Raw genomic sequence first — 288,358 nt, 5'->3', positions numbered from 1 at the left:
ATGATGTCTGTGTGTTTACGTGTGCTGTTCTAGTGACACGGTAGTACAGTGCTTGGAGCTGCTGCCTTATAGAAAGAAACTTGGTTCTAGTCCTGGCCCGGGTTCTTTCTGTGTGGAGTTGGCGCGCACTGCCCGTGTTCACGTGGGTTTTTCTCCGGGTACTCCGGTTTCCCACACCCAAAACATTCAAAACATTGTTTTGTTTAATATCTAATAATTATTTTGGCTTGGAAAATCAAAATCTTCTTTTTCTATTTCTTCTTCTTCTTGTTATTATTATTCCAACTGCATCTAGTCCTACAGTTTTAATCGCACACGTTTATCCGGCCCATAGTGCAGAAGTTTGCTGCTACTTTTTTAAGCAATCCGTGACTCCACCTGCGTGCCACACACATTGCTCAGAACCACAATTTTTATTGTAGACACCCAAAATTCAACATGCCACATCTCCATGAACCCCTCTTTGCCAAATAGCTAAGCCGGCACTCCTTCGCTTACATGCATTTTACAGAGCAACAATAACACTTTCAGCCTTTCAACCACCAATTCAGCATCAGCAACTTCTCTTTTATTCTTTCCATCTCTCCCATTTATTCTCTGTAACATGCTCCAAACGTCATCATATTTTATGTGACGCATTGTGGCCAGACCCAGTTAGCATTTTTTATTTTAGCATGCTAGCATTAGCATTCCACTCTTCCTGATCTTTCCTCTACTCTTAATTTTTTGCTATTTTATCCATTCCCCAAATGAACAAATTTAACAATGATTCCACTCTTCCCTCTTCATCCTTTTATCCTATCGTCTTTTAACCTTTCACTGCTTTCCAAGCCAAAATTGAGTTATAATTAGTTTAAATCAGCTGCTAAATTTAGTCAAACTTCTGGTTGTTCTGTGAACCAGTATGAATTGGCAAACCAAACCAAAAACCCTGGTGGTGTATTGGTAACACATTCACCTTCATGGTGGAAATACCGGGTTCGAATCCTGGCCTGGGTTGAATAATTGGTTTGCCCTAAACATTGTTGTTTTTCATTTTTATCTATCTGTTTGTCTGTTCTTTATTTTATAATAACATCATATAATATGACATAAAATATCTTACTGTAAATAATGTAATACATGTAATATAAAAATGCTCTTCATTATAAAAATTAATTTGTGATTTGTCTTTTACAGAGCAAACACTGGATAATTTATGACCCCCCCATTGTGACGTACCGGGGCCATGGGGCCGTCACAGCTGTTTATGGAGTCCTGATCCATCCCATCTGACAAAAATTGGTCTTAATGTATCGGGACTCCATAAAACCTGTGAAGCAGCATGCAGACATCGTCGCAATGTGGACATTGAGTTACTTTTGTTTGTGTATGTCCCTGGCCTAGTGCCTCATGCCTGTGTGTTCATTTCCATTTGTATCCTGTTTTCTTTGTTTTGGCTCTCCTGGAAGTGGTACGATCGGCAGGTGAGTTGGCAGAGCGACGAGGAGGCCAATGACTGTGGCGAGGAAGCGGTGTGGGCATGGAGGACGCGGCCCCCACCATGTTCGAGATGTCAGACATGGACCGCTGCTGTGAAGCCTCCCCGTTGATGCGGATGACACAGACAGCGACGAGAGTGAAGACATGGCGAGCTGGTGTCTGGACAGTTCAGGGTCTGTACCTCCCACAGTGCCCTTCCTGGATCCTCGCCAGTGTGGTGTGGGCCCACATGACTTCCTGGTGAACGAAGATGACAAGAGCAAGGAGAGTTTTGCGGTCCAGTGGAGTGCTGGACAAAGCATGCGATGGATGTTGCCAGCCAGGTTCTGCTTTGAGGTAAACCCGCCCCTACTGCGTTAATCATAAACTCATTCTCCTTCTGCACTGATGTTCCCCTGCAGGCAACAGCGCTGTATCAGCACTCCAGCCCGCAGCAGACAACATCACCCCCTCCTGGCAACCACCCGTCCCTGCTCCCTGCTCACGCCTACCACCACCACTCGAGAGGAGTCCATAGGGGTCACCTACCATTGCACGCCCACCACCGTCAGCAGCGCTGCATTCTGCCCTCTGCCTGGTCACTGCAGTCGTGCCTTGCCATCTGCAACATGCTATGCCTGCTCCCTGTACTGCAACTACTGCAGGTTGGTAGAGCTGTTTCCGGGTGTCCACCACACTCACGCCATTAGGGGGTGGTAGTAGCCCAGTGGGTAACACACTCGCCTATGACCCAGAAGACCCAGGTTCGAATCACACTTACTACCATTGTGTCCCTGAGCAAGACACTTAACCCTAAGTTGCTCCAGGGTGACTGTCCCTGTAACTACTGATTGTAAGCCGCTCTGGATAAGGGCGTCTGATAAATGCTGTAAATGTAAACGTAAATGTAACGCCACAGCCTGCAGTGACTGATCAGCCAGTACCCTGCAGGAGAACACAGACACACCAGACAGATGTCAGCACCCAGTTCCAGCACTAAGAAGCCGCCCACCGGCGAAGCCATTGAGAGGGGTGACAGCGCTGGGTGGCTGTGTGTAGATGTCCCTGGGTTGGCACTTCAGTTCCCACCTCTGGAGAAGGTCACAGAGAGACTAGACGGAGTGCCAGATGACCCGCAGTGTTTGTGTGTGTATATGTGTGTGATATCCGTATGTCGCATCTCTCAACCCTCGTCTCATCCCCCAAGTGGCATTGCCAATCAGAACCCCAAGGAGGAGGTCCCTGACCCGCAGACGCCAGGGCATGGTGGCGTGGCACTGCGGGTTGGAGTCTCCTCCTCAGGGGGGATAGGCAAGGAAGCAATGGGCCTGCAACCTCAGGTAGCCGGTGAGGAGGGCAGGCCGGGGTCCCCCTCAAGGGGGGCTCGGCCATTAAGAGTACCCAGGTAGGCAAGAGGTTTCAGCTGGGACGAAGGAGGGGCTGAGCCAGGAGGGGTCTGACAAACCTGATGACGCTGAATAAACGAAAGCAGAATATGAGAAAGGTATGGATGTAACGGACACTAGTTGTGGTCAGTAGGACATTTCACAAACCGAAATACACTTTATTTTATTTTTAGATATTTATATATTTAGATTTTTTTATTTTTAATTACTTTAAGGTAAACAAACTTCCAATTAAGAGAAAGCAATTTATTTATATATTTTGCGTTGACTTTCTTGTTGACCAGTTTGGTCAGTTTTGTAAAGTCCAAAATGAAAAACATTTTGATAATTCATAGTAGTAGTTTAAGCACGCTTGTATATAATACTGGCACAAGGAGGTTATTCAAAAATGGCAAATAGCAATTATGTTAAAGTAGTTTCCTGGAATATTAATGGTTGTGGCAGCCCTACGAAAAGGAAAGAGGTGCTTTTTTATCTTAAACACAGGCAGGCTGACATTGCATTCATTCAAGAAACACACCTAAAGGATGCAGAGGCACAAAAATTCAAAAGAGACTGGGTAGGGCAAGTCTTTCATAGCTCCTTGTCCAGTAAGAATAATGGTGTTCTCATTTTGGTTCGTAAAAAACGGAACTTGTCAGTGATAAAGGAAACCAAAGGTACTAGATGGCATACTTGATAAAAATAGACACACTGGAGGTTGGATGATAACACCCAAAGGTAGGTTCGCCATTAATATGATTATGGAAGACAATGGTTTGATCGACGTATGGCGACTGTTCAACCCACAGAAAAGAGAATATACATTTTACTCTCACTGCCACAAATCATACTTACAAACAGACTTCATTTTGATTTCTCAAAATCTGATTAATTCAGTTGTGGACAGCAGTATAAATCCAATGGTCTTGTGAGACACTCAGAAAGATCTAGGAGAGGAAGATGGAGGATGAATGCTTCTCTATTAAAAGACAATATATTTAAAAATGAATTGGCACAGAATCTATCATCATACTTTGAGATTATTATTTGTAGCACAGATAATCTGGGAGTGGTCTGGGAGGAATCAAAGTCATAGATTAGAGCCAAAATGATTGCACATTCTTTGAGAAAGAAAAGAGAACAAGCCCATGTTATAAGAAAATTGAAAGCAGAACTAAACAAAATGCAAATAGAGCTGGCTAAATATTATTCTGATGACTTATTCAATAATATTTGCAATTGTAAAATTAGAATACATGAAATATTTAATAAGAAAGCTGAATATGCTCTGTTTAGACTTAAAACATCATTTTATGAGTCAGGGGGAGAAAACACTAGACTCTTGGCCAGGCAGTTAAAAGAACAATGTTCTGCTCATGTAATTCCTGCAATAAGAACAGGAAGCTCATTGGAAACATCCTGCGAGGGAATTAATGATGCCTTCAAAGATTCTTATGAGAATTTGTACAGATCAATGGGTGTAACAAACAAATATTTAATACAGAACTTCTTTATGAATATAACTTTTCCAACTTTATCACCTGAACAGATAGCAAATGTTGATAGGTCAGTGTCTCAAGAAGAGGTGAGAAAGGCCATACAATCTATGAAAACAGGAAAATCGCCTGGAACAGATGGGTTTCCTGCTGGATATTATGACGATTACGTAGACATAATTACTCCAATTTTAACCAATATATATATTAAGTATATGCATATCAATGTATATTAAGAGGCTTTTCAGACCGGTGAAAAACCAACCTCAATGAATGAGGCACTTATTTAATTGATAACTAAAAAAGGCAGGGACCTCACAGATACTGCTAATTTCAGACCAATTAGCTTAATTCATGTAGATTCTGGCCAAAGTGTTATCAAGACTTGAAACTGTCTTGCCACACATCATTCATACAGATCAAGTCGCTTTTATAAAGGGCAGATCCTCTTCAGATAATTTACGTAGGCTTGCACATTTAATGTTGCTACACTCCTCTAGTATAGAACCGGTAGCTGTGGTATCCTTGGATGTGGAGAAGGCATTTGACAGGGTCCAGTGGACTTTTTTTTACACTCGGCTCTGTTGAGGTCTGGTGTTGGTGATGGATTTAGAAAGTGGATTGAAGTAATATATAGCAATCTTAGAGCAGCGGTCATGACAAACGGGGTTACTTCCAGCTTTTTTGATCTTTCGAGAGGGACGAGGCAAGGGTGTCCCCGCTCACCACTCCTATTCACAATTGGAGTGAAACCTTTTGCGGTTAGAACGAACCCTCTTGTGAGAGGGGTCATTGGTGGTGATAGTGAGCATAAATTAATGCTATATGCAGACGATATTCTCTTTCTGACTATTGACCCTGAAAAATCCTTGCCTGTCTTAATGAATATTATATGTGAAATCTCAGCCTATGAAGTCAACTGGACCAAATCTGAAATGATGCCCATATCAAAACACTGTTACCCACACATGATAACACAGTACAATTTTAAATGGATCCCAAAAGGCATGATTTATTTAGGCATTAAGTTAAGTCCATATGTAAGTGAAGCATTGAAAGCATGACAGCATTGAATTTCAATCCACTCCTTCACAAAATTAAAACAAACCTAGGAAAGTGGGGGAAGTTGAATCTGTCTCTCTGGGGCACGATGTTGTCAAAGTGGTGGTGGCCTCACAATTTCATTATATATCCATGATTCTACCACTCAGCATAACTATATTTTCAAACAATATGATATTCTCATTAAGAACTTTCTTTGTGCTGTGAATCATGAATCATCTGTTAATCAATAAAAAAACTTTAATTCTAAAAAAAAGCAGAGGACACATTTTGTTGTGTCACCATGTGCTCTGCTGTATTTCACAATGACAATAACCTGCCACCACCTTGCTTCACTCTAGGGATGGTATTGGTCTGGTGATGAGCGGTGCCTGGTCTCCTCCAAACGTGATGACTGACATTCATAACAGAGAGCAGAATATTTTGTCTTTCATGGTCTGAGAGTCTTTCAGGTGCCTTTTGGCAAACTCCAGGCAGGCTGTCACATGCCTTTTACTGCAGAGATGGTTGTCCTAGAAGATTCTCCTCTGACAGAGTGACCATTGGGCTTTTGGTCACCTCCCTGACTAAGGACCTTCTTCCCTGATTGCTCAGTTTAGGTGGCGGGCCAGTTCTAGTAGAGACCTGGTGGTTTGAACTTCATCCACTTACAAATGATGTAGAAAATTTTCTGCAACCTTTCCCAGATTTGTGCCTTGAGACAATTCCTTTGACTTTATGCTTGTTTTGTTCTCTGATGTCACGACCGCGAGCTGACGGGGAGGGAAGCGCAGAGGTGGGACATGCTGGGAAAAGGGTTTTATTATAAAATAAACACAAATAAACATCAGCACGATGGCTGTAAACAGGGGAATAGAGGGTAGAAACACAACTCAAAACACAAAACAGAAACTCAAGTTCGTGCACAGAGTCCACGAAAATGTCGTCGCTGACGAAGGGGCGGAAATCCCCGGCTTTTAAACGCTGTCCGGATTGGGCACAGGCGATGAGTCCAGGTGCCGTCAATCCTGACATCTGACATGAACTGTCAACTTTGGGACCTTATATAGACAAGTGTGTGCCTTTAAAATCATGTCCAATCAAGAGATTTCTCCTCAGGTGGACTCCAACTATGCTCAGGTGCCTCCAGGAGGCATCGGAGCTCAATTTTGAGCCCCATGGCAAAGGCTGTGAATACTTGTGTACATGTGTTCTCTTTTTTTTTTCTTTTTAATAAATTTTCCAAAACCTCAAGTAAGATTTTTTCACATTTTCATTAGGGTGTGTTGTGTGTGTAGAAATGTAAGGAAAAATTAATTTAATACATTTGGAATAAGATTGCTACATAACAAAAAAAAGATGCAATGTGCTTTTCGACTGTGCATTCCATAATGCAGTTTTAATAATGCATAATGTAGTTTCACTACATCCTAAACGTTTTTACTTTTGCACACGGTGTCATCTTATGAAAAATAGTCCGTTTTTCAATGATTAATACTATCAAAAAAATGCTTTATTGCCTTACAAGGAGCAATCCAAAAACTTGTATCGAGAACAACTAGACCAGCAGTAAGTGTGCTGACAGGATCTAGTAAAAGTCGCTACACTAGTGACCTGACATGGATGGATAATAAATTGTGGGTTGGGTAAAATGATCTTTCCTTCTCGTGCCTGCGAGCCACCTGTAAGAATTTAGGGAGATCTTGCCATCTACTCCCAACATGTATCCTCTGAATCAGATTATTAATCGGATATCTAAGAATGAACACAGCATGTTTAGGTATGTGGCCAATAAAAGACACATTGTGTGCAATGAGAAAAAGAAAAAAATGCAAGTTCCACCATGACCTAGGTTTCCAACGAGCGGGTGTTGGAGTAAATAATTAAGTAAGCGTGCTCTCACAATCTCACAAACTGGTCCACAGCCCATGCTGACTGCATCTCCCCTGGACTGGTCAACATCAATGTCGGTCCCACCGCAGGTCTTGCAGACCCTCATGATGGCTGCAAGGCCGAAGGGTCAAAGGGGACACCTCTGAATAGACGAATCTTGATTATCCACTGCAAATGCAGATACAAACACACACACTATTATGAATCTTGAAATATCTGTACACCCTAAAACCTCACAGATAAAGTGTCTATTATTAAATATCAGCACTATTGCAGTGGTATTAAATATATGTTGGGTCATATGAGTGCGTGAGTGACCTGTAAGTCTCCTTTGCCTTTACGTGTTCCACTAAGATGTGACATTATGATAATATCAGAGATATGTAAACGGCGGATTTAATGGCAGAGAAAGCCCCCAGTCCACAAAGATCTTCCAGGCAACATTACCAACCTGTTTCCCAGCAGGATTACCGAACTCAATATGCAGGATTCAGGAGACTCGCGTGTCTGTTCGGGCGCTGGAGAAACAGACGGCGCCCGACCGACCACAGCGCCCCATGTGCGCCACCCTGTGGCCGGAGCGTGTATTGCAAGTTCTCAGGACCAGCCTGCAGAAAGACCACATCCTGCAGGCCTACCTGCTCCTGCAGCATCTGCTGGCGACCCGTACACCAATAATAAGTTTGTATAGGATATGACTCGGATATGATTAAAAGATCTTCTTAATTTAGGAGCTACTGTCCAGGCCTTAGAGGAGAGAATGGAACGCTATGAACAAACATTCATGTATTCTGACTGATTTCATCTGCTCATCTGGGTGAGCAGCCTTCTTTACTTCAGCATAAAATAAATAGGGTTTAAAAGTTTTGGGCCACTGAAAACTCACTTGTTTAGGGTAAAATAGGATGTGTAGAAATAGTATAGAGTGTTACCTGCCTGGTCCAACATGTGTCATGGAAGACTTCTTCAAGGAAGACTTGCAGAGAGCCTGCACGCAGGAACAGGTTCAGGGATGACCAGATGTTGACTTTATTGATGAGTCAATTGTGAACTTCAACAACCGTTTTTACAGCTTCAGCTTTGGACAGCATCTCACCATGTTCCTTCAGAATCCATTTCTCATCACTGCTGTCAGAGGCTTCTCAAAGGAAGTCACACAACAGTTTTAATGGGCAAATGCTCTCCGGATGGAATTGGTCGATCTCCAAGGAGATGTGGCCCTGAAAGAGCAGTTTGTAAGAACTGACCCTTCCACTTTCTGGCTTTAAATGGTTATTGTGACAACTTTCCCTGGTCTGAGCAAAGTAGCCTTGTACATATTGACCATGATTGGCTACACACATCACTGCAATACAGATTTCTCCACAATTGTCAGGATCCGGTCCGAAATGGGGGTTACTCCGGTCCGGGTCAGGATCAGGATCCGGACCGGAGTTTAATTGTTGTCCTGTGTAATGTTCCCTAATCGTTTTCACCTGTGTTAATTGTATAAAGCTGCCCTGTTCGTTTCTGTCTGCTGTCAGGTTTTTGAAGTTATGTTCCGTGTTCACTAGTGTCTACGTCTCGGATGTCTCCCCTGTCCTGTGATTCACTAATTAAACCCCGGTTTCGTGATGTCAGGTGAAAGCGTCCTCCATTCCTCGTCACTCCACGTCCTCCTCTCCGTTCACCCGTCGCGTCATGCCCGCATGGACGTGACAACAATGAACATAATTAAAACTAAATATCGTTCCAGGCTCACGAACGAGCACCTCCACATGTGTATGAGAATGGCCCTGACTCCATTCAAACCCAGGTTTAAAATCCTGGCAGGACAAGCTAGAGCTCAATTCTCTCACTGAACATAAAAGCATAATAACAGGGGAAGAAAGTGAGCGTCTAAAACTGTTCAACTGTTAAAATTTGTTGGTTGATTTTCTATAAAAGTGGTTGAGACTGTTGAGTGAAAATGTGACACAGAAAAGGGGAAATTCCTGCGGGCCCGAGCTTGGAACATGTGCCTTAAGGGCTCATTTTAAAGTGCGCCTAGTGAAATTTACTGTTACAACAATACAAAAAAAAGTTTTATGTGAATTACACCGTTTAAAATCAATTCTAAAGTGGAGTTTGAGACCACTGCTCTATGGTAATTTGGTAATTTTAATTCGGAATGTTGGGGAAGTTTAGTAAATCAGTATGTTAGTTCTGTTGGTATTACATGAACTATAGAACGTTGGCAGATGTAGTAATTGTTTATTATCTGCGTGTAGAATCATTCTGGATGTTAATTTATACAGGGGGTCATAGATGGTCCCGTTTCCTTCCAGTTTTGCTTCGGAAAGGAATCGAATTTTTAAATAGGAAATTGGGAGATGCTTCCATCCTCGCTGACTGATGAGTTTATTTTGATCTGCCAGGATTTATGAACTGAACAATAACTTGGTGTGCAGGAACACACACACACACACACACATACACTCAGTTCCCATTTTAGGTTTAAATCTGTTGAACTAGTTCTATTTGAACACCCTTGTAATTATCATATTAGTTCCCATCCCGAAACTGAGATAAACAAATACTGAGACAGAAATGTGAGACTGTGGGGATTTTTTACTCCTGCAAATATTTCAGTGTCAGGCTTTTAACTGTGGAAAAGAAAAAACTGTGGAGCATAGATGCAGATGGAGTTAACCTTCATCTTCAGTGGGGTTTAATGTAGTATTCATGTGAATAAAATGAGCTTTAATTCCCCCCCTTCCAATAGCATGTCCTCCTGTGGGCCTGGAGTCTTTGAGGGTGAACGACTCGCAATCCCACCCATGACCACCAGGTGGAGCTCCAACTAGAAGCACAGTAATGGAGACTCCCACTCAGGCCCGTAATCACGTACATGATACATTTATGTTCCCAGCATGTAGATCTTCCTTCGATTCGTGCCAAGTTCCCAGTCTCCCCAAGAACATACTGGCCTTTTCCTATGGTAATTTTGTTCATTATGATCCTTTAGAGTTTGCTATGTTGAAAATGGCTCTGCATAACTCCGTCATGAATCTGAGCATTATCAATATCACATCCTACTTGATCACCTTATAACAGTAAGCAACAGTAGATGTAAACACTAGATGTTGTGATTAATAGAGCCGCCATTTGGGGACTGGATAGAGTATGGAATATTTTTAGCACAAAAATTCAAATGGCAATTCATTTGGCAATGCAATATTCAATCAGAGCATGTAATTTGATTTGACATTTTCCAAAGAATTTTGAATAAAAATTGAATTGAATTCTTTTTCCATGGGTTTTCTTTACATTTATTCAAATAGCAATTTATTTTGCAAACGAAATTATTCAATGTCCAAATGCAATTCTTTATTAATTTCCAATAAAGTTTTTATAATAAATTGAATAACAAATCACATTTCGCAGTACGTATTGTTTTGCAAATGTTGAGTGAAGGCCCGCCTTGCTGAGTGGTCTGACAGTTGGGAAGTGCCTCCTCTGAGAGAAGATCTGGAGGAGGACTTTCTAGTCCACTAATGAAAATAATGGTCCAGAACTGGAGAAGTTATCCAAATGTAATATTGTCTGAGTCACAAAGGAATCAAATGAAGACAGAGTTATTGTTTCATAGCTCAGTGGTCTCATAGACAGGGATCGTGAGTTCAAACCTGCTTCAGCATCATTGAATATCTTCCAGGGTACAATTACGTCAAAGTTAAACAAGTGGCAATAAATCAGGGGTCGTGAGTTTGAACTTCGATGAAGCGTTATTTAGTTATTGTCACTTTAGATTTTGAAACCTAAGTTATGAAAACAATATCTTGAATGGGTTTAGTTTTCCAAACAAAGCTGATCAATGGCTTTATAGCTCAGTTGCCAGAACAGTGGCTTTGCAAACCAGAGGTTGTGAGTTTGCTCCTCACTTGAGCTTTTGAAACCTCCTTCAATAATGCTCAACTCTTGTTTTTTTTTTTTTTTCTTTAGTTAGCAAATTGCAAATATTTGCATGGACACTGTCACAGTGGAGAAACGTATTTGGGTCTGCCCTAACCAGAAACCTGGGATGAGTAGGGAGGTCAAGCAGCTGCTAAAGGTTGCAAAGGCCCGGCGATAAGGCCATATATAATATGGCACGAAACAACCCGACGAGAAGCATCACGAAGGCCAAGAGGGCATACAGGATTGAGCAGTACCGGGACAGCAACAACAGCAGGCAGGTTTGGCAGGGTGTCCAGCACATCACCAACTACACGACCAGTCATGGAGCTGCTGAAGGTGATGCCTCAATGGCAGAGGAGCTGAACCTCTTCTGTGCCCGCTTTGAGGTGGCGCAACAGCAGCAGCTCACATCCACTTCACCCCCACTCTTAAGGTGGAGAACCAGGAAGTGTGACACTTGCTCCTGGCTGTCAACCCCAGGAAGGAGGCAGGTCCCGACGGTGTCCCTGGACGTGTGAGGAACTGTGCAGAGCAACTGGCCGGGGTCTTCACAAAGATCTTCAGCCTGTCCCAGGCCTCTGTCCCACTCTGCCTCCATATCCTCCACCATAGTCCCCTTACCAAAAAAAATCATCCATAACCTGGCTGAATGATTATCGGCCAGCAAAGGCCAAGGAGATTGTTGTGGATTTCAGGAAAAGGAAAACGGACATCAAACCACTTTACATCAGTGGGGACTGAGAGGGTGTCGGACTTCCACTTACTGGGTGTGAACTCAACAGAGCTGGTGAAGAAGGCTCAGCAGAGACTGGACGCTCTGGACGAACTGCACGGCTCTCGCTGCCTCAAGATAGCACAAAAGGACTCCTCACATCCCGATCATGACCATGCTGCCACCAGACAAGAGATACAGGAGCATTAAAACAAGGGAGAACAGACTAAACAGCCCATCAGAGAACTTAATGATGTTTAATTTATTTTTCCACCTTCAACTATTTTCATTTCCTTTTCATGCGCAATATGGTTTCTACCTCACCCTTTAATTTTGAATTTTGTATTATATTTGCATTATATTTTGTATTACATCAGTACACATGCTAGTTGTCTTCTTTTAAGCTTGTTCTTACACACAGTATTTAAGATAGCCCTGGCTTGGGGACTGCACATAATTTCGTTGGACTTGTTACAATGACAATAAAGATATTCTGATTCCATTAATAATGTTGGTTTTGTAACATGTTACACATACAAAGCATTTCACTGCATATCATACCGAGTATGGCTATGTATGTGACAAATAAATTTTTTTATTTGAATTTACATAGTAAATTATTGTAAATTATGCGTCATTTATTTAGTCTTAGGACAAAGTTATTGTCTTTATTGCCTTTATATCATTTGAGTGCTCTATTGGTGAGAGTACTATCAATAGCATTAAGTGTAGTAGTAGTTCTAGTGATCACATTTTGATGCAAAGCTAACATTGCTGCAGTTACTGCTGCAGTGTTGTTTCTCATGCACTAGATTATTGTATGACTTTTATTACCACAAGATGGCAGGACGATCTTAGAACTCTTTAGAACCACTAGCATTTTTATTCTGATGCAGTACAGTGACAGTTTAATTTTTAAAAATGTATTAGGTTCTGTAAGGTTACGGTGCTGTTTTCATTTTGGAAAATGTAATTAAATATCAAGAAAGTTTTGATTCTTTGGTTTATCTTTGAAAAATGCTGTTCTATAGATTTTTGCTAATCTTTACAAGAATTCCCAATAACTGAAGATGTAGAAATCAGTCATAAAAAATATTTTTATTTGTCATTTTGAGCCAGGCTAGCCTTTACCAGAGCATCAAATTAAATTAGTTATCTTGTGTCTTACACAATCACTCTGGAAATTTACATCATTTCTTTCAATTGTCCTTTCATTAAACGGTATTAAAGCTGTGGAATTGAATAATGTCCTTCTGTATTCATTTATACACATCCCATTCAAAAGTTTAATTCATTTTTATCTGATTCTATGTGGTTTTTATTCTGCAGGTGCTTTTGCATCCAAGGTTGGTGTTGCATATTGTGCATGTGTATATACAGTACAGGCCAAACGTTTGGACACACCTTCTCATTCAACTTTATTTTCATGACCATTTACATGTTGGACCCTTTGCCTTCACTCTGCGGTCCAGCTCACCCCAAACCATCTCGATTGGGTTCAGGTCCGGTGACTATATATTTTTTATAGATATTTAGTCTGCTTTTTATTAATTCATTTCTTAAAATGCCCTTGACTACCCTTGACCCTGAAAAGAGTATTTTATATTTAAGACATGCATTTTAAAACAGTTCTTTCTTATTAGCAATATAATGTAATATTATAGTATATTAATAGTACATTATAATGCAATTAGTCTGTCACTATGAGTGAATAACATTGGTATTTTCCATTGGGGAATGGAAAATACGTTTTCTGGGAAACATCTGAAGGTACATGTTTCCAGATGTCTATATGTTTGTGAATGTACCACCAAGACATGTGGCTCCAATCGGTCCCCTTCAACTGAGTGTGGATGGTCCATGGTTATATCACTTCCTGTGAGCTCACGCTGCACTGCTGTTGCCAGATATCATGCCATTTTTTTGGAGCAATGTATTGTAGTTCAGGTCTCCTGCTATGTTTAGTCCCAGTGACTCAGGGAATGGTGTGCTAATCTTTATTCCAGCAGTGAACGTGAGGGATTGAGGGATGTTAGTGACTAATATTTTTCCACTCTACCCTGATCACCCTCTGTACTGTAACTCTTTCTATTTTACATTTTTCCTGATTTGTCCTCAACATTATTCCTCAATATTATTTTTCGCAAACTTCCTCTTCAAGACTTCACCATGTGCACTTTCAAATGCTCTTTTCAAAATGGCACATGAATCACGTGGTCACAGCTGTAGCTGCTGCTTTATCGGGTCATTTATTTTGGGTCATAACTGTTCTGTGTTGTTGGGAAACACACACAAGCAAAAGTAAAGATTTTGTTACTGTTTGGTGTTTTTAGGCAGAGTACGTAAAAACTGAAATATAATACCTTAGTGCTCTTCAGGTGTGTGGTCCGGGGGAAAAAAAGCATGACAGATTAGCGTCCACAATGCAACATTTTTCCATTTACACCTAGGTTTGGCACTGTTACAATGCCCTCAGGCCAGCCACAATGCAGCATTGACTAGCTCTGGTGCCATTGGAGTTTTGAGCAGCTGGAGTGAATGAAATACAATCAATTTCTATAGTGTATAACAGCCGAGCAAGAGAAAAAGAGAACAAATTTAGTATGTAATTATGACCAGTGAGTCACTGCGGGTGTCTTAAAACGCCGTCACCTTCCTGTATAATTTAGAGCAAAATGCACAGTCACAGAGGATCTGCATGGCCTTTTTCAATGTTCATTTTTAGCTCTTTTAGCATTTGCCAGGAAGCCGTGGGGCCAGTTATTACATTTATTTATTTATCTATTTATTTATTTAGGGGGGTGCTTGGAAATGGTGGTGTAATGCTTTTGAAAAGCACAGTAAGGTGGCTCAATTGGCTATAATTGAAATACATAATAATTGAAAAACAACTTGGACGCAATGGTTTTGAACAGAAATGAATATATGTGTAACAGACAAGCAAGGTTGTTGAATGAACATTAAACTTGACTGATTTAATGGCCAAGGGCAGCAATGACAGGGGACGTTCAGTGTCTCCAACGAATACATGAGATGTGGTTGGAGCAGGGGAGGTATAATGGGGGGGTTGAAATGAATAAAGGATAACACTAAATTGAATAACTGTTTAATTTATGATCACAGGCCAAATCCCCTTGATTTCCCATACCTGACGTCTTTCTTATTTCCTGCATCAGAGCTCCAGGTTCCGATATTGCACCAAGAACCAAGTGAAAGGAGACCCCATTTGCGCTCAGGCATTAACTTTTTTACATTTCTTTTTAGTTTTTGGTCTTGGTCATGGACTTGGTCATCTTGTATGTGTGTGTTCATGGTGTTGACGTTTTGTGTTTGTTTTGTGGGTGGTGTGCGTGCGTGTAGAGTCCCTGTGTGAGGGTGAACCTACCGTTTTCCCATTGCCACTTATACTGTCCCAAAGTGCAGCCCTTTGTGTCCGTTCGTCCAGTTTAAATTTCAAGAAAAGTGCTCCATTTCACAAGGAAATAGTTCTCCCTGCTCCTGCGCAATGTCCTTCAACCAGAACGTAAACAGTGTATTAAGGTGCTGTTTTTGTGAGGGGCGTGATGGCCCCTCCAGAGGTTCCAGAACTACTAAACGGGACTCACCAGGGATAGGGCCAACACGGTTTCAGAGCTGCCAGGCCTAAAGCGACAAGGGGAGCTGCCTGAGTGTCCAAGCCCTCCCGCGATCCGCCTGACTCGATTAAACCACGCAATTATTATATATAGTAACACATCTCACGCTACAATAAAAATTTTCACAGCATCAACAAAATGAAAAAGAATAGGCTCTCTGTACATCTCCGGTATGTTACAAACTCAATAGGAACACACACAAGTTGAATTCAGATTTAAATGTTATTGGCCCTTTTTGGATAGTGTACACTGAAAAGGTACACTGTGTTCTCAATGCTCACTGAGGAAGCGGTTGAAGAGGGAAGGTAAATTCTTCTGTATTCCCCACCCAGGTCAGTCCAAGTGAGTCAGAGCTTTTTTACCACAGCCGCTGCAAGGAGAATGGAAAACTGACACACCAGTGCAAAGTCAAGTGCCGTAAGTGCCGAATAGGCCTCAGTTTCAACACAGACGTTTATTTCATGCCGGCCAGTGAACTGCTTTTCCGCAGCTTTGCCATCAGATCATTTTAGGGACGTGTTTATGTGTGAATTGTATATATGAGTGTTAAAAGGCACTACCTTCAACAAGCATTTACGAGCAATGGGTCTGTAGTGATTTTGATGGTATGACTCTTTGAATTGGCCACCTACTAGATGATCCTTGGCATGCAGCTCTATTGAATTAGGATATTATTATTTATAAAAGCAGCACCTCCAGCCACTATTACTGACTGCTGACAATCATATGAGACACACACACACACACACACACACACAGAACAGAGACTTGTTCAGACTTATTCTCTGCCAATACTGGCTCCTGTGGGCTATACCAGACAGTTGCTGATTTACACCCTTGCATGAAAAGGTGGATCTCAGTGAATCTCATGGCTAGAAATATTACTTTTTTTTATTACTTTATTCAGTTTATTAAAAACCCCAGAAAAGAATTGTCCTGTTTGATTATTGGTTGTCATATCATGAGATTGTTTTTGTCACTGTAAAATTCTATTTGGAGTTCAAACACAATCTGTAAAAATCCAGTTGCTGGTTCACATGGCTGAACTAATCAGACTTTCAGCAAAGCCTGTGGTGCTGTTCAAAAACCTAACAAGGAAACATTATAAATTGTAACTTTCCAAAGACTCAAAGAATGGAAAACAATATTTTCTAAAATTATAATTTTGAGTCCTTAGTAGCAGAACTGAAACCGTTGAATATTTTTAGCACGTGCACAGAGCATGATAAGAATATTAACAAATACAGTATGGGCCAAAGTTTGGACACCTTCTCATTCAATGTGTTTTCTTTATTTTCATGACCATTTACATTGGTAGAATCTCACTGAAGGCATCAAAACTAGGAATGAACACATGTGGAGTTATGTACTTAACAAAAAAAGGTGAAATAACTGAAAACTAGTTTCTTCAGAATAGGCACTGCTTTGCACACTCTTGGCATTCTCTCGATGAGCTTCAAGAGGTCGTCACCTGAAGTGGTTCTCCAACAGTCTTGAAGGAGTTCCCAGAGGTGTTTAGCACTTGTTGGACCCTTTTGCCTTCACTCTGCGGTCCAGCTCACCCCAAACCATCTCGATTGGGTTCAGGTCCGGTGACTGTGGAGGCCGGGTCTCCACTTTTTGTTAAGTACATAACTCGAAATGTGTGCATTCATAGTTTTTAATGCCTTCAGTGAGAATAAAGAAAACACATTGAATGAGAAGGTGCGTCCAAACTTTTGGCCTGTACTGTTTATTTCAGGGTACAAAACATACAAGATGGCATCTAAACCATACTTTGTTCCTTTTTTTCCTTTTTTTTGTGTGTCTCGGCAGTGATGTGTCCATTAACTCTTGTGTTATTAATATTATTTACATAGATTTTAGTTTACAAAACCACAATGGAAACACTTTTTTTTGCATGTACACGTCATGTAAATACATTTTTTTTGTGTAGCATTGATGGATAGAAACCCAATGTTTTCTTTTAATCAGCATTTTCAACAAATTGAAAATTGACTAATTCTGTTTTGCAGACCTTTGTAATAGAGAGACAGCTCTTGGTGAATTTACAGTAGGTCAGAAAAGAAAAAACCAGACGGGTTGTATAACAGTCTGGGTGTGTGCGTTCATTTGCCTTGGCTTTTGTACGCAGATGTCTGCATGATACAGGCCACTGTTTGAACACTTAGATTAATGAGTCTCAGTCTGCGTTGCACTCACTGTTTCACACATGCACACAGTGGCCGTCCTCCCGTAATTAAAACTCGAATCACGTGTGGGCCTGGATGCTGGTGTCAGGCTAAGCTCTTTCCCTGCCAGCCTCGGTTTCGTGAGACGGAAAGAGTGGCGGGCCGAAGGCGGGACTTTTATCTTCTGGGGTTTGTGGTTGTGCCGAGCTGCCACACACTCACTGTTTGGTCATGTTGTGACTTCATACTGTGCACGCTGCTCTTGTGTAATCTTCAGTGGCCGGCCTGCTTTTACTGGTAGTCGACCATGTGGACCATTTAACTGTTGCGGCCTGCTCGTTTTATTTTGATGCCTTTTTACATTTGCACGTGGATTTCAGTCGTCTCAGATGAGATTATCTGCTGCTGAAGCCATTCGTTTATGTCTGAGTGAATACGGTTACACATCGTCACCATAACATTTTCGACAGATGAGTGGAAAGACGGCAAGGCTGGATGTTTTTGCCCTGAGGTCAATTGTCTTGACACTACAGTGTTCCCAAGAAAGTGACTGGACTTGGCCCGGTCCCTCTTTCTCTTAGTCCTTGCCGGCATCTCCCTGCTTCAGCCTGGAATGCAGACAGTAGACAATATCACATGATGCCAGGGGAGAAGCATGCACAATATCAGTAGGACTCTAATTCTTGTCTGCCTGGGACTTTGGTCACCCTTCAGGATATGTGGGGGCTTTACAAATGTGTGATGGCTTTTTTTTTTTTAACCTTAGCAAATGTCAGCGTTCACTTCCTGTGCCGTAATCTGGTTGCAAACAGACGCATGCGGAGCTGAAAGAACGTGAACTTTGCATTTTCCATTTCCATTTACTTGGGTCAAGATTACAAAATCAGTGAACTCGACCAGCTGTTTTAACTTTAATGTGGCAACATATCTTTAGTCAGTACCCTGAAGGCATTCTTAAACAGAACCATTTCATGAAACATCTACATTTCATTACTAATGCACAGTACTAAGTATTGCCAGGAAAGAGACAAGTGCTCATTACACTCAGAGAGCTATTGTGCATACAGTAAATATCTGTTGATTGTATTATAGTGTATTATAAATTTTTGCAGTATTTTTGCAAACCACCATGCTTTAATGTTTTTTATTCTGTAAATAAAAAGCACGGTCACAAAAAGTGTAGCGCATGAAGTGATCAGAGAGGGGGCAACAAAGGGTGAAGCTTCCTCTGTGCCAATGGCAAGTATTACCTCACCGAACCGGACCGGGGAAAGTGTGCATTCATCAGAAGTGTAAATGATGGCTAATGTTTATCGCAAGGAGCAAGGTCAGGGGTTAGCACATCTGTAAAGAGGGAAACCCTTACAAACAGCAACTCCTACACTTCCCGTTTTCATCAGTCTCACAGACCTTTTCACCTTTGCTCCGTCCTCTTCACCATGTCACAGGGAAATCCCTTACGACATGCGTGCTTTTTCCACACATGGTCTCTCACTGTCACACATACATGCCCACACACTCACAGTAGACATGAACAGTACACACATACAGACTGTAAAGCAATTTTCTATTCAATACAAGAGTTAATACATTTTAGCAATATTGATGTGTTATGTTTAATATTCAGTCTACAGTGGAAAAGTGGAACCCCCCCCCCCACACACACACACACACACACACACACTTCCATTTCTCCAAATTTGCTGTGATTATCTATGACCGAAACAAGCCTCTGTTTCTTGACAACAAAACAAACCAAGGACAAAAATAGGAATAGGAGTTCGATAGGCATTTTCATAAACTGTTTCCAGCGCACAAGTGGTCTTTTGGGGAAAATAGGTTTTCTGTTAGTCATCCACAAATAGCTGCCACTTGTTCGGAGGAACAGTGTGACATCTGCAAGCACAAGGATTCTGCAATAGACCATTTACTGTAGGCCTTGGCTTTTATTTGCTGTTGACTGGAACATTCTTTTTGTCAGCACACATGTACCCAGTTCCACTGTGATGAATGCTTGACGCGTAATCAGGCCTCAACAAGCCTGTGGACATCTTAACTTGCATCGGGTGATACATCCATCCACCTTTGGCCACTTGCACTGGAGCAACACCTTATGCATGCAGGAGTGGAAACCACAGCCTAGCTTTTGTCATGTGTCATGCCATAGCATGTTGTGTCAAATAGATATTTTACATTAAAGGCATTTGGACTCAATGGCTGTAGGTTGGGTTTGAACCTGTGACTTTGTGGTCATCTGGTTCATAGGTGAATGTGTTACCCACAAAGCTACTGCCACAGCGTGGTAGCACATCCTATGTCACGTCCTACAGAACAGTTTTTTTCAATAACATATAAATTCGCACACACATATAGGTGTGTCATGTCATCATAATGTGAAGCATTTTTTAAAAAGTGTTTTTAAGGCAAACCTGTGGGAGGTTTTAGAATGTCCCACAAAAGCAACATTGTCTCAGATCTAAAATATGTTTTTGGTTCATGGAAATTCTTGAGAGAATCTGCTTGGTTTGCTCACCACCACCAAGACTCAGCAACTGACTTAATATCAGTTCCCAAGCACATTCCCACAGGAAGTGAAGGGGATGTTCATGTCAGGTTTTCCATATTACAACTCGCTGCCTAAATAAGGAATGTTGGCCTGTGTTTTTTCATGTGTGAGATCTGTGAGAGAGTTTACGTGTACTTGCGGCTCAACTGTAAATTTTAATAGTCCCGAAGGAGTGGGAAATAGGAGTGTGAAATGGTCACAAAGGACGTGAAATGTGTATCAAAAGTAGAAGCGTTTAACACATTTCACTCCACGCCATAAGCCAAACACTGGGTTTAATGAAAAACAACCATTACATTTACAAGCTTATGACATCAAGCGTCCTGTCTTTTAATGGAACTTTCTTCGTTCTTCTCCCGTTGCCATGGAGACAGCCGAGGGTTCTGACTCAAGCAACGCTTTGAGTTGGCTGTAAATATCCCTGGACAAGCATGTCTGAACAGGTTTTAACAATGTTTTAATGAACCTAAAGGGCTTTCTACCTTCATCACTCAAACTTAATCGAATGGATATGTGAGGTATTTTATCGTTTTCAGTTGGTTTCTTTTTTTGTCCAATTACTAATACAAGCAAAAATGTTCGGTCAGATATATTCATTCCAGGAATACCACCCCTTTCCCTTTCCTCTCTTTTTTTCTTCCTTTCTCTGATTTCCTTGCCCCAGAACATGTCGAAGCCCCATGAGTACAAAACCCAGGAATGTTGACCCCCAAATGGAACCATATTTGGTCTTTTAGTGTGTCATAGACAGAAGCACTTATCATGTCATCCCTATTGGGACAACGTTTTTTTTTTTTGTTTTGTTATTTATTTATTTTTATTTTTTCATAATTTCCCCATTCAGGGCAACAATCCTATCACAAATTTCAAAGGCATATGGTATTGATTCATAGATATATGTAGAAAAATGTTGGTGTGAGACAGGGAGATCTGTGGTCAGTTGAAATATTATTTCTCAAGTTGCTGCCAAGTTTGTCTGGCAGAGGAAACTCCCTTCAAAGAGCTACACTTTTCCTTCAAAAGGAAAGCGAGTGAAAAAGGAGCGGCCGCACGTATACGTCTTTGTATGTCTGTGTGAATGGGGGGACATGGTGGGGGGGCAGACAGACATAGGGATGACCTCATTCTCACGAATGACTCCCGCTGGTGTGTATGAGTCTGGGTGGGTGGGGCTTCAGGGAGAGCACACTCTTTAAATAGCTGCCGCAGTTCGTGGCCGTACGATTCAGGGAGACGACTCACTCACGCTTACTTCACTCTCACTTTGACCATCCGGGTCTGCAGTTCCGCTTTAAGGTAACTTTGGTTCTGTATTTTGTCATGTTGGTTTTAGATTAAGGTTGCAGTTAGCAACGCATTACCTATGTTAATGTTAAACTCAAGATTAAAATTCTGCTGCTGTAAATATAAACTTATAAACTGTTTTTTAAGAAGTGATGATGTCTATATTGCTTTTTATAACATATTGAATATGGTATAGAATAATTTAATATAGTTTAAAGGTAAATAGAAGTGTGATGATGGACACCTGGTATGTTGAAAATTAAATTCCAGTCACTATGTGAGAATAATTGTATTATGTATATCATAAGTGAGCAACTGGCAATATTTTTATTTTAACAAATATGAAACCATAATGTGTTTTGCCAAGGTTGCCAAGGTCTTTTGGTGTCTTCATGCTCATTCTGAGAGTGTTTGTAACCAAAAAGAGATTTTGCTTTGATACAATGTAATAATGAGATTATGGGAATACGTCTACTCCTTTCCCTCCCCAGAATGCATAGCGTGTGCCTGGCGTTGACCCTTGCCATGTGTGGCACTGGCCTGTGTAACCTCCTGGAAAAGCAGGCCGATTTTGGACTGCGCGTCTTCTCTGAGGAGGCACGTTCGTCTCCTGGCAAGAATCTGGTCCTCTCACCCTACGGAATCACGTCAGTGCTGGGTATGGCCCAGATTGGGGCCTATGGGACGACCCTGGAGACACTCACCTCCCGCATGGGGTACTCTTTACAGAGTAAGGCATCAATCTGCTGCAAAACTGAAGGCATGAACATCAATGAATTGTAATAAAGCACCCATAAAGCTTCATGACTGTACTAATGATTGACTTTCTTCTTGTCAGAACGTGGGATGCCCCGTCAGCAGAGGATGCTCCATAGGGATCTCTCCAGTGAGGAGGGTGTAGAACTGGCCAGTGGGGTGATGGTGGACAGGAAACTTCTTTTGGAGAAGAGCTTCCGCCGTGGCCTAGCCAAAGCCTTCCAGGCCATGCCCCACCAGTTAGACTTCAAGCAGTCTGATGTTGCAAGGAGGGTCATCAACTCCTGGGTCTCTGATCACACTGCTGGTAAACATCAGTGTTTATGTGTCTTTACGATTCTGCCCTTTGTAACCTGCAACCTGTTGATGCTGATAAATTTTCTCCTCCTCTGCAGGCACCATCCACCAGTTCCTGCCAGATGGGGTGATCACTGAACGAACTCGACTGGTGCTGCTCAGTGCTATGCACTTCCACGGCATGTGGAAGAAGCCCTTTGACCTCAAGCTGACACAGGAGAGGCTGTTCCATGGAGCCAATGGCACCACAGTGCCCGTTCCGATGATGACGATTACACAGCAATTTAACTACGGTATGTACAACAATACAAATGAATAAATTACAATTAATATGATTTACAAAAATACATATTTAATGTATTGTATGTTCCATGTATAAAATGCTGTTTAAAAAACACTTAGCATCCTTCTCGTTCAACAGGAGAGTTTGTGACAGCAGACGGTGTGGACTATGATGTCATCGAGGTGCCCTATGAAGGAGATTCCCTAAGCATGCTCTTAGTGTCTCCATTTGAGAAGGACATGCCCCTGTCTGCTCTGACTGTTGAGCTGACTAGCCGCAAGGTCCATGAGTGGAGGCAGGAAATGAGGAAAATTAACAAGCAGCTGTCCCTGCCCAGGTAAGATGACCGGACAGCAAGTTGAATGGAGGCCAGGGCCCCTTCTCGGTTATCCAGAAAAATGCATGCGCTTTAACCGGAACAGGACTGAACTCTGTCCATTGCCTTTCAGATTTTCCATTGACTCAGAGCTGGACCTGAAGTCTGTCCTGGGCAAGCTGGGCTTGGGAGACATCTTTAGCCAAAGCAAAGCAGATTTCTCTCGAATCACCAGTATGTCTCTGAACCTCCAAATCTGCTTCTAATAACCAAGTGGCTATTTATCCCATGCACCTAAGCAAACTTTCTGTATCTCACTCTCTCGTTTTTTGTTTTTTTTTTTACATTTAGCCGAGGAGCCATTATGCGTGTCCAAATTCCTGCAAAGAGTGAAAATTGAAGTGAATGAGGAAGGGACCAAAGGATCTGCTGCCACAGGTAGATGCATTGTGCCAAGTGATAACAAAGTAAAATGCAGAGCTAACCATAAATGTACCAAGCTATTTGTGAAGACAACGTGTGGGAGACTTGTCGCTTTCCTCTTTTCAGCTGCCATCATTTATTCACGGATGGCCATAGAGGAGCTCACACTTGATCATCCATTCTTCTTCCTCATCCAGCATAAGACAACTGGTGAGTCTGTGTCACTGAATTTTCCATCCACTTTACTTAACATTTTTCTATGATAGATTTTCAAAAGCTAATACAATTTGTGTATTCCTTAGGTGCTGTACTATTTGTAGGTCAAATCAACCAACCACAAGAGCACTAGGTGGCCTCATTTTTACAAGACAAGGACCAAGCATAAAGAATCTGGGACCACAGAGGCCTCTGTCAAACAACGTACTACTGATTCTATGCATGAAACTGTTCAAATTTGTTTCGAGTGTAAGGGTACTAAACTTTACAGAAGCTAGACAGAACTTTACAGAACAATTTTTGACCAATGAGAGAAATAAAAAGTCAGTCATGCTGTTAGGAAGGGATATTGTGAATGTTGATGCTCAGTATCAACATGCCTGATATGAATCAATATGATCACGTTTTCCACCCTGATGGAACTGAGAAATTATATTTTTACATATTGCTGCCGAAAAGGAAATCTGTTTTAAGATGTATGTATTTTCTTGTATATTTGCTTTACTTAAAACAATTGTGGAATACTGTATTTTGTACATTATTTATATACATATTTATTTTTAAGAATTGCTATATTAAGATGCTCTTTTGTTATAAATAAACGTTACTGCAAAACAATGAAACCTTTGCTTTCAAGTAGTTTTCTTTTATTTGCATATGTCGACCCCTGCTGTCCAAAATTGAACTTTGTAAATGACCACATCAAACATAATTAAGTGAAATTTACGTTGCACGTTGCTAAATCGATAGTGATATTAATTATTGTTTTGAATATGAAAGAGAAGCATAGAAGACACATTTTACAAACTGGCTCAACACAAACAGTACATGGTTGATTAAAAACTACACTATGCTAGGATAATAATTATTTAGTTTGGAAGTAGTGACCCAGCTGACATTTTTCCTCCATCCACAAATTTCGGATCTTCGATCGCAGAGCCGTTTCCATGGAAACCGAGTCACCCTTCAGTTTGTCATGGCAACAGCATCCGAACGTTTTGACCACGCAACGTTACCTAAAGAACGGACAAATGACACCGACTTTCGATCGACCTGACCCTCTTGTTCTTCTCACCTCAGAAACGTATAATAAGTAATCGGATGGGCTACCGTACAAAACTGCACAGCAATTGAGAAGAGTGTGAGACGAGAGTCCGGGTATTTAAGGGCGTTTATCCTTTTATTCCTGTTAAATTCGCCGCGGCTTTAAGGCACAGCGCGCATGATCGCGGATGACGCGGACAAACCCCGATTCCTGCCTCCGCTGTCCAATCCCACTACACCACATAAATTAAATTGGACATGACACATTAACGGGTTAAGTTTAAAACAAAAAGAAGGCTCATTAAACACTTAGCGCGGGTGGACATCCATTAGCGGCTGTCGATATGGTAAGTATCGGGAGCGGGCGGCTTTGGTCGCGCGGCGTTTCACGGCAACGTAGCCCTTAGCTTGGATGCTAGCCGGTTAGCATCGTGACAACTACTTGTTCGCCACAACAAAAAAACATCTTTCTTTCGCTCAACTCCATTGTTAAGCGTTTCCACTGCGCGTATGTCAGCGAGTAAGTGATAGTCGGTGGGCTGCAGTGGGCGAATTCCGCGCTTAAGAGGACATCGTTCAGTGCCTAGCTTGCTAAATTAGCCTAGCACGGAGCCGGGCTAGCAGGGCTAGCGCAGCGGCAACTAACAGCGGCTTCGCGGCGTTGCTGTGGCGGCCCAGGTCGCTCGCAGTCGCAAAGTCCTGTACGTGATAAAAAATCAGGAAAAAAAAAAAAAAAGTATAAGCCGCGGGTTTATGTTCGCACCGCACGACTACACCCCGGAAGCGCTGCTCGTCTATTGCAGCTGACAGCATATACAGTAACTTTTATACAGAACTATATACATAAAAACTATGTTTATATGTGCCTCGCGAACTGGCCCCCTATCACTTTTTTTTAATTTTTTTTTTTTATACTTATTCTGAGCTGGACAGCGAATTGGACCCCTAACTTCCTGCACTGCTGTGTAAGCAGCAGGGCAAAGTAGTTTTGAAACACAATTACAGTTCTTTCCTTTCTTCTGTATTTCTTCTAATCTTCTGATTAGATTACACAACCTCTGTGCATCTCTTTCTCTGTCTGATCATATAATCTCAAACCATTCAGCCTAAAATGTGCCAGAAAAGTGATCTTTATCCTTTTTCCACTTTTTTTTTTTTTGCATGTCTCCGTCTTCTAATGCTCTGTTCTTTCTCCCTCTCGTCAGAGTAAACGGGAAAGCCAAGCGCTTTGGCTGCTGTAAGTAAAGCCAACAAGCTTAGCTGGTTGTGTTTTTTTGTGTGGTTTATTTTTTTTTTTAACCTAACCGTAGGACCCCCGTAGTACTAGGACAACGTCACAGCTTTGCATTGTTTGTGCAGACTAACTGCGTGTTAATTTGATTTTTTTTTTTTGTTTTTTTCGGCGCCCTGTGCTGTGTGGTTTTTGTGCCCAACTAACTTAGGACAGAATTGCGCCCCCTCGGTTCCCCTGATCACAGTGGCTGTGACTGTGCTTGTGACGACTTGTTTGAGAGCCTGTGAAGCAGGGCGCTATAAATGCGACCCTTCTTGGTCTGACACAGATACGCGTGTGCCGGTACCTGCATCCCGCAGGAAGGGATCCGTCCTTGCTTGGCCTGATTTAGATGATCTGTGTGTTTGGACTTCCCTCCAGATGTCCGCTTACCCCCGGTCTGTCGATATGCTGTGGTGCTAGTGACAAGTCAGTGAAGTCACCTGGTTAGTTTTTTTTTTTTTTTTTTTTTTGTTAAATATAAGTGATGGTGGCATGTAACATTTGCAGCCTGAATGGAGTGAGCGTGAAGTAGGCCAAGTCCTCAAGGAGCAATACAGTGCAGTGCATTTCATACCTTAAATATTTTAAGAGCACTGCAATGGATACGGGTTACGCGGGCACTCTCTCTCTCTCTTTCCCTAGCACTCCGGACGTTTCAATCCGCCAGGCATCAGTTTTGAAACTGATGGTGCAGGTGCCGTTTTTTTTTTTGTGACCCCTTTTCTTCTCTCTCCCTGTGTGGCCCCGCAGATGCGGTTCATGCTGCTCTTCAGCCGGCAGGGGAAGCTGCGTCTGCAGAAGTGGTACACGGCCACCGCCGAGCGCGACAAGAAAAAAATGGTACGAGAGCTCATGCAGGTGGTGCTGGCCCGGAAACCCAAGATGTGCAGCTTCCTGGAGTGGAGGGACCTAAAGATAGTTTATAAGAGGTCAGGCACCCCACACAACAAGGGCTCGCTGTGGAATGTAACCACAATATCTAAACATAATGACAGAGAACAGAGGAAAGTAGGTGCTTTCTCTGCGTGTGAATATTTCAACATTGCATAGTCCAGTTGCATTGCATAGTCCATGCAACTGTTCTTAAGAAAGTTGTTCCTGTTCATGTTGCGCTATTTTTTAATTTTCTGTGAAATTGTAAGACAGTGATAGTTGCAAATTTTTTTTTTCTTTTTCTTTTTTCTTCAGTTTCACCCTTTTTGTTGTGACCATGTCTGCTGATGTTCATTTCTTATATTGAATTGCTGCTGTGATTTGCACTACACTGAATGGACAGTATTTGGGAAAATTCACATACAGAATGGGGTTTGGTTGGATTTGTGTAATTTGCTCACGGCATGGCGTAAGCCTGCCGGGACTGTTCATAGTACAGAAGAGCTCCATTTAATATATTAACGAGTGACGGTCACTCTTTTTATGAAAACACATCCTGCATAAAATGTTTTTAAAAAAAAAAGTCCAATATGTTATTATGATTGTCTTTTTTTTTTTTTTTTTTTTTTTAACCTCTTGTCTTTGGAGGGCTTTTTTCTCCCCCCTCCCGAGTTCATGCTCTTTACACGAAGATGGCAAATATCAAAGTAACAGCCCACACTCCTGTCTCCAGATCGAACCTGACTACACATGATTAGATTGCCAAGTTAGTTCGCTAGAGCGAGCAGTAATTAGCCAGAGTAGCGCTCTAATCAAGCGGAGAGAGGGGCCATGGGTCTCTTCCCAGTGTTTACTTAGCGACTCTTCAGCACATGAAAAGCGTAAAATGTCAGAAAATGCATTATCAGATGGCCATTAATGGTGAGTCACCGCGTGAGTCAGTGTTGTGGGGTGGGGGGGGTAATCACCACTCGCTTCGCTCGCAAAAACACAAGCGCGCATACGCACTCGCCCGCCTACGCGACGCCTCTATAGGAGCGGGACTAACGCCGGGCCGCCCTGTTCGGCTCTCAGCGCTGGACTTTACCGAGGATGGACGGGCAGGAGGTCAGAGGTCGTTGCCTTGAGGCAGTCAGTTCAGGTAGCCCCTCTCCTCTCCCCACCATACATGATCTGCAAGCTGTGTTAGTGACAGTGGGCTTGTATCTATATGTTATTAAGGTGCAAATGTCACACAACGATAGGAAAACATGACATTTTATAAAAGTCAGGAAATTTTAATTGATTTGCACGTGGTGGGACTGGGAAAGGGTTAGTTCTACACCCAAGTCCTGTTACACGTAGGTATGGTACTTATTATCTTAGGTCCTCAAAAAGACACACGATCCATTGGCCATGTTAAGTGTGTTCCTCTCAGTTTGTGTTGGACCACTAGAGGGCTCTCTTAGTTTCTTTTCCCCCACTTTTCATCCGTGTCCCTTTTTGTCTTTGAGGCCACGAATACCCAAGTCCTGGAGGTCCATCAACTCAGGAGAAACCCCCCGAACCCCAACCTGAATGAATGTTATTAATTCAACTTTCTGTGCTTTCAACCAGCCACAAACATAATTTACCTTTTAACAATCACTTAATTGAGCAGCGGTTTGAACAAAAACTGGACCTGGAACCTTAGTAAAACAGCATGCGCAGTCGTGAAAAGAGGGTGTGGCTTAAGGAGAACTCGAAATCCTTTCGGTAGGACCAAACTTGCGCACCTTGTCTCCATTCCCATAGTGACTGGGTAATAATATTGTATCGGCTCCACTGTACTGTGCCCACAAATCACCCTCATGAATACATACAAAATTTAACTGCTTTTTAAAATATAAATGTAATTTTATTATTTTATTTAAAAAATGGTGCACCCCTTTTTGTACTTGTTTCCATACAAAAAAAAATGTACGTTGCACACTGCATTTTCTTTTCTTCTGCTCTTATTTAATGAACTCGCGCACCCCTCCCCTCTGGCAAGCGAGTGACCTGTAATATTAACCCTCTTGTGTTTTACATGGGCGGAGAGTGATCCTCATTATGGAGATTTCTTTTTTTAATCTTCCCTCATACATACGTGGCTTAGGGCTTTATAGCCAATGACTTTTTATTAAGGTTGTCTACTTCCAGTCTTATTAAATGTCTGTGTCCTTAGACATTCACACTTTGAATCGCAATTGTTCTGAGGTGTGTGTGTGTGTGTGTGTGTGTGTGTGTGTGTGTGTGTGTGTGTGTGTGTTAAAACACAGAAATATAATACATCTTACATTTAAAAAAACAAAAACGTGCATTCATTTTTTTTACTGGCTATTAAGGTTCTTCATTGTGAATTGGTGTGTGTTTTGTGACACATTTATGACAACTGATCCCAGAAAAAGTGGAACACAAATATTTGTTTAGCTGGGGCATGTTTAGGCTTTCAGTTGGGCCAGATTTTGTTCTGTTTGGTTGCTCACTGTGTGCTAATCCCTTTTTTGTGGTTTTATGTGTGCACCCATCTGGGTGTTTTTTTTTTTTTTTTTTTTTAAATGACACAACCTGTGTGCTAAACGGTTTTTGTCTCTGTGTGTACATTTCAGGTATGCCAGCCTGTATTTCTGCTGTGCGGTGGAGGAGCAGGACAATGAGCTCATTACCCTGGAGGTCATCCATCGCTTTGTGGAGCTGCTGGATAAGTACTTTGGCAGCGTGAGTCACTTCTCCATTTTTCCTGGTCTTGCTCCTCTCTCTTGCTCGCTTTTTCCTTCATTCTCCTTGTCTTTTTCTGAGCAATTTTCCCCACTGTCCTCCTTTTTTTTTTTTTATACCTGAGACTATATTAGTAGCTCTGCTTCATTCCTGTTTTTGTGTCAGTCAGTATCCTACTCCCTAATACTTCTCTTTGCTGTGGTTTTACTTCAGCTTCCCTGAAAGAGTAGTTACTTCATGTCTTTTCTGTCTGATAGGCATCTAAAGCTTTTTTTTTTTTTTTTTTTTTTTTTTGCATCCTAGGTGTGTGAGTTGGACATCATTTTTAATTTCGAGAAGGCCTATTTTATCCTGGATGAATTTCTGATGGGGGGAGAAATACAGGACACCTCGAAGAAGAGCGTTCTCAAAGCCATTGAGCAGGCCGACCTTTTGCAGGAGGTGTGTGATGTCGTCTGTTAGGCCTTAGAAGATAAAAAGAGAAATACACCTTTTTTAAAAGAAATTTATATTGCATGAAAACGGTACATTTCATTTAAATATCTGGTTTAGATATGACTATTTTTGATGATAGTTTTGCAAACAATTTAAATTACCCCACACTCCCACACAAGCATGATTTAAAAAAATCTATTATGCATTCCTGAAACTGGGATAAAGATATTATAATGCATTATTAATGGCCTGCAAAATTGTTGATTCATGATTGCATGCAAAACATTGAGACAGCAGGATACCCATGGTAATTAAGGTAATTAAAACGGCTTATAATAGCTGTTATTGTGTGCAGTGTAGTACTTGAGCGCAATGCTTTTGATTGATATGAAAATAAATTTGTTTTATTTACCCCACTGCTTATTCCCACTCAATATACATGCTTATGTATCAACTGTTTTTTTTTTTTTTTTTTTTTTCTTCCAGCTATTTTATTCCCCATTTCATGTCACCTTAAATGTATAGTCATGCATTTGAACTCTGAGCATCTTGGATTATTATGAATTCAGATTTTCCTGCTGAACGGTGCTAAGCATTTATTCATTCTTGCTGTATGTGACGTAGTGAGATGGCTGTTGATTTCCTGCTGTCATTTGCCTTTTTTTCCCAGTCCGTGTCTCATGCAATTAATAGATAACACTTCCTCAATCATCTGTGCTAAATATGTCGGTTGACACTAATTAGGCGCAGGCGTAATTGCTAAGGGCTCAGTGTTGTAGTGTTGTGATTTATTGCAGCTTTTCCCTGGGCCGAGTGTTATTTCATCACCAGCTATGCCATTTACAGCTGGGTAGTGTAGGGACCGGCTGCACAGAACAAGATGGCAAACCACATGTAAATGTTGTTATAATGATGCAGTAGAGGTTTCCATTTAGAAAATGTCTTGTGCATATATGAGGGGGGAAAGAAGCATCCTTCCTTGACAGCATGAGATAAAAATGACTTTTGACTCAAGTCTTTGGTGGCTCGCGAGCAAGTGAACATCTGGCTCATTTATTCAGGTTTTGACAGAGAATGGTTTCATTCAGAATGCCTGATTGTGAAAGTCAAACATCTGGAGTTAAAATGAAGTATTGAAATGGTTCCAAGCCAGTTTTCTTTCTCTCAAATGTATGGTGCAGAACGTTTGAACAAATTGTCATTTGTGTTAAAATGTAATTACAAATAAAAATGTGTTCCAAAACTATTTCACTGGTTTAGCAGACTGCCTAAATGGCAAAATACACATGTGCGTGTTGAAAATGAGATATATATATATATATATATATGTGTATGTATGTATATGACACACACACGTCTAGAATTGTCCGTTTATTTTCAGGTATAATCTGTATCTTGGATAAATATTGGAACTGCAGTACCTTGGAAAATTTTGTTCATGTTTGACCTGTGTGTGTGTGTGGGTTGCTTCTCAGCTGAATTTAAAGCCACTTTTGTCTCTCTCTCTCTCCCCAGGAGGACGAGTCTCCAAGGAGCGTTCTGGAAGAGATGGGCCTGGCGTAGTCCCTTTTAAGCGCTGTTGAGTTGTGATGAAGGACTTTTAGGTACTACTGATACACACAGAAGAGGATTTGGATTTGGATTTGCGTGCTGTAACGGAAAAAGGGACCTTGACTTCGGCAAGAACGAGTACTTAACGTACTAGAACAAGGAATAAAAGGGAGGGGATATTAGGGCAGGGTATGTCTGAGGGTAAACCGGCTAATTTCTTTTGAATGCTACTGAGTTCAGCATGTGATTGTATTTTTGCCCCTCTTGTCGTCTTTCTTTTTTGCCTTCTACGCGATGTCATGCCATCTGCGAGTCGGTGTTACAGGGTTACACCGGTCAAATACCATCTCCGATAAGCTCTGATCATAACCTTGAACAATCTGCTATTATTTTTCTTTGCATTCTTTTCTCTGCCCCTATTGAGGGCAAGATAACTGATAATTTGTCATGTTTTAAAAGTGTAATACACTGAATGTAGTTGACAGTCTACCTTTTATGTTTAATGTCCATAACACATCAGAGCTCATTTTGAAACTTGAGATCAATTTTTAACAGCTTCTCAGGTACAGAAAGGTGACTTCAAATCAATGGGAGGAAACCCGCATGCTTATAAATTTGATTAAAACAAAAGCAGTAATGGACTGAACGGCGAGGCTTTAAAATTGCGGCATTTAAGGTTCAAGCAGCAGGAAGCTTGTGTTTGCCAGCTGTCTTCACGCATGGTTTTATGCTTTTGCCAGGGATCACATGCCATTGATCTCATTTGCTGCTCTTTTCAAACATTCAAAAGTTTTTTGCATAAAAGGTCCTTCCATTTAAAATGGAACATGGGACTTGTTTCTTTGCTCGTGAATTTATGGACTCCTTGTGGTGACTCTCTTCTCAACCTGACCCCTTCATTTTATTTCACCCCACATTTTACCAAAGTGTTTTAAAAGGAAATGGGACAGAGGAGGGAATGGGTTCGATATTGTGTGTTGTCTATCCTTTAAAATATCAGTCATAGGAATATAAAAAATAAAAACCTTTTTTAAAAGATCTGTGTGCAACTGAGGGAATATTTTGATATTTTCAGGTTTTTTTTTTTCTCTCTCTCTTTCCTCCCCCCTCCCCCAAGACAAAAACACTCATCATGGGGACGTGTACCTGCGGCTGTTTCAGTTAGGAAATTCTAGAGACTTGAATGTGTGAACGTGTGAATGTAATTTTATAATGAAATAATAAATAAATAAAACATAGTTTCAGCTAATGTCTTCATTGAAAATGTGGCTGCGTGCAAAGTTTTTTTTTTTTTTTTTTTTGGTATATTGTTGGGCTCCGCTGAGAGCGGACTATGACTGATGTATTGTTGGAAAGTGTCTGCTGCGCTCGGGCAGAGTGGCGATAGGGAGGGGGAGAGAGAGAGCACAAGAGCAGGAGAGTTGGGGAGGTTGGGAGAGCGATGGATGGAGAGAGAGAGAGAGAGAGGGATGTAGAATGTAAGTGGATGAGTCACCACTGGTCCTTTGTGACAGTGGCGCAGTCAAGCCGACTGCACTGCATCCACAGGAATAAAGCTGAAGATAAATGAGATGGCACATCTCATGGGCAGGGACACAGGCTGTCCACAAGTAATGACAACATTAGGGGCTGTTTGGAGCACAAATGAAACGACGGGCAAGCGGGCCACAGATCAGAGTGGGATTGCTGAGCAGGTCCTGCGCAGATCATTAGAGATCATTACAGCGTGCAAATCTCGGCGACATCAGGGCTTTTTCTGTTACGCTGCATGTCAGTCAACAGCCCCTCAGTGGGGTGGGCTTGGTTATTCAGCACCCAGGAGCTGTTCTTTGGATTCAATCTGTTGTGTTCAGTGATAACACGGGCACAGCGGGCAAATATGTAGAGAGGATGGTCGCTCGTCCTTTTGTCACTGTCATCAGTGGCTCTAAAATTCTGTGACCCGTGGAGTACTTCAAAGTGCCCTCAAACAGGCAGGTAGTTGCTGTCGTCTAAAAATAAGATGAGCTGGAGGTCTTACAACCCACTTATCAGCCCCTCCGTGTCCCCTTCGATCCGCCGTCTGGCTTCCCGTCATCACTCATCTGTAAATCCGCGTATCTCCGATCTATTTGTCCACTCCCACGCCACATACGTCAGAAGGGTAACAAAGACTTGAGGTTACATTAACTCCTTCCACTCTCGCTTTGCACCTGTCCTTCAGTAACACCCATGTGTCACGGCGCATTTAGTCTGGACTTAGTCACAGTCCAGTCCATTTAGCCGTGCGTCATACACTGTGCTCCGCGGGGCTGTTTTCTCTGGGTGTTTCCTTAATCTGGGAGAAGCTAATTTAGCTGCAAAGCAATGACATTAATATTATTTTGCATCATCAAATTAAGTTTTGCTATTAAATATTACAATCACTGTTTTTTTTGTTTTTTTTTACTGATATGACAGTGCACTATAAATGTGAATTAATAGGATGTATAATTGTGATTTTTCTATTGCAGACAATACACACACACGACAAGCAGCAATATATATTCTAACTGTGATTGTTCATGCACAATATAATTACAATAACTGTCATTATAATTAACAATATTTTAACTGTCACCTGCTCAAAAATTATTTTTAAAAACAGTTATGCTTATCATATTCAGAAATTAGGTGATTGCCATCTGTGCTTTGTGGTCTCTACAGATGCATTTTTAAAAATTGCTTTCCTGACGTGAGCTCTGATGACTGTCCCTTAGCAGGACCAGCCTCTTGTGCTGTCTGGTGTCTGCAAGTTTGACCTTAAAAGGCAGGAAGTCTGTATGCTGCGTAGTCCAAACTCAGACTTGAACCCAGTCCAGGAAGTTGGCCTGCTGAGCTGTGGGCGGTATGTTTCACCTCTCCTTTGGTGCCAAGTTGGATGACTTCGACTCAGCCTGGAGTGTCCTTGAAGCGGCATTGAAATGGCTGCATGTGACATCTGTGGAACTCATTGAGAGTTCTTGATTGCCTGACATTGGCGTGCACGAGTGTTCTACTGTGATTAACTGCATGGTTTACATTTTTATTCATTTCATAGACTTCTCCAGACCAGCCTGTCTGGACAGGACCCTTGGAGCTATTTTTGTCAGGCTGTATTGGTCAGCAAGTGAAGTCGTGCCTATGAGTGAATTGAATGATTGATGTCTGAAATTGTTCACTTGCTTACACCTAAGGCAAGCACGGATGCTATATCTCAACTGGCTTCCGGTTTTGAAACGAAGCCAACATACCGCTGCAATGTTGTCAAATTTGGAACCAGGGTCTGCAGAGTACAGACATGATTCAGTGCCAGGTGAACCTACTCATTTATTAGCCTCACCCTTACTGCAGCCAGTCTCATCCAAAAAAAAAAGAATTAAGATGCACTATGTAAAAAAAAGTTTAGGTGAAAAAGTGGGGGAAAATACTCTACAGGGTCGGCCATTTATATGGATACACCTTAATAAATATTATATATATATTAATGTCCTGTTTGTGGCAAATTAGTATATGTGAGGGGGCAAACTTTTCAAGATGGGTGGTGACCATTTTGAAGTCGGCCATTGGATCCAACTTTAGTTTTTTCAATAGGAAGAGGGTCATGTGACACATCAAATTTATTGGTAATTTCACAAGAAAAACAATGGTGTTGGTTTTTTAACGTAACTTTATTTACAAGTTTCTGACCACTTATAAAATGTGTTCAATGTCACCAGCCATTCACATTTTATTAAGGTGCATCCATATAAATGACCCACCCTGTACATTGAAACACATGGGAAGTGGGTGCACAGCAGGGGCGCTACTTTTCAATGACAATGTCCCAATTCTAACTTTATATCCAACTGTTTTCCAATGTACAGCTCAAATGTGCTGGGATCAGACCGTACACTGCCCTGCAATAACTATATATTATAATAAAATACTCCACACCAGCAGGGGGTGCACCCGGATGCAAGTGAAGAAGACAGTCTCCACTATAAACACTTGATCTTTCTACAGCTTCCTCACCTGCTCTTCACTAGTAAACCGCATGTCAACCATTGCTGCGTTCCTGACTACTATGGATTGCCCTTGTCTGTTATTGTTAAACCTCGATAACTTGCCTGTGCCCTCCCTGCTCCCAGTCTGACTTATGCCCTCCTGTTGCCAACTTTGGACCAAAGACGATTCTCAAGCAAGCTCTGCTCCCGTTACCAGCAGCTACTGTAAAGCCTTCCCCTTCTCCCCTGCTGGGTCTGCAAATGCACCCCCCAGCCATCCCCATGACAGCAAAAGCAAGCCAGCACCGGGTGCAGTGGGGCGCATGCCCTCCCTGACGCCATCAACCAGTCGCTCGCCACACTGTGGCAGCAGCAGCAGACCCAGCTGCAACAATAGCAAGCTCAGAGATTTCCACCCGGTTCCATTTGCTACTGCCGCTGCATCGCTGACCCCCGCACGACCCCTCAGCCTCGCCAGCTTAGCCCTGCCCCCGCTCTATGGCCGCATCGTGGTGTGGTGCCGGGGTTTTCTTACACATTGCAGACTGCTCCTCTTGCTCTAGACTGCGCAGGGCTCTCGCAGGTCCTTTAATGCATAGCGTAATCACATTCGCCACCTCTGTTGAGATGGAGTGATGACAGCACCACCCCCCACCTCATCCGTCTCCAACCCACGGCCCTGAACACCACCCCTCGGCAGCGGAGGAGCCCATGCAGCTTGGATGAGCTCGGGGAGGGAGGAAGAGGGGCTCTGCTTCGACTGTGGGGGTGAGAATCATTTCAGCACCGACTGCCCAGCAGCTCCACAACAGCCAGAAGACACTTCCACTCACAAGCTCCCCTGGTGAGCCCTGAACCCCCTTTCAGTTCTCTCTGGGGGAACTGTCCCTCATGTGAACACCAGGAGCTTGCCCTTCTTGATTTGGTGGCCGCATAAACCTCATGGACTAAGATATGGCTGCGTCTGCCTCCCTGTCCTGCGCTGTAACCTGCCTCGAGCCATCATGGGGTTGGACAAGCACCCCCTGGGGTCTGGGCACATATATTGTTGCACAGCTCGTTAGCCTATCCCATGAAGAGGCTATCTTTCTTTCTCATGGTCACCTCACATGACCCCCTGCTGCTGGGTTATCCATGGCTCACTCTCCACAAACCTCACATCCTCTTGGAGCATCGGAACCATTCTGAAATGGGGAGAAGATTGTCATGAACATCAGCCCATGCCCCCAGTGCTACCTGACATTAGTCCTCCCATCACAGAGATTGGTGCAGTCTGTCTAGGCCTCATGCCATGGTCTATGCCCAGTCACACAAAGCCAAGCCCCTGTCACCCTGGAACCAACCTGTCTGGAGTTCCAGCCTGCTACCACGACCTGGAAACAGTCTTCAACAAGGACCAAGCTGCCGATTTACCCCCTTACCTGTACGATAGAAATGGAAATTGATCTCCTCATCAGTGCAGTGCTCCCCCACGGCTGACCCCCCTGTCTCAACCAGATCACCAGGGGATGGAATTGTATCTAGATGCATTAATACACATAGTTCTCAGCCTGCTGCACCTGCGATACTCACTATGACAAATACACTGCCCAGAACCCGACTGATAAGGCGGCTCTGGTCCGTGTTCCATATTTTCTATGGGGTCTCCCTAACTTCCTGATTGTGTGCATTTGTGTTCATGTATATAAATGTATGCCTGCTGTATCAATTTCACAATGAAATGTTGTGTTTAATGATGGACAAGTCACTGTGTAAAGTGTTTACCGGCACATTCCAAAAGAATGATTCCATGAATCCTGGTATTGTCATCTTAACACATTTATGCATCATCAGGAAAGAAAGAATCTGTTTATTCGTGATTATTCACTCTATTCTGCAAACATTTTTTTAACCACGTAATGCATTTTTTAACCATGTAATGTTGCTGAAGTCAGACCTGAGCAACTGAAGCAACCCCAGATCATGACACTGCCCCCACAGTCTTGTATGGTTGGGATTACGCATGATGCTTGACACTCTTTCCTTCTTACCCTGATTTGCCCATTTTTTATTGGTCATGCAACTGTTCTTGTTGCACAGTGTGTGTGAAAATGCATTTACCCTTCATATTAAGCAGAGCTGTGTGTGCTCCTGCCAATTGTGTCTGATCACGGTTGTTTTCCAGACGCTGGGATGATTGTTCTCCATCAACCTTCCAACCTGACACGATTTTAGTCATTTCAGTGATCTGGTTGAGGTGAGGCAGGTCAATAATTTAAACCTTCTGAGACGCAGTGACATCACTCATAACTATGGGTGCTTCAAAAATTATAAGGCATTCACTGCATCAATTAAAATGAACTAATGCTCAACAAGCTGAAACATATAAATCAATGCATTGATTTACTAATTAATTGAACCATGGTGGTGACCGTTTTTTGGCAGGGCAGTCCATCTTCTTGTCCTCATCCATCTATGTATGAGTGTTTTCTCTGGTCCTCCGCCATAAGTTGGCCATTCAGCAAACCACCAACGGAGGTCTGAAGTGCTGCCAAGCTCCTCTGCGTATTTCTCGCTCACATGGGTCGACCTTTTCCTCCAAACTCTTGTCATGCATTTTTAATGACATTTTTTTTTCACAGCCTGCGAACGCTTTATCTTTATGGACTGCCGCCTCTGCATGCATTCTGACTGTGAAGTTGGCGTGCGTGCATCTCTCCCTCTCTCTCTCTCTCTCTCTCTCTCTCCATCTCACTCGCTCACTTTCTTGCTCTTAATATCCCTCTCGCTTGCTACCTACTCCCTGCTGCACCATTACAGGGCATAAATAATTAGCTTTTGGCCATACTGTAGATGTTCTCTTGGCTGACATCATGCAATCTGACTCAGTGTGTGTGGGCTTTCTGTGGGCTCCCTCATTAAGCTTTCCATATAGGGCGCTGGGCTTTGAGTCAGGCACTGTATTGTTGGACCGGATCGATTTGATATGGAGCACAAAAGCGCCCTTTGATTGTATTCCGGAGTTTTGCTCTGATTGTGTTTGGCGACGTCGCCTCCATTATTTATTGAAAGGGGGAGCTCGTGTTTGACGACACCGGGGCTCTCGCTGGCTCGTGTGTGTGGATCAGATGGTGTGTATTAGTTGGCATGTAACAGGTACTGTGAGAGCTGTGTTTGCCACCATGTCAGCGCGGCTACTGTGTCCTGTGTGCATTCGTACATTCCAGTTGGGTACTTGGCGAGTGAATTTGACAGGTACTCTGTACAGCAACAGTTCCTGCATTAGTGGATGTGAAAGTGTGTGTGTGTGTGTGTGTGTTGGGGGGGGGGTTCTGCCGTAGAGATGACTCACACCTCAGCCATGTGACTCATGATTCACCGCACCGTGGGCTGTGCTCCTCTCATCAACCCCCCTCTCCTTTCTCTTATCTGCTCTCACTCTCCCGCTCTCTCTCTCACACACATCAACCTGGGCTTTTATCTGCCCTTATCTACTCCCTGTCTGTCTTTCTTCCCCAATTTGTACCTCCTCCCTCTGCCTTTTTTTTTCTCTCCATCTGTCATTCTTTTTTCCCGGGGCTTTCTTTCTTCTAAGGTCTTTCCCCTTTTCCCCTCTGACTCCCCTCGCTTTCTTCTCAGCGCCTTCCTGCTCGCCTGCTTGCGAGGTGACTTTGTGTTGCTCGCTCCGATGGCGTGAACCCATTTTTCCCGGTGACTCACCGCACGCCGGTTTGCCTGGAAGGCCATTTTCCATCTTCGGCGAGATCAAGCGAAGACCTTTTGTTTTGTCGGTGTGAAGGAGCGCACTGTACAAAAAATATGCACCAAACACAGCATTTACTCACTTAAAGAAGCAGCCAGCATGCACATTGGTAGGAGGCGGCTCCCAGAAGTAACTGACCGTTCACGTCACCCTTGATGTTTGTCGCTAACTTTGAAAAAAATACTTGATTCTAAAGCTTTAAAAAAAAAATTTATACAGCTGAACATTGTTGGCAAGTAATAACCATGCTTCAATGTATACAGCTATATCTCGCTGTATATTCACAGCTAAAACTGGAGGTTGCTGCCACAGAGCACCATGGAAACGATCTGTAAGGTAAAAGGCGCTTTTTTTTTACACCACTTTATATGTTGTGTGTGAGGCGGGACCTGACAGCCCTTTTCCTTGATATCAGTGATTGATTCGACCGCTGCGGTTCTCGCGGCTTCTGCATATGAACACCCCCCCCCCCCCCCCCCCCCCCATAAAGCTGTGCTCCCCTCTGTCAGTGTTCAGCTTTTCTTCTGATCTTCACTTTAACCTCTGATTGTCTCCCTCGCTGTGATACATGCCTTTCCTGGTGTGTGTGTGTGTGTGTGTGTGTGGTAAGGGATATCAAAGCAACTAACGAGGGAGAAGAAAGCCCACAATGGTGTGCAATTAGTGAACTGGCATTGATTTGCTCGTGTTTGCGGGGTCTAACAGCTCCATTGTAAGAGGATGGCAGGAGGTTCTTTAGCTGAGCAGAACCGCTCCGGAACCCACTTCCTCTCAAACGACCGTCCTTCAAGGGCCCTTCATGTGGCCTGACACCTGTTGGAATTGCAGCGAGCGTCAAGCAATCGACTGAACGGGGGCCAACGATTGCTCTTCAAAAAGCAAGTAAAAATGACGCAAGGGTGTGTTTACATTTATATTGATCAGCGAGCTGTTGTTCAAGCTTGTGCGATTTTACGCACTTGCAGATCTATACCTTCGAAGGCCGAGTGCTGCACTCTACCTCGCTTTAGCCTCTTAGTGAGTATGATGCGATGGAAAGAAAACAAGCACGTGTTTCCCAGGAAGCAATTAAAAAAAGCAATCTTAATAAAAAATAGTTAATTTTATTCATTGTTCTCTGTGTAGCAAAACTAGTCATCAACATGCGATTATTTACATCCAGCAAACGCATGTTTATTACGGTACGTACATGGTACATCTAGAAATGACATAAACAACATGAGATTCTTCATACAAGACTCGACAGGTTTTTACTTAGGTACGCTATTAATTGTCTTCTAGTTGTTGTTTTTTTTTTTTTATACTTTTTCTCAATGCTCACAATGTCTTCAAAGAAGCAACACAATTTTAGATGCAAATACACAGAAACGTGCAGACACTTCCCTCTTTCCTGCTTCAGTCCATCCCCTCTTTGTCCCTCGTTCGCTCTCACCCTCTCAGTCTCCCGTCCTTCTCTTTAGAATCCAAAAAATCTCTTAAAATAATTAGAACACACTACACTTTTTCACCACGTCTTTTTTTTTTTTCTTTTTCTCTTTTTTTTCAGTACCACTCTGTTTCCAGACAGATAAGAAATCACACACTTCGGGCACTTGAGAGTTGAGTTAGATGGGGTGGTGACCTTTGAACTGCACTCTACTGACTGAACCTAAATTCTTTTTTTTTTTTTCTTTTTTTTTTTTTTACACCAGATGCAGTGAGACCAGTGAGTTGAGTCGAGTCGACTGAACAAAATGGAGCATGTCGAGTTCCGTCTGCTCTGCGGGTTTCAGGCTTATACATTAACAGCATGGACACGGTCACTGATTTCACTTGGAAGATTGTCAAAGCTGGATCTTGATCGGATGCTTGGTGTATGAGGACTACCGGTTAGGCTGATTACTGACACGAGGCATACGTGACAGATTACGTGTAGATGTGCCTTTCTAAATCTAACAAACAGATTTTAATCCGCTTATGAGCAAAACATCAAGACAACCTTATCTTCATTATTGACGAGCCTCAATAACTGTCAAAGTGGAACCTTGGATTTAGCCTCAATCAAATTTGGGTCCAGATCGAAACATTTTGGCATCTCTGGAAGTGAAAACCGCGAAAGATTTTAGAGTTTCGGGTTTTGTTGGCTGTTTTGGTACCGGCTGGAATTTGCGCATGCAGACAGATTTGGGACATTCTGAGTCTGACCCTGCTGAAAGTGAGGCGGATCTTCATAAAAAGGGGGAGAAGTGTCATGGTAAGGCAATAAGCTTGTGTCCACTAGTTTAAAGAGCTTCTGTGAAATTGTTCAATTTCTTTACAAACATTTTGGAATGTATGAATGTCATTTTATATTACATTTTTTTTTTTCGATATTTAGAAAAACATAACAGTAAGTTGATATTAAAATATGAAATCAATAATGTGTTCTAAAATAAAAAAGAGACTTTCTATGTACAAAACAGAGTGCTAGTCCGACACTCAAATAGTAAACATGAGAGCAGTATTCTCAGGGCCTCAGGAGTAGCTGGAGCAAAAAATACATCGTGGTGTGTGTGGAAACGACGAATCTTTTCCACGGTATGGCACCTTTCTCTTCATTTTCTTCTCTTTTTTTTTTTTATGTTAATGTTGCACTTACATGAACGGCGTCTATGGCTTGTGAACCACTTCTGTAAGCGTTACCTTTTTACCCCACTGACTTGATTTTTACGTGTATTAAAAATATATATATAATCAAATGATGACCACACAAGAAGATGATAAAAAAAAAAAAAAAAAAAACTACTGACAGATAAGGCTTACTGTTCTGGGGATTTGCTTGGTGGTTGATGGCTAGTCTTTAAACACCATGCAGAACATGTCTGGACTCCATCTTGGAGGACTGCAGTTGCTGAAGACCGATGGCTGGCAAGCTGAAGGATGCAAAATGGGTGTCGCTCTTTTCTTACAGTGTCTCACGGTCATGGCAAGAGCAGGGACGCGATGACAAATTTTCGTACTTTTTTTTTTGCGGGTACCCTTTCGTGCAGCTCTCATCCATCTGACCAAAGAGTTCTCCATCTTCCTCGTCCTTCTTCCTGGAGAGGGAGAGGGATTTGGGTTCAGTGAGATGAACATGTACTCCGGTGAGGGTGAATTAGGAGTAAACGATCGTTCGATTGACAGTTCTACTCACCACACAGATTGTGTCCCGTCTGTTTCAAAATGTTCAAGTCAACAAACAGGGTGGGGTTGGGGGGTGGGGCTAAAAGAAACTCTGGAATTTCCTCAAACAAATCAAATTGTAGGGGGGGAAACAGTCGTCAATTTCTTCATCTGCCCTTCTCTTCAAGTTTCTTCTCTCTCCCCTCTCCTCCTCCTCATCCTTCTCTCTCTCTCTCTCTCTCTCAGTGAAGGCGGTCCGCCTTCACTGAAACATCCTGGGACGTTTCAGGAAGACCTTCTCGATGAAGTTCTCCAGCTCTTCATCGCTGCCCTGCGGGGACGGACGCATGGGGCCGTAGTAGTCTGGCCCCTGCGGGACTACAGGCGCTGGGGGCGGATAGTAGAAGGCCGGCCGGCGACGCGGAGGCGAGCGCGGCTTGGGCATGGGCACGGTGGTGAACGTCCGGGGCTGAGGGACCACGTAGTTGGGGAAGTAGAGGTTCCTCCGCAGGGCGGGGGGGGTGCGCAGACGGGGCTGGGCCCAGGCACGGTACCTGCGCTTGGGCGGGAAGTCGAAGTCGTAGTCCAGCGAGTTGCCCAGCAGCTGGTTGAGGGAGTAGGAGGGTTTGGCGTAGAAGCGCGGTTTGGGATTGGGCGGGGGGAAGTAAATGGGGTAGTAGCCCCTGTAGGGTTTTGATAAAACGGGTAGGAGGGGTAGGGCCGAAAGGGCTGCCGCTGTGGTTTCAACCAGAATTCCTGCTTGCTGGGCTTCACAGCGCCTTTGTCTTTGAACCAGGATTTGAACGGGCTGGACATCGGTGGGGACTTGATCGGAGGGGGGTTACGGGACACCGGCGTCACGGGTGCTGGGGCCACAGGCGGGACAAGGGGCAGTTGCCACGAAAATGTCTCGGGGGCGTCTTTCTTCTTCTTTTTCTCAACATCACTGATGATATCTACCACGTCATCGGCCGGGAGATGCAGCTTGCTGGAAATTTCGATCAGCTTGTCGATGGTTTGTGGGTCAATGTCGTCGTCGTCAGCGTCCTCCTCCTCGTCGGAGCGCTTGTCCTCCGCCGCGTTCATTCCCAGCGAGTTCTTCTTGCTATTTTTATTGTCCTGCTTCCCCATGTACTGCAGAAGCATGTCTGACGCAATGTCCGCCAGTTTCTCCTCCTCCGCTTTGGCTCTCTGGGCCTCCGCCGCCTGTCTCCTCACCTCCTCCTGCTCTGCCTTGGCCCGTGCCTCCTCCTCCTCTGGACTCTGAGCCTCCTCCTGCTCCTCCTCGTCATCGTCATCTTGCTCTTCTTCATTCTCGGGCTGGTCTGTGAGATTGTCATTAAAATCGTCCATGAAGTTGCCACCCCGGTACAATGGCCGGCTCTTCTCCTTCTCCTGCTCCTTCTGCCATTTCATCTTTTTCTTGGACAGCGCCAGGTTGTAGCCCCTGAACGTAGGCTTGATCTCGTTGTCCAAGTAGTCGTCGCTCTCTTCGAGGAAACCCCGACTTTCCCTCGGGCCCGTGGAGTCCGCTCTCTCTCTCTTGGTGGCAGTGCTGAGGCTTTGCAGTTGCTCCAGCATGGTCTGTAGGTTCTTCACCTCGTCTGGACTCAGCTGCTCCTCCTCCCCTTCTTCCTCTCTTGTCTCTGGTTCCGCCTCCTGTTTGGCATCCTTTTGCTCCTCGACCACTGGTTGCTCTTTCACCGGCACCGTCTGACTGGTGGTGCGACTCGTCACTTTCTCCGTCAGGCGCTCTTCCTCCTCCTCCTCCTTCTTCTTCTCCTCTTCCTCCTCCCTCTCTCGCTCCTCCCTCCCTTTGGCTGCGGCCGCAGCCATCATCAGCTCCAGCTCCTCCCTCCGCTCTCTGTCACTGTCAGCACCCTTGCCCTCCACCCCGTCCTCTCCACCTCCTGCGCTCTTCTTTACACCTTGTGGCTTATTGAGAGCGTCCAGCAGGATGGCCGCTAGGGTTTTGGGATCCACGTCTTTAAAGAGTTCATCCTCCTCCTCCTCCTGTTTTTTGTTCTGCAGCCCCTGCTGAGCCTCCTCCGTGACTGTGGGGAGTGGCCGTGAAAGCTCGGGGGAGGAAAGCCCATTGTGATTGCCGACTGTCTGTCTCTCTGGGCTGACGGGGACGCTTGACGTGGACTCAACTGAGAGGCTGAAAAGGATGAGCAGGAACGTAGTGGGGGCACTTGTGGCGAGTTGGCACCGGATCATGACCGTGCGGGTCAAGTAGAATCGCGGAGAAAGTGGTGTGCCTGCCAGAGAGAGTGAGTGGGGGGTGGGTGGGACAAAAGAGAATACGCCAGTTCAGAACGAGACAAAAACATATATTTTTAAGAAGAATGCCTAAATGGAAGAATATATATGTTGTGTGCAGAAAAAAACAAGACATTTAGGGCAAGTGTCATACAAGGGCAGCGTAAGCCAGCCGGTCACAGTGAATCATTCGCTTAAAACAAATTACAGGACGGGACACTGCATAATACATTTGTTGCAAAAATGGACTAGTGTAATAATTTGAATGAAGGGTTACATTATGATTTACACATCTACAGCATCTCCAGGTCTTATGGGGTGTGGTCCAGTAACCATGAACATAGAAGCATAGAAGCACCTTGTTCCTCCAACGCAAGTACCTACACTGGACATGTGAGCGTCAGGGAATAATTCGATTTTACTTCTTCTTAATCTTGTGGACAGTATGATCATATTGATATGATACTGGCTTGCCTTTGCACCCCCCTGATCTCAGTTCAGCCGAGCTCCTGAGACATGTCCCCTTCAGAAGTCCATGTCTCACGCGGACCCGTGCAATATTACGCAGGGTTTTTCTTTTTTTTTATGTTGTTAATGTTTAATATATTTTTGCCCCCCCTCTCGTGTACCGGAAAGCTGAAACCTTGTGCTGAATTATCGTTGACGCTGTCGCGCATGCGCCTCCAAGCGACTTGACTAATGGGCGCTTAATTGGCTCGCGAGCTCGCAACTTTAAGCCCTTTTCTTGCACGTGACGGTGCGCACACGCGGAGAGATGCGCGAAGGTGGCGTTGCCACCAGACAGCGTGGGCGTGGGCAACAACAACAGCAAAAAAAAACTTACTCAAAGGACCAAACCAAAACCGCTGGTCGGTCTTTAAGGAGAATTGAATGAAATACGATGACATTTTGGTTTTTTCTACAAACGTTTGAGTTCTAGATTAGCTCTTGGCTGCATTAGAGCAACATGCAGTCTGTAAAGACCCAACTCCCAAGTACATTAAATTTGGTAATCCTCTTTTCACAAGTAATCTCCTCCCGACACTGATCTCAGGCAATACCCATTAAAACCAGGAGAACGTGCCTCGCGGCGCATCGTGTCGAGACCCTTATAAAACCATAATAATCAGACATATGTTACTTCACAAAAGTCATTTCCGATATTTCCAGCGTCACGGACGACGTGGTGACAAGCGGGGACAATGATGAAGGTACGGGGGCGGAGTGATGATGTGACGATGATGAGGCTTATTAGCAAAGGTCATCAAGAGCATCAACGCAACTTATTTCCTGACTATGGAAGCATGCATATAATATCCAGTATACATTTAAAACCACTGACCATGAATCATATTCATAATGAGCCCCAAAAAATAAAAATAAAATAAAAACAATTTCAAGTGCAAAAGACAGAAGAAACTGTTTAATCTAGCAAGACGTTCAACTCGTTAAAACATATTTTTGTTCCTTTTATTTAGTTCCATTGTCTGACTGACCGGGGAGACGCTGCTTACCGGGGGCTCGGGGAGCGCCGTGTTCCGCAACTTTACGCGCGGATTCTCGCTCGCTGCTGCCGCCGCTGCCGCTGCCGCTGCTGCCGGGAAGCCCGCTCGGCGCTCCGGAGATATTTTCAGCACCTCGGCCGGCGCCGCCCGCTTTTATATCGGCCCTCCTCTGGCCACGTGACCCGCGCGTCAGCGCCGCCCATTGACGTAAGCCGCTCTCCATTGATAAGAATTCGCTGGTCGATCGAGGCCCGGGCGCTCGCCACGCTGCAGTGCTCAGATGAATGAACGGAAGCAGGATGAATGAAATAGTAGTTTTTTTTGCCCCTTCCTTTCCTCTCTCTCTCTCTCTCTCTCTCTCTCTACAGAGACGGGGAGGGGGGGGGGGGAGCCATCACGGAGCGCACCGCAGCAGTCGGGGGTGGGGGGGCATGAAAGGGACGAGGTGTCACAAGACGGGGACGACAATGTCACCTCGATGTCTCGCTCGACGTTCTTGCGTGGCTCCGTGTCCGAAACGCTGGCCACTTTATTAGAGACGCGTCCCCTATTCTCTCGCGTGGAGGGTCCGCGCTCCTGCGTCACGTCCTAGAGAAGACGCGACCTGGTGCTCTTCAGCCACGGCTGTCCTCTGACCACAGAATTGTATCTGTGACCCCACGCAACACCGACGTTACCACTGCGGCGACAATAAACCGGCTGCTGACTAGCGTGACGCGTGAAAGCGGGAATTTGCATCTTTTCAGTGGAGTGCAGTGGAATTTGTGCACCCCCACCCCCCCTTTCATTATTTTAATATTTGACGCATCACCAATGGTGAATGCATCCAGTGAAAAACACTTATGCAGCATGAGGCCCGCACCGTAATACGAGCGTTGGCCCGTAAAATGTCACCGTGTCTTTGAACGTCAATAGACATTAACTTGTCAAATATGTTCCATTCATAGACCTTTCATTTATTTATTTACGGCGTCGATCTTGTAAAGGTTCTGCGTTTTTTTGTTGTTGCTCCGTCTCATTTCCATAACGCATTACCCCAGTAAATGTCAAAGCTCACGTTTTAGCTGCGGGTAGACGAATAAAAAATAAAAAAAAATACACACCCGCAATCCAATAAATAGATTCAATTAATTAAAAAATAAGGAAATGTGGCGCACGGTAGCGTCTGCATCGGTGTGTCGCTGCGTGCGCGCATGGAGAGCTGGAGAGCCAGGAGTCCCTTTTATATGCTTTTATAATTTCTCTAACGACGATAGTCACTTTTTTTTTTTTTATCGTATTATTACTGTTTAGCTTGCCGTGGGTGCTTTGTTAAGCCTTGATGCGGGAGCTCGCGTGGAATTGCCTCTCGGTCGCGCCCCGCGGGCTCCAGTAAAGCGCAGCGCGGAGCAGGCGACACGCGTGACGGGGCCCGGCCGCGGTTCATTCATAAAAAGAAGCAGCGGCGCGGCGGTCCTCCGCGACGGAGGAGGGGTGGGGGCCGCGGGGCAACTCTGCGCCGCCATCCGCTCGACTCCGTATTCATTTACTCGGCGTCATTAGTTTCGACGCTAATGCGTTTTTGAGGAATCGTCTGTTTCCGCAGCTGATGTCTCCGGGAGGAAGAGGCGTCTTCTCGCGGTTCTCGCTTTAATGGCCGAGGCGGCTGTTGTTGGCTGCCTTCATCGGCCCCGAGTTTTCAACAAAAGACGAACGTCCAACCAACCAACCAGCGAATCGGAATCGTTTTGGGTCGATTCGTGACCGAGTTGTTTTTTTTTTTATAGATATTCGTTCATCATAAACCTTCAGACGCCAATTCATACTCGGCTGCTAATTAACCTCGTTATTAAACCCCACGTGGTCGCTTCACTTAACCCGCCATCATACGTCACTTCCGGACAAGCTCAGTTGGCGCAGGGAAAGTAACTTAACCTCCTTAGTCGCCAAATATCACGACGTTGCTGCAAAAGGTTGTCAACCATAGTCTTTAAACGTGTAGTATAGTACATTGCGTTGTACTGGATGGTAATAGCCTAGTGGGTAACACACTCGCATATGAACCAGAAGACCCAGGTTCGAATCCCACTTACTACCATTGTGTCCCTGAGCAAGACACTTAAGTTGCTCCGGGGGGGGGGCTGTCCCTGTGACTACTGATGGTAAGTCGCTCTGGATAAGGGCGTCTGATAAATGCTGTAAAAAAAACCCTCTTGTTTTCAGACTCGCAGTATTAAGCAGCGTGTAGGTATGGAATTTCAGTCAATTTAATCGGCTATAGATAGGAAAATACCGACACACTGGAGCGTCGTTATACACGAGGAATTGTGCATTTACATTTACATTTTTACATTGACGGCATTTATTAGACGCCCTTATACAGAGCGACTTACAATCAGTAGTTACAGGGACAGTCCCCCCCTGTCTTGCTCAGGGACACGTTGGTAGTAAGCGGGATTTGAACCTGGGTCTTCTGGTTCATAGGCGAGTATGTTACCCACTAGGCTACTACCACTCCCATATTTAGCATATTTACTCAAACCTACATGCAGCATTGTGAGAACCTGGGACTACACGTAACTCGCCGCTTGCTCCGTTGAGGTATTTCACACATTAAAACACCGCCAGAACCTCGCCAGTGAAACGCAGCCACAGTCGGCGGACCTGGCAACCCCGGACACAGAGGGGTTAATGAGGAGGGATTCCCTGCGATCGATCCCACGCCTTCGCAGGGGCGCCGTGGGAGCCGTGGGAGCCTCTGAAGTTTGAGCTGGAAGGACTTTTTTTTTTTTTTTTTTTTGGTTTTGTTGCAGGGATCCCCTTCACTGTGGAAATGTACTGCGGGCAACACCACGCCTCCCCAAAAAGCGCAGCGCGGAGATTTCCTCTGTGCGTGGGAGGGCACGAAGCAGAAAAGTGTCAGGAGTGCGACCCCCCCACCCCCCCATCCTCATCCCTCCACAACAAAACCGATTACCGTGCAAACTATTAATCCAGCAGCAGCTACGCCACGGGCTCAGCAGGCTGGTTCTCATTTCATTCTCATTTCAGGAGGAGGAAAGAAAGGGGGGGCGGGGGGAGCACATCTGCAGTTTACAGTTCATCACAGGCACGGGCGCGTGGGCTTTAACCTTCACACTCACTTTTTACTGGTGGGTGGTGGGAAATCTAGGCTTTTACACATGGTGCTCCCGGCTGGAATAGTTAGCAGTTATCTGCTGAGGACCAGCAGATAGGGGAGTAATTTAAGGTCAGTTTAACTATTTGATTTGCCAGGATGACTCATAATAACCGTCCGTTCAATTGCTTTAATCCCCGAAGGTGTGTGAGTGTGTGTGTGTGTGTGCGTGTGCGTGTGCACTTCTGGAAGGGCCTGGACAAACACAGAGCACTTGCTTCCTTGCCCTTATTCCGTTCTAATTCAGGGCGCAATTAACACTGCATTACTGTTGGAAGCGAATCCCGTGGTTATGTCAGTGCGCGGCAGCATTTAAATGGAGATGCATTCGCTGCGACGCACAAGTAAAGTAAGTCATTAAGAGACGCTTAGGAAAATAGGAACTAGTGAGGGGAGTAATGACCTTTCACCTTTTTTTGGTGAAAAAAAAAAACAGCCAGATGCTCGGCTGAGCCAACCTGCTGTTCTTCATCGATCATTTGTGTATGTTGAGGAGACTCCTCCTTCCTATTAGTGGAATAAGAATGCGTGGCAGGAAGATCCTTTAGGCATGGCCACTGCCCCGCAGCGGCGTGGACCTTCGCTGGTCTCACGATTCGATTACGATTAGCAATGCCTGGATTGCCGATGCATCCCGGACGCTTTCAAACACAAGAGGAAAAGTCTCCTTCATCTGTGTGGACGCTTTGATTTGCTGCAGCGAGCAGAAAAACTGTCGCGCCATACGGTGCGAAACTCCTACCTAGAGTGACGCAGTACTCACATCAGGCCGCCACAGTCACTCCCAGCACTTACGCAGCCTCCAGAAAATCGTCAAAAACGTCATTATGATATAATCGATTATGTTCTGCACCGAATCGATGCACTGCATCGCAATACAGATCGATTTTAAGATTCCCTGGCTGGATTGAACAGTCTCAACTGCACTCAGCTAAACCGTACCAGGTTATAATTCACACCTCCAAGGTTGTGGGTTCGAATCCCGACTTGGACCTTGTTTGCATGCGCTCCTCATGTTGGCATGGGATTCTTCTGTCCAAATCATGTAAATGAGGTGAATTGGTGACTCTGAACTGTCCGTAGATGTGACTGTGTTCTGTGTATGTGTGTGCCGGTGCTCCAGTCGACTTACAATTGAAAGAAGGAAAAACAAAAAAAACATGAATAGGTCCTCATTCCTCCACCATTTGACCCCCGGAAACCTGCCTGTAGGCTAACCTTGTGGTGGCTTTCAGGCTAAGTGGAGTTTCCCGTCTATATTGTGTCTGATGCGTCCAATGCGTCACTGCAGACTGGGATCGAGTGCACTCCTTCGCTAGTCTCACCCCGCCATCCCAGTTCTGGTGGTGACAAGAAGAAAACTGATTATGGCATTTAGCAGACGCCCTTATCCAGAGCGACTTGCAATCAGTAGTTGCCAAGCTGACAACACAATAGCTTTAACCCCCGGAGGCCAAGATATGATACAATGGTGTCGCAGTACTTTTTATTGATTTGATGTTGAAGGGATTTTATTCATTGGTCCTCACAGCAGTTGGGGGCTGGGAGCTGAACCCGAATACTGTAATCAGCTAGTGTGGGTTTTTTTTTTTTTTTTTCGTCCACAGTTGCATTAAAATGCACACCGCATGTTCAAAAGTACTTGCTGAACCATATTTAAAACAGAAAGGGGTGCTTCAATAACTATTCTTGACAAGCAATTTGCCAGAACTGTTTACTTGCAAACAGGCAAATTTGCCCAATTTGTCAACAGTATTTACACAACAAAATGGCTTGTTCAATATGTATATTAATCTATTTTAAAAGATCTGTGTAGTCTGAAGAACATGGTATTATGTTAAAATGGTACACATAAAAACAACATGATTGTTACAAATGTATACTTTCATATGAGGACAATACAAATTTGTACAAACTTCTATTCCCACTGAATTTCAGATCAATCAAAAAAAGCAAAGTTGTCCAAAAGAAAACTTAAAGTGCTTTTGTGAATTTTTTTTTACATTAAAAAAAAAAAAAATTATCCAATAGACATATCTGCTGCAAGATCAGTGACTTTTAGCGGACCGTGCACGTTTTTGCTTGATTGGAAAAGTGATGAATGTAAATGGTGGAAAAAAGTGCAGAGGCTGAAATTGAAAGGAGTATCTGAGAATGTGTGTGTGTGTGTGTGTGTGAGATGGTTTGGGGGGACTCTGTGGAGTGTGACGAAAGCACAGTGTGGGTGGGGAGCAGAGCGTAGTGGAAGTGATGAATGAAAAGCGAAGTGTAATTCAGAAAAGAGATAAATACGGCTGGCGGGGGCAAATCCATACAGGCACACACTCACACACCAACACCCACACACACACACGGTACAATGCAGTCATATATCCGTACTTGTGCTACACAAAATGCAACACAACTGACTGAAACTGACAGACATAAATTTTATTTTTGGGATTTTTTGCAAAAAATGAGGAAAAAATTGACACGTACAGTAAAATGACACGTACAGCTTTAAATGCTCTCCGCTATTAAAAGTAAATGATTTAATGGGCTTTCTGGCGTGCATTGTGGCTGTAAATGTTCATGCCGCATGCCCCTTTCCTCTTCCTGTGTGGCAGTCGACGAGGGCCGCTTGGATTCCGGTGTTATTGATCCTGACAATTTACCACCTTGTTTGGTGCAGCGGAGCTGCCGGACGCTCTCCCACACACTTTCACCCCCCACTGCACTCGCGTGGGCGAGGAGAGGGAAGGAGGGAGCAGGGGAGGGAGAGAGAAACGGCCACCGCGGTGCCAGAAGAGGTCTGCGCCGTTTGTCACTGTCACCTCTAGCTGCCCTGCGCTCGCACACGCGTGTAACCGTGCCATTTCAGATTTCAGGCTCTGTGTGATGTCAACATATCGATGCGAGTGCAATGGGGAGACTCATGTTTTACAGCCCTGCACGTTGCGTCTCTCCATCTGGCGGCCGTGCGCGAATGGAAGTGTGTGGCCGTCACGTTCGATCACCGTCCGTCATCTGCTCTTGCTATGGCACGTGCGTGTCATGCGGGCCCAGCAGCACGTCCTCGATCGCGAGTTGTCTCTGTGGCGGCCACCGGGTGTTGCATGGGGCCGGGGAATATGCTCCTGCGTGGGGTTTCGTGCGGGACTCCAAGCGCCGGTGCCAGGGCCGATGGCATCGCCGGTAGGCATGCATGCTTCTGCGGACATTTTAGCTAATCGGGGTTAAGTAGCAACTCGTTGGCTCAAGTGAGAACGAAATAAAAAAAAATAATTTAAAAAAAGATCGGCACATGATAGATGGGTCACTGCAAAGGGAAGAGAGTGAGCGAATGTCAAAACATGAAATGAAACAGAAAAGTAGAGGGGAAAAAAGGGCCAATTTTGAAATAGAAAAGAAGGCGGCGGCAGGGGGGGGGGTATAAGGGGCAAAATGAAGAAACATACAGAAAAACAGACAAAGGGTGTGCGAGGTGGAGTGAGAGAGCGAAAGAAAGAGAGGGAGGGAGGGAGGGAGGAAAGGAGGGGTGTGGATCCCTGAGGGCAGTATGACTCACTCTGCGCAGCCAGCTCGTGCGTCACAGGCGCGGTGCTGGAGGAGGAGATAGGGGAGAGGTCTGCATTTAATTACACACACACACTCTTACACACACACACACACACTCAGATAGACTGATACATGCCTGTCATCAACTCTTACACACACACAGGGACCTGCAGCGCACATGAGTTTTATTGAATCGGTGATCAGATGTATATATGTGTGTGTGTGTGTGTGTGTGTTTGTACCACACACTTCCACCCCCAAGCACACAAACACACACACATTTTCTGATAAAATGCCAATATGCCTTCAAACAGCACCTATCCAGACGCTATGTGGGTGTGTGCCTGCAGAGGACCGCGTGCCACGGCAACAGCTGTGGCGGGTGAACAGGCATTCCAGCACACAATGACACACAGCACCGAAACGCGCCCGACTCGACGTGCTGTTTACGTTTCAGCAAATGGCACAGATGCCACAGAGTAGATGTTCCAAATGAAATTACCCGACTGCAATGCAGGCCTTGACTGATCCCAGTATCAGTGCGACTTGGATGCCAGAAGTCGTTAGCTGTTTCATGCTTTGTTTTTGTAAATGTTAATATATTCATCAAATGTTAAGCCATTCACAAATCTGAACCCTACTGTGGAAACCCCACCAAAAAAATAAATGAATAAAAGGATTTCAAATTGCTATAATTCCAAAAGCATTTTTTTATGTAGCTTATTCAAATGACTGAATATAAAATTATCTATGTAATTAATATTATATTAATATTATATATATATCATACAAAAATTCTGAACAGATGGGTGTCAGAAGCTTTGGAGTAATTTCAGAGGAAATGATGCTTTAATGAGTGTGCATGTGTAGGAACATCATGCGTGTGTACATATGTGCATTCTTGCTGTAGGCAGCTGGGGAACTGAACCAGACCAAATCTGTGTGTGTGTATAGGTGTGTGCTCTTTGTTCAGCCTGCTGAGGTGTTGAACCAGATGGAACAGTGTGTGCATCTGTGTTTGTGTGCCCTGACAGTGCGCCAGAGCAGGTGAAAGAGCAGCTGTGATGGTCACTGTTTTCTTTAGCTCGCTTTTTTTTTTCGCTGCTGATGGACACGCGTCGGCCTGATCCGACTGTGGCCAGGCAACCGCATCCGTGACAACAGTGCCACGGGCGTTAACAGCAAGAGATCCAGAAACAACAATGCGATTAATCATGGCAGGAGTGTTGATGGACTGTGCTATTGTTATCATAAGTACTGCCCTGGGATGTTTTATTGTACCAGGGATTGTGTGAATTGGCTTCTGAAGCGGTCAGACAATCTAAGTTTAGGGATTTTGTTTATACCATACTGTAACAAGAGGCCCGACGGAAGCCTCTCCTCAGTGCAAGACATCAAAGCCCGCATGGAGTCCAAGATGGTGACAAATAAGATAGAACTTTTTGGCCTTAATTCTAAGCGGTATGTGTGGAGAAAACCAGGCACTGCTCATCGCCTGTCCAATACAGTCTCAACGGTGAAGCATGGTAGTGGCAGCATCATGCTGTGGGGGTGTTTTGCAGCTTCAGGGACAGGACGACTAGTTGCAATTGAGGGAAAGATGAATGAGAGCCCTGGCTTAGTGTCCACCAATGTTTACCGTCCAACAGAGAGGATCTGCAAGGAGGAATGTCAGAAGATTCCCAAATCCAGGTGTGGAAAAACTTGTCTCATCCTTCCGAAAAAAGGTTGCTTCTAATACTGAGCAAAGGGTATGTACATTGAAAAAATTAACTTAAAAAATCTATATTTTAGCAAATTGCTGCAATAAAACAAAGAGTGAAACATTTAAGGGGGTCTGAATACTTTTCATACCCACTGTGCATTTAAATTAAATGATGTTTTATTTAGCATTCTGATTTGATTTTTCCAGAGAATCACCCAAAATTTAAAAAACGTTGTGTCTGTCTGAGCCATTTCCACATGTATCACTGGCTTTATACTTTCAGCAAACCGACTGGCAAACCATGAACACTAAAAGAAAAAAAATGAAGTTTTCCAGTTCATTGCATTTGCCATGTTGTGGTGAAAGGCATTTTATGTTGAATGTATGTTATGTCCTGCACAGTGATGCAGACGCTGCTGTTTGTAACATTTTGTGGTCAAAATTCAGGAGACAAACCAAATCATTTGAATGTAGATGGATAGACAGAGAAAAGACGATGAGAAAAGGATAGGTGAGAAAAGGGACAGGACAAAGTGACTGTTTTTTTTTTACTGAATCACATTTGGATGAGCAGTGCTAAAAACTGTACAACTGCCAACCACTAGGGGAAATATACCTCTAGTGGCTTCCAACTTATTGTACAACAGTTGGACTAATGGCAAGTTAACGTCATGGCTTGTGAGCTCGAATCCCAGCTCTGCAAAGTTTGCATGCCCTCCCCATGTTGGCACCCCTTTCCTTTGAGTTCTATAGTTTCCTCTCACCTTCCAAAGGCATGTGCGCTAGGTGTATTGCCTCCAGTACTGCTCGCCTGGTCCCTCCATCGCTAAAGGTAAAAGGAAGTTATTCATCTAGACTCTTCTCCGTCTTGGCCCCTCAGTGGTGGAATGAACTTCCCCTCGAGGTCAGAACACTTCAGTCACTGAGTATTTTCAAATGACAGCTCAAGACCTTCCTCTTTAATATTTAGATTAACTTGTAACTTTCTTATTGTCGAACTTGTGTACAGAATCTACAACAGAGTGAATAAAAAGATTGTATTCATAGTTGGGGGTCCTAGTGAACCGGAATTGATCTCTTCATCGATGGTGACTTGAAAGCACGTTGTAAGTCGCTCTGGATAAGGGCGTCTGCCAAATGCCGTAAATGTAAATGTGTATTGGCGACTCCAAATTTTCCATCATTATGTATGTCTGTGTGCCCTGTAGGGGGCTGGTCCCACATCCTGGGTACGTCCCTGTGAGCTTTCGCAACATTAATTAAGTGGATTGATTGGCCTCTGAACCATTGTGTCCCTGAGCCAGACACTCAACCTCAAGTGTCTCCAGGGGGACTGTCCCTGTTACTACGGATTATTAATCACTCTGGATTAGGGCATCTGATAAATGCCATAATTTTAAATGTAAGTCTCAGCATATGTGGCATGTGACATCCACTATTTCACCAATCTGAACACCTTAATTAGAGAGCATGGACAATTGGGGGGGGGATCATTATGAGTATTGTTACACCATCACTATTTATGCTTTTATATATATATTTTGTGAATGGAGTAAACCTTCACATACAGACTTTGGAAAGGGTCTAAAGAAACTTTCATATCCTCTGTAAAGCCATGTGCACCCCAGGACTGCTTCATTATGAGTAGAGTTTCATAATATCAGCCAAACTCATTTTTACCCACAGTGTAATTGTGCCAACTTTCACAATGAATGTGAATGACATTCGTCTAGCGTAACAAAAGGGTCTTTAATATTTTCCGGGAGCGCAGGGACATAATTTGAGTTTCAATAGATGTGGAGCTTATCTGAACACTATGAAACACCTTCACACAGCATCTACACCACTTTCATCTCCATTCGGCCTTGTAAGTCAGAATGAGGCTGCATCATGCCTCAGCATGGACCTCAACCTGAAACTCTCAGCCTAAGACAAATATTCGGTAATGACCTTCCTACATGTCACTAGACCCTGCTTCCTAAATTCTTCTACATTTTACAAATTCTTCTTACTTTTAGGGTTAAAAAACCTACTAGACCGAGGTGGTACTGCGCCATATGAACCTATGATAGTTCCGGCAATAGACCAGTTTCTATGGGGCAAAAAAATAAATAATAATAATAAGCAGTGTGGAGAGAAGCTGTGGCCAGATGGATTGTCAGTAGAGATCTGGGGGAGGGTTATCAGGCCGCCGGCAGCGAGGCAGCAGATGGTGGAGGTGCTGAAAGCGATGCGAGCAGAGAGGAGGTGTTCGGTCACGGGGAAATGACACATGAGTGGATGTGGACTGTTGCTGAGAAGTCAGTGCAGGGGCCAAAAAAGTCTGGGAAAACTTTCCGCATTCATTTGTCTTAGTTTTCTATTGTCGTTGTATTGTATTAGAAGTTTGGCCACATGGTAGAGTGGTGGGTAGCACTTTGGCCTCACGTCTTCAAGGTCGTGAATTCAGGACAACACTTCGTGTTGGCATGGGTCTCCCCTGGGTTCTCTGGTTTCATTGTCCAAAGGTACCAATGCACTAGGTGTGTCACAACCATGCGGGCATGACGATGCAGGTGAACAGAGAGGAGGACGGAGAGGTGACGAGGAAGGAAGGACGCAATCGCTGACATCACAAAACCGGGGTTTAATAGGTGAAGCACAAGACAGCGGAGACATCCGAGACACTGGTGAACATGGAACATAACTTCAAAGACCTGACGGCGAACAGAAACGAACAGGGCAGCTTTATACGATTTTCACAGGTGAAAACGATTAGGGAACATTTCACATGACAATAGTGAAACTCCAGTCTGGATCCCGGACTGGAGTAACCCCTTTCGGACCGGATCATGACAGAACCCCCCTCTTAGGGCATGACCCCTGGCGGGCCAGGCAAAGCAGTTCAGGAGGGGGGGGAGTCCATACAGAGTCTGAATGGATAGAGTGGACGATCAGAGGAATTGAACAGAATTGATTCGAGCGGAGAAGAGGAGAGAACAAAATGAGAGAAACAGTGAGAGGATTGATGAAGGAGTGGTCCGGTATTCACGATGGATGAACGGCGGATGTCCTGCGCAGACGGCTTCGGGCCAGTGTGGTACGGGCACCTCGTCCACCGTCCGTATGCGTCCGCCACTCATGGTCAGTCTCCGGCTCGCCCCGCTGAATGGCCGCTCCTCACCTTCAACGCCGCCAGACACGGGACTGAGAGGCAGGGGTTGAGACCCTGCAGAGAACGAAGCCATGGAAGGCCAGGGACAAGGAAGCTGGTGGCGTCCTCCCGGCGAGTCGTGGCTCCTTTGATCTCAGCGGGGCTGCATCAGCATCCAAATGTTTGGTCAGGTCTTTCTGTCAGGCAGGTGAATGGAGAGGAGGACGGAGAGGTGACGAGGAAGGAAGGACACAATCGCTGACATCACAAAACCGGGGTTTAATAGGTGAAGCACAAGACAGGGGAGACATCCGAGACACTGGTGAACATGGAACATAACTTCAAAGACCTGACGGCGAACAGAAACGAACAAGGCAGCTTTATACGATTTTCACAGGTGAAAACGATTAGGGAACATTTCACATGACAACAGTGAAACTCCAGTCTGGATCCCGGACTGGAGTAACCCCTTTCGGACCGGATCATGACGAGGTGGACTGATGACCGGGCTTCCAAAAGCACCAGGCTCCAGTCGTCACTCACATCTGTGTGATGTCCTCTCCTGCTTCAAACACTCCACCATCATCCCAAGAAACCCTTCATCACAGGACTGCATCTGTGGTCATGAAATTCTTTGATCCGTTTGATGTTGACCCATCTAAAGAATGTTACAGGACACCTCCTGGACCCCCTGCAGTTTTCCTCGCAGGCAAACAGGTCAGTGGATGAAGCCGTAACCACGGAAATGCATGTTTGTGGATTTGGCCCGGCATTCAACACTGTTATTCCAGAGCTCCCTCCCCCTGCTATCTTCGGTTACCTCATAGGCGGACATCGATGTAATTACACGCCAGTGTAGGAAATTCACTCTGCAAACAGTGATCCCCAACATACAGTGCATCCAGAAAGTATTTACACCCCATAACAACAATGTGAAAAAAGGTTTACTGGAGGTTTCGGCATATGCCAACTAGTTATTATTGCTTTTTACAGGGTTGTATCAGAACACCCAACAGAACATCCTTTTTTGTTTGCCATTCAAATCCACACCCACCCCATGCAACAGCGGCACTGTCTTAAAGCACCTTACACATTTTACAAGTCAAGTCGTATGTGTGAGATCACACACACACACACACACATATATAGATATATATATCCCCAAAATCCTGCAGCCCTTCATTTTACTTGACTATTCCCTTTCACGATATGTAATACTTTGTCAGCCACTACATGCTAATGTTGCATTTCATTCAAAAACTGCTTAAGTGGCAACAACGTGTTGGTCTCGTCACTCATCTTAGACCACAGTTCAGGTTTCAGTGCCAACTAAATCGGTGAGAAGTGCTTTTACACCTTCAATCGAATAAATAACCAGAACAGTGGAACTGGATGAACCCTGCAATGAAAACGAAGAGCAGAACTTCTTCTTCTCATCGTAAACTTGCCAAGAGGGTGCCTGGTCAGTCAGGCGGTAGAACGTTTAATCAGCGATCCTCTCTGAGGCAAGTCACCCTCATTGCCATAATTGTCCGGGTGTGTGGGGGTGCGAGCGAGAATGACGCCACCTTTGTGTGTGGGTGAGCGCAAAGGCAGGAGGAGGGATGGGGGTTCAGGAGATATACGCTTCTCCGTTGCCTTTATTTATCACCTTTACTGAGGGTCGTAAAGAGGGGCGCTCTCACCCCACTCGGGAGGTGCCACATTAAACCCTGAGCATCTCAACGCGTTCCCCTCGCCTCCCCTCTCGCTCTCTCTCACCTCTCCACAGCACATCTCCGCCGCCCCCATTCCTCCGTGTGCCATCAGCCATGTCCATCATCCTCTCCTCCACCTCCTCCACCCGTCTATTTCTCTCCTTAATGAAGTTTCATGCCTGCAGTCCAGATCTGTGTGTGCTAGACCATGAACACGCAGTGACGGAGAGGGGGAGAAACACACGCACACACACACACACACACCGATGTGAAGCTGCAAACACCACGGTGCAGCATCTGTAAATGAAACCGGAAGCAAGTGATACTTCACAAAACGACACTCAATACAAAATGAATGAAAGAAATGACTGTGTGTGTGTGTGCAATGTATCTATCTGTGTGAAACGTAAATCATTCTATTCATTTTGAGGATGTCATGGTTGAGATGGTGGGGAGTTTGGCTCTGGCTGGTGGGAGAGAGGAGAGATACGACTGTGTTCTCTCCATAATTGTTCAACACACACGCACAAACAAAAACACACACCCCTCCCATTGTGTCTGTCTTGTGTCATTCCAGATTAAAGCTGTCTGCTTCGCTGATGTTTGCTGGCTCTGGCCAGGTCCATTTAAATTAAGGTACACAAATGAGGGAGGGGGGGGGGGGGCAGACTTACAAACAGGAGGAGCACAAGGGAGAAGAGAGGCTGTGTTGAAACTGTGTGTGTGTGTTTTGCTTGTACTCTGTAACTCCCTCAGAGCTTCAGCGTCGGAGTGGATTCTGTACCCGTGCCACTGACAGCCCACGAAGAAGGTGTGCTACAAGAACGTGGAGAAATGTAGGAGGACATCATGTATTGATGAGCAGGTTTACATTGAGGGTTCACCTGTCAATCATTCCTATTTTAAACTTTAGACTTTATAAACTTTATAAAATTATCATTAAAGTTTACTAAAGCAAAAGGACCAGCCCGTTTCTCTGCTTTCCATAGCTACTGCTTTAATAAAGGATCCAAAGTCCTACAGATAAAACCGGCCGCAAGGGCTATGCCGCATGCATGCGACTAAATGGACCTCTGCGTGACTGCCAACACCTCCCCGCCTCCAAAACCGATACGTAGCCGTCCCGGGCTGCCTCAGTGCGTTGGTGCAGGGACAACCCCGTCCCGGCAAGCATGGTCTGGGGTGGGGCCCACTCCCTTCTCTGGATGCTCGGGAGACGAGTCTCAGAGGGGGAGATACAAACACAAAATCCCAAAAGATTCGACTTTTCCCAGTTAGTGTGACATATTTTGACTTTTGGAAGCGGCCCCGTAATGAGAAGGTTGCCGGTTCGAATCCCGATCCACCAAGGTGCCACTGAGCAAAGCACCGTCCCCACACACTGCTGCCCGAGCACCTGTCATGGCTGCCCACTGCTCACCAAGGGTGATGGGTTAAATGCAGAGGACACATTTCACTGCGTGCACCATGTGCTGTGACGCTGTGTATCACAAGTGACAATCACTTCACTTTTTTTTTTTTGGCACCCAGTTTCCCTCCTTTATAGGAGCACCTGCACCAGCGTTCCGGGTCCGGTATTGCAATCTGTCCGTCACTGTGTGTCTACGTGGTCTGAGTATGAGGAGTTGCTGGGTGTCTACTGTCTGTGTGCAGTCCGCATGTCGTGTCAGCGTCTGTGAGACTCTGGAGTGCGGTATGTGTTGGTGGAGTGTGTGTGTGTGTGTGTGTGTGTGTGTGTGTGTGTGTGAGCGCATGCAGTATAAATGAACATGTGTTCCCAGAGTGAGTGTAACCTTTCCTTTTTTCATATTTCACTTCCGTTTGCCCCAAGTAGAGCCCCATGTGTTTGTCCAGTTTAAATAAAATGGTTTTGTTTGAGCACCTGCGCCTGTGTCCTCCACTTCTTTGGTGACGTTACTTTGGTGACATCTTAATAGCAAAGTATGTGTGGAAGGTTTCTTATTTCAGAAAGAAAAAAAATTCTAAAATATCATAATAAAATAAAATATCATGAACCATATAAGTATTTGCAAAATGAAAAAATCATCAAGAAAGGACATTTTCTGCTCAGAGAAAAGGTCAACCGTGGGAAAAAAAATGTGGTGGAAATGAAATTGAATGAAAACATTTCATTCGCCAACAATAACATCACTCACAGTGGCTGAGCCTTTGGTTTGGTGTCAAACATCCATTTCTAAAAATCTTGGGCTGACACACACACACACACACACACACACACACACACACACACACAGAGATTACCTCCACCCCCACACACTGTAAGCTGGTGCTGCAGGCAGAGGAACTCCTCTCTCTCTCCGCAAGTCCTGGACTTCATTCATATTCACGCTACACAGCTGCTGCATTTGTCACCACCAGCACCAAGTGCCTGCTAACAACGGCATCTCTCCATCTTCTCGCCATCGTTTTTTTCCTCCTTTCTCCACCCTGATTGTGACTTTCTCTCTGTCGCTCAGTACATCGTTTGCTGAATATTCCTCTTGACTTGCCCTTCATCTCTCTCTGAGAGTAAAACCGGACATTTTGGATCTATTTAGATCCCAGGTGAGACGCTACACCAAGCAGCTGCACCATTAAATCACTCAAGCAGCAATTAACATCAATTACTGTTAGCAATTACAACGTCCTGCTTTCAGGAAGTGGGGATATTGTTAACCTCAGGCGAGGCGACGCAGCGAGATGACTCTTTCATGCTAAATATACTGTACTGCGTGGCATCATGGCTCAGCTGCAGAGCGGAAGCCCGAAGGCTGTGCGTATGCCATCGCAATGTTGTCATTGTCACCGTCAGACCTGAATGTCACCGAGTTCACACGGAAGTGATTTGGTGCTCTCTATTCAAGTTTTTCTTTATTGTGTATGTACAGACAGAACCTATTGCAAGTTCTTAAAAGTTAATATTAAAAAGATCTGATTATTTTCAAATATTATGTAAAATGTAAATAAAGCTGCACTCCTAGATAATACATAATATTCAGAATGTAACAAATATAGAATAACATGTTAATTGTATTATAGACCGCATATTCTCTATATATCTATATAGACAAATTGTACCAAATTTTATTAAGAATATGTGATAACAGATATATATAGCATATATATATAGTTATATATGTGGGAATGCTGTTTCCAGTTATTATATATATATATAAAACTATAATTGTTGATGTACATTTTATTTATTTATTTAAAAAAATTATTGAATTAATATTTTCCCAAGCTCTGCCATGTAACACATATCTCAAATGGAGATCCCATTAACCAGCATTAAGTGACTGATTTTTTTTTTCCTCCCTCAGTCACATACACTGAGATACACTGAGACACTGCCAGGAAGTTCCGGATGCACAGTGTTGCTGGCACAGCACATTCTGATTCGCAAACAGCCCAAAACTGTTATCTCTCCTCTGCCAGATATCTGTTGCTCACTTCAGTATGCTTCTTGCAGGAGTCAAGGTACAAGAGGAAACTGAACTTAACAGTTAAAGAAAAAACATAAAAACCTTACATCCTGCTGTCTTGCATGACTCGCAAGAAGTTCAGTAATTTAATATGCTTAACTCCAACCAATATGCAAATATATATAAGCAAATACACTGCTCAAAAAATAACGGGAACACTTAAACAACAAAATGTAACTCCAAGTCAATCACACTTTGGTGAAATCAAACTGTCCACTTAGGAAGCAACACAGATTGACAATCCTATAGTGCAAATGGAATTGACAACAGGTCAATTGACACACGAACAGGAAACCTTCCCATTATTGGTTCACTTCCTTAACCACTAGGCCAGTGTCATTAAGACATGACACTGAAGACTTCTTAGGCATGGGCACAATGGGGTTGGCCTTAAGATATTTTGGAACAACGGTGGTGCTCAGTGAGATGTTGAAGATGTCAGCGAGAACATCTGCCAGCTGGTCTGCACATTCTCTGAGCATCTTGCAGGCACATACGCTGCATGTCACCCGTGTGTTTCTGCCCGTGTGCACACTTTGCTGCTCTATGGCTCGAGACAGTTTGGCCCTCGCTGATCTTGGGGCCACCTTGTCACCCTTTCTTAACACGGAGTCTTGAGCTTTGAGCAGTATACGTACCTCTGCAGTCATCCACAGCTTCTTGTAGGATCTTGTGGTGATGGACTTGAAGACTGCAACGTCATCAGTGCATTGGATGATGTAGCTGTTCTCCGCTGACATGTAATCCTCCAAGTTAACGGTTTGGTCGCTGTGGGTTGCAGCCTCCCTTTACATTTGCCAGTGAGTGCACTCAAAACAGTCTTCTACAAAAGAGTAGAAATGGCTCCTGCCATCCAGGTTCTCACCTGCTTCAGAACCGGTTTTGTGTGTCTGAAGATCGGTCTGTATGCTGGAATTGAACAGTGATGTGGTCTGATTGGCCGAGATGGAGGAGGGGCTCCGCCTGGTACCCTGACGCCGATGTTCGTGTATCCAGCGCATTTTCCCCTATTGTCCACATGTTGATGGAATGTTGGGAGAACTGACTTAAGATTCGCATGGTTAAAATTTCCAACGAACAGTGTGAATTCTGCAGATCGCATGCAGAGTGCCTCCTTCTCATGGGTGCTGGGTGGAATGTGCACTCCTATCATGAACACTGAGGGGAATTCCTGTGGACTTTAGATAATAGGATGGACGGCAGAGCCGGCCGGCTGGCCTAGCAGAGATCAGGGAACACCAAGATGGCAAATTTGCCTGTGGCACCCTGTGCTCCCCGCCCGTTCCCCAGACCTAAATCCAATTGAGCACATCTGGGACATCATATCTCGCTCCATCCAGCAACACCATGTTGCACCACAGACTGGTGGTGGATGCTTTAGTCCAGGTCTGGGAGAAGATCCCTCAGGAGCCCATCCGCAGATAAGGAAGTGGACCCATTGTCGGAAAGGTTGCAGGTTCGAATCCTGAGCCACCAAGGTGCCACTAGGTGCCACTGAGCAAAGTACAGTTCCTACACACTGCTCCCCAGACACCTGTCATGGCTGCCCACTGGCCACCAAGGATGATGGGTAAAATGCAGAGGACATTGTCATTTTGAAGCACAGCACACAGTGCTGCATACAGCCACACCCACTACTGAGCCTCATTTTGACTTGCTTTAAGGACATTACATCAAAGTTGGATCAGCCTGTAGTGTGTTTTTCCATTTTGAGTGTGACCCCAAAATTTCCATTGATAATTTTTGTGTGATTTTGTTGTCAGCACATTCAACTATGTAAAGAATGAAGTATTTAATAAGATTATTTCATTCATTCAAATCTAGGATGTCTTATTTTTGTGTTCCCTTTATTTATTTATTTTTGAGCAGTGTATGTTGTCCAAATGGGTCAAGTGTCATTTGTGATCTATGTCTGGAATCAATAAAGTAAACTATGTTATGGATAAATATATTTATGTGTTTTTGTTTACCAGTTCATATGCAATTCTCTTTGTGTGGACCAGGAACGTGCTTATTACAGTTGCAAAAATCATTTTTTTGTTTTATTTCACCTGCCAAACTTACCGCACAAGACAATTTATAAGCCAGCCGAAAGTCCTACGTCTTTCTTTTGACTCATGCTGCCTCATCCGGCTTTCTATCATTTTCCACCCACCCTTCCCTTCTGCACGTCTACCTCCACAAATGAGAATTAGCCTAATTCAGTGGTGCTCTAATGGCTGCCGCTCTACGCAGCATCCTCGTAGGCTAATGGCACTTGCCGACCCACCCCGCCCCAATCACCCGCCCCCCCATTCCCAATTCCTCCGATTGTTTCCTATGATTAAGGCTGCCACGGCGCTGTTGTCAGTTTGCCTACTCACGTTTTCCAGTTCGACTCTGCTAATTAGCCCTCTGCTAAGCAGAAGTTGGGGTTGTGGGTCCGACGCTCGCAGGTTTTGCCTGCCTGCTGAAGTCCATGTCATGGAAGGATGGATGCATAAGGGGCAAAAGAAAAAGAGCTAAAAGGAAACTGTATGAGAGATCTGCCGGATGGCCAATTTTGGTCAATTTAGGCTCATTTTCTTTCCTCAAATGGCCTCCCTGGAGGTATAATGTAACTTCATCTCTGATGTTGGCCAGTTTGCGGCCTCGTCATCCTCTCCAGTGAGCTTACACTCGCTACTCACCAAAGAGAGAAAGACAGGAAGATAATGATGATAGTGATGGACGAAATTTTGGGTGCTTGGGTGGGAGGGCAAGAAATAGCATAATTTGCTCTCCAAAGGCTCCATTTTATGTACCTTTAGGGACCTTGCTGTGGTTAATTCAAGCTCTCTCTGGACTGAAGGGCCACCAGAGACGGGGGGTGTGGGCAGCACTGCGGAACCACCGTATCGGCATGGCGTGCAAAATGGCCGACGCTCCGGTGCACAAGCGTCACGGAGGCTAAAATTGAAACGCGAGAGGGGCTTATCGCCGTTCCCATCATTGGTAAGTATTATGATTAACGGAGGCAGAAGCTCTCCTGCATTTCTCTGGATGCGTCAGCCATCCGGGTCAAAACAGCACAAGTGCCGGGAAGCGAGTGGATGTGAGAGGGTCAGGGCGCTGGGAGGAGGTGGTGGTGGTGGTGGTGGTGGTGGTGGGCGAAAACGGGTTGAATAACGCCGCCGCTTCTTCAACTCGCACGGGCTCCGTCGAATCGGTTCCGCTGTCCTCTGTTTCAGGCGGACAAACACAAAAGTCCTTTCGCGTGCTCAGCATCGATCCCACGGAGAAGATAAAAGCCCTTGCGGCGCCTATCAGCCAGCAGCCCCTGGCACATTTTCAACGGCGAAAAAAAATAACACTTCCCTCCCCACCATTACTTGCCATTGTGCTTCCCTGCCTCCGCCCCCGCCCCCAGTGTCCCCTCCTGCAGTGTATATACCGCTTAGTAGCTATTATGTCCGTGACTCACAGCGCTGCATTTCATTACTGCCCTGGCATGTGAAGTGGCTCCGTGCTGCCCACTATTGGTCTGGCCATTGATGCGCTCTGGCGGCGTCACGCTCGCACACGCCCAGGATTCATTCACAAAAAGGCAGAGGGGACCTGGCCTTCGGCTGCACGGTAGGATCTGTGACACGCAAAATGAGCTGGAATCACATTTCCTCAATTAGCACACATTATATAGCTGTTTACGTGCCTTTTTTGTACTGTAGTCCAGTCAATTTGCTCGATGACGGATAAGCTGATTTCACATGCCTTCAAAAAGCATGATAGACTTGATGCAAATTTACATGAGGACAGGCTGCATGTTTTTTTTTGTTTTTTTTTTATGGAAGAAAAATGGAGCAAATCCGTCTGCGTGACCACAGCCGGCTTCTTATTTCCGAGCTGTTCTGATGCACTGTAATCATTCTAATCTTTACACTTCCTTCCTCGGCATCTTTAATTAACACAACTGCTGGCATCCAGTGTTTTACTGTTCTAGTACATAACGTACTTAACGACAATCACAGTAGGAACAAGCCATTAAAAAGAGAATTAATCAAAAGAAGAAATGCTGTTCATAAAGACAATTGTATATGGCATGTCATAACTAATTTCAGCCTGGAACAGATAAAATAAAGCCCAGATACAGCGACTGAGTGTTGCCCTCTTTGTCCTTCCTGCTCTGCTTTAAGGGGGTCCTGACACCGGTGATCACTCAGCCCTGTACAGAAACACAGGGTCAGGCGCCCTGCAGGCTGGCTGGTGCCCTCAGTGACCGTCTGCAATGCCCCGCTGCTCACGTGGCTGCGGGTAGTTACTGTTCAGACAAGTCTGGGTGTTCGCAAACGTAGATTTTTACAGGGAGGTCAGAAGGAACAGGCGGACGGAAAGAACGTTACAGCAGAAAATGCGTTAGAGCCTGAGCAAAGGGTCAGTCTTGTCAGCGGGCTCCTCCCCACGTCGGACAACAAAGCGACATGCCTGCGGGGATGCATATGCGGCAGAGAACTGATGGCACATCCACACACGCAAGAAATGCTCAGATCAATAATTAGGCAATCAATCAATCTGACAAGCGATTAATGATTGAAAAATAGCTCGGACATGGAACGATTTGCTTGCTCATTAGCTGTCCATTAGCACGTTCCCTTCAGTAGCTCTGGTAGGAGCAAAGAGCCTAGTCCCAGCTCAGTGCCCAATCAGACAAAATTTTCTTAAATGTCTACCACAAAATTCAGTGAAAATATGGAGGAAAAAAAAAACAGAGAGTTGTTAGCAGTTGAGTTATTAAATCTGGTTTGTCCTTGACTGTGTCTGTGCTATTTCATAGGACTGACTGTTATTAGTGTGTGTGTGTGTGTGTGTGTGTGTGTGTGTGTGCGTGTGTGTGACACTTTGAGCCATGACTCCAGGATTCTGCGCATGGCTCTGTAATGAGGTCTGGTGAAGGAAACAGACGCCTGACATGCGGAGACTGGATCTCACTTAATGGCCGTAATGACGAGCGGAGAGGCCAAACAGAGCAGCGGTGACATGGAACTAAATGAAGAAAGAGAGGACAGGCGGAGAGGACGGAGAGAAGGGAATTGGGGGCGAGTGGGGGTGGGCCGAATGATGGAGGGACACATCCAGGCAAGATGGGGAGAGGGTAGGTTACAGAGAGTAAAACTAAAGAGAAGGGGGAGTGAAATAAATGAGATGGGCCTAAAAAAAGAAGGAGAGAGAAGAGGTATAAAAGCGGGTGAAAAATTGGACTCTCAGCCCGGCCTTCTTTCATCCTGGGAGGAAAACCTTTGTGCTTTTTCTGGTCGCAATAGAAATCGGCAGCAGTGACTAACCCCGCCCCCCCATCATATCTTGAATGAAACAGATGAACTGTGTTTCATGGCGCCGAGGTGTTTATTTGAAATGCTCGGTGTGCTGATTATGGGCAGAGAGGAAATCAATACCGAATACCAGCAGAGCTTGTTCTCACAAAGGGCAAATGAACCATTTGGCATTTATAAAAAGAATAACACTTCGCATAAACAACATTTCAACTGCGTATTGTTTTTATTAAGAAAAGCAACACAGCTACGATGACGCCGTCGCTTGTATATATTTTCAGATGTATATTTTTAATTAATACAAATTAAACAGGATTTATGGCAATGGCCATAAAATATTACAAAGACAATGGGGGACATTCTCAAATTGAATTAATAGTTTTTCAATAAGAATAGTTAGTATTGAATAGTTTGTCAATAGGAAATTATTGAATAAAAGCTCTAAAAGGTCTTCATGCTTGGTTTGGTAAAATATGTGGTCATGAGATGATTATAACAGATAACAGATAATAAATGATTAGAACAGATTATAAATGCTGTCAATTTAAATGTAGAATGAAGAAGTACGGTGTGTCAGAGCTGTCAGTCATCACCATTGACTCCTCCCATTTTTATATTACATCATTAAAGTTAATGCAAATTTTAAGGAAAATCTTAACAAGTGTTACATCTATCATGGTGCTTTGAAAATAAGGCTCTGTAGATTCAATTTTCCCACAATCCCTTTGTTCACTTCTACATTGGCATGAGTAATTATTCCATCTCTTTCTCAAGGAACACTTGTTCCCAGTAGTCCCTGTATTGCGTCAGTCCCGACTCTACCTGGCAGAGCCTCCAGAGCTCCTCCCACACGGAGGGATGCATGTACACATGCACCAATACCATGCGGTCGATCTTCCCAGCCACATTCTCCAGGTGGGCCACCAGCGCTGGCCGTGCCAGGGCGGGGTCGGTCCCATAGAGGTCCACGTTTAATCGCAACGCGCCGCCATTAAATGGGACTGGGTACGGTGGTGTGTGGAAGCTCAAAAACGTTGGTGTCTTGCTGGGCCCAGCAAGGAACCACTTGAGGTTCCGCCTCCTCAGCACCTCCAGGTTGCTCTCCATTGGCTGCAGAGGCTGCCAGTCTTGGATGATGGCGCCTCCTGGCAGCTGCAGTCTGCAGGTCAGGTCAGGGTCCAGAATCACAGCTTTTAGGTGGTCTTCCGTCTCAAAGGTGAACATTTTGTTGCCGGTGTCACCTTCGGCTGCTAGCTTAGTCTTCAGGGCCGAGACGAAGGTGCCAAAGATCGCAGCCTCTCCACAAAATGACAAGACAGCCTGATGATGAAAATAGTGAAAGAAAGAAAGACAACAAAAAATTAGATTAGGGAGAGAGGAAATGGAAGTAAGGTAGAGAAAGTGAGAGAAGGTGCATTTGATCTGGTGTAGGCGGGGGCAGGAAAGGAAGGGGAGGGGGAAGGAGGGTGACGCTGTAATTATAAGCTCAGTTTGTGATTTTCGAACATAAGGTGGGCTTTGTCTGCTTTCCCCATGGAGTTTTCATCAGGGCACGTAAGACACACGCAGAGGGCGGCCAGATTGAATGAAACAGAATTTCAGTTCATTCACATTTAGCTGAAATGCCGACGTTCATTCACAAAACTGTAAAGTCCTCTCAAAGAAGGCAATCGTACTTATTATAATAGGTTTAGCATAGCAGCATGCTTGTGACCCTTATCATTCATCGCCACAATTATTTTTGGTTTAAGGGACCATCACAAATAAAATATTGGTGACCAAACAGCAAAATTCATAATCAGTTTAAAGTAGCTGAAATCAGGAAAAAAAAAAAATTGGTCTTTGTGTGACTGTCACTTACAGCCTCTGCTTCCCACCTCCATGCGTGATGTTTCTGAGATTTGGACCTTGACTTATATTATAAATGTTAATGAGTTACAAACCATAGAGTTGCTTAAACAGGTTTAAACGGTTTGAACATTTGCCATTACAGGGGAAATCGTTGCTCCAATTCTGAACTACTGAAGCCTTGCAGGGAAATCTTTATATTTAGACAATTTAGATAGTACAGGAGCAACTGATATATAGGTCTACGTGGGTCTGGATAAATCTTGTTTTTCTCTTGCAGTAATGAGATTAAAAAATTTGGTGCATGAGCAGCACCACTGATCTAATGGCAGCTTTATGCTAGTCCTCTCAGACAATGGCAGAGAACATGGACTAAAATCCTTTTTTGACCAAAAGAAACAGCGATCTTACGGCCCATGAAGGAATTCAGATTTCTTATCTCGTGATTTGTGTCTACACAGCATCAGCAGGCAAGGAAATAGCAGACATGCAGATAAGAAAAGCGCAGTGAAGCATTTCAGTGTGACTCTCATAAACTGCGTAGACAATAAGAAGGCCTCAAAAGAAGAAAGTGGTAACCAAAGAGGCACTGTGACTGGAGCCAACAGACCTTGGCCGCTTTATTTATTTAAAGCCGCCGCCACCTCCGTGGAAAACCTGCTTTCATTGCATACGGCTGCCTTCTGCAAGGATTTATCAGAGCCATAAAGTACTGTTAAATGGGGGCTAAACGCTCTGGGGAGCCCTTTCCAGGATGTTGGGAATATTAATAACCTATGGAAAATGAGGAGATGTCAGCACATGTTCTGAGGGTGTCCCTTGATTTCTGGGAAGCAGGAGATTCTCGTAACACTGATAAAGCCGGTTGTGAAATCATCCTCCATTCGCTTCTCCACTCACCCTCCTTGCCAGCAGTTTGAATTTGGACAGTTTCTCTCTTCCAGGAACATCCGCTCGAGTCAGGCGCTTCACCCTAATGCTGGGGTACAGCTTCTTCATGTGCATGTCGGAAAACCTCTGGATGATCCCGGCTATGCCGCGACCCCTCTCGCTGGGACACACGCGTAAGCCTTCCAGGATCAACGTGCACCCCTTATCAACCACGAACCCCGATTCAAAGGCCACCTGCAAGCATGAGAGCATCATGAGATCCTATATATATATATATACAGTGCAGGCCAAACGTTTGGACACACCTTCTCATTCAATGTGTTTTCTTCATTTTCATGACCATTTACGTTGGTAGAATCTCACTGAAGGCATCAACACTATGAATGAACACATGTGGAGTTATGTACTTAACAAAAAGTGGAGACCTGACCTCCACAGTCACCGGACCTGAACCCAATCCAGATGGTTTGGGGTGAGCTGGACCACAGAGTGAAGTCAAAGGGGCCAACAAGTGCTAAACACCTCTGGGAACTCCTTCAAGACTGTTGGAGAACCATTTCAGGTGACGACCTCTTGAAGCTCATCGAGAGAATGCCGAGAGTGTGCAAAGCAGTAATCAGAGCAAAGAAACTAGAATATAAAACATGTTTTCATTTAAGTACATAACTCCACATGTGTTCATTCATAGTTTTGACGCCTTCAGTGAGAATCTACCAACGTAAATGGTCACGAAAATAAAGAAAACACATTGAATGAGAATGTTATCGCTCTCCTCACCAGCTTTCTGTCTCTCCGGGCCAAGAAGACCACTCTGTCTGGCTCAGTCATCCACTCCCAGTAGCGATGGGGAAGGTAGTCATTGCCATCGTAGATGTTCTCTGAAATGGCCATCACGTCTGCATAATCTTCAGGCTTGGCCAGCCACAAAGTCAGACCATCACTTTCACCCAAAAAGTCAGCAGCCATCCTGGATTCCCCCCCTCCCTCCTTGACAGTGTTCACTTCGGAAAGGACACCTGCAAACGTGTCAGGGTCAAGTATGGAGCTGTTATCTGCAGAAGAACCCCAGGCTGCTGGAGTACACCGCACCAAAACGACACTTTTCACCAGCGTGCGAGTCTGCAAGGGACAAGGTGCGAGACACGTCCACGTCCACGTCCACCGCCTCGCAAATGCGCTTCTCAACTCTTGCTGGACTTTAGACCCCCATTTCCTCTTCTTCTTTCCTGGACAAAACCAACAGCGTCTAGCGGTTCTGCTGTCTGGGAATAATATTCATATATCTTTTAGAATATATAACTAACATAGTTAGTTACATATATATTAAAACTGTAAACGGAGGACCAGAAACGCTGGAACGTACTTGAACCCGCTTCAGAATCGTTTCCGAGTTTAAGAAGCAGCAGGGAACTCTGGTCGGCAGCACGACAGCGCCATCTTACGTTGAGTTTGGTAAATGACGTACAGCTCTCACTGTACGCTGCAACAACGTTTCAAAAACGTTTCATTACATGCTAAAATATATATTTTTGCAAAGCTCAGTGGCAAGAGAATTGGAGTCGTAAACCAGGGGTCGTGAGTTGGATGACTTCAAATTACATTTAGGGGCAGTTGTGTTACCTAACGTGTGTGTGTGTGTGTGTATGTATGTATGTATACACACACACACACACACACACACACACACACATATATATACATATATACACACACACACACACACACACATACATAGTTTGATACATTTCAGGAATTATCCATTTGAATACCCAAACTTCCAACCTAACCCATATATAACATCATTGCTGTTTTATTATTATAAATAGAATTAATAATAGTTTTTACTTGAACCGTATACAACGCCCCCTGGCTGCAGCTGGTAGCACTGCCCTCAGCTCATGCTTGTTCTCCAGGGCACACGTAAGAGGATTTATATTAAACGCTATGATGTTTAAATAAAATTGCTTAAAATACAAACCGCGGAACAGCTTTCAAATGAAAAAAAGAAAGAAGTTTACATTTTGAAGGCATGACGTTTTTAAAAAAATAAAATCATCAGATAAAAACCAGAAGGAAAGGACGTGCACATTATAATTGTTTTAATACTTTGGAAATGTATGCAAGGTCTACTAGCTCACTGCCCACATATGATGAGCAACAGTGAGCACGAGAAAGGTGTTGCACAGATATCACACAAAGTCACTTTCTCAACCTGCTTTCAAGATGAGACCAAAACCTAAAACCCTTTGCCTGTGCCTTTTTCACATTGTAGTTTTTTTTTTATTTTTCTGCAGGGAGCTAAGGTTCTAAGGTTCTATAAAAAATTCACATTATAACCATTTTAAACCCGATAGTCTGTGCAAAGTCATGTCATGTACAATTTAATGTGGCAATAGGTGCTTTGTACCCTAGTGTGTAACACACTTGCCTATGAACAAGAAGACCCAGATTCAAACCCCACTTACTACCTCTGTGTCCCTGAGCTAGACACTTAACCCTGAGTGGGGACTGTCCCTGTAACTACTTGTAAGTAGCTCTGGATGAAGACGTCTGATAAATGCTATAAATGTAAATTTACTTTATTCAAATAAAAAAAACTTTTAAATAATAGGTTTTATCTTACACAGGAACCTATGCATATGCTCTCTAAAGCAAAGGTGATGAGCAGAAACCAAAAGATGGAGATAAGAGAGGTGACATTTGAAGGCCCACTGACTGTCTTGTGTGTAACAGAAAAGGTCATTTCCTGTGGCACAGACATCCACTACCGATGACTTTTTTTTCCCCATTATCAAAGGAGGTGATGTAAAATTCTACCTTCTTCAAACTAATCTGCCTTAATATGTTAATCTGCATCTTTCCTTTCTCTGTGCAAAAAATAACTGTATTTGACTGAATTTGAAATTGCAGTATTATGTGATGTGAATAAATCAACAGTGAAATACAAGACCTCTCAAATTCATGACAAAATACAGCAGATATACAGATACATCAGGACAATGTATTTATATTTGCTAACCATACCACATCCCATATTGTAAATGACAGCAGGAGAAAATATGAACACAGAATGCTTTGTATTTAAATAATATAATGCTTGATAAAAAGCGCAACACCACATATAAAACTATTTGGGCAATGTAGTGCAGATAAATTATAGTATAAAATGCACTGAAGATATTGTCCTCTACATTTGGTCTCTTTGACCAAATACACAAAAAACAGATTAAGCAAATTCTTCGAAGTTTCTTTATATGGCTTCTATTGCATCATTTTAGATAAAACAGAAATGAAAAAACAACAGTGAATGACATTTACATCTGTTTTGTGTGTGTCTGTCAGATAGACCATGTGTGTTTCATGTACTTCTTATCCATCTTATCCAAATCTACGAATTCTCACTGTGCTCTTGTTGTGTTGTTTGTGCAGGCATCTCTGCTGGCAGAGCACCTGTCTCTTCGCTCTTTTTCACGGAATGCTGCCCCAGAAGAGCGTACATATTTCTGGATGGCAACGTTTGTGGTCTGGTGCCCTGGTAAGACTTCCACAGTCGGCCATAATACAGATCAACTTTTATTTTGGCATACAATTTGGACGGGTCAAACCCAGTTGGATGAGACTGAGGCGGAGGTGGTACTGGTGGATCTTCAGGGATAGCCTCATTGGTGTTAGCCTTTTGGTTAGAAGTAAAAGGACATAAGACAACACAACACTAGAGAAAGCCCTCTGGAATGGAAGGGCGAAACGTTCTCAAGGATCCATAACAAGTCTGGTTGCCAGTGAAATAACCTTTTTTTTTTTAACCTTCACAGATATATGACAACAGAGTGCAACACTTTTGAACTTCAATATGCTTGCCTATGGTGTAGTTATAATACTAAATATAAATATTATATAAACATATTATATAATTTTTTGAAAATCACTAATACAAAACCGACACAATTTAATGCTCATAACAATTATTGTTTGTCAGCAACTAAATGTTTTTAATTTTGTTTTTCTGATGCCACAGTCATTTACCATGTCATATTCAAGAACACTGTTCTTGAATAGCTTTTTAAAGTTATTAATATTAAAAAAAAGTTTAAAAAAAATTTTTTTTTTTTAAACTTTTTTTTAATATTAATAACTTTAAAAAGCTATTCAAGAACAGTGTTCCTTCTAACCCTCTTTTTGATTAATTTTAACTGTCGGTGCATTCAGCAAGGAGCTTTTGCAGTGATGGCAGTATTTCCCACTCTTGGCTTCTCTCCACCACCTTAAGTTAGAAAACGGTACGAGGAACGAAAAAACAGCGACTCAAACATACTTCACTTTCTCCTGCTATAAAAGATGGATTCTGCAAAACTGCTCCATCTTAGCCTTCATAACCACCACTGAATAGGTGCATCCATATATATAAATCCTATATATATGTGCAAATATAAGGACTGCACTGGCATTAATATGCTACCCAACGTAACTACCCATAATGCAATGGGTAGCCAATAAATGCATATGATTTCCTTCATATGCATTTATTGGCAATTGCTTCATGTAAATAATCAGTTAACTGTCACCTGCAGCTGCTGTGATATGTAAACTAAGACTCAACCACAGACTATTTCAAAGACTCAACAGGAAGTCTGGGCCCATGGGCTCGTAGTGGTTTCGGTCTTAACGGTCAGTGTTTGACGTCATGATTATTACATTAACATTGTGGTCCTGCATTGCATTTAAATTTTCTACTTTGCTTTGAATCTTCAAACTTTGTCTAAAGCATTTCAATGCAGCACCTTTAAACAACAGCACGAGTATGTACATGACCTGCAGGCTCTCACCTCTGAATCTGGTGACCAGTCCGTGAGAGAACTAATCTGTACTTCGAAGACCTTAACACTGTGGAAAATTAACAAGCAAAAATGATGCAAAAAATAAATAGATAAGGCATGCAGAAAAAAATTATTGTCATACCTCCTGCAACACTTTCTCCAGATGCAAAATATAGATATGCTGACGATGAGGAAGACAAGGCCAATTGCACCAGACAGCAACAACCACTCCTTCAGAAACTGTGCCATCTTGTATGTGTTGTGTTCTAAGGCTGCATAAAAATAATATTTAAACCACACATACAGTACCTGGATCTGTATTCCTGTGCAGATAATACTTCACATACATGCATCATGCCATGAAATGATGAAGCCTAAATAGAAAGATAAGCTTAGTAATCAAACTTACTAAATGATTTCCACATTTAAAATAAAATTAGCTGTTTATTTTATGGCCCTTTTTTTTGAACTGGCGCTAAACACAGTGCTATGTTTAATCTATTTATTCAATCCTGAGCTTTAACCTTAAACTAACAAAAAAGCTTTGCACATAGATGTCATAACTGTACACATTAACACACATATTGTGCTTAAAAACACAGATCTGTGTCTTTGTGAAGGCCACAGTGCTGTTTTCAGAAACACCCAGTGAAGGTAGGGAGAGAAACTCTGGCAGTAGAACTGCAGGGATAGTGGGAGACGCACCTTTTGTAACTGAACTGAGGCTGCTGTCTATGCAGCTCTCCAACTTTCCTGCTGGGAAGGTAATAAACTGGCAGCAGAATACGTTGCTTTCATTCATGGCTCCCTTCTTCAGTATCAGAGATGAGAAGCAGACGTGGTCTTTGTCCCCATCAATGCCTACGTCTTCAAGGTAACATTCAGGAACATACATACCAAGCTTGGGATGGAATATGGCAAGATTTATTTGTTTGGAAGCCCCCATCACCCAGTTTATCTGAGTGACTGTCGTGTTGCCTGAGATGGTACATGTCAAATTCAGCGCTCCTTCCATCCATTTCTGGGTAACTGATATCCCACTGTTCGATATTCCTGTAAATATGAAAATGTAGCACTTTAACTTTTGGACTGTTCAATCAGATTTTTTGAATTCTAAGAACTTCACAGACCTAAAAACTTAAAAGAAACTTTACCAAAACAAGAATTCTCATGTTATCAGAGCTAACAGCTCATTCATTTACCTTCAATGGGCCACTAAAAAGGCAGATAATTACTGATTTTATCAGGACCTTACGAGAACTGAACATGATTAGCTCAGCCACCACATAAAAAAATTAAAAAAGGGGGTCTGCTGCCTTGTTATAAACACATGATAGGTATGACCTACATGAACAGTAACATGAACATTTGTATTCACTTTAAAAGCCACTTCCTGACTGGTTGGTTTTGGTGGGTTTCGTACTTTTTTCCATGCAATAAACTTTCAATCTGACCCTTAAACCTTCTTGCCGAAATATATTGTATGAACTGTACATATTAAAAGTACTAACAAGCAGACATATTGAATATACAGAACATGATATACGAATGAAAATGGTCTTTAGATGTATGTTCTTGTAAGTGATGAAAAATTGAAACATATTACATATCAAAAGAAAAGTTTCCTTGTAAAGATTTTTAGTTACACTCTGTACTTATGTTATTAGATGCACACATCAGGCATAACATTATGACTATGACTAATTTTGAGTAGATCCCACATCTGCCACCAAAACATTGAAAGAAGGCCTTCAGGGAGTACTTCAACTAAGGGGTGCACTTGGTCAGCAACAATGTTTATGCAAGACCCAAGGTTTCCCAGCAGAACATTGACCAGACCAGTTTGTGGCCATGCAGCCCCATATAAACTGTGATGCACTGTGTGTTCTGACCCATTTCCATCAGAACCACCATTAACCTTTTCAGCAGTTAAAACAGCAGTAGTTTATTGAATCAGAAAATATGAGGCAGCCTTTGCTTGCAATGATGTTGTGGAGAAGCTATGACCTAGTCGTCTAGCCATCCCAATTTGACCCATGTCAAACTGCTGCTATATAATTACATATTTTTTTATTTTAGTTTAGTTTACTCTTGGTGACAAAAGAGAGCACTATGTTATCTAAAGATCAAAAAGTCCAAATGAATATCCAACAGCTGATCAGAACCATCAAACTGAATTCATATGTAAGATTATGTTCATGATGTCAAATCAAATTAATTTATTAGCATTGTTAAATAATCATACTTTTCAAATTACTTCTAGGAAAACATGAAAATTTTGCAAAGTCATAAGGACTGTGCCAGAGTCTGATTTGAGAAAAAAAACTAATAAATCATTTATGGGATTAATACTTACACTTTATGTAAAGTGTAAGTAAGACATTTACATCAGTCAGCCGCAACATTAAAAACGCCTGTCTCCCATGCTGCTGACTGGATTGAGATCTGGGCGGTTTATGGACAAAACAGTCATATGATCATTTTCATGTAAATGTGTCACAGTAACAGAACTCCAGATGTGAACTATACCACATCTATCTTCATATATTGCTATAGTAACTCACTGATACAAAACTGTTTCACATCGCAACATGAAAGATGATGGCTCCTGGAATTACATGTTTCTCAAGATAGCCCGTCTGCCTCTCTCTATGTTTTTTTCTGTGCCACTTTTTAATACTAGTATACAAATAATAGAATAGCATAGGTGTGCTGTTAGAAAGCATGCAGTCTTTTGTAAATGACACTTGCCCTCCTAAATTTGTAAGGTGCACCCATGATCCATGCCGAAACTTCATACCTGCCTGCAGAAAGACGAGGATGAGCGCAGCGCTGGTGGAATAATATCTATGCATCATTGTTTCCTGAGAAACAGTCTTCGTCTTCCTTTCCTCGACTCCCCTCTTTGATGTGTCTTTGTGTCTGTCCTCAGCGGTCTTCAACTTTTTTCTTAAAGCGTTTCTCTCCTTGTTTAGGTACAGACAAGTCCTCTTCACATAATTTGGATTTCCTTCTGAGAATTTTTCTATACCATTTTTGGCCTATAATGCTGTTATAGTTCTGTTGTGAACTGCCTCTGTGGCCAAAGCGTTCATTTCACAGGAAGGAAAGAAAACTGAAGCGTCAATGATATAGAAGGAGGTTACTTAAGATTTTTTTTCTTCTTCCTCTTGAAGTGGGAGTTTCCATTCTGCTTTGAGCTCCTTTTTTTAATACCATAAACCACAATCCCTCCACACACGCATTTCACAGCTGTGCACAAAATTCCAGGTCCAGGTTACAAGGCTTCAGGGCTTCATTGGGCTCATCATGTGGGCACACTCCTGTACAGTTTTAATTAAAGGCCCCCTCCACCTCTGGGGGGGCTCACTGATGAGCTCTGGTCTCCAAAGTGCAACCCCTCTGTCCTCATCCCTTCTATTCCCTGTGTTCTCCCTGTTGCTGTATGTTTACTCAATACTGAACTGCCATTGCACTGTACTTCACTTTCAGTTAGTTAATTTTTTTCTCTTAAATTTTTATCTTGTTTTTATCATTACTGATTATTTAATTTTACTATTGCATTATTTATTTATTTATTAACATATATACATATGTATATATATATATGCATCGTCTTTGGCTTGCTCACTAAGGGCCTAGTGGGCCTGTTCCAATACACATTGTAAAAAGCAATGTATAAATAAAATTTGACTGATTTGATTGTATATATGAGAATGAAGAAATAAATAATGTAAGCAATGGCAAAATATAATAATCAAAATCAAATAAAATAATAATTAAATATATACCTTTTTGGCCAACAGGGGACGCCTGTGTTACAACAGGATGTGCTGCACTGACTGTACTTTCAGTATGGGACTTAAGAATTGTGCATATCATAGACTGTTTCTTTGCTAATTTTCTTTTAAACCACACGAATAACTCATATGTGCATGAAAATGTAGCTTTTTTAGTAGGAGGCTACAGGTCGCTTTCACAATCGCTATCAAGTCTTATAGCCACGGGCCATCAATCACTACATTTTTTCCATGTAAACATGCTCTGTTTCTATTTTCGTGTTTTTACACACACAGAAAGGCAGATGAACACAAAGGCACATGACTTTGTGTGTGTTTATATCCGGCCTTTCAATACACATACAAAGGGCTTCATTTCAGCCCTTCATTCTAGACCTTATACTTGCACGACATAAACTAATCTCCACTATAGATACAAATTTAGAATGTAGGTGATAAGCCCAGCTGAGATTTGGAACAACCCTCCCCCCCCAGGCCACTTAAAACAACTGCAATGTAACTGAGAGGAATTTAGATCCAGGGCTATCACTGCATGACCTCAGACCCCATTTCTCCTGCCCCCCTCCCCTCTGCCCCACTCTGACCCTTTAACCCTTCACCTCCTTTACCTCCCCCCTCTTCTGCTTTCACCCCCCCCCCCCCCAAGCACCCACCCACCCAGCTTGGTGTCCCGAGACCACCTCCCCTAATATGTCTCCTACCTTGGGCCTATCAATTCTGGGGAGCTTTGATGGCTGAGTGGGCTAAATTTATTTTGCATCAAGGGAACTGAAGCCCTTTATTTAACTCTGACACACGCAGACTTATATATACCAACACACACAATGGCGAGGTACACATTTTGTTGATCGCTGTCTTGGCCCATTTACACTTTTGATACCTAAATTCTTGAATTCGTCCTCATTAAAAGCGCACGTGCACCCGTTTGATCCTTCTCTTTTGATCGCCTTACAATGTGACGTCATCTCTGTGTTTCACTTGCAAGTCTGGCCGTTTCAGCTGTACAAATTCTCTGTCACTCCCATGCCCCTCCCCCTTCTTACCCCTCACCCCTCCTGGTCCATCTGTCCTGTAGTGAGCTTGGAAGGGTGAGGATGTAGCTGACAAGATTTGTGTCGTGACTCTGGGGATCATGCCTGTAATATCGTGTCCCCAAACACAGTCTCTGTCTCACACACTCTGCAAAAACTCTTCATCTGAGACTATGTAAATCTTTTCTTCCTTTTTTGAATCAGGACTGGATCCATTATGGGTGATGATGATTATGATGATGCAATTCATACTTTTTTTTTTCGAGTGACATGTTATGAAAATTACTCCTTAAACAGTATGCGTTCATGTGCAAGAGTGTGCATCAATGTTATCCTGTCTGTCAGACAGGGAGAGCAAGTGCAGACGATCAGCACACATAAGACACACGTGTGTTATGTAATGATGTTGTACTATAGAACCCCCCCCCAACAGAGTTTTGCTTTCGAGTGCATTGGCATGGGCACTTGGCGGCTAATACAGAGCCAGCTGGTGTTCGTGTGCCAGCTTCACCCATCTACCTCCCCAGATCGGCCCTCCCCCCCAGTGACCTCCCAATTACCACTCTGCCATGACAAGACGCCCATCCCCCCCACGTTCAAGCAATGATGGAGGGGGGGGTAGGAAATTTCCACTGCGTCTTTGTTTGGTCCCAGGGCTGAATATCACCAGTGGACTAGATTGTACGCAACACAGAGGATGCACAACGTAGAGAAATCATTCAAGCAACGTTTTAATATGATCACAAAAATAGTTGTTATTATCATGTTCCTTATACAACATTAGAAGGTTAAATGCATTCATAAAACCATGACGCAACCATGGCTTGAAGGTTTTTTTTTTGGACTTAGCTCCTTTATTAAAAGGAACTGGTAGAAGTTGGAGAATGGCTTTTATTCAGTAGCTTAGAGTAGTATATGCCATGTATTATTTCTACAGTAGTGTATGTACCTTAATCCACAGCTCTGATGGAGCATTCCGATGCTGCAAGTGTTTGGTAATTCAGTGTGGGAATTTCAAATAACCTGGATGCAATTAAGTAAAAAATAGCAAATGTGATGGTCCTTCATATCATAATAGACTATTTGTAGTGTTTAGCTTTATAATGATATGTGGGAATATATAATCTTGCTTGAATGCTATACAGTTCATCAAAAACAGATTTATAAACAAAAGCTCTTCTGGCTTCTAAATAAAAAAAGGAATGAACGTTTGATTGAGCGAGAGGGAGGACGCTCATGAACCAACCCCTTCCCAAATCCCAGAAACACCTGTTCTGTGTCCTCAAATGTTTCCTGTGTCTGGCCTCAAGGACACCCTCCAATTTCCTATCTCCTCTTGTTTTCTCCGGCCCCATTAGTTCAGCCAAAATGAATGGACACAATCGGCGATTGTGTGACTCTAACGGCCACTGCCCCACATCCACACAGACGCCCACGCTCTGAAGATAAATCTGAAGTCGCATCGGCGGCACCACGAGAGGGGCCCAGAGGGCCCCAAATCGCCAGCGCTTTTACTACCCCCTCAGGGTGCTTTTACTGCCCCCACAGGGAGCACGGGCCCTGAGACGACACAGGCACCTGCTTTACATGTCAGCAGAGCGGTGCTCTTCCTTTTTTTTTTGCATTTGGTGCTGCCTTAAATAAACCCCCTCATGTGACTCCCCATACCTACCTCCTGCTTCCGCCACCATGCACACTGACCCCTAAACCAACGGGCTTCATGGCAAAAAATTCTACAAAGGGGCCGTCCAAAATAGCAAGCCCCATTTTTCCCACATTCCGGTATACGGAAGCCAGGGGGTTATATATTAAGCACAACATGTGCAGTGAATAAGTTAGAATAATACTGATGATAGGGATAATGTTTCAACCAATAGAACATCAGGTTCTGTAGGTTCCTTTTCCTTGATGTTTAGAACATGCCCACTGGAATGAGCTCTTTTGTTACGGAGCACGAAAGTCGCATTGAACAGCTGGTCCTCAGTTATGTATTATGTTCACCTTGGGAGCAAATGTGGCCCGCCCATGTCAAAGCACTCTGTGACGCACTTAAAATAGCATGGCATCGGGCAACACCAAATCAGAAAGAATTTCACTCTGAGACCCAAAGAACCATGAATATAGTCCAGAAACAGTTTCTTTCTTTTTTTTTTTTTTTTGGTTGGGATAGGGCTTTTTGTTTCTTTGTCCTTCTTTTTTTTTTTTTTTGTTAAAATTCTTGCTTTTTATTGATGGCGGAATACAATACACACTTGTTACAAAGCACGAAAATGTCTGTAGGACTAAGAAATTAAATAGTTCTGTTCCTGTTTTGTCCTCTAAAGAAATCTAGCTGTTATTTATACATCAATTTGTTGGCTAATCAACATTAAACAGCACACAAGCTACAAGAACTACGCCAGAAAAAGAATGATCCCACTACATAGGTACATTACGATGTCCCTGTGCTGCTCCTCATCCTGGAATGAAGCTAATCCCACTGCCGACCCCTGAACGACCCCTGATGCTATTCCAGAGTGAAGAGCAACACGGGGACATCACATCACCCCACCACTCGCTTAATTAACACAGTGCACAGGATGGAGACGCCGAACAGCGTCCGACGTCTCCACGTACAACTGATGGTCGGAGACAAGAACAGCAGCACTAGCCACAAAATTCTGAAGGTCACTGACTCCTCCAAGAACTGAGTTGTAAAAGGTGGATGCATTTCAACTCAAAAAAGAAAAAGGAAAAAATAAAAATTTACAGGAAAAAAATAAATTTCCAATGACGATAATAGGCCATGCTCTCTGAAAATACACAAAATTGTGATGATTTGGATGTTCTAAAAGTCCAGACTGTTTCAAATGAATTAGATTGATGCGGGAAAAATGGAATTTTGCCTGTCTAGCAACAGCACATCGATCCTTTTTAATGTTTGTGCGAGCGGAGAGCAGCAGAATCAATTCTGGCCCCGCAGGAACAATGTCCTGGTGGTCTTGATGTTATGATCGATCTATGCGCCTGTGTTAATAAAATGGTACAATAAAAAAAAAAAAAAAAAAACGAGGCTGTGTTTTTTTTTTTTTTTTAATGGCACCCAAAAGTCTGGCATAACACTCCAAAAATCCCATTTGATGCTGAATGTGAATTTTGTAATGTGAATCACTTTTCAAAATAGGCAAGTCTTAACAAATGTTTACTTTGTTAATTCTACTTGTAAATTGCCTTAATTTTAGAGTTTACTTTTTACTAACATTACAAGCCGCGCAATTTTTATGTGCCATTAAAAATAATGATAAAACTTTATTGCTTCGTACAATGTAAAGCTCATCCAACCTAATTCAGCCTCATGTCACAATAACGGTGTCCAGGATCACCATCCACCCAACAACCCTTGTTGCTTTAAACATTCTTAAATATTCTAAATATCTCAGCCACGAGACACCAGTTACCTGTATCTCTGATTCAAGGAGTGTGTTCTTATGTATAAAGTAGGCATAGTACTGTGCAACAATCGAGCGTAACTGTAACCGTGGCATGTACATCTGACATTTCAGCTGCTCAGCTTCTGCATTCCTTCTGTACAGACACATTATTTCTGCTCTATTTTGCCGTAAGGTACTCTTAATCTAACACTAAACAAATCTCTACATATAAAGAATAATCTATGTATCAGATACTTTGCCTCTGGCATGCACTTAATGTTATTTGAACACGTAACAGAATAATAAAGCCAAAACACTTGAAAATTTGACAAATATGGAAAAAGGAAAAAAGAGCTCTTTAAAGCAGGTAGAGAGTCATTGTAAGATTTTCTTCTTTTTTTTTTTTGTATATGTTTTTTTAAGTTAGTCTCTTATCCTGTACTGTTACAGGCAAGCAGGCCTACATTAGGACCAGAACTAACAATGTTACATGACTTTACAAATACACTACAATATACTGTTATAAGCATTTAACCATCTCTACGCTTGTACACATATCAACTTCCAAGATTTAGATTTATGTTAGATTCCACATGTTAGAAATTTGTCGTCATTAAGGTACTTTGTTACGGAAAGAAGTATGTTGAGATGCACACAATTACAACACTATATAACAAACATTATCATGATGCAAGCCAAAAGAAGAAGAACAAAAATAAAGTTATTAACTCTAGCTGTATGAACAAGCACTTGATGTATATATACAACTCTTAGAAAAATGAATTTCCTTAGATAATGTGGCTAGGTTTACCCCATAACTTTTTTAGTTTTGTTCTAGCGTCTTTGTTCAGTGTAAATTAAGAAAAAAATTCAATATAGTCATACAATAATCTTGCCCATGTCTATGTTAAATCATATAGGAAAATGAAAAAAGAACTCAAATGAATTCCAATAATGAGCTACCCGAAATGTTGTCTAAATGTATAAAAATTGATCATGCCCAGTGTAAACCTAACCACACGTCCCCGCGTGTTACAACCCCCCTCCTCATGCACAACACGTTGCATTCAAGTGGAGAAAAGAACACATCCCATAGACCTCTCTTTTAAATTTGTAAAAAAGTGTTGTATTTAAAATACTTTTGAATCACTCACAATGCTTGGAAAAAAAAGAATAAATAGGAACAAGAAAATCACTCCTCAGATCTCCGCTTGAGAATAAGCAGACAAATCGGGGTTATAAAAAAAAAAAAAAAACATAAAATAAAAAATAAACATTTTTCACCCCTCCCAATAAAGAAAAGATAAGAAAAGAAAAAACAAACAAAAAAAAAACGGAATGCCTCTGAATGGCATTAAAACAGTGTTCATCCCCTTGATTGACGTCATGCTGTGAGCTTTGTGGGGGATTATAACCCACCAAGTAATCTTTCTTTTGATGAGACATGTTACGCATGATCAGATTCAGAGTTTATGATGAAGTTTAGGATGCTCACCACTTAAACAAGTATGGAAAACTTTACTCTGCGATGCATGTCCCAAAAAATCATAGTTGCGTTGGAAGCATGCGGCCGAATTGGTCCAACTAGCTGAAGCGAGCTTTTGGGAAATGCACCCTGGACTAGGGTCTGGTTGTGAGAACCTGGAGGGTGAAAAAACAACCTAATCACTCAACAGCTGCAGCCTTATCAAGGGAATGGTTTATGTGAAAGCGTTAACCCTTTCGCAGACCCAGCACCAAGGACAGCCAAGGGCTCCCAGAGTGCCACGCCGCTCCAGGTTAGCGCTCGCCACCGACCCCCACGTCTAGGACAGTTACAAACTCATTCAGACATTGGTCACCAGGGTGGACGTGTGGAAAACATCACCAATCCCCACCCACCCACCTGCTCCAAACCAACGACCGCGAATTGACGAATAAGCTTTGCTAACAGGCTTAGACACGGGGATGATCAAACCAGTTTTAGTCAAATTAAAGAAATTGTTCTCAGGCACACGAGTTATTGCCAAATCATTACGATCCCAGCAGAGGCTGTTAATGTTCCAGCATGATGAAGTTGCGCTCCCATGCCGCTGAGACTTTAGCATGACTTGACAAAGTTTTGGACCCTATGACACCCTGGTATTAGGGTTGATGGCACCTACGTTATAGTAGGCCATCGTAATATTTTACACCTTTGCGATGTAAAACGTAGCTGACTCAGTCAACCGAGGAGTTATTTTTCTAATTCTACCATTCTCCGCCAAGCCACAGAATGACCATGTCTGGTACAGGAGAGAATGCATTTTTCATTTCAGCAATTTCTGTGCTTTGGGTGAGACAACACAACTGGAGAACTGCTTTGTAAAGTGCATTCAGTATGAAAACCTCAACCGCCGTTCAAAAAAGAACAGCATAAAATATCTCTACATATTTCTGTGTGTGTGTGTGTGCATGTGTGTTGTGGCCATATGGGAATCAGTCAGGGTTATGCAAATACAGTACAACGTACATTTGAATATTATAAGGCCATATACTGAGGTCGTCCTTTAGGACGTGCACACTGTGTGACGAACCCGAAAAAATGCATTGTCACACTTGTCCTGCCCACCAGTTGTGTTTCACTCATATTCACAGAATGACAAAAGCTGGTGTAGACATACAGTTCACAGTTCACAGAAAAATATTAACATTGGATGTTACTGTGTCTCATTCAACAAAAGCATACAATACATACTCAAGCATCCATATTTCGAAAACTACATGTGACCTTTGACTTGCCAAACTAAACCAGGTTTCATTGTACTGTTGAATTATTAAAAATCCTGAATGTTCTGAGCCAGAATTAGAAATCTCCTTTGCCAATCGAAACCAAAGCCAAATGCATGCTTTATGCGTTTGTTATTATAGGGAGGAGTGTTTTTAAAAAAATGCCACAGTAGGATGGGAGATGAGGAAAGTCACAAATCATCGGTTGCTCTTTTTTTTTCTCTCTCTCTCTCTCTCTCTCTCTTCGCAGCCTTCCCTCCCTCTTCCCTCTCCCTCCACCTGCTCAGAGTTTCCATTCCCAACTGAGTAGCATAGCGAAGTGGATCAGATGGTCACTGAGAGGCCTCTGTGTGAACAGGGTCAGTGTCCCTGAAACCAGACACTATGAGGGAGACAATGGATCATCTTTCTCTTAGCGCCAGCACGTGAAACTCAAACTCACTCCCTCTGTGGCAGGTGTGTGTACGTTTCTGTGCGCATGCCTCGTTCGATTTACATGCAAAATACTATTACTGCTGGAATTGGCTACTGGGTCGTAAACTACCTTGCCATTTGAGATGGGCAGACTGGTAAAATGTGCACTTCCAGGGGTAGGTGGCAGGTCCTGCTATCGGCTATCAAACCCCAGGTCCTAGACGAACTTGCATTTAATTTTTCATCAGGCTGACCCTTTTAAAAGTTGTATTCAGTCCTCAGTTCAAACTTGTTGGATCATGGGTGACACCTGAGTCAGAAACTTTCAGCGAGAGTCTCAATCGGTCGCTGTGTGCCTTCTCATTATCAAAGTGGTAACATGATCAGAAGGGCGATTTCTCTCATTACCGGCAGGCCCAACATACCCCTATCCCTGTTCCCACGTGACTCTCTGACTGTCCCCTTCTCTTGTTTTCTTATCCCCTCCTGAAAAAGAAAGTGTAAAGTCCTTCTACAGATCAAGGGTCAAGGGTTCACTTTACGTGTGCTGATGAACCTGGCTGCAATGCATGCATAACACATCTTTAGCGGGAGGTGGTCGTGGCGCCCAACTGCACTCCCAAACTTTGCTCATCTTTGTGCATTCTGGAAGACCTACAGAAATGATACCGTGATTATTAGTAGAAATTGTTTTTTTTTTTTGCGGGTCAACATTCTGAATCAGAACATTCAGCTTCATGGCATTGTAGTAACAACATAAGGACCTAAGCATCAACCCAGATTTGGATGTGATAATCAGCCAAAGCTGAACAGAGTGGCCTGTTCAATACAATTCAAACGGCCTAATCACTCAACTAATAAAGAATTTTTACAAATGAACATGACAGCATTTGCAGCTTAGGCTCAGGCCAAACAAATATATAATATGTGGTTCCCTTGGAGATCCCTTAAAAAAGGCTTCTTCTTTTAAATCACAGTACCATGCCTCTCTCTCTGTAAAAGTGCATGTTCAGTGATACATATCCTTCATTATGCCCCCCCCTTGGCACTGGATGTTCACTGCATTTCATTATCACTACCTGTGCACTTTGAAGAATATGAAAAAAAAAATCCTATCTCCATCTCCTATGTGATACAACTGAATGTGATTTGTCTGACTGTAACAAGCTGGATTGACCTCGTTTTTTATGCTGCAGTGGAACAAATATGGTAAGAATTTAAGCATTTTGTCACATCCAGTGTTGATAATTTTGTTGAGGGGCCACAATGTTGATAGAATAGCGTAAAAAAAAAGAAAATCAATTTTTTGCATACAGATTAAACAACAAAGTGGAATAAAATGAACAAGGACATTCCCATACCTATTTTTTTCAGTGCTTTGCTCAAGAGCCAGGGTTACCAGATCTTGTGCAAACAATGAGACATTGTATAAAAAAATCAGACTCATCAGTCCGAATCATGCTGAATATGCTGTAGGCCTCTTCACTTGCTGTGGCTGCGGAGAGTATCAAACAATACCATAGACCAGTCGTGAACAGGTCTAGGTGAATGGATTTGTAAAGAACATCATTCCACCCATGGATTTAAAAAAATCTAAATCCAAAAAAGTGAAACCGCTAATTACAACTTCTAAGGTGTCTAACGCAATGCTCTTTCCAAACATGCGGGTGCACAGAGTGATCCATTCTGGCCTTTCATCTTTTTTTAAATTTATGTGTGGACTTTGCATTGTGCCATTTGATAGCTGTACATGAAAAAAACACATTGCAAAGTACACAACATGGCATGATCACACTGAATAAACAAGTTTACACAAAGGCATCCGAGACGAATTGAAAATCGGTTTGTTCAACTACTTCATTAGTAGCATAAAATGTTAGCAACAACTGATCATTACTATAGTTTCTTAAATACACATTTTCCATTTGCCAGCACTGAAAAGAGGGACTAGGAAAAAATAGGTCCACTTTGCATTAATGCCCATAAGGTAAAGCAATTCAAATGGATCCAAATTTGAATGGATAAAGTTCACTGGCACCTGGAAAAATGACTTCACGAAATATAGCCAAATAGCCAGTATGGATGCTGCGAGAATTTACCTAGTCATTGAAGACCAACACATGTCCTTTTTGTCTGCATGTTGAACAAATACATGACCTTCACATCAGCAGATTTTGTCCAAAAATGTCCACCTTGCAGTGGGGCATAATGTGGCATTGTGATTGGTGACCTTGTGCGGGCATGTCGCAATTTTTTATTTTTTCTCGTTTGTCGTGCTCCTCTGAAAAAGTCGTGAAGGTTAATGCAGCATCTTGGAGCACATCACGCATTTCTAATTTTTTGGTGCGTTTCATCAGTCTCTCAATCTGTCTGTGTTTGTCTCTGTTCAGTGGACTTTCTCTTCTTTTTGGGTGAGTCCAAGATTTCAATCATTCCTCCATTTTTGGATCAAAGGGTGATTAGAAAAAAACATACGCTGCGGTTTGAAGTGCCTTTTGTGGTGGACAATGGAAAGAAAATTGAAAATGCTTTCATGTTCAAATGAATTTCCCTTTTTTCCAATTTTCTTCAAGGCTTTATAGAACTGTGGGCTCAGAATCTTTCGAATTTCTCCACATATACTTATTCCAGGCTGGTTCTGTCTTTTCCCCTGGTTTTCCAGTATCTCCTGTGAGACCAAAACTATTTGATTTCTTCAGCTGGGATACATCACTGACTGAAAAAAGGGGTCTTGTCCTTTTTCCAATTAGAAAGGCATTATGCCTTCGATTCCTAACAGTCAACTTCAACATTTCAGAAGAACAAAAGCATACGCTCAATGTTACAGCAATCCTTAGGAGGACTGTTGAGGCTCTAGTCAATTGGCATTGTAGCTGAAAGGGGATGCCGCATTAATTATGGAAGTTTTAAAGGGAACGTGCCAGCCAAGTATCAACGTCATGGGTACGTTGGGCTTCTCCTCATGAATGGAATCATCCACGTCAGCCAGTGTTTGCTTTTGCGTTTTTTGTGGGTGGGGTTACACGGTGTCAAATTGACGAATGCAAAATTATAATTGACAATTAACTCTAATACTACCTACGGCCATCATAACAATGTGCACAATAATTAAATATTTATACCTGTATACCTGTAGTGTTTTGCTTAACCATTTACAGCTGTGTGATAAACTATAATAACTCAACATAATTAAAAAATATGAAACTTGATGTATACTTTGTTAATGGGTTGATTGATCGATCTTTAGAATTACTTAACACACATATAAGTTTTAATGATGTCTAAAATTGCACCTTGTAACAAATCTCTACAGTGCATTGGCATTTTGTATATTATCTCTAATTTAAATACTTATTTTGCCGTGAGATATAAATAATAACACATATTAGCCAAAAATGTAAAGTGCTCAAATGTGAACATAAACATAAAGAAAAGCTCTTGTTTTAATATTTTTAACCAAAGACATAATTACTTGGTTTATTATTTGATAGGAGCCTTTATCTTCACAAAACAGGTAGTTACTTTTTTCAGTCTAAACCTAATTTATTTGTTTATGGTTTTCTTACTCTAAGGGACTTACAACTAATTAAGATTTCATGTTCTGTTTGACATCATTTCTCATTTGTCATGTTTGAACACAGGCTATTTCCCCAACTAAATTTTGCAGCTGCAGCGCCATGTTTCTCAAGAGTGGTTTGTAAAATTAACCAAAACCATCCACAATATTCAATCGTGAACTCAAGACCACATAATTATTGTTATAAAGTGCCTTAAGAGTTGTGCATATTGGTTTGCAACTCAATATTTGTATATACACATATATTGTACTTATATATATATCTTTCCCGCACATTCACTCACAAAAAGGGAGTGAAATAAATTAGTTCCCCCATCTAAAATTAGTTATTTTTTCTATGATACATATATATTCAGACTAAATTTGCGTGAGAAAATAGGTCAGTGTCTTATTCTCATGTTCCTGTGTTTATATGGATTTTCATAATCTGGTATCGTATTGTGGCTTTAAGGATCACTGAATTATGTCTAAACGTTGGTTCGCCTAAAAGAATTTGTTAGTGTTGGTTCTTAAGGTCGGTGGGGGTGGGGGATTTGTCTCGGACCTCGCTACACAACATCAGCCTCAACTACACACTGCTCGGTGTACTCCTTCACCTGCTCCACACCCAGCGTTGTGCGGCAGAAATCAGCCAGTGGCTTCCACATTGGTGGATCCACAAACACCTGACACATGACGTTGCCTTTCAAGGTGCTGGTGTGGCGTCTCAGGTGGCTCAGGAATTGCTGCATGGCCAGAGACAGGTCTTTGCCAAACACATCAATGTTGAGGTAATACCAGTCTTCACCAATGGGCACACGGAAGGGATAGGTGCACAGGCTGGTGACGGTGGGGCTTTTAGGGTCATCCACCAACCAGTCAATATCCTTCTTCAGCAAGATGGCAATATTGCTAGACAGGGGCTTGAATGGCTGCCAATCTTGGACAATGGTGGCATTGGGTAGAACTTCTTGCATCAGGTCCGAGTTCAGGAAGAGCTGGTGTACCTCGGAGGGGTCCAGGTGCACTGGTGCACAGGAAGGACGGCGGTCCTCTGGAATACCCACATTTGGCCCCAACTCTGCCAGGCGCAACTTTAGGTCTTCAGCTCGAAAGCGAACCAGGAGGATTCCCTTTTGGGGAGGAAGAGTTTGGGCAACGGGATGAGATAACGTCTTTGAAAAAAGGAGCCTGTGATTTAACGTTATAAGTTACCTAGACAAAATACTTTAAAGCAGAGTTGCCAAACTAATTTTCCGAAGGGCGCCATGTCCTGCTCCAATATACCCAGGCAAGAATGACTAAATGGGACTGAAAGCCCAACAGGACTAGAATTTGACATCACTACTTTAAAACCCCTGAACCCCACAAACCAACAGTGAAGTAAATACAAAAAAAAACACAGAATATTTAAGAAAAAATATTCTAGGCCAGTGCCTCAGGATACTAATATGCTCTACCTGTTTGGTGATGAGGCGGTACTTCTGGAAGTCCTTGGGGCCAAGCGGGTCGTCGCGGGTCAAGCGACAGAATTTGACATCTGGGTACTTGGCCTTCACCAGTTGGGAACAGAATCGGAGCAGGACTCCAGCCACACCCTTCCCCCTCTCCTGGGGAGCCACACGTAGACCTTCCACCAGCATGGTCTCCCCATCATCGATTATGCACGTAGACTCCAGTGCAATCTATGAAACACAGGTTGTAACACTCAAGGAGGAACGCTTCGAAAACACGGCTGGACAGTTGGGTGTTAAAATCTTGCATTCATCTACCATTTTTTCCATCAAAACAAATCAGGCTAACAAAAAGTGTAAGTGTTTTGACCTGGGGAGCAGTGTGTGGAGATGGTACATTGCTCAAGGGGACCTCAGTGGCACCTTGGCAGATCCCGCAACCCTTCAGTTACAATGATACCATGTGTTCAATCCCATGCACACAAAACACTGAATGCATGCTGAACATTTTAAGTTTATTAAGTGGTTATTATAAACCATTTTTTAGTCTTTTATATGATCTGTCATAAAGGTGGGGCAGACAAGGGCTTACCACTTTACCCTGCTTGCGAGCAAGGATAACAATGCGGTTGGTGTCCTGCAGCCAAGCCTGGTAGCGGGTGGGCAGGTAGTCCAGCCCACCGTAAATATCCTGACTCATCGCCATGATGTCATCAAAATCCTCCTCGGTCGCCACGGTGAACTGGAGCCCGGTCTGAGGTGGGGCCTCAGGCAGCTGGGAGCAGGGCATGGTGTTCTCGATCTTCATCTTTACTGCTGCGTTGCAGGTGAAGGACAAAAGAAAAAGCCCATGAGCGTACGTCAAAAGCGGCCAATTCATATAGGAGCATCTGAGTTGGTGGAACACACACGCGAGGGTCGGTGCACCAACACCACCAGCCATGGCAGGAGAACTGTTTACTATCCGCTGCCAAATTGGGCATTATGTGCTTCCCCCAAACACACCCACCAACCCATGCAGCACCGACCCCATCTGTCATCTCTGGTGCCAGAACCTAATCCCTGTGGTAATTCCTCCACCTCCGCACGGCATCACCCTCCTGCCGATGCTGAAGTCAGCTGCACGCCTCTGGCTCCCCTTCGGCAAACAAACACATTTTTCTGGGGTGGGAAAGGAATGAGGCGCCCGGGCCCAGGGTATCGGCAGGACTGGGGAAAGTGGAGGGGTCAGATCGCCGATGGGTGCAGGCATCCATGCAGAGCGAGTTTTAGGGGGTGTGCTGGAGGCTGCCAGGGGTGGGTGGGGTTGGATAATAATCTGTTATGTGCGAGACGCCCTGCTGGCCTCACCAGAGAAAACACTGTCTGCTACCCAGCAGCCTTCTGGTAATTTTCCACCTGTACATATCTTGGGAGGTACCCGTGTAACAAATACCGCAATTTCGAAAGAAAATTTCCTATTTGCTTGACATTGTGTCAGACAATGCTTTCATTGTGCTTTCATTAACAATGTATGGATGGTAGAGTGAAAGATGTATAACTGAAACCACAAGGCGGAGTTGCCATTTTGTCTTCTTGTCTACCTGCTCTAACCCAGATTGGCAATTGTGTCATCGGCCCTGTTAAAAATGAGACCCACACATAACGCAGACTCGCGGGAGGTCCTGCGAGGAAGGAGAAACAGGCTGTAGGGTGTGATGAAACCATCTGTCTGGCTTTTTCACATGAGCGCCGGCTTTTTATTTCGAATGCATTCAAATATATAGCCAAATTATTTGTCTTCTTCATCAACCTTCTTGTCATTCCAGAAGCGTTTTGCAAATACTCTCAAATCCGTCGGTGAAATAAAAGCACGGTAGAACGGGTCACATGCAACCTGCTCAGAATATCATGACCTAAAAGTGGCTGCTTGACTCTTAACTACTTGAAGGAAGAAAATAACACGTTTACGTCAAAAGACGGCTATTTTTGAACATTTGCTCAAATCAGAGCTGAGTGTGTTAAAAAGTGGGACACGCCAGTGGCGGGGCGCACGGCACCCGGCCACGTTTCCTCTGACTCCAATAATCCTTTGCAGTTTTGGCCAAGCCGCGTCCACGATCTTTCCATCCGGGCAAAATCGATGTCCCCGTCTTTTTCCTCTTCATCCCTCACCCTGTCCCAATTGACATGCTGTCATCTGCTGATGTCTGTGACCCCTGTCAGCCCTCCTTTAGCATCAATGGCCATAAAAAAAGAGGAAACTCCCTTCATCAATACGTAAATGGAAAAGGAGCACCTGCCTAACCAGTCTGCATTAAAGACAAAGTGTCACAGAAGACAATAATAAGTACCACGGTTACCGTGACACCGGGATCATATGAACGTCTCTGACAAGGAACGTTCAAGCATGAATTACACGTGGACAAAGGATCATAACATAAGGCAAAATAGCATAAGGAGTGCTGACGCCAGTGTGCTTTTGAAATTCCATTAATTCCGTTCAGGAACAGCAGGTGTTTTGGGTTTTTTTTTTCGTGGGAACTTCTCGGACTATTTACAGTTCGCAGGGCGTTACAACAATGACTGCAATGTTCCTCTAATACCGGGATTTTTTGGGGGGGACACTGGGTCTCTTATGACATTTCTTGAACATGAACGGTCTTAGACTCTTATCCTTGAAGATTACCCGCACACGAGCGCTGCAATCCTGCTAAACAGGACACGGTGCGCCATAATAAGAGAACTAACATTGCAGTTTGGGTTTTAATGCGGCACATAATCTGGGATTTCACTGTGGAGTAGGCAGCCAAAACGGGGGGGTGCTTTACTTTGGGTGGCGTCGGTGCGTGCCGGCAGACGAAAACCTACATTGCATCACACGAGGAGGGAAAGACAGAGAGTGGGAGGGAGAGAAAGAAAGATGGAAGAGAGGTCACAGCACATTATATTTCATCTCCTCTGCTGCTGCGATGCTCATGCGTTTATGTAACTATCATGAGTAAAATCCCATTACGTCACAATTTCCCCACACTTGTCTCCTATTTTTATCTGGGCTAAAACATTGCTTGTGATCATTAAATCCCCCCTCCTTTTTCGGGAGGGGGGGGGGGGGGGGTTGAACTCTTAGTGATCTTTGGGGAATAATAATAATTAAAACATGCTTTCAATATGACCATTGGACTCAACGTTTTTGTATGTTGAAATATAGAAAACATATTTCACAACCTGTGACTTATTCAGCATCTTCTTTGTGTATTATAATATACTACACACACATATATACACACACTGGATACATTACAGTATAATATATTGAAAAATTACATTGCAGAATAACAGCAAATGCACCCGTTTATAAACTGCACATTTTCGTGTCCGCGCACTGCACCTAAAGTGTGAGAAGTGCGTGAGTAAATGCCAGCGGAGTCGAAAGTTGCAACTGATGAGGACAACAGTGCGCTTTGATCCCCAGATGACTTTGCAGTTGTTTGCTCCTGCACCAAAATAAAAAAAAAAAAAAGAACCATTAAATTGGTCGCACGGGGACATTGGCTCATGCCCTCGTACGCTGCAGTACCTGGCCTTCGCACGCCCTCATTAATCACCGCACCTCGGTGACGCATTCTTCAGCCGAGGACAGCAATCACGCTCGCCCATAGGAGCCCTGCCATTCGGGGACATGCATACGTAGCTTTCCTTTCCTATTCATATGCATATTCATTTTTTGCTCCTTTGCACGCAGTTGTAGCTCCATTATTAATCTACATGAAATATGAATTAGACTGTAGTGGGAGGAGAGGAGAAGGAGAAGAAGAAGAAAAATTCTCTGATGACTCTGAACAGCCTACAGACATTTAGTAAGTGGTCCATAAAGATTATGCAATCTATAAGCTCCCTCTCTCTTGCTCGCTCTGACACACACACACACACACACACACACACACACAATCTCTTTAAATAATCACAAATCTATGTGCACTGTAGCTAAACATGAAAATAGACCAATGATACAAAAAAATACAGTGATACTGAAGATTTGGTAATTTTCCACTCGGAATGCCCTTCCCTTGAAGGGTACCCCCCCCCCCCCTTCTTTTTTTTTCCACGCCACGGACCACTCGCAGGGTACAACAAGACCCCAAAACCCGCCGGCATTCACATGGATATTCCTGCTCCCCGTACACAGGCCGGCTTTGTAAAAAGCATTAAAGGAAGAAGAAGGAGAAGAAGAAGGGATAAAAAGAGGAGAGGAGAGGATAGGGGGGTGAAAGTGGGACATTGGCTCGGGTTATGTGAATGGGTGCACTGGTGTTCTTAACCCCACCGAATACACACACACACACACACACACACACACACACACACTCATTCATTCGTGACTTTCATTTAATACGCCGACTCGAGCGCGCCAGATTAATCTTCGTTGCGCGAGATGCGGTGACGTCAGAGGCGGACGCGATTTTTTATACATTTTTTTGGCTCGTTTGTGTAAATCGGATTTTATCATTATTTACCCCCCCATGTAACTCACGTGACCGCGCTTCTATTCACGTATGGATTCGGCGACACGTCTGGGCCGATCATTTTCATAACGGGATTTTGGCCATTGAAGAAAAAAAAATACCCCGCGTTTTTAAAGACGCTGCATCTCGCGTTTGGGGATTTAAAAGTCAGGCCACGCAGGCGTCACACATCGCAAACGATATCGATATTTTTTTTTTCTTCTTGCATATAGTCAATTCGAACCACTGCAAAATGGCCGATTGGAGCCGAGACGCGCTCTCGGCGATGAATGGACCGACTGTCAGCGTGACACCCGGATGCCGGCACCCGGGTCCCGTCGAGTTCGGATTAAAGAGCATCCGAAAATGAGACGGAGATCGAGACGTTCGCTGCGCCGAGAGACGCGCCGTGGAGCGAGGCGCGTTGCGTTACATAACGCGGGGCAGGAAATGTATGGCTTGCCGGCATCTGCCCGTTAACCGCGCAGCGAAAGTAACGCGGCGTGAACGCTACGTACCGTGAATTGAAGCCCGGAGGGTGTCGAGTGATGGTAAGTGGCACGCTGGGCGCAGGGTGGGTGCAGCGATGACCTCCAATGGTTCTTAAAAGTAAAAAAAAAAACGTTCTCCCGGACTGGAGGTCGAGCTCGCAATATAAAGAGAATAGAGATTTGGCCCCTCCCACTACTCCCACCTCGGCAGAGTCTGCCACACTATAAACTCCCCCTTCTCTCTCTCTCCCTCTCTCTCTCCTCTTCTCTCCTCCTCCCTCTATCTGCCTGCCCAGGCAAAAAAAAAAAAAAAAAAAAAAAACGGGTTATGATTCCGACCTGCCACAACGTGTTCTGGATTAGGACCCAACCAGGAACCAAGACCCGAACCCAGGGGTTGTGGGAGAAGGGATGCGGTACAGGGTCGGATTTGGCTGCCTGGGTTGTGGCCAGTCTGAGGCTAGTTTTCATCTGAGTCATGCATGGAGTCCGAACGCTGCTGAGCGCCAGTGTAAAAACAGATCATTTTTATTACATGAAAAACATGACACAGATGTAATAACTCTGTTATTTCAGTAGGTGGTGAATAGAGATTTAATACATTAAATACACACACACAAAAAAAACATTAACAAACGCATGTCCCATCTGGAATGGCATGAAATCAAGATGAGCATCTGTCATATCTCAGAGACCTGTATAATACACACACACACACAGTGTATCAGCCATGCAGTGTACACTACATAACACTAAACACTAAGAAGGTCTGCATGCATTTACCTGGATGGATGTAAATAGCTAATAAATTAGATGCCATTTTTTCATTTAAAAGACATTATTTTCAGTGCTTCACACCACCACCCTTATAGTCTAGACAACCTTTGTAAAGGTCCTATTCTTCACTAGCTGTACAAATAAACATGGACAGTAATGTTTCTGTTCAATGTTAATGCGATATTTCAGAAGCCCAAATTCTACCATTCTCTGGGAGCGTCATCATTAGCACGCAGCAGTAAATTGATCTCATCCCAGTGTGCGTATTAGCACTGTAGTGCTATGTAATCTATCATAAAATCCCAGTTGGACCATACGGATCAATCATCCTTCCCCCATAGGACTAGCCATGTGGTTAGCCACATGGGTTGCACGATGCAAATGTGACTGAAGTCTTCAAAAGCCACAATACTGTGTACATTCCCCAGGGTTATGAAACATATCCAAGGAGCCGCTCCATATTCTGAGGAACATTAAATAACACTAATGTGGTTTCAGCATCTTTAGTGGCATAACAGATTCAGAATCTTTAAGGACCCAAATGGAACCAATGGAAAAACCACAAAATAGACTACTTGATCACTGCTGCACTATTTAAAAAAACAAAACAAATATGACTTTGGTTCCCAGCAGCTTTGGGGAACTCTTTGGATGATGATTCATGACGTCCTAAATAAGCTTTTGTCAAGACATGTGTGTGCCTACCAAGATCCTCTGCACATACAATAAGTTATGGGTCCAGCCCAGACTAAAACAACATATGTTTGAAGCTGAAAAACAGGTTTTCAAACAGCAACATTCATGTGGAGAGGCCTACAGCAGCAACAGACGGCCATCTTTCCGTGGAGGTGAAGAAAGGCCTGGCCGACGACCTGCTTGTCATTATTCCCCTGACAATTTCAGCCACCATCAAGCATCTGCCTTCCTGCCGCGCAATACGCCGACTCCAGCCTTCATCACTCAGCTCTTCAACAGGTCCCCGGAGATGTCTGGAAGATACGACTGGTCCCCAAGAACCCCTCCATCACAGGACTGAATGACACCCATGTCGCTCTGTTGGCATTGGGCCAGCTGCAAAGCTGGGCAAACTGCGCCACCTTCACCAAATATGCAAAGATCCTCTTTGTGGATTATTTGCCTTTCAAAATCAAGTCAACTTTCAACAGCAGTTGCAGTGCAGCAGGTATACAGATGTAGAAGGACATACAGATATACATAAGAAGAACACAGGTGAAAACCCTGGATGGTAGAAGGGAAAAGGGGGGTATATAATATGCTGAGGAATATAACATAAAATTTGAAGGTTAGGGAGGGCTGAACAGTATAAAAACCAATTGAGCAAAAGCTTAAGAGAACAGATGAGTTTTAAGCCTGGATTTAAAAGCAGAGGTTTCAGGGGGGAAAATCTACGTCAAGTGGTAGCTGGTTCCATAGGAGGGGCGCAGCACCTTTCTGCTTAAGGTGAGATCAGGGGGTGTGGAGAAGTTTAACTTCCAGTTAAACAGGCCGACATGACGCTGAGTGGATGTCATTGCGCCATTATTGTAGTTCGCGTGTTATATATGTTCTTTGTTATTTTGCATTATATACTACGCTACAGGGCGTGAGAGACTCACACAACCTGAAGCAGACTACATGTCTGTTACATAACTAATCAAGTGAGTAATGTGTGAAATGTTGATGACTAAATCTATGTATCTATTCTTTCTACTTATGTAAAGAAGACCCCCCCCCCCCCACCCCCACCCCACCCCCACTGAGAACAGGCACACACAGATGTACCCTGTGTGCACATGTTTTCTGAGGTGTACAGTCAGGAAACAAGTGACACGGACTGGCCTTTTGAGAACAAATCAATAGAAAGCGCACTGTCACTTTACAATAATGTGGTGTTGTCAGCAGCATTCTGCTGCATATGATTATGGCAACAATTTCCAGCTATACAAACTACACGTACTTCCAGAGTTCATATCATTTCAAGCATGTCTCAGAAAAACAACGCTTGTTACAAGATGGACAATAAGCACTTCATAAAAAAGATTCTACATATTTACCAGTTTCAGGGGGTTTAAAAACAAGGTCACAGGGTCATTGTGTATTGTATTCAAAATCCACAGTTTTATTTTATGCCATTTGATGATACATCTGCTAGCAATGTGTCATTCAGAAGCCTAGCAACAACTTAGTTCTGTGTCTGATGGCCTTTGATAACAAGTCGTGGCACCTTGAATGACATTGAGACTGCGGTTCTGAAAGACCCTTGCTTGTTCCCATCACATCAGCAATAATTCAGTTTTGTGTGAACATCACGCGAAAACAGACACTCACCCACCCACCCACTCACACAAAGACACACAACACGACACAAACACACACACTGACTTGTCTTTTGTGTATTTGTAACCAGGAAGTTTGTGATGGTTTGCGAAATCTGGGCTGAGCTGATGTGCTCAAGTCATCGTGATCAGACTGTTTTATAAATACATTTATACAGTTTTTAAACTAAGGATAATGAAAGACAACTGTGTGTGTGTGTGTGTGTGTGTGTGTGTGTGTGTAATAAGTATAGTAAGAAAAAAGGCAGTGTTTCCCTGTTCCTGGAGGAACACCTGTGCTAGAGAAGTGTTAAAAAATGTTAAACGTAAAAAAAAAAAAGCAGTGTACACGAGTACATTTCTTGTTTCATCTTTTGATAGAAATGCTTGCATTTCTAATATGCATAATTTGTTATGCAGCATAATTGTAATTGTTTTAATATATATTTTTTTTTGTACTGCAGTGACCTTTACTGCATGAAACATTGTTAGAAGGATTATTGCAGACTACAAAAAAAACCTCACTCTGTTTGGAGGATTTCCCATGGCTCAGTGAATCTTAAAATTGTCCCTTAGGTTATGATTCTCAGCTGCATCCTTATCTAGCAAAGAGCAGGGAATATATGATATTTAAACGCACGTACTACAGCAGCCCCAGAGATGAAAGGCGCATTTGTAGTAGTCATGTTCATGTTTTTATATCAAGCACATAAAAAGTTTTGCTTCTGACAGAATTGCTGTGTTTAAACATTTCAGCACCCACTTTCTGGACAGCTCCATTGTAGCTAAACTCTGTGCTTCAGGTTAAGGTGCTGCCCGGTCTTAAGCATTACACAACGACTTGATGATAAGCATTATGAAGCATGACAAGTGGTTACATTTGAAAACAGATTTGCAAGAGTTTATTATACAGCACTACACGATTTCCTGAAATTTTGAAAGTGCCTTTTTGGGTTAATCTTACTGCTCCAGAAATGACCCTTATGTGTTCTCCAAGTGTTCTCCTCATGATTCATGCAGGGAGAGCCATAAATATCATGGCAGGTAAAAAAAAAAAAAAAAAAAGCAATAAGCTATAATCCATTCTTGTCCTGCGAGGGGCACACTATGTGCCTTTGGGAAAATGAGCAGGAACAAAATGAGAGGAGTGAGGACAAAATTCATAATCTTGATTTAGCAGTCTGACCTCTCCAAAAATCCCTCACCCAGACTAAGTGAATCAGGTCTTTATTATTTTATTTTATTTACTTTTTGAGCTTGCCCTGTGGGGTATTAAGGCTACAATCAGAGTGACCTAGCTTAAATATGACCGGAAACAGATGGCCTTCAAATAGAAACAGTGACATGTTTAATTCCACTATAATATGACAGTTATGCTGATGTTATAGTTGAACAATTCCGTGAAAGTGCGCCGCCCAATGGTCATATGCTGTAAAATATATTTGGAACAGTGAGAACCAGGATATTCAAAACAGTACAGCATGTTGGATACAAACATACAAAATGTTTTTTGATTTTTTTTTTGTTATCATCAAAACAGTGCAACATAAACTAACACAAAAAATTTATAATATATTGTTTCTTAGATTATTGAATAGATTGGAATCGATTGGTTATTGGTTTTGAACCATTTGTCCTTGTTTCTCAAACTGTGGTACTTTGGCTCCCTCTAGTGGTTTAAATGCAGTGTAGTTATTATTCTTTATATTCTCAATTCAGTTAACATACTCCCTTGCAGTACTGACACCGAATGGCATGCAATATCACTAAGCAAATCAAATATAATACAATACAAGGGCCAGTGGATGGCCCAGTGGGTAAGGAAACTGAGCAAAGCACCGTCCCCACACACTGCTCCCCAGGCGCCTTTCATGGCTGCCCACTGCTCACTAAGGGTGATGGTTAAAAGCAGAGGACGCATTTTGTTGTGTCACCATGTGCTGTGTGTGAAGTGTATCACAAATTTTATCTGCCTGTTAGATTTGTTTGTCATTTAATAATATTAATAATAATAATAATAATAATAACAACAACAACAGCAGTAGATTTGCCAAGTCTCTGTTGTTCTTACTAGTTGAAATGGGGAAAACTGTTCCTATACTTTTTCAAACTTGAACACAGTAGTAAACTTTATCATGTAAGTGGTAAATTCTACTACTAGCAACACTGCTAGTGGTGATGTTGTTAATAAAATGAATAAACTAAACTGGAAAGTGGCTCTGTCAGCTCTAGAATCCATAGAACCCTAGAATCTTCCTAATTAATGAATAAATAAATGATGTTCTAAAACATCCTCACATCTGTTGTAGACTTTAGTCTTGAAACTGCAGGACTGCAGCCTTTTATGTGTGCCATCAGAGTTATTTTGGATAGGCATGCGGAAACGAATTGACTAAATATAGCTTATGATGGGGGACAGAGGACAGGGTTACCTAAATATATCTGTGCTCATTGCACATGGAGCCTGCCAGCATAGTTTAACACTGGGCCCAGATGTTGTCAGTCCACACTTCAAAAGTCTGGCTTATATATAGAGAAGGTTCTGATGCTCTGAATTATACTGCCCTGCCAAGAAAAAGTTACCACCTGGATTTAAATAAGCAAATGTTGGTTCATTAGAGCAGTGATTAATATGTTGGCAGCATGTTATTCCATCTTTACTGATGTAGTGAATACCTTTTCTTTTCTTTAACAACCATGGAAAAGGACATGTAGCATGAAATGATTCAGATTCAGATGGGTCAAATTATTGGCCGGTATCGAACAATTGTAAGAACGGCTGCAGTTTGCCAGTAAACACAAAGTTTGGCAAAAGGGTCACGTGGTCTGATGAGTCCAGTTGAACCATGTGGCGCATAAGGTTAAGGAGGGAAGAGCATGAAGCAATGCAATGCACCCATAATGCATAGTCCCTATGGCACAAGGCTGTGGAGGCAGTGTTATGGTCTGGGGTGATTTCAATTGGTCAGAACACCGGTCAGCAATGGTACGACAGCTTGAGTTTTCTTTTCTTTCCTGAGGAAAGACCTCTGGGAACTCCTTCAAGACTGTTGGAGAACCATTTCAGGTGACGACCTCTTGAAGCTCATCGAGAGAATGCCAAGAGTGTGCAAAGCAGTAACCAGAGCAAAGAAACTAGAATATAAAACATGTTTTCAGTAATTTCACCTTTTTTTGTTAAGTACTTAACTCCACATGGTAAATGGTCATGAAAATAAAGAAAACACATTGAATGAGAAGGTGTGTCCAAACTTTTGGCCTGTACTGTACATCAAGAGGAAAGTGTCAGGATTCATTGGGCTGCAATGGTGAAGCAATGGATTCTTTGGGATCTATTGAAGAACACGTATGCAGTTGTTAGACTCTCTCCATCCTCAACAAAAAAGCATGGTGAAAAATGAAAATGCTGGAAAAAAGTGGTGACAAAGTGGTTACAATGTCACAGCGAATGCAGGCTGTAACCAAATACCAGAATACGCCACGTTTTGGCAGGATTATACAGATATCGTCAACATCTGACGTTACTGTAATAATGTTGTTTATATGACTCAAAAGCCGTGTGCCAACGCTTGCGCCACGTGGTAGCGTGGCCGAGCGGTCTAAGGCGCTGGATTAAGGCTCCAGTCTCTTCGGGGGCGTGGGTTCGAATCCCACCGCTGCCAGCCCAGCTTTTCTACTTTGCTTTTTTTGCACCAGTCCACGAAGATGCACAGCGAGCAATTACTGCGAAATAAGCGTCTGTTTTCAGATGTTTTAGATGTTTCAGGGTCCCCTTGCCGTTGACCCACCCAAAAGTCCACATCCTGAAAGAACGGGATGCAGCGCTCTTTCAAGTGTACTTGGCTGGAGAGGCGGTGCGTCTCGATGGCGTTTAGTGCGAATCGGTCCCACTTTTCAAAATGGCGATCACAGGGGGCGTGTCAAGGGAGAGTGGGTTACGGTGGACGAATTACCATACAAAATTGGGACGGGCCCGTTGCGCTTCGCGTTTTTGGACCGTCCCGCTTCTCGTACATCTATGACGGAGGCGCTACGTTCGCACAGGCGCTCACACAGCAAAGTTGGTCGGATTTAGGTAAACGCCAAATATATATATATATTTTTTTATATGTTTGTATGTATTCTCTCTCATTAATACCGACTGAAATGTTGACCTGAATTTGAGCGTCTAGTATTTTTTCTGCTGTCGTCGACACGTGAACACCGGGAAGTATTTCGGAGAGGACGAATTAGCCGTCGTCGTTGTACGTTTACAATGAAGCCCCCCGCTCGGAGGAGAAACCCCCCGAATCGCTTCTTCCCTAAGAAACACGAACGGACAACGAGCAGGCGGTCGAAAAACGAGTTGCCGACAGCACCAACAACGTCAACATCGCTACCTTCATCATCATCACCATCATCACCACCATCACCAGCACCACCAGCAGCAGCAGCGACGTCGAGAACAACAGCATCGCTGAAGGTCGGCGACCACCGCAAACTCCTGTACGCCCTGAAGAAGCAGCACTCGCTTCACAGAGAACTCGACGTGTCGGCGCTGCATGCCGCGGGGCCCAAATGCTCACTGGAGGAGGTAGGCCAATAACATCCATCCTGGTGCAAATTGTTCAGATTTAAAGTCTGTGGTGGCTGCTGGTGGCCGTTCAGTTCCTCGGAGCGCGGTGGGCATTTTTATCCCCTTCCAGCCTTGGCAAATGTCGGATGTCCTCGAATGCCAGAAACTGCATTACCACCTGTGGCCACTAGGTTATAGCATCAGATCACAGATGAAATTTGGAAAATCGACCTGTGTTTTTTTTCTTCCATTTTTAGAGGATATTATCCTACTTCCGTCTATAGGTTTAGCAATAGACTGGAAAGGTTAATCTGAATGCAAAAAGTACAAAACTTAAACACTCATAAGTGCCTTATCGAATAATTTTCCACTTGTATGGCTTTGTACGAATTTGGTAATATGAATCTGAATAATTGAAATACATTTTAATACATACAGCTTTAATCAGGGGACAGCTTTTTTTTTTTTACAGGGTGTCCCCCTGGGGACACTCAGGGTTAATTGTCTCCACCCCTTTACCTTAAAACATTACGGAGTGTGTGGGGGCAGCGGGACCTATCAGGTAAGGAAGGGTCCCTGTTCAAGTCCCGAACCACCAAGGTGCCTCTGAGCAAAGCACCGCTCACCAAAGTGATTGGTTAAATACACGGTTGTGTCACCGTGTGCTGTGCTGCAGTGTTTCACGGTGACGATCACTTCCCTTTCTTTCCTCATGTGGTTCCAGGTCGAGTCCTTTATAAAGTCTTTGAAGATGAGTGTGGCGAGGCAAGTATTCCTCCAGGTCCATCGACAGCTGAGGGAGGAGCGTCAGAAAAAAGTTCCGATCCAGCTGTGGGCTGATTTGGCCAACCGTATGGCCGGGAGACATGAAGAAACGATTTCTGCGTCTTTCTCTCAGGTTTGTGTGTCTGTGTGTCAGTCTGGTTTGGTTTACTTGTGCCTTTTCATCACATCTGAGGTCAACAAATGGTCAGAGGCTTTTGGAGGCCAGTCAGTTAGACTAAATTTAGTTACTTTATGTCCCTGTTCTCTGTTCCTCAAAAAAACGGAAATTCCAGATCTTTTAAAACAATGCTGCACAATACATTTACATTTACAGCATTTACCAGACGCCTTTATCCAGAGCGTCTTACAATCAGTAGTTACAGGGACAGTCCCCCCCTGGAGCAACTTAGGGTTAAGTGTCTTGCTCAGGGACACAATGGTAGTAAGTGGGGTTTGAACCTGGGTCTTCTGGTAACCGTGTACTTTTGCTTTTTCTGAGCACGGGTTGCTAGTTTTATAACCACTGAAACTATAATTTAACAAACATGTGCAGTCATTAGCTTTGATGAAGGGTCAGGAAACGTGCTAAAGTTCTGGCAGAGTTTACGTGCAATTTATTTCATTCACTGTATTGCAGATGCTGGTGATTGCAGCTACAGAGCCTCATTCCTTGCGGCATTCCGAGCCACCTCACCCCCTCCACAATGCACCTAGTTCTTTTGCTGCTCCGCAAATGTCAGCGTCTCAAAGGAACCAGATGTCTGCAAGTCGTGGTACCTCAAACAGGGGTGCTGGAAAACTGTCAGGCACCGGGGCAGGTTTAACCCCCAGTCTTCATTCCCCACCAGGGGTCCGTGCCTCACCCGGTCAGCCAACCTCCAGTGCGAACTCTCCTCAGACAGCAACACCTGGCAACACCAGACTCCAACCACCCAGTTCTATATCTGCACCTGATGTCAGGCCAGAAGCTGTGTTCACAGAAAACAGGCTAGCGGCTGACAACGCAGCACGGTCTTCGTCCAAGTCCATAGGAACAGAGGGGGGCCAGGCACCCTTGGAGACACACATAAAGCCAAAACCCACTGTAGACTTTGAAAGAATCTATTGTTATCTAAGCAAAGTGAGCAAGATGACCAGTGAGAACCGGCTCACAGCTATGGGTGAGTTAAGGTTTTTAAGCATCACTGTGTAAGATTAATTCATGCTCAAAAATGGAAGGAGACTGAAATTTTGCATATTTTCCAAATCCTTATTTTAACCCCCAAAGTTGTTCCATGCTGTTACGACATAAATAAAATGTAGATAATGAATCAAAAACATTGGTGTTAAATTTGCGATTGCAACAGTAAGCGCAAATTCCACCATTTACAGCATTTATCAGATGCCCTTATCCAGAGCGACTTACAATCAGTAGTTACAGGGACAGTCCCCCCTGGAGCAACTTAGGGTTACAAGGGAAAGCACTTAATTTATTTGAATTAATTTTCTTAAAGATTGCAGAGAGTGGTAGTAGCCTATTGGGTAACACATTCGCCTATGAACCAGAAGACCCAGGTTCAAATGCCACTTACTACCATTTTGTCCCTGAGCAAGACACTAAACCCTGAGTGTCTCCAGGGGGGGACTGTCCCTGTAACTACTGATTGTAAGTCGCTCTGGACAAGGGCGTCTGGTAAATGCTGTAAATGTATATGTATGTGATAGATAATCATGCTTACCAATCAGATGTGTCCCATGTTAAAGCCGTGCCCACTTACAAAGCTGCCTCTTGCAGTCCATGGTATGCTAGTTACTGTGCAGTAATGTACAGTTATGCTAAAGCTTTTTATACACATTGTAAAGTGTATATTGAACAGATTAAATTGCAATCGCGATATTTGTCATTCCTATTAGATTTTTTACTTTTTGAAATTCTTAATGGCTATTTGTGGCTTTTATGTGACGTATAATATATTAAACATGTCATCTATATGCATGCTTCAGTCGACCAGACAGGTCCAATTTTCCGAGCTTCATAAGCCAAACAAACCCTGCAAAATCCTGGAGGGGATGATTTGTACCATACACGATATCAGGAATCAGCACCAAAAAAAAACACTGATATCTATGAAAAAAAAAAAAAAAATTCATGGTTGAAATGTATTTTCTTTATGTACTTTCTTTTTCTCCCCTTTTAGAGAGTGCGGTGGTCTTGGATTTGCTCATGTCCCTCCAAGAGGAAATCCCACTGCTGAACGGCAGAGAGCTGCAGCGTCATTTGATTGATATTCACGGCCATCTCAATACAGCTTTAAAGCAGCCAAGGGTGGCACCAGAGGAGGACACGGCATCTGTCACCAAGTCTGGCAACTCTGCAGAAACGGCTGCAGGGGAAGGTGCCGAGCAGCCCGCTGCAGCAGAAATTCCCGACCCCACAGTGAACTGGGAGGATTTAGGCCTCTGTCCGCTCAATCCGTTTATGGTGCCGTTATCGCTTCTAGCAAGAAAGGAGAGTTCATGAGCGCAGATTTTACAAACACACAGGAAATATTTGTCTTAAATTCAGCATGTTGCACCAGGTTTTTTTTTTATTTTTAATAAATAGTTTTATTTAATTGGTATGAAAAACTATGAAATACATTATTTACATAATTCTTAAATTTCTTGCTGTGCTACATCAACAGAAGTTCCGAAAATACATACGTTGATAAAATTCCTATGTCACATTTTTGTCAAGTCTGGTGCAGTTTTTCTACTTTAGTTCGTTGCTTTGTGTGGAAAAACTTGCTGTCGGAGGTGTGTGTTATGGAAGAGATTTTTAATTTTACTGTTCAAATAAAACAAATTACCAAAGCATTGCTTCCCTTTCACCATTTTCTAAGTGTTTCTTTCTTGCCATATTTATGATATTTAAAAAAAAAAATATTTCGTGTATTCAGTCCAGAAGCGCAGGTCAAATTTAAATCTCAATAGAAGTCCGGAAGGTGGTTGGCCTAATGATCCTGAACTGGCGAGAAAGAAGGGAATTGATGATAACAGCACATTTTTCTGCCCATGCCAGACCTATAGGTCAAATTTTTATATACGGTTAATATTATCCGCATTGAGGCCCTACCTGTCTGTCCTCAGGCTGGAAATACCGCAGTTGCATTACTTGTCCAGGAGAGGGACCCATTCTTCCATTCTCTCCCCTGTAGAAGTCTGGTGTCATCTGGAAGGGTGTGGCCCATGAGCTGCTATAACGTGGCGCTGAACTTGCCTGGCTGTCCACGTCACCGCTGGTGTTGTAATGAAAACCAGTGTGGCCTACGCTTGTGACCCGATTGGTGAAGTCATTTCCTGTGTGAGAGACATTTTATTACATCTCATCAGGGATTGTGTGTAAGTATCATTAATTACACAACACTCATTCCTTTGTAATAGACTGTTACCCATCAGGTTTGTGTTGCTGGACGACTTTGATCTGTTCTTGGAAGGCCACTCAAAGTCCTCGTCTATCCACTGCTTTACTTGTTTGTTTTTGATGTCTTTATTCCTAAGCAAAAAGCAGCATTTTGTTAAGATTGGTTTGGAACAAATGTGTCAGAACGGGCTCTAAACAATTTTTTTGTTGCTTTTATAATAATAATAATAATAGTAAAGTGATTGTCACTTGTTATACACAGCAGCATAGCACACGGTGCACAAAGTGAAATTTGTCCTCTGCATTTAACCATCACCCTGTGTGAGCAGTGGGCAGCCATGACAGGTGCCCGGGGAGCAGTGTGTGGGACCTCAGTGGCACCTCAGTGGCCACTCACCTCAGATTCGAACCTGCAACCTTCTGATTACGGGGGCTGCTTCCTTAACCGCTGCGCCACCATGATTATAGACAACATTTCTTTACTGGTTTAGATTTGATAGGTCTTTGATATATATATTTTTTATTGTCATTGTGAAACACTACAGCACAGCACATGGTGACACAACGAAATGTGTCCTCTGATTTTAACCATCACCGGCAAACTTCTGGTTACGGGGGCCGCTTCCTTAATGGCTAGGCCACCACTGCCCCTGTTACAAGGCCACTTTGATGTTCCAAAATAAAAATTTTTTTAGGTGAAATACCGTTTAGATTGTCTTCGAGTCCAGAATAGATATACTGCCAGGACCCCAGCAATAAGAACAACAGCTGCTCCTAACGTCCCGAGTCCAGCGATTATAGAACTCTTCCTCACTGGCTGCTCACAGTTTGATCCTGAATACCAAAAACCGCCCTGACACCTGCAACGAGAAACAGGACATGCTCTCAGATGCCTTTACTCACGGGTGTATTTATTACAACGGCACGTTGGAATGTTCGCAACTCACTTGCAGTATGGGCCAGTGGTTTGAAGGAGGCATTTTCCAGCATTGCAGCTCAGTGAGTTGTTGTGATTCTCATCACACTGGCTTAAGCACTTTATAACGCCATTGATGGTGTACGGGTGAAAGTACTGAACATAAGCGTCACCAAATTTGCCACGTACATCTGTGCGGCACACCTCTGTTGAGAAGCAAATGCTTTAACAATATTGCAGCGGTGTGTTTTTTTCTTAAAAAAAGAACTTTGTGTTGGAGCCACCTAAACTCACCATATGGATCGATTGTTGGTTGTTGGACACTCTCGGCTGTGATAGTAAATCCAGGGCAAGTTTCTGGAGGAGCACTGTCTGAAAAGATGGCCAAATATGCATATATTGTGCACAAACTACCCGTCAAAATGTTTGGACACACCAACTCATTTATGGGTCTTGCATCGTTTACATTATAGAGCAAAGAAGAGGCAAAACTGTGAAATAACACAGGTTATGTAATAAACAACGATAAAAGCGAAAAAAAAATGTTCTTCGCTTTCTCCCGCTACACAAATACTAAACGTGTTTCTCGCATTGGGTTCTTCAAAATGGCCTCCATCTTATTCTCCGTAACCACCACATCTAAACATGCATAAATACAGGCTTAAACTGGGTTTAAATACAGGGTGGGCCATTTATATGGATACACCTTAATAAAATTGGAATGGTTGGTGATATTAACGTCCTGTTTGTGGCACATTAGTATATGTGAGGGGGCAAACCTTTCAAGATTGGTGGTGACCATAGTGGCCATTTTGAAGTCGGCCATCTTGGATCCAACTTTTGTTTTTTCAAAAAGGATCATGTGACACATCAAATTTATTGGTAGTTTCACAAGAAAATCAATGGTGTGCTTGGTTTTAACGTAACTTAATTCTTTCATGAGTTATTTACAAGTTTCTGACCACTTATAAAATGTGTTCAATGTCACCAGCCATTCCCATTTTATTAAGGTGTATCCATATTAATGACCCACCCTGTACATTGAAACACATGGGAAGTGGGTGCACAGCAGGGGCGCTACTTTTCAAAGACAATGTCCCAATTCTAACTTCATATCCAACTGTTTTATAATGTACAGCTCAAATGTGCTGGGATCAGACCGTACACTGCCCTGCAATAACTATATATCATAATAAAATACTCCACACCAGCAGGGGGTGCACCCGGATGCAAGTGAAGAAGACAGTCTCCACTATAAACACTTGATCTTTCTACAGCTTCCTCACCTGCTCTTCACTAGTAAACCACACGTCGACCATTGCTGCGTTCCTGACTACTATGGATTGCCCTTGTCTGTTATTGTTAAACCTCGATAACTTGCCTGTGTCCTCCCTGCTCCCAGTCTGACTTAAGCCCTCCTGTTGCCAACTTTGGACCAAAGACGATTCTCAACCCTGTAGTTCAAATTATTTAACATGTTTATATCTGATATTTTGGTACAATTCTGTGGACTGAACATTACCTGGATCACAAGTCATGCTTTCTTGGACAGCAACTGTTATCTCTTCAAAAATCTGTGTTAGGGACTCTGTTGCGTTCTGTTCGTTCTTCACTTCCACAATCACCTGATGATCTACTTTTACGCTCCCCTTGCTTTGAACAGAGAGGTGTAGGTAATTACAATTATGCAGTTCAGAAGTTCATTACTGGCCACATATAACATTTAACAGTGCCATGTCCTATAAAACAGAATGACATATTTACCTCAACTGTATGATGCGAATTTCTTTGTAGTTTTTAACATTGACTTTATACATAATTTCCATCTTGAATAGAGAAAATAACAAAACATTATATGTTTAACAGTGTTAATCCATGAAGAAAGTGCTGATTTTTAATTTATAAAAGTATGTTGTTTGGTTTGTGTACCACTAGATACCATGAGATGGAGTTTTATGCCAGTGCTAATGTCCATTATTACAATTATATCACAGTTTACCCATTTGAAAATGCGGACAAAAAAATACAAAACACTTTAAATATCCCTTACAAATATACAGAAAAATAATGAATATAGAGAAAAAATATGAATAAAATAAACACAACTTACCCTTTTTTTGAAATCGTCTGTAAAATCTTTGTATGCTGCACTAGAAGTATCCTCATACTCCTCAAGAAATGGTTCACTGATTGTTAATGCAATATCTGTTGGCACCTCAATTACATCTGTTCATCAGTATAAAACAAAACAATGTATTCATACAGTATTATTGCGGCTAAACAATGAAAATTATGAAAAGTAAACCTTACACACTTACCGATATTGATAACAGGAACAGGTGACTCACACTGGTCCCCAACCCAATCACTGGGACAAATGCAGCCTGTGCCAGATACAGTTCCACCATTGTAGCACAGTGGAGGTTTTGTTGTTGAGGTTGAAGTGGTTGGTAATCTAGTAGTTGTAGTGCTGGGAGGTCTTGTAGTTGGAGTGGTGGTAGGTACTGTGGTTAGTATCGTTGTGGATGGAATTGTTGATGTGGTCAGTGTTACTGTCGAAGTGCCTTCTGTCGATCCTGTTGGTGATAATGATGTGACTTCTGGAGTTGTGCTCTCTGAGGTCCAAGCACTTCCACTCACTGGATCTGTTATTGTGCTGGTAGAGTCTGTAACTGTTGAATCTGATGGAGAACTTGCCTCAGTGGTTGGAATGGTTGATATGGTCAGTGTTACTGTAGAAGGGCCCTCTGTTGGTCCTGTTAGTGATAATGATGTGACTTCTGGAGTTGTGCTCTCTGAGGTCCAAGTACTTTCAGTCACTGGATCTGTTATTGTGCTGGTAGAGTCTGTAAGTGTTGAATCTGTTGGAGAACTTGCCTCAGTAGATGGAATTGTTGATGTGGTCAGTGTTACTGTCGAAGTGCCCTCTGTTGATCCTGTTGGTGATAATGATATGAGTTCTGTAGTTGTGCTCTCTGAGGTCCAAGCACTTTCACTCACTGGATCTGTTATTGTGCTGGTAGAGTCTGTAAGTGTTGAATCTGATGGAGAACTTGCCTCAGTGGTTGGAATTGTTGACACGGTCAGTGTTACTGTAGAAGGGCCGACTGTTGATCCTGTTGGTGATAATGATATGAGTTCTGTAGTTGTGCTCTCTGAGGTCCAAGCACTTTCACTCACTGGATCTGTTATTGTGCTGGTAGAGTCTGTAAGTGTTGAATCTGATGGAGAACTTGCCTCAGTGGTTGGAATTGTTGACACGGTCAGTGTTACTGTAGAAGGGCCCACTGTTGATCCTGTTGGTGATAATGATATGAGTTCTGTAGTTGTGCTCTCTGAGGTCCAAGCACTTCCACTCACTGGATCTGTTATTGTGCTGGTAGAGTCTGTAAGTGTTGAATCTGATGGAGAACTTGCCTCAGTGGTTGGAATTGTTGACACGGTCAGTGTTACTGTAGAAGGGCCGACTGTTGATCCTGTTGGTGATAATGATATGAGTTCTGTAGTTGTGCTCTCTGAGGTCCAAGCACTTTCACTCACTGGATCTGTTATTGTGCTGGTAGAGTCTGTAAGTGTTGAATCTGATGGAGAACTTGCCTCAGTGGTTGGAATTGTTGACACGGTCAGTGTTACTGTAGAAGGGCCCACTGTTGATCCTGTTGGTGATAATGACGTGACGTCTGGAGTTGTTCTCTCTGAGGTCCAAGTACTTTCACTCACTGGATCTGTTATTGTGCTGGTAGAGTCTGTAAGTGTTGAATCTGATGGAGAACTTGCCTCAGTGGTTGGAATTGTTGACACGGTCAGTGTTACTGTAGAAGGGCCCACTGTTGATCCTGTTGGTGATAATGACGTGACGTCTGGAGTTGTTCTCTCTGAGGTCCAAGTACTTTCACTCACTGGATCTGTTATTGTGCTGGTAGAGTCTGTAAGTGTTGAATCTGATGGAGAACTTGCCTCAGTGGTTGGAATTGTTGACACGGTCAGTGTTACTGTAGAAGGGCCCTCTGTTGATCCTGTTAGTGATAATGATGTGACTTCTGGAGTTGTGCTCTCTGAGGTCCAAGTACTTTCACTCACTGGATCTGTTATTGTGCTGGTAGAGTCTGTAAGTGTTGAATCTGTTGGAGAACTTGCCTCAGTGGATGGAATTGTTGATGTAGTCAGTGTTACTGTCGAAGTACCCTCTGTTGATCCTGTTGGTGATAATGATGTGACTTCTGGAGTTGTTCTCTCTGAGGTCCAAGCACTTTCACTCACTTGATCTGTTATTGTGCTGGTAGAGTCTGTAAGTGTTGAATCTGATGGAGAACTTGCCTCAGTGGATGGAAATGTTGACATCGTCAGGGCTACTGTAGAAGGGCCCACTGTTGATCCTGTTGGTGATAATGATATGAGTTCTGTAGTTGTGCTCTCTGAGGTCCAAGCACTTTCACTCACTGGATCTGTTATTGTGCTGGTAGAGTCTGTAAGTGTTGAATCTGATGGAGAACTTGCCTCAGTGGATGGAAATGTTGACATCGTCAGGGCTACTGTAGAAGGGCCCACTGTTGATCCTGTTGGTGATAATGATATGAGTTCTGTAGTTGTTCTCTCTGAGGTCCAAGTACTTCCACTCACTGGATCTGTTATTGTGCTGGTAGAGTCTGTAAGTGTTGAATCTGATGGAGAACCTGCCTCAGTGGTTGGAATTGTTGACACGGTCAGTGTTACTGTAGAAGGGCCCACTGTTGATCCTGTTGGTGATAATGACGTGACGTCTGGAGTTGTTCTCTCTGAGGTCCAAGTACTTTCACTCACTGGATCTCTTATTGTGCTGGTAGAGTCTGTAAGTGTTGAATCTGATGGAGAACTTGCCTCAGTGGTTGGAATTGTTGACATGGTCAGGGCTACTGTAGAAGGGCCCACTGTTGATCCTGTTGGTGATAATGATATGAGTTCTGTAGTTGTTCTCTCTGAGGTCCAAGTATTTTCACTCACTGGATCTGTTATTGTGCTGGTAGAGTCTGTAAGTGTTGAATCTGATGGAGAACTTGCCTCAGTGGTTGGAATTGTTGACACGGTCAGTGTTACTGTAGAAGGGCCCACTGTTGATCCTGTTGGTGATAATGATATGAGTTCTGTAGTTGTGCTCTCTGAGGTCCAAGTACTTTCACTCACTGGATCTGCTATTGTGCTGGTAGAGTCTGTAACTGTTGAATCTGATGGAGAACTTGCCTCAGTGGATGGAATTGTTGATGTGGTCAGTGTTAATATAGAAGTGCCATATATTTCTTCTGTTGGTGATAATGATGTGACTTCAGATTTTGTATTAAGAAAATCCTTATCTGTTGGATATGAGGGAGAACTTGTCTCACTGGGTGGACTTTCTGAAGTTGTCAATGTCAGTGCAGAGACACTGTTGGTTGAAAATGGGTCTGTGGATTCTGTTGAAGTGCTTGTCCCATGAATTGTGGTTGGTATGTTCAAAGTAGTTGCAAATGTGCCCTCTGTTCCAGCTGAAGGTGGGTTACTGTCAGATGTCCACATGCTCTCTCTGAATGGTTCATCTAGTGGAATCACAATTGCTGCATTTAATATATGCAAATGAGAGCAAATACTTAGTTACATAACTTTCCATAAATTCCATTTTCAGCCATTTAGTAGTTCACTAGTGCTGAGCAACGATTAAATATTTTAAACGTGATTAATCGCAGTAGTAATTACATATTATTTTTAATAATTTTCCTTTTGTAATTTTGTCGCTGTGGCTTGTCAGTACACACTTGTAAAAGGAAAGGAATTCAGTTGGTTACATGCTGTCCCCTTGATGTAATGTGCATAGTTCGTGCTGCGCATTTACCTGCTGTTTATGTTCGATTGGGACACGCTCACGTTGGCCACATGGGCCACATTTTAACCTGGTCTAACTGCGCATACAGGCGCAGATACACACGACATTAACATGGGTGTGTCTCAATATAACATAAACAGCGGGTAAATGCACAGCAAGAACAGCCAACATGATGAAGATTTGCTCAAATCTTTTGTCAGTTTGTTGCGTTGTGGTATAAATTGCAGATTTGATGGTGCTGCTGCATTTTTTTGGCCATTGCTGCTGCATCACATCTCAAATCCAGAGTGAACAACATTTTACTTTTTTATTTATTTCCACCGACATTTAGCCCCAGTCAGGAACAAATAGTTTACAAAGGACGCAAACGATTGCTTTGTTTAGTTTCATTTCAGTATTATCCAGCTCAGGTCACCAGTAGATATGTAACACTGACTGGCCTGTAAAATGCTGTTTCTATTTTTTTTGTTGAAATTCAAATTCAAATTAATACATTCAGATTCATTTTGAACAATTTAAATTCAGTTTGTGCAATTCAGATACAAATATATTTAATTCAAATTCAGTTTATACTAGTACAAATATCAGCCCATATTATCCAGCACAGTTCACCCTTAGGAAGTTCCATTTTACCACGATCCCCAGTCAGTTTCTACTGGCACAAATATTAGCCCATACAAAACATTCTAAAAAAAAAACATTCTAGATTGTTCTCTAACACAATCTTATGTCATAAGTTATTTTGTAACAATTAGTAACAAAATAATTACCTGCCACAGCCAGCAGAAATAGGTTGGCAAGATGAACAAAATAGATGAACTTTTGGAAAATTGACATCGTAGCTACGGAAAAATTAAGTCCAACTGAGGCCACCATTCACAGATTTGTACCTTGAACAGCAACTAAAAACTTGCTCACATTTATTTGCCTGGATATGGCTTATACCCTGCCTTAATTTAATCCTTTGATGCTGTGTTGAGATAATGTGGACTTGAGACCACATCAGGGGCATTGCTTTAATAGGCTTGTAAAAGTTAGGCATTCATCCAAAACAGGGCAATTAGAAGGGCAATTTTTGTACTGGAAATGTACTGGAAATAACAGAGATATATTCCATTGAGAAATGCACATTATTCTGATAAAATTATCATAGAAATTATCATGGAAATGAACTAATAACAAAATTTTGTAAAGATAGTTTTGTATGTCGTGTTTCTTTACGAGTCAAAAGTTGGACACCTACTTATTAATGGGCCTTGCATTGTTTACATAATAGATAATGGGGAGGGTTTTCCAGCAGTCCTGTGGGTTTATGCTGAACACTTTCTTATCATTCATGTTAATGAGCAGCTCATGAAGTGGATTTTGATGATGGCAATAGTGAACAAACACAGATTAAAGTAAAAAGACTCTAAAAAATAGACTCATCAAACACACTTTCTCCTGATACAACAATGTTTCAATGTATGTTTCTTGCATTGGATTCATCAAATGGCTCCATCTTAGTCTCTATAACCATCATAGAGCAGGTGTCGAAACTTTTGACGATTAGTGTATGTACACTGTACAGAACAGCACACTTAAAGACAATACAACAAATAATATGTTTATACATACCTTTAAAGAATCAGATATATGAAAAGGATCAACATGAATAAATAGATAAATACAAATAAATGATAAATAAAAAACATAACAAAAAAAGATTAAAGATTATGTACATTTCATACTTCATGAACTGTTTGTGTTCAGCATTGCACAATTGTATCTTGTTCTGAGTTACTAAATATAATCAGTGCATAATTATTACTACAATGTGTATTTCTACTAATTTAGTTTAGCATATAGCATATAACCAGTTATCATTACAGTAGTTGTTAGAAATAAAGAAATGCATTATATATTGATACTTTTATTGGAACTTCTTATATCACTGTATAACTGCACTCTTTCCAATGATGGGGTGTAGCGTGGGGGCTGGCCGTTCTGCAGCTGATTCAGGGGATAAGGTTTGTGCATGGGTAACCTTTGCTTGAGTGTGCTCTCATCAGAGCGTGATGGGGTGCCATCTTGAGAGCTGTAGGCAGGAACCTCTGGTTGTGTGTAGACACTCCCATGAACGTAAGAAGGGTTTTCAAACATCCCTGATCAAGGAATAAATGTCAAGTATGACAAAAAATAAATTTCAAAACACACCAAGTGTTGAGTGGCGACCGTGGGCAAACCTGAGAAAGCAGCTTTAGATGGGGGCCACTCAACGTCGTCATCCAGCCACTGAGTCACTAATTTTTCCTTATTGTTCTTATGCCTGAAAAGGATTTTTGGATTTTTATTAGTATTAGTAAATGTAATGATTTATGAATTCTCTTCACACACAAGATTAGACAGGTTCCTTACCTCTTCTGTTTGCTCTTGCTCACTATTAGGTAAATTGAGAGCCCAAGCACAGTCAGTACCAACACTGAAGCACACACTCCTACGCCACTGTAGAACCCAATCTTGTTCACTGGGTAGCCGCAATCCTTGGCCAGGTACCAGTTGTCCTGGGAGTGCTGGCAACTGGATGGAGACAATTTTGAATATGACAATCATATGTGAGTCTATTTTCTATTCATGTTAAATGTGCAGATGTATGGCGAGGGATCCTTACTAGCAAACTGGGCCGGTTTTGAGAACTTCACATGTACCATTGTTCCAACATTTCATCTGGTCAGGATGACCTGGATGACATACTGTCACACAAGTCAGTTGGCCCTTTAGTATGTATGGCACAAAGTATTTTGCAAAGTTTGGTGAAACTTTTGATTTGCAGTAACCTGTCAAGGTAGATAAAGAAAATGAAATGAATCTGAACATAATTGTGCAGAAATGTATTCATACATTTTGTATGTTTTTTTACTCACCCATTTCGTCAAATTGAACTGGCTGGGGTTCTTCCACTTGAACAATTTCAAAGCTTGGACAGTCTTAAGAGAGACAAAAGAAAAATCATTAAGAAAATTGCTATGTCTATATGAATGACACTGAAGGTTCAGTTTATTACTATACTCTCTGACTAAAACAATTGCAATTTAGGCCAACGGTCACTTGCAGTGACAGGCAATAAATCGCCATACTGTTACAATGTGAGAAGTGTTGAGACTCACCTGATTCATCAGGAGATGTTGAACACTTTGCCAGCGCAGTCATGACAGCTTCCACTTTTTTGAAGAGGGATTCATACACCTCTTCCTGGTTCGGGTTGTTGGGAACAGCCAAAACGATTTCATGTTCCACTTTGACACTGGCACATAAAACATATTTTCATGTTTATACAAGTCATTTGTTATGAAATGTTTGATTTACAATACAGATCATTTATTGTGTGAGGTATCTTGTGCATTGATTACCCTGGTGGTAAATTTACCTGGTCTCTCTTAGGATCAAGTCATTAATATCTCTTCTCTTGGCATGCCCATGTCCGACAAATGAGTTGCTGATCTCACTAGGAGATATAACATGGTTACTCACTTTATCAGCTAGACAAGACTTTACACTAATGTTTTTTAGTCATACTTACCTGAGGCCTACGTTGACCACAGCTAGAAAATGTGCTATGTTTCTCTGATAGATTTTTGACATCTAAAAAAGTTAGACATACCCATAAATATTAAACAGTGACAGCATATTTTAGTAGTATTGCTATTGTTATTATTAATTTTTAAAAGCTGATATTAACAATTAACTACAACTCTTCAACTGAGACATAGATCAGAGCTCAAATTGGCCTCACCTCAGATGTGAAGTTTGCCGTAAACTCCAGGTATTCTGCTGAGTTTGTGTCATTATATTCTTCAATAAAATTGCTTTTTACTACAATTGCAGCTTTAACAGTCCTGTTAAGGGTTTCTGAGAACAATGACATGTATGTAACTTAAATATGACGAATTACACAATACCTAATACCATTAAATGCAGAACTGATGAAATGTCCTACCTGAGGGAGGAATCACGTTGTTAATGACAGTACATGTAGGACCTGTGAAGTCAGGCAGGCACAGGCAAGATTTTTTGTCGTCATTTAAGGTTCCGCCATTTTCACAGTGTATATCTGTTGTATCTGCTGTCGTTGTTTCGGGGTTTGTTGTTGTTACTGAAGTCTCTGTTGTTGTCATTTTTGTTTCTGTAGGATCGGGTGTTGGGGTGTTGGTTCCTCCTGTGGTTTCTCCAGGAGTGTATGTTGGGTCAACAGTACTCATGTCAGGGGTGACTGATGGTGATGCTGATTCTGTATATACGGTTGATTCTGTATATCCTGTAGGATTAATGGTAGTTTCAACAGTCGTTGCTCCAGTATCAACAGTAGTGTCCGGTAAAGGGTCGGGTGTGCTCAGTTCAGGTGTTGCTGTTGGTGGGTCAACAGTACTCATGTCAGGGGTGACTGATGGTGATGCTGATTCTGTATATATGGTTGATTCTGTATATCCTGTAGGATTAATGGTAGTTTCAACAGTCGTTGCTCCAGTATCAACAGTAGTGTCCGGTAAAGGGTCGGGTGTGCTCAGTTCAGGTGTTGCTGTTGGTGGGTCAACAGTACTCATGTCAGGGGTGACTGATGGTGATGCTGATTCTGTATATATGGTTGATTCTGTATATCCTGTAGGATTAATGGTAGTTTCAACAGTCGTTGCTCCAGTATCAACAGTAGTGTCCGGTAAAGGGTCGGGTGTGCTCAGTTCAGGTGTTGCTGTTGGTGGGTCAACAGTACTCATGTCAGGGGTGACTGATGGTGATGCTGATTCTGTATATATGGTTGATTCTGTATATCCTGTAGGATTAATGGTAGTTTCAACAGTCGTTGCTCCAGTATCAACAGTAGTGTCCGGTAAAGGGTCGGGTGTGCTCAGTTCAGGTGTTGCTGTTGGTGGGTCAACAGTACTCATGTCAGGGGTGACTGATGGTGATGCTGATTCTGTATATATGGTTGATTCTGTATATCCTGTAGGATTAATGGTAGTTTCAACAGTCGTTGCTCCAGTATCAACAGTAGTGTCCGGTAAAGGGTCGGGTGTGCTCAGTTCAGGTGTTGCTGTTGGTGGGTCAACAGTACTCATGTCAGGGGTGACTGATGGTGATGCTGATTCTGTATATACGGTTGATTCTGTATATCCTGTAGGATTAATGGTAGTTTCAACAGTCGTTGCTCCAGTATCAACAGTAGTGTCCGGTAAAGGGTCGGGTGTGCTCAGTTCAGGTGTTGCTGTTGGTGGGTCAACAGTACTCATGTCAGGGGTGACTGATGGTGATGCTGATTCTGTATATACAGTTGATTCTGTATATCCTGTGGGATTAAAGGTAGTTTCAACAGTTGTTGCTCCAGTATCAACAGTAGTGTCTGGTAAAGGGTCAGTTGTGCTCAGTTCAGGTGTTGCTGTCGGTGGGTCAACAGTACTCATGTCAGGGGTGACTGATGGTGATGCTGATTCTGTATATACAGTTGATTCTGTATATCCTGTAGGATTAAAGGTAGTTCCAACTGTTGTTGCTCCAGAATCAAGAGTAATGTCCGGTAAAGGGTCGGTTGTGCTCAGTTCAGGTGTTGCTGTTGGTGGGTCAACAGTACTCATGTCAGGGGTGACTGATGGTGATGCTGATTCTGTATATACGGTTGATTCTGTATATCCTGTAGGATTAATGGTAGTTTCAACAGTCGTTGCTCCAGTATCAACAGTAGTGTCCGGTAAAGGGTCGGGTGTGCTCAGTTCAGGTGTTGCTGTTGGTGGGTCAACAGTACTCATGTCAGGGGTGACTGATGGTGATGCTGATTCTGTATATACGGTTGATTCTGTATATCCTGTAGGATTAAAGGTAGTTTTAACAGTTGTTGCTCCAGTATCAACAGTAGTGTCCGGTAAAGGGTCAGTTGTGCTTAGTTCAGGTGTTGCTGTTGATGGGTCAAGAGTACTAATGTCAGGCGTGACTGATGGTGATGCTGATTCTGGATTAAATGTAGTTTCTGGGAGTTCGCTGGCTGTGGCTCCAGGATCAGAAGTTGTTAGTGACGGATCAGTTGTTGTATCTGTCTCATCTGTTATTGTGGTGTCTGAACTAGAAAAAGGACTGTCTGTTGTTATGCCAGAATCAGGAGTTGTTGTATCTGGGTTGAGTGATGTTTCCATTGGGTCAGCTGTAGTCACTTCAGGGTCAGCAGTCGTAACCTCAGGAATAAGGGGTGTTGCTGATGGGTCATCTGGACTGGTTTCAGGTGTTAACACAGCACTGGATGTTGCTTCTGAAGGATCAGTGGTCAAAGGATCATCTGTTGCTGCATCCAATTGAGCTGTAAAAAAATTAATATTTGCAATTATTAATATATTGATTATACATACATACATTTGTTGTATTGTAATTATATCATATTTGTACAATTTATTATGATATTTAATGTTGTTTAGAAAATAAATATTTGTCTTATGTTTGGATTCAGATACATGTGAGAAAAAAATATAACATGTTTTTACTGTACATGCAGTTCATTAAATGTATTTTGTACTTGTTGAACAAGAATTTTAGATTTTATTTTTACTTTAACTGAAACAAACACATTTTTAAAAATTCTATGTAAGTATTAATACATTTATATTTGAACATTTCTGTAAATACAAACAAATAAATTACTAAATGATTTTGTAATTAATTAGTTCATTAGACTTACCTGTGAGGAAAGAGAAGTTAATAATGAGCAGAGAAAAGCAGAAAAGTTTCCCCTTAGCTGAGAGCATGATGACAAGAACTGGTGGCAAGTGATCCCTCTCCTGAGTTCTACTGACAAGTCCTCACATAAATGCTCAGACTCAACCATGTAGAATGTTGGACTTTACTGTGGCTTAAACATTACCCTCCGTTCAGTTTCACGTCATATATGGATGACATCAACGATGATACACAAAGGTAGAAGCTACGTTTGATTAGATATGGAGAGAGAAACATCTCAATGACCTGCATCACAAACCAGGTTTCCATGGAAACATCAAAGTAATCTAAAGAAGCATTTGCTTGCATTGAGTAAAAAGGAAAATATGCTGTAGTGAAACATGTTTTAAAAAGACATTAAGACTTTTACAAAGTATCATTTAAAGATTCTGAACAGGACAACCAAACAAAGAATTTAACAACATTTATGTTTCTGTGTCAAATACTACTACTACGATTGTTATTGTGGGTATTATTATTATTATTATTATTAGTTGTAGTAGTAAGAGTAATCGCAGTAGTAGTATGCAAACAACCATTCTTACTGGACAAAGCAATTGTAGTATAAATTTGTTCTTTTTTGTACAAAATGGGAAAATATAGAATAAATACTTTATTAAAAACATGTATAACCAAACATCACATTTTAATTATCTTTTGATGATTTGTGCCACAACAGTGCAAATGACCCTGTTGCATTTGGTTTCGTTTGTACATAATTGTTCAATTTGGGCAAATGGGCTTTGTGAAATTCACCTAGGTTGTGCTGGAAAGGGCTGGTCTCTGCATGTAAGAGTGCATTTGACTTTATCAAGCATTGCAGAAGTGCACACCCTTCCAGAGTACATGTTGCACATTTAATGTTATATTACTGTGTTTAATATGTTTTTTTCAGGGAAGGGGTAACAATAAAAAAAACTGTATGTTAAATATAGAACTGATAGATAAGTTTTATGAAGATTTCATTGTAGTCAGGTGCAACAATATTTATATTGTACTTAAATATGCAATAAATGTGTTTCGCCATTTGGAAGTAAGAATATTTAATCATGCTGTGGTTGCAGTAGTTTGAATTGCTTTGTTTTTTATATATAAAAAAACTATATAAACCCATTATGCAAATGTTAACAAAACTGTTACTTCTAATGACAAAGCTGTCACTTTTAAAAACAGAATTTAAACAATTATGAAGATCTAACAGAGTTGGCCTTTATCTTGATGGAGGTGCTATCTTTAATAACAGAAAATCTTGGGGGAAAAGTTTAAATAAGCAGAATTCATTAATTCTAATTTGGGACATTGGTGTTTTCTACTTTACATAATATTTGTCATTCATGTTAAAAATGACTTTATTTGTAATTATTTATTTCATTATATTGTAACAGTTTATGCTGTAATAGAAGAAATCTGTTATCACAAATTGATGGGCATATAGTAGAAAAGCTTTAACTGGTCCATATTTGCTTCCAGTCAGGGACAGGGACAGTCCCCATGAAGTACATGGAACAGGGTTCAGTGTGTGTCACCGATTATGGCTGTTCCCATTCATACTTTCAAGAAATCAGCACCATAAAGCTCTTCCTCTTCCTGCTTGACCCACCCCGCAGTTTATTAAGTGGATCCAAAATAATTAACCCTTAAAAGCCTCATTTTGGTTCTGCAACTTTTCCTTCATATATTTCATTCTTTTCATTCCATGTCTGGAGCTGACAACCATCAGTGCCATTTACTTGTTGGTTACAGAACTGAGGCACATTGAGAGAATGTGTGGGAAGCGAATTATTGCTGTTGCTGTGGTGGTTCAGTCTGACGTTAGCAGCGCCCGGCATGTCCCATTCTACGGTATGCTGCCAGTATAAGATGTGTAGCTTGTGAATCATTGTTGAACTGGGGAATTGGGCACTGCACCGCTTCGTCTATACATCCTCATTACGGTACTTAGCCCGCATTTGTTACACGTAAAGTAATATGTTTGTTGTTGATGATGAAAATGGCTGATGGCTCATGAATATCCAGCACCTCAAATTAGTAGAATCCAGCAAAATTTGGAATGTATGTTCATTCATGCGGTCACTATGTCTGAGTAATATTCTGAATTTGTACCATGACGGACTGGCAGCTCGCAAGGTCTGACAATGAATCCAATTTTTTTTTATATTGTTAATGGAAACAGGTCATTGTGAGAATGGGAAGGAGAGGCGTAGGTTTACAGTTTCCCCGTAATCTGTCAAGGCCACCTTTTTCCGTCACATGGGCGCGACAGGGTGAAGAAGAGATTTTATTAGGATTGTCATGCCATGGCATACAGCTAAATTGCAACTAAAGTGAGCTATTGCTTGGACTTTGTAGCCCCTAGTTGCCTAATAAGAATGAGGTTTTTATCTAACCATCAGCCACACTGCTTTCAGTAAACGCCTCCAGACAAAGAGTGGTTTTCTTCGAACACTCCCCCCCACAGCTGCTTTTCTTTTTACAGGCCTCTTATGACACTTTACAATCACAAGCATTGGCAGTTAAAGTCTCACCGTGTCCAAGTCCACGGATTTCTGTGGCTTTGAACTGAAAAGCACAAGACAGTGATAACAGTTCTTACTTTTGAGCCCCATATCTCCTTCAGCTTTTCTTCTGACATTGCCCCCTGCGGAAAGTAATGCTGAATTCTTTCAGTATCAATGTTTAGTGCTTAAATAAGGAATCCAAATTAAAATATGGCATGATTAATTTATGCCCAGATGTGTGTCTTTTGATTAATTGATTGATTGCGGCCTATATTATTATTGCTACAGTTCATCTTGTTCGGAGCTTCAAAGTCAAGTTTTTATTTCTGAAGCCATGGTGTTTTTTTAACTCCCTCATGAGTATTGATTGGTTGATTTACTTGTTCATTCGCTCACCCTTGTACTGAGATTGCTGTGCTGTGATATACCTGCTGAACTACCTGCCATCAGCTTGTCTGATAAACTGAAGATATATAGATAAATTAAATGAATCTCATATGGACAAAGGTTAACCATGACACGCTTCCAGTTGACGAAGGAACAACTGGACCTTGGGTGATTCCCGCATATAATTAAAAGGGTTGGTAGTCGCCGGGTGCCTGTCACAAATTCCCAGGCTCAGATGTGTCCCTGAGCAAGACACTTAACCCTGAGTGGCCCCACGGGGACTGTCACTGTAACTAGCTCGTTTACGTTGCTCTGGCTGAATGAAATGCAATCTGACGTTGTGTGAAGATGTGTGAAGGTCACCAAACACACACTGTGCTATAGCTGTAGCAGATTCATGGGCAAGGCAGCCTGCTTGTGGATTTTCAACAAAGCGATGCACGACTTTGTCCGGCTAGTCCTTGGCGACAGATGCACAGGATGCACGTGACTAGGGACATATTTAAATGAAGGAGGAGAGGACGCGGGAGGGCCTTTCTTCCCAAACAATGCTGCCACAGCAGAGCCTGGTTTCATATAATTGTTTCGTTCCATTAGGAGAATTAAGGAGCTTTAATTTCTCCTGACTCATAATGGCCTCAGCACAAAAACCAGGTCGAGCGAACGCAAGGCCTCGTCCGCATCCTTCTCCGCAGCATGGCTAAAGATGGACTGAGGTAGCAAAAAAGCGACGGCGTAGAAGGGCGGGAGAGAGAGAGCGATGGAGAGCAGACAGCAGGCGAGATTGATGTGTCCAAGCAATCACTACCAGACCAGCAATTAGATAATGGGTCTGGATCAGCACGCTGTTGCTTTTAACGACCCCATTATAGATTACCCTGAGAAAGGCATTTCTCTCTCTCGCTCTCTCGCTCTCTCTCCCACTCTGCCTTCATCTCTCGGCCAGCACTTTTTGCCTCTCACATGTTCAAGCAGACCCTGCAGTCAGGGCTGATTTCGCTAACAGCCCCTGCAACCATGACCCCCCTCCCCGGCAGCGATCAAGTGGAGGAACCCAGCCACCGCAGCAAGGGCTGGAGAACAGAAATTTATGTTGAAAGTTGCGTAGTCGACTTAGCACAGAGCCTGTACGATTTCTTTTAAAGCAGCATGGCGTAATTTATTTTTGCGTTATGCATGATATATGAATTGACATTTGAACCCTTTTATTAATTATACCTGACCTGACGCAGGTTTAGCCTTTATGGGCTTTCCTTTTTCACTAGTTTTATTTCTTCTTACATGGGCGTTTGAACTAGTCTATCAATTCAATTTTTCTCAATTTACAATAACTCTATGATTCATTCCGTCTTACTGCATTGCTTACATTACTGATCAGGACCATAGCCTGAATCATAAATGGAACAATGTAATCACATAACCACAAAGCATAGCCTACTTTTGTTCATTTAGTCTATTTCTTTTTAGTTTAAATTAATGTAGCAAAATCCATACACAAAAATTAAGCTGTTAACTGTGGAACAACCATTGTAACCTTTGACCTCAACACACCAGTAGTGGTATTTCATGACATGGCACTCCCTCTTGTGTACCACTGCTTAAACGTAATCTTTTATAATCATATAGAACATCTGTACACAAGGCCAGGCATGTATATTTTTGTAAAGATCTGATCAGAAAATGATGTTAATTAAGAATGGTAATTATTTGTTAAGTATTTCGCAAGGTTTAAGTATTTTGGCAAGGTTTTTTTCTACCAACATTGCCTCCTGCTGTATGTCCTGTGTTCATGCTTATTAATTTACTTCACTGTCACAATATAAGGGTACTGTGCAGAACATGACGCTACTCCCCTCACCTCGCCTTCCCTCGCTGTGGCTTGCTGTTTGTCTTCTTGCAAAATGGGTTATTTTGTGATTGAATTAGGAAGAATTAATTGTGGGCCAGAGGAATGGCTGTATATTTCAGGTTCTGGCCAGACACATAATCAATGGCAACTGGATTACTGCTGAAGAGGCAGTGGAGAGCGTCCTGGCTGCACTGCCGCTTTCGCATAACCGGCCCTGGCCTCATGCAACAGCAGAGGTCATTCATCTAAATTTTTACTTGTATAGATGTACACATAAATGATATAATTAGATGCAAAATATACACATTCATCTCAGGTACACATCTGCCTGACTTAGACTGTCTGCAGTTGCTGAAACTCAAATAAAATAAAATGTCAAAATCTGTGGCATCACGTAAATATTTTCTTCTAACATTTTCCACTCCAGATCCATGCAACTTAATATGTTAAACAAAATCTTTATGTACAAGTACTTACAAATTGCTGCCATTCAGTGAGTTTTATTAGCCATTACATTACCAACTATGATCACTGGCATATTTTATTACACAGGCTGTGTAAATCTCTGTGCTTTTTATTGCGGCGCTGAGGTAAACGGGATTAATCAGCGGTCTTGGTGCCACTCCTGGCATTTATAAGACATGCAGACCGGCCTCTGATCTCAGTGTTCTTAAAGACAATCTAATTTATTTGCTTTTTTCCTTCCTTGATTTCTTACCCTGGCATTTTTTTCTGTCAATTTATGCCATTTTCTCTGTTCTTTCCTCTGCCTAATTTCTAAAAAAAAAAAAATGCATTTGGCTTTTAGGAAAAGGACCGGACAATTTGCGGGGAGGAGGTGGGGAGACCAAGCAATCTCTTTAATGACCTAATCCACCCTGACTCTCTCCTTGGCCCCTCCCGTTCCGCTGGCTCGCATCAGGTAAGAGATATTGACCGTCACACGCCCCACTTGTCTCTCCTCCAGCTGTCTTTCTGTCACGCTGTCAAACTCAGGCGCATCGGCCGGTCCTCTGTTTAATCAAGTTTTTTTTTTGTGAATCCATTTTTTTCCATGAATTGTGCAGACTGAACTGTCTTACATGAATTATTGCAACAAACAATACATTTGAATGAACAATAACTGAGAAACGATATTCAGTGTAGCCAATTCTTACTACATTTACACCATTTATCCAGACTGACTTACAACCAGTAGTTACAGGGACAGTCCCCCTGGAGACACTCAGGGTTAAGTGTCTTGCTGATGTCCCTGATGACATGTAGCCCTCACCTTTGCAGAAATGTACAACCATTTCTGCAAATACCTGGACAGAATGTAATGTTTTGCTCAAGGTGACAGTGACCATTGAGTTACAATATTTATATAGTAGTAGGCAATTTCATAACACACACACACACACACACACACACATATATATATATATATATATATATAGAGAGAGAGAGAGAGAGAGAGAGAGAGAGAGAGTGAAAGAGAGCGAGAGAGAGAGAGAGAGAAAAGAGAGAGAGAGACGGTAGAACACGTTTCGAACTCGCCGAGCCTCCACCTGCGCGTGTTCTGCAGGGTACTAGTTGTAAATCGCGCGCCTGTTCTCGCGAGAGTTCGCCTGCTCGTCCGCCGCCGCCGCCGCCGCCGAAAGGATTTATTATGGTCAGTCTCCCCCTGTCGTCCCAGCAGTATACCAACCCAGTCGCGTTCCTCTAGAGCCGCGAGGGGTTTCACGTCAGGCGTTCAGCTTCGCGTCGCCGCGTTTCCGCCGGACCGGAGAGGACGCGGCCGGGACCGGAGGCAGCAGCGCCGAGCCGGTCTCACGACTGGAGTCGCCAGGTAGGGTTTCCTGTGCCGCACACCTCAGCGCGGTAAAAGGCGACCGTCTTCCTCTCAGGACAACATGTCTGATAAAATGTGCTGTCGGGGTGTTGATGTGCACATCGCCTCCAGAAATAAAGCCGCCTTCATTAGAAATAAGGCAACCCGAAAACCGCACTGTTTATAACGACGTGTTTATAACAAGAATAATCACAGGAGCAGTTGCATCCTCAGCAACATTACGATGGTCGTGATGATGTGCATCATGGCGCAAGCAGCCGGCTTTAGAATAAAAAGAGAGAAAAGAATCTTTGTTTGCGAGCAACCTGAAGGAGCAGTGCGCCTGCAGCCAGCGGCCATGGCCGCGTTGCATAATTACCGTATTGAAAGAGCTGTCATAAATAGCTGCACCGCAAGAAATATGCCTGTTACACTGCTGAGGGTGATGGATGGAGGGAGGGATGGATGGATGTGAGTGCCCTGCGTGTTTTCATTAAGACGTTGGGAGTAAATGTTAAATGGAAGTGGAGCGTCTCTCTCTCTCTCTTTCTCTTTCCATCTCTCGCCCTCCCTCTCTCCCTGCCTGTCCCCTTTTTTGCTGCTCCTCGCACCCTGTCAGCTTCCGCCCTAAAATGAAGACTTGTTTAGCTCCAGCACCTGTCTGGTATCCTCTCCTCTATTCTGGTGAGGATTTAAATGGGATAAAGGCCCCTTTCATGCTGTATAGTATAAACCGGACTGTTCGTTTCTTCAAACTTTATTGGGCTGAGCTGATCTGTAATTATCACCATTTATAATAATATAGAATGTTTTGTTATATATGTGCATGTATATATGTGCAAGTGTAAATATGTTGTTTATTGTCCATATTGATTTATTGATTATTATTTTATTTAGCAAATGCTTTTTCTTCACGAACTGGTATTCATATAATAATAATGTAAATCCCTCTACATTTATTGAAGCGCGATAATAATAGGACGCTGACCCGCGTCCGACTGCGCATGCGCGCCCGTTGCGCCGCGAGTGAAACGTTAGACGGGCGACGCGCGAAACGGAAAATTCCAGCGATTCCCGCGCTGCCCGTCAAACCGCGCAGCGGTGCGTGCCACCCCGTCCGGAGTGACAGTGGGGACTGGGCGGGAGGATCACATGCCACTGCTGTTCGTGTAGGCGCAGATGCGGCGTCGATTGCCCAAACAGTTGCTCTTGAGGCGTGACCTTTCAGGCGCATCCCGTAAACATGACCCTTCTGGTTCACTTCCTTAGAGTTCACGTGGGGTCTTGTGACGTGCAAATCTTGCTGATCTGAGAGAAGAGCCAGACTAACCCATCTAATGCATGGATGGGTGGTGAGGGTGGAGAGGATGCAGTAGGTGGCGTCTCCATGGTAATGGAACCAGTACTACTGAAGACCAGCTTTCAGTTGCCTTTTTGAGTCGACAACGTTTAAAGTACCCACAATTTGTGCAAAAGATGCTTGCAAGATGTTGCTACAGCAATACAGGGCCGTATGCGTGTCTTGTATTGGCAAGAAGGACAAAGCGGGGTGGAGATGACAATGCGCGAGCCTCGACCGAAAGCGATCCCCCCCGGCGAACTTCATGCGCGGATTCCCAGTTCTAATTCGAGCGCAGACGTCCTCTCCTCCCGGTTTTCCCTGCCTCTAACCTCCCACCCCCACCCGCCTCAGCGATCGACCCAACCCCTCCAAACCACCCCCATCTACACTTTAACCACTCATCCCCATTTCCGCCCTGCAGCTGTCCTCGAAGATATTAATAACCCCGCAGAGACACACAGACTGGCACCCTGCACTCTGTAACTCCACTGTATCTCCCACTGGTCCCCGTGGAGGAGCTGAGTGTTTAATTGTGATGCACTTAATCACCGCTCAGTCCACTGGTTGGACGGCTGTGATGATGGAAAATAAAATGTGCGTTCCTGAGCGGGAGCAGCTTCTCTACAGCACTCATTAAATTGTGTACTGGGCGAATTCAGGAGTCAGCCACAACATTAAAACTACAGACAGGCCTCGTTCAAATGGCACCCATCGAGGGACAGGATAAAATGAAGATTATGTGTTTGAAGAAGGAGAAATTGTTCCAAAAACAATAGGTCTTGTGGGGTGTGCACAGGTGAGTACCTATCAGAACAGAACAGTGAGTACCTATTAGAACATCAGAACCTATTAGGCCTATCAGTCTAAGTTAGGTGTAGAACAGTGTTGTGAAAGCCTACCTGATCTGTTTTAAATAAAGGGGTGTTGTTGAGAACCTTAATGTTAGAAGAACGTCAGAAGATGGGGCTACAGAACAAAAGTCAGCGTGACCACGGTCCACCCCATGAGCTGGTCTCAGATCAGATCTCCATCAAACTCTTCCCATTTGTAGGATATGTCGGAAAAACAAGGCTGATCCTGGCCCCACCTTGCAAATTGGGATACATTAACCTGCTCTTAATCTGGGTGCAGGACACCACAGGACACCTCCAGAGGTCTTTCGGAGTCCATGTCTAACATAGGGTGTCACCAATGTGGCATTTGAGAATGTCACTGTATGAATGATGATACCCAAAACTGAACCTAGTTACATGCCGCATAGTTAATTCCTAATAAAAAGACAGTCGTGTTTGACTTGTCAAACACCTTCTGACTTTCGCTGGGCTTTTCAGCAAACACTGGGGCAAAGTTCTAAGGGGTTCAGAGTGCGCACACAGAATTAAAAGTAAGCGAAGAGGTGCAGAGGGAGTGAGAGAGGACTGATGGAAAGAGGTGACACCCTCTAAAATAGAACCCCATACTGGCAATTGCATGGGGGGGGGACATAAATAGCATGGACACACATACACACACAGCTGCAGTCAAATTCATGGCCTCCTCTCCCCCCCAGCCCCTCCAGAACTAATCCTGTTGTCATGGCAACCACACAAACACACAGGTGTGCGTATGAATGTGTGCAGCAGATGCAAGGCCTTAGAGAACCTGATTTAGAAGACCTCAAATGGTTCAAGTAATTAAATTGTTGTTTTAAATATCTTTGTATTGCACTTATCTTTTTTGTACCATCCCCTCTATAACGGTATTTAAATCCCTCACAAGCCTTGTCTTTCTTTTTTCCAGTGCTCTCTCTATCTCTCCTTCTTATTCCTCCATTTATAACCTCTAGTATTTATATCTCTTTCTTTCCCTTAGGTCATCTGTTCACTGTCACTCTACCTCACTTTATAACTTTGTCCTTTTGTTCCTTTTATCCACAGATAGAGTCTGTCCGAGCCCGACCATCCACTACAGTGTTCATCTGCAAACATACTTCAGGATGAAGGCTTCCATTTTCTTCCTTGTTCTCTTGGTCTTATGCTCCTTCTTTGCTTGCCCTTCCACTGCTCAGAGTGAGGCGGACTTTGTCGTGGCAACACGACTGGGTCGAGTCCAGGGTGTACGCCAGAGCGTGACAAATCTTGGTCATGTGATTGCCTTCCTGGGCATCCCTTATGCCGAGCCTCCTGTAGGAAAGAGGCGATTCCGCCGGGCTGAACCAAAGAAACCCTGGAATGGAGTCCTGGAAACCAAAGAGTACCCCAATGCATGCTACCAGTTTGTGGACACCTCTTATCCAGGCTTTCCAGGCACTGAGATGTGGAACCCCAACCGTATGATGAGTGAGGATTGCCTGTATATAAATGTGTGGGTCCCCTCGTCCCCTCGTCCCCACAATCTGACCGTGATGGTGTGGATATATGGTGGAGGTTTCTACAGTGGTTCCACTTCCCTAGACGTCTACGATGGACGATACTTGGCATATGCAGAGAAGGTGATTGTGGTCTCCATGAACTACCGGGTGGGTGCATTTGGCTTCCTTGCCCTCCATGGTTCCTCAGAGGCCCCTGGAAACGTGGGTATCCTGGACCAGCGTATGGCCCTCCAGTGGGTGCAGGATAACATTCAGTTCTTTGGTGGTAACCCAAAGCAAGTCACAATTTTTGGAGAGAGTGCTGGGGGAGCCTCAGTAGGGATGCACGTCCTGTTGCCAGACAGTCGTCCCCTTTTCACTCGTGCCATCATGCAAAGTGGGGTACCTAACAGCCCCTGGGCCACCGTCACTCCAGCAGAAGCTCGACGCAGAGCCACCATGCTGGCCAAGCTGGTCGGTTGCCAGGGTGGTAATGATACTGAGATGGTGGACTGCTTGAGGAACAAATCACCTCAGGATCTGATTGACCAGGAGTGGCTGGTTCTCCCATACAGCAGCCTCTTCCGCTTCTCTTTTGTGCCACTTGTTGATGGCCTTGTCTTCCCTGACACACCCGACGCCATGCTCAGCTCAGGCAGCTTCAAGGACACCCAGCTCCTGATGGGCGTCAATCAGGATGAAGGGTCGTACTTCTTGATTTATGGTGCCCCTGGTTTCAGCAAGGACAATGACAGCTTGATCTCACGCGAGGACTTCCTGGAGGGAGTCAAGATGGGTGTCCCACATGCAAATGATATCGGCCTGGAGGCTGTCATTCTGCAGTACACCGACTGGATGGATGAAAATAACCCAACAAAGAACCGAGATGCAATGGATGACATTGTGGGTGACCACAACGTCATCTGCCCACTCCAGCACTTTGCCTTGTCCTATGCCCAACACATTGCAAAACATTCTCAGGCCAACCAGGGTAATACTGGAGCAGGAACCTTTGGCTGGGGAAACTCTGGACCAACTCCCAACACTGGAGGCAATTCACAAGGTAAGTGAAACAAGTGATGTGCAAAAACAAAATGCAACCCTAATATTACTAACTTATTTAGAATACGAACATCTTCAGAAGTAAGTGTACAAAGTAATGACATTTTGTCACACTGAATGAATTATGTATGATCATGTCATTGCTAGAACATTGATAGGTGGCTTACATTACATTTTCTCCTGCTAATCTATATTGCATGTGTCAGACATAGTTCTCCATCTCACTCCAAAGACCAGTTTACTATACAAAAAACAGTTAGCTTACTAACCATATAAAAATTCATGCACCGCCTGTCCAAAACAAAAAAGAGTGCAATGTCACAACATTTATTTATAGAGATGCTTTCATTTTTTTGACTGGGCAGTTGGACTGCTGATCAAATTCTTTTCCAGCACATCCCAATTTTTCTGGATGGGGTTAAGGTCTAGATATCTCATGCTTCCCAGTTGAGAATCACACTTTCACAATTGGAGGCCAATGAATCCTGGCATTGCCATCTTAGAACATGTCCGTGCCATCAGGAAAGAAGAAATTCACTGAGTGAATAACCCATTCAGTATTTTCAGTTGACCTCATAACGTTGCTTAACCTTGAGCTGACCAACTGCATCAACCCCAGATCATAGCACTTCCCCCACTGACTTGTATGGTAGGAAGTAGGCATTTAAATATGTTATTTCACCTTTTTTGTTCAATTTAAATATGAAGTAGGCATGATGGCTGCATCCCTTCATGCGCCTTTTTTTACCTGTTTTTCTGAAACCGAACGAATCTGGACTCATCAGATTCTTCCATCACTCATTCTTATATTAATGCATTCTGGCCTTTTTACGGATCACTGGTTTTCTGAAGGTTGCTCAGCTGTTTAGTCTAAATCCCTTGAGTTTCCTTCACACTGTGTGTGTGGAAATGCTCGTACCGTCACTGTTGAACACAGTTGCCAGATTTGAATTCACCAAACATTTCAGTGATCGCCGATCATGGTCATTCAAGATTTTTTCTGACCACATTTCATCCATGATGATAATAATGCATTGACTGGATAATAATGCATCTGACCACATGCATTGACTGGACAGGCAGAGTACATTTAACCCTTTGTTATTTTTCGCCTGTTTTAGGTTCTGTGTACATGTACCTGTTCGACCACCGGGCTTCCAACCTGGCCTGGCCGGAGTGGATGGGTGTTATTCATGGGTATGAGATTGAGTTTGTGTTTGGCCTGCCCCTGGAAAGTCGTCTTAACTACACATCTGAAGAGGAGAAACTCAGTCGCCGGATGATGAGATACTGGGCCAATTTTGCCCGCACAGGGTACGGACCTGATTTATTATTTCATTTTCATTTCAGTTTCTCTGAATTGTCATAGCAGATAAAAAAGTTACAATAATTAAAGCAAAGTAATGTTCTTTCTCACACAGTCATGTGGGAACTACAGCGGTCTCTTTCTGTCCCTTTCCGTCTCAGGAACCCCAACGTTAACACGGATGGGTATATAGAAAACCGCCGGAGGTGGCCGCTGTTCACAGCAAGTGAGCAGAAATACGTGTCACTAAACACAGAGCCAATAAAAGTGCACAAGGGCCTACGAACCCAGCTGTGTGCCTTGTGGAACCGGTTCCTTCCCAGACTGCTCAACATCACCGGTAATGCAGAAACAGTGTAACCTATATCAATATATTATATATATTATATTACACATAACGTGAAACATTAAAGTGATGTTACACTCTTCAGTGTCTTTGGTTTACAAAGTCGCTTTACACTGCAAAAATGAACTCTAACCTCGACCTTGATCAGAACCCAGAAAACACAATTACAGAAAAGTTCACTCCCGTTGTGTTCAAGTATAACAGAAGAAAAAAATACACACACACAATTGACTCCCGTTCCTGTTTTTGCAAATATAAATGCCTCCTTATCCATAAGGCTGGCAGGATGAGATACATGAGTAGTCACCACCATATCTTTTTACCCATGTATTTGGGTAGACATGAAATGGAATCTCACAGGGTCACCTTTTCCCTTCCAAGCAATGGACCATTTCCTAGAAGTGTCTAGCCACATGTAGCTGAGATGGCCACATATGATCATTCTACTGTCCCTCAGTCTTCACCAGTGTTCCTGTAGACAATTACAGCAGGTACCCCGAGACTGGGTTACTTTACTTGAAGCTGCTGAACTTGGTTTGGGCGTAACATCACTTTAATCAGGAAAATGTACTAAAACCAACGTTTTTCCTGACAGCTGACATATCCAGTAGTCCTACACAGGATGGAATGACCAGATGGAGCAGCAATCCATAAAGGATCTAGTCAGTTTCCAGACAGTGCAATGCGATAAAATTAGTCTTCAGCACCTAAAATATCTCTGTCTGAAAGACCAGCTGACTGACAGTTCAGATTGTTTGTCTCTGGTTGTACATTAAATATGGAAAGGATGGTGCTTCTTTCAGCTTACGAGGGCTAAGATTAGAAGCCAGCAGTGACTTCAGCGTTCCAAAAAAAATGCTTGTTGCCTTAGAGGGCAGGAGGGCACAGTAGCCTATAGAGTGTCATGTGTGTCACGCTGTTGAGCAACTTTTATTACCACCTATCATCAAACTCGGACGGTGTTATTCATAACCAAACCAAATGTAACATGACAATTAAAACAATGGCATATACAATAAAGCATAATCTGTGAGTGTTAACATTTATGATAAAAAATTTATTTGCTAGTCATATACAGTACAGTGTTCTTATGGTCGTTGTTGTTTTTTTTTATTTTTAACTTAAAATGGTTTGATTTGAATATTCTACTAGGCAAATGTTGAATATAGACAGACGCCTGATTTGTTGCGGTGTATCTGGCTGGGTTTCAGTATCCATGGCTACTTAACACCATCGGACACCATCGGCAAACGAGATAAGTTAGAAGCTCTGGCTGCAGTGTCCATCCATGGTTTGAAGATGCAGTCACACTAATAGCATATTGGGGTTTAGAACAAAAACTTGCAGCAATGTAATCGCTTTTTTTTCTTATATTATGTTTAATCATCCGGCAGCTCTTTATTGCCTGAGGGTTCATTTTGTGTTGATTCTGAGTACATTTGCCAGTGCCAAGCATACCAGAAAAGCTACTGTAGACTTGAGACATTGGCAAGCATGTCCCAGACATGGCGAAAAAAAAATAGTGAACGTCCCTCCACTGCCTTGTTGTTCGTTTTGGTACGAAACTCATGAATGCCAACCAAGTGTAGCAGGACGAGACCCTACTGTAAACAGCAGTGCAGACGTGCGCCACACCTTTTATCCTCCTGTCACTGGCATCCCAGTTCTTCGAAGACTTGGCTGCATTTACAATCAGGAAAAGTCCAAAAGAGGTGTTTACAATTCTTCTAACCGTGTGTTGGCCTCGTCTGATCGAGGAGTTCCAGATAGTGTGGGCAATCATGGCGTAATGGTGGCGGTCAAAGTGGAGAGCATCAGACTGTAGAACGAAGGAGTGTTCAGGTTCGTCTAAGGAGCAGGCAATACGGCTGTTCCAAGAAAAGCCTTGACGTAAGAGGAGGCTGTTTACAGGTCACGCTACTGGCTACCACTTTGAGTCAGAGCAGCAAATAGCGCGCCGTTCCTTTGTCCTTTTGAGTTTGTGGTTTTTCAGGTTGGGTTCACTGATTCCTTTCCCTTTCTTGTTCTCTTTCAGTATATTCTCAACCAATGAAGTCACCATTGGTTTACATATCTTACACATCTAATGCCTTCCTAGTGCGGATTTTCTTAATACCGATGACTTGTTTTCTGTTAAATGATCACACTCTTTCCCGCGTGACCATCTTAAGTATTCACACATCACTTGGCTGTGTCTGAGGAAACGCCAAGTCTTTCTGTGTGTGTGTTCTACAACCCCATTTACTAAATGCAAGTTGACTGCCAGCTCCCATTGGACACAAATCAAAACACAAGGCTGGGTTCTGGTGTCCCCCATCATGATGTGGTTGTGACACCTCACCACTCGGGCACCTCAACCTTCGAAACGTGGGTTGTCCAGCATGGGTGATCGTTTCTGCTTAATGCTCGGTATAAACAACTGTTGTAAATCAGCCTCCCGGCAGCTTCGGACCAATAATTTCATCTTTTTCTCTTTCCCTGTCCATCTCTCCACCCCTCCTTCCCCCCCAATCAGATAATATCGACGAGGCGGAGCGGCAGTGGAAGGTGGAGTTCCATCGCTGGAGTTCCTACATGATGCACTGGAAGAGTCAGTTCGATCACTATAGCAAGCAAGAGCGCTGCACTGACCTTTAGGCGGACAGCGCAACGGGGCGGGAAAAAAAAAATGTCGAGGGGAGGATGACCGCATCTTTTCATAGTTTCTACAACTTGGATTTTTCCACGGAACAGGTCAAACTCACGGTGTCGCCGCAGACAGGGTCATTCCCTGAATCCCACTGGCTGCTTTAAACGCAGTGCAGCCAGTGTTCATGCCGGTGGTAACTACTTCTTTACTCTACATTACATTACTCGAGACAAAGCACTCCTCGATACTCAAATGGCTGCTCTCAGATACCGTGGAAAAATGTGGTCATCCACGGACAAATTGCTAGCCGAGTTAAAAGTGTGTGATTACCTCTGAAGACTGTGTGTGTGTGTGTGTGTGTGTATGTGTGTGTCTGTATTTATGTATAAGACGTCTGGTCCTCAGGATCCCTCATTGATTTTTTTTTTGTTTTTGTATGTTTTATGCTGCTTTTTATGTCGTCTGTCAGACTTTACTGTACATTGAAGTCATTAGTGACTACTGGGTATTAAATCCGTTAATGTGTCTGTGGGTCCAGCATAAACCACTGGTCAGATACAGGAATATGGAGCCATTTCAGTTGTGTGTCGCGGCACAGATCTGTGTTTGTCTGTGAACGTGTGTGTAAATACACTCGTATGTCTGTCATGTAATTATGAATATTTGGCGTTCAGTCATGTCTGGATTGCTCTGTCTGCATGAACATCGGTTCCCTCTGCATGACCTCAGTTACACTACACTGTCTGTGTTTGAGAGAGAGAAAGAGAGTGGGTATCGTATGTGGATTGACATTTCGGGGAGTGCACGTGCTAGCTAGAGTACATAAATACATATAAACAAAAGAGAGTCCATGCTAGAACGCTACTAGAGTTTCTCGTCGTTCATGTGCCAGTCATAATTTCCCTCCAGTGGGTAAGCACTCTCATTATCCTAATGGGAGAAATGCAATTTTCTGTTTTTTTTTTTTCTGCTGTGTCAGTCATCGCCCTGCCAGTTTCACTGACAGCCTTGGGTTCAGGTTGTGGGTATGTGGTGTTAAGAGCGTACGGAAAACGAGAACTCGCTTTGTTCTTCTGTTACTTTCATTTAACTGTTTTATTTTATTTATTTTACAAATATGCACAGAAGGCAAAACCTGTCATTTGTCTAAGAATGTTAGTTGCAAATGACATTGACTATTGATTTGGCATGTGCTAAATGGATTTGCACATGCTAACGAATTTTATAAATTGGGCACGTGCCTTTATTGTAATGATGTATTTTGCAAGTATTAAGTTCCAGGATGATGATATATCCCGTTTGCTGATATATAGTTTTTGTCACGTTCAGTTACTACTGCACATCTGTCTTAGACTGTTGTTGTGTGCAATTTTATTTATTTTGGACTCGTTTGACCGCACAGACGGGATCTGAATCTGTGCTGTGATTGGACGAGGGGTTGTCCAGCTGGTATTAGGATTGGGGTAGCCACCAGCTCCCCGCAGCAACTGAAGTAATATGCTGTAGTTTAGCTTTAAAATGTGGCGTAACTGACATTTGATTCGAGAGGCGAACCTAAATCATTTCGATTGAGTTTTGAGTAAAGTTGAATAACGACAACTGTTAGGTGTGTGTGTATATATGTAGGTATGTTTGTGTGTCTCTGGGAAGAGCTGAAGAGTAACATCTGTTCACATCCAATTTGAAGCCTTGCCCCCCCTTCCCTTTTTCCAGTGAAATTCCCTGTGCATGTCATGAACATCTACTCTATCTACATTAAAGTGACTGTTATCTTCTATAAAATATACCATATACTAATGTGTATGAGGAGTATTATCCCAGTTCTATTGAATATTATTATTATTATAGCTCTTAGATAATCTTTTACATTAGCAATAATAAGATGTACTTATTTGGAATATATTTGATATTAAAATGAACATTATTAAAAGACAATTATACAATAACAATGTTAATATGGTCATTGATTATTAAGAGGCTTTGATTATGTGTAAACAAAGCAATATAAAGAGTGCCATGTTATTTTACTGAAGTAAAGTTTTCTTTTTCTAAAAAAAAAAACGTGTGTGTGTGTGTGTGTGTGTGTGTGTATTGACACTCACACACACACACACCCTGTTCTGTGCATCATTTCTAAATGGTTCCTCTAAATAGAATGGCTTTTGTAATGTCCTGTAATTATGAATGCAAGCCTGTTTCTGTCAGAACCAGTTGAGGCACCATGCTGCTGTCGTGTAAACACATTAGAGTTTCAAACAGTGGAATACATTGGCATTGGTCCACAAATTATTCTACAAGAATAAATAAACTTGCACTTGAAAGAAACAACGGCCCTGTTTGAAAGTGAATGTGCAATTGAGGTGCAATTATTATTATTTTTTATGCAACATACTCTTTCGCTGTGCCAAATTGTTGTGGTGGCAGCATCGTGTGATGCATGGTGGTTCTGTGTTTTGTCCCTCTCTGGGTACTGTAAATCCTACCACACAACCTCATTAAACAAATCTCAGATTAAAGTAAACTGCAGCCTTCTTGTATAAATTTCTAGTTTTCCATTCCAGACTCTTGGATGACATTTTGAAAAGAGATGCTTGTCTGCAAATACATCTATTTAAATGTATGTATGTCCTACCTTTATCCCCAAGAGGTCGCTAAGAGCACACAAATCTTTGAAAATCAAGTATTAAAACGATTAATTGTAGCAAAGTAATCTCAGTCTGTATTTAAAATAATAATTATGAGATTATTACATTCTCTTATAAACGCGTATATCCCGAAAGCCTCTAAAAAGTGAATGCTTCGGCAAAATGGAAAAAACTCTAAGCGAAAGCTCTTACAATGAGGGACGTTGGTTTCAACCAATCACAAAGTAGGCGCGTAATTTTCTTGCCCAATGAACGGATAGATTAGAGCCATGTACGCCTTCTACATGAGCGCTTGGGATGCCAAGCCTGCTAATTTTACACTATTTTTAAAAAACAAAACCGGCAGGGTCGCGCAAGTCTCTCCGCTTTCAAATGGCAATTTGATTAAAAGTTCATTTTAATTATTGTCTTATTTTTTTTTTTTTATAGTGAAGTAGTTTAGTCTGACCTAAGTCTCTCGCGGACACGCAGCAATTGGCAACACGTTTGTTCCAAGCGCTGGAATCAAGAGGTTTAGCTGTTTCTAGGGTTTACTTTCTCCAAACTGTGACCCGAAAAGCCCAAAATGACGTATCCCCGGGAATTTTAATCACGTTGACCGCGGATATATATAATATATATTAGTGTGGGGTGCATTCGAGTGAGATTGAAGCGCACCAGCGCCGAATCAAGACTCGCGTCTTAGCAAGCCAAGCTAGCTAGGAGGCTACCAAACAACCTGCGAAAAGTATTAACGTTCCTGGGTTGGCTGACGACACAATTGGCCGGACGGGAAAATGACCTCCGCCTCCACTAAGGTAGGCAACGATCCATTTTTGTGCGCGATTGGTTGTTGCGAGTAATAAAACTCCCTTTGACCGATGCTGACATAATACGATGTGATGTAGGGACGACAGGGTTGTAGTAAGACGCTGCCACCTGCGTGTTGTGCAGATGCTGCAGGATATCTTTAAACGGTGCAATAAACGCGACGATCCGATGTGAAACACTGTGCCCGGGTCTGGAACGGTTGCATAAAAAATGCATTTAAAAGACAGATTTTCATATTTGCGAAAGAAAAATGAACCTTTTATCAAAGTTCAAGGCCTTCGTCCGGTGCCCACCACGATGCTTAAAAAAAAAACCCCGATCATCACAGTGGTGCCCGACCGGCCTTCAAGGGTTAAACAAATAACTCAATTTGCCTTTCAGGCACGGTCGAAATAATATAAAAACATGTGTCGATATTTGGTGGTCCCAGGTCGGAGAGATCTTCTCGGCGGCAGGAGCTGCGTTCACCAAGCTGGGGGAACTGACCATGCAGCTGCACCCGGTGGCCGAATCCAGTCCAGCCGGGTGAGAAATTGCAACCTGCACGGTTATTAATACAAAATGTAACAGAGAACGTGTTGTGGGGTTCTTCTGAGATAATCGTAACTCTTTGAGTTGGGGGTGTGGCTGATTACATTCTTCAGACGTCCAACAGCCAAGTTATACTCTTGTAATCAATATATTCACTCCAAAACAAGACTCCATGCTGACCTCGCAGTCGTGGTTCCGTTTGCATTCCCGGTTCATTTCGTCTTTTTAAACACTTTGCTGTTTTACAGTGAAAGTGAATTCTCTGAAAAGCCATCTTGAGCGCTGCTTTCTCTTGAATTTGTCTCCTACATGGTCTCGCAACAAGTTGGTCTCGCAACGGCTGATGGGCGTGTTGTGTTTGAATGATGCAGCGTTCCCCGGGCTCGGCATTCCTTTTTGTCCACCATGGCTGTGTCTCATTGCAGAGCCAAGTGGACAGAAACAGAGATAGAGATGCTGCGGTCGGCTGTGAGGCGCTTTGGTGACGACCTGAACGCGCTCAGCTCCGTCATCAAGCAGCGCACTGTGTAAGCATGCTCACTTCTCCACCCGCTCACACTAGCTTTGGATCTTTGGAGGACCATGAAGTAGGTTAGTTTTGCCAGGACTAATCAGATAAACTCCTACTTGAATAGTAAAATACTATTAAACCCTGTACCTTGCATGAAAGGGGGTGATAGTGGTCCACTGGGTAAGACGCTCGCCTATGAACCAGAAGAACAAAGTCACAGGTTCAAACCCCACTTACTACCATTATGTCCCTGAGCACTTAACCCCAAGCGTCTCCAGGGGGACTGTCCCTGTAACTGCTGAGTGTAAGTCGCTCTGGATAAGGGCATCTGATAAATGTCATGTAAAGAAACAGAATAGTAAAACCAACATTTATGTATTTATACAAATAAATATCAAGACCTGAATGAGTTAATTTATTACTTCTTTTATAACTTTCTCGGTATAGGATTCATTGATCATCTTTTAAAGTTCTTAAAAGTCCCCTATTATGCTATTTTATGTAGGTATTAGTGCCTCCCTGAAGTCTCTTCCTGAAATTCAGCCGTGGTGCACATTTACAGCCACATAATGACATAATGACACACACATTTCAGTGTGTGCATCTTTAAATGCCAATGAGAAGAGTGGCCTATAGAACTTTGCGGAATTACGTCATCATGTAAAAAAGTTTTTTCTTTTCCCAGAAAGAAATAAAATGAACCCAGTGGTTCTTCAGAGCCTTGCATGCTCATTTTTACATCCAGTCACCTACTAACTGCAATGGTCCACTCATTTTCCAGCCATGACGGTTGGTGGCGTAACGTTCCCCATACGTGGGGCAGTGGTGGCCTAGCGGTTAAGGAAGAGGCCCCGTAATCAGAAGGTTGCCGTAATCCCGATCCGCCAAGGTGCCACTGAGCAAAGCACCGTCCCCACGCACTGCCCACTAAGGGTGATTGGTTAAATGCCGAGGACACATTTCACTGTGTGTCACAATGACAGTCAACTTCACTTATGATGACTTAAGGATAGAAATTGCAGATCCAATCGTCGAAGCTGATGTTCTTTATACATATCACCATTTCTAGCCACTGCAGGACCACAGACAGGCAGGGGGAACTTGTATGCGTTTTATTTTTCATAATAGGGAACCTTTAAATGACCTTATTCGATCAATTCAAGAGAAAGCAAGCCAGAAACTGTTAGTGATGGCCTGCTTGTGACGGCCCTGCTTTTATTTGCACGGCACCCATAATTAACGACCTCTGTCAACCATGTCTGACATCAGGGCACAGATCAAGACGACAGTCAAAAGAAAGCTGTACGAAGACAGTGGCATTCCTTTGATGTCTGACCCTCAGAAGAAGATTGCTAAAAAGGTTCCCGTTGCCATGGCGCCGCCAGCACCTCCCACTGTCATCACTGTACCGACGTCTCAGGTGGTCGTGACTGCAAGTCTGCAGGGGACCTCCCCAGGTCCACCCACCATTAAGAAACAGAAGACTGCAGGTGCACGTTTTTTGTATTCTTTAAGGAATTAGGAAGCTGTATAATGCGGGGGTCATGTATGATATGAAATTCTGCAAGTTATAATTCCATTAGCATCTAGACATTGGGTTTGAGGGTATGTCTCCTTAACATTCTTCTCCTGTGGCTATTTAACAGATTTTGGACATTTTCAGCTGTGTGACTAATGTTGTTTCCCAAATGCTGCCATGTGCAACGATGAAGTGACAAGGATAATGTGCTGGTGCAATTTTCAGAACTTGTTCTTATTTTGCCGAGTGAAGTACACACTGGTGCGGGGTACTGACCCACTTTCCTATTTTTATACAATTCCAACATAATCGTACTGTTCCCTACCCCGATGTCCCTCCTGTCCCAGCCGTCCCTTGCGTCAGTACAGTGAGGCAAGCATTAACTTGTCCCGCTTTTGATACATGTGCAGTTGGCCATATGCCACTTTTCTTCGGTGAATCATAGGCGTTACCATGGGAACGTGACACATCTGTGGTGAAGCTGGTTCCCTCTGATCCACACAAAGCTTTTCAGGACCTACACTGACAGGAATTGAACAATTTACTGCTTTCTGTCAGCAGGGCCTTGTTAGACGCAGTACCTTTTAATGGTATACAGTACAGTACAGTACAGTAACATCTGATCTGTCCTCATATGAACCAAAACAGGGAGTAGCACACGTTGGAATGGAAATAGCTGCATCTTTTGAGCAACTCGACCTGTGAAGTACACCATATGAGATAATGTATGTATATAATATATTTTTGACCCCTTCTCCAGCAGACGTCACACTGAGTGCACTGAATGACTCTGACGTTAACAGTGACCTGGTGGACATAGAGGGACTCTGTGAAGGCTCCACGAAGAAACTTAATTTTGATCAAGGTAAGTGAGTTTAATTTACCATTCATTAACTCGTTTTAATTCAATTGTTAATATACATGACTATCTCGGAGTTTCCTGTGAAAAATAATAAGCTTACAGGGATTTATAAACATTTCTGCAGCTCTGGATTCCTGAATGAACGCAGCAAAAATGATAATTGAGCAGGTTCCCCTTTCGCCTTCAACCCTGGGCCACTGAGCATGGACTTTGGTACCAAGCGGTTAGTGGCAGATCCCTTAAGTTGCAAGCTCTGGCCTCCATGGATTGGACTTGTTTTTCCAGCATATCTCACAGATCAGACTGGAAAATGTTGGCCAAGTAAACTGGTTGTTGCATTCCTCAAACCATCCTTGTCACCATTCAGCAGTGTGGCAGGGCACTCACGTGGATGTTATCTTGTCACAAACAACTTGCCTAAACATTGTTGCTGATCAAGTTCACCCCTCCATGTAAAAAGTGCATTCCGATGCCATATAAGTGATCGAGACATACCTACAGCAATTTGAGCTACATTAGATCTTCCCATGACCCTGTCACCAGTTTTCCTTCCTTGGCCAATTTATACCAAGTCCTTCTGTTCACTTTATTTAACGGGAGTTTAGCACATAATGGCCTCACCAATAACATTAGACAGAACCAAATAGAACACAAAGTTGAAGATGTTGCAGGTTAAAGCCAAATGATTTTTTTTATTTCTTAATATGACTTAATTATGATCAGCCGATGTTTTAAGAGTTATTAATGCAGGTGTTTAGAAGTTTGCCACAAGTGTAACTTTTCATACTGCACCCCCCACCAAATTACCATGAAAGTCCCATTAAGCCATATTACTTAGAATTAAACATTATCTTTGTTGGGAGCAGGTGAGTAAAAGTCAGGAATAACAAATCTATAATGAATTCATTTAAATCTGCCTTGGGAGCGGCGAGTGCTATGATATTTAAACCCAGCCCTGTGTGCCCCGCAGGTATTTGGTTTCAACCCAAGCGAGCACCAATTTAGCTAATGGGCTCCCACACATCTTGAGCCAATGAGGTTAACCAATAAGGCATATCAGGGCATGTGCTGCTTCATTGAATCCGCTACCTGCGGGATGTGTGCTTCAAGTGGGTCTGCTAGTGGTGCAGTTGAGCCTGGATGGGTGGTGCGTTGCCTAGTGAATATTTTATGGTTGAAAGTTAATGGGAGTCCATTCATTTAAAAATGCCCTCACTCTTCAAAGGCTTCATGACTTTGCTTGTAAGAGATGGTGGACGATGTCAAATGTTTAAAGGTTGTCATTAATAGACATGTTCTTTTACATGAAGGGTAAAGTTGCTGCTTTAAAAAATGTTGGCAGTATTATTCTGCTAATGGAAGGGTGAAAAAAAACTTTGTTCATAGTTATGTTTTTTCTTTTACAGACAGCCTCAATCTCGACTCCAGCCTGATAATGAACTCCTCTGATCTTCCACTGCTCTCCCGTTGAACTTACCTTCAGCTGCCATCCAGACATCCCCACCCATGAAGGAGAGGTGGCTGCCACCCATGGGCTCAGGGCCTCAGAAGCACTCCATGTTTTCTCCCATTTCATCAGAGGAAGATTTTTTTAAAATTATTTAATTTTTTTCTGTTATTAGCAGTAGCGGTGTACATATATGCAACTTAGAATTTTAAAAAATAATTGTTGTACCTTACTGACTGCATAAAAACGGTGCTCAACACAAGTTAACCTGTATGTACACCACTATTGAGAAAAGAAACAGTACACCCCCCCTCCTGTTGATGAGCATAAATGTGCTTTGTCGATGCTTTTTAATCCTGTGTGGCACATAGTGACCGTAAGCTCCACAGATAGTGCTGCCACTGTAAACCTTGACAAGTGATACACTCACCACCGGTATGTTTCCCTGTATTTTGCAGTCATATTTATCAAGCTGTCTCTCTTTTTACTTTTTAAAGTACCCTACAAACTTTGTAAACTACTTGCTGAGCTCAGTGGAAACTGTACAGACTTTCTTTTCAAAGTTGAAATTCAATAAAAAAAATGTTTTGTTTTGTAGCAGCTATATTTTCGGTCATTCATATTATTCACCAGTGTGAAAAAGAGAAATGCATATGTGGACTGCTATACAAAAATATTAAGATATTGTTTGTAGAATAAATTCTAATTATTTAAAAATCTTTTATTAATTGGTGTATATCAAACTCTTGAATTCTTGGAAGAAAACATTGGGTCTAAAACAGCAGTCTAGAACAGAATTTCATGCCATGATAAACGATGGTATCAGCAACTTATCAGTCACACCGTTATCAAAATACCTGCATATATCCCTCATAATACGATAACATTAATGACAAAGATGTCATAAAATGATCCTATTAGGAATAGGACCGGAAAACAGAGACGTCGAAATTCTAGACTCTTCTCCATAGCTGCTGTGTGTGTATGCACACAAGCCTCACATCTCACTCTCCTAACAAGTGCGCTGCCTGTCACTGACAGATGACCCGGGCACCGAGCGCAAAAACGAGTGTGTGAGTGTCTGCCTGAGTGGAGCAACACAAACCATACTGGCAGCCCGGGCAGAGGGCAGCTACCAGTATTGATGTGCTGCTAATGCCAGGCACACAATCCAAGATGGGGAAGTTTTAATGAGACCTGGGAAGGGAACATTTCCACGGACGCTTCTCCAAATGTCTTTTGCAGGCTTGATAACTGCATAAGTAGCTTACAGAGTTAGAATAATAATCGATAAATATTCAAAACGATCTGAGATGAAACCAATCCCTTCAACAAAAAAAAACAAAAATGAACTCAGATGATACCTGGTGTGGAAAAGAATAAATTACATTTGCACACCAAGCCCTGGCTGACAAAGTAATCGGGTTCATTTGATCCCCTTCCCCACACACAACTGTCCCATTTAAGAGGGTGGTTTCACCTGACACCGTCTCAATCCACAAAATATCTGTTCATATTCTGCCTCCACTGTATTAATAATCCAACGCCTCGGTCAGCACCATCTGAGCCTGTTTGAAGGAGGCCGATGAATCGTTGGCCTTCGCCTCGTGCCCCTTCTTCCTGCTGAAGTGCCAGCGTCCCCAGTGACAGCACATAATGATTTGGATTTGCCCCTTACAACCTGCAAACCATGATGTGCTGCTAGAGGGTGCTCTGGATTACTTCGGTTAGAGGTGGAGATCTGCAAAAAAAAAAAAAAAAAAACCTGGGGTCCAGATAAAAGAGGAGATTAAAATACAGATGTTTCACCTACATGATTAAGGAATGCAATGTTATAAACTTTATGAAAAAATTTGTAATAATAACAACATGAATGCAGCATTTTCAGAGCATCACAAATATATGCATGGCAGGTAATGCAGGCCTGGCATCCCACCCTTCAGAGAGACACAGAACACCCCTGGCAGGAGGATCCTATTGCCGAGGCTTCCAATGAGTAAGGGTCAGCCGGATCCTTCGGAAAAAGCCCATCCTCGTACCATATCAGTAATGCCCTTTCAAGCACTTCTAATAGACATGCCGCACAAAATGGATGGCCAGCCAATCCAGACAAAATGGAGGAGTAGGAAGACAACATGCATGTTAAGGGGGAAATTGGGTGTTCCATTTTGCATTATGTGTGAGGTGTCAAAAGAAACGAGTACTTAACAGAGAATGTTAGTCCAAAAATGAACAAGAGGGAAAAAAGTTCAGTGCATTAGGCCTCCTTAGAGTAAATATCCAAGGGCTAACAGTTTCAAATAAATAATGGCAAAATTAACAAATTATCAAATTTCTCTCTATCTACCTATTTATGAATCGATTTGTATTCTGGTGTTCTTCCAAGATAAGACAAACCATACTGATTTTTTTTGTTCTCACCACAACACCCCCCCCAATCAAATTTAAAATATATTAAATGTATTTTATATTTTATTTTTAATAAAAAAATATATATAATATTTCAAACTGATGATTTGCATCATGGTCATATCTGTAAATTCTTTTTATTATATTTCCTGACTCTGCATAGATAGTACACACACTCGGAGTGTGTGTGAAGCTACTCATACACAATTATTTTGTAAAAAAGGAGAAAGAAAAAAACAAAACAAAAAAATGTGAGATGAGGGAAAAAAAATGAACCAAATAGTGATATTAATTACTAAAGCGGAGCTACCCTTTCTGCATATTATGGGTTGATTAAAATGAGTGTAATTAAGTGGTCATGCAGAGTGTGATTAGTGTGTAACCAAGCAGTTACAACATGTGTGGGGAGAGTTTATAAAAATATTCCTATACTCAAATTTGTTATATGAGTATATGATACTTTTATTTTATTACATATTTTTAATATGGTGTACAATGAAGGTTTCTGAAAATAGGCAGTTATAAAAGTTTTTTGTTTGTCTTTAATCATAAACTAATTTATCACCCACGTTTATTACTGTATAATAAGTATGACAATTATTGTGATAATTATTACTTTAGCATCAAGTAGACATGTGCTTACTGGAAACGAAAGCAAAGTGCTCTATATATACCACACCCAAAATAGTGTGAGTAAAAGAGGGGTGGGTTATTGCTATTTACATAAATATAATAAAAATGACTCCACAACAATAAAGCAACAAAGCTGTAGTGCTAGAGCAAACAACAAACACTTAATAAATGTAATAAATGAAAAAGAGAATAGACAAAAAAAAAAAAAAAAAAAAAAAAAACAAGACCTTGCACAAGACACCCAAGGTCAAAAAGCAAGCATTACATTAGCACTGGAAAAAATTAACCACCATATAATTTTATATGACTCCACGATTTAATGGATGACTGCACATGGACAAACACACACACACACACACACACAAAAAGAGAGAGAGAGAGACACAAAGGTACAGACATACAGAAAGCCATAAGATAATTTCATATAAGACGCAGATTCGAGTTCTGCGCTGACTGATCACGTCAGCACTGTTGCCACCACTTACTTCTGTTTCAACCGCCGCACTCGATCAGAGACAGAGAGAGAGAGAGCGAGAAACAGTGAAAGAGAGAGACTGAAGGGGGGGTAAGAGAGGCGGGGGGTGAGAGAGAGCGAACGAGTAAGGCAACGATGGCAAATGGGTGGGAGAGAGAAGGAGAGAAAAGTGAGATTTGGGGCGAAAGCCCTGGCTGGACGGCCTAGCCCAGCTTCTCCATTCAATCTAGAGGCCTTTCTTCTTCTTCTTCTTTTTTTTTTTTTTCTTTCTTCTTCTTCTTTTTGCTAAAGCACTGAAACAGATGCAGAAAAAAAAAAAGATCCACTTACCCCCCCGGTCCAGGTTCTTACTGTTCTGGAGCTGAGAAGAGCTGGAAGAGGGAGGAATTCCGAGCCGAATGACCCGATCCAGTCTGCCATGCACCTAGGCAGAGAAATACAGTTAAAGTCTTTAAATAAAAAAATCACTGTATTCTAAAAAATCCATGCAATCTATCTTTCAAGAGAAACTCGGCAAAGGTTAAAAAAAAAAAAAAAAAAAAAAAAAAAAAAAACTCTCCCCCCCACATACACAAAGTTAATCCAAAAAGTTACAATTTCGGCAAAAAAATAAATAAAAATCAACAAATAACATAGAAATCATAAAGCAGAGAAAGTTCCAGCCGGCCGGACGCTCTAATAAAATTGTACCAACAAAATGCAGACAAAAAGGCAACAGACCCCAGCCCTTATCAATGGGAATTCCCAGTCTGAAATTCAGATCAAAAATACACCCATCTGCCTAAGCTGGGGGGCTTCCTTTTCTGATGGGGGATTCTGAAGCTAAAAAATGTCCTGCTCCTAAGCCCTCATCCCCCCATCTCGTATTTACAGGCCCCTGAAACCCCCTCATTCCCTCCCCTGTTCACCTCCAAACCCACGAGTCCAGAGCAGTGTTCAGCCTCTGCTTAGCTGCAGCTAGTGAGGCTGCCTAAGAAACCTGGTAGGCATAAAAAGCAGAGGTTGTAGCCTTTTTCCCGGGGCATCACTTTCTACAATTAAAATGAACATTTTCAGGGGGGTGGAAAAATCCCCAAAAAAATCGGGGCGTCCCCCCAGGGTCCCCTTAGGCGGGTGTGAAGTTTAGGGGCCCGCGCTGCTACCGTTGCGCGGGAAAAAATTAATTTGTGCGCCTTGGTGCCTGGGCGCGCCTGAGCTAGCAGTCTCCGCTCGTTCGCTTTCTTGTCCCCGTGCCAAGGCATTCACACAGCCAGAAGAGCGAGCGGGAGGGAGAGACGGGGGAACAAAAGAGGGAATAGGGCTCCGCTGCCCAAAAAGCAGGAAAAGAGCCCGAATGGACGGGAGCTGGAACTCGGCTGCATTTCAGGGGCCGTATGCGGAGCCGCAAAGGCAGAATATTTATTCTTTTTGCTACTATTGTTTCTTTTCCTTTCTCTCTCCCCACCCCCCCACACTGGATCCTGAAAGTATGAGGCAGGAGGAGATGCCACTTCCCAAAACCTGAACTCCGTTCACGCCCCATGTAGGGGACAGGTGGCAAGGGGGCAACACGAAAACGTACAGAAAAACGGGAGCATGCACGTGCTGAACGCTGTCTGCGGATTTTCCACTCGGTCACATGGGTCTTTGGCTCGCTGTGGTTCAGAAAACTGTGTGTGTGTGTGTTTTTAATGTAGGCTTCGTGTGTGTTGAACGACTGGATGAACACAAAGAGTGGAGAATATGGTGTTCTGGTTGTACAGATAGTTTTACTGAAGAGGACGTCCAGGCCTCTCACACATGCGCACACACACAGACACACACACACACACACACACACACAAAGACAAAGGCCTCTGATACCAACAGAGAAGGCAAATACAGACTATAATTTGTCTTTGATTGCACACATCGCATTTTTGGCCGACATTGACCATCGTGCACTCGGTCCTTTATTTCTTTTTATGTTTAAAAATGAAGGCCATAAAAAAAGGTGCTGTGATGGCATAGTGCAACTGTGAAATATTATCAACCGTTTTTGTCGTAAGGAGGGGGAGAAGGGCTCCGTGTACAGTGAAACTGCTGAAACCTCACCCCAAAACAGGAAGACTAAGAATAACTTCACTGCAGACCAATTTCCAAAACTCGGCCAGTGCTCATTAAAACTGCCGAAGTCAGGAGCACTGAAAAGGCCAAAACCAAAAAAAAAAAAAGGAGCCCAATAAACATGTAAAAAATATGCATGTGCACCTATAAATAACGGATCTGCTTATTCAACATGCCGACCAAAGCAAGCGCAGCACAGCAAAATCAAAAAAACGTTGCAAGTGTACCGAAACGTGACCAAAAGTTTCCAAAAGTGGCCTGCAAACCTCACCCAGCCTGGCCCATAAACAGAACTGCTTCCTGTTTTTTTTCTCCTATGTGCAACATTGATACTCATCATACACACAGAGAGCCGGTTATGCAAAAAAAAAATAATTAAACTGCATCCATCTCGCACAACCGGTTAAACTTGCAAAAAAAAAAATTATACCAGAATGAGAACTTTTCCTAGTCGGGAACACCAGTCTGTCTCACAGACCCCCCCACCACCACCTTCCTGCCCCCCCCACCCTGCAAAAAAATATTACAAAACGACAAACGTAGCGTGCAGCTCGTAATTTAGATTTTTTTTTGATTGCACGCGTGTTTTAACTCCTCTGATGGGGGTGAATAAATAAAATGAATAAACGTGGGATGGGTTCTCCGTTATTAATGGCGTGCAGGGAAACGAGAACGGCCGCGGTTCGTACTTTATGCACCCGCTGCGTGCGAAGATCTGATGTTTTTGCGTCGTTGCTGTTTTTTTTTTTTTTTTTTACGCCGGAAAACCGGAGGAGAGCTGCAGTCCGGGCGACCTGAGAGCTGAACCAGCCAGACAGTCGGATTCGTTCCCCCCCCCCGAATCCCCTCCGTTCCCGCGCACTAATTACTCAGGCGGACGCCCCGCTTTTCTCTCGCTGTAATTCTGCTCAAAGGGCCGAACTGGTGAGAAATGGACACCGGGGCGGCGGGTCCGGGCGCCGCTTTGAAAAGTGCAGAGGGCGACGCGTAATTGGGTCCCGGGGAGAGACCCCGCTTTTCGGGGAGGGGTCCGGATTTTGGGGGGCGTTGGGTCGTGAGGCTGGACGGATTAGGGAGCGACGTTCACCGGCGGCAGAATTTATTTCGATTCCTGTCAGCCGCTATTAAAACTTGGCCACACGTCACATGAAACCATGTTTGAGAAAATCATTTAAAAAACCTACGGAATTAACTATCAATGCTAATAAATGACGTTTTAAAACTAAAGATTTGTTGTTTTGTGTAGAATTTGGATGACATTAAAAAGCGTGTAGGAGCAGGAACACCCTTAACCCAACATATACTACACGGAGCCGAGTTAAACGGGGCCGTGTGAAATTATCGCATTAATAAATCTCCCTAAAAAATAATATCTTGGTTGACAACATTGCAAAATAATAAATAAAAGAAAATAAACGTAAATCAACTCTTACCTGAAAGCGAGTAAAAAAAATCCCCGTCTTCGGACGAAATAAAATATTATTTTTAAATAAACCCGTTTTTCCTCGGTAGCTGAGAAAAAGTTAAAAAAAAAAAAAATATTAAGCGCATAATGTATTTGAGGCAGACTCCCATTCTCCAAGACGCGAGTTTGAAAATGGCGCCAAAGCCCCCTCACGTCCACTCTATTAGAGTGATGACACGGAACGAAGGAAAAAAAAAATAAATATAAATTTTCCCGACCGAATTATAATTTTTGGACCACGGCATACTGTGTACATTGGACAAAAATAGCAGCTTTTGCAACATTTTCCCCATATGTTTGTTTCAGGAATTTTTATTTATTTTTTTTGTGAAATTATAATAACCGTCAGCGAGCTCGCCGGCCGCAAGGCGAGACGGGAAGAAGTGACGTCAAGTTTTGTTTTGAATTTCAGAAGCAATGTCCCGGATCTGTACTTTGTCGCCCTCTACTGTGCGTAAAAACCCTCGCCTTAAATCGGTTATAAGGGCGTGGTGTTCAATGATCCTTAGACGTTTTAATAGCACAGTAAATGTATAAAATAAATTATATATTTATAAAATAAACAATATTTATATAATATAAAATGTCACAATAATTTAACCATGTTTAAACAAAAAGTACAGTATTCGCTCTTATGTCAATTTCATTCTACACATGTGGTTTTGTGATATATAGACATTGGTACGTATATACTTAAAACGTTAGATATCTTAGTATTTTAAAAATACTAGTCTTCGCAATAGTATGAAATAGTATGAAACCATTATGCATTAAGAATTTTACACTTGACAATAGGCCACACAGTTTAACGTAAGTATAAAATACACGTTTGCATGGATTGTTTTATATGTATAGAAAATCTGTCTTGCAAAATGAATGTGATGTTTAATCATTGACCATCCACTGAACAAAACGTCATGGGAATTTTGTGAATGAGCTCTTCGTGGATAACAATCTTTTTACAAATTTCACCAAGTGTACACCAAGCGGCAAAAACAGCGGCGTATTTTCTCCTCCCTTCAGAGGCATTTTGCTCATTGCTTTTATTAGTTGAACTTTGGATTAGTCCAAAATGAAGAGGCAGATAATTACTGATCCACTTTGTTTCAAAATATGTGACTCATTATAAAGCCTGACCTCATCACATTTTCTTTCCCTCTACATATTTAAGGCAACTTTAATGACTAAGTACAATACATACTGACAAACGTTTGCATAAAATACATTAGAATCCAGACAATACATTCTATTACAAGTACACCACGGTCTGACTAAGTGTCTTCATGTAAGTCAGTTTTAATGTGCAGAAAAAAAGAACAAAAGTCACAATGCATGAGGTTTAAAGTCAGTCCAATCTGCATAATCAATCACTATTTGAGTAAACTTTGAGTTCAAGTATCACCAATACATCATTACATCTCTCCAGCAACATCTACAACGATCTTCTTCTAGAAGTTCTCTCGCCCAGCTTAATGGGTGACGGATATATGCCACTGCAGCAGTTTCATAAAGCTTCCCGCAATGTTCACTGGCCCTCATTTCCTCGTCAAGGGAGACCTCGGTATATATCGGCATTCGGCTTGGGGTCCTCGTTATTAATCACGTCCTCGCCCCCCTCCTCCTCGTCACCAGCTTTTCCCAGCATTCTCAGGGGCCACAGGACGCCATGTTGGTTTGGCTCTGGCACAGGGCAGCACGGGGTGCTTTTCTCCTTGGTGAGGAAGTAGAGCAGGGCATTGAGCCAGGCGTTGAAGGAGGCCAGTGGCCGTGTGATTTTGTAACAGATGGACACCATGCGCATGGTTTGACATTCAACGTGTTTGGTGACCTTCAGCACCAGGAAGATGGTGCGGGTCACGTGGAATGGAAAGAAGCACAGAGCAAACAGCAGGGTGATGGTTACGATGGTTTTGACTGACTTGCGACGTCGGTTCACATACGAGGAGTGGGACCCCAGAATGATGGACATGCCCTGTCCTCCGACCACCGTCCCTCCAGCACTGGCCCGGCCGGCTCCTCCTGGACTCTCTTCCACAGACGGCTGCGACCGCAGGGTTCGAATGATGGTCAGGACCACCTGCGAATAGCACCATGCAATGACGCTGAACGGAACAAAAAAGCCCAGCAGATGAAGGGTGATTCCATACGGGACGTAATCCCTGAACTCCTTGTCGATGGCATCGTCCCAACAATTGTTGAACACCTCCGGTTCTCCGCTAGCTCCATTCCCACTGATGGCCGCCCCCGAACCTGCGGCCTCCCCTCCCCTGGGGAGGTACTGAGTCTGTGCAAAGCGGAAGATGGGGCAGGTGAGCGTGAAGACGGAAGCCCAGACCAGCACGCAGGTGCCCTTCACCGCTCGCTTGGTCTCCAAGGTGATGGTCTTCATGGGGTGGCAGATGCCCAGGTATCGGTGCACCGAGATGCAGGTCAGGAAGAAAATGCTGCAGTAGAGGTTGAAGTAGAACAGGAAGCGCACCAGGCGGCACATGAAGTCCCCAAAGACCCAGTCGTCCTTCATGACGTAGCTGACCACAAGGAAGGGCAGCGAGAGGCCGTACATGAAATCGGTGGACGCCAGGTTCACCATGTAGATGAGCGAGGCGTTCCAGCGCTTGGTGCGACGGAAGGAGCGGAAGAGGACCACCGAGTTGAGGGCCATGCTGAAGACGAAGGTGAAGGAGTAGCAGATTGGGAGGAAGATGTATTTGTAGGACTCGTCAATGTTGCACGAGAGGTGGATTGAGGAGCCCAGAGAGGACAGACTGCCGTTCCGCTGGTCCTTACCGCCGGACAGGACCGCGCTCACAGTCGTTGTCATTGTCAGACGCCGGTTCTCTCTTGGATGCTGGAACTCCTCGGGCTCATCTTCTCGTCAGGCCATCAGGAAAGTTACCATCGCCCAACCCCTGATGTGGAACGGTTGACTCGGGTCTTCTCACTGCAAACGTTCAAAAGATCCTTTAGTTTTCTGTTGTGGGACATAGCATGCACCCTCCATCATCCATCCATCCATCCATCCATCCATCCATCCGGCTCCCCTCCCCCCTCCATTGTCCCCCTTTCTTTCACAATCTCTGGTGCTGTTTGCCCTGCCCTCGGACTATATGCTGCCGATTCAGCCCTTTTTCAGTCCATTAAGTCTTCAATCAGTAACCACACTTCCCCTGTTGTGTCCATCCTTCTCGTCATCTACGCAATGCTTCCCCACCTCACCTCCGTGTCTCTCGTAACATCTACACAAACACGCGCCACACTCTCGCCCGTTCTAACCCCGCGAAAGCACCATCACAGGCTTCCATTGCGATACAGGCCGGCGCTCCATCAGGTCTCTGTCTGTTCGTGAGCCTCGTGCGAGACATGGCTGATTGGTGGGCATGTATTACGCTGTGTCAATACACAGATGCTGAGCTCTTAGGCACGAACTTCACAAGCTGCAAACAACCGAGCTCAAGCCGCAACCCGCCTACTTGAAAAAAAAACGATTCGTAATAAAAAAAACACAACCAGAAATGTTGGAAAGTCTAGGCAATGGTACATGTAATTACATTGTAATATATTCACACCACTCGACCTGCAAGACCACGTAAATACCAGAAGCTGCTGGTGAGGCTTACCTGTGTGAAGCACGGCGCAGTGGGGCCGCTGTGCGGGTCTCCCCACGTCCAGCCCATTAAAGCCTGACAGCGGCGGTGGACGGGTACGGTCACAAGACGCGATTGGGAAAGAGAAACGGAGCGGTGGACCATTACTGCCGTCCTCGGCTCTGGATCACGCTGGCCGCTTCCGTCCGAACTGCTGATCGCTGTACCTGTTTCGGCACATTCTACTCCATCCCCTCCTCTGTGGTCGTTCCCGGTTCCTCTGACATCCCCCCCACCCCTCCTGCCCCAGTCTCGCCCGCTTCCCTCAGTTCAGCTGATTTTGTCATTTAGACATTACAAACCCAAACACACACACACACACACACAGTATAGTACACCTGGCATGTAGTCTCCAGAAGAAACAGTTCCTTCTTCTCTACTTTAATGACTCTGAAAAGGTTGTAGGACAAGAATTTTCATTTGTCTTGGTAAAGCACATTCAAAAACAGTGATTTTCAGAGAGGTTCCAAGTGTTCTCTTTATAACACACAATGTTCCCTTTTGTCGAATCCAACAGTAACAGAAGACCTTGGATGAGTGTAAACCAAAGAAAAATAACTTGTAAACAATTTTTGCTTTGACATGAATGGTCAAATTAATGACATGATAGGTCAAATTATCATGCATGAGGTTATTAAAATAATACAAATATGGCAAAAACAGAAAAAAAGTCTGTTTTGATAAAGAACGGCAGCATTTGCAGCTTGTTAGTCCCTCGGGGTCGGTCACAAACGTAAAGGGTTCCGTGCAATCGGTCCAAGCTGAAGGACAGACGTGGCTTTCACAGTAACATTCCCTTCTTTCCAGCGGCACTTCCCAGGTCCCTTGGCGACAGTGACATCACAGCAGTCCCTTTCACGGCGTGACGACTGTTGACAGTGTCAGAGTGACATCATGTCCTGTACCTCCAGCAGCATGGCATCCTGCTCGGTCCTCAGCTGGTCTCGAGTCAGCAGCCGGCCAACCAGCTCTGAGCTGAGGTCTACAAGCACAAACACGAATAAGGAAAAGTGTTGCCATTGGCAACCAACCACATGATTCAGCTCATCAGAATGCAGCTGCCACCAGTTTTGAAGACTGAGTGCCTGATAAATCGACGGGGTCAAAGGTTAACAGGACTTCTGCATCTGTCACAATGGCCAGACTCAAACATTAAAACTAATTACCAATGCTTTCACCCAAAAGCAAAAGGTATATAATATATAAGACGTGCTGCATTGGGACAGTATGTGCAGATTCACTAGTTTTTGAATAAAAGACATTGCCTTTGATAAGTCTGTTGGTGGCATCATGATCAAAGAAAATTAAAAAAACTGAGGACACAATAGGAAGTGTTTTTGCTGGTGTAAGTACTGGCCTTGAATGTCTTTTCCGAGGGAAGTGTGTAGCGCTCTCAGTTCTTTCATACTCAGTTCCTGCAGCTCGCTGCGCTCAAGTTTCTTAGCCACGGGTCTACAGAGAGGTGCGCTCTGTTAGAGGAAAGAACGTGGAGCAGGATGAGTTAAATACAGGAAACGAAGGAGATGTTACATATATTAGATCGGTGTGTGTATTCGCATGTTCGTTCTCTGACCTTCTTTTTCTGTTCGGTCCATAATTTGTTTCTGAGCGCGCTCAGAGCTGCCTTCACCTCCCTCCTGAAACCTGTGGATTTTGGTTTCTCCGTTTTGCCAGTTGCTGAGGCTCTTGCTGCACTTTTCCCCGACTTTGCACCAGCCTGGAGAGGGAAAAATGAGGCACAATTTAGGGGGAAAAAAAGGACAAAAACAACAACGGCAATAAACCACGAGCACCTGATCTTCTCACCTCCTTTTTGGTGTCTTGTGCATCTTCCTCATCCTCACTCTCACTATTGTTGATGAAGCAGAGCTGCAGATTTGTATGATTTCGAAACCTAAAAAATACAAAAATCAATTTTCATAAATGATCCAAAATTCTCTGTTGGCGCAGTGGTTGGCAACATGGCCTCACAAGTCCAAGGTTGTGCATTTGAATTCCGTCTCGAACCTCCTCCGGTTTCTTCCCACCGTCAAAAGGCATGTGCATAACAGTGAAACGGGTGACTCTGTAAAGTGTGTGTGTGTGTGTGTGTGTGGGGGGGGGGGGGGGGGTGGGGGGTGGGGGGGGGGTGTCCTGGGATGGGCTCTGGCAGCCGCAACCCTGAGTCGGACTAAGCGGTTATAACAAGTAAGCGAGAGAGTACGTCTCCACTGTGACGTCACTCCTACGTCAACATATAAACACATTTCATTAAGTGCTCAGATTGTATCGCCTAATCAATACACTAGAAGCATTAGGCAAAGGAGGAGAAAAGGACAATGCATACTTATCAGGTTTAGCGAGGTTTTGCTGTGGCTGATCAAAAGGTCTCTGAAAGGAGCACCAACCGGAGTGAAAACTGGGACAGGCAGTACTATATGATAAAATGTAGGGATGCAAATCGGTATCGGCGAAAATCACCTACATTCATTTCTAAATGGCTATAAATGTGAATCAGTCACAATAAAAACCGCAATCCTACTGCCATGATACGGAAGGGGTAGCTCCTGATCCGGGATTCGGACCGGAGTTTCATGTTCGTCCTGTGTTATTATGTTTCCTGATTGTTGTCACCTGTGCATGATTGTATAAAGCTGCCCTGTTTGTGCCTGTTCACCATCGGGTCGATGTTACTTGATGTCTCCCCTGCCCTGTTCACCATGTATAAGCTTCGTGATGTCGTGCGTATGCGTCCTTCTTCCTCGCCATCGTTCCAGATCTACTGCCTTGCGTCAAACCAGTGTGACACCTACTATAAAAAGTCCAAATAGAATCAAGAAAGGACATTTTTACCGTGACGTTAGAAGTGTTAGACGGCTGTTGCCGTCATCCCCGCCATCCTCCCAGGTATCCCTGTGACTGCCAGGGTCTTGATCTGTGGTCCATCCTGACAACAGGTGACCTACGTCCTATGGAAGGACATTTGTAGATTTGACCCAAAAATACTGTAGGCCTATTTCAAATAGATGGGAAATTTGTACGGAAATTTGCATCCTGACCTTGTCCCTCTGTTTCCGCTCCTCCTCTTGCTTCTCAAGCTCAGCGATCCGCAGGTTCAGGGCCTCCCAGTGCATGATGGGTAAGCCCAGGTCGTCCTCATGGTAGCTGTCCTGCCACTCCAGCGCCGCGCCTTCCGTGTCCTCCTCCGTCTCGTCGCTCTCTTTCTCCTCTCCTCTCTCCCTCTCCCGCTCCTTGTCGCCCTCCATCTCCTGCAAGAAACAAACACTGAAAACCAACCAAGACAGTAACTTAGTTTTGTTTGCCCTTTGCACAAATTTTAAATTCAATGTCACAATGTGTGTTTAAATTCAGTGCAATTATTATTCTTAATGTCCTCAGTGTATTACAGTTAGTTCGCCGGCTTTCTGTGCATTTGATGGCAACACCGACAATGAATCACGTTCAGGAATAACACGGGCCTGCTGTTTTATAATGGCACAGTCACAGTTATCCACGTCACTAAAATAATCCTTTAAACCACACTCCTCTGTAACACAGGAATAAACTGGTAGCATAAACTAGCAACTCGGACATTTATATGAGGTCTAGTGGAAGAAAAGTTTCTAGTTTTAGTTTTTCCTCTTACCGTTACGTCAGAGCCGAGGCGACGCTCTCATAGTCTCGTTTTCCACAGATGTTACTTTTTTTTATCCTTCTTCCTTTCTGGGTCTCCACAAATCCGAATTTTCCTCTCGACTTTCTTTTCGTTTTATAATCCGAGGCGTTTCAAACCTCCGCAGCTTTTGTCTTGAAGGGAGAAGAAAACTCTTCATGGCGAGTTCGCCATGAACAAAGCCTGGAGGAATTTGACGGCTTTTTGTGAGGAGGAGAACGAGAAGAAGGGGAGAAGGAGAAGAAGGCAGGAGAGGGGTGGAGAGAGGAAAAGAAAAGAAAATAACCAGGTGTCCGGTTTCACTGTTCACTTTCAACTCCAGACGGCTGTTACTGTATCACTACAGAACACACACACACACAAAAATACTTTTTTTGTTTTATTATAAAACTTTCCGCCCATTCGGAGGCTCTCGGCTCGCAAGACTCAACACGTCCCAACTTTTGGAAGGGACAGGAACAAACGTCACAGCAGGACATAAAAATGTCGCTCTTCGTGTAATTCAAGGGACGAACCGCCAGAGGGCAGCGCTGCTGTTTTTATTTTTTTTTTCTCTTTCTCTCTATTAAGAAAAAAATATATTTCTTTCTTTCTTTCTTTTTATACCACAAATTTCAGAATGAGCCACCATGATAACATAAAAAAACATTATTTAACCATATCATTTATAATGTGAATATTATTTGTTATTGACCGTTGTCCACGTTGCTTTTCTAAACCACATTTTCACAATATTTAACAATATATAAAAAGTAAAATCAGTATATGACAGGACAACATATGTTTAATGCAGGACTTGAAAAAAAGGCACTGAAACCGCACAGCATTGTGGGATCTGTGGCATGCTGCAGCGATATAGAATGCAGAAGTCACCTCAGGTGGTTTAACTTTTGGCCCTTAACTTTTCACTGCCAAACCACCATAATGTCAGTCATTAAAGCACTGTAGCATGGAGCTATTCAACCACACAGCTCATAATATGGACATTATTTATTATGGACTATCCACCCATTTCAATCAGCATTTAAACATTCACTGCTGTACAGTTTTTAAATAATGACTATTTACTACTAATAAATAAATGATAAGTTGCTTAGGTTTCACACACTGATACAGGTTTCAGGTTCACAGAGCTGTATATGTGTAGAAGTTCCAGAACGTTCCCGGACCTATTCCTCCCTGGCTGTGACCTGGGTTACCGAATACGGTTAATCCCTGAGGTGGAGTAATAGTGCAGCGTCCATCATATCAAGCAATGTGGCAGAAGTCACATTACAAGACTCTTTTCTGCCCTGGTGTCTGAAAAGATGACATCCTTAATCTTGCATTGCAGATTGCTCAGGGACACGATGGTGGGGTTTGAACCTGTGATCCTGAACTTTGTGTGTTCCCCACTAGGCTACATTTACAGCATTTATCAGACGCCCTTATCCAGAGCAACTTACAATCAGTAGTTACAGGGACACTCAGGGTTAAGTGTCTTGCTCAGGGACACAATGGTAGTAAGTGGGGTTTGAACCTGGGACTTCTGGTTCATAGGCGAGTGTGTTACCCACTAGGCTACTACTACCCTACTAGGCCCTTTACAGATGTTCTTCATATTGTTCCACTGTTTTCCAGCCTGTGTGACCTGTGATGCCCAGACCGCGAAGTGACCACGAAGTGGCTCAAGCCACAAAAAAACAAACAAAAAAAGTGTGTCAGTTCAGGGAAATGCAGAAGCACATTTTCAGACCCTGCTTCAATCATTCAAAAAGAAACTCACTCCCATCCATTTGTCTATTTATCAGCACGCCACTTAAAGTGGGTCCAGGTTTCCTAATTTAATTACCCAATTTATTAAAAAATGTTAATATAATAATCCACAATTTAACATGTCTGTATTCGTCAACAATTTAGACACTGACGAGTCGGCTAAAGCTGGCCTGGTTGTATTTACATTTCAGGAAGTTGCTATATTTTAAAAAATTATCTTTAGCTTCAAAACTACATCTAAGAAGTCCATGTGGAAAAAGATCAGTCAAAATATGAAAGTACGTCTAATTTGCTTTGTTCATCTGCATCTCCTGAAGATGCTTATGCAAATTGCATTCTGGGATAATTGGCAATCCAGCTCACCGTTTGATGCATTTCAAGTAACAATAACACATCTGAGTATTTCATATGTACTTGTTATTTAGACATTTGCAATATTTGGTTCACAAAGACATTCATCACCATGCACCTTCTTCTCGCAGCACAGAACCAAAACCGCACATACAGCCACTAACGGTCAGACATATTGGTGGTAGTAGCCTAGTGGGTAACACACTCGCCTATGAACCAGAAGACCCGGGTTCGAATCCCACTTACTACCATTGTGTCCCTGAGCAAGACACTTAACCCTAAATTGCTCCAGGGAGACTGTCCCTGTAACTACTGATTGTAAGTCGCTCTGGATAAGGGCGTCTGATAAATGCTGTAAATGTAAATGTAAATGTAAATATTGAGGAAGTGCTACTAATAACCACGCTTTTAACATGCTTTAAACATGCATTCTTCAATTAATATCAGCGTGTCATTTACTGTCTGTTCATTCTATAAAGAAGGAGTTAAAGTGATAAATCCAACAACACAAAAAACATAAATAAAAGAGTTTTATGTTAAATATATTAGATATTAACTTGTGTACAAAGTCTCTTCTCAGTTCAGCTACAGTCTAAGGACTTTTAACAACAGCTAATTATAATTCATTTGTGGTCTGTCTTAAGAAGCAGGAGCGACTGAGCTCCTTCCTGCCTTGGTCTCATGCGCTCATTTCACACTCACACTTATTTTCACACTTAGTTTCCGATTCATTATACAGAGACGTCAGTAAGAGGACAGCATGGAGCTCACTGGACGATTCCTGCTGTTCTGTGAGTTCTACCTGTGTGTGTGTGTGTGTGTGTGTGTGTGAGAGAGAGTGAGAGAGAGAGAGAGAGAGATTAGTACAAGAACTAAATGACTTATTGAGTTAATGTGCATTTATGGCTGCTGGTGATGTACAATTGGTCACTTGTCCTTGATTAAAAAAATTACAAATCCATGTTTTCATAATTTCAAACTTTAGTTTTAGCTGCAGATAGCAGACAAACATAAACTAGAACAGTTGATGTGTGAGTTCTGTATTACATCTATTTCTTTAGTCTACTGGTGTTCCGAATAATGTTTATTTCATGAAAATAAAGTACAGTGTCAAATAAAATTTAACATTGTGACCAAAGTAAAGCTGAGATGGGAGAGCAGAAGACTATGATGCTTCGTCTACGTGTGTGAAAAGATTTGTGAAATGCTGCCGTCTCTACTTTGGAGCATCAAATATTCAAATTCTTTTGCTATTTTTTTTAGTTTTTTGTAATATTGTTTATTGCATAAACCCATGTGTGTTGTTTCATAGTTGTGTGTCTTCAGTTTTGTTCTATAATGTTTAAAATGCAGGACCCATAAATGAGTAGATGTGTCCAAACGTTTGACTTGTAGTGCATGTCCATCTTCATATCTGCTGTTTAGAGTTGCTGCTGCTGCTTGTGTTGTTCAGCTGCTGTATCTGATACTGAGTCTCTCTTTCTCCTGGTTTCAGTGCTGAGTTCACTCGTCTACTCTGGACTTTCACAAGGTGGGAGATGATCTGGTTTGATTATTATTTTTCTTGCTGTCAATATTTACAAAGTTTATACATTTTAAATTGTCCATCTTCTTACATAAATTAGTTTTCTCTTAACTGGCAATGAACTGGTTTATTATGACTTATGTTGTGTTTCTACTGGATTTTGTGACCAGAGTTTGACAAGAATTGTATGATTCCTCAAAATCCTGTGTGGATGTAAGGAGGGGGTGTCACCGTTTGGGGAACGAGGTGTGGCAAATGAGTGTCAAGTTGTGTTCCAGGGGTGTAACTTTGTTCGATGGGCGTGGCTTGGTCATGGTTACTCATGGTTGATGTGGGGCTGGCTTGGACGAGGACATGCGTCTGCATGTGGGCGTGGTCTACCTTGGTCTTAGCTTGAACATGGGCGTGTTTGGGTTTGGGGGCATGGCTACAGCAGTCTTGGACTGGGGATGTGGGCTTGTACAGTGAACATGGCATGGGTTGATGGGCGTGGCGGTGTCTCACTGTGGCCACGTGCTTGGGGCGAGAGTGGCTCAACCTGTCGAGGTTGGTGGTGGACACATTGGCATTCCCACTGTTTGACGGTTCTCGTGGTCCAGGCGATGTGGGGCTCATGGACGGTCAGCCATGGGTAACCTAACACAATGGGGTCATGGGGAGTCGTGGTTAGGTAGAATGTTAAGGTTTTCGACATGGTTGGGCTTGAGGTAGATGAGTTGGGTCTTTGTCTGAAACAGTACCTGACCCCAGCCCATCCAGCCCCATGACCGCACGTGGTGACCGGGAGCTGGAGTCCAGTGGCCAGGTCGATGTCGATCAGATTCATGGAGGCGGTCCAGGAAGGCGGGGACAGACAGACAGATCGGGTCGCGCTGCTCCGGTTCTTCATCGGCGAGCTGGGCGGCTTGGAGGCGAAGAAGAAGATGGCACTGCGTTATGAATCCGTGACATTTAATGGGATCACCGTCATAAAGCGGTGGTGGCGCTAGTCCCGTAAAGTCGGAAATATGTGGAGCTGGCGTGGGAGATGCAGACGTCCCGGAATGGGAGGAAACCAAAGGACCGGGACAGCCGGGCTGGGACAGCAGCGAGTGGAAAAAGGTCGACGAGAGTGGAGCTCATCTTGAGAAGTGCCTCTGCGTGTCTTGTTGGTCCTGGAGCGAGACCAGCTGGCCCATCGTCTCCTGCATCGTCTCCATGTCCGCTGCTCCAGAACATGTCCCGCTCTTACTGTCGCAGAGCGAATTCAGTGACGCACTTGCAGACATGCTTGGAGCGAGGGGACACATTGTTATACAGGGAGAGGACACTGGACGAGCTTTGGAGGAGGGCCGGAGGTGCTTGGTCTGTGAGAGGGAGGCTGGAGATGAGTGAGAATGGGAGTGATGCAGTGGACGCGCCGCAGAGTGGCGGGGAGGGAGTTCTGGATCTGTGGGAAGTACCGGGGTAGAAGAGAAAAGGAAGACGGCGGATTTGAGGACGATTTGGGAATGTGGGCTGGAAAGGAGGACGTCTTGGGTGGCAGGAAGGTGGGGTAGCATGAAGTAGTGTCTTAGCAAAGGGGGCAGGCAACTCAAGCTGTTACAGTTTCTTACCAGGGTAAATATATAAAATACTACAGCTACTTATCATATGAGAGGAAAGTGAAATGAAAACTCCTGATGTTTGAGTAAATGTGTGAGTAAAGATTGAGTAACAGACCCCTGTAGTTTAGGTCTGAAGAAGCTTCTTTGTTTCTTTCTTCCCCACTTTGTCACTTCAGCAGACCTGCCTACACCTGCACTGACTGTAGCTCCACAGAGTCCTGTGTTCACTGGAGAGAAGGTCACTCTGAAGTGTGAGGTGAAGCCCTCCAGTGGTTGGAGATATAAATGGTATAAAGAGCAGAGCAGTAATGTGGTCTTTCAGTCTGAGGGAAACACCTTCATCATCAGAGCAGCTTCTGGGTCTGATGAGGATCGGTACTGGTGTCGAGGAGAGAGAGAACACAGTAATACCAACACACCAACAAGCAGAGATGTTTATTTGTCTGTAAAAGGTGAGTTATTCAACTGTTAAAAATGATTTTGCCTTTGACTCTTTATGAATTTAGATAAATCTGAACTGGTATGATCACATATCTAGATCTCACAAAACTTTAAATGATGTTTGTTTTACTAAAACAATTTTTTATAAAGGATCAGTTAGTGTTTTAAAAAATGTTAACTGAGATATTTAAAATCTGAGGAAAAGTATAAAAACCATCTGAATTATGGAAGTTTTCTACTGTATTTTTTTGGTCCATGTAAAAGATACAGTGTTTGTGTGTGTGTGTGTGTGTTACAGTGTGTGTGTAGCAGTGGTTGAGACTAAAGAGGTAAATGTAAGTCGTTACTGTAGTTAAATCATTTTTTATGAATCTTCATCCACTACTATCTTTTACAGACTTCGCTACTCGACTGTTTGTAAAAATAACTGTCCGCCCCCATTTTAATGCTGCTACATGATGAAAATAATTCTATATACGTGTGTATAATGTAGCTTTAGTTCCAGCTCACCTGTACTGATTGATTCACATTTAGAAGAACTTAGTCGTCTACAGCGACTCTGGATCAGACTTAAATCTACACGTGTTTACAAGTAGATCTGAAGTTACTAAGCTTTTGTGAACCCAGGACCAGAGCAGTAATGTGGTGTTTCAGTCTGAGAGAAACACCTTCAACATCACAGCAGCTTCTGATGAGGACTTCACTTTTATTTTATTTTTGTTACTATCTGCTCTCTGTGGTTTGCTCCAGAATGAGGATAATTATTAATTTACAGCATCATAGAAGAGGATGATGAACACAGTGAAACAATTTTGTAGAATGACATTAAACTTGGTTAAAAAAATCTAAGTTTTATTGTCAGATGTACATGTATAGTGTAGAAGGAATAATGACGTTCTTACTTACAGTAAAGACAATTAAGAAGCAACAGTGTATTTTCACAATAGATACAAATTGTAAACAAATACAATATAAATACAATTTTATATGCTAATTATAATACAACATACACTACACAAACATAACAACATGACTACTTGCCTAATTATGAGTAGGTTTCTGTCACGTCTGCGAGCTGACTGGGGAAGGAAGCGCAGAGGCGGGACATACTGAAAATAAAGATTTATTAACAATACAAATTAAAACGGTGCGAGGGCTTAAAACAAGGGAAATAAAGGGGAGAATAAAAACAAACCTGCAGGCGTGTGGCGATTGCCAGAACTCAAAACTCAACACAGGAAGTTGCAGGATTCACAAAGAATGTCACAGCCGCTGATGGGCAGCTGCATAGCGCCTTTTAACTGCCGTCCTGATTGGGCAGTGGTGCCGTCAATCCTGACAGTTCCTGTAGTTTCAAGATGCTGAAGCAGCCGTCTAGCGTCATAATTTTGCTCTTATCAGAGACAGTCAAATTCTTATACTTGCATGTATTTTTATGCTTCAACATCAAGCACAAAATGAGGAGCCTCTGAGGAGCTGGAAATGTTGCCGCCGATGTGAATAGACTATGCAAAATTTACTATCATGTTGGAGATTTCTGGAATTGTTTTTGTTAACACAGACTAAAGGATTCTTGGGTCAAAGTGAAATTCTTGAGTAATTTTGCCTAATATACAGCCTTTCTCTAATAACTTGATAAAATATACATTTACACCCATCATATTTATGTTTTCATATCATATTTATATAATCATATTTATGGTGATGATCTGTATTTTATGTATGTTGCTGCATTATTTTATCTAATATCTGTACTCATGTCAGAGTTTACTGCGTCCTAAAGCCACAGTGATCGTAGTGACACCACAGAGACCTTTTTACAAGGGAGATAGAGTCACTCTGAGATGTGACATAACACAGTACACAGACTGGGAATATTATTACTGGTACAGAAACATCACACATATTCCCAGTAAGACCAGTAAGACCATAACCATCTCTCTCCCTACTGAGAGTGGTCAGTATGTTTGTTTTGGATGGAGGAGAACTCGACCCCAGTACAGCTCTTCAAGTCAAGCTGTTACAGTTTCTTACCAGGGTAAATATATAAAAATACTACAGCTACATTTCATATAAGAGGAAAGTGAAATGAAAACTCCTGATGTTTGAGTAAATGTGTGAGTAAATACCGAGTAACAGACCCCTGTAGTTTAGGTCTGAAGAAGCTTCTTTGTTTCTTTCTTCCCCACTTTGTCACTTCAGCAGACCTGCCTACACCTGCACTGACTGTAGATCCACAGAGTCCTGTGTTCACTGGAGAGAAGGTCACTCTGAAGTGTGAGGTGAAGCCCTCCAGTGGTTGGAGATATAAGTGGTATAAAGAGCAGAGCAGTAATGTGGTCTTTCAGTCTGAGGGAAACACCTTCATCATCACAGCAGTTTCTGGGTCTGATGAGGGTCGGTACTGGTGTCGAGGAGAGAGAGAACACAGTAATACCAACACACCAAAAAGCAGAGATGTGTATTTGTATGTAAAAGGTGAGTTGTTCAATGTTTCAAAAATATTTTGGCTTAGACTCTTTATGAATTTACATAAATCTGAACCAGTACGATCAGCTATCTAGATCTCACAAAACATTAAATTATGTTTGTTATGCTTTTTTCTTTGTTAACCAGGGTCAGTTACTGTTTTAATCTTTAAAAATAATGTAAAAATATAAAAGCATCTGAATTATAGATGCTTTCTAATGAATATTTGAATTTTGTACATGTGCAAGAGACAGTGGTTAACAGTAATGAGGTAAACGTAAGTTGTTACTGTAGTTAAGTCGTTTTTATGAATCCTCAACCACTACTGTCTTTTACAGACTTTGCTTCTCAACTCCTTTTTGCAAAAATAAGTGCCAGACCACATTTTTAATAAAACACTCGCCTCTGAACCAGAAGACCACAACATCAGATGTTTAAATGTTTAAAACCCACTTAGTACCATTGTGTCCATGAGCACTTACCCAGAGTGTCTCCAGGGGGACTGTCTCTGTAAATACTGGTTATGAATCCCTCAGGATAAAGGGGTCTAAAGATGCAAGAAATTTAAATGTAAAAGGAGACATTAAAGTTACATACAATATTTAACCCACAATGTGGATTTTACTCATTTGTTTTACACTGAATGGCACATGAAATGGCATATTTAGTCCATTAAAGTTGGTTGTCTGTTTTATAACCTACTTGACAGAAGTGAAGCACCATGTACTTTTTGTAAAATGGTCAGTTTTCTGAAGTATTATTTGGTGCAGCATGATTGTCCATATAGCAGCATATACATGCAGCATATACATTTAAGGGCAGTGATGTTGAAAGTGTTTAACCTGTTCTGCCCTGGGGACCTTTTTTAGAATGGACATAGTCCAAATTGAACAAGAGAATATCTCTGCAACTGCACAGTCTATTTTTTATTCTAAATCATAACACTCCTGAAATTACTCCAGAGTCTAGGACTCAGCATATATGTCAAGTGGGTCAGAGAAATCTGCTTCTACACTGAAGAAGATTTACATTTACATTATTTATCAGACGCCCTTATCCAGAGCGACTTACAATCAGCAGTTACAGGGACAGTCTCCCTGGAGCAACTTAGGGTTAAGTGTCTTGCTCAGGGACACAATGGTAGTAAGTGGGATTCGAACCTGGGTCTCCTAGTTCACAGGCGAGTGTCTTACCCACTATGCTACTTCCACTGACGTGACCAGCCATAGCACAGACACCACTTGAGAAACTTACCCAAGGTACTGTGTACCCAAGAAGATGGTACACAGTGGCCATCTGAGAGGCTGTAGAAGCAATAGTGCTAAATCCTAATAATAAACCTGCATCAAAACAGGGAGTATTAGTAGAGAAATCCAAGTTATCCATTTGGCCTTTTTGGTGACATTTTCTACACCATTTGAGATTTCTCAAGAACCATACCATAAAATATGGAATCAGATTTTTGAAACAAAACTTTCCTAATATTAATTGAAAATACGATCGTGAAATGTAAAATAAGATCGAACCACCAAGTCGCCACTCAGGTGTCACTGAGCAAAGCACCGTCTCCACAAACTGCTCCTGGGCACCTGTCATGGCTGCCCACTGCTCACCAGGTGATGGTTAAACGCAGAGGACACATTTCATGTTGTGAACCATGTGCTGTGCTGCAGTGTTTCACAATCACTTCACTTTCACTTTTTTCACTTATCTTGGCTGCTATGACTGACGTGACCAGCCATAGCACAGACACCACTTGAGATGAGTGAGCAGGGAAATTCAAATTAAGCATAAACACTGTTACTAGCTTAACCACCGGAGGAATTGGGTTTAATTTATGACTTTTTTCATTTCATTTTATGAAACCAATTTTTTTTTTATTCCTTCAAAGAGACCACAACACTGCACGAAAGTAGCTCAATGTTGTCAACATTAAATCAAACTCTCAAACATCAGTTGATGAGATTGGCTGTAAACTTTGGAGATATGGCTACCTTTTGTGCATCAAGCGCCATCCGGGAGGTTTCAAAAATCCACAAATAAATTTAAGGGAATTCACCAAATTTTTTTAAAGCAGCTTTATTGTTTTTTGAATAAAGAAACTGTAAATGTAAGAAATTGGCTAAAACCTCAAGTAAACTTTTTTTCACATTGTCATTATGAGGTGTTGTGTGTAGAATTCTGAAGAAAAAAATTATTTAATCCAATTTGGAATAAGGCTGGATGTGGAAATGTGGAAAAAGTGAATCACTGTGAATACATGCTGGATGCAGTGTAGCTACAGGCTATATATATTGTCACATTACCAGACTCTCTCTATATATTTTGTTTGTTTTCTCATTCATAGGAAATATCTGTGTCAAATCATCAAGTCATGGAGGGTATGTGAACATCCAACACAATTTAATTAACTTTGTGGTAATTGTTTTAAAATTTATATAAGTGAATACAGATATGTACAAATAGTACATTCTGTGAAGTTGTCCTTTTTTATTTTCCAGTGGAACTACAGTATCCTTCAAGACAAGCTCATGAATATGTGAATATCAGCACAACTGGAAGATGATGTCATAGCCCAGCCCTGACCGGCCAGAACTTTACTGTGGATGTGTGTTGTCATTTGTTTAATTGTTTAATTTCCATGTCACATGTTCTTGGTTCTACTCATGTTCTAGCTGTTTGTGGTGCTGATTCCTGAGGCACCAGCTATGCTGTTTCTGTTCTGTTTTTAATTTTTATCTCATCACATTTACAAATAAACTGGAGAACTGGCATCTAGATCTTGATGTGAATTTTTTTGGTAGTTCATGAAATAATTTAATCTATTAATGAACTGGTGGATGCATTAACTATTCTTAATCTACTTCAAATTTACAAAATTACTACTCTGTTCTCTAAGGGCACATCAATCAATGTCACATCAAGAACATTTACTGGTGTTCAGGACAGAAGAGAAAATAAATTAAGAAAAGGCAGATAATTAGTTTGCTGTTGCAGAGGAGAGAACATAATATACCACACAAACAAACACACAAAAAAAAGCGGATCTTCCTGTTCCATTCCCAGGGGTCAGTTGCGGGGTCACCAAATCGATGCAGCTCACATAACCGCGACGCACCCCAGTCCCGGTCTTCACCGTTTACAAATGAATTTTCATGAATGATACATGAGGTGCCACTGAGCAAAGCACCCACACACTGCTCACCAGGCGCCTGTCATGGCTGTTCACTGCTTACTAAGGGTGATGGTTAAATTCAGAGGACACATTTCACTGTGTGCACCATGTGCTGTGCTACTGTGTATCACAATGACAATCACGTCACTTTGACTTGTCACCTGCGTCACTGACTACATTCATTTCTGTTGTCTCCAACAACAGAAATAAAAGCCGTCCTCCAGCAGAAGAGGAGGGCCTTCAAATCCAGAGACAAGGAGAAGCTGAAAAGGGTGCAAAGGGAGCTGAAAGGACTGGTCAGGGAAGGAAAAGACAGCTAGAGGCAGAGGATGGAGAACCAGCAACAATGTGAGCGAACTATGGAGAAGCCTTAGAACCATCTCAAGCCATAAAGATCAGAACTCTCTGCCGGTGGGGGATGTGAGGTGGGCAAATTAACTGAATCATTTCTTTAACAGGTTTGATTCATCCAGAATGCAGTCTTCAACATCGGCTGCAGACACCCCACCACCACTGCTGTTCCACCTCAGACAGCTCAGCCACAGCTTCACACCTCATCAACACACACTGCTCACTGCTCCCCACCCCCAAACACAAATTCCATTACGCATCCAGCACACAGCTCCAGCCTGTCTGTCTCAACCATCCAGGTCAGGAGGGAACTAAAGAGGATAAAAGTCAGGAAGGCAGCAGGTCCAGGTGGCATCAGCTTAAGGGTCAACAGGTCCTGTGCATATCAACTGTGTGCGGTGATGGAGCACATCTTCAACCTGAGCCTGAGGCTGGGGAGAGTTCCAGAGCTCTGGAAAACCTCTTTCCAGAAAACCATTGCCAAAGACTCCATGACCCAAGGACCTCAACAGTTACAGGCTGGTGGCTCTGATCTCACCTGATGAAGACCCTGGAGCGGCTGGTCCTCGCTCAGCTTCGGCCCTTGGTGTCTAAGCTATCATCCCTGCTGGACCACAGCTCCAACCCCATGCAGGAGACTCTGACAGAACTGAGCAGTTCCTTCAGTTGCAGGCTGCAGCACCAACGATGTGGGACGGAGAGATTCAGAAGGTCTTTCCTGCCAACTGCTGTCAGGCTCGACAACAACTGACCACAAAAACACACACATCCAGTACACCATCTCCACTTCTCTCAAGTTAAATATGTGTATATCTAACCACTTTGTACATATGTCATGAAATCTCAGAAATATATATCTTTTATGTATATACCGACATAGTTGTATTTTTTATTTTTAAAACTCACATTCACTGTTTTATAGTTTTTCTATTCTAGGACTATTTATTGTTGCACCGTTAACTTTTATTTTATATAGTCGACGTAGTGCGCTATTGTTTTTTGCTGCTCTTATCATGTAATGTCAGCTTCCTGCCGTGACAACGTAAATTTTCCACTTGTGGGACTAATAAAGGATCATCATATCTTATCTTATCTTATCTTATCTTATCTTATCTTATCTTATCTTCTCAAGTCGTTACCTGTATAACAGACACCAGTCCATAAAAGCCATCAATCTATCAAAATTCTATTCAAATCTGCACCATGGCCAAGACTAAAGAGCTTTCCAAGGATATCAGGGACATGATTGTGGACCAACACAAGGCTGGAATGGGCTACAAGACCTTAGCAACAATTGATGCAACAACAGTTGGTGTGGAGGAGTCCTGGGTGAAAGTGTTGTGGTCAGATGAGTCCAAAATCAATATGACTCCAAAAACACCGTCCCTACGGTCACATGGACGAGGAAACATTATGGTTTTTTGAAGAGTCTGATGCAAAAAACATATTTATAATTTTTGTATCAGGAGAAAGTAAAGTATGTTTGATGGTCCCCCGTGCTGTTTGATTTGCATTAATATTAAATATAATTATGTTGTGCGCTTGTGTCTCATGACAGTATGGCATGACAGTAACACATCTGAGTATTTCATATGTACTTGAAATTTGTGATGGAACCGCATTTGGTTCACAAATACGGAAATGCAGATTTTCACCTTCTTCTCTCAGCACAGCACCAACACCGCACATACAGCCACTTACAGGCAGATATATTGAGGAAGTGCTACTAATAACCACACTTCTGGTGGCTTTAAACATGCATTCATCAAATAATATCAGCATGTCATTTAACAATCATGTTCTGTAACTTCATTTCTATAAAAAAGGAGATATTGTGAAAATCCAAAAACACAAAAATCATAAAAAGAAAGATACATCAGTTTTATGTTAAAGATATTAGATATTAACTCTCTATTTTTATCTTTTAAGTTCAGCTACAGTCTACAAGTTGTAATAAGTTTTACAAGGACTTTTAACAAAAGATAATTGTAATTAATTTGTGGTCTTTTCTGAACAAGCAGAAGTGACCGAGCTCCTTCCTGCCGTGGTCTCATGCGCTCGTTTCGCTCTCACACTTATTTTCACACTTAGTTTCCGATTCATTATACAGAGACGAGAGGAAGATTCAGTCAGTAAGAGGACAGCATGGAGCTCACTGGACGATTCCTGCTGTTCTGTGAGTTCTACCTGTGCATGTGTGTGTGTGCGTGTGTGTGTGTGAGAGAGAGAGAGAGAGAGAGAGAGAGAGAGAGAGAGAGAGAGAGATTAGTACAAGAAATAAAGGACCTACTGAGTTAATGTGCATTTATGGCTGCTGGTGATGTACAATTGTCCCTGATTAAAAAAATTATAAATCCATGTTTTCATAATTTCAAACTTTAGTTTGAGCTGCAGATAGCAGACAAACATAAACTAGAACTGTTGATGTGTGATTTCTGTATTACATCTTTGTATTTTAAACCAATCAGAGCCCAGAGACTGAATGTAAGAAGAGTTTCTTTAGTCTACTGGTGTTTCGAATAATATATTTCATAAAAATAAAGCACAAAATAAAATTTAACATTGTGACCAAAGTAAAGCTGAGATGGGAGACTATGATGCTTATGGAGCTTCAAATGTTCAAATTCTTTTTCTTTTTTTTTTGTGTTTATTGCATTACCCCATGTGTGTTATTTCATTGTTCTGTGTCTGCAGTTTTGTTCTATAATGTTTAAAATGCAGGACCCATAAATGAGTAGATGTGTCCAAACGTTTGACTTGTAGTGTATGTCCATCTTCATATCTGCTGTGTAGAGTTGCTGCTGCTGCTTGTGTTGTTCTGCTGCTGTATCTGATACTGAGTCTCTCTTTCTCCTGGTTTCAGTGCTGAGTTCACTCGTCTACTCTGGACTTTCACAAGGTGGGAGATGATCTGGTTTGATTATTCTTTCTCTTGCTGTCAATATTTAGAATGTTGATACATTTAAATTTGTCCATCTTCTTACATAAATTAGTTTTCTCTTAACTGGAAAATACTGGATTTTGTGTCGAGAGTTTGACAAGAATCTTATGATTCCTTGAAATCCTGTGTGGATGTTATTGTGTTAGTCTGGGACGCCGGTAAGGAGGGGGTGGAAAATGAGTGCATATGGGTCAAGTCGTGTTCCAGGGGTGTAACTTTGTTCGATGGCCGTGGCTTGGTCATGGTTACGCATGGTTGATGTGGGCTGGCTTGGACGAGGACATGCGTCTGCATCTGGGCGCGGTCTACCTTGGTCTTATCTTGAACATTGGCGTGGTTGGGTTTGGGGGCATGGCTACCAGGGATGTGGGCTTGGGCAGGGAACATGGCATGGGTTGAGGGGCGTGGCCGAGTCTCACCGTGGCCACATGCTTGGGGCGAGAGCAGCTCAACCTGTCGAGGTTGGTGGTGGACACATTGGCATTCCCACTGTTTGACGGTTCTCGTGGTCCAGGCGATGTGGGGCTCATGGACGGTCAGCCATGGGTAACCTAACACAATGGGGTCATGGGGAGTCGTGGTTAGGTAGAATGTTAAGGTTTCGACATGGTTGGGCTTGAGGTAGATGAGTTGGGTCTTGGTCTGAAACAGTACCTGACCCGAGCCCATCCAGCCCCATGACCGCACGTGGTGACCGGGAGCTGGAGTCCAGTGGCCAGGTCGATGTCGATCAGATTCATGGCCGCCCCGGAATCCACCAGGACTCGCCCTGATGTCCACGGTTTGGAGGCGGTCCAGGAAGGCGGGGACAGACAGACAGATCGGGTCGCGCTGCTCCACCAGCGGCGTTACCCACTCCAGCATGCGCCATGTCAGCCGGGAAGTTATATAAGCGACCGCTGGTTCTTCATCGGTGAGGTGGGCGGCTTGGAGGCGAAGAAGAAGGTGGCACTGCGTGATGAATCCATGACATCCGCTGCGTGTCTTGTTGGTCCTGGAGCGAGACGTGCTGCAGCTGCAGGGACACGATCAGCTGGCCCAGCGTCTCCTGCATCGTCTCCATGTCCGCTGTGCCAGAACATGTCCCGCTCTTACTGTCACAGTGCGAATTCGGTGACTCACTTGCAGACATGCTTGGAGCGAGGGGACACATCGTTGTACAGGGAGAGGACACTGGACGAGCTGGGGAGGAGGACCGGAGGTGCTTGGTCTGTGAGGGGGAGGCTGGAGATGAGTGAGAATGGGAGTGATGCAGTGGACGCGCCGCAGAGTGGCGGGGAGGGAGTTCTGGATCTGTGGGAAGTACCGGGGCAGAAGAGAAAAGGAAGACGGCGGATTTGAGGACGATTTGGGAATGTGGGCTGGAAAGAAGGACGTCTTGGGCGGCAGGAAGGTGGTTAGCATGGTCTACCACTACACTGTAAAAAGTAATAAGTTAACTTTACCTAGAAAAGCCATGGAAACTGATTGCCTCAAAATTATCAAGCAAATTAGGGCATACTTTTTGACTTGATACTACTTACCTCAACTTTGTAGAGTTAAATTGCATATTTTTAGAGGTTACCATAAAACATCAGTACCGGTAACTAAATTTCAAAAGTTAAGCTAACTTACAGTATTAAGTTGAGCTTTATAAGCAAAACTTGGACAAAACAGTTATTTTAACATACCTGCTTGTTCATTTTATTAGAAGTATTTATGGAAACTGATTGCCTTAAATTTCTAAAGCAAGGTGTACTCAAAGTTCTAAGTACACATCTAAGAATGTGCTGGTGATCTAAGAATACAAAGACACAGATTTGGCACGACACTAGAACGTTTATTTGCTCTATAGACATTACTTAAGGCATGCCTGTCAACATGGGCTGCCAAAAACAATTTAGACAAAAACACATACTGCACTTAAAATAAAGGACAATAGGACAATAAAATTCTTCTCTATCTCTCTTTTTAACATCTTTACAAAAGGGTCAAAAGCAGAGCTTGCAAACACTGAACAGTCTGTAAATTTAGTAAAGCTTTCCTAATATAGTTCTCTTCAAAATTGTCTTCTAATAAAACTCTTTTAAAACTAACTAACATTAAGTAAACTTTTTTTTCTTTTTAACAACTGGAGAACACTATCAGTGTAGTACTGAACATTCACATCATGGCAATATGACATATTACTGCATCAAGCGATTTTTTAGTGATTGGATTTTAGGTTTGAGTGACTTATGGCCAAGAGACAAAACCACTCTCTGTATGAAATCAAATGTGCTCTTCAGAGCTGCAGGATACTCTAAGTTTAGAGCATAAATCAGTCCAAAGAGCAGACACATTGCTTGTGGAAGATTTTCCACATTATTCACAACCACAGTACCTTCCAAAATGATAGCTATTGTTGTGGCATCAAGATGCAGGAAGTAGGGTAGTGTTCACCGTCAGAATTCGAATTGTAATGTCGGACAAGTCTTCATTGTCGTCACAAAAAAAACAGGGTAAATAGCAATAATGAGGTCAAAGTAAGCCACAAAACATCTTTAAGAGCAGATATGCACATTAAAATGTGAAACTAAATTAATAACACCATAATATGTTTAAATATACAGGCGTTTTCAAACAGGACACATCAGTGGATGCAGGAAAGAATACAGACATTCAAACCACAGAATGAAAAGACAATAAATCAAACTGAAGGCCAGCTATATAAATTAGTTAATAATTATTCTAAAACCAATAATTTGCTATTCAAAAATGTATCAAAATACATCATTATGGAGAAGAATTGATTTATTTTTTAAAAATCACCTATAAATGTCATAAATATAAATATACATTTTTTCCTTCTTTCAATCTAATCTCCTTTCTGTATTTTATATTTATTTTACTGTACTTTCTTACCTTTTTTACTTACTATCTCTTGCATCTGTCCTTTATTCTTCCTACCTGTCTAAATTTCCAACCTCCTGTCTATTGTCCTTCTTACTATTGTTTTTCACTTCCTCTCTTTATGTAATATAAAATGTGTCTTCATACTGTCTTTTTTCTAAAGTTATCTTACTCACCTGACTCTGTGTGAAAAGGGCTGGCCACCTTTCCACTGTATTCTTCACTGCAGGCTCCTTCTCTATCAGTTCTTTTCTATGCAAGGCAAATGTAGAATTCATGTTCTGGGCTATCAGTGCAGAATGAATACGACGTTTCTTCATGTCTTCCACCATCTCCTTCCTTTTGGACTCCATGCTGGTTTGGTAGAAAATTGATTTCAAACCTCTTGGGTCTTTTGATGTTTCTCTGAGGCTGCTGTCCTCTTCTTTTCCCACCATTTATGGATACCTCCAAACATCCAGTTCAACGCAGTTTTGAGCGGTAGTTTCCCATTTTCCATCTTAGGCTATCATACCACCCATTCCACCCCTTAGATGAGCCAGGCTGGGTAAGGCAGGGATGTTTTTTTTATCAAAGCAGTAGCAACAGCCTCAAAATCTTCCTTATCTGGGTAAGCTTTGTAACTGTATATTGTCTGAGAGTTTTTCAAGAATCTCATGCTTAAGCTCTTCTGACACTTGTAGATATGTTTGATCTCGCATGTACTGTAGATTTCCCTGTCAATTGTCTGTGGTTTCACAGGAAGTATGATTTTTCTGATGTCGTTTTCACAAACTATAACTCGGAATACAGCCCTTGTCTCCATATTTGTTCTCTCTACAAAGGTTAAAGAATCAAGTTAGTTTTCAAAAATTAAAATGATAGCTTCAACAGAACAAAAAATGTCTAATTACACCATTCTAAATCAATCCTTTGAAAAAATAATTTGAAAAGTTTGACTCAGCCTTGTTTAAATGTACTTTAAAAAGTACACAAAACATTAATAATTTAATGTGACTTGTGCCATATAGTCTGAGCATTTAAGGCAAATAAATGGGTTTGTTGAGAAATCAACTTCAATATATAATCCCTTTCACTGGAACAACCCTTCATACAATAGAATTTAACTGCTGTTCTTTTGGAAGCATGCAGGATGTGACAATAAAAAAAAGAATTACATTTCAGTTTGTTTCTCAAGAAACCCATTGATATACTATTTTAACAATTGTAGTTGAATGAAATTATATGATGTTTGTGTGTCCTCCTGAATCTTAAGAAGCAATGTCTGTTTTCTACGACTTTTCTCCCTAATGCAGTATTAGTCGTTTCCAATCCTGAATAAGAATGAGAGTAAATAATTTCAGGTTTGTAAACTCCCTTTAAACCAGAACTATCATTCATTCAGCATATGATATAATGTTTGAGTGTAGCATAGGTCCTGCCCCGAAGTTTATAGGCTAGCAAAGGAAATGGATCCTTCAGATCTGAGAGTTTGGTGATTGACAGTGATAGCACATGACTGCAAAGTTCAAAAGAACGCAGGTGCTCAATGTACCAACATGTCAGATCTTTACACACAAACAGAACATCACTGGTGATCACAAGAATTTTGAAAATCTGTCTGAAATCAGGCAGACCTGAACAAGTACCAACAGATACAACCATATCTGGATTATACTTGATACCATCAATGCTCACAGATGATGCTGTGAGGACAGTGTTCTGAACTGCATATGTTTTTCTCAGGAATTCAGGCATCGTGTTGTGAACGACATGTGCAGATTGAACGTTCTAGATAGAATGTTCATGAAGGCCGCACAGATTTTTACACATCATTAATGATAAACCATGAACTTACAACCGATTAAAATTGCTTACAAGCTGTGAATAAAACTAGTGTTCAGTACAAATCGATTTTTGCAATGTAGCTAGTAAGCCATTGGTCGCATTCCACATAAAACTACTTCAATGTGCCTTTTTATGTATTTTCCTCTTTCCTCACAACTAGCAAGTGAAAATTATATTTAAGTTTTTAATGAGTAATACAATGACACTGGGGTTTATAAACAGCTCATCACGAGCATACTTACTCCTTGTGCCACCACATCCCGAAAACGTGCTGTTCAGCCTGTTCAAGTTCTTCTTCGCCAGCGTCCTCTCCAAACACCTGTGTTCCGTCGTATTGCGCATGCGCGAGACGAAAGTACGTTTAAGAAATTAGAAGAGTTGTTTTGCGCTATCCTGATATTTAACCATAGGCCAGTAAATACAAATATGTTTGACTGAGAAGCAGCAGCAGCTGATTGTCTTGGCAATAAGCTTAAATCTTACTGCTGTCCCAGTTATTTTATTGCGCAAATGGGGAAAATATCCAGAACCTATGAACAAATGAATACATAAATAAATAAATACGCACGCATGGTAAAAGGAACATAAATATTTGTGTCTCTACTCCTTTTACCATGTGCACACACACGCACAAAGAGCATAAAGATTTGTGTGTCTCTATGCAAATAGAGACTTAGCTGAAATAAATGTACATTTTAAAACATAAGCTGGAAAATATCCTATATGTACTTAATAATCACACAGTGTGAACATGCCTTCAGTACAACACACTCAACACTCTTAAGTACTATGTACTAAATTTGTTTAGTTTAACCACTGCATCGACCAAAAAGTTCACACTACTATTCTAATCAAGTTAAATCAACAAATTTTCCACAGTTAGGTAAATTTACAAACTTTTCTTAAGTAGATTCAGCAATTACTTTTTACAGTGTATGTACCATCCGACCTCTACAACTAATACAAAATGCAGCAGCACTACTGATCTTCAACCTTCCCAAATTCTCCCACACCGCCCCTCTGCTACGTTCCCTCCACTGGCTCCCAGTAGCTGCACGCATCAGGTTCAAAATACTGATGCTGGCCTACAAAGCCAAACATGGAGTAGCACCATCCTACCTCACAGCCCTTATTACACCTCACACTGCACCTCGTATACTCCGAGCCTCCAGTACTGCTCGCCTGGTCCCTCCATCTCTGAAGGTAAAAGGAAGACGTTCATCTAGACTCTTCTCCGTCTTGGCCCCTCGGTGGTGGAATGAACTTCCCCTCGAGGTCAGAACAGCTCAGTCACTGAGCACCTTCAAACGACAGCTCAAGACCTTCCTCTTTAAAGAATATTTAGATTAAATAGTAATTTTCTTGTTGTCGAACTTGTGTACAGAATCTACAACAGAGTGAATAAAATAGATGTATTCATAGTTGGGGTCCTAGTGAACCGGAATTGATCTCTTCAATCAGCTGGACGATCGTCGTATCAATACAAGAAGAATGTCAAAGTCGAGAACAGGCAAAGCTCGTGGTCATGAGGTTTAGTTTGTCAGGTGTAGGTAAAGTAGACTAGCGTCTCTGGGGAATAAATTCAACAAAGAGCGGGCAGCGTCTCCCCGGGGACACCTGGCTTTTATACTCGCCGCTGCCCGCGCTCACTTCCGCTTCGCTGTCTCCCCGGCTGGTCTGGCGCTCTCTGGTGGGCTGGAGGTGTGTTGGCCGTGACAATTACATTTATTATCATATTCAAGCTATAATAACATTGTTCATTGTGTGTAGCTCAGCTGTATGGATGTTGCTGCATTATTTCATCTAATATCTGCACTCATGTTTACTGTGTCTGCACAGATCTGCCTAAAGCCACAGTGACCGTAGAGTCTCCAGAGGAACCTTTCTACCCTGGAGATACGGTCACTCTGAGGTGTGACATAACAGAGGGGACAGACTGGGAATATTACTGGTACAGAAACAACACACATATTCCCAGTAAGACCAGTAAGACCATCACCATCTCTCTCCCTACTGAGAGTGGTCAGTATGTTTGTTCTGGACGGAGGAGAACTCGACCCCTGAACAGCTCTTCAAGTCAAGCTGTTACAGTTTCTTACCAGGGTAAATATATAAAATACTACAGCTACATTTCATATGAGAAGAAAGTGAAATGAAAACTCCTGATGTTTGAGTAAATGTGTGAGTAAAGACTGAGTAACAGACCCCTGTAGTTTAGGTCTGAAGAAGCTTCTTTGATTAATAACAGTAACTATAACAATAATAAAAAAATTGTTGGCTTTACAAAGTGATTAATTGTAACTCAGATCTGATCTGGAGAGTCTTAAGACATAGAAGAGGTTGTTTTTGAGCTTTCATTGTACAGCTCAATTTCGATGATTCGCCATGTAAGAGGAAGTTGCTGTCATTCACACATACAACATCCAATCTGAATCAAACTTGATACGATTGATCACAGCCTGGTCCTGACAAATTGAATGTATGAAGTTTCTGGAGCAGTGGTGGGCTAGCGGTTAAGCAAGCGGCCCCGTAATCAGAAGGTTGCCGAAGGTGAGCAAAGTACCACTGAGCAAAGTACCGTCCCCACACACTGCTCCCCGGGCACCTGTCATGGCTGCCCACTGCCTACTAAAGTGATGGGTTAAATGCAGAGGACACATTACACTGTGTCACCTTGTGCTGTGTTGCAGTGTTTCACAATTACAATGACTTCACTTTCACTTTCACTTCTGGTATAGTCACACTGCCATCTAGTGGAAACAGAAGATACCTTACAACATTAACCGTCCTACAGCAAACTTTTGTTTCATGTAGTAAACCCTGAAAACGCTATAACATTACACTACTGAACAAGCCCGGCACTCAGTATCTGTTATATCGCTTTTAAAATAGGGCTCACGTTTTTTTTACTAATAATTCAACAAAATTACATTTATAGTCATTTCAAGCTATAATAACATTGTTCATTTTTAGTGTAGCTCAGCTGTATGGATGTTGCTGCATTAGTTCATCTAATATCTGCACTCATGTTTACTGTGTCTGCACAGATCTGCCTAAAGCCACAGTGACCGTAGAGTCTCCAGTGGAACCTTTCTACCCTGGAGATACGGTCACTCTGAGATGTGACATAACACAGTACACAGACTGGGAATATTACTGGTACAGAGACAACACACATATTCCCAGTAAGACCAGTAAGACCATCACCATCTCTCTCCCTACTGAGAGTGGTCAGTATGTTTGTTCTGGACGGAGGAGAACTCGACCCCAGAACAGCTATTCAAGTCAAGCTGTTACAGTTTCTTACCAGGGTAAATATATAAAATACTACAGCTACATTTCATATGAGAGGAAAGTGAAATGAAAACTCCTGATGTTTGAGTAAATGTGTGAATAAAGACTGAGTAACAGACCCCTGTAGTTTAGGTCTGAAGAAGCTTCTTTGTTTCTTTCTTCCCCACGTTGTCACTTCAGCAGACCTGCCTACACCTGCACTGACTGTAGATCCACAGAGTCCTGTGTTCACTGGAGAGAAGGTCACTCTGAAGTGTGAGGTGAAGCCCTCCAGTGGTTGGAGATATAAGTGGTATAAAGAGCAGAGCAGTAATGTGGTCTTTCAGTCTGAGGGAAACACCTTCATTATCAGAGCAGCTTCTGGGTCTGATGAGGGTCGGTACTGGTGTCGAGGAGAGAGAGAACACAGTAATACCAACACATCAACAAGCAGAGATGTTTATTTGTATGTAAAAGGTGAGTTTTCAACTTTTCAAAAACATTTTGGCTTTGACTTTATGAATTTAGATACATCTGAACCGGTATGATCACATATCTAGATCTCACAAAACTTTAAATGATGTCTGTTTAACTAAAACATTTTTTATAAAGGATCAGTTAGTGTTTTAAAAAATGTTAACTGAGATATTTAAAATCTGAGGAAAAGTATAAAAAGCATCTAAATTGAAGTTTTTTACTGTAGTTTTGTTTTTTGTACATGTGCAAGATACAGTGTGTCTGTGTGTGTGTGTGTGTGTGCGTGTTACAGTGTGTGTGTAGCAGTGGTTGAGACTAACAAGGTAAATTTAAGTCGTTACTGTAGTTAAATAGTTTTTTTATGAATCCTCAACCACTACTGTCTTTTACAGACTTCGCTACTCGACTGTTTGCAAAAATAACTGTCCGCCCCATTTTAATGCTGCTACATGATGAAAATAATTCTATATACGTGTGTATAATGTCGCTTTAGTTCCAGCTCACCTGTACTGATTCATTCACATTTAGAAGAACTTAGTCGTCTACAGCGACTCTGGATCAGACCTAAATCTACACGTGTTTACAAGTAGATCTGAAGTTACTAAGCTTTTGTGAACCCAGGACCAGAGCAGTAATGTGGTGTTTCAGTCTGAGGGAAACACCTTCAACATCACAGCAGCTTCTGATGAGGACTTCACTTTTATTTTATTTTTGTTACTATCTGCTCTCTGTTGTTTGCTCCAGAATGAGGATATTTATTCATTTACAGCATCATAGAAGAGGATGATGAACACAGTGAGACAATTTTGTAGAATGACGTTAAACTTGGTTCAAAATTCAAAGTTTTATTGTTATGTCAGGATTGCCTGCAGCTGGCCTCCACACCTGACTTTAATCCTGACGCCCCATAAATGCCGGAAGTTTCCGCCCGTTCGGGGTCGCTGGCATTTTCGTGAACTCTATGCACGAACTTGACCTTGTTTAGTGTTATGTGTTTTGAGTTCTGGCAATCGCCACACGCCTACGGGTTTGTTTATGTTCTTTATTTAAGTTTAAATCGTTTTCGGCCACCGCGCCAGTCTTTATTTGTATTTCTTTGTTTGTTAATAAAAACCCCTTCCCAACATGTCAGACCTCTGCGCTTCCTTCCCCCGTAAGTCCGTAGTCGTGACAGAATGCCAGCGACCCACCCAAAAGCGCAGAGGTGGAAAGCAGAGGAGAAGAAACGCCGCGAAAGACGCAGCCCGGCGCGGCGGACGCCAGGGGAGAGACGCGCCGCCCGTTCTGGTGGAGCGTTTTCTCCCCGAGAAGCCGTGGTACGCGGCGCCGCGTGATGACGTCACCCCCGGGAAACTCCGCGAAACCCGGAAGCGACAACGTCGGCGGGTGAGTGGGCGGAGCGAGGACGTTGGCGTCGGCAGCAGCGAGGAAGTGACGTGGGCAGCGAGCGCAGAAGATGCGACCCCCACGATCTTCGCCATGTCGAGCCAAGAACTCTGCGCTCTGCTGGCAAGGCTCCCCGTGGACGACACGGACGACGACGAGAGCACGGGAGACGAGAGTTGGGCTCCGCCCATCGCGCCAGTCTGCGATCGTCGCAAGGTCCGTGGGGACCCACGTCACTTCCAGGGGGGTGAGAAGCGGCAACAACAACGGCGGCGTTCCTCCAGCGAGGAGGTGGGCAGCCTCCAGCCCGAATGGCCAGAGTACTGCCCATGGGAGCTTATCGCGCCATGGGTCCAGGATGTCCGCAGGGTGGACGACCCTTGGAGTCACCGGTGGGAGGACACGGATGACGAAAGCGATGATGACGTGGATTTTCGGTGGGCGGTCGGTGCCGGGATGGCTCCGCCCAGCGTGCGCGTCCGAGATCATCGCGGCGTCCGTGATGACCCATGTGACTTCCGGGGGTACGAGGTTGACACGGACGACGACCAGGATGACGCCATTTGGGCAGTCGGTGCCGGGATGGCTCCGCCCATCGCGCCCATCCAGGAGCGTCACGAGGTCCGTGGAGACCCACGTCCCTCCCAGCAGTGTGAGGAAAGCTGGTGGAAGAGGGCGACGGGAGGTCGCCAGCCAGCAACTGCGCTGCCGGGACTGCCTCGCAGGGAATCCTCCATTCCTGCTCCAGTCGCCGACCCGCCTTCCCTCTGCCCGGACGTTCCCCAGCAAAATGGCAGCGCAGCACCAGCGTCCACACCTGCTGGAGAAGACGTCCACCCCCCTCCACACCACACACCTACCACCATCTCCAGCGACGTGCCCAGCCCCGTGTGGGACCGCCCAATTGTCCCGGGACCCTTCAGTGGGGCAGCAGACACAGACGAGATCACTACCATCCTCACGTGTCTGACTGGATCAGCATGGGGCTGGAGCACAACCCTCTGGCAGCAGGGAGAGACAGACAGGAGTTTTCGGGACTTCCAACAGAGACTGAGGGCGGAGTTTGATCGGCCTGAGCCAGGGATCGAACTCTGCCCCTCCACCACATCCAGTGCCAGTCAGGATCCGGGGCAAGAAGACCCAGCACTGGTGGGCGACGAGAAGGTCGCTCCTCCCGAGATCCTGGCTGTGCCCCCTGAGGAGGTCCCGGAGAGCCCAGAGAGGGAGCCAGACGACCCTCTCTTCTGTCTGTCTCTGTCTGTGTGTGTCTGTGTGGCATATGTGTCCGTATGTCGCCCCCACTTCCCCTCTTTGTGTCCACCAGATGGCGACCCAGCCGCGGAGCCAAACCCCAGGGAGGAGGTTCCTGACCCGAATGTGCTGGTCCAAGGCGAGGTGGACAAGCCCCAAGGTACCCCTAAGTCCAGCCGGGGGGGGTGCTCCCCCAAAGAATTTTTTGGGGGGGTGCAGTTCGGGTTGGGGACTCCTCCTGAGGGGAGGGGAGGTGGGGAAGCGATGGAGCTGGGTCCTCCGGTAGCCAGTGAGGAGGGCGGGGCAGGCATGGGCCTGCGTCTGCCTCCAGAGGGGTGGAGCGCCATAGAGCCCCCGGGTAGGCATGAGGACCCAGCTGGGACAGGCAGGAAGAGGGCCTGCTTGTCCCAACGGACGCAGAAGGGGCTAGCCGGATGGTCTGGCAATGCCCCCCCCTTGGCACCAGGGCCGGGCAGCGAGAGGGGCTGCATAGTCCCAGAAGGCACCAGCCTGGGGTGCCTGGAACAGTCGCCGGAGGCTCTGGGACAATCTCCCTGCGCGGTGCAGGGGGTGACACAAGATGTGTCAGAGGGGACATGTGGAGACAGGGCCCACACGTACCCAGATGGATCGGCCCTGATTATTGTGTGCAGGTACGGGAGTCCGGGGCCGTCATGCGGGACCACGCCGGGGAGCCAGGCCGAGGGTCCGGGGCCGCCATGCGGGACCACGCCGGGGAGCCAGGCCGAGGGTCCGGGGCCGCCAAGCGGGACCACGCCGGGGAGCCAGGCCGAGGGTCCGGGGCCGCCAAGCGGGACCACGCCGGAGAGCCAGGCCGAGGGTCCGGGGCCGCCAAGCGGGACCACGCCGGGAAGCCAGGCCGAGGGTCCGGGGCCGCCAAGCGGGACCACGCCGGGGAGCCAGGCCGAGGGTCCGGGGCCGCCAAGCGGGACCACGCCGGGGAGCCAGGCCGAGGGTCCGGGGCCGCCAAGCGGGACCACGCCGGGGAGCCAGGCAGAGGGTCCGGGGCCGCCACGCCTGACCACGCCGGGGAGCCAGCCCGAGGGACCGGGGCCGCCACGCCTGACCACGCCGGGGAGCCAGCCCGAGGGACCGGGGCCGCCACGCCTGACCACGCCGGGGAGCCAGCCCGAGGGACCGGGTCCTCCAAGGGGAGGATACAGCAGGGCAGGAGCCCTGTGGTTGCCGCCGTCCACCCCGCCGCCTCCACTGATGGTACTGTTGGGGCTCCGAGGACGTAGCCCTTGGAGGGGGGGCTCTGTCAGGATTGCCTGCAGCTGGCCTCCACACCTGACTTTAATCCTGACGCCCCATAAATGCCGGAAGTTTCCGCCCGTTCGGGGTCGCTGGCATTTTCGTGAACTCTATGCACGAACTTGACCTTGTTTAGTGTTATGTGTTTTGAGTTCTGGCAATCGCCACACGCCTACGGGTTTGTTTATGTTCTTTATTTAAGTTTAAATCGTTTTCGGCCACCGCGCCAGTCTTTATTTGTATTTCTTTGTTTGTTAATAAAAACCCCTTCCCAGTATGTCAGACCTCTGCGCTTCCTTCCCCCGTAAGTCCGTAGTCGTGACATGTTAGATGTACATGTATAGTGCAGAAGGTATAATGACATTCTTACTAACAGTAGAGACAATTAAGAAGCAACAGTGTATTGTCACAATAAATACAAATTGTAAACAAATACAATATAAACACAATTTTATATGCTAATTTTAATACAACATACACTACACAAACATAACAACATGACTACTTGCCTAATTATGAGCAGGTTCCTGTCACGTCCGCGAGCTGACTGGGGAAGGAAGTGCAGAGGCGGGACATACTGAGAATAATTATTTATTTACAATACAAATCAAAACTGCACGAGGACCGAAAACAGGGGAAATAAAGGGGAGAATAAAAACAGACCTGCAGGCGTGTGGCAATTGCCTCTGAGGAGCTGGAAATGTTGCCACCGATGCGAACAGACTGTGCGAAATTTAGTATCATGTTGGAGATTTCTGGAATTGTTTTTGTTGACACAGACTAAAGGATTCTTGGGTCAAAGTGAAATTCTTGAGTTATTTTGCCTAATATACAGCCTTTCTCTAATAACTTGGTAAAATATACATTTACACCCATCATAATTATGTTTTCATATCATATTTATATAATCATATTTATGGTGATGATCTGTGTTTTATGTATGTTGGTGCAATTATTTGATCTAATATCTGTACTCATGTCAGAGTTTACTGTGTCTTTACAGATCTGCCTATAGCCACAGTGACTGTAGTTAAACCACAGAGACCTTTTTACAAAGGAGATACAGTCACTCTGAGATGTAACATAACACAGTACACAGACTGGGAATATTACTGGTACAGAGACAACTCACATATTTCCAGTAAGACCAGTAAGACCATCACCATCTCTCTCCCTACTGAGAGTGGTCAGTATGTTTGTTCTGGACGGAGGAGAACTCGACCCCTGAACAGCTCTTCAAGTCAAGCTGTTACAGTTTCTTACCAGGGTAAATATATAAAAATACTACAGCTACATTTCATATGAGAGGAAAGTGAAATGAAAACTCCTGATGTTTGAGTAAATGTGTGAGTAAAGACTGAGTAACAGACCCCTGTAGTTTAGGACTGAAGAAGCTTCTTTGTTTCTTTCTTCCCCACTTTGTCACTTCAGCAGACCTGCCTACACCTGCACTGACTGTAGATCCACAGAGTCCTGTGTTCACTGGAGAGAAGGTCACTCTGAAGTGTGAGGTGGAGCCCTCCAGTGGTTGGAGATATAAGTGGTATAAAGAGCAGAGCAGTAATGTGGTCTTTCAGTCGGAGGGAAACACCTTCATCATCACAGCAGTTTCTGGGTCTGATGAGGGTCGGTACTGGTGTCGAGGAGAGAGAGAACACAGTAATTCCAACACACCAACAAGCAGAGATGTTTATTTGTATTTAAAATGTGAGTTGTTTTCGCTTTGACTTTATGAATTTAGACAAATCTGTATTTAGATATCTGTATGATCAGATAAGTAAATCTGTCAAAACTTTAAATTGTCATGGCAGCGATCTGGCGGGAAATACTGGGAAAGGGATTTTATTTCAAAACAATAAATAAAAACAAATAAACATGAGCAGCGCGATGGCTGACAATGTGAATAAAGGGGAGAACATAAACGAGCCCGCAGGCGTGTGGCGGTTGCCAAAACTCAAAAGGGTTGCCAGCTACAAAATCACACAAGTTCTCCAAAGAGTTCACTAAAATGTTGCCGCTCCAGAACGGGCGGAGTTACCGACTTTTATTGGCTGTCAGAATTGACTCCAGCTGGCAACCTCACCTGGAGCCAATCCTGACGGAGCCCCCCTCCAAGGGCTACGTCCTCAGTGGAGGTGGCGGGGCTGACGGCGGCAACCACAGGGCTCCTGCCCCGCTGTGTCCTCCCCTTGGAGGACCCGGTCCCTCAGGCTGGCTCCCCAGTGTGGTCCAGCATGGCTGCCCCGGTCCCTCGGGCTGGCTCCCCGGCACACAAAAATCATGGCTGAACCTTCCGGGTACATTCGGGCCCTGTCTCCGCATGTCCCCTCTGACACGTGTTGAGTCATTCCCTGCACCGCGCAGGGAGGTGGTCCCGGAGCCTCCGGCGACCACATACGGCACCCCAGGCTGGTGCCTTCTCGCTACACATCCCCGCTGGCAGAGCAGCCAACTTCCCACCCTGCTGGACTATGCCGGGGAGCCAGCCTGAAGGACCGGGTCATCCAAGGGGAGGACACAGCCACCTGGACTCACCCACCTGGACACTCGGAAGGGAAATTATGTTAAAATGCTTTTCATTGACTACAGATCAGCATTTAACACAATAATCCCTTCCACACTCACCACCAAGCTGGAGCACCTGGGACTCAGCTCATCTCTCTGTCAGTGGATCTCCAACTTCCTAATCAGGAGACCATAGGAAGTAAGGATGGGTGGACATGTCCCAGCCACAATCACCCTCAGCACTGGAGCCCCCCAGGGCTGTGTTCTGAGCCCCCTGCTGTACTCTCTGTACACATACGACTGTACAGCCACTACTAACTCCACCACCATCATCAAGTTTGCTGACGACACTGTCGTGGTGGGCCTGATCTCTGACAACGACGAGACGGCCTACTTGGAGGAGGTTTGAAATCTGGAGAATTGGTGCCAGAGGAACAATCTCCACCTGAACATCAGCAAGACAAAGGAGTTAATAGTGGACTTCAGTACAAAGCAGGACAGGACCTACCAGACCCCTGTCATCAACAGGAGCCCAGTGGAGAGAGTGGACAGCTTCCGTTACCTCGGTGTTAACATCACGCAGGACCTGTCATGGTCCTATCACATCAACACCACGGTGAAAAAGGCCCGGCAGCGTTTCTACCACCTCGGACGCCTGAGAGACTTTAGACTGCCTTCCTAGGTGCTTAGGAACTTCTACTCCTGCACCATAGAGAGCATCCTGACAGGAAACATCTCAACCTGGTTCGAGAACAGCACCATGCAGCACAGGCGAGCCCTACAGAGGGTGGTTCGATCAGCCAAACGAATCATCTGTACCAAGCTCCCTGACCTTCAATCTATCTACAGAAAACGGTGCTGCACCAGGGCCAGGAAGATAGTGAAGGACCTCAGCCACCCCAACAATGGACTCTTCTCTCTGCTGCGATCAGGGAAGCGCTTTCGCTCCCTGAAGTCCAACACAGAGAGAATGAGGAGGAGCTTCTTCCCGCAGGCTGTCCGAGCTCTCAACAACCATAGTACATAGAACTCCAGCACTTTCACCTTCAATCACTCTGGACTCCTTGCACAAATCAAATCACTTTGCACAATCTTTGCGCTTTTTTCTCTTTGCACAACCTCAGCCCTTTTTACTTTTAATTTTTTTTTATACATTGTCTTTCACTCATTTGCACACCTTCACCCTACCTGTTACACATATTTTATATTAAAGACGTAAAAGTGAAATATTTGGTTACGTTTGCAATATTTGCATATTGGTTCATTGTATACTTGCAACATTTGCAATACTGTGGTCTGTTGAAGTCCCCCTCTGGAGGCGGACGCAGGCCCATGCCTGGCCCACCCTCCTCATCGGCTACCGGAGGACCCAGCTCCATCGCTTCCCCACCCACCCTCCCCTCAGGAGGAGCCCCCAACCCGAACTGCACACCCCCCAAAAAAATCTTTTTTTTTCAACCCCCCCTGGCTGGACTCGTCCACTAGGGGGGAACCGTGCAGTCGGGTCAGGAACCTCCTCCCTGGGGTTCGGCTACGCTGCTGGTGGACATAAAGAGGGGAAGTGGGGGCGACATACGGACACATAACCATGTGGATGTGGTGGTGGGGCATAGTTTGGTCTCTGGCTCAGGCTCTGGCCGATCAAACTCCGCCCTCAGTCTCTCCAGGAAGTCCCGAAAACTCATTCTGTCTGTCTCTCCTTGCTGCCAAATGGCTGCGCCCCAGCCCCATGCTGACCCAGTCAGACACGTGAGGATGGTGGTGATCTTCTCTGCATCTGAAAGGGAGTGAAGAGCAGCAAAGTACATGCCACAGGATGTTATAAATGACTGGCATGTACCTGCTGCACCACTGAATGGTCCTGGGACAAGAGGGACGTCCCACACGGGGCTGGCCACGTAGCTGGAGATGGTGGTGGGTGTGTGGCGTGGGGGGTGGTGGACGTCCTCTCCAGCAGGCGGGGGCGCTGGTATTGCACTGCCGTTCAGCTGGGGAACGTCTGGGCAGAGGGAAGGCGGGTCGGCGACCGGAGCTGGAGAGGCGGATTCCCAGCGATGCAGTCGCTGGCTTGCGATGTCCTGACGCCCTCTTCCACCAGCTTACCTCCACGGTACAGTCTTCCTCCTCGCTGTTCCGCTCTCTCGTGGTCCTCACACCACTGGAAGTGACATGGGTCCCCATGGACCTCGCGATGATCGTGAACGGGCGCGATGGCCGGAGCCAACCCAATTGTTGTCGCAACCCAATCCCGGCGCGTCTCGCCGCGAATTTCCCCGACCCCAAGGGCGTCTCTCCAGCGCACCTCGCTGGCGCCCATGTTCGCTCCGGCTGGCCACATTCTTCTCCGTGGTTCTCTTCCTCCTTTCATTGTACATCTCACCCATGACATCGTGGCGAATTTCAATGATTCGCCATGTAACAGGAAGTTGCTGTCATTCATGAGTGTCACAGCCTGAACAAGGAGTGTGAACAGCAGTGGGTGTAACGCGGAAGGAGAAATACCCCTCATGCAGGACAGTTGAGCAGTGATGGTGGCATGGAAGATGACACAAAAATATATGTCGTCAGAAGCAGACTTCCCACAGATACTTCACATTAATACAACTTAGCCGGCGAGTCCGATCACAAGACTAACAGCACATTTATTATTTTATAGGAACACTGCTTCTGGGACGTGGCAAGAGCTATACATCAAGTGAAAGATGTATAGCTCCGAATCTGACTCTTATTTTTTACCCGCTAGGCCAACCGCTGCCACTTATAGTTAAATCATACAGCGCCTGGTATTCCCAGGAAGTCTCCCATCCAAGTACTAACCAGGCTCATACCTGCTTAGCATCCGAGATCAAACTAGATCGAGTGGTATGGCCGTAAGCAAAGAAAAATCATTAAAATGTCCTTTTCAAGTGCTTTTCATTGGTAACAGACCTCAGCTCTGTTACAGTGGGCTGGGAACGCAGCCCTGAAGAGCTCCTGTGTGAGGATCTCCTGATGGTGCTGGAAATGTTGTCACCGATGTGGACGGACTGATGAAATCAAGTATCCTATTGCATATATGTGGGATTTGATTAGTTTACACGGACTAAAGGTTTCTTGGGTCAAAGTGTAAGTGTAAAGAGTAACTTTGCCTAATTTACAGCCTTTCTCTAATAACTTGATAAAATAAAAATGTACACTCATCATATTTAAGCTAAAGTAATGTGGGTCATTATCTGGGATGTGTCTGCATTTTTTTATTTGCAGTGATATCTGTACCCATGTCAGAGTTTACTGTGTCTCCACAGATCTGCCTAAAGCCAAAGTGACCATAGTTACACCACAGAGACCTTTTTACAAAGGAGATAGAGTCACTCTGAGGTGTAACATAACACAGTACACAGACTGGGAATATTACTGGTACAGAGACAACACACATATTCCCAGTAAGACCAGTAAGACCATCACCATCTCTCTCCCTACTGAGAGTGGTCAGTATGTTTGTTCTGGACGGAGGAGAACTCGACCCCAGAACAGCTCTTCAAGTCAAGCTGTTACAGTTTCTTACCAGGGTAAATATATAAAAATACTACAACTACATTTCATTTGAGAGGAAAGTGAAATGAAAACTTCTGATGTTTGAGTAAATGTTCGAGTAAAGACTGGAGGATTTGGGTTATATTTATGACTTTTTAAAATTTCCTTTTATGAAACCTTTTTTTTAATTCCTTTCAAGAGACCATAACACTGCACGAAAGTAGCTCAATGTTGTCAACATTAAATCAAACTCTCAAATATCAGTTGATGTGATTGGCTGTAAACTTTGGAGATATTTGAATGGCTACCTTTTGAAAAACACATTTTCGGAAATAGTAAAGAAATATTAAATGTAAGAAATTGGCTAAAACCTCAATTAAACTTTTTTCACATTGTCATTATGAGGTGTTGTGTGTAGAATTCTGAAGAAAAAAATATTTCATCCAATTTGGAATAAGGCTGGATGTGGAAATGTGGAAAAAGTGAATCACTGTGAATACATGCTGGATGCAGTGTAGCTACAGGCTATATATATTGTCACATTACCAAACTCTATATATATATTTGTTTGTTTTCTCATTCATAGGAAATATCTGTGTCAAATCATCAAGCCATGGAGGGTATGTGAACATCCAACACAATTTAATTAACTTTGTGGTAATTGTTTTAAAATTTATATGAGTGAATACAGATATTGTCATGGCCAACACGCACCCAGCCCGCCAGAGAACCAGACCAGCCAGAAAGACCACGACCCGGTAGAGGAAACGGAAGCGTGCAGCGGCGAGTATAAAAGTCGGGTGACCCTGAGGAGACGCTGCACGCTCTTTGTATGAGATTACTCATTCGAGACGCTCGCTCGCTTAATCACGATCTAGATATATTGACCCATGAATAACGACCTTCGCCTGCTTAATCCTTTGGACCACGACGAAATCCATGTTCCCCTGCCTTCCTGCCTCCCAAGACATCCTCCCGTCCAGCCCACGTTCCCGGACAATCCAGAAACACGCTGTCTTCCAATTCCCTTCTGCCCCGGTAATCCCCACGGACCTCGACTTCCCTTCCCGCCGCCACCGATCCTCCTCCCCAGCCCCTAGCATGTCTGCAAATGCGTCACAAACTCACCTTGTGACAGATATGTACAAGTAGTACATTCTGTGAAGTTGTCCTTTTTTATTTTCCAGTGGAATTACAGTATCCTTCAAGACAAGCTCATGAATATGTGAATATCAGCACAACTGGAAGATGATGCCCAACCCTGACCGGCCAGAACTTCACTGTGGATGTGTGTTGTCATTTGTTTAATTGTTTAATTTCCATCTCACATATTCTTGGTTCTACTCACATTTTTGCTGTTTATGGTGCTCATTCATGAGGCTCCAGCTGTGCTGTTTCTGTTCTGTTTTACAAATAAACTGCAGAACTGACATCTAGATCTTGATGTGAATTTATTTGGTAGTTAATGAAATAGTTTAATTTATTAATGAACTGGTGGATGCATTAAATCTACTTCAAATGTACTAAATTACTACTCTGTTCTTAGAGGACACATCAATCAATGTCACATCAAGAACATTTACTGGTGTTCAGGACAGAAGAGAAAAGAAATTAAGAAAAGGTGGATAATTAGTTTGCTGTTGCAGAGAACTGCAATTTACTACCCAGCAGGAGAGAACATAGTATGACACACAAACACACACAAACAAAAAAGCGGATGTTCCTGTTCCATTCCCAGGGGTCAGTTGCGAGCTGCACCAAATCGATGCAGCTCACGTAACTGCGACGCACCCCAGTCCTTCTTACCCGGTCTTCACCATTTCTAAATTAATTATCATGAATGATACATGAAATCAATTAGCAAGAAATTAGCATTTCTGTCTCCCAGTTGTATTCACTTAATGTACCGATATTGGAAGCCTGGACGTACTGTATGCAAACACAAAAGATGCCTATTGTTCATCACCCCTCCTTCCCCTGGGAAGATCGGATCACAACCTGGTGCTCCTTGTCCCTGTGTAGAAGCCCTTAGTACACAGGGAGCCACCAGTCACCCGTACAGTACAGAGATGGTCTGTACTGTTTTGAGTTTTGAGTCTACTGTGTGGGAGGTGCTTTGTGACGAACACGGGGAGGACATCGACAGCCTTGTCAGGGCAGTGGTGACCTAGCGGTTAGGAAAGCGGCCCCGTAATCAGAAGGTTGCCGGCTCGAATCCTGATCCGCGAAGATGCCACTGAGGTGCCACTGAGCAAAGCACTGTCCCCACACACTGCTCCCCGGGCGCCTGTCATGGCTGTTCACTGCTTTCTAGAAACACAACTTCTATGACACATCCAGCACACGGCTCCAGCCTGTCTTTCTCAACCATCCAGGTCAAGAGGGACTAAAGAGTATAAAAGTCAGGAAGGCAGCAGGTCCAGGTGGCATCAGCTCAAGGGTCATCAGGTCCTGTGCATATCAACTGTGTGCAGTGATGGAGCACATCTTCAACCTGAGCCTGAGGCTGGGTAGAGTTCCAGAGCTCTGGAAAACCTCTTGTGTGGTTCCATTGCCACAGACTCCATGACCCAAGGACCTCAACAGTTACAGGCTGGTGGCTCTGACATCTCACCTGATGAAGACCCTGGAGTGGCTGGTCCTGGCTCAGCTTCAAACCCTGGTGTCTAAGCTATCATCCCTGCTGGACCACAGATCCCACCCCATGCAGGAGACCTGAGCAGCTCCTTCAGTGGCAGGCTGCAGCACCCACGATGTGGGACGGAGAGATTCAGAAGGTCTTTCCTGCCAAGTGCTGTCAGGCTCGACAACAACTGACCACAAACACACACACATCCAGTACACCATCTCCACTTCTCTCAAGTTCAATATGTGTATATCTACCCACTCTGTACATATGTCATAAAATCTCACAAATATATATCTTTTATTACTTTTTTTCACTGTTTTATAGTTTTTCTATTCTAGGACTATTTATTGTTGCTTGTTTGCACCGTTAACTTTTATTTTATACAGTCGACGTAGTGTCTGTGCTATTGTTTTTTGCTGCTCTTATCATGTAATGTCAGCTTCCTGCCGTGACAGCGTAAATTTTCCACTTGTGGGACTAATAAAGATGATCATATCTTATCTTCTAAAGTCGTTACCTGTATAAAAGACACCAGTCCATAAAACCCAGTCCAGTCCAGTCAAATATACAATCTCAGTCACAAGTGTGGACGCACCTACTCTGTGGTAGTTATGGAGACCAAGATGGAACCATTTTGAATCAGGAGAAAGTAAAGTATGTTTGATAAATAAGTTTTTTCAGATTCGCTTTATTTTACCTTCATTGTTCACTAGTATCATCAAAAGCCACTTCATCAGATGCTCAGTAACATGAGTGAATGATAAGTGTTCAGCATAAACCTTCAGGATTGTTTGAAACCGTCCCTGTTGTCTAACTTAAGGTGGTGGAGAGAAGGGAGGAGTGTGAAATGCTGCCATCATAGAAAAAAAGATTTATTACATAACCTCATGTGTGTTATTTCATAGTCCCCTGTCTTCAGTTTTTGCTTTATAATGTAAAAAATAGGTGTGTCCCAACTTGTGTGAAGTGCATTCTGGGTTATTTACCAGTCACTACCTGATGCACTTACCTGTTTTCCATTCCTGTATAATCGGTGTTCCCTTTATATATGCCTTGCCTTCCTTCAGTCTTTTATCACTCGTCTGATGTGTCTCGTCGTGGTCTGTTTCTGTTTTGGTCCCACGTGCTGTTTGATTTGCATTAATATTAAATATAATTATGTTGTGCGCTTGTGTCTCAAACTGCTTGGCACGTCAGTAGCACATCTGAGTATTTTATATTCACTTGTAATTTAGAAATTTGCAATGAAACAATATTTGATTCACTAAGAAGGTAATGCCTATTTTCACCTTCTTCTCTCAGCACAGCACAAACACCGCACATACAGCCAGTAACGGTCAGACATATTGAGGAAGTGCTACTAATAACCACACTTCTGGTGGCTTTAAACATGCATTCTTCGAATATATTCAGCATGTCATTTAACAATCATGTTCTGTAGCTTCTATTCTATTTTCTATAATTCGATAAAAAAGGAGATAAAGTGAAAATCCAAAAAAACATAAAAAGAAAGATACTTCAGTTTTATGTTAAAGATATTACATATTAACTCTCTATTTTTATCTTGTGTATAAAGTCTCTTTTAAGTTCAGCTACAGTCTACAAATGTTACAAGGACTTTTAACAACAGATAACTGTAATTAATTTGTGGTCTTTTCTGAACAAGCAGAAGTGACCGAGCTCCTTCCTGCCGTGGTCTCATGCGCTCGTTTCGCTCTCACACTTATTTTCACACTTAGTTTCCGATTCATTATACAGAGACGAGAGGAAGATTCAGTCAGTAAGAGGACAGCATGGAGCTCACTGGACGATTCCTGCTGTTCTGTGAGTTCTACCTGTGTGTGTGTGTGTGTGTGTGTGTGAGAGAGAGAGACAGAGAGAGAGATTAGTACAAGAACTAAATGATTTATTGAGTTAATGAGCTTTTATGGCTGCTGGTGATGTACAAACTTGTCCTTGATTTAAAAATTACAAATCCATGTTTTCATAATTTGAAACTTTAGTTTTAGCTGCAGATAGCAGACAAACATAAACTAGAACAGTTGATGTGTGAGTTCTGTATTACATCTTTGTATTTTAAAGCAATCAGAGCCCAGAGACTGAATGTAAGAAGAGTTTCTTTAGTCTACTGGTGTTCCGAATAATTTATATCATGAAAATAAAGTACAGTGTCAAATAAAATGAAAACATTGTGACCAAAGTAAAGCTGAGATGGGAGAGTAGAAGTCTATGATGCTTCGTCTACGTGTGTGAAAGGATTTGTGAAATGCTGCCGTCTCTACTTTGGAGCGTCAAATGTTCAACTTCTTTTGCTATTTTTTTTATTGTTTATTGCATAAACCTATGTGTGTTATTTCATAGTTGTGTGTCTTCAGTTTTGTTCTATAATGTTTAAAATGCATAAATAATAAATAAATGAATAGATGTTCCAAAACTTTTGACTTGTAGTGTATGTCCATCTTCATATCTGCTGTGTAGAGTTGCTGCTGCTGCTTGTGTTGTTCAGCTGCTGTATCTGATACTGAGTCTCTCTTTCTCCTGGTTTCAGTGCTGAGTTCACTCGTCTACTCTGGACTTTCACAAGGTGGGAGATGATCTGGTTTGATTATTCTTTCTCTTGCTGTCAATATTTAGAATGTTTATACATTTAAATTTGTCCATCTTCTTACATAAATCAGTTTTCTCTTAACTGGAAAATACTGGATTTTGTGTCGAGAGTTTGACAAGAATCTTATGATTCCTTGAAATCCTGTGTGGATGTTATTGTGTTAGTCTGGGACCCCGGTAAGGAGGGGGTGTCACTGTTTGGGGAACGAGGTGTGGCAAATGAGTGCACATGGGTCAAGTCGTGTTCCAGGGGTGTGACTTTGGCCGATGGGCGTGGCTTGGTCATGGTTACGCATGGTTGACGTGGGGCTGGCTTGGACGAGGGCATGTGTCTGCATGTGGGCGTGGTCTACCTTGGTCTTAGCTTGAACATGGGACGTGGTTGGGTTTGGGGGCATGGCTACTGCAGTCTTGGACGTGGGCTTGGGCAGGGAACATGGCATGGGTTGAGGGGCGTGGCCAAGTTTCATCATGGCCACGTGCTTGGGGCGAGAGCGGCTCATGGGTGTGGCCTGTCGAGGTTGGTGGAGGACGCATTGGCATTCCCACTGTTTGACAGTGCTCGTGGTCCAGTTGATGTGGGGCTCATGGATGGTCAGCCATGCGTAACCTAACACAATGGGCCCTAGGAGCGTCTCTGCGAGACGTCAGTCTATGGACATGGTCAGCGCAATTATACTGTCCAGTGTGTTGCCCCAATCGCGGTTCACCATCTCGTCTTTCACTGACTCCTGGAGGCCTTGGTAAAAAGTGCCGGGGAGGGCAGCGCCAGTCCACCCACTGTCGCTCACCAGGGTACAGAATTCAATCACTTAATCACTCACGCTCCGGTTCTCCTGGCGTAGCGACGTGAGTTGCAGTGACGTCACCAGGGTCTCGCCCTCGAACATGGTTTGGAGGCGGTCCAGGAAGGCAGGGACAGACAGATCGGGTCGCGCTGCTCCACATTTACATTTACAGCATTTATCAGACGGCCTTATCCAGAGAGTCTTACAATCAGTAGTTACAGGGACAGTCCCCCCCTGGAGCAGCTTAGTGTTAAGTGTCTTGGTCAGGGACACAATGGTAGTAAGCGGGATTTGAACCTGGGTCTTCTGGTTCATAGGCGAGTGTGTTACCCACTAGGCTACTACCACCCTGCGGCATGCGCCCGGCCAGCCGGGAAGTTTCTTCATCAGCGAGGTGGGCGGCTTGGAGGCGAAGAAGAAGATGGCACTGCGTGATGAATCCGCTCTTACTGTCACAGTGCGAATTCGGTGACACATTTGCAGACATGCTTGGAGCAAGGGGACACATTGTTGTACAGGGATAGGACACTGGACAAGCTGGGGAGGAGGGCCGGAGGTGATTGGTCTGTGAGGGGGAGGCTGGAGATGAGTGAGAATGGGAGTGATACAGTGGACGCGCCGCAGAGTGGCGGGGAGGGAGTTCTGGATCTGTGGGAAGTACCGGGGCAGAAGAGAAAAGGAAGACAGCGGATTTGAGGACGATTTGGGAATGTGAGTTGGACGGGAGGACGTCTTGGGCGGCAGGAAGGTGGGGTAGCATGAAGTAGTGTCTTAGCAGAGGGGGCAGGCAACTCAAGGTCAGAGACGGCATAAGTCGTGGTCACGAGGTTCAATCAATTGGACGATCGTCGTATCAATACGAGAAGACAAATGTCAAAGTGGAGAACAGACAAAGCTCGTGGTCATGAGGTTTAGTTTGTCAGGTGTAGGTAAAGCAGGCTGGCGTCTCTGGGGAATAAATTCAACAAAGAGCGGGCAGCATCTCCCCGGGGACACCTGGCTTTTATACTCGGCGCTGCCCGCGCTCACTTCCGCTTCGCTGTCTCCCCGGCTGGTCTGGCGCTCTCTGGTTGGCTGGACGTGTGTTTGACGTGACAATTACATTTATTATCATATTCATGCTATAATAATATTGTTAATTTTGAGTGTAGCTCAGAGGTATGGATGTTGCTGCATTAGTTCATCTAATATCTGCACTCATGTTTACTGTGTCTGCACAGATCTGCCTAAAGCCACAGTGACCGTAGAGTCTCCAGAGGAACCTTTCTACCCTGGAGATACGGTCACTCTGAGGTGTGACATAACACAGTACACAGACTGGGAATATTACTGGTACAGAGACAACTCACATATTCCCAGTAAGACCAGTAAGACCATCACCATCTCTCTCCCTACTGAGAGTGGTCAGTATGTTTGTTCTGGACGGAGGGGAACTCGACCCCAGTACAGCTATTCAAGTCAAGCTGTTACATTTTCTTACCAGGGTAAATATATAAAATACTACAGCTACATTTCATATGAGAGAAAAAAGAAATGAAAACTCCTGATGTTTGAGTAAATGTGTGAGTAAAGACTGAGGAACAGACCCCTGTAATTTAGGTCTGAAGAAGCTTCTTTGATTAATAACAGTAACTATAACAAAATTAAATAAAAAAATTGTTGGCTTTACAAAGTGATTATTTGTACCTCAGATCTGATCTGGAGAGTCTTAAGACATAGAAGAGGTTGTTTTTGAGCTTTCATTGTACAGCTCACCCATGACATTGTGGCGAATTTCAATGATTCGCCATGTAACAGGAAGTTGCTGTCATTCACACATACAACCTCCAATCTGAATCAAACTGGATACGACTGATCACAGTCTGGTCCTGACAAATTGAATGTATGAAGTTTCTGGAGCAGTGGTGGGCTAGCGGTTAAGCAAGTGGCCCCGAAATCAGAAGGTTGCCGAAGGTGAGCAAAGTACCATTGAGCAAAGTACCGTCCCCACACACTGCTCCCCGGGCACCTGTCATGGCTGCCCACTGCCTACTAAAGTGATGGGTTAAATGCAGAGGACACATTACACTGTGTCACCTTGTGCTGTGTTGCAGTGTTTCACAATTACAATGACTTCACTTTCACTTTCACTTCTGGTATAGTCACACTGCCATCTAGTGGAAACAGAAGATACCTTACAACATTAACTATCCTGCAACAAACTTTTGTTTCATGTAGTAAACCCTGACAACGCTATAACATTACACTACTGCTCAAGCCCGGCGCTTTTAAAACAGGGCTCACAGTTTTTTTTACTAATAATTCAACAAAATTACATTTATTATCATATTCAAGCTATAATAACATTGTTCATTTTTAGTGTAGCTCAGCTGTATGGATGTTGCTGCATTAGTTCATCTAATATCTGCACTCATGTTTACTGTGTCTGCACAGATCTGCCTAAAGCCACAGTGACCGTAGAGTCTCCAGAGGAAACTTTCTACCCTGGAGATACGGTCACTCTGAGGTGTTACATAACACAGTACACAGACTGGGAATATTACTGGTACAGAGACAACTCACATATTCCCAGTAAGACCAGTAAGACCATCACCATCTCTCTCCCTACTGAGAGTGGTCAGTATGTTTGTTCTGGACGGAGGAGAACTCGACCCCAGTACAGCTCTTCAAGTCAAGCTGTTACAGTTTCTTACCAGGGTAAAAATATAAAAATACTACAGCTACATTTCATATAAGAGGAAAGTGAAATGAAAACTCCTGATGTTTGAGTAAATGTGTGAGTAAAGACTGAGTAACAGACCCCTGTACTTTATGTCTGAAGAAGTTTCTTTGTTTATTTCTTCCCCACTTTGTCACTTCAGCAGACCTGCCTACACCTGCACTGACTGTAGATCCACAGAGTCCTGTGTTCACTGGAGAGAAGGTCACTCTGAAGTGTGAGGTGGAGCCCTCCAGTGGTTGGAGATATAAGTGGTATAAAGAGCAGAGCAGTGATGTGTTTCAGTCTGAGGGAAACACCTTCATTATCAGAGCAGCTTCTGGGTCTGATGAGGGTCGGTACTGGTGTCGAGGAGAGAGAGAACACAGTAATACCAACACACCAACAAGCAGAGATGTTTATTTGTACGTAATAGGTGAGTTGTTCAACTTTTCAAAAACATTTTGGCTTTGACTTTATGAATTTAGATACATCTGAACCGGTATGATCACATATCTAGATCTCACAAAACTTTAAATGATGTCTGTTTAACTAAAACATTTTTTTATAAAGGATCAGTAAGTGTTTTAAAAAATGTTAACTGAGATATTTAAAATCTGAGGAAAAGTATAAAAAGCATCTAAATTGAAGTTTTTTACTGTAGTTTTGTTTTTTGTACATGTGCAAGATACAGTGTGTGTGTGTGTGTGTGTGTGTGTGTGTGTGTGTGTTACATTGAGTGTGTAGCAGTGGTTGAGACTAACAAGGTAAATGTAAGTTGTTACTGTAGTTTAATCGTTTTTTATGAATCTTCATCCACTACTATCTTTTACAGACTTCGCTACTCGACTGTTTGTAAAAATAACTGTCCGCCCCCATTTTAATGCTGCTGCATGATGAAAATAATTCTATATACGTGTGTATAATGTAGCTTTAGTTCCAGCTCACCTGTACTGATTGATTCACATTTAGAAGAACTTAGTCGTCTACAGCGACTCTGGATCATCCCTAAATCTACATGTGTTTACAATTAGATCTGAAGTTACCAAGCTTTTGTAGAGCAGTAATGTGGTGTTTCAGTCTGAGGGAAACACCTTCAACATCACAGCAGCATCTGATGAGGACTTAACTTTTATTTTATTTTTGTTACTATCTGCTCTCTGTGGTTTGCTCCATAATGAGGATAATTATTAATTTACAGCATCATAGAAGAGGATGATGAACACGATCACACAATTTTGTAGAATGACGTTAAACTAGGTTAAAAAATCAAAGTTTTATTGTCAGATGTACATGTATAGTGCAGAAGGTATAACGACATTCGTACTAGCAGTAAAGACAATTAAGAAGCAACAGTGTATTGTCAGAATAAATACAAATTGTAAACAAATACAATATAAATACAATTTTATATGCTAATTATAATACAACATACACTACACAGCCATAACAACCTGACTACTTGCCTAATTCTGAGCAGGTTCCTGTCACGTCCGCGAGCTGACTGGGGAAGGAAGTGCAGAGGCGGGACATACTGAAAATAATTATTTATTTACAATACAAATCAAAACTGCACGAGGACCGAAAACAGGGGAAATAAAGGGGAGAATAAAAACAAACCTGCAGGCGTGTGGCAATTGCCTCTGAGGAGATGGAAATGTTGCCACCGATGCAAACAGACTGTGCGAAATTTAGTATCATGTTGGAGATTTCTGGAATTGTTTTTGTTGACACAGACTAAAGGATTCTTGGGTCAAAGTGAAATTCTTGAGTTATTTTGCCTAATATACAGCCTTTCTCTAATAACTTGGTAAAATATACATTTACACCCATCATAATTATGTTTTCATATCATATTTATATAATCATATTTATGGTGATGATCTGTGTTTTATGTATGTTGGTGCAATTATTTGATCTAATATCTGTACTCATGTCAGAGTTTACTGTGTCTTTACAGATCTGCCTATAGCCACAGTGACTGTAGTTAAACCACAGAGACCTTTTTACAAAGGAGATAGAGTCACTCTGAGGTGTGACATAACACAGTACACAGACTGGGAATATTACTGGTACAGAGACAACTCACATATTTCCAGTAAGACCAGTAAGACCATAACCATCTCTCTCCCTACTGAGAGTGGTCAGTATGTTTGTTCTGGACGGAGGAGAACTCGACCCCAGGACAGCTCTTCAAGTCAAGCTGTTACAGTTTCTTACCAGGGTAAATATATAAAAATACTACAGCTACATTTCATATGAGAGGAAAGTGAAATGAAAACTCCTGATGTTTGAGTAAATGTGTGAGTAAAGACTGAGTAACAGACCCCTGTAGTTTAGGTCTGAAGAAGCTTCTTTGTTTCTTTCTTCCCCACTTTGTCACTTCAGCAGACCTGCCTACACCTGCACTGACTGTAGATCCACAGAGTCCTGTGTTCACTGGAGAGAAGGTCACTCTGAAGTGTGAGGTGAAGCCCTCCAGTGGTTGGAGATATAAGTGGTATAAAGAGCAGAGCAGTAATGTGTTTCAGTCTGAGGGAAACACCTTCATCATCACAGCAGCTTCTGGGTCTAATGAGGGTCGGTACTGGTGTCAAGGAGAGCGAGAACACAGTAATACCAACACACCAACAAGCAGATATGTTTATTTGTACTTAAAAGGTGAGTTGTTCAACCTTTAAAAAAATCCTTTGACTTTATGAATTTATATAAATGTGTATTTAGATGTCTGTATGATCAGATATCTAGATCTGTCAAAACCTTTAAATAAAACTTTTTTAAAGTTGAGTTAGTGTTTTAAAAAACACCACATGAGATATTTAAAATCTGAGGAAAGGTATAAAAAGCATTTGAATTATACAAGCTTTCTAATAAAATATAATGAGGTGTAAAAATGCAATCAGTCAGTTACAAAGAGTAATTTGTTCAGGCAATATTCTATAGTGCAAAGATTGCATAAACCGTAATGGGGTGGGGAGTGGGAGGGCAGGCAGTGTGTTTAGGAGTCTAATGGCTTGTTGGAATGAAGCCGATGCTGCGATGGCGTCTGGAGGACCGTAAACAGTCCATGTGAGGGGTGTGATGGGTCGAGCACGATGTAGCGGGGGAGAGATGCTCTGATGATGTTTGCAGCTGCTTTCACAACCTGTTGCACAGCTATGGTGCGTAGGACCTATTGAATCTGTCATTATTGTTATAATAATAATAATAACATTAATACTAATAATAACAATACCTTAAAAATTGTCAGCATGCCAAAGTGTATGGACAAAATTTATGGAATACTCAAACTGCCACCTACTGGTAACATGAAAATACTTATTTTATGTTTGGATAAATTGCTCGACTTATGGAGATTATTTGTACCTCAGATTTGTCTGGAGAGTCTTAAGACATAGAAGAGGTTGTTTTTGAGCTTTCATTGTACAGCTCACCCATGGCATCGTGGCGAATTGCGATGATTCGCCATGTAACAGGAAGTTGTTGTCATTCACACATACAACATCCAATCTGAACCAAACTTGATACGATTGATCACAGTCTGGTCCTGACAAACTTAATGTATGAAGTTTCTGGGGCAGTGGCCTAGTGGTTAATGACGCGGCCCCTTAATCAGATGGTTACTGGTTTGAATCCCGACCCGCCAAGCAGTGCCATCTAGTGGAAACAGAAAATACCTTACAACATTAAGCGTCCTGCACCAAACTTTACACGATTGATAAGTGTCACAGCCTGAACAAGGACTTTGAACAGCAGTGGGTGTAACGTGGAAAGAGAAACATCCCTTATGCAGGACAGCTGAGCAGTGATGGTGGCATGGAAGATGACACAAAAATATATGTCGTCAGAAGCAGACTTCCCACAGATACTTCACATTAATACAACTTAGCCGGCGAGTCCGATCACAAGACTAACAGCACATTTATTATTTTATAGGAACACTGCTTCTGGGACGTGGCAAGAGCTATACATCAAGTGAAAGATGTATAGCTCTGATTCTGACTCTTATTTTTTACCCGCCAGGCCAACCGCTGCCACTTATGGTGGTAGTAGTCTAGTGGGTAACACACTCGCCTATGAACCAGATGACCCAGGTTCAAATCCCGCTTACTACCATTGTGTCCCTGAGCAAGACACTTAATCCTAAATTGCTACAGGGGGGACTGTCCCTGTAACTACACTACTGATTGTAAGTCGCTCTGGATAAGGGCGTCTGATAAATGTAAATGTCTCCACTTATAGTTAAATCATACAGCACCTGGTATTCCCAGGAAGTCTACCATCCAAGTACTAACCAGGCCCATACCTGCTTAGCTTCTGAGCTCAAACGAGATCGGATGGTATGACCTTAAGCAAAGAAAAATCAATAAATTTTGCTGCCCTTGTATGGCTGGTCCAAGTGCTTATCATTGGTAACAGACCTCAGCTCTGTTACAGTGGGCTGGGAACGCAGCCCTGAAGAGCTCCTGTGTGAGGTGGTGCTGGAAATGTTGTGAAATGAAATCAAGTATCCTATTGCATATATGTGGGATGTGATTAGTTTACACGAACTAAAGGTTTCTTGGGTCAAAGTGTAAGTGTAAAGAGTAACTTTGCCTAATATACAGCCTTTCTCTAATAACTTGATAAAATATAAAATTACACTCATCATATTTAAGCCAAAGTAATGTGGGTCATTATCTGTGTTGTATGGATGTATCTGCATTTTCTTCATTTGCACTGATATCTGTACTCATGTCAGAGTTTACTGTATCTCCACAGATCTGCCTAACGCCACAGTGACTGTAGAGTCTCCAGTGGAACCTTTCTACCCTGGAGATACGGTCACTCTGAGATGTGACATAACACAGTACACAGACTGGGAATATTATTACTGGTACAGAGACAACACACATATTCCCAGTAACACCAGTAAGACCATCACCATCTCTCTCCCTACTGAGAGTGGTCAGTATGTTTGTTCTGGACGGAGGAAAACTCGACCCCAGAACAGCTCTTCAAGTCAAGCTGTTACAGTTTCTTACCAGGGTAAATATATTAAAATACTACAGCTACATTTCATATGAGAGGAAAGTGAAATGAAAACTCCTGATGTTTGAGTAAATGTGTGAGTAAAGATTGAGTAACAGACCCCTGTAGTTTAGAACTGAAGAAGCTTCTTTGTTTCTTTCTTCCCCTTTGTCACTTCAGCAGACCTGCCTACACCTGCACTGACTGTAGATCCACAGAGTCCTGTGTTCACTGGAGAGAAGGTCACTCTGAAGTGTGAGGTGGAGCCCTCCAGTGGTTGGAGATATAAGTGGTATAAAGAGCAGAGCAGTAATGTGGTCTTTCAGTCTGAGGGAAACACCTTCATCATCACAGCAGCTTCTGGGTCTGATGAGGGTCGGTACTGGTGTCGAGGAGAGAGAGAACACAGTAATTCCAACACACCAAAGAGCGCACCTGTTTATTTGAGTGTAATAAGTGAGTTTTTCCAACTTTTTTTGATTTTCAAGTCTATGATTAAACAAAGCTGAACCAATATGATCAGATATCTAGATCTCTCAAAACTTTAAATTCAACAACTTACAGACATTTTACAAGGTCATTTAGTGTCTGACTGAAATTAGAGGAAATGTATAAAAAAACATTTGATTTATATATGCAATTCAGTACTTTATTTAAGTAGTTTTTTCATGTATCTGCACTGTACTAAAGTATTTCCACTACATTATACTAAACTGTATTATGATCATTTATTTTTTTCTCTTCTTTTTTTTTTATTCAAGTTGTGCCCACTGCTCCTGCAACTGCTTAACCCAATCAATGTCACCGATTACTTAATAATCAGCAGGCACACCCACTTCACACACCACACCCGAACACCACCTGATCACCTTTGTTTTCCAAAATTAAATATATTTTAATCTGCTATGTTAATTGGCATAACGTTATTAAAATCTGATTTTTGTGAAAATGGGGAGCCCCTCTCACGTTCAGCGCAACAGATTAAACACCACACCTACTAACACAGAGTCCTGCCCCCTGACTGCACACGCCCATCTTTCTTCTGAATTTCTACAAACACCAGTTCCTGTTATACTCAATCTAACTTGTCCAGTTTCTCTTTATGCATACAGATGCAGTAAAGTAAAAGAATCCAATATACTAATTAGAGGTGGGCATAGATTAATTTTCTTAATCTAGATTAATCTCACTGTAATCTTGGAATTAATCTAGATTAATCTACATTTTAGATTAATCTACATTAATCTAGATTAAAATGGCTCATTTGAATTCTGCCGTAGGCAATCAGAATATGTGTGCTACCCAAATAATGACTAAAAGTAAGTCTTTGAGAACGGGTTTCTCAAGCCAGGTGGCGCATTAGACCAGGGGCTCATCTCCTGTTTCCAAAATGCATCACAAACTGCTTGAGAAAGCTGTTCTACTATGATAGTTGGTGATGAAAATAAATTATGTTCAATAAGATGTACTTGTGTTTACCAACTGTTTATTCAGTTAAATAGCTGCATCCATGTTACCACGTCACGTTTGATGTGGTCATTTCACAGTTCGAAGACTCGTTCTCGCCCCCTTCAGTGCAATTCGGCTAGGTATACATCCACGCTAAAATATCAAGGTGAAAGTCATCATAGTGTAGCGGTTCTTCTTCTGCGTTGTGCAACTTTTTGATTACGTTTCTTGAACCGCAAATGATGAGCTGACACCCAAGAGATTTTCTGTGCAAAGTGTATTCTGTACAAAAAGCAAGGTCGCGTCAGAACATCGCGTCTTTCTGCACCTCTCTCTACAATATACAGTATTAAAATACATAAAAAAAATATTCACAAAATAACACACATGCAAAATATTCCTAGTATGTACATAAATTAAAATGAAGGAAATAACTTTTGGCACACAAACCCCACGCACCTCTCACAGCTCACGCCATGTGTCCAAGAGACCTGAACCGGGTCTCAAAACAAAATAAAAGTCTTTAGGAAATAAGAAACTAACAGACACAAGAAAGAATAAATATACTTATAAATCTAGTGTAACCATTTAACTCCAGCAATAGCTTGCGTAGTATAGACTCAGCTCCCAACCGAACTTTGTGAATAGATTAACGGCGATAATTTTTTTATCGCCCGATAAGAGTCTCACGTTAACACAGCACGTTAACGCCGATAACGGCCCACCACTAATACTAATACATTGTAAACAGAAAATTTGTCTGTTCTCAAACCCCAATATGTCATAGTGTGTATGTTTCATATAAAGAACATGTTGTGCATTCAATATTTTGTGATTACAATAATTTTAATGGTCGACGTGATATTCTGTTAAAAGATTCTTGTGCTAGGAGTGACATTACACTCTATTCACTTAAAAAGCAAGAGCCATAATAAACCACAGAACTTTTACTTTGAATACTTAAGTATGTTTGAAGGCATAAAACTTTTGTACGTTTTCTCAGGTGGAAGTTTTAAAGGAATAAAGCGTTGTTTTGAGTATCTCTAGCTCAAAAACATGCTTTGTTAAGGTTATTAAAGCAGAACAGTGATGAAACCTTATCAGTGTTGATGATGATGTATGAAGATTTACTTTGTAAAAGAGATGGGGGAGAGAAAAAAAAAAAGAAAAAGTCACACATTTTATTACCCTCAACCACTGCAGTATTATACAAACTTTCCACTCATCTGCTGTTGCTGTTATATCATGAAAATAATTCAATTTACATGTGTAATGTTTCTTAAAATACAGCTTCTATACTGACAGCCTCACTCGACAGTACACATCTTACTCTCACAGTTAAAGTTCAAATATTTAAAATCTTACATACCCCGTCAATCAAGACAATTAAATTTTGCCTTCCAAATACAACACATAAATAAATAAACTATACTTACAATGAGCTGGTTGCAAAAGTGTGCTCTCTGCTAAACTAATTATTTGCTGGCATTTGAATATTTATTATCCACTGTACCAGATGAGTAAAAATATGATTTTTCTCTTAACATAACAATTATAACAGACTTGAACATTCTTTGTCTATTGTTTTGCTGTCATTGTCAGGCTCTGTAGGTGTCTGGGTGGGTCTGGCTGCTGCCGTTATTTTTATCATTTTATTGATTCTACTGTGCTGCTTAAGAAACCTCAAAGGTATGAAACATGCATTTCAAATAATATTTCAAATATTACACATTTTGTTATTTTCTTCATGCTATTTATAGCAAATCCCACTATAAATAAACTAATGTCAAATTAAATAAGTGAAACACCAGATGAACAGGCCTGATGGTTTGTGTGTTATTGCAGGTCGATGTTTATGTGCCGCTGAGGGGTGAGTGAATTTCATCATCACCTTTATTTATACATCACAACACTACAACTATAGACTCTACAGTAAGATCCTCTGTCTCCCCCTAGATGCCAAAAGAGGAGAAACCAGGAATCAAACCAAAATCAGAGCTTCTATGGAGGAAATGAAGCAAAGCAGACAAAATATGATACCATACAAAGTGGTATATTACACTTTAAGAAAACCTAAATTATCCAGAATTAAGAAATTTATTCATATTAAGTAATTCACATATTAATTAATAACATCATGTCCCCCTGCTTATAGGATCTGCACATGTTTATGACAACATTACTCCAGCACACAGAAGTGAAGAAGGTGCTGTTCTTGTTCTGGATGAGACCTGAAATAAACGACAATTTATATTGGAGTGTGTAAGATGAACTGTCTGGTATTTGTATTCATCACTAGCTGCTGAACCTGGAACAGATGGCGTGACCTATTCTGAGATTCAGATGAAACCGATTAAAAAGAAGAAAAACACAGGTAGTAGCAGCATGTAAGACACTTGCAAGCAGAAATTTAATATTCTAACTCCTGGATTGTCCACACTCATCAGTGATTTTTTTAACTTTTCACAAACAGACACGGTTTACTCAATGCTGAATCTAGACCAGGACACAGGTGAGATGAAGACGTCCATGTAAATCCATGTAAAGAGGCAGTAGATTATTTATCCACAGAAAAAATAATCTAAATTTGAATGCCCTCTGTTAAAAATCTGTTTTCTACAGGTGATGATAAACCCAATAACATGATTTATGCAGATATCCAGAAAAAGGGAAAGAAACCAAAGTCCAAAAGTACGATCTTTCTTCAAGTTCCTGTATGTGTCTGTGTGTAAAAATACCTTCAATTCATATCAGCAGATACAGTTTAAGGACACCTTGGCAGCTCATGATTCAAACTGGCAAAAACACTTCAACTGTGAGAGACAGAACTAAAAAAAATCCAGGAAATCACATTGTATGATCCAGAAAAGGATTTGAAGAATGTCATGTTGTCATGATGAGTTACAGCCCAAAAACAACATAAACACATTATACTTTGGGGCTGCTGTTCTTCCAAGGGCACAGGATGTCTGATCCGTATTATGGAAAGGATGAATGGGGTCATGTATTGTGAGATTTGGGGCAAAACCCTCCTTCCATCAGTAAGGGCAATAAAGAGGAAACGTGGCTGGATTTTCCAGCATGACAATGATCCCAAACACACTGCCCGGGCAATGAAGGAGTGACAACATAAAAATATTACAAGATTCTGGAGTGGCCTAGATAATCTCCAGACCTCAAACCAATAGAGAATTAGAGTCCCAAAACATCAAAACTATTGAGAAAATCTGCATGGAAGAATGGGACAAAATACGAGCTACAGTTTGTGCAAACTTGGTGAAAACCTACAGGAAAAATTTGACCATAATTACTGCCAACCAAGTTTACATTACAAAGTACTGAGGTGAACTGTTGCTATTGACCAAATACTTATTTTCTGCACCATTATACAAATAAATCATACAATGTGATTTACTGGATTATTTTTACATTCTTTCTCTCGCAGTTGAAGTGTTCATATGATGAAAATGACTGACGTCTTTCATCTTTTTAAGTGGGACAACTTGCACAATCGGTGGCTGTCAAAAATAAATATATATGTAAAATATAGATACTATTTCAATATGCATGTATAGGCTAAATACATAATACTGTTTTTACATACCTTTTGAAGGGGCAGTGGTGGCCTAGCGGTTAAGGAAGCGACCCCGTAATCAGAAGGTTGCCAGTTCGAATCCCGATCCGCCAAGGTACCACTGAGGTGCCACTGAGCAAAGCACCGTCCCCACACACTGCTCCCCGGGCGCCGGTCATGGCTGCCCACTGCTCACTCAGGGTGATGGGTTAAATGCAGAGGACAAATTTCACTGTGTGCACCGTGTGCTGTGCTGCTGTGTATCACATGTGACAATCACTTCACTTTAAACCGTAGTGCTTTCCAACTATACCCAAAATATACAGTATTTTACTGCAGTAAGTTATGTTCTTAAAATGCTCTTCACGCCTGATTACTACAAACCCAACTCTTCAGGGATATATAGGAAAATATACTATACAACGGTGTAACTATAGCCGGTTCAGCAGGTGCGGTCGCACCTTTAAAAAAACAAAACAAAAAAAAAACCTCAGCATTAAAATCCAACCATCAAATAAAAACAGCTAAATAAAGTTATCATCTTTCATTGTCGCCAAACTGTCATGTCAGAGTATATTTGTTTCTACTGAGATACCGCAAGGGTTTCTGGGAAGGCGAAATGTTTTATTGTGATTTTTTTAATGGATGGCTGCACATTGCAATCATCGTGCTGACCAATACAAGTAGCATGCCCTTCAAACCCAAGAGCGGCTGCAAGAAGTGCCAGGAACGTAGAGAGCTAAAGGAAAGGGTGGCAAAACTCCCGAAATTAGACCAATTTGGATTTTTAACCAAGAGTGGTCGTGAGGAGGACAGGACACATAGCAGCAGTAACTGGGAACTGTCATGCAACAGGTAAGCTCTGGACCAGAAGCTAGCCTCAACATATAACACAGTTTGATTTAGACTAGGGCTGGGAATTTAGCTCATTAATTAGATTAATTAATCACAGAAAAAGTATGGAGTAAACAGCAGGAGATCCGAGGTCCAGATCGTTGCTGTGTGAGCCAGAAGCAGTTTGGTTCAGTGAGATTTGGAAGAAAAAAACGGCAAAATGGCTAATAAATGATGTCTCATTAATGTTTTTTGCCGATTTTGATGATATTTTTCTTTTGGAAAAGACGCTCGCGCGTCTCCCGGTTCAACTTTGGAGCGCAGATGAGTGGCCATACAAGGCGAAAGTGGTCACGTTTATTTCAACACTTTGCCCATCGGGAAAGTGTGTGGCATTGGTGAACCTGGTCATAGTGTCTGTAGGAGAGCTATTGGTCGAGCTAGAGGCAGCAGGAGAGGGAAAATTGGCCTGGAATAGCCGCATCATCCAGACCTCCAGAGGGGCGGCGCTGTGGCCGGTGTGAGTGAGTGTGTGTGTCTGTGTGTGTGTGTGTGTGAGAGAGAGAGAGAGTGCTGGGAGACGTAATGTATCAACATTTACAACTGTCATATACTGTAATCTATAATGGACATCACGGGAGCCTGCTTTTGCCTTGCATAACAGATGTCTGCAGGGGGAGGTGTGACATTCCTGTGTCGACGGTTGTGGGTGAAGATTCGGCACCCCTGTTTTTACATACCTTTTGTCGTCGACAGTTGAGGGTGAAGATTCGGCACCCCTGTTTTACATGCCTTTTGTCTGACGGCAACGTGTGAAGTATCAGCCGTCAGGACCGCCCACCCTCTTTGTCTTCCCCAAATGGGAGGCACCAGGGGCGTGACATCAGAAACAACAGGTTCTGATACGTCAGTGACAACTTCCTGTAGGCCAGTGACAACCTCCTGTAGGCCAAGGACAACTTCCTGTAGGCCAGTGACAACCTCCTGTAGGCCAAGGACAACTTCCTGTAGGCCAGTGACAATAATTAATGGTAAAAAAAAAAAAACTGATTCTTGTAACGTCTGTATGTATGTGCGATTAAATGCGATTAATTCGATTAATTAATCGCCACACCATGTAATTAGATAAAAAAATTTTAATCACTTGACAGCACTAACTTAGACTTTCAATAGATATTTATGTCTGAGTAATCTTCCAAGCAGACAATAAATTATTGAGATTGGTCTTAAGTAGAGAGTAGACCCATAGGATAACTGTGGCTAGGATTTTTAAATGTTAGCATTTACTATACTTCCTATTGTCTTTGTTGCAGCTCAAATCTAGAGTCAGAAGCTGGCAGTTCATTTGAAGTCAGTAGCGCAGGTGGCCCGACTGTAGATGACACTGTCAGTGGTCCAGACCGGGCTGAGTCGACAGTCGGTGGCAGTGCATAACAGGAGCAGGACAGGACAGAAGCAAGGGAAGACCTTTATCCTACAGACAGGGGACATTTTGGAGAAAATGTTTTGGACGCTTCCATTAAACGTTACATCTTAACTATGGGTTCTTGTAAACGGAGCGGTCCTTTCCCAAAAAAACAGCATAATCGCTGTTTTTCTGATGTGTTTTATCACACTGGAAAATTCTATACAGATACTCTCTGACTATCAGAGTGCTTTTGAACAGGCCAAAGCTACAGCACAGATACTTGCAAGTAAATGGGGTGTCCACTCTCCTTGGTCTAACATTTTCAAATGTAGTTTGAAGTGTCATTTTGACGAACCATCAGAAGATGAGCGTTTAACCAATGCAGATAAGTATTTCAGAGTGCAGATATTCAATGCCACTCTGGACATCATAATCAGCCAGCTCTCTCAAAGATTTTCATGTATGCGGGAAACCTGTCATGTGTTTGAGGCTCGTAAGATAATAAGTTGAATTAAGTTTTGTTTCTTGGCAATGCGAGTTTAAGCAAGCTTTCTATGTTTGAAGTTTCAGCGTTGAGTGTTTCAGTGCTTTGAGTGTTCCCATATTTTCATGCGAGTTGATGTTAATGCGGTTATATTAGATTACCCTGTAAATTGGTATTAATAACAAACATTTAAAAAATTTTTCACATGTAATGGATCCTATGTAGTACAGTATTTTTGTATTTATAATTACAACCTATATAAACTACCTCTGTGCTTGTGGTTCTTTGCAGAGAGGATTGTAGTCACCCTTAATGTGTATTGCATGTATCAGAGCTAAAACTTCCTCGGGATAAATTTGAAAAAGTATAAGGGCCCGGATTGAATTATTGCACCTGGGCCCATGACTATGTTGTTACGCCACTGATACTATGGCACATGTATTTGCAGAGGTCTTCAAAGTGTTGAAAGATTGACACTTGCACACTTGAATTTCAACACTTGCACTTATGATATGTAATTAACATACTAAGTGCATAGAGTGTGAAGCAATAGCACTTTTAAAATAAGAATGATGAAAAACACTCAAGTATACTTGAATACTTTCACAAACCTGGGCTTGCGCCTTGAAGTGTAAAAAGTGTAGTTTCCACATCGATAACATACAATGTCTTCACCTCTAGGTGATGCTACACTGGCTGTGTACTCTGAGCTGAAACTGTGAACCTGAACACAGGTGAGAGTCATATTCACTCTTCAGCATACATGTAACATTTATTTAACTTTTATTCTACAAGTTCAGTCATCACAAAGATTAAACATAATTTAGTGACCTGTGAGTTGGAGAGTTTGGTCTGAACAAAATGTATGAATGTGTGGAAATTCAGTAAACAAAGATGGAAAAAGTGCACTTTTACGGTGATTTGGCCATCTGAGAGAGGCTGTAGCAATACTCCTCAAGTAACCCATAGTACTAAATCCTGATAATAAAGCTGCATCAAACATATCGCTATACAAGAGAACATGGAGTATTAGTAGAGAAATTTCCAACATATCAATTTGTGTACGTTGGTGACATTTTGGACCGAAGTCCATTTGAGATTTCTCAGGAACCAAACTATAAAACATTTATTTACTTATGACTAGTTAATAATTCCAACTAATTACAGCTATTTTGGGACAGTTTTGAAAATATCACCTTATATGTATATTCCCCATATTATGAGGGGCTGTTTAGGGAATATTTCAGACTTTTGTTACACAAACACATGTGAAACACACACACATTCACATATGAAACTGACAAGCATGCATTTATACTACTGAAAACTCGCACACACACATATGAAACACTCACACAGATACAGGTGAAAAACACGCACACACACATATGAAATACTCACACAGATACAGGTGAAAAACACGCACACACAAATGAAATACTCACACAGATACAGGTGAAAGCACGCACACACACATATGAAATGCTCACACAGATACAGGTAAAAAGGTTTCTTATGTAACAAACAAAAATGTAACTTAAACTGTGTTAAAGGCCCATAAAAAGTAAAGTGAATGTCATTCTGATACACATCAGCACAGCACACGGTGCACACAGTGAAATTTGTCCTCTAAATTTAACCATCAAACTTGGTGAGCAGCGGGCAGCTATAACAGGTACCCGGGGAGCAGTGTGTGGGGACGGTGCTTTGCTCACTGGCACCTTGGCGGCTTGGGATTTGAAAATGGCAACCTTCTCATTACCTGGCCACCTCCTTATCAGCTATGCCACCACTGCTCTAAATAAAAAAAATGAAAAAGATTTGAATAATCATAGGAGGCGCGCCGTGGCTGGTAGCGCGGCGGCGCTCGGGAGACAGAGAATCTTCCGTCAGCAGCGTTGCGACCCGGTTTGGACTGCGCACGTGCAAAATGCAATTACCGCTTTTTAAATCGGGTCGCCAAAATAGAATCCCTAGAACCGACTTCCGGATATAGTGAAATTACTTCCGGATATACTGAAATGCCTTCCGGATATAGTGAAAATTTATTACATTAGAGCATTTCATATGTGTGTGTGTGGTTTTCACATGTATCTGTGTGAGCATTTCATATGTGTGTGTGTGTGTGGTTTTCACATGTATCTGTGTGAGTGTTAAGAAATTGAAAAATGTAAAATATAACAGTTGTATTAAAATAAACTATATACAATGGCAATAATCAATGGAAAAAAATAACAGTATCTACATTATTGTGTATCATGCCATTACTTCACTTCTACTGCACTTTTTGGCACTTTCTACTTTGCAGAGTATGGATGTTTTCACTTTATCGATGCCAGCACTGTTGTATCAACCTCTTCTGTGCACAGAAAATGCTCTTCAAACTGTTGTTCTTCACCAGAATATTTAGCACCTCCTCAGCTGTAAAAACTCTCTTTATCGTCTCAGAATCGCATTGCCTGTTCTGGATTGTTGTGCCTTTTACCTGTAATTCTAGACAGTACAACTATTTGTAAATGTTGCTCCTCATAAGGCCTAAAATTGACCATAACTTTTTTTTTATTGCAGACATCATGATGTTTGTGCAAGTTACAGGTCATCGAGTGGAAGAAACATCTCCATCTTTAAGAAAATTCTATGGAAGTAAATGCCAAAGGTTTAAAATGGAACAAGTGTAATTTTTTTTTCAGAACTTTCATATGTTTTTATTTACATCTTAGTTACTGAGAAAATGTTGATATCATTATAAAGATAACACATCTGAGATTACCGCAAACGAGCATGTATGTATATGTATTTTTTGGATTCTGCCATCTGAAAAGGGCTTTAGAAATTACTCAAACCTCTCCACTTGGGCCAGTTTGTGCCCATTTGTGCCCAGTTTTATTAGGCCCCAAACTATGAAACTCAATTGTTTCACTACTTTATACGTCACATACGAGTTGTGGGTATTCGGAAATAAAGAAAGAAAGAAGCAGAAAGCGTGTTGAGACTCGTATTTATTCATCAACAGCGAACATAACATTTGGCGACGAGGATGGAGTTTGTTCTACCTCCTCCACCTCCTTTTCTGGCTTTGAATTCTTCACAACTTATCTCACGGCCGTCAGGCCTCGCGGATTCTCCAGACCAGTGTCTGCGAGCCTTGCTGCTCCATAACCTGGACACGGAAGGTCAGCGGATCTTACGGACCCTGAGAGCCGACACAACGTACACGGACGGCATCACAAAATGGGCCACACATTTCGCCGACCCACAGAGCGAGACAGCAACCGGGTGAATCGGTTCATCACTACATATTGGACCTGCGGGGGCTGCTGTGTTTCTGTACGTTTGGAATAATGGAAGTTTTGCCCGTGTGGAAACTGCGGATTCTCCACGAATAATACTGGGGCTCCTAACTGCCCGGCTAATGGCCAAATCTGCTCACAATGCGGGAAGAGTAACCATTTTGCCCGTGTTTGCCGTTCAGCCGCAGAGGCCATCCTCTCCAGCGCCACCTACTGCTATCCACGCTGTTACTGCAGCATCTCCCCCATTTAAAACGTGTACGGTGCGGCTGGATGGGGTTCCACTGCCACTGCTGCTGGATACAGGGGCTTCACGCTCCTTGCTCAACCTGTCCACTGTCAAGCAGTTTTTTTCCCATCATGCCCTCCACCCTGACTGCGAGCTCCTGAGTGGATATGGGAACTCAAAAACAGACACGGTGGGCACTATTTCCGTACTGCTTCAGTATCAGAGTGAGGAATAAAGTCTGTGTGGCACGGGGACTGTGGGCCGTCATCCCCGGCAGCCTACAACCTCGCATCCTGGCCATGGCTCATGAGGGACATTTAGGCATCGTAAAAGTCAACAGGATGACAGGGTGTGGTGGCCTGGGATTGACAGGGATATTGGAATTACGGTGAAGGTCTGCTCAGCCTGCCTCGTCAGTGGAAAGACGGGCCATGGCAGCACGTTCAGCTGGATGTCTGTGGGCCATTCCAGGGCGTCCCATATCATCAGCGCTTTCTAGTGGTCGCTTTCAGTGGACCTGTACTCAAAATGGCCCCAGATCTCCTCTACAGCTTCAGTCACGTCTCAGGTGGCCATGGAGTTCCTCGACTGGCCTTCCCAACACCATTACAACAGACAATGGGCATCAGTTCACCTCCATGGACTTTCAGGCATTCCTTGGGGACAGAGGGATTCAACACACGCACTGCTTTCTACCACCCAGAGGCTAATGGTGGCGTGGAAAGTTTCAACCAGACCTTAAAGAACGGTGACCGGGCTCACCTGGCCGATGGCTTGGCCTTTTCCTCAGCCCTGCAGCGCACCCTGCTTCATTATAGATCCTCTCTCCATTCCACCACTGACATCTCCCCAGCTCTCCTGGGTAGGGAGCTGCAGCTTCCGTTAGACCGCTTTCTGCAGCGGCCCGGCGCCACAGGGTTTCGACTCCTTGATCACCGACAGAGGGTGACACAGCGGCAACCTTATGATTACGGGGCTGCTTCCTTAACCGCTAGGCCACCACTGCCCCACTGGACCTGCCCAGTGATACAGGGAACCATGCAGTGGAGGCTGGAGGCCGGGAGAGTGCAGTTTCACCACAACCTGTCCGTGTCCGCTGTAGACCGTTTTACCTCGAGAACTATGTGACTGAATAGCACACCACGTAGTTAGGGCACAGCCTGTCACGTGGCAGAATAATCCACATGGCTATGCTGGCATTTCCGGTAGTCGACCAGGGTCACCTAGTTATATTGTGTTGTTGGTGTTCCATTCGGGGGGTGAGGGGGGAAATGTTACATATGCACATGGGGAGTGTTTGGCAGTCTGTGTTATGTGTGTGATCCGAGTTGTGGGTTTTGTGGCATTGTGGGTATACGGAAATAAGTAATTAAAGAAGCATTTGGACTGACGACAAACTGAGTCTGAGTTGCTGCGATCTCCAGATCCTGCAGGTTCACTCTCTACAGCATTCACAAGATTCGGCCTTTTCTCTCACAACAGGCTATGCAGCTCCTCGTCCAGGCAATGGTCATCTCCAAACTCGAGTATTGTAACTCTCTCCTGGCTGGAGCCTCTGCAGTCACCATAAAACCACTCCAGATGATCCAAAATATGGCATCCCGTCTCATCTTCAATCAGCCAAAACACACCTACATCACGCCTCTTCTCACCTCTCTCCACTGGCTCCCATGATGCTGCCTACAGGGCTGTAAATGGAACTGCGCCCTCCTACATCAATACAATACCTGGCTACACTCCTGCACGCTCTCTCAGATCTGCAAACGAAAGGAGACTAAAAATTCCGTCTTCACAGGGTCTCCGATTCCAATCGACTCTGTTCTCCTTTGTTGTCCCTGGCTGGTGGAACAACCTGCCCTCCTCCATTCGACTAGCCGAGACTACCACCACCTTTAAGAAGCAGGTGAAAACCCGCTTATTCAAAAAGTCTTTCAGACAAATCTAACACTTACACACGCACATGCACACACACTGCACAAAATAATACAAAATATATATATATATATATATAAATAGAATAATTTTTTCTTCGTCTAGCACTTATCAATTTCCGAGCATGTAAGTCGCTTTGGAAAGTAAAGTAAAGTAAAGAAGCAGAATATGTGTCGAGAGTCCGTGTATTTATTCATCAACAGCAAACATAATACTAATATTTACAGAAATATAAACAAATGCACACGTACATCAAGTACCAACTTGAACCTCAGACATCAGATGTCAGATAGAGGTATTTCTTTGCAGCTTCATACCATGTCGTCACTTGGGGAAACACAACTTCCTGTCTGTGCCAAACAGTGTGGTTGGTGAATGGTGATGATGAATGTTATTTCCACGAATGTCCCCTCAATTTCTATAGGATGCTCTCCTCACCCCGCCTCTCTTCTCCTCATTATCATTTAAAGCTACAGACACCGGAACAGCACGTCCTGGCAAAATCTCATTGTGTGACTTGCTCAAAGTGGCTGTAATTCTGCACCAAGGCTGAATGTAAAATTAACACTCCTCGCGTGGTCCAACGCCTCCACAGCACCGGGCCGTCCCGCGTCGCGCTGGTCTCCCGGTCTCCCACCGAAGTACGTGCACTTCTACCCTTTATAGCAATGGCTATTTTTCTAGAAGTCAGCGAACCTCCGCCATGCACTATGCACCCTCATGCATGAAAAATATTTAACTCCCAAACTAGTACAACATAAATGCATGTGCATGCATTTGCTCTTTTAACCAAAAGCGTGTAACTTCACGAATTAAATTAAAACTAAGAAAAAACGCTTCCACCACGTTGTCTCCTGTCTCTTCTCTCCCAACTCTTCCTGTCACATGCTCTCCATCCCCCTCTATGATAGGACAGCACAAAATAAACTCTGCATACCATTATACAGTTTAAACAAGATATAAACATATTATATGAACATATAATGAGACGAAAATACACTTGCTGTACAGATAATAACAAAAATAATACAAATAATATCAGTGCACCTGAGAGGGTGCTACATGAGGTTCACTGCGGTTTAACTGCTTTTTAGTAGTGCTGTGCAATGAATCGCTATCGCAAAAAATCACGATTTAAGATCATGCGATTTCTAAACCTCATAAGGCTGTGATTTTATCCATTCATTTATTGAGATTTTTATTCAGAATACGTTCTTGTGTGCATGATTTGAATCTCAGAGCTGACGCAGCGCATCGGGCAATTACAGCTAAGCTGAGTGGGAGAAAGATGTTAACCAATCAGAGTGCACAACGAAGCATTTGCAAGTGTTGTGCCTTATGAGAACGGATCAAAACGGCACAACGACATTACCTAGATTTGAGGTTAGTTTATCTTAATTTATTTTATGTTGTCTGTTTTAAAGACAATTTCATTACAGTTTTGTTTATTAAACTTAATACTATGTTTTTTCATTGTGAAATGTTTTGTTAATGTGAAATGTCTTGTGCGCTTTACTCGTTAAAAATGTGATTATTTTGTTGATATTGCACAGCCCTACTTTTTAGTAGTTTTGCATTTGACTGGGGTCAGTGTCACTACTGATAGCATGAGGCGATAGCTTTAGGGTCAGTGGTGACCTAGCAGGTAAGAAAGCAGACTCATAATCAGAAGGTCGTGCAGTGTTTCACAATGACAATCACTTTACTTACAGCTACATCAGGATGGAACAATACGTGTCATTGCCAGGTTTGCTGTGTGTCCCAATATATTCTAGTTAGTATGGTATGGTGGAGATTCCAGGACAACGGCCGTTACTCTAGAACAGCTGGACAGGGTGAACTGAATTTTGCGATTGCATAAAAATTATTAAATCAAATATTATAAAAAATTACGGAAAATTTGGTTTGGCAGTGGATAATTGAAACAACTAAATAATGTATTATAATCGTTCTGATGTCTCTAGATCAGGGGTCACCAACCTTTCTGAAGCTGAGAGCTACTTCATGGGTACTGAGTCACATGTATAGAAACTATTTTGATTAACTCTTCAGAAATAATACATTTGCTCAGTTTGTCCTTAGTTATACAATATTAATAATGACTAGAAACCAAAATTCCAGAGGAAATTTTGATTGGCGTGTCCGGGCGTTTGTCACAGGAACAGGCATGGTCTCCTGATCTGGTGTCAGCTGTAAAATCAGCATTGTTAGCTACCATGCTAACATCAAAAAAGCTAATAGGGCGTGGCCAAGATGTGTCACGTTAAATTTGTTTAAATGTTTAAAAATTAGCATGTTAGCATGCTAACATCAAAAATGCAAAGAGAGCATGGCCAAGATAGAAATAAAGTGGCCGAAGGACCGGGCATTCTTAATAATGTGGCTGATTGAGCAGGCTGCTGGTTTAAGATTCCATTGAATTACAGTGCTGGCGCTGCTGCTGTATCAGTACCCCTTGTAGGACCCCCTTTGTTGGCAATGACACTGTAGCAGTACCACTTAAAAGGGGCCCCATTTTCCAATTAAGCTGCAGAAACATCTCAAGGATGATCAGGAGAAACAGGAGGTACCTGAGCTCAATTTTGTGCTTCATGGCAAAAGCAGAATACTTATGTACATGTGCGTTCTAATTTTTTTCATTTGTAAGAAATTTGCCAAAACCTCAACTTTTTTTACATTGTCATTATTGTGTGTAGAATTCTGAGGAATTCTGACAAAAATCCATTTTGGAATAAGGCTGTATATGGAAATGTGAAAAAAGTGATGCGCTGTGAATACTTGCCGGATGCACTGTATATAGATACACGCTATATATTTTGTCACATAACTAGACTCTCTCTATATATATTTGTTTGTTTCGTCATTCACAGAAATATCTGTCAAATTATCAAGCCAAATATGGTGGGTATGTTAACACCCACACAATTTAATTAGCTTTGCATTAATTGTTTGAGGCTTTTAAAATGAATATGAGGGAATATATATACACGTACAAATAATACATTTTGTGATGTTGTCCTTTTTATTCCCCAGTTTCCATCAAGACAAAGTCATGAACATGTAAATATAAGCGCGACTGGAAGATGATGTCATATCTCAACCCTGACAGCCCAGAACTTTACTGTGGATGTGTTGTCATTTTCTGTTTAATTTCCATCTCGCATGTTCTTGATTCTACTCACCTTGTAGCTACGTTCCTGATTCCTGAGGCACCAGTTGTGCTGGTTCTGTACTGTTTCTCTTTCTGATGGACACAGGAGAAGTGACATCTAGATATTTGCTGTGGATTTATTTGGCAGTAAATCAAATATTTAAATGTATTAATGAACTGATTGGTGCATTAACTATTTATCTCTTAGTAATTTGAAGAAGATTGTAAACACTTTAGTTGTGAAAATATCAACCAACGTCACATCAACAAAATGTACTGGTGTTCAGGACAGAAGAGAAAAGAAATGAAGAAAAGGCGAATAATTAGTTTGCTGTTGCAGAGAACCACAATTTACCAACCATCAAGAGACAACTTAATACAACAGGATGATTCTGAGCATTTAAACAAATCCAGATGCCTCCCCAGCTTTACAGATAAAAGCCAAAAAGACACATTCATTTTAAAATAAGTTATATGAGAAGGTTAAAAAGTTGAAATTAACATGAAAACCCTGAGTTTTAGTCTCCTGGTTCCTGCTGCTTGTGTTCTGATGTGATGAAAAATGATATTAATTCATATTCTTTATATATGTGTATTGTGTCATTTAACTTAACACAAACCTTCAGGATTGTTGGAAACCGCCCCTGTTGTCTAACTTAAGGTGGTGGAGAGAAGCCAAGGGTGTGAAATGCTGCCGTCACAGGAAAAGCTCCTGGCTCTGTTGTAATTTTGTTTATCACATAACCTCATGTGTGTTATTTCATAGTCCCCTGTCTTCAGTTTTGTTTTATAATGTAAAAATAGGTGTGTTCAAACTTGACTGGAAGTCTATGTGTATGTTTGCTGACAGATGTTGCTGACAGAAGTGCATTCTGGGTTATTTAACAGGTCACAGTGTTGTGCGCTTGTGTCTCAAATTCCTTGGTGTGAAAATAACACATCTGAGTATTTCATATGTACTTGTAATTTAGAAATCTGTTGCGGAACAATATTTGGATTCACAAAGACATTTATCACCATGACAGAAATGCAGATCTGCAATGTTACTTTTCACCTTCTTCTCTCAGCACAGAACCAAAACCGCACATACAGCCACTAACAGGCAGACATATTGAGGAAGTGCTACTAATAACCACAATTCTGGTTGCTTTAAACATGCATTCTTCAAATAATATCAATATGTCATTTCAAAATGTTCTGCAATTAAAGATATTTCACTCTCTCCTTGTGTACAAATTCTTTATTTTTCAGTTCAGCTACGGTCAACTAATTAGACTTTATAATTTTATTTGCAGTTTTACAAAGACTTTTAACTACAGATAATTATAATTAACTTGTGGTCTTTTCTGAACATACAGAAGTGACCGAGCTCCTTCCTGAGGTGGTCTCATGCCATCGTTTCACACTCACACTTATTTTCACACTTAGTTTCTGATTCATTATACAGTAATGAGAGGAAGATTCAGTCAGTAAGAGGACAGCATGGAGCTCACTGGACGAATCCTGCTGTTTTGTGAGTTCTATCTGTGCGTGTGTGTGTGTGTGTGAGAGAGATTTGAGCAAGAATTACATGCATTTAGCACTGTTGGTGATTTACAATTGGTCACTTGTGCTTTAAAAAATAAATAAATGCATGTTTTCATCATTTTCAAAACCTTTGTTTTAGCTTCAGAGAAAATCTGAATAATAATCAGAGAATCTTTGCATCTAAAAATAATCACTTTCTTTTGTCTACTGGTGTTCCGAATAGTTCCATAAAAACAAATCCCTGCTTTATATAAAATTGTACAATGTGACCTTGTGAAGCTGAGACAGGAGAGCAGAAGACAGGTTTAAGCACAAGATGAGTGTGTTTGTGTGTTAAAATAAACTACTTTGAAAACCCTTATTCTGTGGCAGTTATGGAGTATAAGATGGAGCCATTTTAAAGAATCCAATGCAAGAAACATCTTTATTATTTTTGTAGCAGGAGATGTATAGTGATGTATATTTGATTAATCTTCTTTTTACTTCATGGTTGCTTTGTTCACTATTGTCATCATCAAAAACGGCTTCATGAGATGCTGATTAACATGTGTGAATGATACAAAAGTGTTCAGCATAAACCTGCAGGACTCTCCCCGAAGCCGCCATCACAGAAAAAACTCCCTGTTAACCCCATATGTGTTATTTCATAGTTGTGTGTCTTCAGTTTTGTTCTATAATGTATAAAATGCAGGACCCATAAATGAGTAGATGTGTCCAAACGTTTGACTTGTAGTGCATGTCCATCTTCATATCTGCTGTGTAGAGTTGCTGCTGCTGCTTGTGTTGTTCAGCTGCTGTATCTGATACTGAGTCTCTCTTTCTCCTGGTTTCAGTGCTGAGTTCACTCGCCTACTCTGGACTTTCACAAGGTGGGAGATGATCTGATATTTTTTTCTGTTCCTAATGTGTCTTGTTTCTACTTTTAAATTTGCCCATTGCCTCATGTCCTGTATTAATTTTGTCTTTGCTGGTAATGAACCGGTTTCTACTGGAGGATTTTGTTACCAGATTTTGACTGACATATGATTCCTAGAGGTCTTGTATGGATCTTACTGGTGGAAATAACCTCAACACTTCCTGTTTGGCTCATACCACGGAACCGGAAAAAAAACATTTGTGCTTATTTTTACATGCAATCACAGAGCAACTGCAATGCTTCACACGTTTTGAAGCCATGATGGTCGGTGGAATTTTTTTAAGGGAGGGGTTAGAAATTCACAAAACAGTGAAGCAGAATGACCAAAGTACGCTTTACACCTATCGGCATTTACCGCCACTGTAGGACCAGAGACAGGCCAGCAGAACTCATATTAATGTTAAATAATATTAAATAAATAAATGAGGGTGGACACATGGCAGAGACACAATACAAGAGGGTTAGGACCCACATCCAGGTGTAATTAATATAAACAGGGACATGATTAAATGTACAACATTCAGGGACAGTACTTTGTGAATGGGGAGTTTGGAACTGCAGTTCCAAGGACCAAGGAAACGACCAACCTGGAATGGAAACAGACAAGGGTTAACAGACACTGGTGCACACAGACAATGGGAAACGCAGACGTTACACAGATACTTACGTCCACTCAATCGTGCGGCCATGCGGCAGGAACAACACATGGGGGCAACATGGACTGGCAACAGAACACATGGCTTGGACCAAAACCACTGGCACAGACCACACCAGTTCTGTTCTGCGGTTAAACGGCAGGAAATCACAGGGCAGACTGGACAAGGACTTACTGACAAGAGACGTGCAGAATAAAGACCCAGAACACCGGTGCAGGCATTTTTTTTAAAGAAGGGAAAAGAGGTGTAGGGAATCAGATGGGGGCGTGGCCTGTACTCAGTATCCAGGCCAAGCTGATGCTGGATGCTGGGGAAGACCGTCGTTACAGCGTGGGGTGCTACCTTTACATTTACATTTACAGCATTTATCAGACGCCCTTATCCAGAGTGACTTACAATCAGTAGTTACAGGGACAGTTCCCCCCTGGAGCAACTTAGGGTTAAGTGTCTTGCTCAGGGACACAATGGTACTATGAACCTTCCGGTTCATAGGCGAGTGTGTTAACCACTAGGCTACTACCACCCACCTCTGCATCCTTCGCTGCTAGGTGGTTGAGAATAAATATTGAGGATCATATATAATAATATATATAATAATACTTGCAGCAGTTAAATACTTACCAGGTACTTTCGACAGTTTTGTGTGTGTTTTGGTCCATTTTTAGATGAATAAATAGAATACATGAGAGCTGCCAATTATTGGGCTCCTCCCATTTTAAACTCCTGAAAGGCAGTTCATTTATCTTCTTCACTATACAAAACTACCAAATGTTTCATCTAGAAAATGCTGATGATACTTTAGACCTCACAGGCCCTTTTAAAACAAAACACACTCAGGTTTTCACTCGTAGTTCAACAAAAATACATTTACACGCATGTTCAAGCTGTTAGAATATTGGTCATTTTGTTTGTAGCTCAGCTGTTTGGATGTTACTGTATTATTTTATCTGCACTGTTATCTGCACTCATGTCAGAGTTTACTGTGTCTCCACAGATCTGCCTAAAGCCACAGTGACAGTAGAGTCTCCAGAGGAACCTTTCTACCCTGGAGATTCGGTCACTCTGAGGTGTGACATAACAGAGTACACAGACTGGGAATATTATCACTGGTACAGAGACAACACACATATTCCCAGTAAGACCAGTAAGACCATCACCATCTCTCTCCCTACTGAGAGTGGTCAGTATGTTTGTTCTGGACAGAGGAAGACTTTTCCCCCGTACAGCGCTTCAAGTCGAGCTGTTACAGTGTCTTACCAGGGTAAATATTTAAAAATATGGCAGGGCATTTCATGCTTTTGTCTTTGCTGAAGACCCCCCGCTGGTATCTTTATCAAGCTGCAGCCTCCAACAATCAGGCAAGAAGTATCACCAGGGTGCCAAAAGGCCAACAAATAGCCTGGGGTGCCATGACAGGAAAGTATTGTGGGGGGCTGGATGACCACTGTATTTCTGTTTCAGGAATTATGTTTGGAAAAGGCAGAAAAATGACAGGACAATCTGATTGGTCTGTGGCAACATTTTTGGGAGTCAAATGCAGAGTATAATAGAGGTTCTCTTCATGGTTACTGTCTCTTCTTTTCCTCCTCCATCGGGGGATTTTTTTAATGTTACATTGGTACCATTTTTACATACAATATTTACTGGGGCAGTGGTGGCCTAGCGGTTAAGGAAGCGGCCCCGTAATCAGAAGGTTGCTGGTTCGAATCCCGATCTGCCAAGGTGCCACTGAGGTGCCACTGAGCAAATCACCATCCCCACACACTGCTCCCCGGGCGCCTGTCATGGCTGCCCACTGCTCACTCAGGGTGATGGGTTAAATGCAGAGGACAAATTTCACTGTGTGCACTGTATGCTGTGTATCACGTGACAATCACTTCGCTTCGCTTCACTTACATGTAACTGCAATAGTAATCTACCGGTGTTAATAAATTAGAAACTGTTCTCTCTTGTAATTAACAGTTTTGCCATGCCTCTTCGTCCAGGTAACATGAGTTTAAATACAGTACTTTTTTACAATTTCATATGAGAGGAAAGTGAAATGAAAACTCCTCATATTTATGAAAAATAAAAACATAATGTTCAAGGGATAGTGTAGACAGTCGCTCAATATATTTTTCTATAAAATAAATTCAAATTCTATTTGTCACATAGATAGTCATGGATGTTCCTGCATTTCTTTTATCTGCACTGATATCTGTACTCATGTCAGAGTTTACTGTGTCTCCACAGATCTGCCTAAAGCCACAGTGACAGTAAAGTCTCCAGAGGAACCTTTCTACCCTGGAGATACAGTCACTCTGAGGTGTTACATAACACAGTACACAGACTGGGAATATTATTACTGGTACAGAGACAACACACATATTCCCAGTAAGACCAGTAAGACCATCACCATCTCTCTCCCTACTGAGAGTGGTCAGTATGATTGTTCTGGATGGAGGAGAACTCGACCCCAGTACAGCTATTCAAGTCAAGCTGTTACAGTTTCTTACCAGGGTAAATATATAAAATACTACAGCTACATTTCATATGAGAGGAAAGTGAAATGAAAACTTCTGATGTTTGAGTAAATGTGTGAGTAAAGATTGAGTAACAGACCCCTGTAGTTTAGGTCTGAAGAAGCTTCTTTGTTTCTTGCTTCCCCACTTTGTCACTTCAGCAGACCTGCCGACACCTGCACTGACTGTAGATCCACAGAGTCCTGTGTTCACTGGAGAGAAGGTCACTTTGAAGTGTGAGATGGAGCCCTCCAGTGGTTGGAGATATAAGTGGTATAAAGAGCAGAGCAGTAATGTGGTCTTTCAGTCTGAGGGAAACACCTTCATCATCACAGCAGCTTCTGGGTCTGATGAGGGTCGGTACTGGTGTCGAGGAGAGAGAGAACACAGTAATACCAACACACCAAAAAGCAGAGATGTGTATTTGTATGTAAAAGGTGAGATTATCCAAAATGTGCAAGATCTACAAATACATAGAACAATTTCTGTTTAATGCTAATGCTTTTCTGTTTCATGCTTATGAAACGTGTATTACAGAATTAATTATAATTACAGTATTTCATGTTCTGGTATGAGAATAAAGAAATGCTACTGACTGTTGTTCATGACTGAATGGAATAATCATTGTTACTCACATTATGATCTCCACAGCCCCGCCCACAGCTACACTGACTGTAGCTCCACAGAGTCCTGTGTGGACTGGAGATACAGTCACTCTGAGGTGTGAGGTGGCGTCTCTCACTGGCTGGAGATATAAGTGGTATAAAGAGCAGAGCAGTAATGTGGTCTTTCAGTCTGAGGGAAACACCTTCATCATCACAGCAGCTTCTGGGTCTGATGAGGGTCGGTACTGGTGTCGAGGAGAGAGAGAACCCAGTAATACCAACACACCAAAAAGCAGAGATGTGTATTTGTATGTAAAAGGTGAGATTATCCAAAATGTGCAAGATCTACAAATACATAGAACAATTTCTGTTTAATGCTAATGCTTTTCTGTTTCATGCTTATGAAACGTGTAATTACAGAATTAATTATAATTACAGTATTTCATGTTCTGGTATGAGAATAAAGAAATGCTACTGACTGTTGTTCATGACTGAATGGAATAATCATTGTTACTCACATTATGATCTCCACAGCCCCGCCCACAGCTACACTGACTGTAGCTCCACAGAGTCCTGTGTGGACTGGAGATACAGTCACTCTGAAGTGTGAGGTGGCGTCTCTCACTGGCTGGAGATATAAGTGGTATAAAGGCAGATCTCAGACTGCAGTGTCTCAGTCTGACCGTTACAACAGAACTGGGGACACATTGACCATCAGAGGAGCTGCTGAGTCTGACCAGGATCAGTACTGGTGTCAGGGAGAGAGGGACACCAGACCCACATCCTCACTCATCAGTACACATCTTACTCTCGCAGTAAAAGGTAAAATAAAGGTCATCATTATAATCAGAGTAAACAAGCCTTTTTGTATGTACTAGTTGAGTCTAAAATGATCTTTAATCTCATAGGCTTAAATAATTCATGTACTTTTGTTCTGTTATTCTCAGGCTCTCGCGTCTATGATCTGTCATTAGGAGTCTGGGTGGGTCTTGGTGTAGGAGTCATTTTCATCATTTTATTGAGTCTACTGTGCTGCTTAAGACAATTCCGAGGTATGAAACATTGAGATAATTTAATGAAGAAAGGAAAGTCAATAATTCCTTCAAATTACTGAATCATCCGGTAAACAGACCTGATTGTTTTATGTGTTACTGCAGGTCGATGCTTATGTCCTGCTGAGGGGTGAGTGAATTATTCCTTTAAAATTAAAAAAATTACAATTCTGTTTTAGGGCAACATGGTGAAGCTGCGGTCAGTGTTGTGACCTCACCCTTCTGAGAACATGTGCTCAAATCCTGGCTTTGTATCTGTGTCTCAACTACTGCTGCACACACACTGTATCTTGCACATGTACAAAAAATAAATCCCTAATTAGAATTCAGCAATTAAGGAGAATGAGCGATGAATGAGCTCCTCTGTCTCCCCCTAGAGGCCAAAAGATGAGAAAGCAAAGTCCAAACCAGGATCAGAGATTCTCTGAAGGAAATGAAGAAGCTCAGACAGGATATGAGACACTGCAGAGTGGTATATTACATTTTAAGATAAAATAAAATTATATTTGTATTTTAACTATTTCAGCCGTTTCATTGTCTCATTCTCATAGGATCTGCACATTATTATGATGCTATTAACCCCGTCAATGGAGAAGGTAATTTTTTTCTGCTGTACTATTCTGTGAATAAAATGTTTATATAGTAATACATGTTGTGTATTGAGGACTGTAGTATGGACTTGATATGAGGCATTACAAACTGGTATGTTACATTTAAGTAAAGAAGGAGCATTTTAATTATTTCACATTATTTGGTTTTCGTTTTCTCATAGGATCTGAACATGTTTATGAGGCTATATATCTAATCAAAGGTAGAATTTTTGTTAATGTTAATGTTAATTTTTACTCCACTATGTGAAAATACATTTTTGATTACAATGTGTTTTTAAGAAGAGTGGATATTTGATGGTTGTTTCTATTCTTCTATAGCTGGTGAATCTGGAACAGGTCAAGAGACAAATTCTGAAGATAAAATGATGCAGATGAGAGAGAAGAAGAAAGCAGGTAGTGATCACATGCAGTCCCTCACCAGAGAAGGTGAAACAATATCTATAACCTGGAGTACAAATAGCAAACATCAGTACATAAAATAGTTTTGAGTGCATAAGTGTGTTCACACTCAACATGTGTGAACATTCAACTTAGTGCCAATGATGAAGTCATTTTTATTGAGTAAAGAAGGGGGTTCACATTCAATTGAACAAACAAAGCGGCTAGATATTTTGATGGGTGACAATCTGGTATGTGCACACACACGACTGGCTACATATGACTGGAGAGAACACAGTGCCTCAATTTACACACGACACAAGCTGAAGTGGACATTGTCTTATCTTCTTCTTCCCCCTGCTGTCCAGGTGAGAATCTGAAACCAGATACAGTTTATTCACTGCTGCAGATCACAGGTGAGACGAAGACTTGTCTGTGTCTGAACAGTCAGTACAGCATTCATACACAACTATATTCTTTACTCAGAGTATAAATATAAGTGAAACACACAATGTAAAATGTTATCTGATCAAAACTCATGTTTTCGCCAGACAATTCAAAACTCATAATGGTGACTGACGCAGATGTCGAGGGAACAAAACTGGCATTCAAAAGTAGGAAATTGATCTAATTCCTCATTTATTTCTATATATGCTTCTAAGGGTCAAAAACTCTAAAAAGAAACTAAACAAGTTCATGTCTTCATTTCTAGACAAGGACCTGACACCACCTGATTTGGCACTGGAACCTTAACACAGTTTCTTCACTGTTACATATAAATTGAGATTTGTTTCGATTCTTCACAGTAGTAGATCATTAAAACTAAATGTTACAGCATTGGATCACAGTGAGGGGTTACTGGCTACAGGAATTGAAACTTCATCTTGTCAGCAGATTTAAAGGCTTTTGTACAGCATTCAAGGGGAGAAATGGTGGCTGTTAATGGAACAAGTACAACCAACATCCTACTCACAGTCTCCAGGACCATCTGCACTTTCACTCAGATGGTTCAGGAAAGTGAAGGACTCTGATCTGGTCTGCGTGAGTAGAAGAGGGCCAATCAGATCCAATCAATCAAATTACATTCAGAGGGACCACAAATGTGTTAGATTCGATTTATTGAAACACCTTCTGATGCCAGATGTTAAGTCTCATACTAAGAGCTCTCAGCGGTGATTGGCTGAAATTAATCTTAAAGTCAGAGTTATATTAGGGTATAAAATGCACTCAGAACTATGTGTTCGCCTAATTGTTGGTAATAATCTTGCTTTGTTTATAACCACGGATGTGATTAAAATTTAACCCCCAGTAGAATTTATTGCCTTTTTTTAAGATTATAATATGTCTGCTTTTTTTTAAATACAATTTAATTTAGAGCCTTTATCAAGATTCTGATCACCTTTGGATACAAGCATTTTGCAAATGAATGTGTAATTTTATATGTATGTCTATAGGAGCACAAGATTACAGTGAAAACTAATTTCATGATCTTTCCAAATATAGTATAACCATCTGTTTACTTCTGACTTACAAATATCCTTGTAATTAAAAATAGTGTTTTAATTAGAGAAGAGAATTCTTCTTGTTATGATGTATTTAAATTAATATAATAAAAAATGATCAGTTGTTAAGTTTGTTTATTTGACAATTTATCTATATGTAGAACATTAGATTGGCCATTTTGTGCTGCATGATCCTGTAACAACAGCTTCCCCCAGTGTCTGGTGCCACTTGGTCACGCAGGCCACGCCCTCTCCACATTGCCCACACCTCTCTCCCCTCTCCCCTCCGTTATGCTGAGTCCACAGCAGACACAAGTGCACAACTACAAATCATTGGCATGAATCTATGGACTGGTGTCTTCTGCATTTAGTGGGACAACAGAACAGCTCAGTAGAGGTCACTGCATCAGGATTTAGATCAGGGGTGTCCAAACTATGGCTAGTGGGTCAGCTGCGGACCTTGATCCATTTTTTATTGGCCCGCAACTAATTCTGAAAATATTCTATTTAACTGTAACTCTACTTTACAGCATATGATAACTACGGGTGTTGAAATTAATCGCATAATCGATGCATCACGATGCAGACGTGGACGATATTGCATCGATCACATCATTGATCACATCATAATGACGTTGCTTGGTGAATTTCTGGGGGCGCTATATAAATTTCACGTTAAAAAGTAGTGCTGGTATTGACTGATCTGAGCACAGCGCCTCTCAGGGTAGGAGTTTCATGCTGTGCAGTGTGGCACCCGGCGGCCTTGTTAAAAATGGTCTGTGTTCAGTTTGCACTCACATGCCGCCATGGACATCTAAAACGACTGCCACTTGTGTTTGTTCAGCTGCAGTATCTGTTAATATCAGGCCTGTTTATGTTTAACGTGTATTTTTGAGTTCTGGCAATCGCCACACGCCTGTGGGTTAGTTTAAGTTCTCCCCTTTGTTTAAATTGTTTTTGGCCCCCGAGCCACGTTTATTTGTATTTATCTATCGTTTATTAATAAAAACTTCCTTCCCAGCATGTCCTGCTTCTACGCTTCCTTCCCCCGTCAGCAAGCGGTCGTGAGAGTAAATCTGTACTAGAGTAACTTTAGGATTCACCCCCTTCTGATTCATTCACTAAACTGATCCGGGTGAGTCACTTGTGTCACTATTGCCAAATCGACAGCTGTGAGTCAACTGAATTATTTGAAAGTAAAATGCCTTGTGATGAGAATGTATCACTTTCAAAATAAACCTGCTGGTTTGAGTGATTCAGATTTCCCTGCGTCTTCAAAGCACAGAATATTTGATGTTTCTTGTTCAGGAGATTTCAGAGCCTGATAGTACTATCAGAGACTTGGGCCTGATAGTATACAGATATTCCATGGATAACATTTAACTCTGATATGTGACATAGAGAAGGAGGGTGGACAGACTGACTGGGAATACAACTGGTATCACAATGGCAACAAAATTGGCTCTTGGACATTTGATAGAGAACATTCAATCAATTTTGTATCAGAATCAGTCAAGGGCAACTACACATGTAAAGGTCACAGGATCAGTGATGGAAATGAGACTGAGAGCAAACATGTTACTCAAACTATCAGGTATGATTTTACATTTTACAATTCTCTTTATTTTGGATTTCATTGTAAAGACACTGTATGATAATACCCTTCAAGGTTTTTCATGTTTCTGTCTCATCCAGAATATATTAATTATGTTTTGTGATAATTATGATGAGGTGACTTGAGAAATTGAGAGCTGTCTGTAATAAAATAGATTTTCTGTGCTCTCCTCCTTGAACCGTCATTTATTGTGGTGGAGGAGTTTGAGAGCCCTAGGAGTTATGTTGTCTCGGGTACTTGGTGCCCCTGGTATGATCTCCCATGACAAATTGGTCTTAGGTAAAGGGCGAGACAAATAACGGTTCAGAAGACCTTTATTGTAAAAAAAAAGTCAGTGTACCCGGCCCAAAGGGTTACCGGGGTCCCACCCTGGATACATGGGCTAGTCCAACTGTGGACCCACCACCCGCAGGAGGACAAGGAAACTGGCTATTGGGACATGAAACGTCACCTCTCTTGCGGGGAAAGAGCTGGAGCTTGTGGAAGAGGTTGAGCGGTACAAGCTAAATATAGTCGGACTCACCTCGACACATAGCATTGGATCTGGAACCCAAGTCCTTGAGAGAGGTTGGACACTCTCCTTTGTTGGAGATGTTCTGGGTGAGAGGCAGAGGGCTGGGGTTGAATTTTTGGTCCGTATAGCCAGCAGTAAATCGAACCTGTTCCCGGTGAGGGTTGGACTCCACCAGGGCTGCCCTTTGTCACCGGTTCTGTTCATAACCTATATGGACAGAATTTCTAGGCACAGCCGTGGTGTGGAGGGTGTCGAATTTGGTGGCAGGAGAATCTCGTCTCTGCTTTTTGAAGATGATGTGGTCCTCCTAGCTTAATCAGTCTCTGACCTTCAGCTCTTGCAGCCGAGTGTGAAGGGGAAAGGTTACTTCTTTGAACCACTGTGAAGCATGGGGGTGGAAACATTATTGTAACATTGTACATTTCCCACTTGTGGGATTAATAAAGGATCATTTTATCTTATTTTATTATGCTTTGGGGCTACTTTTATGCAAAGGGGTCAGGACAACTGATCCATATTAAAGAAGGGATGATTGGGGCTATGTATTGTGAGATTTTGGGAAAAATATAGGAGGGCACGAGGGTCAAAACAGAAAGAAATCAAAACAGACTCTAAGGCGTGTGTCAAAGTTAGGAATAGAAATACAGAAAAGGTTAGTCTATGGCAGCACCTTCTGGGTTCTGTATGCCCACCTTTAACGAGTCCTGATCACTCGTTGTCAGGATTGACTCACCTGTGCCCAATCAGGACTGCAGTTTAAAAGGTGCTATCCATCAATGGCGGCAACATTATTTGTGAATCCTTTTGTGTTGAGTTTTGAGTTCTGGCAATCGCCATATGCCTGCGGGCAAGTTTAAGTTCTCCCCTTAAGTCCCCCCCCCAGAGTGATCGAGCCCTGCCCTGAAGCGGGGTCCTCCAGTAGCCAGTAAGGAGGGCAGGCCAGGCATGGGCCTGGGTCCGCCTCCAGAGGGGCGGAGCGCCAAAGAGCCCCCTGAGAGGCAGGAGGATCCAGCTGGGACAGGCAGGAAGAGGGCCTGCTTGTCCCAACGGACTCAGAAGGGGCTGACCGGATGGTCTGGCAAAGCCCCCAAATTGGCACCAAGGACATGCGGTGCAAGGAGAGAAGCTGGTCTCACTGCCAGCAGGGACGTGCAGTGAGAGGGGCTGCATGTGCCCAGAATTCCCCAACCAGGGGTGCAGTGAACGATGGCCGGATGGTCCGGGACTGCCTCCCTGTGGTTACTGCCGCCCGTCCTGCCTCCTTCTCTGATGGTACTGCTGTGGAGGTGGGCCTCTGTCAGGATTGATGGCAACTGTGCCCAATCAGGACTGCCGTCCCGCCTCTGCAATTCCTTCCCCCAACAGCTCGCTTACGTGACTTGTGCTTAATTGGCTTCATCTCGGCGTGATCAGGACTCCTTAATCAGGTGCTTGAGGACCTGCTGTGTGAGCTCACTGGGCCACATTTACTCATTTATATCCAGATGGTGTTTTGTTTGGAGCAGGGTAACTTTATATATATGTTAACTTATATTTGTAACTTAATTATACTTGTTTCCTTTCATCTCATAAGCAATTAATCAAAATGTGCTATAAATAGACAATGCCAGTTAAATTAATTACAATAACAATTACAGTTCTGTTTTGACTGTTAAAGCAGAAACTATTTGTAAATGTACATTTTTATTCCATGGAATCAGTTTGCTCCAAGTTTGGAGGATTGTTAAGAATGTAACATGTTGCTCCTCATGAGGCCTAAAATTGACCATATTTGACCATATATTTTTTTTTATTGCAGACATCATGATGTTTGTGCAACTTACAGGTCATCGAGTGGAAGGAGCATCTCCATCTTTAAGAAAATTCAATGGAAGTAAATGCCAAAGGTTTAAAATGGAACAAGTGTAATTGTCTTTTCAAGACTTCCAGTCCTTGTTTCTGTAGATGTTTATTTTGAGTAGGTTTAATGGCTTTTTACTTTTTGTGTGTGTGATTACTGTTTCTTAGCAATGAAAAGGAATTGCACACATCTTTAATTAAAACTGCTGCGCTAATCTTTACAGAAATATAGACAAATTCACATTTGCATCTACCAACAAGTACCAACTTGAACCTAAGACATCAAATGTCAGATAGAGGTATTTCTTTACATCATCGTACCATCATGTACAGAGTACCAAGGACCATCAAAATTTTACTTAGAGAGATGATCTAATATTAATACGAATTCCCCTAGCATGTCTTTGGTCCTGCAGTGGTTATCACAAGATGACCCCTGCAAGAGTTGGAGACCTTTGATGCTGCTATGGTTTGGTTTTAGCCCTAACATATTTGTTATATCTTAGATCTGTTTAATTTATGTGATCAATGGAAGTTTCATGACTCAGCCTGTCATCAGAATGGGATGATGCCAGTGGCTTTAGATGGAGATGCCCATAGTATGCTTAAAACTGTGGCCAGTGCATCAGTCTGGTTCCCTCTCTGGGCTCTCCGGGACCTCTTCAGATGGCACAGCCAGGATCTCGGGAGGAGTGACCTTCTCGCTGCCCGCCAGTGCTGGGTCTTCTTGCCCCGGATCCTGACTGGTGCTGGATGTGGTGGAGAGGCAGAGTTCGATCCCTGGCTCAGGCTCTAGCCAATCAAACTCCACCCTCAGTCTCTCCAGGAAGTCCTGAAAACCCATTCGGTCTGCGCCACAGCCCCATGCTGACCCAGTCAGACATGTGAGGATGGTGGTGATCTTATCTGTGTCTGAGAGGGAGGGAAGAGCAGCAAAGTACACGCCACAGGATGTTAGAAAAGACTGGCATGTACCTGCTACCCCACTGAAGGGACATAAAATTGGTAGGTCCCACACGGGGCTGGGCATGCAGCTGGAGATGGTGGTGGGTGTGTGGCATGGAGGGGAGTGGACGTCTTCTCCAGCAGGTGGGGACGCTGGTGCTGCGTTGCCGTTCAGCTGGGGAACGTCTGGGCAGAGGGAAGGCTGGTCGGTGACCGGAGCTGGGAAGGCGTATTCCCCGCGAGGCAGTCCCGGTGGTGCAGTTGCTGGCTGGCAACCTCCTGTCACCCTCTTCCACCAGCTGTCCTCACACTGCTGGGAGGGAAGTGGGTCTCCACGGACCTTGTGACGATCTGGGACGGGCACGCTGACAACACATCCATAGTAAATTTCTGGGCTGTCAGGGTTGGGATATGACATCATCTTCCAGTCTCGCTTATATTCACATGTTCATGAGTTTGTCTTGAAGGATACTGTAGTTCCACTGTAGAATAAAAAAGTGTATGTGTATGTGTATATATATTTATTTTAAAGCCTCAAACAATTAAACAAAGCTAATTAAATTGTATGGGTGTTAACATAACCTCCATATTTTGACTTGATAATTCACAGCGTGTCACTTTTTCTACATTTCCACATACAGCCAAAATGGAGTAAATAATTTGTTTTCCTCAGAATTCTTTGGCAAATTTCTTACAAATAAAAAAAAAATGAGAAAGCACATGTAAATAATTATTCAAAGGAATTTTGAAGACAAAAGAAAATTTAGAAAGAATTAAAATATTGAAGATATGTGTTCATGACATGTAACAATTTTAATTTTGTTGAAAATATGGTCATTCATTTAAAATATAACAATATTTATTCAAAAACATGTAAATGTTCATCTGAAATTATAACAATTTTCTTAGATTAATAGAAATAAAGTACTGAATATCAATATCTGTTACACTTAAGAAGCAAAACATCAGCCCATATTTGCACAACTATAAGCACATTGTCAACCTCACACTTGTTGCAAAACTCTACACACAGTGATTTGCAAAACACTAAACACACTTAACATACATTACGTACAAAAATCTATCATGAAGTAATTTCCTTGCAATACCAAAGCACTGACTGTCAAATTACTGCACCATCCAACCAATTGGTTCAACACAGTCATTAGGTGTGCAAACACTTGTTTGCTTAATTCTAGACACACCAATCAGGTGTGTAAGCACTATTGTAACAGTAATTTGCATTTAATGGTCTTTGAACGGTCAATCCAGTTTACTGTTTTTACGCCATCTAGTGGTGAATTACAGACAGAACAATTATTAAGGGTTAAGGTTCCGGTCAACCGGATATATTCACACGTGCCATCTGCACACGCGTTGCTGCAGATTGGCGCCACTGAAGAAAAGAGAAATAAAAGGTTAAAAAACATAAGAAATATGCAAAGTAGTGTTGAGAAGAAACTACAGCCATAAGAAATTATTTAGCCTCTCATGGATGTCAGCTCATGAGGTTTGTTGACTTAAATATTTTATTTGTAACTAATTTACAGCATTTATCAGATGCCCTTATCCAGAGCGACTTACAATCAGTAGTTACAGGTGCCAAGAGATTTCATGTATTTGTTGCAAACCGAGTGGAACCCATCAAACAAAGTACAGAAACAATGCATTGGAGTTACGTAGCTTCCGAAGACAACCCGGCGGATCACGCATCAAGAGGTCTCACAGCAGAGCAACTTATAGCCTCAAACTGGTTCAGAGGTCCAGATCTTCTCTGGCAGAAATTTGTAACAGGTGGTGAAATCAAGGTGGGAGAGTTATCAAGCAGTGATCAGGGCACAAACTTTGTCGGCACCAGAAATGAGTTTGAGGAATCGCTCAAGGAGATGGATCAAGCTAAACTTGACAAGTTGAACTGCGAGTTTCTCATGAACACCCCAGAATCAAGTCACATGGGTGGTGTCTGGGAAAGACAAATTCGCACCATTAGAAGCATACTCACATCAATCTTGGATGAATCAGCCAAACAACTCGACAGCTCCTCTTTAAGGACATTCCTGTATGAAGTCATGGCAATCATAAATAGCAGGCCATTGACAACTGACCAACTGTGTGATCCATCAAGCACAGAACCTTTAACACCAAACCACAAACCATGAAGTCCACAATCATCTCCCCACCTCCAGAAAGGTTTGCTAAGGAAGATCTTCATCTCTGTAAGAGGTGGCAGTTGGCTAAGATCGTTGAAGTGTATCCTGGGAAGAATGGAAGAGTGAGAAGGGTAAAACTATTGATGAGTGATCAAACGCTAGGCAGACAAGGTAGACGTATCTCCAAGCTGGTCTACCTGGAAAGACCCATTCAGAAGACTTATCTTGTTAGAAGCAGAAGAAAGGTCTCAACCTCACTCTGCTCCAATTAAATCATTTAAACCTTTAATTCATAACCTGTTCATTAGTTACTTGCCAATAATTGTTTTTCTAATCACATGTGATTGGTGGGAGTGTAACAGTCATTTGCATTTAATGTTATTTGAATGGTCAATCCAGTTTACTGTTTTTTCGCCATCTAGTGGTGAATTACAGACAGAACAATTATTAAGGGTTAAGGTTCCGGCTGACCCTTTTTTATATATGCACCCGTGCCATCTGCAAACGCGTTGTTGCAGATTGGCGCCACTGAAGAAAAGAGAAATAAAAGGTTAAAAAAACTAAGAAATATGCAAAGTAATGTTGAGAAGAAACTTCAGCCATAAGAAATGATTTAGCCTCTCATGGATGTCATCTCATGAGGTTTGTTGACTTAAATATTTGATTTGTGATTAATGCATTGTTTCAAATGTATGAGAAAAGGTGCAAGAACTTGTGTTAACGCAAGGTTTTCCTTTGTTTTCTTTGTGAACAGTTCTCACGGGTTGTTAAGGCCAGAATAAACCTTGTTTTTGACTCTATCTCGTGCCTCCGTCATTCCGTGAGGGTGCTACAACTATAAAAAGCAGCAGGTGAGTTCATCGGTCTTCAAGCACAATGTCACAGAAAGAGTAAGACGAGGAGGAGGACAACGAGGAGGAGGACGAGAAGGAGGAGGAGGAGGAGGAAGGGAATGAAGAGGAATCAACAGAGGAAGACGAAGAAAAGACGGTGCTCAAAGAGGACCGAATCTGCCAAATGTCATCCGCACAACACTGGTTGACCACGTTGTCAACCACGGCCTGATGCTTTGAGGGTCAGGAACGACAAGGGAGAAGGCCTCCTATGTTCACAGAACAGCAAGAGAGGGAGATGGTAAACATGGTTTTGGCCAACAATGTTATAACACTCAAACAGCTCCAAGCTAAAATAGTCAATAAACATGCCAGTTTCAATGATATCCATCAGGTCTCAATTTCAACACTGGCATGCATCCTAAAAAAAACATGTTCAAATGAAGCTAATTTATCGAGTGCCTTTTGAGCGCAATTCTGGAAGGGTGAAATGACTGTGGCAAGATTATGCAGAGGTATGTTTTCACTTTAGCAGTGTGATCTTGCATACTGTCTCATAATCTTACTGTACTGTAATATGTATACGAACTACACAATTTTGCCTGACACTGTTCTTCAGGCACTTTTATGAATGGATGGAGAGGAGATCCAGCATGAGTTCATTTACGTAGATGAGGCTGGGTTCAACCTGACGAGAACACGAATATGTGTTCATAGTCAATGTCCCAGGGCAGCATGGGGGAAATATAACACTACACTCATACTTATATGTCTTCGGGAAATTACAACAGAGCACTCATACTTACATTCTTAGACCATTTGCACAACATAACAGCAGCAAATTTAATCATTCATATGCAATACATTGTTGTCTGGGACAAGGTGTCTTTCCACCGCTCGGGTTCAGAACTGGTTTCAGCAACATCCACATTTCACCGTCCTATATCCACCATACTCTCCATTCCTCAACCCTATAGAACAGTTTTTCTCTGCATGGCGGTGGAAGGTATATGATCTCCGTCCCCAGGCTGAGGTACCCCTCATCCAAGCCATGGAGGAGGCCAGTGACCAGATGGAGGTAGCAGCAATACAAGGTTGGATTCGTCATTCAAAATGTTCCTTTCCAAGGTGTCTTGCTAATGACAACATTGCCTGTGATGTTGATAAAATTTTCTGGCCAGATCCCGCTAGGCAAAGAGACCTTTTTTTTTTTTTGCAACGATATACTTACAGTACAATACGTAAAGTGACTTGTTGTTACAGTATTATGAATATCCATGTCAACAATTTGAGCATGTTGAGAAATAAATGAGTTTCTTCAGTGTGCAACATTGGTCTTGTGTAGTGTTTGGTGGATTTACTTTATATTTGTACTTTGTTGATGGTAGCCTCGTCTAATCATAGGGAAGTAGAAGTGTTAAAAGTGTTTTAGATTGATCACAGCAGAGTGTAACTCGTGCAAACAGAGTGTGGTAAATGTGAAACGTGTGTTTCTTATGCTAAAAAAGTTTGGTTTTTAAACATAAGTGTATAGTTTTTACAAGAGTGTTTAATTATGCAAAGGATCTGTAGTGTTTTGCTAATTGTGTGTACTGCTTTGAAAACATGGGCCCTGTTTTGAAAATTGTGCTTAAGCGATCCAAAAAAACTGTATTAACTTTTCTGAACAGACAGAAGTGACCAAACTCCTTCCTGCAGTGGTTTGATGCCCTCGTTTCACACTCACATGTATTTTCACACTTAGTTTCCGATTCATTATACAGAAATGAGAGGAAGATTCAGTCAGTAAGAGGACAGCATGGAGCTCACTGGACGATTCCTGCTGTTTTGTGAGTTCTATCTGTGTGTGTGTGTGTGTGTGTGTGTGTGTGTGTGTGTGTGTGTGTGTGTGTGTGTGTGTGTGTGTGTGTGTGTCTGTGAGAGATTACAGCAAGAATTACATTAATTTAACGCTGTTGGTGATTTACAGTTGGTCATTTGTGCTTGTTTAAAAAATTATTCAAACATTTATCATTTTCAAAACCTTTGTTTTAGCTTCAGATAAAATCTGAATAATAATCAGAGAATCTTTGCATCTAAAAGGAATCAGATCCCACAGACAGGACATAACAAGAGTTTCTTTTGTCTACTGGTGATCCGAATAGTTCCACAAAAACAAAGCCCTGCATTATATAAAATTGTACAATGTGACTATTGTGAAGCTGAGACAGGAGAGCAGAAGACAGGTTAAAGGACAAGATGAGTATGTTTTTGTGTTAAAATACACTACTTTGAAAACCCTTATTCTGTAGCAGTTATGGAGTATTTTAAAGAATCCAATGCAAGAAACATCTTTATTATTTTTGTAGCAGGAGAAAGTGATGTATATTTGATGAATCTGTTTTTTCAGAGTCGCTTCTTTTTACTTCATGGCTGCTTTGTTCATTATTGTCATCATCAAAAACCGCTTCATGAGATGCTGATTACATGAGTGAATGATACGAAAGTGTTCAGCATAAACCTTCAAGACTGTTGGAAATCGTCCCCGCTGTCGTAATTAAGGTGGTGGAGAGAAGCCACCATCACAGAAAAAACTCCCTGTTTGTTTTAATATTTCTTTATTGCATAACTCCATGTGTGTTATAGTTGTGTGTCTTCAGTTGTATTGTATAATGTATAAAATGCAGGATAAATGAGTAGATGTGTCCAAACGTTTGACTTGTATTGTATGTCCATCTTCATATCTGCTGTGTAGAGTTGCTGCTGCTGCTTGTGTTGTTCAGCTGCTGTATCTGATACTGAGTCTCTCTTTCTCCTGGTTTCAGTGCTGAGTTCACTCGTCTACTCTGGACTTTCACAAGGTGGGAGATGATCTGTTTTTTTTTCTGTTCCTAATATGTCTTGTTTCTACTTTTAAATGTGCCCATTGCCTAACATTATATATATTTAATTAAAGGATAAATTAAATCATACATAAACCAGTCAGTTGTCTTTTACATCTTTATTTAAATACCTATTTACAGAGGATCCACAGGCTGGTAAATAAAATAAAATCTGATGTCAGTGGTGGATATGTTACAACAAACATGGCAACCACAAGATGGACACGTCCCTCTACATTCATTTACGTTTATTATAACTCATGATTCCTGATTCAGTAAAACTTTTAAAGGTGTATTTTGAGAGATTAAAGGTCCCTTTTTAGTATTTATGTCGGTCTTAGATGTCCCCTAGTAATGTATCTGTAGTCTCTTTCCGGAATTCAGCCTTGCAGAATTACAGACACTTTTATCAAGTCCCACACCGAGATTTCCCCAGAACACGCCATTTCTGTGTCTGCATCTTTAAATGCAAATGAGGAGGAGAGAGGCGGGACAAGTAGGAGAGCAGCATATAGTGGTCAGGTGTTGACCTTGTCAACACTTCCTGTTTGGCTCATGTGATGGTACCGAAAAAAAAAAAAGAATTGTGCTCATTTTTACATCCAATCACAGAGCAACTGCAATGTTTTGCACGTTTTGAAGCCATGACAGTCGGTGGAATTACTTTTTTAAGGGAGAAATTCACAAAACAGTGAAGCAAAATGACCAAAGCACGCTTTACACCTATCAGCATTTACCGCCACTGCAGGACCATAGACAGGCCAGACTCATATTCATGTTAAATAATATTAAATAAATTTTTTCATAAACCTTTTTTATTGTTATATTTTTTTAAACCTTTAACACATTTAGGAATGTGGAATTTTATGTGGAGTTTTATTATGAGGACAGAAGCTGGATGTTAAAAGACACTGGTGAACACAGACAATGGGAAACACAGACGTTACATAAAGACACCTATGCCCACTCCACCATGTGGCCCCACGCCAGGAACACGGGGGAAACATGGACTGGCATCAGAACACATGGTTTGGACCAAAACCACTAGCGCGGATCAAATGTTTCATCTAGAAAATCGTGATGACGCTTTAGACCTCACAGGCCCTTTTAAAATAAAGCTCTCAGGTTCTCACTTGTAATTCAACTAAAATAAATGTATAAACGTTTTCAAGCTGTTAGAATATTGGTCATTTTGTGTGTAGCTCAGCTGTTTGAATGCTGCTGCATTATTTTATCTGCACTGATACTCACTGAAAGTGAAATGAAAACTCCTGATGTTTGAGTAAATGTGTGAGTAAAGATTGAGTAACAGACCCCTGTAGTTTAGGACTGAAGAAGCTTCTTTGTGTCTTTCTTCCCCATTTTTTTTTCTCTTTTCTCTTTATCTGTACTCATGTCAGAGTTTACTGTATCTCCACAGATCTGCCTAAAGCCACAGTGACAGTAGAGTCTCCAGAGGAACCTTTCTACCCTGGAGATACGGTCACTCTGAGGTGTTACATAACACAGTACACAGACTGGGAATATTATTACTGGTACAGAGACAACACACATATTCCCAGTAAGACCAGTAAGACCATCACCATCTCTCTCCCTACTGAGAGTGGTCAGTATGTTTGTTCTGGTTGGAGGAGAACTCGACCCCAGAACAGCTCTTCAAGTCAAGCTGTTACAGTTTCTTACCAGGGTAAAAATATAAAAATACTACAGCTACATTTCATATGAGAGGAAAGTTAAATGAAAACTCCTGATGTTTGAGTAAATGTGTGAGTAAAGATTGAGTAACAGAACCCTGTAGTTTAGGACTGAAGAAGCTTCTTTATTTCTTTCTTCCCCACTTTGTCACTTCAGCAGAACTGCCTACACCTGCACTGACTGTAGATCCACAGAATCCTGTGTTCACTGGAGAGAAGGTCACTCTGAAGTGTGAGGTGAAGCCCTCCAGTGGTTGGAGATATAAGTGGTATAAAGAGCAGAGCAGTAATGTGGACTTTCAGTCTGAGGGAAACACCTTCATCATCACAGCAGCTTCTGGGTCTGATGAGGATCGGTACTGGTGTCGAGGAGAGAGAGAACACAGTAATACCAACACACCAACAAGCAGAGATGTTTATTTGTATGTAAAAGGTGAGATTATCCAAAATTTGTAAGATCTTCAAATACATAGAACAATTTTTATGCCCCATGCTTATGAAACCTATAACCTATTACAGTATTAATTATAATTACAGTATTTAATGTTCTTTTATGAGAATAAAGAAATGCTACTGACTGTTGTTCATGACTGAATGGAATAATCATTGTTACTCACATTATGATCTCCACAGCCCCGCCCACAGCTACACTGACTGTAGCTCCACAGAGTCCTGTGTGGACTGGAGATACAGTCACTCTGAGGTGTGAGGTGGCGTCTCTCACTGGCTGGAGATATAAGTGGTATAAAGGCAGATCTCAGACTGCAGTGTCTCAGTGTGACCGTTACAACAGAACTGGAGACACATTGACCATCAGAGGAGCTGCTGAGTCTGACCAGGATCAGTACTGGTGTCAGGGAGAGAGTGACACCAGACCCACATCCTCACTCATCAGTACACATCTTACTCTCACAGTAAAAGGTTAAATTCAGTTTAGCTGAACACAGTTATATTTTCTTCTGTATTAATGTAACTTTTCATTTTTAATGTACTAAGACCGTTTTACTGTATTTCTCAGACTCTCAATCTCTTTATTTGCTTGAAGTTGGCATCCGACTGGGTCTAGGAGCTGCAATTCTTTTTGTCATTGTTGTGGTCATGTTATGGTCATGTTATAACTATGTCAGGTAAGAGATCAACGTGAAACTGTAAATATGTCTGTAACCTAACGTCAAAGTGAATGTGAACTTGTGGGTCTGTGAGTGCACCATTTTGGCAGCAGAACCAGAACTGATGCTCATTTAAGTAGGATTTCATCCACCACCCTTTACGGTTCCCACAATGTACCCACAATGAGTACAATCTGGGGGTTTTCTTTTTTTTACCCCCCTCCTCTATCCTAATGTGTATCCTGCTCTTGTTTCTGACCTTTTCCCCTAACTTCCTGACCTGTCCACCCCCACCCCCAACAGCAATAAAGAGTTTTATCAATCAATCAATCAATCAATCCAAGTGTAATTCATATTATGTCAATTTTAACACACTGTTTAAGGCTTCTACGTAAAACTAGTGAAAGAAAGTGAGAAAGCAACTGTAATGTTTGGTGTGTGTTACTGCAGGTGCACATTTACCTGCAGCAGAGCCGTAAGTATTCACAATTTCTGTGTCTCTTTATAAACTTATTATTTTAGGCACCACATTCAGTTCCCTGACATTATTCAGCAGTAACAATGACTTAATGTGTCATGGAATGAGTATCTGGTCCTGTTAAGATCAGTACTGCTATTCATCACTCTTAATTCTTTCCCTGTCTGCCCTTAGAGGTGAGCAGGGGACACGGCAGAGTCTACATCAGGATCAGAGCGAAGAAGCTCAGGCGGGACTGCAGAGCGGTATATTTCTACAAGATCCAATAATTTTATAATGCTAAACTATTCCACTGGAAATAATAAGATATAAGTTGAAACTGTTAAAACCCACATAATAAGTTTGATTGGTGTGTAGTTCAAATGCTGTAATAATAAAGAATTAATTCATACATGTATGAATGTGGGTGTTTTCAGACCAAGAAATTAAATTAACTGGTCATTTTCACTCTTCTTTTTCTGCCCTAGTATGATTGCTTTGACCTTAAGGTAGATTGTGTATAAGGTGGAGTGTGTAAAACTGAACAATCTGCCATTTGTATTCAAAATAATGCTGCTGAATGTGGAACAGGGGATGTGACATACACTGAGGTTCAAATGAAAGAGCTGAAACAGAGAAAGAACACAGGTCCACATGCAGTCACTTACAAGAGAAGGTGAAATGAAATCCTCTCACTAAACTTGTACATTTTTCCAAACTAGCTGGTCAAGAAGAAGCATCAAAGGCAGACACAGTTTATTCTGAGCTGCAGACATAGCAGACCAGAGGTGAAATGAACATGTGTACAATGTTGTTTCCACCACCAGAAAACAGATTTTCTGGTAATGAAATAAATCACACATATAAACTAATATGATTTGATGTGATTTGATCAAAGACCAGTTACATCTATAACCGGGGCTAATCTCAGTCTTAGGCAAAGACCTTACACTGCATAAAAACAGGAAAATTTACACTGTGAGAAGGTCAATATGCAGATTGTACACATTTGTACTGTTTTCAAGGTTGCAGTGTTTTCGCTCTATCGATGCCAGTACTGTTGTCTCAACCTCTTCTGCACACAGAAAATGCTCTTCATCATCATCCTCTTCAACAGGACAAACTGTTGTCCTTCACCAGAATATCTAGCACCTCCTCAGTTGTAAAAACTCACTTTATTGTCTCAGAATCACATTGCATGTTCTGGAATGTTGAGCCTTTTACCTGTAATTACCTGGACATTGTGATGATTGATTTGAATGATTCTCAGTTCATTTGAATCGATTTTGTCTATAGAATTGAGGGGCATTTGTGGAAATAACTTCATAAACACCATTCACTAACCACAACGTGTGACACACTGTGCAAGCACACATAATGGCTAGATTACAGTAATGTCCTTGCCCTTTTTCAGGGTCTCTCTGCGATTTTACATTGCGTATGGGACTGATGATTACATTTGAGAAAAGTTCTCCTGACATGAAAATTTCACTTTGAGAGATTATTTAACATTAATACGAGTTCCCCTAACCTGTCTACGGTCAAGCAGTGGCTGGAAATGGTGATAGGTGTAAAGAGTGCTTTGGCCATTCTGCTTTGTCACTCAGAGAGTGGCAGCTCAGACGATCGGATCTGGAATGTCTCCCTTCTTAAAGGGGAAAGGTTACCTCTCTGAACCACTGTGAAGCATGGGGGTGGAAACATTATTGTAATTTCCCACTTCCCACCTATCTTATCTTATTATGCTTTGGAGCTTCTTTTTATACTTTTATTTTATTATCTTAGTTACTGAGTAAATGTTGGTATCATTATAAAGATAACACATCTGAGATTACAGCAAAGTAATGAGGAATGAGCATATATGTCCACCTACAAAAAAGTACACATATATCACATATAGTTATTCAATACAGTTATAGAACTGTTTGTGGATCTAAAATGACTGGGATGCAACCAGACCAACTGACAATAATGATAAAGATGTTTCTGAACACTGTCTGTGGTCCTGCAGTGGATAGAAATGGTGCAGAGCACCAAAACTGCACATACAGCCACTAACAGGCAGACATATTGAGGATGTGCTACTAATAACCACAATTCTGGTTTCTTTAAACATGCGTTCTTCAAATAATATATATCATTTCAAAATGATCTGCATTAAAAGATACTTTACTCTCCTTGTGTACAAATTCTTTAGTTTTCAGTTCAGCTACAGTCTACAAATTAGACTTTATAATTATATACAGATAATTATAATTAACTTGTGGTCTTTTCTGAACAGACAGAAGTGACCAAACTTCTTCCTGCCGTGGTCTCATGCGCTCGTTTCAAACTTATTTTCACAGTTTCTGATTCATTATACAGACATGAGAGGAAGATTCAGTCAGTAAGAAGACAGCATGGAGCTCACTGGACGATTCCTGCTGTTTTGTGAGTTCTATCTGTGTGTGTGTGTGTGTGTGTGTGTCTGTGAGAGAGTAGAGCAAGAATTACAGGAATTTAGTGCTGTTGGTGATTTACAATTGGTCACTTGTGCTTATTTAAAAAATTATTAAATACGTGTTTTCATCATTTTCAAAACCTTTTGAATAATAATCAGAGAATCTTTGCATCTAAAAGGAATCAGATCCCACAGACAGGACATAACAAGAGTTTCTTTTGTCTACTGGTGTTCCGAATAGTTCCACAAAAACAAATCCCTGCTTTATATAAAATTGTACAATGTGACTATTGTGAAGCTGAGACAGGAGAGCAGAAGACAGGTTTAAGGACAAGATGAGTATGTTTGTGTGATAAAATACTTATTCTGTAGCAGATATGGAGTATAAGATGGAGCCATTTTAAAGAATCCAATGCAAGAAAGATATTTATTATTTTGTAGCAGGAGAAAGTGCTTCATGAGATGCTGATTAACATGAGTGAATGATATGAAAGTGTCCCCGCTGTCGTAATTAAGGTGGTGGAGAGAAGCCGCCATCACAGAAAAATCTCCCTCTTTGTTTTATTTTTTTCTTTATTGCATAACCCTATGTGTGTTATTTCATAGTTTTGTTGTATAATGTATAAAATGCAGGACCCATAAATGAGTAGATGTGTCCAAACGTTTGACTTGTAGTGTATGTCCATCTTCATATCTGCTGTGTAGAGTTGCTGCTGCTGCTTGTGTTGTTCAGCTGCTGTATCTGATACTGAGTCTCTCTTTCTCCTGGTTTCAGTGCTGAGTTCACTCGTCTACTCTGGAGTTTCACAAGGTGGGAGATGATCTGGTTTTTGTTTTTTTTTCTGTTCCTAATATGTCTTGTTTCTACATTTAAATTTGTCCATTGCCTCATGTCCTGAATTAATTTTGTCTTTGCTGGTAATGAACCGGTTTCTACTGGAAGATTTTGTTACCAGATTTTGACAGACATACAATCCCTTGAGGTCTTGTATGGATCTTACTGGAAGAGAGCAGCCTATAGAAGTGGTCAGGGGTTTGTGGAAATTACCTCATAAACACTTCCTGTTTGGCTCACGCCACGGAACCGAAGAAAAAAAAATACATTTGTGCTCATTTTTACATCCAATCACAGAGCAACTGCAACGCTTTGCACGTTTTGAAGCCATGATGGTCGGTGGAATTACTTTTTTAAGGGAGGGGTGAGCAATTCACAAAACAGTGAAGCAGAATGACCAAAGCACGCTTTACACCTATCGCCATTGGCAGCCACTGCAGGACCATAGACAGGCCAGCAGAACTCGTATTAACGTCAAATAATATTAAATATTTTTTTTATTTTTATACTTTTTTAAACCTTTAACACATTTAGGAATGTGGAATTTTATGTTGAGTTTTATTATGACGACAGCAGCTGGATGTTAACAGTATCGAAGGGAGGAGACAGGGTCTGGTGTTGACCGATTGATCCATCTTTATTTGATATTTTGAGAGCAATTGAAAGTGAAGTGAACATGGTTGTGGTTATTGTGTTGAACACCACACAGCACTCACTGCACACAATGAAACATTTCCTCTGCATTTAACCCATCACCCACTGTGAGCATTGGGCAGTCAAGGAGCAGTGTGTGTGTGTCATGACAAAAGGGTGGACACAAGGCAGAGACACAATTCAAGAGTGTCAGGACCCAGATGCAGGTGTAATTCAAGGTTGGTTTATTGCAGATGTGACAAAATAAACAGGGACCAACCTGGAAGGGAAACAGACAAGGGTTAACCGACACAGGTGAACACAGACAGGGCAGACTGGACAAGGACGTACTGACAAGAGGCGTGCAAAATAAAGACCCAGAACACCGGTGCAGGCATTCTTTTTAAAGAAGGGAAAAGAGGTGTAGGGAATCAGATGGGGGCGTGGCCTGCACTCGGTATCCAGGCCAAGCTGATGCTGGATGATGGGTTGCTACCTCTGCATCCTTCGCTGCTAGGCCACTACTGTTGGTCGAGACTAAATGTTGAGGATCCCAGTTCTCACTAAAAATACTTGCATCAGTTAAATACTTACCAGGTACTTTAGTCAGTTTTGTGTGTGTTTTGGTACATTTTTAGATGAAGAAATAGAATACATGAGAGCTGCCAGTCATTGGGCGCCTCTAATTTTAAACTCCTTAAAGATAGTTCATTTATCTTCTTTACTATACAAAAAACTACCAAATGTTTCATCTAGAAAATACTGATGACGCTTTAGACCTCACAGCCCTTTTAAAATAAAGCTCTCAGGTTTTCACTTGCAATTCAACAAAAATACATTTACACGCATATTCAAGCTGTTAGAATATTTGTCATTTTGTTTGTAGCTCAGCTGTTTGAATTTTGCTGCATTTTTTTATCTGCACTGATATCTGTACTCATGTCAGAGTTTACTGTGTCTCCACAGATCTGCCTAAAGCCACAGTGACAGTAGAGTCTCCAGAGGAACCTTTCTACCCTGGAGATACGGTCACTCTGAGGTGTTACATAACACAGTACACAGACTGGGAATATTATTGGTACAGAGACAACACACGTATTCCCAGTAAGACCAGTAAGACCATCACCATCTCTCTCCCTACTGAGAGTGGTCAGTATGTTTGTTCAGGACAGAGGAAGACTTTTCCCCCATACAGCGCTTCAAGTCAAGCTGTTACAGTGTCTTACCAGGGTAAATATATAAAAATATGGCATGGCATTTCATGCTTTTGTCTTTGGTGAAGACCCCCCGCTTGTATCTTTATCAAGCTGCAGCCTCCCCCAACCAAGCAAGAAGTATCAATAGGGTGCCAAAAGGCCAACAAATAGCCTGGGGTGCCATGACGGGAAAGTGTTGTGGGGGGCTGGATGACCACTGTATTCCTGTTTCAGGAGTTTTGTTTGGAAAAGGCCGAAAAATCACAGGACAATCTGATTGGTCTGTGGCAACATTTTTTGCGAGTCAAATGCAGAGTAAAAAAGAGGTTCTCTTCATGGTTACTGTCTCTTCTTTTCCTCCTCCATTGGGGGCTCAAACCCCATCGCGGGATTTTTTTCTGTTACATTGGTACAATTTTTACATACAATATTTACATGAGTTTAAATACAGTACTTTTTTACAATTTCATGTGAGAGGAAAGTGAAATGAAAACTCCAGATGTTTCAGTAAATGTGTGAGTAAAGATTGAGTAACAGACCCCTGTAGTTTAGGACTGAAGAAGCTTCTTTATTTCTTTCTTCCCCACTTTGTCACTTCAGCAGCCCTGCCTACACCTGCACTGACTGTAGATCCACAGAATCTTGTGTTCACTGGAGAGAAGGTCACTCTGAAGTGTGAGGTGAAGCCCTCCAGTGGTTGGAGATATAAGTGGTATAAAGAGGAGAGCAGTAATGTGTTTCAGTCTGAGGGAAACACCTTCATCATCACAGCAGCTTCTGGGTCTGATGAGGGTCGGTACTGGTGTCGAGGAGAGAGAGAACACAGTAATACCAACACACCAAAAAGCAAAGATGTTCATTTGTATGTAAAAGGTGAGTTGTTCAACTTTTCTAAAATATTTTGCCTCTGACTCTTTATGAACTAAGATAAATATATATATTTTTATAAAGGGTCTGTTAGTGTTTGAATCTTTAAAAACATATTAACTGAGATATTTCAAATCATAAAAAAGCATAAAAATAATCTGAAATATAGAAGCTTTCTAATAAAGATTTATTTTTGGAAATTTATTAAAGTTTTATTGTCAGATGTACATGTATACTCCAGAAGGTACAATGATGTTTTCATTTACAGTCAAGACAATTTTGAAGCAACAGTGTATTTTCACAATAAATACAAATAGTAACCAAATACAATATAAATATAAATCTATATGCTATAAAGCAACATACACTACACAACCATAACATCATGAACACTTGCCTAATTATGAGAAGGTTCCTGTAGTTTCGAAATGCTGAAGCAGTCGTCTAGCATCATTATTTTGCTCATATCAGAGATAGTCAATTCTTATACTTGCCTGTATTTCTGCACACAGAGTTCTTTTTAATTTGTAGAAGTCCCATGCTTATGAAACCTATAACCTATTACAGTATTAATTATAATTACAGTATTTAATGTTCTTTTATGAGAATAAAGAAATGCTACTGACTGTTGTTCGTGACTGAATGAAGTAATCATTGTTACTCACATTATCACCTCCACAGCCCCGCCCACAGCTACACTGACTGTAGCTCCACAGAGTCCTGTGTTCACTGGAGAGAAGGTCACTCTGAAGTGTGAGGTGAAGCCCTCCAGTGGTTGGAGATATAAGTGGTATAAAGAGCAGAGCAGTAATGTGGACTTTCAGTCTGAGGGAAACACCTTCATCATCACAGCAGCTTCTGGGTCTGATGAGGGTCGGTACTGGTGTCGAGGAGAGAGAGAACACAGTAATACCAACACACCAACAAGCAGAGATGTGTATTTGTCTGTAAAAGGTGAGATTATCCAAAATGTGTAAGATCTGCAAATACATAGAACAAGTTCTTTTTTATTTGATAAAATATTTTATGCCCCATGCTTATGAAACCTATAATTACAGCATTAATTATAATTACAGTATTTAATGTTCTGTTATGAGAATCAAGAAATGCTACTGACTATTGTGCGTGACTGAATGGAGTAATTATTGTTACTCACATTATCACCTCCACAGCCCTGCCCACAGCTACACTGACTGTAGCTTCACAGAGTCCTGTGTGGACTGGAGATACAGTCACTCTGAGGTGTGAGGTGACGTCTCTCACTGGCTGGAGATATAAGTGGTATAAAGGCAGATCTCAGACTGCAGTGTCTCAGTCTGACCGTTACAACAGAACTGGGGACACATTGACCATCAGAGGAGCTGCTGAGTCTGACCAGGATCAGTACTGGTGTCAGGGAGAGAGGGACACCAGACCCACATCCTCACTAATCAGTACATATCTTACTCTCACAGTAAAAGGTTAAATTCAGTTTAGCTGAACACAGTTATATTTTCTTCTGTATTAATGTAACTTTTCATTTTTAATGTACTAAGACCGTTTTACTGTATTTCTCAGACTCTCAATCTCTTTATTTGCTTGAAGTTGGCATCCGACTGGGTCTAGGAGCTGCAATTCTTTTTGCCATTGTTGTGGTCATGTTATGGTCATGTTATAACTATGTCAGGTAAGAGATCAACGTGAAACTGTAAATATGTCTGTAACCTAATGTCAAAGTGAATGTGAACTTGTGGGTCTGTGAGTGCACCATTTTGGCAGCAGAACCAGAACTGATGCTCATTTAAGTAGGATTTCATCCACCGCCCTTTACGGTTCCCACAATGTACCCACAATGAGTACAATCTGGGGGTTTTCTTTTTTTTACCCCCCTCCTCTATACTAATGTGTATCCTGCTCTTGTTTCTGACCTTTTCCCCTATCTTCCTGACCTGTCCACCCCCACCCCCAACAGCAATAAAGAGTTTTATCAATCAATCAATCAATCCAAGTGTAACTCATATTATGTCAATTTTAACACACTGTTTAAGGCTTCTACGTAAAACTCATCAGTGAAAGAAAGCAAGAAAGTAACTGTAATGTTTGGTGTGTGTTACTGCAGGTGCACATTTACCTGCAGCAGAGCCGTAAGTATTCACAATTTCTGTGTCTCTTTATAAACTTATTATTTTAGGCACCACATTCAGTTCCCCGACATTATTCAGCAGTAACAATGACTGAATGTGTCATGGAATGAGTATCTGGTCCTGTTAAGATCAGTACTGCAATTCATCACTCTTAATGCTTTCCCTGTCTGCCCCTAGAGGTGACACAGCAGAGTCTACACCAGGATCAGAGAGAAAAAGCTCAGGTGGGACTGCAGAGTGGTATATTTCTACAAGATCCAATAATTTCATGATGCTAAACTATTCCACTAGAAATAATAAGATATAAGTTGAAACTGTTAAAACTCACATAATAAGTGTGATTGGCGTGTAGTTCAAATGCTGTAATAATAAAGAATAATTCATTCATGTATGAATCTGTGGGTGTGTTCAGACCAAGAAATTAAATTAAGTGGTCACTTTCACTCTTCTTTTTCCGCTCTAGTATGATTGCTTTGACCTTAAGGTAGATTGTTCAGTTTTACACACTTCACCTAAAACACAATCAGCCATTTGTATTCAAAATAAGACTGCTGAATGTGGAACAGGGGATGTGACATACACTGAGGTTCAAATGAAAGAGCTGAAACAGAGGAAGAACACAGGTCCACATGCAGTCACTTACAAGAGAAGGTGAAATGAAATCCTCTTACTAAACTTGTACATTTTTCCTAACTCTACATTTTACACTGTGAGAGCTATCAGCTCTTAATTTTTTAATTAAGAAGGTCAATATGCAGATTGTACACATTTGTACTGTTTTCAAGGTTGCAGTGCGAGGTATTCCAATAAACTGTTCTAAGTAAAAAAGATTTTTATAATGTAACCACAAATCATTGTATTTTTTTTTATATGCAAAGAATGAGTGTCATATCTGCATAGAGAGCGGGTCCTCTTGCATGACGGCCACCATGTTGTCTGTAGAGAGACTATTTTGCTGATGTGTTCTGCAGCTTCTTGTATACAGTACAGGCCAAAGGTTGGACACACCTTCTCTTTCAATGTGTTTTCTTTATTTTCATGACCATTTACGTTGGTAGATTCTCACTGAATGCATCAAAACTATGAAAGAACACATGTGGAGTTATGTACTTAACGAAAAGTTGAGACTTGGCCTCCACAGTCACCAGACCTAAACCCAATCAAGATGGTTCGGGGTGAGCTGGACCACAGTGTCACAGCAGTTTGGCATGGCGAGGCAGGTGATCTGTAACGATGACGAAGACATGATGAGGAAGGACACAGTCACATGACGTCATGAAACAGGGGTTTCATATGTGATGACACAGGACAGAGGCGACATCCATTAACAGTGAACATGTAACCTGTCACAATGACCCGACGGTGAACAGACACTAACAGGGCAGCTTTATACAATCAGACACAGGTGCACACGATCAGGAAACATTACACAGGACCAACATGAAACTCCAGAGTAACCCCTTCTGGACCGGATCATGAAAATAGGTAGTATTTTAATATACATGAATATGCTAAATACATAAACCCTTGTGCTTTCATACTATACCCAAAACATACAGGAGCGTTTATGTTCTTAAAATGCTTTCCATGTCTAACTAAAAACCCAGCTCTTGTGTTGAAAGATTATAACACTTGAACTTATGATGTATAATTACCATCCTAAGTGCATAGAGTGTGAAGTAATATTCACTCTTCAGCATACATTTGTTTAACTTTTATTCACCCAGTTCGGTCATCACAAAGATTAAACATAATTTAGTGACCTGTGAGTTGGAGATGTTGGTCTGAACAAAATGTATGAATTTGTGGACATTCAGTAGAGCTGTGGACCTACAGTAGAATAAGTCGAATGAAAGGTGACATCTTTCACTCAAGTAAAAGAAGCAAAGTACTGACTTAACTTCTTTACTTAACCTGTTCAGGCCTGGGCCATTTTTTTTAATGGTCACACCCAAAATGAAACAGAATAACTCCGCAACTGCAAGGTCTACTAGTATAATAGAATAGGCCATCTGAGAGACGCTGTAGCAATACTCAAGTAACCCGTAGTACTAAATCCTGATAATAAAGCATCAAACATATTACTATACAAGAGAACAGGGAGTTCAAATTTCCAACATATCAATTTGGGCACGTTGGTGATGTTTTGGACTCCATATATTCCATTTGAGATTTCTCAGGAACCAAACTATAAAACCTTTTTTTATTTACTTGTGACTATAGTTATTCATTCCAACTAATTACAGCTATTTTGGGACAGTTCTGAAAATCACCTTATGTGTATATTCTCCACCTTATGTATATGTTTTCCATTCAAAAGAACATGCAAAATAAAATGGCTGACCAAGAACAATATTCATTTATTAGAAATAAAAAAAAAATGAAAATTACCTATAGTCACGATGGCTGGACATGGCGAGGAAGGAGGTCCAAATCATGGCTCGTCTGTGGGGGACCGACATCCTGTCTGCCGTCCGCAGGTGCACTTGGTTAACACCAGGAGCACCTGATCTGTACGACGGGTCTCCTGGACCCCACGGTAGCTTTCGTAGGCCGACGAGAGTCTGTCACGCTTGTGGAACCGATAAAAACATGACATGGATCTTGGCGGGGAACTGCCGATTACCGGAGGTAAGTCGCTAGAATCCGGATGAGACGGTGGCGTCGGGGGACGTCCATACATGGAACCTTTTGAACTCCACGAGACATGGACCTATGGGAGCAGGCATCCTACCGATGAACCATGACTCTTTGGGTCTCCGCGGGGCGCCGTCGGCCGCGTCCAAATTTGGTCGGGTCATTCTGTCACGCATACGCATGACGTCACGAAACGGGGGTTTTACTACATCACTGACAGGACAAGGGAACCTCACCAGACAATGCCCCGACAGCGAACAGACACGAACAGGATAGACTTATACATGTAGACACAGGTGATAACAATCAGGAAACATAATCACACAAGACTAACATGAAACTCCGAACCCGGAGTAACCCTTGCCAGACCGGATCATGACAACTATATACAATGCCAATAATCTATGGAATAAATGAACTGCATCTACATTATTATGTATCATGCCATTGCTTGAATCACTTCTTTGTGAGGCACTTCACTTTTGGCACTTTCTACCGCAGAGTATGGCAGAGAAATCGCTCTTCATCATCATCCTCTTTAACAGGACAAACTGTTGTCCTGCACCAGAATATCTAGCACCTCCTCAGAATCACATTGCATGTTCTGGACTGTTGTGCCTTCTACCTGTAATTCTGGATATTACGCACAGGCATATCACGCGATTGCGGTGTTTGGCATTGTTTATGTGTTTGTTTGCTTTGTTTGAAAGGTCTCTCCATTTGAGGAATCTCTTGACAATCTGATCTTGAACATATGTGGTTCCATTAAAGAATTTCAGTAGGGTGCCATTAAAACTTTCAAATGAAAATGTGGATGTGGCCCACAGGGGACCCCAGTTTCTGACACTTGCTGAAATGTGTGTCATCAAGTGCACATTGAAAGTCATGTTTTCTCGTCCGTACAACTTCTCAAACTCCATAACAAATTTTTCAATGCCTTCTCTGCATTATCAATATCAACTATTTGGATGTTTTCCTGAAGCAGAGTATAGACACCAAAAACAAGGAGGAAAAGAGGGTTCAAATACTTCTTTGAAAGAATACCAGAAAGCACAGGTAAAGCATAGAACAAAAGAAAAGATCTCCATTCTGAGGCTTTCCAATATTTCCGTTCCTTTACTGAACGTGGGACTCTAGTTAACTCTACTGGAGTTAATTCAACTGAGGAAATTCAGTGTTACCTCTTTACTCTAGCAAGTCTCATTCGCCTGTAATCTGTGGTTCTTGGAATGTTGTTTTCAGATGCCTGTAGATTGGATTTGTATTTCTTCATTTTGGTCACTTGCAAGTTACCAAGTGCTGCCTGCTATGCACAGGCCTAACAGCAAGAAAAAAAAAAGACTTATTTTGTGTAATTATGATCTTCGCAATGCAATGTAAAACTTTACTTGACAGCATGTCATCATATTTGCACTACCTTATTAGCTAACTGTTAATGCTCCAGATTAGCTTGCGCCATTATAGGAAATATTTATAACACTATATGCTCAGAGATCTTTGGTAATGTTTTGCCATAGACAAAGAGAAAATTGCACTTCGTTATGGTAATCTGCCAGAATCAACTTGTCAGGCCTATAGATTTTGCAGATTAATTTAGTTGTAATTATAACATAAATAACTAGGTGATATAGTTAATGCAACGTTCATGCCACAATATTCTACTACCGAGTATATTTACTCAAAAATACCAAAAATACCTACCTTAAATGCAAATAATTATTCAGGTCAGTTTCTTCTTCAGAGATCGCCAACGGCGTGTAATGCAGTTTAACCAATCAGAGTTGAGCTACGCAATATTCAAATTCAAAATCTTCCGGTTATGCGAAAACGTCAAGCTTCTGAACTGTTCTTGATGTGTGTAGCATAGGTGTACTGTGCTATGTTTTGGTGGGGGGGTGTAGGGGTCGGTCGTTCAATTTAGATTAGCCGCTCTTTAGCCAATCTGTGTTGAACGACGGCGCTTTAGTGCCACCTTAAAAAAATCTAAGATTACGAGATAAAACTCGTAATATTTCGAGAATAAACTCGAAACTATGGGAATAAAGTAGAAAGCTTACAAGAAAAAAGTCGCAGGGTTGCCAACTCTGACACATTTGGCGTGACAGTCACGCATTCAGCCTCAATCTCACGCTCTCACGCTCAAGAAATAAATCTCATGCGAAATCTGACATTTTTCTGTGTTGTAAGTTTTTTTCACTCGTGTAAAAAAATGATTCGCTGAAAGCACCGGGTTCAAAGATGATAAGTTTAGATGATAAGCGTGTAAAACGTAAAGCGAAAAAGTCGTAAAGCTTAGAAATTCTTTGTAGTTACAATCTTTAGTTCAAATATCCACAATGACATTCTTCCCGTCCACAATTTTCGTCACTTTGTTTGCAGAGAACTTTAAGGAAGTTGTAGAGAAAAAAACAGCTTTCCTCAGAAATGAAGACATTTGGCACAGCAGCAGCTGTGTCACGTCTACGGACTTACGGGGGAAGGAAGCGCAGAGGTCTGACATTCTGGGAAGGGGTTTTTATTATTAAATAAACAATAAACACAAATAAAGACGGGCGCGGTGGCCGAAAACGATTTAACTTAAATACAGACAAACTAAAACTAACCCGTAGGCGTGTGGCGATTGCCAGAACTCAAATTCCAAACAGTGTTACCAACTGAAGTTCACGAAAATGCCAGCGACCCCGAACGGGCGGAAACTTCCGGCATTTATGGGGCGTCAGGATTGGCTTCCGGTGTGGAGCCCAGCTGCAGGCAATCCTGACAGAGCCCCCCCTCCAAGGGCTACGTCCTCGGAGCCCCAACAGTACCATCAGTGGAGGCGGCGGGGCGGACGGCGGCAACCACAGGGCTCCTGCCCTGCTGTATCCTCCCCTTGGAGGACCCGGTCCCTCGGGCTGGCTCCCCGGCGTGGTCAGGCGTGGCGGCCCCGGTCCCTCGGGCTGGCTCCCCGGCGTGGTCAGGCGTGGCGGCCCCCGGTCCCTCGGGCTGGCTCCCCGGCGTGGTCAGGCGTGGCGGCCCCGGTCCCTCGGGCTGGCTCCCCGGCGTGGTCAGGCGTGGCGGCCCCGGTCCCTCGGGCTGGCTCCCCGGCGTGGTCAGGCGTGGCGGCCCCGGTCCCTCGGGCTGGCTCCCCGGCGTGGTCAGGCGTGGCGGCCCCGGTGCCTCGGGCTGGCTCCCCGGCGTGGTCAGGCGTGGCGGCCCCGGTGCCTCGGCCTGGCTCCCCGGCGTGGTCCCGCTTGGCGGCCCCGGACCCTCGGCCTGGCTCCCCGGCGTGGTCCCGCTTGGCGGCCCCGGACCCTCGGCCTGGCTCCCCGGCGTGGTCCCGCTTGGCGGCCCCGGACCCTCGGCCTGGCTCCCCGGCGTGGTCCCGCATGGCGGCCCCGGACCCTCGGCCTGGCTCCCCGGCGTGGTCCCGCATGGCGGCCCCGGACCCTCGGCCTGGCTCCCCGGCGTGGTCCCGCATGGCAGCCCCGGACTCCCGTACCTGCACACAATAATCAGGGCCGATCCATCTGGGTACGTGTGGGCCCTGTCTCCACATGTCCCCTCTGACACGTCTTGTGTCACCCCCTGCACCGCGCAGGGAGATTGTACCAGAGCCTCCGGCGACTGTTCCAAGCACCCCAGGCTGGTGCCTTCTGGGACTATGCAGCCCCTCTCGCTGCACGGCCCTGGTGCCAAGGGGGGGGGCATTGCCAGACCATCCGGCTAGCCCCTTCTGCGTCCGTTGGGACAAGCAGGCCCTCTTCCTGCCTGTCCCAGCTGGGTCCTCATGCCTACCCGGGGGCTCTATGGCGCTCCACCCCTCTGGAGGCAGAGGGGTGCCTGGCCCGCCCTCCTCACTGGCTACCGGAGGACCCAGCTCCATCGCTTCCCCACCTCCCCTCCCCTCAGGAGGAGTCCCCAACCCGAACTGCACCCCCCCAAAAAATTCTTTGGGGGAGCACCCCCCCCCGGCTGGACTTAGGGGTACCTTGGGGCTTGTCCACCTCGCCTTGGACCAGCACATTCGGGTCAGGAACCTCCTCCCTGGGGTTCGGCTCCGCGGCTGGGTCGCCATCTGGTGGACACAAAGAGGGGAAGTGGGGGCGACATACGGACACATATGCCACACAGACACACACAGACAGAGACAGACAGAAGAGAGGGTCGTCTGGCTCCCTCTCTGGGCTCTCCGGGACCTCCTCATCTGTCTCTCCCTGCTGCCAGAGGGTTGTGCTCCAGCCCCATGCTGATCCAGTCAGACACGTGAGGATGGTAGTGATCTCGTCTGTGTCTGCTGCCCCACTGAAGGGTCCCGGGACAATTGGGCTGTCCCACACGGGGCTGGGCACGTCGCTGGAGATGGTGGTAGGTGTGTGGTGTGGAGAGGGGTGGACGTCTTCTCCAGCAGGTGTGGGCGCTGGTGCTGCGCTGCCATTTCGCTGGGGAACGTCCGGGCAGAGGGAAGGCGGGTCGGCGACTGGAGCAGGAATGGAGGATTCCCTGCGAGGCAGTCCCGGCAGCGCAGTTGCTGGCTGGCGACCTCCCGTCGCCCTCTTCCACCAGCTTTCCTCACACTGCTGGGAGGGACGTGGGTCTCCACGGACCTCGTGATGATCCTGGATGGGCGCGATGGGCGGAGCCATCCCGGCACCGACTGCCCAAACGGCGTCATCCTGGTCGTCGTCCGTGTCAACCTCGTACCCCCGGAAGTCACATGGGTCATCACGGACGCCGCGATGATCTCGGACGCGCACGCTGGGCGGAGCCATCCCGGCACCGACCGCCCACCGAAAATCCACGTCATCATCGCTTTCGTCATCCGTGTCCTCCCACCGGTGACTCCAAGGGTCGTCCACCCTGCGGACATCCTGGACCCATGGCGCGATAAGCTCCCATGGGCAGTACTCTGGCCATTCGGGCTGGAGGCTGCCCACCTCCTCGCTGGAGGAACGCCGCCGTTGTTGTTGCCGCTTCTCACCCCCCTGGAAGTGACGTGGGTCCCCACGGACCTTGCGACGATCGCAGACTGGCGCGATGGGCGGAGCCCAACTCTCGTCTCCCGTGCTCTCGTCGTCGTCCGTGTCGTCCACGGGGAGCCTTGCCAGCAGAGCGCAGAGTTCTTGGCTCGACATGGCGAAGATCGTGGGGGTCGCATCTTCTGCGCTCGCTGCCCACGTCACTTCCTCGCTGCTTCCGACGCCAACGTCCTCGCTCCGCCCACTCACCTGCCGACGTTGTCGCTTCCGGGTTTCGCGGAGTTTCCCAGGGGTGACGTCATCACGCGGCGCCGCGTACCACGGCTTCTCGGGGAGAAAACGCTCCACCAGAACGGGCGGCGCGTCTCTCCCCTGCCGTCCGCGTTCGCCGCGCCGGGCTGCGTCCTTCGCGGCGTTTCTTCTCCTCTGTTTTTTACCTCTGCGCTTTTGGGTGGGTCGCTGGCATTCTGTCACGACTACGGACTTACGGGGGAAGGAAGCGCAGAGGTCTGACATACTGGGAACGGGGGTTTTATAAACAATAAACACAAATAAAGACGGGCGCGGTGGCCGAAAACGATTTAACTTAAATACAGATAAACTAAAACTAACCCGTAGGCGTGTGGCGATTGCCAGAACTCAAATTCCAAACAGTGTTACCAACTGAAGTTCACGAAAATGCCAGCGACCCCGAACGGGCGGAAACTTCCGGCATTTATGGGGCGTCAGGATTGGCTTCCGGTGTGGAGCCCAGCTGCAGGCAATCCTGACAAGCTGTGAGGAGAAAGTCAGCAGAGTGTACAGTGACACAAGATGAAAACAGACCAAAGGTTGATATTGAATAAAAACTGTTACAACATGTAGTTGTGGACGCCACAGTACTAGACATCTACACATCCCAGATTAATTATCAATCAGTATTAAATACAATGCTAAATAACAGATACTTTTCTTATCTTGCTGATTGGGAAAGAATTAAGGGATCTTCACCAGAAAATATCAGTAGGATACTTTATGTATTGTCAATTACATATGTCAATTACAGGACCTCACATAATTTCTTCAGGCGATGATGAGACTGACATAGATACAGCACAAGCCTTTGGAACGAACGTGAGTTTTGAAAGACATGAGTTAATATTGGGAAAAAAGAGTGTACGAAAATTTCACACAAATCCGTTTCTATGGAAAGTTCAATACATTGTGTGCTAATAATATAAAATATATGAAGAATTTTGTGAAATATTGTTTGTACATATCTTAATTTTACTTATTGTGGTCTTTGTTTCAGAAACCAAAAATGATGAAGGCTGCAAACGAGAGGGTTCTTTCGCAGCTTAAGTCTTCTCTGCTGAGTAAATGGCCAAGGACATCCACCCCCTCACAAAGTGAGGAAGATGATGTAGACACCAATTTAGACCTTTTTGATTCACCCCAAGCTTCTGGAACAGCTGTAAGTATATTCTATATACAACACAAAATATTTGCATAGTCAAAATTGCTAGTTCAGAACTTGTGTATCAGCTTGTGTATAAGTTTGCACAGAAAGCATTTGTGGGAGAAAGTGAAGGCCAATAAACAAAGTAGAGGCTGATAAGGAACAGGAGACCTTAAATAATACAGTTTTTGGGGGTAATTTGAAACAAACAGGCCTGTTGGACCAAAGGTTAAATAAAATACATCAGATGTTCCCCAGCACTGTGTGCAGAAACTTCATAAAATGAAATTGGTGGACCAGTGGATGGATTTGGGGCTGAATACGCATTTAGCTTGTTGTCATGCAATTATAATGCCAGAACTATTGACATGTCTAAATATCTAAAGTACCAAAAATATCTATTTCACGTTCAAAAATGTACATAAAATATTATATACATTTTCAAATAAGAGATTAATTTTGCAGTTCACAGCTATATCTATGAAAATTGTATTTCTTATTCTAATTATAGTACCTAAGGAAGGGAAAACATGATTCTGTTGGCACAGACACTTTCAGTGTAATTTAAAATCAATTACCAACAAATGTGAAGTGAATGGTTAGTTTTAGTTGATATGGACTAATTTGTTTGTATGGTGAAACATTAAGTGTAAAAACTAGGTTCTAAATTGGAACATCTGTAGGAATATGGGTCGGAGAGTATTTTAAAGAAGTGATGGGCTGTCTGTCCTCCTTTGGATAAAAGTGTTTGCTAAATGACTAAACGTAATGTTATGAAATTAATGTTAACAGGGAAGCAGTTGAGTCCATGAGACATGCACATAGCATGTAGCTGCATAAGCATATATTGAATAGGTACAGAGCGGATGCGGGGTGACAGTTGTAGAACATGGACTCTTTCAAACAAAGCAAGAGAAGTAGATGACTGGAGGAATTCCATGGTGTAGAGAGAGAACTTCAGGTTAGAGGTTAGACACCACCTGCATTACATTCCATTTACAGAGTCCTTCGTTGACTCCTTGTCATTCAAGTCAATGATGGGGACTGCAGAATTTATGTGAGAGAGACAAAAAACTTCTAAAGTATGTGAAAGTGAAGCTAGGGAGTAGGATTGGAAGGTACACACCAAACCAGTGAAGATTGGTGATGGTGACTTGACCACATTGGTTTTATTTAATTTGGGCAAAGTACCCTTAAAGAAGGTAAATGGAGCGTTTCCAGATTTGCTTGGTGGGGATTTCATCTGAGCTAATACTAAGATAGGTGAAACCATGTCAAACTACATTTTGAGGTGCACTTGTTGTAATCTCTAGTGGTCGAGTGTGTCCTGACCCATCTTCAGCAAGAGGTCTCTGTCTGGAATGCCTGATACCACTTGGAGATGTTGGGTGCCTAATTCATTCAAATGCTGATGAAAATAGGTCCCTGCTTGAAAAAAAAAAACAGTGAAATGATCAGCTTGTTTATTGCTGTAACTGGATTTTGTTGTTTTGGAATTTTGGTTAGACTGTCATTGTATTTAGCTGTTGTGTATCCTGTTCTGTGAAGGAAGGATTTTATGTTCCTATAGGATAACATTTAACATTCCAACAGTCACTAGCCATTTGTGCATTGTAGTGATGGTAAAATGAACTGGTTTCTGTGAATTCTGCAACAGAAAATACAATAAATTCTTGTTTTGTGTAACAAAAAGTAAAAAAAAATGTAACTTTAATTTATACAGGACCCCAGTGAATCAGGCACTAGAAAACATAGACAGGCACCAGGAAGTGATGGATGCATTAAAAGGTATCTGTAATGAAAAGAAACGTTCTATATATTTGTGTATGTTTCATTTAGATTACATGTTATATGTATTTGGTAATTAGAAAATTGTCAGATATCTATGGCTGATGTCTTTTTTTACTTTTATACAGAAATACCCACCCTTATCAGTTGTGTTAAGGAACTAACGACCACTATGAAGCGATTGCTACCTTCCTTCGACAGTGATACAAGTTCATCGTCCTCCAGTCCTGCTCCAGAAATGGTATGTTGGGCTTGTTTTTACTATAGGCAGTATCTTATGCCATAAAATGAGCCCATGATTTCCAAACAAGATGATACTCAATTATGCTTCCTTGGCAAATATCTGCTAACAAGACAATGTAGTTCTGAGCATCGTATGCTTTGATAATTGCTGTTTTGTTTCATATTGTTATTTTTATGTCTTCACAATGTTATTTTTAGCTTTTGGTTACTGGACTCTACTTTGTATAGTAATCTGAGTATTTAATTTTCCGATCACAGTTTTCCTTAGGCAACTCGGCAGTTGTGGTGAACCGAAGATGTTTTAAAAGATTGAACAGAACAAGGATGTCCCTTTTTGCCCAGGATTTAGCTGTTCTACTCTTTGGTCGCAACATTTTAGCTTCCTCAAGCCTTACAGGCAATGGAACTGAAAAGGATCCCCTTAGATTCTGAAAAGTCTAATGCTCTTTTTGTATTGAATATATCATATATTTCATTATTATCTATGGATTTTACGTCTTTGTCATGACCGACGTTCAAGGATTGTGAGTGTGTAAAGTAAGTAAGTCTGTCTTACTCTGTCTAAGTAAGTGGCATACAAATGTATTTTATTTTTCCCTACAGATACAGTAATATCTGATAAGTAATAAGTGTGTCTGAAGTGAGAGCTGTTATAAGACGAAAGTACAACAATGAAAATTTTGTTTCAAAGAAGAAGATGTAGGTTAGATTGTGATTGAGTTTTGTTTTCACTCAAACACACACACACCCACACACACACACACACACGTGTGTGTGCCAGACCAGTGTGCACCAGTGTTTACATGCATGTTAGGCATGTTACATGTTACTACCTCACAAATAAATAAGTTGTTTGATTTCACCAATGAAAGCAAGAAAAACTTGATATATTTTTGAAAATATCTATATGTTTTTGTTTGCCCATTATTTTCCAACTAATGGACCTTGCCTACTTTTCACTTTTGTCATTTGCGGTTGTTCTTTAGTGAGTAGAGTCATAATGAAAGTGTGTAAGATTATTTTGATTGTGTTTGGTAGCAGTTGTTAAAGAATACACTAAAGTAAGAGTTTAAGAACATTTTAAACAGTCTAAAGGTTTTTCTGTTTAGTGATAAATGTACTTAAAACATGCTATTTTGATACACTGATAAAACATTTAGTTTGCCATTAAGTGCTAATAAAAACGTGTTAAGATTTGATTGTGAACAAATTGTGTATTGTAGCAATATTTTGAGACACCAATAAAATATGCTTAAATATACTAAAGTTGAGCTAATGTGTTTCTTTTTATGTCATTTTAAATGTATTTAAAGTGAAATATGATAAAGGCTACATTTTAGTGCAATAAAGATACAATTAGTTGTTCCATTTTAACACAAAGTAGTGTATTTAATTTTAAATTAAGTTGTGCTTAAGAATTTCTTAAAATGCACTTAATATACTAATAGCTGGTCCAAAATAGCACATTTAAGTTTGCACTTCTATAGCATGCTAAAAGTTCAATAAGTATAAGGCAAAAAAATTAAACTAAAATACATTTCTTTTCGACCTGGGTGATGCAGGTCTCTCATTCAATTCGCACGTAGATAATGTCAATAGGACAGCATTCTTTCACCTTAGAAATATTGCGAAAATAAGAAATATCATTTCAATGCATGATGCAGAAAAGTTGGTCCATGCATTTATTACATCAAGGTTAGATTACTGCAATGCATTACTGTCTGGATGCTCTAGTAGGTGCATGAGTAAACTCCAGCTAGTACAGAATGCTGCAGCCAGAGTTCTAACTAGAACCAGGAAATTTGACCACATCACCCCAGTCTTACAATCACTGCACTGGTTACCCATCAAAGGATTGACTACAAAATCCTACAAACCAGAGGGTCACCACAGCCACCACCACCGTTACAACTACAGCTATAGGGATCTTCAAATGGACCATTATGGACACGTAATCTAGACCATGACACTGACTACATCCTGGACTTCTCCAACCCTACAACTGTAGGACTTATTATTATATCATATCCAACCCTGCACTGACTCCATTTGCAGGCTCACTCTACCCTGGAAGGGGGTCCCTCTCTGTATCACTTCTTCCCAAGGTTTCTTCCTTTCTTTTTTCTCGCTCCTAGAGTTTTTTTGTGTGGAGTTTTTCCTTGTGTGCAGAAGGGTCAAGTGTGGGGGTGTCAACTGTAGGGCCTGTCAAAGCCCATTGAGACATACTGTATGTGATTTTGGGCTATATAAGAAATAAATGTTGTTGTTGTTGTTATTGTTGTCTACGGTCAAGCAATGGCTGGAAATGGTGATAGGTGTAAAGACTGCTTTGGCCATTCTGCTTTGTCGCTCAGATGGTCAAATCTGGAATGTCTCCTCTTCTTAAAGGGGAAAGGCTACCTCTGTGAACCACTGTGTTGAAGGCCAGAACTGATGGTCAAATGATGATTTATTGAAGACGTCTGTGTCATCAACCAACGTAAGAGCTAAGCAAGAGCAGATACCAATAATTACAATCACATCCCCCGTCATGCACAGCACCTTACGTTAGTATATTTCTTTCCCTTAACATAACAAATCACGTCTTTTCTCACAAACATTACAAGTTGCTCAAATATACTTTAGTCATAGTTACAAACCTTGTTCCCTTATCAACTGATGCTAGATTTGTTGCTTTTAACTTTTTCGGTTGTCCTTTTCTCTGCGTTCCCACTGAGCCTCTCCTGCTTTACCTCGCGTCTTCTGTCTTACCTCAAGCTCAGTTCCGTTACCGTACTTCTGCTCACAAAGGGGTTATCAAAATAAGAGCGGGTAGCATTACATTAATGTAAATCTTACGTTTTTTGGTCTTTACACTCCCATCAAATTATTTTCTGTTGAACATATGAAACAGAAATAATTTATAAAAAAAAAAACTTTGTCACAAAAAGAATAACATATAAAACATCTTAACACTGTAACTTGAGAAATTGAGCCGTTGAGGTCTTCATTCTGACAAGGTGGTTTGGAGTAAGTGGCTCCAAACTTTGTGGATCATTGAGATTGTCTGTTGTTAGGGGTGGCTGTTTACTATTGCAGCTGCTTCATAGAAGAAGGTTCTGAGGGAAGAATCAGTGAGCCGACCGGGTGTGAGAGCCAATGTTGCATTAAGAACATTTCTTACAGTTCGTATTTGTCGTTCCCACACTCCACCTGCGTGTGTTTAGGACGAATTCACATTGTTTTTCTGCAAGGAAGGTTGTCAGTCTGTCAGTGTCCATTCCACTTTGTGCTGTGTTCAGCTCATTTTTGGCACCTATGAAGTTGGTACCCTGATCACATTTTATTTGTCTGACTGAGCCTCTTATGGCAATGAAACATCTGAGTCCATTTATAAAAGTGTCTGTTGACAGATCCTCTAACATTTCAACATGGACTGCACGTGAATAGAAGCATGTGAAAAGGAGGCCGTACCTTTTGTGTTCTTTCCGTGCTTGTTTGGTCAGGAACGGCCCAAAAACGTCCATACCACAGTATGTGAAGGGTGGAGTGTGTTCAATTCTCTCTGTGGGTAGATCTTTCATTTTTTGTCCTTCCACAGGTCTCCTTTGTCTACGACAAAACACACACTGGCGAATATAGGATGCAACCTTTTGGCTTAACCTTGGAATCCAATACCCACTGGATCGTATCTCATTCATCGTGAAGCCTTTTCCTTGATGACTGACCCTTTCGTGGCATTGGGCAATTATCAGTTTTGCGATGTGATGTTCTCTGGGAATGATGGTTGGATGTTTGAATGAATTTGGGAGGGATGAATGCCGTAGTCTTCCTCCCACCTTAAGCACATTATCTTTGTCCAAGAAAACATCCAAGTTGTGCATTTAGTTGTTCTTTGGTAGTTGTTTGCCTTTGTTTAGTGTATCTATTTCATTTTGATATGCTTGTCTTTGTAAGTCCTTGATAATGACAGTTTCTGCATTTTGTCTTTCTGTCACAGTGGTGATCGTGTTTGATTTGTCTTTAAGCAGGTATCGTCTGAGACGTGCTACTGCACTGACTGCGCGGGACCAGGATGAGAACTTTCTGAGGCGGTCACTAAGGCTTGCATGTTCAGCAGTTTGTGTACTTAGTGTCTGCACCTTTTTCACTTCTGGGTCTCCTACTAGGAGTTCAATATTTTCCTTTGGTGGGTGTTGTATTTCTCTTTCCCATAGGAATTTAGGGCCAGTAAGCCAATTGGATGAGAGTAGTTTGTTTACTGACATGCCCCTGGAAGCCATGTCTGCTGGGTTTTCGGCAGTAGGCACATGAAACCATTGTTGTGGTGTGGTATTGTTGCGGATTTTCTGCACTCTATTCGCGACAAAGGTGTGAAAACGCCTTGCCTAATTATTTAGGTATCCTAGAGTCACTTTAGAGTCAGTCCAAAAGAACTCTTCGACATTGTCATAAAGTAGTTCCTCTCTCAGCATGTTGCTCACGGTGACTGACACTGTGGCTGCGGTAAGTTCCAGCCTTAGGATTGTGGTGATTTTTGTGGGTGAGACACGTGCTTTGCCCATAATGAAGGCACAATGAACTTCCTTGTCTTTGTTTAAGAGTCTGAGATAAGAACATTGTCCATATCCTGTGGTGCTTGCGTCAGAAAAGTGATGTAATTCTCTTTTCACCACAAGTAGTAATAATTATATACTTTATGTCAAAAATGATTGATGACATATCTGTATGAGGGAAAAGCGCGTTATTTATGACCATCTACCCTTCTACATTCTCCCCTTCTCCACTGGACACTGGACACTGTGCGCGTAATTTATGGCCTTCTCCCTTTCTGCCTTCTCCATCGGACCCTGCGCGTAATTTATGACCTCCTTCCATCCTTCCCCCTTCGGACATCTGTTATGTAAGACAAGTATGTTCCCGCGATGTCCATTCTTACATAAACACTTAGACAGGCTTTTAAAAAAAAAACAGATGTCTTATCACTTGTTTACAAACTGGCTGTTGTGGGAGAGGTCATAAACCGGTATACCTCTACTTTTAAAACAGAAACCTTATTTTTAAGTGTATGGTTTTACTCAACTACTGTTTCAGTGTTTAACACGTTTAAACACAATACTTACACAAACTTATTTTAAAAATACAAACGCATACGCTATTCATATACTGACTGAATATGGTAGAATCCCATTTTGTATGTAGGAAGCATCACAGCACCTTCTGGCCCCACTCTATTGCTCACTCCCTTGTGTCGCATTACAGATGTCATATACACTTAGACTAACTTTTAAAACATGTTTCCTTATCACTTGTTTACAAGTTGTTTTCAGTCGTTTTTTTCCAAAAGATACATCACACAATGGTATGTAGGAGGCATCACATCACTGACACGCACACACACACACACGCGCGCGCACACACACACACACACACACACACAGACTTTTTCTTTTTCTTGCTAAAATAAAACTAATAACACTGTTTTATGAACAAACCTTTCTCACAGAAACGTTAACAAACTATAATTTCTATTTAATTGAACCACACACAGACTTCTGTTTATCAAACTGATTTATTTATGAACATGAAAAAACTTCTCAAATCCTACTTTAAAACCACTATTCTTTTTAATCATGTTTTTTTTTTTTTTTTTTTTCCACTTTGGATTATGTAATGATAATATTGAAAAATATACCTACACACTTCTAACCACTTTTTGTAGTTGTTGTAGTTCACATCAGACATATATATATTTTAGACACGATTTTTAATTTTATTATCAAGTAACTTTCTCAAAATTTCTAAATAAATTTCTTATGTTAACAATTTCATATTTTCTAAAATCGTATCAAGGGGTCTGATTTTTAGAGAGGGGGGTTGCGACTTTTAGGGCTATAATATCAAGAATTTAAAGTTTCAGTTATTTTTTTCTACAGTATATTTGTATTTTTTTAAACCTTCTGATGCTGAAGGGCTTCACTGTTCATAGATTTACTATTTGTATGATTGACACACAACACACACACACACACACACACACACACACACATACAGAAAACAGACTTTTTCTTTTCCTTGCTAAAATAAAAACTAATCGTCACGCTGTTTATGAACAAGCCAGAGGTATTTCATTTATGGTTTTCAGATGATATGACACACAAAACGTTAATAAACTATAATTTTTCTTTAGTTGAACCATACACTGATTGATAATGAATAAACAAACAATGAATTACATAATGTTTTTAACACCTTCTGTTTTTCTACGAAAAGGTTTTAAGGTGCAGTAGGACTTTTATCAAACTGATATATTTATGAACATGAAAATGTTGTATTTTTTTTTCAAGATTCTTTTCAGAAATATAATCCTACATTTATTAACAATGTTAATTTCCTCTGAAACTATCCCAGCTTGTGACCGCTCCTCATTTGCAGTAACAAGGTCTTCACCACCCAGCAGATAACCAACTACTATTTAGTGCTCGCTTGAAACTGATGTTTGCAAAAATGACCATTGTTGATGGTTTACGACCCCTCACATCAATGACACAGACCCACAGTTCACACACCCTTAGACTATCTTTTAAAACAGAAACCATGTTTTTCACTCAAGGTTTTACTCAACCTATTGTTTCAGTGTTAAACACATACTAAACACAATACTAATTTTAATACAACGCAAACACTGTTCATATACTTACTGAATATGTTATCCCATCAGTCATTTTCCAAAAGATACATCAGATAATGGTATGTAGGAAGCATCACACCATTGACACAGGACATAACCTGTTCACACACACACACAAACAGACTTTTTCTTTTCCTTGCTAAAATAAAACTAATCATAATGCTGATTTATGAACAAACCTTTCTCCAAAGGTGTCTCATCTATGGTTTTCAGATGATATGACACACAAAACGTTAATAAACTATAATTTTTCTTTAGTTGAACCATACACTGATTGATAATGAATAAACAAACAATGAATTACATAATGTTTTTAACACCTTCTGTTTTTCTACGAAAAGGTTTTAAGGTGCAGTAGGACTTTTATCAAACTGATATATTTATGAACATGAAAATGTTGTATTTTTTTTTCAAGATTCTTTTCAGAAATATAATCCTACATTTATTAACAATGTTAATTTCCTCTGAAACTATCCCAGCTTGTGACCGCTCCTCATTTGCAGTAACAAGGTCTTCACCACCCAGCAGATAACCAACTACTATTTAGTGCTCGCTTGAAACTGATGTTTGCAAAAATGACCATTGTTGATGGTTTACGACCCCTCACATCAATGACACAGACCCACAGTTCACACACCCTTAGACTATCTTTTAAAACAGAAACCATGTTTTTCACTCAAGGTTTTACTCAACCTATTGTTTCAGTGTTAAACACATACTAAACACAATACTAATTTTAATACAACGCAAACACTGTTCATATACTTACTGAATATGTTATCCCATCAGTCATTTTCCAAAAGATACATCAGATAATGGTATGTAGGAAGCATCACACCATTGACACAGGACATAACCTGTTCACACACACACACAAACAGACTTTTTCTTTTCCTTGCTAAAATAAAACTAATCATAATGCTGATTTATGAACAAACCTTTCTCCAAAGGTGTCTCATCTATGGTTTTCAGATGATATGCCACACAAAAACTAATTGTAACACTGTTTTATGAACAAACCGTTCTCCAAAGGTGTCTCATCTTTGGTTTGCCGCACAAAAACGTTAACAAACTATAATTTCTATTTAACGAACCTCACACAGACTTCTGTTTATCAAACTGATATATTTATGAACATGAAAAAACTTTTCAACATTCTTTTTAATCATGTTTTTCCACTATGGATTATGTAATGATAATATTGAAAAATATACCTACACACTTTCTAACCACTTTTTAATATAGTTCACATCAGACATATATATATTTTAGACATGATTTTTCATATTATTATCAAGTAACTTCAAATAAATTTCTCATGTTAACAATTTCATATTTTCTGAAATCGTATCAAGGGGTGTGATTTTTAGGGAGGGGGCTTGCAACTTTAGGGCTATAATAACAAAGAATTTAAAGTTTCATTTATTTGTATATTTTTTTCTACAGTATATTTGTATTTTTTTTTTATCCTTCTGATGCTGAAGTGCTTCATTGTTTGTAGATTTTCTATCTGTATGATTGATTCTCGCTGGTCATATTATTAGGTAGACCTCGTTAGTACTCGGGTGGACCACCTTATGCCTTTAGAACCACCTTATTCTTCATGGCATAGCCTCAAAAAAGGGGTGGAAATATTCCTCAGATATATTGGTCCATAGAGACATGATAGCATCATGTAGCTGCGGCAGATTTGTCTGCTGGCTGTCTATGATATCCAAAGCCAATATCCGAAGGTGTTCTGTTTGGATCGAGACCTGGTGAATGTAGAGTATAGCGAACTCAATGTCCTGTTCAAGTAACTAGTCTGAGATGGTTTGAGCTTTGTGACTTGGTGTATTATGCTGTATTTAAGTAGCCATCAAAAAGGGGATACACTGTGGTAATAAGGGGATGGACATGTCAGCAGCAATACTAATTTATGTGTACATCTATGGTATTTATCAGACAGCCTTATCCAGAGTGACTTACAATCGGTAGTTACATGGACAGCCCCCCTGAGAGACCAACACCAGCCTGAACCACTAGATCCAGGGTCGGATGCATCCATGCTTACATGTTGATTACACCACATTTTGACCCTACCAGCTGAATGTTAAATTGTTTTGATAATTCTCCAATCTTCAGTTTTCTAGTTAATAATGTAGAATAAAAAAAATAATAATAATAAAATAAAAAATTTAAATATACTTTTTGGCATTTACTGTCAGTGTTACTCTTCCACAAATAACTTAAAAATACTAAAGATCCTTCAATACAAATCAGATATTTTAAACTTGATGTGACAATGACAAAATGCACTTTAAACCTTGCCACCACATATCTTTTTAAACACAACACAATATATGTTTTAATGCAACCCAGCAACATTACTTCATGGCCATTTACAAGAACCCTCTAAGGTGTCAGTGCTGAACTGTTTGGTTGAAAAACTTAAATCCCCCCCAAAAATCCAATAATTGGCTAACAATTGGCATAAACATATGAGGTGCTGCTTTTCTAATGCTTGCAAAAACAAAAAAAAACAAACAAACAAAAAAAAACACTAAGTTTACTAAATAATGAGGTTACAAGTCTTATCAGTGAACAATACCGAGATAATTATTATAAAAATTATTATAAAAATTCCTCGCACTCATACTGTACTTGGAGAAAATGGAATGTTTTGTGGTAACGTTTGGCACTGTTACGCGCTATATTACGCACACTTGTGCTTGCTCTGGAACGGGCAGATGGTCGTCCTGGTGGCAGCGCAGATCAGACAGCCGTGTATACATTTATTTTAACAAAGTAACTGTATTCTGATTATCTCTCATTTAAACGGTACATGCATTCCGTCACTCCCCGACACTGTCCTCATACATTGGTTGTTCTGACATTTTGAGTCTGCCCTTTATCCTGTGACATCAACAAGGCTTTTTGTCTACACAACTGTTGCTAACCGGATCTTTTCTCTTTTTCAGACCTGGTAAACCCTACATATGGTTGTGCATGACAGTAGATCACCAGTTTCGAAAACTGCAATCGTGTCTCGTCCAGAACCACTTAAATATTCTTTTACCCCCATTCTAATGACTGGTTTGGAGTTCAGAAAATTGTTTTCACCACGTCTAGATGAGCTGTTTGTGTTAACCTACATGTAAAAGGAAAGGCCAGGCTGTATTTGACAGCACTGTTTAACCCCACTTAAAACCAATTTAAACGAGTACAAATTGTATTATACTGAATACATAAAAACTATATGCAATCACAATAATAAACATAACCAGTAAAAAATCCATAACCTGATTGAAAGTGAAGGGAATTGATTTGTGGTTATGGGTCAGAAACTACATAAAACAGTGAAAAAAGGGGATTCTTCAGTCTACTTAATGCTGATAAAATAACCGTAATCAAATACTTTTATCCAAAACTAATTCCTACAATGCAAAAAACATTCAGCAAAATATAAACTCGTAAATAAATGTATTTACCAATCCACAATATCACCACAATGTATAATATTAAAAGGAGAAATAAGTCAAACAAAATGCACTTCTAAGTCTTTGCCAGACAGAGGTCTCTCATCTGAAAAAGAATAGGTGGACGACCCTAAAATGAATGAAATAATATCTAAATGCTGTTAACAGCCATTGAAAATTATTAAATGGTTTCTGTTTTAAAAGATAGTCTAAGGGTGTGTGAACTGTGGGTCTGTGTCATTGATGTGAGGGGTCGTAAACCATCAACAATGGTCATTTTTGCAAACATCAGTTTCAAGCGAGCACTAAATAGTAGTTGGTTATCTGCTGGGTGGTGAAGACCTTGTTACTGCAAATGAGGAGCGGTCACAAGCTGGGATAGTTTCAGAGGAAATTAACATTGTTAATAAATGTAGGATTATATTTCTGAAAAGAATCTTGAAAAAAAAATACAACATTTTCATGTTCATAAATATATCAGTTTGATAAAAGTCCTACTGCACCTTAAAACCTTTTCGTAGAAAAACAGAAGGTGTTAAAAACATTATGTAATTCATTGTTTGTTTATTCATTATCAATCAGTGTATGGTTCAACTAAAGAAAAATTATAGTTTATTAACGTTTTGTGTGTCATATCATCTGAAAACCATAGATGAGACACCTTTGGAGAAAGGTTTGTTCATAAATCAGCATTATGATTAGTTTTATTTTAGCAAGGAAAAGAAAAAGTCTGTTTGTGTGTGTGTGTGAACAGGTTATGTCCTGTGTCAATGGTGTGATGCTTCCTACATACCATTATCTGATGTATCTTTTGGAAAATGACTGATGGGATAACATATTCAGTAAGTATATGAACAGTGTTTGCGTTGTATTAAAATTAGTATTGTGTTTAGTATGTGTTTAACACTGAAACAATAGGTTGAGTAAAACCTTGAGTGAAAAACATGGTTTCTGTTTTAAAAGATAGTCTAAGGGTGTGTGAACTGTGGGTCTGTGTCATTGATGTGAGGGGTCGTAAACCATCAACAATGGTCATTTTTGCAAACATCAGTTTCAAGCGAGCACTAAATAGTAGTTGGTTATCTGCTGGGTGGTGAAGACCTTGTTACTGCAAATGAGGAGCGGTCACAAGCTGGGATAGTTTCAGAGGAAATTAACATTGTTAATAAATGTAGGATTATATTTCTGAAAAGAATCTTGAAAAAAAAATACAACATTTTCATGTTCATAAATATATCAGTTTGATAAAAGTCCTACTGCACCTTAAAACCTTTTCGTAGAAAAACAGAAGGTGTTAAAAACATTATGTAATTCATTGTTTGTTTATTCATTATCAATCAGTGTATGGTTCAACTAAAGAAAAATTATAGTTTATTAACGTTTTGTGTGTCATATCATCTGAAAACCATAGATGAGACACCTTTGGAGAAAGGTTTGTTCATAAATCAGCATTATGATTAGTTTTATTTTAGCAAGGAAAAGAAAAAGTCTGTTTGTGTATGTGTGTGTGTGTGTGTACAGGTTATGTCCTGTGTCAATGGTGTGATGCTTCCTACATACCATTATCTGATGTATCTTTTGGAAAATGACTGATGGGATAACATATTCAGTAAGTATATGAACAGTGTTTGCGTTGTATTAAAATTAGTATTGTGTTTAGTATGTGTTTAACACTGAAACAATAGGTTGAGTAAAACCTTGAGTGAAAAACATGGTTTCTGTTTTAAAAGATAGTCTAAGGGTGTGTGAACTGTGGGTCTGTGTCATTGATGTGAGGGGTCGTAAACCATCAACAATGGTCATTTTTGCAAACATCAGTTTCAAGCGAGCACTAAATAGTAGTTGGTTATCTGCTGGGTGGTGAAGACCTTGTTACTGCAAATGAGGAGCGGTCACAAGCTGGGATAGTTTCAGAGGAAATTAACATTGTTAATAAATGTAGGATTATATTTCTGAAAAGAATCTTGAAAAAAAAATACAACATTTTCATGTTCATAAATATATCAGTTTGATAAAAGTCCTACTGCACCTTAAAACCTTTTCGTAGAAAAACAGAAGGTGTTAAAAACATTATGTAATTCATTGTTTGTTTATTCATTATCAATCAGTGTATGGTTCAACTAAAGAAAAATTATAGTTTATTAACGTTTTGTGTGTCATATCATCTGAAAACCATAGATGAAATACCTCAGGCTTGTTCATAAATCAGCATTATGATTAGTTTTATTTTAGCAAGGAAAAGAAAAAGTCTGTTTGTGTATGTGTGTGTGTGTGTGTACAGGTTATGTCCTGTGTCAATGGTGTGATGCTTCCTACATACCATTATCTGATGTATCTTTTGGAAAATGACTGATGGGATAACATATTCAGTAAGTATATGAACAGTGTTTGCGTTGTATTAAAATTAGTATTGTGTTTAGTATGTGTTTAACACTGAAACAATAGGTTGAGTAAAACCTTGAGTGAAAAACATGGTTTCTGTTTTAAAAGATAGTCTAAGGGTGTGTGAACTGTGGGTCTGTGTCATTGATGTGAGGGGTCGTAAACCATCAACAATGGTCATTTTTGCAAACATCAGTTTCAAGCGAGCACTAAATAGTAGTTGGTTATCTGCTGGGTGGTGAAGACCTTGTTACTGCAAATGAGGAGCGGTCACAAGCTGGGATAGTTTCAGAGGAAATTAACATTGTTAATAAATGTAGGATTATATTTCTGAAAAGAATCTTGAAAAAAAAATACAACATTTTCATGTTCATAAATATATCAGTTTGATAAAAGTCCTACTGCACCTTAAAACCTTTTCGTAGAAAAACAGAAGGTGTTAAAAACATTATGTAATTCATTGTTTGTTTATTCATTATCAATCAGTGTATGGTTCAACTAAAGAAAAATTATAGTTTATTAACGTTTTGTGTGTCATATCATCTGAAAACCATAGATGAAATACCTCAGGCATGTTCATAAATCAGCATTATGATTAGTTTTATTTTAGCAAGGAAAAGAAAAAGTCTGTTTGTGTATGTGTGTGTGTGTGTACAGGTTATGTCCTGTGTCAATGGTGTGATGCTTCCTACATACCATTATGTGATGTATCTTTTGGAAAATGACTGATGGTTGAGTTAAAACCTTGAGTGAAAAACAAGGTTTCTGTTTTAAAAGATAGTCTAAGGGTGTGTGAACTGTGGGTCTGTGTCATTGATGTGAGGGGTCGTAAACCACCAACAATGGTCATTTTTGCAAACATCAGTTTCAAGCGAGCACTAAATAGTAGTTGGTTATCTGCTGGGTGGTGAAGACCTTGTTACTGCCAATGAGGAGCGGTCACAAGCTGGGATAGTTTCAGAGGAAATTAACATTGTTAATAATGTAGGATTTTATTTTCTGAAAAGAATCTTGAAAAAAAAAAATGTTCATGATCATAAATATATCAGTTTGATAAACAAAAGCCTGTGTATGGTTCAACTAAATAAAAATTATAGTTTATTAACGTTTTGTGTGTCATATCATCTGAAAACCATAAATGAAATACCTCTGGCTTGTTCATAAACAGCGTGACGATTAGTTTTTATTTTAGCAAGGAAAAGAAAAAGTCTGTTTTCTGTATGTGTGTGTGTGTGTGTGTGTGTGTGTGTGTGTTGTGTGTCAATCATACAAATAGTAAATCTATGAACAGTGAAGCCCTTCAGCATCAGAAGGTTTAAAAAAATACAAATATACTGTAGAAAAAAATAACTGAAACTTTAAATTCTTGATATTATAGCCCTAAAAGTCGCAACCCCCCTCTCTAAAAATCAGACCCCTTGATACGATTTTAGAAAATATGAAATTGTTAACATAAGAAATTTATTTAGAAATTTTGAGAAAGTTACTTGATAATAAAATTAAAAATCGTGTCTAAAATATATATATGTCTGATGTGAACTACAACAACTACAAAAAGTGGTTAGAAGTGTGTAGGTATATTTTTCAATATTATCATTACATAATCCAAAGTGGAAAAAAAAAAAAAAAAAAACATGATTAAAAAGAATAGTGGTTTTAAAGTAGGATTTGAGAAGTTTTTTCATGTTCATAAATAAATCAGTTTGATAAACAGAAGTCTGTGTGTGGTTCAATTAAATAGAAATTATAGTTTGTTAACGTTTCTGTGAGAAAGGTTTGTTCATAAAACAGTGTTATTAGTTTTATTTTAGCAAGAAAAAGAAAAAGTCTGTGTGTGTGTGTGTGTGTGTGTGCGCGCGCGTGTGTGTGTGTGTGCGTGTCAGTGATGTGATGCCTCCTACATACCATTGTGTGATGTATCTTTTGGAAAAAAACGACTGAAAACAACTTGTAAACAAGTGATAAGGAAACATGTTTTAAAAGTTAGTCTAAGTGTATATGACATCTGTAATGCGACACAAGGGAGTGAGCAATAGAGTGGGGCCAGAAGGTGCTGTGATGCTTCCTACATACAAAATGGGATTCTACCATATTCAGTCAGTATATGAATAGCGTATGCGTTTGTATTTTTAAAATAAGTTTGTGTAAGTATTGTGTTTAAACGTGTTAAACACTGAAACAGTAGTTGAGTAAAACCATACACTTAAAAATAAGGTTTCTGTTTTAAAAGTAGAGGTATACCGGTTTATGACCTCTCCCACAACAGCCAGTTTGTAAACAAGTGATAAGACATCTGTTTTTTTTTTAAAAGCCTGTCTAAGTGTTTATGTAAGAATGGACATCGCGGGAACATACTTGTCTTACATAACAGATGTCCGAAGGGGGAAGGATGGAAGGAGGTCATAAATTACGCGCAGGGTCCGATGGAGAAGGCAGAAAGGGAGAAGGCCATAAATTACGCGCACAGTGTCCAGTGTCCAGTGGAGAAGGGGAGAATGTAGAAGGGTAGATGGTCATAAATAACGCGCTTTTCCCTCATACAGATATGTCATCAATCATTTTTGACATAAAGTATATAATTATTACTACTACCACATTTCCAAAATCTGCAGGAACATAACATCTGCTTATTTGTAATTTTCTCAGATTGTGAAGATCTCCGTTCCAGCGCTCCCACCGTGGCCTGAGATGCTCTGGTATCGGGTCGTCCCAATTCGTTCCTTGGCGACACATTTCTTGGAGGATTCCTTTGCCATTGAGCACGTAAGGAGCTATGAATCCAAGGGGGTCATATATTGCCGCAACTGTAGATAGGATGCCACGCCGGGTTGGTGGTTGGTCTTTTAGTGTGATGTTGAACGTGAAGCAATCTTCCTCCACGTTCCAGTAAATGCCAAGTGCTCTTTCAGTCTGTGCTTCATTAAATGTCAAGTCCTTTGTTTTTGTATCTGTGGCATGCTCTGAGGTCGGAATACTATTCAGAACGTTGATGTTGTTGGACACAAACTTGTGTAACCTTAATCCACCCTTCGCGCACAATTCACGTGCTTCTTTTGCCAGTTGTATAGCATCCTTGACTATCTCTGCGCTGGTGACGCCGTCATCTACATAGAAGTCTCTTCTTATGAACCGTGAGCCCGCTGGATATGCAAGGCTGTTCTCTTTGGCTAAATGTTTCAGTCCATAGTTCGCACAACCAGGTGAAACAGCGCTAAAGAGATGAACTGTCATTCTGTATGCTTGCGGTTGGCTGTTTATGTCACCATCTTTCCACCATAAGAAGCGCAAGTAATTGCGATCGCTTTCTTTGACCTGAAACTGGTGGAACATTTTCTCGATGTCACACATCAGCGCTATTTTGTGCTGTCTGAAGCGCACAAGAACACCCATAAGACTGTTGATCATGTCGGGGCCAATCAGTAAATGTTCATTAAGACAGGTACCTTTGTGTTTGGCGGAACAGTCGAAGACCACACGTAACCTGTCAGGTTTCTTTGGATGATAGATGCCATGGTGTGGTATGTACCATGTCTTGCCAGGGAGTCCGATATCATCAGTCTCTTCTGCATCACCTGTAATCCTCCTTGTATTTTTCGTCTTTCATGAGTTTGCGTTTGAGCTGGTTTAGTCTGTTTTCAGCAAGTTGTCTGTTATCCGGCATTTGTGGCTTTTCTCTAAATGGCAATGGCATCTCCAAATGTCCCGTTTCCGTCTGTGTTATGCCTTGCTCAAGCTTCTGGAGGAATATTAAATCCTCTTGTGATACAGTCTTTTCGTTTCTGTCCGTCTCTTTGAAATCTCTTTCCAGAGCAAGTATTGCATCTGCTGGAGTGAAGTGAGGGATTTCTTTAACTGTGACTCTGTGGCAGAGGCTGCTGTCTATATCCGTTTCATTGCAAAGTGCTATGCTCCATCCTAAGTCCGTGCGAATAGCATAGGGCTCACCATCTTTTCCCAAGATTATTTGTTTAGGTGCAAGAGCCCTGGGACAGGTGTAACCTATTAGGAAACCAACTTCACACCTGAGGAGTGGAGGGATCTCATCACAATAGGCAGTAAATGACTCCACTGTTTGGCTGTTTCACATGTGGGTATGTGTTCCCTGTTAGCAGGTAAGCAATCCTTGGAGTATGCCGTGGGGAGCTTTATGACTGTGGCTGAGTTGTAACCTCTCACCAAGAGATCAGACACCCTTCCACTACTTACGACAGCATTTTTACCCAGCATGGTAGTCAATTTCAGCTTTACTGGACAAACATCTGCCTGCAGCTCCTGCGTTATACATCCTGATCCACAAAGACAGCATCGCTCTGAGTGTCTAATAATGCATAGACCAATTTTTCCTTGAGTGGATTGGTGGTGGTTGACAGCCATACTGGGACTATCATTGAGGTGCTGACGGTCTGTTCTGATCTGGCAACATTAAGTGACATGGCTGTTGCAGTTTCAGGTGAGTTACCTTGATTTGCATTCTCCGTACTCCCACGTGTTTGTCTTTGTGTTACTGTGTTACTGTAGTTTTCATCATGAAGACACACAGGATGTCTCTTTGTGCAGGTTTCGCAAGTGAGGCGGCGTCTGCAGTCCTTAGCACGGTGTCCTTTTTTCAGACAGCCATAACAAAGTTTATTGTCTCTCACATATTTCTTTCTATTTTCTAGAGACATCTTTAAGAAGTCTGGGCATTTGTGAAGCTGATGTGCATCCTGGCACAACGTGCATGGAGAACTGTTAGGTGTCTTTGTTATTATCCGTTTGTCACTTTGTACAGTTGCATTTGTGTTAAATACACCTGCTTTACTGCCACTGATTACCCTTGTATTCCTTTTATCAATATTTGTTTCAGTGCGGCGAAGTGCGTGAATGGAGGTGACTGGGTCGCAAGCAACTTCCGCTTCTAATGAGAGGAAGGAAGCAAAATCACAAAAACTTGGAAACTCACCACCCTCCATCAATGTTTTTGTTACCTGTCTATTCCATCTTGCATTTATCCAGTCCGGTAGTTTGTGCAACAATCTTTGATTTTCTTCGCAGTCGTTGAGTATTTGTAGTCCCTTTACGTGAGGCATAGCAAGCTTGCATGCATTTATGAAATCTGCAAGGTTCCTTAATCCATCAGCGTCTCTGGACTGCACCTTTGGCCAATTCGCTAGCTCCTTCAAGACATTTGCGAGCCGACCCAGTTACATATCTTTATAAATAGTACATTTTATCTGCCGCTGAGAGGCCCTTTCGTTCAATCAGGGACATGAATGTGGATTTCCACTCTATGAAATGTATTGGATCACCACTAAACACTGTTGGTTCTGGCGTGGGAAGTTTGTTCATTTTTATGCTGTCTTGCACTGCTTGTGCTAGCTCAGAGACATCCGAGTGAGCTGATTGCACAGGAATGAAGGGGAGAGCTGGTGTGGGCTGTTTGGGTGTGAAGTTTGGGCTAACTGGTTCGCCTTTTATTGACTGTTCATCCTCCACCAGTGATAACTCTCTATCATATGCTTCCAACCTGGCTCGAGCCGCTTTTACTTCCTTCTGCGCTCTTAAGCGTTCCAGCTCTGAATTTTGCGCCACCATTTGTTCCTTGTGCTCCTCCTCTAGAGCCTTTATCCTTTCTCTTTGTCTTTGTTCCTCTAATACAACCTCATATTCTGCCTCTTTTGCTGCTAATTCTGCTGCTGCTTCGGCTCGCTTTGTGGTCAGCTGTGAAGCTGAGGATCGTTGGCTGTGGTTTGATGCCGCGGTCGAGCCATATATGGACAAGGCATAGTCACGCTGTAAAAGTCCACGTAAACGAGTTCTTTCACGCTCTGCATCAAAATCTCCATCAACACCACTTATTCTCTCCAGAATTATTCTTACAACTTCATGAGTTACTGCTTCACATGCATCAATTTTTCTCCTTATGTCAGATGCTGGTGCCACTTGGTTTCTCATTTCTGAATAGAACATCAATATATTGTCTCTCCTTTGTTCTATTATGTCTGCAAGTTCTGACATCTCTTTGTCTGTGATATCTGTCTTTAGCTTTTCTCTTGTTTCTCGTACTTGCATTTTCCATTGTTCATAAAGAGTTGTTACCGTACTTCCGCTCACAAAGGGGTTATCAAAATAAGAGCGGGTAGCATTACATTAATGTAAATCTTACGTTTTTTTGGTCTTTACACACTGTGAAGCATGGGGGTGGAAACATTATTGTAAATTTCCCACTTGTGGGACTAATAAAGGATCATCTTATCTTATTATGCTTTGGGGCTGCTTTTATGCAAAGGGTTCAGGACAACTAATCCATATTAAAGAAGGGATGATTGATGTATCATCAGATTTGGGAAAAATAAAGGAGGACACGAGGGTCAGAACAGAAAGAACTCAAAACAGACTCGAAGGCATGTGTCAGAAAGTTAGAACTAGAAACACAGAAAGGATTAGAGTCTAGATACCTTAGAAACCTTCTGGGTGCTGTATGCCCACCATTAACGTGTTCTGATCACTCCTTGTCAGGATTTACAGCACCTGGTGACTCAGCTGTGCCCAATCAGGACTAAAAAGGCGGATTTAAAAGGCGCTATGCAGCCACCCATCAGAGGCTGCGACATTCTTTGTGAACCCTGCAACTTTTGTGTTGGGTTTTGAGTTCTGGCAATCGGCACACGTCTGCAGGCTAGTTTAAGGTCTCCCCTTGTTTCCCCTGTTTTTGCCATCGAGCCTGGTTTTGTCCCACCTCTGCACTTCCTTCCCCTTGACACCTCGCCAACGTGCCACTCGTGTTTAATTGGCTTCTTCTCGGCATGATCAGGACTCTTTAATCAGGTGCATCAGCAGCCGCTGTGTGAGCTCACTGGGCCACATTTACTTATTTATATCCAGATAGTGTTTTGTTTGGTGCAGGGTAACTTATTATATTTGTTAACTTATATTTGTAACTTAATTATAATTGTTTCCTCTCATCTGGCATGTAATTATGCAAAATGTGCCATAAATAGACAATATCAGTTAAATTAATTACGATAACAGTTCTGTTTTGACTATGTTAAAGCAGAAACTATTTGTAAATGTATATTTTTAGTCCATGAAATCTGTTTGCTCCAAAGGTTGGAGGATTGTTAAGAATGTAACATGTTGCTCCTCATAAGACCCAAAATTGACCCTATTTTTTTTATTGCTGACATGTTTGTGCAACTTACAGGTCATCGAGTGGAAGGAGCATCTCCATCTTTAAGAAAATTCAATGAAAGTAAATGGCAAAGGTTTAAAATGGAACAAGTGTAAGTCTTTTTAGGACTTTAATATATTTTATCTTAGTTACTGAGCAAATTTATCATTATAAAATAAAATTATCATAAAGATAACACATCTGAGATTTCAGCAAAGGTGTAGGAATGAGCATATATGTCTGCCTACAAAAAAAGTATGCATATATCACATATAGTTATTCAATACAGTTATAGAACTGTTTGTGGATCTAAAATGACTGGGATGCAACCAGACCAACTGACAATAATGATAAAGATGTTTCTGAACACTGTCTGTGGTCCTGCAGTGGATAGAAATGGTGCAGAGCACCAAAACTGCACATACAGCCACTAACAGGCAGACATATTGAGGAAGTGCTACTAATAACCACAATTCTGGTTGCTTTAAACATTCATTCTTCAAATAATATTGATATGTCATTTCAAAATGTTCTGCATTAAAATATACTTTACTCTCCTTGTGTACAAATTCTTTAGTTTTCAGTTCAGCTACAGTCTACAAATTAGAATTTATAATTTTATTTGCAGTTTTACAAGGACTTTTAACTACAGATAATTATAATTAACTTGTGGTCTTTTCTGAATAGATAGAAGTGACCGAGCTCCTTCCTGCTGTGGTCTCATGCACTCGTTTCACACTCACATTTATTTTCACACTTAGTTTCCGATTCATTATACAGAAATGAGAGGAAGATTCAGTCAGAAAGAGGACAGAATGGAGCTCACTGGACTATTCCTTCTGTTTTGTGAGTTCTATCTGTGTGTGTGTGTGTGTGTCTGTGAGAGATTACAGCAAGGACTACATGAATTTAGTGCTGTTGGTGATTTACAATTGGTAACTTGTGCTTGTTTAAAAAATTATTAAATACGTGTTTTCATCATTTTCAAAACCTTTGTTTTAGCTTTAGATAAAATATGAATAATAATCAGAGAATCTTTGCATCTAAAAGGAATCAGTGTCTTTTGTCTACTGGAGTTCCGAATAGTTCCATAAAAACAAATCCATGCTTTATATAAAATTGCACAATGTGACTATTGTGAAGCGGAGACAGGAGTGCAGAAGACAGGTTTAGGGACAAGATGAGTGTGTTTGTGTGTTAATACACTAGTTAATACACTACTTTGAAAACCCTTATTCTGTGGCAGTTATGGAGTATGAGATGGAGCCATTTTAAAGAATCCAATGCAAGAAACATATTTATTTGTAGCAGGAGAAAGTGTTTCATGAGATGCTGATTAACATGACTGAATGATATGAAAGTGTATAGCATTGTCATGACCGCGAGCTGTGGGGGAGAGAAGCGCAGAGGCGGGACATGCTGGGAAGGGGGTTTTATTATAAAATAAACAATAAACACAAATAAACAACAGCGCGGTGGCCAAGAACAGGAAATAAAGGGGACTAACACAAACAAACCCGCAGGCGTGTTGCGATTGCCAGAACTCAAAGTACACACAGTCACAAAATTTCACTAGAATGTCGGCGCTCCCGAAGGGGCGGAAATCCCCGGCTTTTAACCGCTGTCCGGATTGGGCACAGGTGATGAGTCCAGGTGCAGTCAATCCTGACAAGCATAAACCTTCAGGACTGTTGGAAACCGTCCCCGCTGTCGTAATTAAAGTGGTGGAGAGAAGCCGCCATCACAGAAAAAGCTCCCTGTTTGTTTTATTTTTTTCTTTATTGCATAACCCCATGTTTGTTATTTCATAGTTTTGTTCTATAATGTATAAAATGCGTAGAAAATGAGTAGATGTGTCCAAACCTTTGACTTGTAGTGCATGTCTATC

At 42.4% G+C, this 288,358-nt stretch overlaps 15 protein-coding genes, 1 long non-coding RNA gene and 1 other non-coding gene across 31 annotated transcripts in view; 10 read left to right on the top strand and 7 right to left on the bottom strand.

Annotated features, from left to right (window-relative positions):
* The first annotated feature begins 21,489 nt into the window (after positions 1–21,489).
* On the top strand, positions 21,490–24,479 carry serpine1 (serpin peptidase inhibitor, clade E (nexin, plasminogen activator inhibitor type 1), member 1). The gene is made up of 9 exons (XM_028991410.1): positions 21,490–21,577; positions 22,057–22,295; positions 22,404–22,628; positions 22,717–22,911; positions 23,040–23,238; positions 23,351–23,451; positions 23,569–23,655; positions 23,767–23,850; positions 23,943–24,479. Exons 2-9 carry the CDS (start codon positions 22,058–22,060, stop codon positions 23,987–23,989), a joined length of 1,176 nt encoding a protein of 391 aa, XP_028847243.1. The 5' UTR covers positions 21,490–21,577; position 22,057; the 3' UTR covers positions 23,990–24,479.
* Positions 24,480–24,962: 483 nt separating this feature from the next.
* ap1s1 (adaptor related protein complex 1 subunit sigma 1) lies at positions 24,963–32,991 on the top strand. 2 transcript variants are annotated; one of them, XM_028976826.1, is made up of 6 exons: positions 24,963–25,247; positions 26,106–26,137; positions 26,927–27,105; positions 29,659–29,767; positions 30,071–30,208; positions 31,718–32,991. In XM_028976826.1, exons 3-6 carry the CDS (start codon positions 26,927–26,929, stop codon positions 31,763–31,765), a joined length of 474 nt encoding a protein of 157 aa, XP_028832659.1. In that variant the 5' UTR covers positions 24,963–25,247; positions 26,106–26,137; the 3' UTR covers positions 31,766–32,991. The 2 variants fall into 2 exon arrangements, with proteins under 2 accessions (XP_028832659.1, XP_028832651.1); XM_028976818.1 differs by lacking the exon at positions 26,106–26,137 and having other exon boundaries at positions 24,972–25,247.
* Positions 32,992–40,561: 7,570 nt separating this feature from the next.
* Positions 40,562–46,606, bottom strand: vgf (VGF nerve growth factor inducible). The gene is given in 3 exon segments (XM_028982170.1): positions 40,562–43,297; positions 43,300–44,862; positions 46,378–46,606. Coding segments are annotated over 3 exon segments (2,211 nt in total). The 5' UTR covers positions 46,592–46,606; the 3' UTR covers positions 40,562–42,863.
* A 21,963-nt stretch (positions 46,607–68,569) lies between these two features.
* nat16l (N-acetyltransferase 16, like) lies at positions 68,570–72,662 on the bottom strand. The gene is made up of 3 exons (XM_028962932.1): positions 71,884–72,662; positions 71,116–71,340; positions 68,570–69,687 (listed from the first exon to the last, which is right to left on the bottom strand). Exons 1-3 carry the CDS (start codon positions 72,070–72,072, stop codon positions 69,121–69,123), a joined length of 981 nt encoding a protein of 326 aa, XP_028818765.1. The 5' UTR covers positions 72,073–72,662; the 3' UTR covers positions 68,570–69,120.
* A 290-nt stretch (positions 72,663–72,952) lies between these two features.
* LOC114769735 (uncharacterized) lies at positions 72,953–79,501 on the bottom strand. Of its 2 annotated transcripts, XM_028963063.1 has the most exons (6): positions 78,721–79,501; positions 76,626–76,973; positions 76,268–76,294; positions 76,063–76,192; positions 75,930–75,987; positions 72,953–74,779 (listed from the first exon to the last, which is right to left on the bottom strand). In XM_028963063.1, the coding sequence occupies exons 1-6, from the start codon at positions 78,776–78,778 to the stop codon at positions 74,495–74,497; spliced, it is 906 nt and encodes a 301-aa protein (XP_028818896.1). In that variant the 5' UTR covers positions 78,779–79,501; the 3' UTR covers positions 72,953–74,494. The 2 variants fall into 2 exon arrangements, with proteins under 2 accessions (XP_028818896.1, XP_028818975.1); XM_028963142.1 differs by lacking the exon at positions 76,268–76,294 and having other exon boundaries at positions 78,721–79,498.
* A 3,443-nt stretch (positions 79,502–82,944) lies between these two features.
* On the bottom strand, positions 82,945–97,476 carry nat16 (N-acetyltransferase 16). Of its 2 annotated transcripts, none has more exons than XM_028962731.1 (4): positions 97,336–97,476; positions 92,926–93,149; positions 92,340–92,564; positions 82,945–92,012 (listed from the first exon to the last, which is right to left on the bottom strand). In XM_028962731.1, exons 2-4 carry the CDS (start codon positions 93,139–93,141, stop codon positions 91,449–91,451), a joined length of 1,005 nt encoding a protein of 334 aa, XP_028818564.1. In that variant the 5' UTR covers positions 93,142–93,149; positions 97,336–97,476; the 3' UTR covers positions 82,945–91,448. The 2 variants fall into 2 exon arrangements, with proteins under 2 accessions (XP_028818564.1, XP_028818644.1); XM_028962811.1 differs by having other exon boundaries at positions 92,926–93,146; positions 97,336–97,457.
* A 6,504-nt stretch (positions 97,477–103,980) lies between these two features.
* Positions 103,981–104,062, top strand: trnal-aag (transfer RNA leucine (anticodon AAG)). The gene has a single exon. It is a non-coding gene; the product is annotated as a tRNA-Leu (tRNA).
* Positions 104,063–104,067: 5 nt separating this feature from the next.
* On the top strand, positions 104,068–108,552 carry snapc2 (small nuclear RNA activating complex, polypeptide 2). The gene is made up of 4 exons (XM_028989429.1): positions 104,068–104,973; positions 105,680–105,853; positions 106,358–106,880; positions 107,898–108,552. Exons 1-4 carry the CDS (start codon positions 104,656–104,658, stop codon positions 108,218–108,220), a joined length of 1,338 nt encoding a protein of 445 aa, XP_028845262.1. The 5' UTR covers positions 104,068–104,655; the 3' UTR covers positions 108,221–108,552.
* Positions 108,553–119,260: 10,708 nt separating this feature from the next.
* Positions 119,261–119,636, bottom strand: LOC114803090 (uncharacterized). Its single transcript, XR_003751874.1, has 3 exons — positions 119,624–119,636; positions 119,411–119,472; positions 119,261–119,335 (listed from the first exon to the last, which is right to left on the bottom strand). It is a non-coding gene; the product is annotated as an uncharacterized LOC114803090 (long non-coding RNA).
* A 9,275-nt stretch (positions 119,637–128,911) lies between these two features.
* On the top strand, positions 128,912–140,665 carry ache (acetylcholinesterase (Yt blood group)). Of its 3 annotated transcripts, none has more exons than XM_028999168.1 (5): positions 128,912–129,148; positions 132,389–133,864; positions 134,985–135,177; positions 135,331–135,509; positions 138,031–140,665. In XM_028999168.1, the coding sequence occupies exons 2-5, from the start codon at positions 132,448–132,450 to the stop codon at positions 138,150–138,152; spliced, it is 1,911 nt and encodes a 636-aa protein (XP_028855001.1). In that variant the 5' UTR covers positions 128,912–129,148; positions 132,389–132,447; the 3' UTR covers positions 138,153–140,665. The 3 variants fall into 3 exon arrangements, with proteins under 3 accessions (XP_028855001.1, XP_028855018.1, XP_028855009.1); XM_028999185.1 differs by lacking the exon at positions 128,912–129,148 and adding an exon at positions 129,787–129,814; XM_028999176.1 differs by lacking the exon at positions 128,912–129,148 and adding an exon at positions 131,254–131,268.
* Positions 140,666–141,137: 472 nt separating this feature from the next.
* On the top strand, positions 141,138–147,073 carry LOC114802271 (chromatin complexes subunit BAP18). 4 transcript variants are annotated; one of them, XM_029001012.1, is made up of 6 exons: positions 141,138–141,586; positions 142,030–142,124; positions 142,556–142,657; positions 143,911–144,131; positions 144,921–145,025; positions 146,429–147,073. In XM_029001012.1, the coding sequence occupies exons 1-6, from the start codon at positions 141,566–141,568 to the stop codon at positions 146,491–146,493; spliced, it is 609 nt and encodes a 202-aa protein (XP_028856845.1). In that variant the 5' UTR covers positions 141,138–141,565; the 3' UTR covers positions 146,494–147,073. The 4 variants fall into 4 exon arrangements, with proteins under 4 accessions (XP_028856845.1, XP_028856864.1, XP_028856856.1 ...); XM_029001023.1 differs by having other exon boundaries at positions 141,144–141,586; positions 144,924–145,025; XM_029001031.1 differs by lacking the exon at positions 142,556–142,657 and having other exon boundaries at positions 141,139–141,586.
* A 7,545-nt stretch (positions 147,074–154,618) lies between these two features.
* LOC114797479 (P2Y purinoceptor 3) lies at positions 154,619–157,377 on the bottom strand. The gene is made up of 2 exons (XM_028992455.1): positions 157,154–157,377; positions 154,619–156,477 (listed from the first exon to the last, which is right to left on the bottom strand). The coding sequence occupies exon 2, from the start codon at positions 156,355–156,357 to the stop codon at positions 155,083–155,085; it is 1,275 nt and encodes a 424-aa protein (XP_028848288.1). The 5' UTR covers positions 156,358–156,477; positions 157,154–157,377; the 3' UTR covers positions 154,619–155,082.
* Positions 157,378–157,545: 168 nt separating this feature from the next.
* LOC114797289 (schwannomin-interacting protein 1) lies at positions 157,546–161,204 on the bottom strand. Of its 2 annotated transcripts, none has more exons than XM_028992093.1 (7): positions 160,806–161,204; positions 160,219–160,428; positions 160,013–160,128; positions 158,987–159,074; positions 158,754–158,897; positions 158,538–158,649; positions 157,546–158,162 (listed from the first exon to the last, which is right to left on the bottom strand). In XM_028992093.1, the coding sequence occupies exons 2-7, from the start codon at positions 160,423–160,425 to the stop codon at positions 158,062–158,064; spliced, it is 768 nt and encodes a 255-aa protein (XP_028847926.1). In that variant the 5' UTR covers positions 160,426–160,428; positions 160,806–161,204; the 3' UTR covers positions 157,546–158,061. The 2 variants fall into 2 exon arrangements, with proteins under 2 accessions (XP_028847926.1, XP_028847915.1); XM_028992082.1 differs by having other exon boundaries at positions 160,219–160,444; positions 160,806–161,203.
* Positions 161,205–174,599: 13,395 nt separating this feature from the next.
* LOC114785300 (basement membrane-specific heparan sulfate proteoglycan core protein-like) lies at positions 174,600–218,131 on the top strand. The gene is made up of 30 exons (XM_028971366.1): positions 174,600–174,661; positions 175,349–175,384; positions 181,964–182,227; positions 183,172–183,435; positions 183,599–183,678; positions 183,745–183,874; positions 188,790–189,053; positions 189,218–189,493; positions 193,576–193,839; positions 194,391–194,424; positions 194,523–194,634; positions 196,119–196,314; positions 196,365–196,466; positions 198,982–199,017; positions 201,049–201,312; positions 202,262–202,525; positions 202,690–202,962; positions 204,487–204,750; positions 204,915–205,187; positions 207,288–207,554; positions 207,717–207,992; positions 210,588–210,674; positions 210,831–210,855; positions 210,942–211,036; positions 211,141–211,191; positions 211,285–211,359; positions 211,459–211,497; positions 211,608–211,676; positions 215,967–216,019; positions 217,854–218,131. The coding sequence occupies exons 1-29, from the start codon at positions 174,631–174,633 to the stop codon at positions 216,005–216,007; spliced, it is 4,452 nt and encodes a 1,483-aa protein (XP_028827199.1). The 5' UTR covers positions 174,600–174,630; the 3' UTR covers positions 216,008–216,019; positions 217,854–218,131.
* A 7,205-nt stretch (positions 218,132–225,336) lies between these two features.
* LOC114802186 (Fc receptor-like protein 6) lies at positions 225,337–234,283 on the top strand. Of its 3 annotated transcripts, XM_029000893.1 has the most exons (16): positions 225,337–225,400; positions 226,248–226,283; positions 227,981–228,247; positions 229,219–229,485; positions 229,649–229,924; positions 230,139–230,247; positions 230,736–230,914; positions 231,040–231,144; positions 231,250–231,274; positions 231,522–231,616; positions 231,696–231,740; positions 231,917–231,955; positions 232,074–232,148; positions 232,502–232,549; positions 232,685–232,747; positions 232,846–234,281. In XM_029000893.1, exons 1-16 carry the CDS (start codon positions 225,370–225,372, stop codon positions 232,884–232,886), a joined length of 1,701 nt encoding a protein of 566 aa, XP_028856726.1. In that variant the 5' UTR covers positions 225,337–225,369; the 3' UTR covers positions 232,887–234,281. The 3 variants fall into 3 exon arrangements, with proteins under 3 accessions (XP_028856726.1, XP_028856730.1, XP_028856735.1); XM_029000897.1 differs by lacking the exon at positions 231,917–231,955 and having other exon boundaries at positions 232,846–234,282; XM_029000902.1 differs by lacking the exons at positions 231,696–231,740; positions 231,917–231,955 and having other exon boundaries at positions 232,092–232,148; positions 232,846–234,283.
* A 9,008-nt stretch (positions 234,284–243,291) lies between these two features.
* Positions 243,292–256,037, top strand: LOC114802205 (limbic system-associated membrane protein-like). 4 transcript variants are annotated; one of them, XM_029000913.1, is made up of 10 exons: positions 243,292–243,360; positions 244,336–244,371; positions 245,813–246,079; positions 252,527–252,790; positions 253,357–253,629; positions 254,305–254,577; positions 254,796–255,056; positions 255,181–255,289; positions 255,722–255,746; positions 255,924–256,037. In XM_029000913.1, exons 1-10 carry the CDS (start codon positions 243,330–243,332, stop codon positions 255,927–255,929), a joined length of 1,545 nt encoding a protein of 514 aa, XP_028856746.1. In that variant the 5' UTR covers positions 243,292–243,329; the 3' UTR covers positions 255,930–256,037. The 4 variants fall into 4 exon arrangements, with proteins under 4 accessions (XP_028856746.1, XP_028856755.1, XP_028856762.1 ...); XM_029000922.1 differs by lacking the exon at positions 243,292–243,360 and adding an exon at positions 243,727–243,773; XM_029000929.1 differs by lacking the exons at positions 243,292–243,360; positions 244,336–244,371; positions 245,813–246,079 and adding exons at positions 250,025–250,082; positions 250,868–250,903.
* A 31,225-nt stretch (positions 256,038–287,262) lies between these two features.
* LOC114785239 (basement membrane-specific heparan sulfate proteoglycan core protein-like) overlaps positions 287,263–288,358 on the top strand; it is a 23,614-nt gene continuing 22,518 nt past the window's right edge. The window contains exon 1 of the mRNA XM_028971230.1: positions 287,263–287,316. Coding sequence (XP_028827063.1) covers positions 287,286–287,316 — 31 coding nt within the window. The 5' untranslated portion in view covers positions 287,263–287,285. The remainder of the gene's footprint in view (positions 287,317–288,358) is intronic.

The sequence above is a fragment of the Denticeps clupeoides genome, chromosome 1 (genome assembly GCF_900700375.1).
Source record: "Denticeps clupeoides chromosome 1, fDenClu1.1, whole genome shotgun sequence".
NCBI lineage: Eukaryota > Metazoa > Chordata > Actinopteri > Clupeiformes > Denticipitidae > Denticeps > Denticeps clupeoides.
This window is presented reverse-complemented; position numbering and strand designations above follow the sequence as displayed.

Bases quoted from the DNA above. Each gene is read 5' to 3' on its own strand.
- serpine1 (XM_028991410.1), top strand. From the start codon at position 22,058: ATGCATAGCGTGTGCCTGGCGTTGACCCTTGCCATGTGTGGCACTGGC. The intron at 22,912-23,039 runs GTATGTACAACA...CTCGTTCAACAG, and splicing joins TACACAGCAATTTAACTACG to GAGAGTTTGTGACAGCAGAC. The intron at 23,656-23,766 runs GTAGATGCATTG...TCCTCTTTTCAG, and splicing joins CAAAGGATCTGCTGCCACAG to CTGCCATCATTTATTCACGG.
- ap1s1 (XM_028976818.1), top strand. The intron at 29,768-30,070 runs GTGAGTCACTTC...TTTGCATCCTAG, and splicing joins TGGATAAGTACTTTGGCAGC to GTGTGTGAGTTGGACATCAT. The intron at 30,209-31,717 runs GTGTGTGATGTC...CTCTCTCCCCAG, and splicing joins AGGCCGACCTTTTGCAGGAG to GAGGACGAGTCTCCAAGGAG.
- nat16l (XM_028962932.1), bottom strand. From the start codon at position 72,072: ATGGCTGCTGACTTTTTGGGTGAAAGTGATGGTCTGACTTTGTGGCTG. The intron at 71,341-71,883 runs GTGAGGAGAGCG...TCATGCTTGCAG, and splicing joins CCCGGAGAGACAGAAAGCTG to GTGGCCTTTGAATCGGGGTT. The intron at 69,688-71,115 runs GTGAGTGGAGAA...TTTCATCATCAG, and splicing joins TCAAACTGCTGGCAAGGAGG to GCTGTCTTGTCATTTTGTGG.
- LOC114769735 (XM_028963063.1), bottom strand. From the start codon at position 78,778: ATGATGCATAGATATTATTCCACCAGCGCTGCGCTCATCCTCGTCTTT. The intron at 76,974-78,720 runs GTATGAAGTTTC...TCATATTTACAG, and splicing joins CCTCGTCTTTCTGCAGGCAG to GAATATCGAACAGTGGGATA. The intron at 75,988-76,062 runs GTATGACAATAA...AATTTTCCACAG, and splicing joins TGGAGAAAGTGTTGCAGGAG to TGTTAAGGTCTTCGAAGTAC.
- nat16 (XM_028962731.1), bottom strand. From the start codon at position 93,141: ATGAAGATCGAGAACACCATGCCCTGCTCCCAGCTGCCTGAGGCCCCA. The intron at 92,565-92,925 runs GTAAGCCCTTGT...TGTGTTTCATAG, and splicing joins CTCGCAAGCAGGGTAAAGTG to ATTGCACTGGAGTCTACGTG. The intron at 92,013-92,339 runs GTAGAGCATATT...CCTCCCCAAAAG, and splicing joins ACCGCCTCATCACCAAACAG to GGAATCCTCCTGGTTCGCTT.
- snapc2 (XM_028989429.1), top strand. From the start codon at position 104,656: ATGAAGCCCCCCGCTCGGAGGAGAAACCCCCCGAATCGCTTCTTCCCT. The intron at 105,854-106,357 runs GTTTGTGTGTCT...ACTGTATTGCAG, and splicing joins TTTCTGCGTCTTTCTCTCAG to ATGCTGGTGATTGCAGCTAC. The intron at 106,881-107,897 runs GTGAGTTAAGGT...CTCCCCTTTTAG, and splicing joins GAACCGGCTCACAGCTATGG to AGAGTGCGGTGGTCTTGGAT.
- ache (XM_028999168.1), top strand. From the start codon at position 132,448: ATGAAGGCTTCCATTTTCTTCCTTGTTCTCTTGGTCTTATGCTCCTTC. The intron at 135,178-135,330 runs GTACGGACCTGA...TTTCCGTCTCAG, and splicing joins GCCAATTTTGCCCGCACAGG to GAACCCCAACGTTAACACGG. The intron at 135,510-138,030 runs GTAATGCAGAAA...CCCCCCAATCAG, and splicing joins CAGACTGCTCAACATCACCG to ATAATATCGACGAGGCGGAG.
- LOC114802271 (XM_029001012.1), top strand. From the start codon at position 141,566: ATGACCTCCGCCTCCACTAAG. The intron at 142,125-142,555 runs GTGAGAAATTGC...GTCTCATTGCAG, and splicing joins GCCGAATCCAGTCCAGCCGG to AGCCAAGTGGACAGAAACAG. The intron at 145,026-146,428 runs GTAAGTGAGTTT...TTTCTTTTACAG, and splicing joins GAAACTTAATTTTGATCAAG to ACAGCCTCAATCTCGACTCC.
- LOC114797479 (XM_028992455.1), bottom strand. From the start codon at position 156,357: ATGACAACGACTGTGAGCGCGGTCCTGTCCGGCGGTAAGGACCAGCGG.
- LOC114797289 (XM_028992093.1), bottom strand. From the start codon at position 160,425: ATGGAGGGCGACAAGGAGCGGGAGAGGGAGAGAGGAGAGGAGAAAGAG. The intron at 158,898-158,986 runs GTGAGAAGATCA...TTCCCTCTCCAG, and splicing joins CACAAGACACCAAAAAGGAG to GCTGGTGCAAAGTCGGGGAA. The intron at 158,163-158,537 runs GCCAGTACTTAC...TTGTGCTTGTAG, and splicing joins CCTCGGAAAAGACATTCAAG to ACCTCAGCTCAGAGCTGGTT.
- LOC114785300 (XM_028971366.1), top strand. From the start codon at position 174,631: ATGGAGCTCACTGGACGATTCCTGCTGTTCT. The intron at 194,425-194,522 runs GTATGTGAACAT...ACACGCACCCAG, and splicing joins AAATCATCAAGCCATGGAGG to CCCGCCAGAGAACCAGACCA. The intron at 201,313-202,261 runs GTAAATATATAA...GTGTCTGCACAG, and splicing joins TGTTACATTTTCTTACCAGG to ATCTGCCTAAAGCCACAGTG.
- LOC114802186 (XM_029000893.1), top strand. From the start codon at position 225,370: ATGGAGCTCACTGGACGAATCCTGCTGTTTT. The intron at 231,741-231,916 runs GTAATTTTTTTC...GTTTTCTCATAG, and splicing joins TAACCCCGTCAATGGAGAAG to GATCTGAACATGTTTATGAG. The intron at 232,550-232,684 runs GTGAGACGAAGA...TGTTTTCGCCAG, and splicing joins TTCACTGCTGCAGATCACAG to ACAATTCAAAACTCATAATG.
- LOC114802205 (XM_029000913.1), top strand. From the start codon at position 243,330: ATGGAGCTCACTGGACGATTCCTGCTGTTTT. The intron at 253,630-254,304 runs GTGAGTTGTTCA...TCACCTCCACAG, and splicing joins TGTTCATTTGTATGTAAAAG to CCCCGCCCACAGCTACACTG. The intron at 254,578-254,795 runs GTGAGATTATCC...TCACCTCCACAG, and splicing joins TGTGTATTTGTCTGTAAAAG to CCCTGCCCACAGCTACACTG.